Below are 212757 nucleotides of genomic sequence, written 5' to 3'. Positions count from 1 at the left end.
TATATATTAGCCACTTTATTGTTGTAAATGCTCTTGCTGTGTAAAACACATGGCAGGAAATAACAGGAGCACTGTCATTAAGCTTTTTCAGGCTGCTATGGGTTTTGGAAAATAAAGTTTGAAAAATAAGAATGTTAGCACTTAAAGCACAGAACAGAGCTTGCTTGGTTTCTTCTATGTTGTGAGGTAAAAATTTGTTTCTTACTGTTTTTATTTTGGCTTAGGAAAAGCTTGTGCCATAGATGGATGGCATTTAATCAAATCAGACAACACAAGGCATATAGAAATAACTTTAATTAAAAAACTTACATAGACGATTATAATATCAGACATGACAAAAAGATTTGAGTTTTTTTGCCTGGACAACTTGGATCTGTTCTGGCTTTTGTTTTCTTTTTTAAAAAATAAATGTACAGTAAAACTACAAGCAAAAATTTGTCAGTATTGAACCGGAAATTCTTTTTCTTCTTTACAGGGACCAATATAATTTCTAATCCCTAACAAAAACTTGGTGTCAAATACCCCAGATTTGGCCAAATGGCTAGGATTGTCAGTTATATGGGTACTACAACTTGAATAACCTTTTATTAATTACATGAGCAAAAGCAATTCATATAAATTGTCCTCAACTTTTACATAGAAAAAATGATGTAATAGCTTCAAAAGGAATTTTACTTAATGCATACTCCAATATCCAGTATTGAAGCATTATCCTCTTAAAAATTTTAATCCTCTTTCTAGGATACAAGTAAGAATAGATGCTTATTTGGATAAACTATGGTAAGGAATGACCAAATTAACTAGAAGTACAACAGTATACTAACTAACAGGAATTTCCTGTTTGTTGCTTATTTTAAGTTGGTGTCTTCTCTTCATGAGATACAGAAAATAGATAAACTCAAGGTGAGTTTTAAAAGATATGATAGTATTTAAAATACACCAATATTTAACTCTACTTTGCTTGTCTTATTCTGTTAGGAGTGAATAGAAAATAACTTATGTTTAATCCAATAGGTATCAGTGATTTCAGATTTGTTATTTGGTAAAGAAATTTCCATAAATAACTTCTATTGGTTAAACATTTTTTTTTTTAAAGAATTCTTTTCCTTAGTCAAGACTTTTAGATGTCCATTACCATTGGAAACCTGTGCTTCCTTATTTATAGTGCATTTTATATTTCATGGGGTAGTTCATACATGCATTTTCAAGTAGAGTGGTCACTGCCAGTGTTTTTTAAAACTACATATGTGTGTATATGTATGCATGTATAGTCTATACACATGCATTTGTATATTCTTAATATACTTCTGAGTCAGTTTAAAGAATTACCATGTGTATAGAAAAAAGATCTGTTAGTGATGCACAGGGATGTGTGTATGTGTGGGTATAAGGTCGTTTAAAAAGTATTATTTACCCAGTAATGTGATCTGATAACAAATTGCAGCAGTTAATTTTTTGGTGCTTGTGATTTGTATCATAAACACAAATGACTAGCACTTGTCTGTGGGTGAGAAGCTAGATAGTCCTATGGTTCAAGAAGGAAAATGAGACATAACTTGCCTGTTTCACGGACAGCATAAAAGCTAATACATGCACTACATGCTCTTACTCTGGAATTGTGGCTGTGGTGGGGTGGAGGGTGAAGAACAGGGCTCATTTTTTTCTCCTGTTTTCCATTCAGTTACATAGTTTTCTTAACCTGTTCCCTGTCACCTATTTTTTTTAACATGAGTAAGTCCTAGACCAAAGGTTTTGTACACTTCCATCCCATCCGCCTGCCTTTTCGGATGGTGGCCATTCTCTGCTGCACTAGTACAAAAGGCTACACCATGGAAAGCTGGGCTTGATCTTTCAATCTGATCGTTTTTTTCATCTTGGCATAATAAGGCTTGTGTGTCTTCATCCTTCAGTGGAAAAGCCCGTCGTTCCCACCACAAAGACTGAAAGACAAAACATTTTCAAGTTAAGTTTCAACTAATTTATTTTTAAATTCCTGTCTCAAGTAATCTATAGATGTTAATTTTGTCATAACCATTGTTCTGTTCTTTAGCACATAAATGTACACATTTTCATTTGGTCATATGTATTTAGCAACTCAAAATGGTACATACTGAGGATTACTTAGGGACCCTTGGGAGTTAAGTTTTCACTTTGCCTCTGCCACGAAGAGAAAACCGCTGTCATTAGGACACTGGTCTTCATTTTCAACCCAGGAGTACTTTGGGTAGGCCCTTTAACAGTGTTTGCATCTTCTTCTACTTCAGCATCTCCATTTTCACCCCATCGTTATTACAGACACCTTTGACCTTTCCTTCCCCGAGCTTTCTGTGACTTGCCTATTAATTTCTGTAGTCTCCGCTCTCTCTAGATGTGGTTCTTTTCCAACACCTACTTATGAAGAAGAGGGCAAGAAGTACACTTTATAGGTGTAGTGTTAGAAAACACTGCCGTTGAGGTTAGAACTGGACGTACGGGGAAACAAAAATCTTTTATAAGGGGAAGAGAAATACCTAATAACATTTACAATGTGCCAGGTGCTGTTCTCTTTAATCTGATTTGGTTTGTAATGATGCTTTGATAGAATCCCCGTTTTTTAACACATGAGTGAATCGGTGGAATTAGTAATGACATGTTATAAAAAGACAGGAAAGTGTAGTTAGTGACGTAACTAGAATGCTGGAATGCAGATCCTCTGATTCCCAGCATTCTGTACTGGATTGTCTACTGAATGTGTTACATAACGATGAATCCTTAATTAGCAACAAGCAATTCTATAAACAAGATTGTAAAAGTTAAAAGTCAATTAAAAGGCGGTTTAGCTAGTTATGTGTATTATACTTGCCTTGATTTCTTGACTTTCATTTAGTGAGGGGGAGCCATGCGCACTCGGCTCCTGGCTCTCTGACGGCGGAGGCTCGACGGGACTCCCGGCAGCACAGTGCTGCCCACCACTGAAGTCATTAGGGTATTCTTTCAAAAGCAAGTCTTGTCCTTCAACATTTTTACTGTAAGCTCTAGCAAGAAAATCAAGATGATAATTTGTTGAGGTCTTAACATTTTAGAAACAACCCAAGATGTCACTAAGTCAATTTAACTTGGTAGCTTGTCTTTAAACAGTTCTGCACAAAAGATTTTTACAATTTCCTCATTTAAATACCTTCACAGCTCGAAGAGTTACATAGTATTTTATGAAATCTTTAGGCAAATTATAATAGTGGTTTTGTTACAAGTTTGAGGTGTTTTTTATTTTCCAGAAAGCAAAAAAAGACAGTTAATTGACCCTTACAGTCTGAGTTCCAAAGAGTATTCTATTATTATAATGTCATCCATGAAGGACTAAATTTACATTTTCTTCTATACTTCTGGAAAGTTATATCCCTGGAATATGGAAAAAGATGAGAATGGAACCTGATGCATGTTGGGATAATAGTACTGAATAAATTGGAGACACCCCACACTAAAGTGACTATCAGATTTCAACATGCTCTTGCTTTGAGTTTTGGCTATATATTAAAAAATCATCCAATGTTACAATATAAAATACCAGGGATTTTCTCAAATACATAATTACTAATTATGTTTTTAGGATTTATCCCACCTTCCCTCAAAGTCATGTTCAAAGTATTTTAGACTATTTACTTTTTAGACTGGATAGTTTTCTTGAAGTTTTTGTTTCTTTCTAAGGAAAACATTTTGAAGTGGTTATGTTTATAGATTTTAACCCCTAGTGTTAGGTCCACTATTACAGTACACTGAACTGATTTGCTTTATCTAGGGGCAGTTTTCACATTATTTGCTCAGTTAACTCTATTCCTGAAGCTGACGATAAGCATGAGAAACAGTGGAATAAAATAGAAAAACTCCTCCTCATTTATGTAATTAGCCCGAATATGTTTTAAATGTAAGCTCAGTATATGCAGTGCTTCACTTCTAGTGCACAGACAGCTTATGTTACATGTTTATACATGTGTGTTTCCTGCCTTTATAATGGTCTCCCTCATTCATACAGAACTGTAGATTCCACCTGGAGCTAACGGTTTGGGTTTCAATTGACAACACCTGCCTGCTGTTTCTTCTGTGCCATTTGCTTTGCTCCCACAGTGACCATCTGGCTTGCTCTCTCTCTTCATATTTTTTGTGTCTTAGGGAGAAAACTTCATCAGAGAGATCTTCTATCTGGAATTAAAAATAAGAAATTAAAGTTTTGCTTTTATCAGGAACATTTTGAAATATGAAAACAAGTGTCAAAGTTCCTCATCAAGAGAACAATAGGAAGAAAACTAAAATAAATGCAGTATAAGTCATGAGAACAAATGTTACAAATTGAAGAGGGAGTTAAAAACTTTTTTTCACTATTGGGTCACATTTGAAGACTTATCTAGAGTATGAATAGCTGCCTAGACTAAATATAGGTTCACAGTGCTTCTTCCCATTTACATAAAATATTCTTAATGCTTTGTTCAAAACTTTGACATAGTAATGTCAAAAGTAAAACGGTCTGAGATAAGTGGGAATTTGAATTACTTATCTGGAGTTCTAAGGCGTTGGTTGTGGTGTTTTTGAATTTGGGTTTTCTGGCTAGGATCATTCAGAACTAGGGAAGAGTGCATTAAAAGAGGGAACTGCATCAAAGAGACATAAATTTTGGTTGCTGAAAAACATGATCGGTTGGCACAGAAAGACTATTAGAAACAATGTCTTATATAATACTGCTACTACAGACTATTTTGGGGGTGTTTTTTCAAAGTTTTTTTGGTTTTTTAAGTTTTTAAAGTTTACATGTATGTACTATTCATTGTTTCTAAGAACACAGCTTTAACTTTTTAAACTTACATAGTTATCAAAGGAATAAAGCCAACTACAAAATAAGAACAGAATGCAGTAATTCAGTCAGACTACCACTTTGGAATTAGTTTGGTTCTATAGTATTTTTCCTTGTAATTTTTCTTAATTGTAAGTTTTATCCATACAGGTCCACAGTCTCTTTTCTGCAGTTACAAAAATCTGAAAAAAACAAGTGTTCATAAATCATTTGGTGACAGCCTGATCTGAAAAGATGTGAAGCTATTCCATTTCCTATAAATATTTCACTATAGAAACCTGAATATTTGATTATGAGAGCTGTCTTAGACTGCCTGCATGTATTACATGATGTATGCACCACATTAATTTTCTAAAGTCTAAAATTTTCCAAATCCAAAAGCAGTTTGTTCCCAAGATTTTGAATATGGCATTGTAGGCTTGACTGTGAAGACTAAATCTAATATTGGGAATGAATACAGATATTCATAAATTCAACAATTCATGTAAGCAGTCAAACCTGCACAAAACCATTTCTTATCACATTGATACCCTTAATGAGGCACTTTTCATAAGTGAAAAAAAATCACTGTGTTAAAGGGCTTATATTTCCCTTTTCCTTAAATATTAAATTAAGGAGGCTTCATAATACTGTAAAGTGCAACTACCCCATAAGTGAAAGGCACTTACCTCTTCACCTAAGTTATATTCATCCAAAGGCTGAAGAACAACCATCCGCCAACTGTTGAAGAGATAGAAACCAATTTCAAATGCTTTTGTGTATCTAAATGTAGCAATTTTATTCTCTAAGCACAGCTAATGCAGTAATGTTTTCTTTCCTTGGGACTTCTATAATTCAAATGGTTTTATTTTAGTACATTTTTTAAAAAGATAAAATATTTGTATTATGAGAAAGAAGACAGAGAAGATAAGGCCTTACAACAGTCTCTTCTGCGAAGCTGCTTTTTATACCTTAGAATGTACTAATTTTGAAATAAGTCCGTGGTATGCTGATAAACTGGCTCAAAAAAGAGGGAAAAGCTCTGACTTGTAGTAGTTGCCAATTTCTTTGTGTGAAGACTTCCATCATGGCCTTTGGTGGGTTGAACAACTGGATCAGATTCCTATGTATTAAAACAACCAGCTCAACCAGCTAGCTCCAGCCTGCCACTGCCATTGAAAAACACTTGCTACAGAATATCATAACCACAGAAAGTATTCCTTACTTACGTGGAATATATCAGCAGGTTCTCTGTAGGAACTCTCATAATGCTTCCTAAAGTATTAAGAGTTCTCTACATACCTCAAAGTAATTATGAATAAGAGAATTAGAAATTAGCTAGAATACAGATGGGGAGGAATTAATATAATTGTCACCCAGCTCATGTATCTGTTTCCATCCTTTTCTGTCTCTTGCTTCTGGTGCCAGATTTATAAAAACTGCTTTCATCATTGCTGACTTAACTTCACTGCCAGCAGGAAGCATCTGTGTATGGCATTTAAGAACCTTCACGATCTGGGTCTTTTTGAGCCTGTGTTTCCTTTATCACACTACAAAACCAGTCTCCAGCTTATCCTTGCACACCTGTCTGTCCCTGTGCCTGTGTTGTGCTCTCCCTATGTGAATACACTCTACCTTCCCCTCCTTCATGATGTCTTCCCAGTCTTCCCATTCATCTTGCTTTTTGATGTGTTTATTTCTGATCTGGAAATACATCAAAATGCTATTTTTGTTGTCACAGGTGTTTATTGTCTTACAGTGAATAAATACCCTGTGCAGATAATTGCTTGCTTTGAACACTTTCACAACCTTGTGCAAACCTCCATTTTAAAGAGCAAGGACTATTTGTTACTATAATTATTTACACCCCTAACATAGCTTTTAGTGCTGTGTACATAATAGATAACTAAATATTGAATGAAAAAAGTGCCAGAGTAAGCCTTAGTAATTCCCAATTCTTAATAAAAAAGAAGTATACATACCTTGGAGTGAGTATTTCCTTATATTGGAGTTTCTCTAACTTAGCTGGGGCCACTAATGACATGGGAATTACAATATTATCTATGTCATAAGAGCTCTCGCTTCGCAATCTCCTCCGTGCAGTATTCTGCAAAACAGGATTACAGTAGTTTTACAGTAGTATTTGGTTACCTGTGATGATCCTTCCACAAATTATATAAGACAGTATGACAGTGCATCTGAAAACCAAGGCATACCTATTTTCTATAAACTAATAGAATCCATTTTGGCAAGTATGCAGTGTACATTTGTGTGTACACACATACAAGCCTATTTTTAAGACCATAAAAATATGAATGCCTTAAGATGCAAAACTTATCAGAAGAGAGTACCATAAAGGACCCTAAATGTCAATGAAATGATCTTTTAACAAACTTGCTAATTAGGAAAGGCTATAAAATGAAATAATTTAAGCCATTTAATAAAGATCATTTTTACAGTCTTCATTTATGTGTTCCTGGTTCCTGAATTTCATGCTGTTTTTTCTAAATTCTCCCACTTTTTGACCTCTACTCCCTGACCAAATAACAAAACAATGTAAGAACAACACAAATGCTAGATTCTTAGTAGCAAGATTATGTTTAGCTTCATGTTATGGAGTAAGGATGGTTATGAAGTTTTTAACACAAAAAAAGCCATAACCAAGGATTAATGAACAATTAGCTCCCTAGTAAAAAAACCTTAATCAAATTTATTGCTTCCTAATAATTCTAAATATGCTAATTATGTGCTAGTAAATATGGCTGTTACAGATTAGAATACATTGTAAAGTTTTTAACATCAGTCAGCTGATTTTTAAAAGGCTATAATGCATCTTTTAAAGTTCACTGTACAAAAAAACCTACTTGTGATGATGAATTCTGGGTTCTTGATAGTACATTGACATTAGTAACTGCAGTAAAATTGCTATGAGATCCTGGTTCTGTGCGTTGAAAAGCATATTCTTCAAATCTAGTTCTTTCTCCTGCCATGGAAAGAACCATTGAGAATGTCATACATTAAATGTAACTGGAAGGTATTAGAATTTCTATTTTCCTAGTTAGGTAACATGCTATTCCTTATTTTTTAAATTCATGTATCAAAAAGAAAAAAAGGAAATGAAAAGAATCTTACCCATAATCCTTGCCACAATTTACATTTTCTGGGGTCGTGACAGTTTTTATTCAATGCATCTTACATTTCTTTAACCTCATTTCCCTTTACTCTCTTCGTGTTTTCTGTAATTCTTCTGAAGTTGAACCTCTAAAACTTCCCTCTTAATTTTCTTCTTTATTTTCTCATATTTTTGTTATCTTTGACCTTTCGTTCTACTTTTTGGGAGATTTCCTTATCTGGATCTTATGACTGTTCTACTGATTTTTGAAACTTTCTCCTATTGAAGTACTTATTCTAAAAGTTCTTTTTCTTTTTTATTCATTTTTTTATAGGACCCTATTTCAGGAACGAAATTTCTCTTTTCTCAGGATATTGATTAGAAGCTTACTTCCAACTTTGTTATTTTCTGTTTCTTCCATGTTCCTTTTTTCCATTTGTTCTGCTCTCCTATTTGTGAGTATAAGTTTATGTACAGCCCTTATTTGTTTTGCTTTAGCACAGATATTAATCATTTTCTGTGTAACATAAAATTTAATATACAGTCCATATTGCTTCAGTTGTTTGAAGACGTCATTTCTGGCTGGTAGCTTATTCAAATCATTATCTACATATTGAAATTGGTTGTCTCTTAGGTTTATTATAATTTAGAACTAGAGTTCATTTCTTAGGACATTGACTTGTTAAAGACTAGAGCAGGTGTCCTGCACTTTCAAGAGTTGTCTAGTTCTTTGTAGTATAGCATTTGCTTGTTCTTCTATCCCTGTGTTTCTATCAAACTCAAAGTTAGGTCTGTCAATTCAAGGGAAACACTTTACATTTATAATGTATTTTTATGTTAAGATACAAGTTTCCCTATAGTTCAGTAAACATGAATGAAAGTTCTTCGAAAGCTAGGTGACTCTTGGCTGTCTTAAGATTAAGGTACCAAAAAGCATAATGAAATCTCTGGATGTGGGTGGGAGTTTATTCATTTTGTGCCACATTAGTTGATCAGGTAGTGGTATCAGGTAGTGACTTGGTCTGTTATGGTGGGATTTCTAGAGGCAATAGTGATAAATATGTTAAATCCCTCATGTATAATTACAGTCCAGTACACCTTGGGTATAAATAGTTCCTAATTTATTGGGTGTACTGATGTACTACACCTAGGAAATACTTGATGAACGTATATAGCGCTATTTCCACTAGGACAATGAACAAGAACTGGTAGGGTCTACAGATAATATGTTATTTAATATATATCTTTCCAGTTACGTTTTAATTTTATCATTTGCAATAATTATTGACACTATCTTGTCCCAAGTCCCCATAACCAACCCACTTTGCATTATTTGCAGAGTTCTGGTTTCAGAGATACCCGTAGTGACTGTAAGCTCCTCAGGGGAACTGAACTAGGTGGTTGAGTTATTTTAGATGAATCTCATCCAATTTCTCAAAATTCTGAGGGAGCATCAGTGAATCAACATCTCCACAATAGGCACCAGAAATGGTAATTAATGAATTTCTAAAAGGCAACCTGTCCTGACATATTTTGAATCTAGAATACAAGGTTGGAGACTGTCTTGTCCAGAAGGACAGTTAGTAGAAAATAATTAGGAAACATAGGAAGGAAATCCCTAATTGCCATGAAGTGGATGGATTCCCAGTCCACAAATAATTCTGAACTGACTACTTGAATATGCTGTTATCACGTTCATAAACCATGGATATTTTGTGTAATTAGTGACTTGGATTATGAACTCCTATGAGGCAGCAGATGGAGATGAGAATTTGTTATTTTCAGTTTTTAGTGCTAGAGCTCATGTCCTCATTGTAACCTACCTAGTGCTGTTTCACTCAAGTGTCTTTTCTTTCTTCCCTGTAACAGCTGTGCAGAAGAGTCCGACCTTATTTGAGGCTTGCATGTAGGAGAAAATCCATTTCTCCATTGATTCAGAGAAGTATTATGGACTAAAACAAATGGAAAGAAAGGAAATGTGAAGTTTTAGTTCCTTAACAGAAACAGATAATGAACATGTTCATCTGTTTTTACTTGGTAATACTGCAGAATATTAATATACCCGTCCAAAATTACATATAATGAAGTAAGTACATACCAAGATGAAATACTCCTAAACTGAAAATACCCAGAATAAGATTCATTAAAAACATCTTCAGTAAGTGCCCAGTTTCCTATAGTTGCTCCATTATTTTGAGGAGAATGAAGAGGAAAGGAGATCTCATTTTTCTAAATTACCACATTTTGGGAGAAGACTTGTTCAGATCTGTAAATCTTTGCTGAATAGGATCTGAATCCTTAGTTCTTAAATCCCTTAAATCTGGAGATAATTCAGGACTAAGTAACATTGCAGAATCACAATAGACTGGGATCTCTTGAGAGCAAGAACCAGTTTCATCAGCCTCTTGACTGCCAACACCATTCTTTGTTTTTAAACTGAAGTATAATTGATTTCCAATATTGGGTTAATTTCAAGTGTACAGCATAGTGATTCAGATTTTTCAGATTATGGAAATTACAGGTTATTATAAGATACTGAGTACAGTTCCCTGTGCTATACAGTAGAAGCTTGATTATCTATTTCATATATAGTACTGTGTTATCTGTTAACTCCAAACTCCTAATTTATCCCTCCCCCCTTTCCCTCTTAGTATCCGTAAATTCATCTTCTATATTTGAGTCTACTTCTGTTTTGTAAATAAGTTCATTTGTATCATTTTTTTAGATTCCATATATATGTGACATCATAGGATATTTGTCTTTGACTTTTTTAAAGCAATTACTTTTTTAAAACTTTAAGCCACTTAATATCTGTCCCTCAGTTGCCTTATTTATAAGATAGGAATAATAAAAGCTATTGCGGGATTATGAGGATTAAGTGAGTTAATTCCTGTAATAGTCACTAGAAGGCTATCTCACATAAGTATGCAGTACATGTTAGTTTCATCGTGATTACCGTTTCTATCTGAACCTCATATTTCCAGTACTGGATTAATAACCAAATTGGCTTCTTTTTGAAATGCTGGGCAATATGGAAAGGAACAGAGAAAGAAATAATGTAGGCTGAAGTGCCAATTTCTCACCAACACTGAAAAAAAGTATGGCCTACCAAAAGTGACTGAGATTTTAAGATGACAAAGCACCCTAGAAATGATAGGCAGCATTTGTATACATAAACCATGCACAGGTCTGCACATTTACATCCACCCTAGCAGACAAAAGAAGAAACTTGTAAGTAGAGCAGAATGTGTGAGGACTCTCTGAAAGACTAATACCTTGTGAAATTCGAAGAGCAAACTGCAAAAGCATGTGGGAAATTACCGCCACAAAAAATGTGATCAGTATCAAAGGGGCTCTAGACCTGGAAGAAAAACTGGGCAGGAATATTACCTGGAGCAACTGACAGAATGACTACGCATGCCAACACCTCAGCCAGGGTCCTGGATGAGGCCTGAGCACAGAAATGGATGAGTGGATAGTACGGCAATGTATAAATGCCCCACTTTGAAACAATGTCCTGCCCATCCTTAACTGCCTCTGAAAATAGTATAGAGTGCAAATTTCTACCTCTTCCATGAAAAGGATCCTATAAAAAGCAGTGGCAGAACAGTCTCAACAGTGAATATCAAAAAGATGAGAACACAATCAAGACTCCGAAACTCTCAATACTAACAGCACAGATCAAGGAAGTAGGAACAACAAATAGTAGAACCATCTCAAGAAATAGTTAATATATATACAGAATACAGATTAACAGGTCTTCAAAATAACTAATATTGCCAAGAGAAAGAGGCAGAAGTCTCTGGAGAGACTTCATAAGTAGAAGGTATAATTGTTCATATTTAAAAACAAGATTATTACTCACCTCCGGAATAACAGAACGGACATAGCTAAAAATCAGAATGAGTGGGTTGGAAGAGTAATTCCACAACTCAAGGAAATAGAGTGATGGAAATACAAAAAATAAAAAATAAAAAAAATAAAGGAGGATAAACCAAAACAGGGTAACAGAGGAGAGAGTAGAATGAATGGGAGGCAATATTTGAAGAGACAATTGCCAAAATTTTTCCACAGTCAATGTTATGAACCCTAAGATTTCAGTAATATTTGTGTCAAAAAAAAATCGTACAGCATATCACTATGAAGACATCCTAAAAGTACCAGTGAAGGTATAAAAAAAATTACTGCAAAGGAATGAGAATCAGATTGACATAAAGCATAATCAGATGCAGGAGAAAACAGCGACTTTAAAGCACTCAGGGAAAAGGGTAAACAATTCTAAGATGACCCCCAAGATTTCTTACCATCACCAAAAGAAGAATGCAGAGAAAGATGTCAAAGTACAGTAACATGGCAGGCATGATTGTAAACTCATTTCTAAAAAGGGGTAACTAGAATTGTGAGAGTTAGGTTTTATAACATACATGTGTCTGTCACATGTTGGTGTACCAATTGTGTCCACTCATTTCAATGGAAATATTTCTAGAGTATTTTAAAGCAAACCCCAGGCAATTCAACCCATCTGTTCTAAAAAGAACTCACCATCCTCCTTGTCCTAAAAGCACAACAAATTTTGAAGAAACTTTAACCTTCTCTAAGGTGATGCTTTATATTGAATTCTACTTAAATGTTTTCTTTACATGTTTCCCCTCTTACTCTTCAGTGTTTTGAAGGTTTCAGTGGACTCTTGAAATAGCAGGAAATACATGGCAATCTAGAGTCTAGTGCCACACATTCTCTTCACCTGTTCTAATTATAATAACCCTCTCAGCCTTTCAGTTGTTGCTTACCCAAATCCTCCCCTAAATTCCATCCTAAACTACATCTTGATCCAAGATCTCTCCTGTCTCCTGCCTTCTCTTCCCTTTCATTTATATAATCAGTAACTCTGGAGAGCCAATTTTGTGCCAGGCAGTGTGTTATACCTTGGGGATACAATGTGAGCAAAAAACAGGCATGGTCCCTGCATGTGCTGTAGCTTACAGGCACTCTGAGAGACTGCAAGTAATGTGTGATAGGAAAAAGAAGTACTACTGATAGAAGATAATGAGTGTATCTAGATAGTAAGAGAGCTCTAGCAAAGGCTTCCCCAGATAGAGTGATAAGATTTCAAATACGAACAGAAACAGCTGATGAATGTAAGGGGAAGGAAGAGAGAATGGTAGAAAGGCCCAAGGCTCCAGGAAGCAGGACAAATTTGGGAACTGAACAGCAGTCAAGTAATGCAGCATAAGGAAGCGTGGTGAAAAAGAACCATGAACAGGTTGTAGACAAGCTATGTAGGTAGGGCTTTTGGGGCCCTCTATTAAATAATACTTCCTCTGTCATGTATTTTAAAAGATCTGCTGGGAAGCATATGTGATGTAATTAGATTGAAAATATTACTTGCTACAGTGATTGAAGGGAAGTAAACATTGATTGGGCTATTTCAACAGTAAAGATAAGGGATCATTAGGTTGGACTGAAAGTGGTAGAAATAAAGATACAGAAGCAGGTTTGAAGCGTAAGACCACACTGACAGTGGGGTTAGCTATGAGGAAGTGTTGGGGGAGGAGGCTGAGCCCTAGGCTGCTGGCTCACTTGTGTGGGTTGTGATGCTGTTGGTTCCTCTCTCACCTATCCACTCTAAAAAATAACAAACTTCCTGTTTTGACATAATTTCAGACTTTGAGAAAACTTGAAATAATACAAAGAAGTCCCATATACCTTTTCCTCAGAGTCCTCAGATGTTAACATTTTAGCACATTTGCTTTATCTTTCTGAACTCCAATGAAATTAAGTTATTGACATGATGCCTCTCTAAATATGTCAATATATTTTTTTTCAAAAACAAGAACATTCTCTTATATAGTCACACCATGATCAAAACAAGAAGTTAACACTATTACCTACACAGAGACCTTATTCAAATTTCACCAATTATTCCTATAATGTTCCTTATAGAAAATACTGCTGACTCTGCATTCAGTTGACAAGTCTCTTTAAAGTTCTATCATATCTCAGATAATTCCATTGTTTTGTCTTTCATGACTTGGAACATACTGATGAGAACAGGCCCTTAAGTTGGCTTTGGTTTTTTCTCACAATCGGCAACTAACTAATCACTTCTTCAGCTTACTTTTCCCTACTTTATTGTTACCTGAAGTCAGCAGTTCTGTCACAGTTGACAACTCGGATGGACAAGTACAGGGTAAATCCAAGCTCTGGAGCAAAGCTACCCTAACACAATCTACCCTACAAGAACCCCTGGCCATTTGAATATACGTGAACATAGCACATTGTTTCATGTCTCCATGATGAGGTTTGGGATTGTTTCCATTTTCAAAGCCAACAGGATTTGAACCACCTGGAACCTTGTTGAAATGTAGAATCTTAGAAACCATTCCAAACTTGCTGAGTCAGAATCTGCACTGTAAGATGTCCACCAAGTAATCTGCACACTAAAGTCTGAGAAACAGTGATCTGGAACACTTCACTCTTCCTCCAAATTCCAGTGAAGTATTTGGCATCACCATCTTTCTGGACTTCCTCTTTTTCCCATCACCCTTAACCTCTCTTCCTCTGCCTTCCCCTAGGCAGAGTTATACACTCCCTCCTCTTTTTAGAATGTTTTTATCATGACTGTACCCATAACATTATTTAATAGTCATGTGTGTGTCTGCTTCCCCCGTTACATTATAATTTCTTTGATTTCCTATGATTCACCTTTTTTCTCAGCACCTAATATTCTGTCCCAGAGTAGTTGCTCAATAAATGTTGAACTCCAGTTTTACTTAATTCTGTACAAGAGAAAAATTAATGACCATCCATATAAGACAAACACATAGGATGAAACCTAATTAAGGCTTAGTTATTTGGAAGGGAATGAGGAAAACAGGGGAGGAGAGATCAGTATACAAAAGAATACATTGATTTGCCTAATGTTATTGCAGCATTCAATTCAAATGTCTTCCATTCTTAGCTTTTAATTTCCCATTACCAACATGTCATTACATTATTGATACATTGCTAATAATTTTGTGCCTAACATTTACACTGCCCTATATTTCAAAGTCAGATAAATAATAAAACATAAGAAATATAATCACCTAACCTCATTTTTTGCATATTCCCTTTCAAATACATATATTTCATATTTCAAATGTAATCATTTTTATTTGCATATATGTATTATTGCATTTTTTAAATCTGATAACTCATTGTTATTTTTTCAGATGTCAGCCCAACATTCCTCTGATTAGAGACAGTATCACTTCACTATTAGCTAGCTGTTGATATTATTTCTATTGTGGACGTTCCTTTTTTATTTTTATTGAAGTATAGTTGGTTTACAATAATGTGCTAATTTCTGATATATAGCAGAGTATTTCAGTTATACATATATATATTCCTTTTCATGTTCTTTTTCATTATAGGCTATTACAAGGTATTGAATATAGTTCCTTGTGCTGTACAGGAAGACCCTGTTGTTTATCTATTTTATATATAGTAGTTAGTATCTGCAAATTCCAAACTCCCGATCTATCCCTCCACCCTCCCTGTCCCCCCGGGTAACCAGGAGTTTGTTTTCTATGTCTGTGAGTCTGTTTCTGTTTTGTAAATAAGTTCATTTGTGTCATTTTTTAAAATTCTACATATAAGTGATATCATATGGTATTTTTCTTTCTCTTTCTGGCTTACTTCACTTAATATGATGATCTCCAAGTATTATGGACACTCTTAAAATAATCATTTTCATCATACTTTTTTTTCTTTTTTTCATCATAAATTTTTTTCAATTAAAAAATGTTAGTCTCAGGGCAGATTCCAAGAAGTAGAGTTACATCACGTAAACATAACCTGTATTTCCCTAAATTTCTTTAGTCTTTTTTTCCTAAGCACAGGCAATTGTTCCTTGTTCCTAGTGCTTTTATTTTTTTTCTTCTCTAACTTTTTACTGTGGAAAAATTTCAAGAAACACATATGGGAATAAGAATAATGAACTCCCCTGTACCTGGCATTCAACATCAAGAATGCTGGTGTAGGGGAGGGTATAGTTCAGTGGTAGAGTGCAGTGCTTAGTATGCACAAGGTCCTGGGTTCAATCCCCAGTACTTCCATTAAAAATAGCAATAGTAATAAATAAACTGAATTACCTCCCTCTCACCAAAAAAATTGCTTAATGTAAAGTGTGACACTGATGTGAATGTATTCTACTTCCAGCTTCACTGTTTATAAAAGGTTCATTATTTGTGTAATTATCCTTTAAAAAAAAGAAAAAGAATGCTGGTGACCAATCTTGTTTTAGCTCTCTCCCACCAACTTTTTTTTGCTAGAGTATTTTAAAGCACATCCCAGAGGTCATAAGTACTTATATGTCAGTTTGAATCTCGAATAAACTAACAGGTAAAATGTGTTCCTCAGTAAAATTTGAAGCTTTCTTCATGTAATTCCTTGTTAAGTTTAACCCTAGATATTTTATATTTTCATTGTCAATATGTATAGATAATTTATTCTTCTATAAATTCTAACTGGTTATTACTGGTATTTATAAAGGTTACTGATTTTTATAGATTTATTTAAAAATCTGCTACCTTTCAGAACTCCGATTCTAATAGGCATTCAGTTGATTCTTGAGTTTTTGAGATAGATGATTATTTCATCCAGAAATAATCTAAGTTTGTGTGACTTTTTTTGATGTTGAGAAGATTTTAGCTTTGTAGAGAGTCAGAACACGTTGATGTGTTTTCTTCCTTTTTCTGATTGCTTCCAAGCACTGACAATATCCCCACCCCCTATTCAGAGTTTCATTATAATTTTTCAAGTTCTATTCTGAAATTTTAGTGTTTTATTTACAATTCTTGGAACCAAATAGAGTTTATTCAGATACATGATATGAAATGAGTATATAAACAAACTTTCCCCCAAAAGACTAACAGTGCTGTTTATTGAATAGTTCCCCGCTTATTGATTTACAATCCTTCCCTTATATAATAAACTATAAGCTATGTAGTCCGCTTCATGAATCTACTCTCCTAAATGTAAGCAAAATAGAATCTATGCTGTTTTTATATGTGGTTGGGCTAGATTCTCTTAGTATTTTTTCCAGTAATTCTTTTTATATTTTCCCATTAGTTCTTCCCAATGGGCCTTCCAATTATTTTGTTAAGTTAACCGAATTCTATTAGAACGTTGAGTTACATTGCATTAAACATAAACCAACAGGAAGAACTGATATCATCACTGTTCTTGTCACCAGCACTGCTGTTTCCCCATGTTTAAATTTCTTTTTATACTTATCAATAACATTTCATAATTTTCATTATCACACATTTCCTGTAAGGATTACTCCTGTGCATTTTCTATTTGTGTGTGTGTGATCTGTGAACAGCGAATATTAAAAATTAAGGATTTACATTTATTCCTTTCTCAAATTTTATTTCCTTAGCAAAAGTAATAAGTATATGAAAGATGTAAAAGGTATATAAAGTACAAGATTTGTAAATGACATACCAGGTGATGGAGATATGATACAGTCTCCTACAAATTTATTTTCAGCAAGATCTCCTTTTATTTCAGTCTTTTTAAACAATGTTTCAAAGTGAAAATGAAGAGGCACATCTGAAAGATAAAGGGAAAAAAAAGTATTTTCAGTGAACATCACTCTTTACAGACTCCAATATTAAGAATGCTTTCTTCCTATGAGTAGTACATAAGGTTAGAAAAATAAGCAAAAGCTTGAAAAGTCAGAACTAACAGAAGTGGCAAAATATTCTTTCTAAGTGTGTTGTTAGCAGTATTTTGGAAATTACTGATTATATGTACTAAACAAACAAAAACACTAACGATGAACAATTTCATAAACTAAAATAGTACATTAGATAAACAAAATTTCACAGATGAAATAAATGCTCCCAGAAGACCTTTTTACAGCAAAACCTGGCTGACTAAGTTCATTCCACCCTACCCTTATGAACTCTGCATTTGAAATAATGAGGTTTCCAAAAGACATAATTATACGGTTTTAATTACTTGAGGGAAAACCACTATAATTCAGATGCAACCTTTTATGAAAATGTCAGGTTTCACATTGTCTTAGTTTTACTAGTATTTTGAATCACAAAATGATATCTACTTTTACAAATACCAAACATGTTGACAAACTAATTTTCTTCTTTTAAATAGAGAGTTAGGAGAGGCATTCAATTCACTACATTTAAACTCCATATGCTCACAACCAAAAGAGAAGCTAAGTAAATAAAATAGATGTGCTTCACATTTATTAACTAAAGGGGTTTTTCTTCAATCAAGAATGCGAAAACAATCATATTAAAAAATTCAAGAGAGACACCTAAACTTTTTCCTAAGAAACATAAATATTTTATAAAGTGGTTGATTTACTAAGTTTTGCTACTGAAAGAAGGTACTTATTTTTAGGAAAACTAATTATGAATGCATAAATCAGGACAGACCCAGAAGAGTATGGATTTTAACAAAAAAGTATCTCTCCGTCAAATGATGTATTTTAATGGCAGATCCATACTCAAATGTAGGAAAATATGCACACACAAAGATGGGTTCATGAGTATCAGGGAGGCTGTCCCAAGGGGCAGAGGTAGGATGGATTACTATGACCATATGAAAACTAAATGATGAAACGAAGATAAGAAGACAGGTTAAATATGCTGCTTGAATATTTCAGGATTGTGATATTTCCAATTACTAAAACAGAAGTTTGTTTCTTTAAAGAAATGCCACTTAACTTTTATAAAGGGTATCACCAATTCTACCACTGTTCTTTGTGAGTTGTGGGAAAACATGATGCAACTAGGGAGATGTCTGTTCTACCCATATACTTTCCTTAGCACCCACATTGTGACCTGTGGGCTTTTATTAAAATATTTCATAACATTTTATTGCACTTAGTTTACATTTCAGTTGTCAAGTTAGAATGCAAGTACCTTGAGGGATATATTTGTATTAATACTCCTGGCACCTACTTAGTACCTAGCATATAGCAGATATTTGGATTTTTATTAAAAGAACACAAGAAGAAACAGATAACCCTAACTAGTAGGCGAGGAAGCCAATCTTATTTGAGGGGACATATAGAATGAAAGTTATTTATGCCAGCTCTCAGATATACGTCATCGAAGAAACAGATTTACTAATAAGAACACAGAAACACATTGAAGAATATGGCTAGGAGTGTGGCTCTGGAGAAGGACTACCTCAGGTCAAATCCTGTCTCCATCATTTACTAGCTGTGTAATCTCGAATGAATAATTTAACATCTCTAAGCCTTAATTTTCTCCTATGTAAGATAAAGAAGACAGCAGTACCTATTCTCACGGGGTTGCTGCAAGAATTAAACAAGGAAATGTAATGTGTTTATAGGACCCAGTGTATGCTAAGAACAAATGTTAGCTGTGTCATTATTGTTACGTGTATTATTTTTGTTTCTATTAGTAAAGTTTCCTCAAAGATGGCATAAAATAGTTCCTGCCAGGAACTTACTTCAAAGTTATGGTGTAGACAAGAAACCACTGTAATACTGGGAAAAACCAAGCTAAGGTTCAGGGCAGGAATAGGTACAAAAAATGGTGCTTTACAAAGACAAGCAGTCTCTGGGATGATTAGAACTGAAAGCTGAAGGAAAGAAAGGCCCATTTGATATGTCTCCCCATAAAGAGATGAACCTGAGACAGTCAGTATGAAGAATGTTTCCTTTTTAACCCTATTCATTCAGTTCCAGTGTAGATAAGACTGGAAATAGTTGAACAGAAACCAAGAACTGTAAAAAAACTTAAAGCCACCTTAGGGATGCACTGATGTAATGCCTCATTTGTACACTTGTAGATTATAGAGATTCCTGAGGTTCAAAAGTTGACTATACCTAAAGACGGACAATTTTCTTCTCTCAGGGAAATTTAATGCTGATTATAAATGGAGGAATACTATATGGCAGAGAAAACTCCATGCAAAACAACACATTAGAAAAAGAACACTGACTTACTGAGAAACATTTCAATGGCATTGCCATGTTATCAATAAAATGCTAAAAATTTAACACTCAAAGGGAGATTAAAAGCTAGGTATTTCCCAAAGCAAATCAAAATGGTTTCCAAGGAATTAAAGAATCAACTTACAAAGATAGAAAATTAACTCAGCATGTGACTAGATTAATTCCTCTGTGAAAATGCTTTAGTTCTAATATCCAGTGATAACTGATAAAAGCTTATTAGGCTCATATTTATAAGATTAAATTTCATTAATATTTCATAAAAATATTCAGTTACTTAGAAAATTTTTATAAGGAGGCTTACCTGACGGCAATGACAGAACAGAATGGAAAGAAGAATCTAACTCTGATACATGTTCTCTCAATATTTGAGACTTTGAATTGTGCTCACAGCTACTCCAAGTTGAAGCTGATTGCAGGCAAGGCATTTGTGTAGTATTTAAAAACCTTGTTTCTTTTGAAGGCAAAGTCTGCAAGAAAAAAAAAAAAGACTACATTTTTGTTGAAAACTGAATCAGAGAGAATGTAACATAGTACAGTATCTGATTGACACCAGCAAGAAGTCCTGCATTACTAAAGTCACCTTGGAGGGGGTGCTTTACAATGACCTGGAGTAGGTGACAGAAGTTACTGGCGGCTGTGAATGTGATAAGATCTGACTAGGGTTGACACCCCTAACCCCTGCCTTGTTCAAGGGTCAGCTGTCTGTTCTCCTTACGGTCTGTTGTAACCAGTGAGTGACATTAGAGTCCGCCTTAAGTTAAAATGCCAGACAATATCTACACTGGAATAACAGTGAAGTTCTATGAAGTAATATGTATCATATATTTACATTAAGTAAAATTAAATTTACAGTAAAATTTTAAAAAAGATATATATAAACATGTAATATGTTTCATGAATTTGAATTTAAGACAAAAATTTCAATCCAGAAATCTCAAGAAAATCACGTTGCTAAATCAAAAAGGTTATGTTGCTACATTAAAAAATACATATTCTGTTAAATGTTAGGTCTTTAAATTATTCTTTCTGGTTATAAAATTAGTATACAACCAATGAAAAATATCCATAAAATAGAGCAAATATTTTAAAAATTAATAGAGTTCACTTGTACTCCATCTCTCATACCTCTACCTCCTATAACAGTTAAGACTCATTTTTAATGGTATTGATATTTAAAATGCTTATAGTAACTGAAATATTTAGACGCCATTTAAAATTTTTTTTTATTTTATAAGCTTACATTAAGTTTGTCAACGTTCTTGAGTTCTTTTTCTGTCTAACTGGCATTTTCTGTGTTTCCATAGCATCTTGGGCATAGCATTCTCTGCCACAGCATTCCAATAGATCTCCTCTGGACTGCGAGCTCCTTGAAGGGTGCGACTACAATGGCCCTGACATATGGTTGAAACTTGAATGCTCACCAAATGAATTTTATTTTATTTGCTTTAGAAAAAATTGAAGTGAACAGAACTTTTCAAATACATGTGTGCCTGACACTATTTCATTGGGGAAACAACAGTCCCGTTAATATATGCTAAGATTTATCACATAATGACTTCTGTTTATTATCCACGGGCCAGGACTTAGGTCAGCCGGTCATACCTAGCTGCAAGGAAGGCTAAGAAACGCAGTCATTATTCTGGATGGTCAAGTAAATTGTTGATTTTTATAAGAAGACAGAACATATGGATACATGGTTATAAGGATGTGAGTCATGTCCAAGATTTATTCTAATGCTGCTATAGGTATCTATCTATAGGAACAGTTCCTGTTTCTTACCTTTACAAGATGCACTGGTACTTTTGAATCACTCTAGAATTATTTGTTCTTTTGTGATGTCATTCAAAAAGATATAAGAAACAATTATTTAAAATTACAAAGAGAAAAATGTGCTAACCTCCCCTTTTCCATGTATGGCTAGAACATTATGAATAAAAGGTGATAAAATCTGAATATTTACCATATAATTAGTTTTCTCTTGCAATTTTTCCAAATCCAGGAAACCCATTAGCCAATTTGAAACTATCCTAAATAATTATGGAGACAAGTGAGGGGCATCTAGGAAAAGGCCTTTTTTCCCCTGCAGAGAAAGTGAAGCCCAGGAGGCTGAAAAGGAATGGTTGGAGAAATAAGAGAAAAGTCTAGAGATTCCTGCCAATAAAAATTCAAATGTCTAGAGGGTGTGATCAACAATACCATATGCTGCATAAGATTCAAGCAAAGTAAAGCCTGAAAAGCATCCACTACATGTTTTAACTTTAACAATGAAACATTTCATATATACAAGAGAGCATATAATTTGTAAGGAAAGCATAAAGTAATGTTTAAAAAACACCTCTACTCACCATCCTACTTTAAGAAACAGAACAATACCAATACCTTTGAAGACTTTTCCTCCTGTCCCACCACCATGAGTCTGTGGCAGAGATTGCTACTTTCCTCCCAAAATCTGTCCTCTCCTCCCTGTTCTAAAACTCCTGACTTTCAGCTGGGCACATTTCTCAAACTTCCTTGCACTGAAAAATTACTAAATCCTAGCCAGCAGACCATGAAGAGAAGTCATGTGTGCAATCTTTAGAAACTGGCCTTACAAAGGTCCCTTAGCCCTCCATTCTCCCACCTGTGATGGCGAGCTACCACAGCCTTGTGGATGAGGGTCATGCTCAAAAGATCAAACAAAAAGGCAGGAGGAGCCTGGTTCCTAGAGAACGACATGGTTGTGATGCCTAGAATATTTTCAATCTGTTGTAAAAAGAAATAAATTTACAACTTTCTTTGCTTCACTAATTGGAATTTCTGTCAAATGGAGCTAAACCAGTATCTTAACTAATACAATGTACCTCCTTAATCATATTTTTCTCTCACATTTCCAGGAGTAACTGCTATCCTTAATTCTAATTTTATCATTTCCTTGTTTTTTTCTTTATAGTTCTTCCACACAAGTATATGTAATCCTATATAATTTACTATTTAAGTCTGTATGCTTTAAAAATGTATATAGACAGAATAATACTAATGTACTTTCCTGCTTTAGTACTCAACATAATGGGCACACAATTTATCATTCTACTGTTTACAAATATCTAGATTGTTTCCAATGTTTTACCATTAAAAAATGCTAGTAGGAATATCATATATTTCTCCTGGCACATGGGTGCAAGATATTCTCTAGAGACACTGCTAGAAATGTAACTGCTGGTTCTACAAATGCATGAATGCACATGTTCAACTTCACTAGATGATATATGTTACTAAGTAGTTGTAAATAATTTATACTCCAACAGAGCAGATCGTAGTTCTCACTGCTTCAGATCCATGCCAGCAAGGGTATTGTCAGACTTCTTATTTTGGCCAGTCATAGAGCATACAAATATTATCTCATGGTTGAAATTTGTATTGCTCTCTTTACTGTTTAAATTGACCACCTTTTCATACCTGTAACTGGCCAGTTAGTTTTCCTTCTTTGGGGAAATACATGTTTTGATAATTTTTTCTATTGAGATGTCTTTTTCATGTTGGTTTTTTAAAGTTCTTTATATATTCTAGAAAGTTACAAATCCAATGCAGGTTCAATATGTTGCTCCCTGTCTGAGCTTCTCTTTTCATTTCTTTGGTCTTTTAATCAACAGTTATTCTTAACTTAAATGTTTCCTTTATATATAGTTTGTACTTTTTTGTATCTTGATGAGGAAATCATTTGTATTCTGATGAGGAAACCTTACCCTAGTGATTCACACTTTTAAAGATTGTACTTTATCTTCTGTATAATTTTTTAAATAGCTTAATTTCCACCAAAAACCTATAGAATTTTGTTTAAAAGCACTGAATTTATAAATCAATTGGAATATTTTTGACATTTAAAGAATTTTGATATCATAATTAAAGATTATCCAATCCAATCCATAAATATGGCATATCTCTTCATTTATTTAGGTCATCTTTAATTTCTTTCAATAAAATTTTAGAAAAATTTTCTTTTAAAGTCTTCACATATTTTGTTAGATATATTCCTAGGTACTATATAATATTTACTGTTTCATGTAAAAGGGATTTTAAAATAAAATTGACATATATTGAAGATATCCCACAACTTTGCTAACCTTTCTTATTCTAAGAATATTATTTCTTGTTTCTTTTAGTTTTCTATTAACCAGACTGTCTACAAATAATGGCAATTTAGTTTCTTTCACTCAATCCTAAAACCTTTATTCATTATTATTTATAAGGTTGCAAGCATGCTAGATGGGCTCACTAGTTCAATAATAAATGGAAATTATCAAAGGAGACTATTTTTGTTCCTCATTATAAAGGAAATACTTTTAATTTTTCAGGATTAAGAGTGATGTGGATTAAGAATGGTTGTAGAATTTTTTCTTATATTCTGTATTGGAATATATTCCCACTTTGCCAAAAATGTTTTTTTTAATATGTTAATGTTGAACTTAGTCATATACTTTTTGTGACTCTAGTGAAATGATTACATGGCTTTTCTTTTTTAATCTAATAATGTGACTATTACATTAACAGATTTTTAAGGGTGAAACCAACCTTGGATTCTTCTCAAGGAATCTTGCTAGTGGTTTATCAATTTCTTTTCAAAGAACCAGCAACTGAATTCGTTTGTTTTCTATACTGTATATGGAAATTTATTGCATATGTATGTTTGTTTTTATATTTCATTGATTCCTATCTTATTAGGATTATTAAAATATTTTGTTATATTTTTGCCCCTCTGTTAACTTATACTTACACATTCTTTTCTTTTTGTGGTTCTCCTGGAGATTACAATGTGCATCCTTAACTTAATGGCTTTTAGAGTATAAAACAAATTATACCTTTTATGACTTCCCTGAAAACAATGGGACATTAGAATACTTTTTAACTCCACTTACTCTCCCCTTTCTTTGCTATTTAATTGTATATATATATTTAAAACACTACAACATATTACTGTTACTATTTTTACTGTCAACATTTATATTACCCATATATTTATCCTTTCCATTGTTCTTAGCTTCTTCCTACAATTCTGTTTTCACCTGGGATCATGTTCTCTGTCCCTTTGCTATAATTATAGTGTAGATTTGCTGTCAACAGATTCTCTCCATTTTTATTTATCTGACACCTTTGTATATCATCATATTTGAAGAATATTTTTGTGGATACAGAATTCTAGGTTGGCTTTTTCTTTTTCTTTTAGTATTTTAAGGATATTCTGGCTTTCATTGTTTCTATTGAGTAGTTGTCTTATTGCTGCCCTCATTTGAAGGTAATGTGTCTTTTTTACCCTGACTGCTTTTAGTATTTTTCTGTGTCTTCACTTTTTAGCAGGCTTGTAATAATATGCCTTGACATAATTTCTATGTATTTGTTCTTTTGAGGCTCACAGAACTACCTGAATCTTTGGGTTGATGTTCTGTTTTAGTTTGGGGAATATTCTCTATTATTATCTGTTCAAATGTTACTTCTGTCCTATTCTCTCTCCTTCCTTCTAGAGTTCAATAAAATATACGGGTAACTTTTCCTCACTGATTCACAGATTCCAAATATCTGATAAAATAATCTGTTTTTTCCCACTTGTTCTCTATTTTTCCAACATTAATTGTAGCTATTTTAATGTTCTTGGCTGTTAAGTCTTAAGTATCAGAATCACTCGATGGTCTATCATTTTTGTCTATTTTTCTCTTCTGAAGTTTGGTCATGTGGTCCTGTCTTCTGGGATGCCTAGTAATTTTTGATTGAATGCCAGATGATTTTTTTTTTTTTAAATCACAAAGTCTCCAAATGATATAGTTTCTCCAGAGAGGGTTCTCTTTCCCCACTTCTCATAGATAAAGTGCAGATTTCTCTCCTTTAATCTAATTGGAGAGTATGCTCCATTAAGTCTAGGTTGCAGCCTTAGTATGTTTTATATACCTGATTTGCTCCTGGCCCTTCAAAGTTTTCAGCTAAGTGTTTTGGTATATTTTACAGAGTTTCCCCTGATCATTCAGTCCTTTAAAAAAAAAAAAAGTCTTAAGAGTATGCTGAAGAGTGCCACTCTGCGTTGAAGGGGCTTTTGTCATTGATGTTTTAAGCCTGCTCTCTGCAGCCCGAGTAGTTAGCAAATGTTATGAAGAGAACATTAGTCAAAAATGTTCTGAAATGAAAACTGGTCATGTGTTTTGGATCGCCCAAAACATATCATCTACTAGCATCTGCACCAAATTTGAAAATTTTTGCCAAAGTTCCAGGGCAAGAATGGTTGCAGGAGCCAGCTCTTCTAGGTGTTTCCCTCTCTGAAGTCATATAATAGAACTTCTCTAAATTTTATATTTATTAATTTCTTTTCATGTCTTCCAATTCTTTCCTTCCTTTTTAATTCCAAGGATTTCCATTTTCAAGCTAGGTTAGTCATGCACTGTAAAAATATTCTTCATATTTTATATTCTAATATTTTGTATCTGAAGGCTTTCCTAAGATAACTGTCACATCATATTACTGGAATCAGAAGTTCAATATTGGACCTGACAATTGAAAGGTCACTCTGACCTTTAAAAATTGTTTCAATAAAATACTTTTGTTGGACACCATACTACAGCAGGGTAAAGAGGGAAATAAAATAATGACATAGCAGTGCTTCTCCGGAAACCCAACAAACGATAGAGATAAATACAGACACTTTCAAACTTGTTGTGGAGGAAAGAGATTAAACAATAGTTAAACGGGATGTGTTATTAAGAAATCAGTTTTCAGTGCACCAGAAATTAACACATTATAAACTGATTATATTTCAATAAAAAATTTTTAAAATAAGAAATCAGTTTTGAAACTAGAAAAGGCAATTCCATTTCTGTCCATGAATAAACAAATGGAACCTAATTAAACATAAAAGCTTTTGCACAGCAAAGGAAACCACTGACAAAACGGAAAGACAACCTACTTAATAGGAGAAAACATTCGCAATATGATCAATAAGTGCTTAATATCCAAGATTTATGAACAGCTTATACAACTCAACAGCAAAACAAACAAACAAAAAAACACAAACTTCCAATCAAAAAATGCACAGAAGACCTAAATAGACATTTTTCTGAAGACGACGTACAGATGGCCAACAGGTACATGAAAAAGTGCTCAACATCACTAATCAACAAAAAAAAATGCAAAACAAAACCACAATGACATATCACCTCACACCTATCAAAATGGCTATCATCAAAAATTGATAAATAACAAGGGTTGGTAAGGACATGAAAATGGGGGACCCTGGTATACTGTTGGTGGGAATGTAAATTGGTGCAGCCACTGTGGAAAACAGTATGGAGGTTCCTCAAAAAACTAAACATAGAACTACCATATGATCCAGCAATTCCACTGCTGGATATATATCCAAAGAAAATGAGAACACTAATTTGAAAAGATAAATGCACCCCAATGTTCACAGTAGCACTATTTACAGTAGCAAAGATATGGAAGCAACCTAAGTGCCTATCAATAGCTGAATGGATAAAGATGTTATATATATATACACAATGGGATAAAAAAAGAATGAAATGCTACCATTTGCAATAACATGGTTGAACCTAGAGAGTATTATGCTTAGTGATATCAGTCAGACAGAGAAAGACAAATACTCTATGTTATCACTTACATGTGGTATCTGAAAAATAAAACAAATGTATATAGCGAAGCAGAAACAGACTCACAGATACAGAGAACTAGTGGTTACTAGTGGGCAGAGGGAAGGAAGTGGGGACAAGATAGGCGAAGGGGATTAAGAGATGTAAACTACTATGTATTAAGTAAATAAGCTACAAGGGTATTTTGTACAGCACAGGGAAATATAGCCATTGTTTTGTAGTAATTTTAAATGGAGTATAAGCCATACAAATATTGAATCATTATGTTGTATACCTGAAACTAATACAATATTGAAAATTAACTATACTTCAATTTTAAAAAGTACAGCTATGGGGCTTATATTAAACAACTATTTTCAGAACTTGTACAACAGGCAGCATATGACTTTTCCCTGAGAGAAGAAAAACAAATGAGATGATCCTATAAATCTATCAGATTTTTGCACAAGGAGGGGGATCCAAGTAGAGTATGACAGTCTAACTGACTTGAAGAGACAGATGCTAAGTTTTGGGGAGAAAAAGCTGGCTATAATTTGTAGAAGTGCTGCCATAGAAGAGGAAGCTATGCAGAGAAAGGGCTGCAGAAATCCACACTGGGTGCATTTCAACCTTTTGTCAAATAATAATCTACTTGTGCAGAGAGCGAAACAAAAGAGGCCAATCTAAGAACAAGTAATTTCCAGGGAAAGAAAAAAGGCAGGGGGGAAAAAAATAAACTGGCAGACTTAAACCAATCTCGTGGATATAAGGTGCTATCTCATTGTTTTAATCTGTTTTTTCAAATTACGAATGAAGTGTCCACTTTTTGTATTTGTTGGATTGGTAGAACCTCTCTTTTATTAAGTGACATGTTCAAGTCTTTTACTCATTTTTAATTTGTTGACACTTTTTCCTTCGGTAATTTCATATTCTGACTGTGAGTTCTATGATAGTTATATGTACGGAAAATATTTTCTCATGGTTGTTTGTGTTTCACTCTCTTTTCAACAGAAATTCTTCATTTTTATGTAGTTACTTTCACAACTTTAAGGCTTACTAGGATATTTTCCTACTTTGAGATCATGTATTCTATAGTAGGTTCTAAAATGTCTTTTTAATATTTCCTTTTATTTTTAATTCTATAATTTACCACTGAATGACTAATACATAGTAAGGAATAAGAGATCCAATTGCATTTTCCTCATATGAATAAGCAATTTCTCCGGCACCATTAACTTAAAAAACTATCCTTTCCTGACCGCTCTCCAGTACCACCTATCTTAAGTCAAGTGTACACATACACTCAGTCTGTCTCTGAGCTCTCTGCTGTTTCATTGTTTATCTGTCTAGCCCTGTACACATGCACCAATACTATACTATCTTAATTCCTATAGCTTTAAAATACTATTTGTTTTCTGGTAGAGTAAGTCCTCCCACTGTGTTCTTTGAGAGTGTCATATTTATTCTTGACCAGTTGTATTGCTGTACAAATTTTAAAATAAAATTGTCAAGTTCCAAAATAAACAAACAAAATCCCATACTAAAATACACAAAACAGATGAGATTTTTGACAGCCATTGTCTTAAAACTATGAGTCAATTTTTCTGTAATGGATTTGTACATCTTTGGCTAGATATATTACAAAGCACTTGGTAATTTTCAATATCATTATAAAATAGTACCTTTAATTTTACTCTTTGCTGGAAAATAATTTTATAAACTGATTATGAATTCAAATAGTTTGTTTATTCTTTTGGATTCTCTACAAAAACAGTCTACAAATGAACATTTTGATTCTTCCATTCTAAATTTTGTATCTTTTACTGTTTGTTCAGCTATGCTGGAAGATCTTTTCAGTAAAAGACAGAACACAAAAGGCAATAGTGGACATCCTGTGTCCTTCCCAATCTCAGAATGAAAGGCTCCAGGTTTTGTGATTAAGTATGATGTTTAGTGTACATTTCTGCAGATACCCTTTTAAACATCAGATTAAGAAAGTTACCTTCTATTCCAGAGTTTTTACCATGAAGAGACAAGTAACATTATAAAATCTTATTTTCTGTTCTATTTAGATAATCAAATGATTTCTTTTGCCTAACCATTACACTATTTTCTAATGTTAAATCAATCACGAATTCCAAGTATGAAGCCAATTTTGTCAAGATGTCATTTTCTTTACATACATTGTTGGGTTTAGTTGTTAGCATTTTGTTTAGAATTTCTGCATCTCTGTCCAGAACAGAGATAAGCCTAACATTTTTCTTTTTTTAAAAACCACCCTTGTTATTTGTTCATATAGATATTATGGTAGACTCAATTTCTTTTCTTTGAGTTTATATAAGGTTGGAATTATATTATCCTTGATTATTCAGTAGCATTTGATGTTCAGTGAAGTCACCTGAATCTCAAGTTTTCTTGTGAAAAGAATTTTAATGATGGATTCAATTTCCTTAATAGTTATAAACTATTCAGGTTTTCTATTTCTTTTTTATACAACTTTGATATGCTACATACTTTTAAGGACTTTGTCTATTTTATATAAATTTTCATATTTAAGGACATAAAATTGTCCTTTTTATCCTCTAGTATTATTTTTAGAAAGATGTATATTTTTAGCAGGACATACTGCCATTCTGTGTATAATTCAGGGTTCTATTTTTAAGGAAGAAAGGGAAAGTTGATATTGCATGGGCAAGGAGCTGGGAGGTATAAACAGAATCCAGTAAGAACCGTACTGACTGAGCAAAAGAGCTGGAAAATGACTAGCTCTAAGGTCTATCAGCCAGAGCACTGATGTAGCTTGCAGAGCACAATGGTGTCATAGCAGTAGAATCATGGCAGAATACCTAACAGTCAAAGTCTTTCTCTAAAATGGTACAATACTATTAAAAGATTTCTGTATCTTTTTATTCTGAAGGTATTCTGTTGTTAAAGGTCAAAACTCTAAGTTGTATGGTCCCTGAAACTCTAGGTATCTGTTATTTATTAGATAATCTAAATATTTTGACCTTCATAAGAACCCAAGTATGGTCATGAAAAAGAACAATTATTTTTAACTTTAAAGAAACCTGCAGGATTACAGATCCACATTCTGCATATGCATAGCCTTTCTAGAGGAAAGGCAAAAAAGAAGAGAGTAACTAATAAAGCAGACTAGGAACAATAAGAATGTGTGTTGTAGGCCAAAAACCCTTCCACTTCCAATGAAATAATGAATAAGATGTTTTATTTCTTAGAAACATCTTAAATGAGTCAAAAACAATCAGCTAACTTAAACTTTGAGGTTCTTCTGTCAAAAATTTCACAAAAGTGAACACAGCTACCACAAGATTAAACATTTTAACAAAGATGTTTTTGGATAAATATTATTAGGCAGCACACAAACTAGCACTGGCTCAGCTTCCTTATGATTTTTAAGGAACTAAAGGTACATTATCCCCATGTACTGAGCACCTTCTGAACTGCACATGCAGGTGGCCTGTAAACAACAAAGCACTGCATTCATTTATATATTCTATGTGATATGGCAAGTGAATTAGTCATTTTAAGATGTTAATGTTGATACAATGACAACTTGGTACAGGAATGGCAAATAATACAGCACGTCTGCCACCAGTCTGTTTGCCTAATTTGCAACAAAGATTGATAATTAATCGTGGAATACCCTTTCCCAAGCCCAGATGCTAAAATTTTTCTCAAACAGAGCTTCAGAGAGCCAACAGCCACTCAAGTCAACTGCAGTAAGCAAGAGAAATGGAGAACATTCGGCATTCTTTCCTCAGTGGCTTGAAATAAGTTAATACACAACATAAAAGAGAATGGACTATAAAGAAAAAATAATCAAGCACTATACACGTTTAAAGCAAATGACGTCAGGTTTGTTTCTTTGTGTTCTGAAAGGTACATTTTACTCGTCCGCTTCACAATGGAGTTTAGAGCATTATGAACCAGATGACATCAAAGTGAGAGCCAGATTGGGCTCATGTTCTGCTGCTACTTAATCCCTGATATAAGTGTTACTATTAAGACTTACTTGGACCCTCCTACACTGCTGGTGGGCAAGCAGTTTGGTGCAGCCACTGTGGAAAACAGTATGGAGATTCCTCAAAAGACAAGGAATAGACTTACCATATGACCCAGGAATCCCGCTCCTGGGCATATATCCAGAAGGAACCCTACTTCGAAATGACACCTGCACCCCAATGTTCATAGCAGCACTATTTACAATAGCCAAGACATGAAAACAGCCTAAGTGTCCATCAACAGATGACTGGATAAAGAAGATGTGGTATATTTATACAATGGAATACTACTCAGCCATAAAAATCAACAACATAACACCATTTGCAGCAACATGGATGCTCCTGGAGAATGTCGTTCTAAGTGAAGTAAGCCAGAAAGAGAAAGAAAAATACCACATGAGATCACTCATATGTGGAATCTAAAAAACAAAACAAAACAAAACAAAACATAAATACAAAACAGAAACAGACTCATAGACATAGAATACAAACTTGTGGTTGCCAAGGGGGCGGGGGATGGGAAGGGACAGACTGGGATTTCAAAACGTAGAATAGATAAACAAGATTATGCTGTATAGCACAGGGAAATATATACAAGATCTTATGGTAGCTCACAGAGAAAAAAATGTGACAATGAATGTATGTATGTTCACGTATATCTGAAAAATTGTGCTCTACACTGGAATTTGACACAACATTGTAAAATGACTATAACTCTAAAAAAAAAGTTTTAAAAAAATGACTTACTTGGGCATTTTACAGAGTGAACTCAGCAAATACCATGATTTGCTGTAGTTCTTCTTCCTCTTTTCTTTGATCACATCAAATCAGTTACAAATACTAGTCATTTCTTCCTTGAAATGTTTTTTTAATACCTGTCCATTTCATTCCCCTCTAAAGCTTTACATCCGGACTACTGTAACAGCCTCTTTTATTAAAATAAGTAATTATTAGTGTTATTAGTGAGTCTTCACAGACTCAAAAAGTAGATTTTATTTTTTATTTTTTGAAGTATAGTTGATTTACAATGTTTTGTTAGTTTCTGCTCTACAGCGTGGTGACTCAGGTATACCTATATTCTTTTTCATTACAGGTTATTACAAGCTACTGAACATAGCTCCCTGTGCTGTACAGTAGGACCTAGTTTGTCTACTTTGTACCTGGTAGTTCGTATGGACTACTGCAATAGCCCTTAACTGATCTCTGTTTCTCTAATCTCTTCCCGGTGTAAACGGTACTTTTCAAAGGTACCAAGTCACTCTTTCCAAACTAATATTTGGATCATTTTGCTTTCCCACACCACAACTGTCACTGATTTCCCCAGTGTTGTCATATAATTGAATCATCATCATTGTTCACATTTGATGAGGATTTACATGCCAAGCATTGGGCTAAATATCTTTCAAATGTATTATCTTATTTTAACATCAACACAACTCTATAGGGCAACCGTTATTTTTCTTTCCTTCATTGCTTGATTCAGCTGTCTTAATTTGGGGTTACCCACTCCCCTAAAACAGATCCCAAGTGGAAGACTGCTTAATGGTCACAAATTCCTCCCGTCCCTGTATGTAAGTATATCCCTTTGTTGCAACTCCTATCTGCAGGTGGAGTCTATTTCTCCACCCTCTTGTATCTGGCCTGGCCATGCAACTTTCTCTGACCTGTAGAATGCAGCAGAAATGATGATATTGAGATCCAGGGCCTATGCCTCAAGAGGCTTGCAGTTTCCCCTTGCCATCCTGGAGCACTGTCCTGAAGTGCCATGTAAGGAAGCCATTCTAGTTACTGCAGAATGAGAGGCCACAAGGAGAACTAAGTCTCCTTAGTCAACAGCCAGCACTACCTGCTGAATGAGTAAGTGAGGCTAACTTTTTCCAGCTCAATTAACTCTTTAGCTGAATGTAGCCACATAAAGGTAGGCCTATTTTTATGAATGAGGAAAAGAAGGCAGTGAGTGATCTGCACAATGCTACACAATATTGTTAAGAAGTAGAACTAAGATTTCAACCCAATATGTCTTCCAGAACCTATGCATGAAACCACTAAAACGTGCTGACTCCCCAGATTTACCTGTAATTACAGAAGGTATATTTTCTCAAAGAAATGTTACACATGCTATAAATTTGTCTCTACAAGTCAACCCATGAAAGTCCCTGTAGTACAGAATTGCTACAGTAATGTGAGAAAATCCTCCACCAAGATACTTCTACTCTCCAGAGCAGATGCTCCAACAGGGGGAACTGAAGTTGGTGCAGCATGGAAGAGGAAGAGTCGGCTTCCCAACAGAGCAAGCATATATACAGGCTCTAAGTCGCCTCCTCCTCTTCTTTCAATCAGACGCCTCCTACACCAGGGAGCTAACCTGTTTTCTGTTTCAGAGACACTGTTTGTTACCTCAATTCAGATTTTTCTTCTCCTTTCCCTCAGTGTAGAAGGGAATATTCATCTCTTGTTTGCAATTAAATCTACATGTGCTTCTGCCTTGTTTCCCCAACAGGAATTTAAATCTCTATAAGACCATGTCTTTATTTTTCTCTAAAATTCTTAAACTATTTGCTCACAAAAGTAGCCTGCATGCACATAAAGTTACAAAGCTAATCATTTCACATTTTAAAAAGTAAATGAAAACCTTAAAATGGAATATTTATTGTATATACCTTAAATTACATAATTAGATTATTTTGTTAAAACAATCAGTCTTGTGATTTAATAATCTATGAAATAACAATGAGATTGACTATTGAATACCAAGAAACACTACTTTCACAAATTTGTCTTGAGAGACAAAAAGAACACAGAAGAACAGAATTTAAATCAGGAATTGTTCTACTTTATTTTGTAAGGGTTATAATATTTATTCTTAATTCTAAGTTTTACTTCAATTTATAAATATGTGCGATCTACTACAACTGTTATCATAAATATATATGAAATGGCTTTTGGATTACATGCTAAAATTTATGAATACAAAAATTTTCCTGCTCAAAATAGTTTCACATCCCCCATTCCATAGTCCTAACTTGACTATTTTATATTTAATTTACTACTTCTGTAGGACTTTGCAAAGTACAAATAGCATTCTCCAGAGTGACAGTATCACTGGTAAATAGTTTACCAGAGATTATCAGGGTCTCCTAGAGACAATACGGGTTAGTTATGTTTACATAAAAGCAAGGAGAGGAAAAGAAAAAAAGTAAGTTAGGGAATCTAAAAGAATCCTATGGGAAAGCAGGAAGCTTGCATAAGAACACTAGGCACCATAGGGGATGGGAGACACCATGAGGGAAGGACAGTAAAGGACAAGCAATGGTCCCTCAAACAAAGTTTCACTTAAGTAAAATTTGGCCTGAGTCAAGTCTTGATATTTATAGTATGGTGACTTACAACTTATATTCAGGGGCTGCTTTGAAATATTAATAGGGAAGAAATAATCACCACCATGGCCACCCCCCAATATGGAGGAAGGTAGTTGGGAGCATGACCAAATGAAATTTTGGGCTTTTTCCTACTGCCTTTCCTGACTCCTAGCCAAACTGTCTATACTTTTATCAATTTCATATAAAACATTTAATATTCTGATCTTTGATCTGAATGACTGAATAAATTTCTTGGCTTATTCTTACTCACTTATCCTGTTTCTCTAGAAAACTATATCCAGAATTCTAACCTTGGGTGTCAGAAGCCTCTGTCCTCTTGTCCCAGTGGGGCAGAGACTCCCCCTGCCAGGAGGTGGTCAGGGTGGCCTCTGTTATCTAAGCTGAAACACCAGCAGGGTAGGGCCTAAGGTTGCATAGTGACTCATACACTTATCAAGCAAGAGCTGAAGAAGTATATTATGGCCAAATACCCACTTTTTTCTTTAATTCTTTTTTTTAATTGAAGTATAGCTGATTTACAGTGTGTCAGTTTCAGGTGTACAGCAAAGTGATTCAGTTATACACACACACACACTCAGAAATATATATATATATATTCTTTTTCAGGTTCTATTCTATTCTATGTTATTACAAGATACTGAATATATTTCCCTGTGCTATACAGTAGGTTCTCATTGTTTATCTATTTTATATATAGTAATATGTATATGTTAATTCCAAATTCCTAATTTAACCCTTCCCCATCTTTCCCCTTTGATATCCATTATTTGTTTTCTATGTCTGTGAATCTATTTCTGTTTTATAAATAAGTTCATTTGTATCATTTTTTTAGATCTGCAAATTCTGCAAATAAGTGATATCATATGATATTTGTCTTTCTCTGACTTACTTAATATGATCTTAAATTCTTAATTGCAAATAAAATTGAACTTTAAAGAAAGCTATTAGCCACAATTTACATTTTAAGACTTAAGAGTATTATTCTGGAAAACATATTCCTACTTTATCTATGCTTGCCAATGCATTTTCCTGATTCTAAAGATAACTCTATAATTCAGGTAGATTAAGCAATATTATAACAAGTATAAAAAGACATAAGACTCTCCAGGAATAAACTAAAGTTATTTTAATAAAGAATAAGTAATACATGTATGAATAATAATGAATATCAAAGGATATGATTCAGCTTGAAGATAAGACAGCAAAAAAAATTAAAATAACTTTAGAAACTATGTGAAGTTTTAATAATTATTACTATTGGCTGAGATTTCATAGGGAGAAATAGTCTGAAACAATTCACACAGCATTCAAATCAGATGTTTTGCTCAAGTTCACGAAAGAAGTAGTGTTAAGACTTAGCATTAACACTTAAAAGAAAACTGTAAGTTCATACTTATGTTTATGTAAATAGTGCATCTTTTCATCCCACTTTGTGTTTCAGTTTCCCCACAGGAAATGTGGCATGAATATTAAATAAGAAATACATGTATTCATAAGTTGAAACAGTACCTGGAACATGATAATTGCCTAATAAATATTAGCTACTATTATTTCACAGTCTTATTAAAGATTAGTATTGTCAAAAAGGGTAAAAATAAGTAAAGATGCATACTAATTTATGCTTTTTATTAATTTTTCCCAGCAAAGGGATCATAAGCTCCGCAAATAATTATTCTAAGTAATTATTCCAATCCTTTTACTTCTATTTGTTTCATCTCATTGCTCTGGCAGAACAAGTAGTGAAACAGCTGCCTGTAGAAATGTGGAGGATAAAAAGGGTACGTAGTGAACTCATAGATCTGGCTAAGGAGGTTTCTAGGCAGAATGTCTAAGGTGCCAGTTGGTTCATTTAATTGCCTGTGATGAAGTACGGATGGAGTAATGAGCTTCAAAAAAGGGTAAATAAGTTTTCAAGTAGAATTTAGAGGAAATACAGAGCCAAGACTTGCTAGGTTCAAAAGTAAGACTGTCTCTCATTTCTGGCCACTCCAGACAGCAAGACAAAGTTTAAATCCACTGTGGCCTCAGTGTCAAGATCTCAAGGGAAAGACTGGAAGACCCTTTATTAAAACTTTAGAAAGGTCTGAGACATGTTTGTAGGTACTCGCGTCTAGGCAAAAGGGCTTCTAAGAATCTTAAAGGCATGCTTCAATAATCTTCTCTATTACACAAAAGTGCTATTAAGTATCTTAAGGAAAATTGTCCCAAAGCAGCCTCACACAAAGTCTAAAATCAGGAAGGGCCTATGTTGAAGAGTTATATAGATATGACTTTTGTCCAATGGAGTTTATTTCAACGTGATACATAGATATTCCACAAAGTTTTTAAAGACTTGAACCTGGACTAAGACAGAAATAGCTCAAAATGACAAGGCCTCTAGGCCTTCAGACTTTTATAGGTAGGAAGCATGCTGAGAAAACAAACACATATGCAAAAAGGGCCTTTTTTTAATGAAAAATAAAAGGTGACTCGGAATGCAGCCAAGAGCTCACAGGGCAGAGCTAATAGCTACAAAGAACCACTTCCAGAGGAACAGGCCCACATTAACAAACCTGCAACATGTGTCTAATTGTGTATTTCTCTCTCTCTCTTTTTTTTTTTTTTTTTTTTGTGGGAAGGGGTACTTAGGTTTATTTATTTATTTACTTTTTAGAGGAGGTACTGGGAATTGAACCCAGGACCTCGTGCGTGCTAAGCATGTGCTCTACCACTTAGAGCTATACCCTCACCTCCTAATTGTGTATTTCAGAACTGCTAAACTTCTCCCATTTCTCCCTGTCTGAGCAGTGTTTATTCCCAGTATCCCTGCCTGACTATTATATGTTGGGTATGCATAGAGAAAATAATTTATAACATTAGTTCACAAATCTTTCAATTCAGAGAAACCATACTTGAGGAGCCACACCTGAGAAGCCATACATAAAAGTCTCAATTCAGGAACCTGGACATGGTTTAAAATAATGAAATTCAAGACGTTAAGCCTGAGCCTAATGAGGTAATGTGATGAGACTTTAGAGGCCTTCAGGGGAAAGGGTTAGGTAGTTTTTACATATGAAAGAGATGTCAATAACTGGGATCAGAAGATGGACTGTGGTAGGTAGTCCCCAATAATGGCTCCCAATGAATCATGTCTCCCAGTATTCTTGCCCTTGAATAGTCCCTCCCACATTAAATCCTACACTGATTCACTTTAATCAATAACTCAACCGAAAAGCACTGCATGAATTCTAGATCTAAGTCTGAAGAAGAACTGGTAGCTTTCATATTTGCATTTTTGACAGTGTGGGCCACCATGTAAAACAACCCTGCTAAAGAAACCATGCCCCACACAGAAAGGCTGAGGACACTACAGGGAGAGAGAAAGAAACCCAAAATTCCAGCCCACCCAAGACCCCAGATGGCTCCAGCCCCAGTCGCCATCTTACTCCAACTGTATGAGAGAACTTAGACAAGACGGGAAGAACTACTGAGGGTAATTCACGGACTCATGAATGATAATTATAAACTATTTTTAAACCAATAAATTTTGGGATGGTTTATTATGTAAAAATACATGACCAAAATAAGAAAGATAGGCTAACTCTGAATGTGTAGCATATAGTCATGCCCACTTCTATGATGAAAAAGATATGCAGCATGAACCTTTGCATATTACATACATGTGGTCATCGCCACTACCATGGTCAAGATATGAAGTAGTTCCAACAACCCAGAAACCTTGGTTGTACCCCTTCCTGGTCAGCTCCTACGCCTTACACTGAAGTAATCACAATTCTAATTTCTGTCACCACCAAGTTTCGTCAATAGTTATCACAGAGTATGTACTCTCTTCTTTCACTCAACACAATGTCTGGGAGATAGATCTATCTCAGCTATTGGATCAGTAGCTATCTCTTTTATTGCTGTATTAGATACCACAATGCTCCTGCTGATGGACATTTAGACTGACTTCTGATTGGAACTTTAATAAGTAAAGCTGTTATAATAATTCTTATATAAGTCTTTTTGTGTACAGATGTATTCATTTCTCCTGGGAAAGTTCCTAAGAGCGGAACTGCTGAATTATAAGAATGGATGTGTGCAGTGGTATTTCACTGTAGTTTTAATTGCATTTCCTTGATGAGTAATAGCTTTAAACATGTTTTCATATACTAACTGACCATTTGGATATTCTCTTTTATGAAAGATCTGTTCAAATATTATGTTTTTTTTCATTTAAAAGAAATTCTTACTGTGGTAAAATACACATAAAATTTACTGTTTTAACCATTTTAAAGTGTGCAACTCTGTGTTATGCCTAGTTTTAATTGGATGGTTTGTTATTGTCTCTTTTTTTTTAAGAAATATATATACAGTCAGGATATGAAATCTTTGTTGGAGAAATATATATACACACGTATGTAGCAAATGTCTTCACTCAGTTTATACTTTATTGACTTTCTTAGTGCTGTCTTTAATGGAAATAGGTTTATAATTTTCTTTTATGATTAGTGTAGTTTGTATTCTGTTTAAGAAGCTACCTCAAAAGACAAGAAGATATTCTCCTATGTTTTCTTCTAGCTTTATTATTCTCCTTTCACATTTATGTCTGTAATTCACCTTCCTCTTTCTTGAGGGTTAGTACATGTTTGTAGATGAACAGCTCTACCAGCCCACTTCCTGCCTGTAAAATTTTTAGGGTCCAACAACGTTCTTTCATTTTGTCCAGTTTCTGTCCCTTTCAGTCTAGGCTGACAGTGTTCTGTTGATACAACATTCTCAAAAACATAGTGGGTCTCCCCGGTATGTCAAGAGCATCTGTATCATTAGACAACAAAGTTCTGCTGAGATCTTTTCCTGGTTTCAGCTAAGATGGTTGATTGGATCCCTGAGTCACTTGCCTAATCTCTTTGTAAAACATTTGTCCAGCCACACTCTTGGATTCTTCCCAGAGCATGCTACATAATGTTTTGGAGTAGGATGAGAATTTCCCAAATTATCAAGTTCTGGTTGCTTTTTGCTTAACAATTCCTTCCTCAGTTTATCTTTTTCCTCCCATATTTTACTATAAACTAAGGAAAAACCAGACTGAAAATTCCACACTTCATAATTTCCTCAGCTAAATATCTAAGAGTTCAATTCTTACAAGTCCTATTTTCCACTCAGCAGTAGAATATGATTCAGCCAACTTTTCTACCACTTTAAAACAAGGATCACCTTTCTTCCAGTTTCTGATAACATTTCTTTCTGAAATCTTACCAGGAGCATCTTTAACATTCATATTGCTTTCTAGTAACATTCTGTTCATGACACTGTATGCATTCTCTAAAATGACAGCATCTTTGTCTTCGATCCTCCTCACTTTCTTCTGAGCTTTCACCAGAATCTAGGCTCTTTTTGTTTTTTAAATCACATACTTCAAAATTCTTCCAGCCGGTAGCCTATTTCCCAATTCCAAAGTTGCTTCCACAGTTTTAGGTAACTGTTAAAATAGTACCCTACTTCCTGGTCCCAAACCCTATTAGTTTCTTAGGGCTGCCATAACAAACTGCCATAAATTGGTCAGCTTAAAAATCACAGAAATTAATCTTCTCACAGTTCTAGAGGCCCAAAATCCAAAGCTGACGTGTTAGCAGGGCCAAACTCCATTTGAAGGCTCCAGGGGAGACTTACTCCTTACATCTTTCAGTTTCTGGTGGCTTCTGGTGTCCCCTGACTCATAGTACCATAACTCGTCTTCGCTTCTGTCCTGTGAGGGAGACTGTGAGGAATAATCCGTTCCCCCCCTCTTCCCCTAGCTCCTGGGTTTTGCTGCCAATCTTCGGTGCTCCTTGGCCTACAGAAGAGTAACTCTGATCTGAGTCTTCATCTTCACATGGCATTCACTCTGTATGTATGCATCTGTGTTCAAATTCCCCTTTTTATAAGGACACCAGCCATACTGGATTAGGGCTTACCCTAATCACCTCATCTTCACTAATTACATCAACAACAAACTTATACCCAAATAAGCTCACGTTCTGGGGAACTAGTAGCTAGAGTTTCAACATAGGAGTCCCTGGGAACACAATTCAACTCATAACAGTCACATTCATAGGTACCAGGAGTTACAACATTGACATAACTTTTTCTGCAGGGTCAAGGGGGGACAAACAACTTTGCCCAGTATAGTTGTTTGTTTGTTTGTTTTTCTTTCAACACTTTAAATATTTCATTCTACTCTTTTTGCTTGTGTGGTTTCTGATGAGAAGTTAGCTGTAATTCTTACCCTTGTTCTTCTATAGCTGAGGTGTTTTTCTAAGATACTTTCCATCTTTGGTCTTCTGCAGTTTGACTATATTATGCCTAAGTATTTATTTATTGGTATTTACACTGCTTGATGCCCTTCTGCTTGAGTTTCCTGAATTTATGCTTTGGTGCTTGTCTAATGAGTCAATACGTTGGAAAATTCTCATGTATCATTGCCTCAAATATTTTTTTCTGCTCTGTTCTCTTTCTCCTCTTGATATTCCAGTCACACATCTGATACACCATCTGAAATTGCCTCTGAAATTGTCCCCAGATTCTTGGATGTGCTGTTCTGTTTTATTCATTCCTTTTTCTCTTGCATTTCAGTTTGTAAAATTTCTACTGACCTACCTACACTTGCTGGTTCTTTCCTCAGCCATGTCCAGTCTACTTACGAGCCCACGAAAAGCATGCTTCATTTAGGTTACAGTGTTTCTGATTTCCAGCATTCACTTTTGGCTCTTAAGAATTTCCATCTCTCTGCTTACATTACCCATCTGTTCCTGCATGTTTTCTACTTTATCCATAAAAGATGTTAGCATATTAGTTATTTAAGAGAATTCCAACATCTTTGCCGTATTTGAGCCCGGTTCTGATGACTTCTTTGTCTCTGCAGACTTTGTTTTTCTTAACATGCCCTGTAATTTTCTGTTGAAAGCTGAACAGATGTCTTAGAACCTGAGGTAAACAGGCCTCTATTGTGAGGTGTTAAGTTAATCTAAGAGTTTGAGTGGGACTGTGTTTAATGTCAGCTCTAGTTAATAAAGGTGCCAGATTCCAAATTCCTCTAGTGTCCTTGTTTTTGTCTCCCCTGTTAAGTACTTCTCTTCAGAGAAAGTCTACATCTTGCAGCTGTAACCTACTGTTACTGGACTGGAGTCCTGCTAGCGTGGTGGTAAAGTATGGGGGAGAGAAAGGGTATTTACTGTAGTAGCGTAACCTACTGATTAAATCTGTTTTTTGGTGGTCTGTGTCCCTGATCTGTGACTTTAACAAGTGAGACAGAAGGCTATAGGGCAGAACTGCTTCTGTCTCAGGTGGACAAGGCTCTGGTAAAGTTATTTTTTGCTTTTGTCTTCTGAAGAGTAAGCCTTAAAACAGACAATGCTCTGGGCTTATTTCGTAAGGTTACCCTTTCCCTTCCATGCCAGAGCCACTAGGGACCCTTCTTGGCTCCTCACTGTGAGATGAGGGGTGCCTGGAGGTAAATAAAGTCCATGAAAATGTGAAGGGGTAGAGCTTCCTAAGTCTGTGATCCCCAGGAGTTCTCCACTCTCAAGCTAGTCCACACTCAGTATCAAGCAGTTCATCAGAATTACCATTTAAATGTCCCTATCAGTTAGTTTATAATTGTCACAGCTTCTGCTCCAGGGAAGCAGATCTTGGCTGTGACTCTCTGGATCTGCCTGTCTCTCCGTATTTCATGGTGGCAGTTTGCCCTGAAACCTCAGTTCTCTGATGGGTTCGTGAAAAGGCACTGATTTTCAGTTTGTTCACATTTTTATTGTTGTAAGCAGGGACAACTTGTAAGCTCTTTACATAATGGAGCTGAAACCAGAAGTTCTGCTAATGTCTTTAATAGTATGATGACTTTTTTTTTTTTTGGTAATCTGTACACATGTTTGCTGCAATGAGAATGATGGTCAGTGAGCTGTCTACTATATGCTACCTAGTAGTGGGAGACTCCCACCTCTCTCCATTGCCCTTGTACAAGCTGTTCCAAACCAGTACTCTATCAGGGAGTTAAGCACTAGAGAAAATAATGGATGCTACAAAGCTAATACCATTCTAGATGCACAGGAATTAATTTATTGCATAAAATGGATGCCTTAGCCATTTTACCACTTAATATTTCAATCTGTATTTCCTAAAATTAGGGTATTTTCTTACATAACTGCAAAACATCACACTCAGGAAATTCAACATTGATACAGTATTTTTATATAATCTACCATCAATAGTCCAGTTTTCTCAATTGTCCCAATAATATTTTCCTGCCAAAAGAATTGTGATCTGGATCGTATATTCATTCAGTTGCCATATACCCTTTTAGTCTCTCAATCTGAAACAGTTTCTCAGCCTTTCTGGGCTTTTATGACATTGAGTTTTGTTTTGTTTTGTTTTTTAAGAATACAGCCCAGTTGTCATTTTTTAACAGCATGTCTCTGATTCGGGCTTTGTCTGATGTTTCCTCATGATTAAATTCAGGTTATGCAACCCTGGTCAGAATACTACATAGTGATACTGTATCCTTCCTATGTTAGTTTTGATCACTCAGGGAAGATCACTGTAGGTTCTCCACCACATAGTTATGACAATATAAATAACCTGCTCCTCATCAAACTTTTCCTCAGTCCTGACCTCAGAGTTTTCACCCACTGATTATTCCTACCTAAACAATCTTTACTATGACTATTGCAATGATTCTCTAATTTCACTGCTCACTCGCATTTATTAATCAGTATCCTACTCTATGGAAAAGTCTTCAGCTTCCCCTTTTCATCTCTCTCTCTCTTTCTGTCTGTCTATCATCAGGATGGATTCGTGGCTTCCTATTTTTTCATTCATTACTGTCCTTCATTATTTTGACTCTCAAAGAGCCCCAGATTTGGCCAGCGGCAGCCTCTTCAAACCAGCCCCTGGGGTTTTTTGACATGCCCCCATCATTAACACTTCCTTGCCTTCTGGTAACAATAAAGTATTCCAGCCGCATCTTTTACCCTCCCTCCCCCAACCCTGGAAATCAGCCATTTCTCCCAAGATCCCCGTTTGGTATTAGAAAACAAGAATGAGTGCCACATGTTCCCACTGCTATCACAGGAAGTTTGAGTCTAGATCTGTCATATTGAATCTGGTAGCCATTGTCCAAATGTGGCTATTCAAATCAAAATTAATAAAAATGAAGTAAATTAAAAATTCAGTTCCTCAGTTGCACTAGCTACACTTCATGTGCTCAATAGTTACATGTATTTAGTAGCTACCACATTGGACAGCACAGATAGTTACAGAACATATCATTCCAAGTTCTATTCGACATGACTGTTCTAGAACCTTTCACAAAGCAAATCAAGAAAACACACACACACTCATATGTTCTCACTCTCCATTGCCTAGTATCCTCCTATATTCTACTACATTAATTTTTTCACATATTAAATAATAATTTATTGAGCATATACTATTGAACAGTTACTGTTCAAGGCCCTGTAGGTTCAGAAATACACAATTCCTGTTCTCTAATTTCTTATAATGTAATGAGAAGACAGAAAAATGAAAGGATTCTTATTATAAAATAATGGATTATTATAATACAGGGTGCTACATCAATATATACCCCATAGTGGAGATTATCAAGGATGGCTTCCTAAGAGAAATGACATTTATTAAATTTAGAAAGAAAAAATATTATCCTAGATATCTGGGGGTTAAGTTTGGGACATTTGCTGTTCTCCATCATTTTTCTATCTTAGTTTCAATTACTAACGTGCTTTCTTTATTTCCCCCATACCCTTTCAAAAGTCTGTTTATCTTTCAAAGCTCATCTTCTTAATATCTCTAACCTGACAAAGCCCCTTCCCCAGCCCTCAAATATACTATCTTTACTGATTTTAAGCACACAAAATATTTGGGTTATTTTTGTTCTCAATGTACTCATGGGTAAAAATATGAGCTTTGGAATCAGACTTACTGCTTACCAGCTATATGGCTTTGGGCAAGTTACTTAATCTAACCTCAATTTCTGCATCTAAAGGTGGGATTAATAATGCCTCATAGTTATATGTTTGAAAATTAAATAAATAATGTACTGAAAATGCTTAGCACTATAACTAGAATATGATAAATTATATGATCCACTAGTAACAATAATATTAGACTTGTTTCTTCCCTTGTTTGCTAAAAGTCTTAAATTTTTTTCACACTTTTCCAGGTCAATCTTTACATTTTCAAGGCATATATAGTATTTTAGGAACATTGAGCAAATCCCCTAAACTATTCAAGCATATTCCTTCCAGTCAGGCATATTCATTCATATGTAAAATATTTTTGATAGACAAGTTTATTTATAACTATGAAATTATAAAATCAACTTCAAAAATATTATTTACCTATTTCTTATTTAGTAAAAATCATTAAATAAAATATAATTTCATATATAAAAACTTTACCTAAAATATTTTCCTATTAGGTTGATTAATTATGTAAAATTTCTTAAAATTCTAAACTAAAGGTTAATTTAAAAAATTTCAAGTTGGAGGAGCATACTAATAATACCTGAAATACTATATGGCAAAAATCAATCTATTAATAAAAATTAATTTGTCAGAATTCACATTCCTATTTATAAAAGGATTCTATAAAACCAAATTTAAAACTGGTTTCTAAAGAAACAAAGCATTTTGATATTTATAGAAATATATTTTAAACAGTAATATAGTAATAATCAAAAATAATATTTAAATCAGGGACAATTTCTCTCCTCTGATGTATTATTTTAAAATACAATAGGGAAAAAAAGCATGTATACAAAGAGAACTAGAGACAACTTATTTTGCCCTCCATCACAGTTTGTTTAGTTATACAGAAAGATGTATAGCTGACATGTTGCTAATAAGTGAAGAATATGCTTTCCAAGGTGAACACTTTAAACGAAGTATATTTTATTTGTAAAAAGTGTAAGCATGGACATCTAAAATTACAACGCTCATATTCTAGAAAAAGGAGTGCTTGCCAAGTTTAACAAATACCAGATCTAAAAGGGAGAGTAACATCATTTCCTCCAAAATAACTGAGAGCCCTACAGATTTTCTTTACTGTTTTCTTTACTAAGCAAAAGACAAATATGTAATACACTTACATTTTCCTTATTACCCTTACCAGTAAAATTTTAAAGTCAACTTGATACCTGATTTTCTTTCAAATTAGTTTAAGCATAATAATGCATTTAAAAAATGGAAATGTGAAGCTTCAGAACACACTGCTATGCTTAAAAAATTATTAAATCCCACTTATTCTAAATAACTGTGTATAATCCATATCCTCTTATTTGTGAACTATATTGGCAGTAAAATCTTTATTTATGTTTTCCCAAAGATGACCTTACCTGAGGAGTCCAATAAAAAGCAGGGCTCAGTCTGTAGAGTTTTCGTTTGTGGAAACTCTGAAGTGGCCTTGTTCGAGCTGCTGTACTCATGATAGTCAAGGATGGAGATTTCAATCTTGTCCTGTCTTTTCTCCTTTTCTTACTGTGCTTCTGGTTAAGTAACCAGCTACTGGAGGAGGAGAACTCATCTAAATTCTCTGAAGCACTGAAATGCCATGAAATAATTGGGGAGTAGACGGGATAAGATAAAACAAAACAAACAAACAAACAAACAAAAAGACAAAGAAAACTAAATGTAAATTGCCTTGATCTATTATCAGAAGAGTATTAATTTTAGCGAATGTTGTGGTAACAATTGGTGAAAGAAACAGTATTAGTGGGAAATTCCATTTCAAGTTATGAAAATAATTTCTACTTCTATTTTCTCCTGCAAACCAAATATCCCACAGGTTAGAAATGCTCATATGAATTCACTAGTACAATGTAAATGTTTGCTGTAAATTAATAATTCACAAATTCAACAGTGTTGAAACTATTTACATCAAATTCTTTTTGCGTAAGGGTGACATTACACAGGACTGAAGGTTTTAAAAGGGCTGAAGTCTTATGACTGCATCATTAGTTGCTCTTATATAAGTATTACATATCATTTCAGTAAATTTTGACACAAAGATGCCATCCTATTATATTTTAAGAATTTTTTTGAAACTTCTGACAACATGGAAGCCACAATTATAAAATAATAAAACAGGTCACACAAACTACACATGAAAATAAGCATAAGTTTATAATTATTCTTTATATTAATTTTTAAGCATATTTAAGTATTTTAAAACTTCAGAGCATCAGGAAGAAGTTAATGCTTATTGCCACATAAATTTAACCTTCATTTATGCCAGTATATTATATACAAAATAATTCAGGTTTTCGGGCACTATAATATACCAATTTCAACTTTATTAATATAGACAAAAGCTAGTCAACTTAGCATTCTAAGATCAACAAGTGAATCTGCTGTACGTGTTATTACTATTCAATATAAAAATACCAAATGTGCTATTTGGTTCAATTAGAATTAGTGTTTAATGGTAAACATACGGTTTTTCTATAGGAGTATTATTTGTTTTGAATATTTATGGCTGCTATAAAATGTTCTGTCGTTTTGTAGATAAAGCAAGTAATTCAAGAATGCTTTAGATAGTAATAAGAAACCAGAAATAAAAGTATCTGAATGGCTTATGCTGGTGAGACCAAGAGAATAATAAAATATGGAATTTGGTGACTACAAATACCTAACTGAGTATGTAATATTGGCCAGATCAGTATAGGGAAAGGAACTGATGACAACTATTCCACTTTTAAAATACAAACTTTAGTCTCCAGAGAGACTAATTCAGTTAATACATGTTCTAAAGGTAGTCTATCTGAGAAATGTTTAAGATATACTGATACTTTCAAATTAACAGGTCCAATCTCATATCCTGATGTTACTTTCTGTGACATATCATATATATTACTGTGAAAAACCTGAAGTGTATGAGTGCTAAGTAACAGTCTACACTTGAGAAACAAACGATGGACCTGGGCTGTCACGTCAAGGGTGAGCAGAAGGCACAGACAATAGCCAATATCAAATCAGGTAGTAAGCAGGTCAGGTGGCTGGCACAGAAGTGAACCAAGGTCAGGAGGAAGACAGGTTTCTGTAGGTAGTTAGTGTTAAAGCAGATCACATCAGGAGGGCTAGGATCCAGGAAGGTAGGAGTAGATCCAGCACTAAAGGAGGCCCTTCTAGCAAGTTAGAAACACCTTTAGGCAGACCATACTGGCTCTTTAAAAGAGATGATGCTTGGGTAAGGTCTAGGGAAAACAAAGTTTTTATTCCAGTAGCCTGAAGCACAGTTAACTAGCTCTTCCCTCTATTCAGGACTCTTAATTGCTAATGGCCCTTAGTTTCCCCTTCCCCACAGGACGTTCAGCCATAAAGAAGGTGAGCCGCCATCTGCCCACTGAATGACAACACATAGCTTTTGAACCAATGAGAGGCTCACAGGTTGGCTTAAAGATAACTGGAAAGCTTGTCATTTGTGTCACTAAATCTAATATTTTCAAGTTTCAAAGGTGATTGACACATTATCATAGGATAAAGCTAACCAAGGTTAATTTGGCACATAAATCACTTTTATAAGTAACTGATGAGGCTATTGTAAAGGGTTATTGCAAATCACTGATAAGTTCGCTTATTCTGCACAAGGTTTTACACTAAACAGAGGGTCAACCAATGAACCTTATTGAAAAGCAGAACAAGAGGAAAATCACGAGGAAATTCCTTGGAAGACAACACAACCCTGCTCATAAGACCCTATAATCTAAGACTTTTTTTCCCCAGGAGGATAATAATACAATATCTAGGTAATTAACTATTAAGTAAAACAGGAATAAAGATATCATTGTTAAACCAATATAACATAGCATCATTACATGACATTCTTTAAAAAAAAATCTTAATAGAAGCAAGACGAAGAGGAGGAGAAAATGCAGGAAAGGAAACATTTCAGTAAGAGATAAGGCTTAGTTTTCCCACTGAGCTGTGGGTTCACCTAGGAGACCCCAGAAATTAAGGACGCAATGGGCCATTGTCAAGTACTGTCACCTTATAATTATCAAGACAATTATCAATAAGTATCAAAACACAATTATCATTGGACTTTTGAAATAGCATGCTTAGAAGTGGGATAGTACCAGGTGAGGCAACAAATCATATCTTTAGATTTCTAACTGGAAGCTTTTGCTCAGAGAACAATAAAAATCCCCCAATAGGATAGCCTAGATCCTTCGTGTTACAGGCACATGGTACAATTTAGCTTTAAATAAATTAAATAATAGAGGAGGGGGAAGCAATGAGGGTGGGGTTTTAGGTTTACACCTTTCTCCATTTCCAGTATCACTCCCCTAATCCAAGTTATTTTGTGCCAGGATTACTCCAATAGCCTTGTAACTGGTCTCCCCTCATCCACACTTTTTTCCTGCCAGTCCCTTCTACACCAGTCTTTTGGGAAAACAAATCTAGTCTGTCTTACCCTTTCCGTCCATCCCCACACTGTTTAAAATCTCTCAAAGCCTTCCCACTCCTCTTAAGAAAAAGACTTCAACCCTTAATGTGAAAGACCCTGGTTGGTCTACCCCGCCCCACCACTGCTCTCCGGCCTCATCTTGCATCACTCTCCCTTTTGTTCCCTGAGCGCCAGCCACGCTGCCTCCTTTCATTTCACATAACTCACAATCATTGCAGTGCAAGACCTGTTTATACCACTTCTGCTTCCTGGAATTTTCTCACACACATAATTCCCAATAATCATTTGGTTCTCAGTTCAAAAGTCAGCTCCTCCGATAAGCATCTGAGCCCTTACAAAGTCTCTCCAAAGCCCATGTCAAATCCCTTTACAAGCTCTGAGAGCACCGTTCATTTTTCCTTCAAGCATTTTTCACGGAGATGATTTTACACTGATTTGTACAAACATTGACTGTTTTCCTCCTTTTCTAGACTACAGGCAGTGCAGAGACTGTGTCTGCTTTATTTCCCTGTGTCAGAAGTTCTTGATACTATAACTTGCATACAGCAGACGCTCAACAAATACTCACTGAATGGAGAAATATATACATGTACATTGTCAGATTTATCATTCCAGTCTACGCTTTGTACAGTGCATGCACAACATACACTGCAACTAAAGAACTAGTTTAGTGAATGAGTAAACACTGAACATTTTAGCATAAGAGCCAAAAGAAGCTCTAAACAGAAGGCTACAAGAGAGCTTTTAGAAAAATAAGTTATACATTTACACTGCCTTGAGCTCCAATCTAAATCTCTAACTTTGGTTTACAAAAGTTAGTTTCTGTTAAGATATGGTGTGTCATATTTTATCTTATAATCAAATATGTCCATCATAAATTTTTTAAAATAATAAACAGATGAGCTATAAGATGTTTTGATTTATAAAAGAGAAGTCATGGATAAAGTTTAAATTTTTTCTTCTAATCTAAAAAGTGCAAAATGACCACGAGTTTTATCTAAGACAGTAATCCAAAAGTCATGCGCTCACATTTTATTCACACTGTTTAATTTCTCTAATAGTTACTTAATGACTTTCTGAAATAATTGGTTTTCTATTACAATCCTAGAAAATCTTAGCAGTTAAGATGTTTATGGATGATAACAATAGACATTCAATTTGCTTTTATAGGGTATAATGGAGAAATTCAAGTGAATCTTTTAAATAATATATTCAATATACTCTGATTCCTATGCTCTGATTAACTGCCCAGAAATGAGGCAATTATCTTTTACCTGATATTTTATCATAAATCACTACCAAAGTCAATTTTTGCAAATATTATGTACTTGTATCATAATTAATAAACAAAACAACCTAAAGATATCAGTATATGGGGACATATATTAGCTAATTTCTTGGTGCCATCTTGGTGGTGGTGGTAATGGTGAATGGATATGGAAGAACAGTTTAATTTCAATCTAGTTTTTAATAAACCCAGTGAAAGTCTAGGATTTTTCACAGTAAATTATTCAAGTATTTCATAACCTTTTGCCTAACAAATTGTGTTCTTAGAAGACTGGAATAATCATTATAACACTCTGCACAAATGTATTTAGTAAACAAAAAACTTTTGGGCCTGGTTATAAATTTAGAATGCTAAAACCATAAAAGACTTAATGAAGTTGTTCTTATCTTTTATTCTCAAGGAATAGCAGCAGAGAATAAGTAAGTAACAGAATTTAAAAACATTGTTTTAGGCCAGTAGTTTTCAACATTTCTATCACATTAACCCACTGTTATACTGAACACACTTAAGAAAAAGTAGAAATCAACAATGGAGAAGACAATTAAATTAAGTATTCTGTAAGAGATTATACATATACACAAATACCTACACTTGCTGTACTTGGTTGAATAGGGTCTTCACAAAATTTATATCCACCAGGAACCTCAAATTGTCACCTTACTTGGAAATACTGTCTTTGCTGATATAATTAGGTAAAAGAGGTCATACTGAGTTAGGGTGGACTAGAAATCCAATCACTGATGTCCTTATAAGAAGAGAATTAAGGAGACCCACCCAGAGAATAATGCCATGTGAAGACAGAGGAGAGAAGGTCTACAAGACAAAATGCCAAGGACTGCCAGAAACTCTCAGAAGCTAGGAAAAGGGAAGGAAGAATTCTTCCCTAGAACCCCCAGAGGGCAATGGTCCTGCCGGACACCTCGATTTTAAACAGCTAGCATCCAGAACTGTGAAAGAACAAACATCTGTTATTTTAAGCCACACAGTTAGTGGTGATTTGCTACAATAGCCCTAGAAAACTGACACACCCATAAAAACACACACCTAAGAATCACTGTTCTTGTATAACTTATAATTTCTATTTCAAGTGTACTTTTCACCAGTTGGAGTTCTTTGATGACTTTCATCCTATAGCAGCTAAGGTAGGTGGCCACATTCTCCAAACTTTCCCTAATGCCCAAAGTCCTGCCTTTAGCTGAATTTAGTATCTTTCTTTCCCTTGATAATATTTGGAGAAATGAATGCATCAGGTAATCAGGTAACTCAATGATACTTAGGGTGGCAGTCACCAATTTTAAGGAAATTATGTAAAATAGGACTTTATATAAAAATACTAAAATCACCCCCCAGGGGCATTACTTGTCCTCTAAATGGCAAAGGTAAACATCTCTTTCAAATGACCAATGGATCACGATCCAGACACTATCTGGTAGGTACAGAGAAAACAGTGCCTTTACAAGGCTATTTCTATTCTGGGCATTAAGTAGGAAAATGATACCCCTTAGTCAAAAATACAAGTTTCTTCAGATGTAGCAACAAGAAAATGTGTTGAAGTATGCTGTAAAACGGCAGTCTAAATTAGATGCGGCCTCTAAAAAAAAATTAAGGTACAAACCTATTCTTAAAAATTATGATATATAAATGTAGCCATTAAAATGAAAAAGACATATTTTAAGTATAAAAAGCCTCCAATATATTATTGAAATAAGATATAAAACTGCTTTCAATAGATCTCAACTATGAAAATAATGTATAAAAATGAAAGAAAAAACATACTCTGAGCAATGTAAGCGATTTCCACTTTCTTCTTAGTATTTTGTGAATTTTTCAATCTTCCTACAATGAACTTGTAGTACAATTTTATATGTCATCTAAAATTGCAGTCCTTTTTTTTTTTTGTATTAGGGACTTCTAATACATTTAAAAGTGGCTATCTGAGAATAAAGAGACTTAGGAAACATAACAACCAAATGTAATATGGCCTTTGTTTGCATCCTGATTCTAACACATTATCCATAAAAAGATGATTTAGAGACAACTGGGGAAATATGAATAGGAATAGAGAACTTCATGATAGTGATAAATTATGACTAACATAAAAATAATAAGCAGATGATAACAACATGGTGAGTATGTTGAAAAATAGCTTATCAAGGAAATATACAGAAATATTTACAGTTAAATGATCAATAGAATTTGCTTTTTAAAAGTACATACAAAAAAAACTGTTAGGAAGTGAAACAGCTGAAATGAGTAGCAAAATCTTGAGACCTGTTAAAGCTGGGAATAAGTGGATTCACTTTACTATGCTTTCTACATGTTAAAGTTTTTCATAATAAAGGCAGAGAGAAAACGGGACTGACTACTGCAGTGCTATCTCCCATTCTTATCTCTGGCTCTTAGTTTCAAGTGGGATTTTTTAAAAGTATAAAGGCAAAGAGATCAGGAAACCAGCGTGACAGCTCTATTTTTCTGCGTACTGTCAAACATGTCTAGCTGATCTACAGTTTGGGAGTACAGTTCAGATTCTTCAGTATAAGCTCTGGGCTATTTTTCTGACATATGGGATACAGTCTGAAATTAAGAATTTCTATTTTACTAATTACTATTTTTCATTTTAAAGGAAACTTTGCAAATAAACAGTTGGAAAAAAAAGCTAAAATGTTTTTGAAAATCCCACCATATAAACACAAATACAGCTTTAATAAAAATGTCGACTCTCAGCCTTCAGGTCTTTTTTCCCTATGGAATCCTGTGGTACAGTGATTTTGGTATTCTGATTTTTCTAATATTCCAAAATAAGCATGTTCCTAAATGACTACATATTTTCTATACACATAATTTTTTAAGTTACATGATATTCCTTCCAGTGGTTGTATCACAATTTATTTAAACATTCCCCACAACATTAGGTTTTAGACTTATGTTAATAGAGGCAAAAAGGGAAAAGTGAAGTTTTTACAAAAGAAAATAATTCTTACTGGCATTAATTTAAAAACACAGCAGGAGAAGTTTTATTTCCTTATTGATGCCATACATCTAAGCTAATCCAATAATTAATGTCATTCACAGAAACCCAAAATTATGTTGAAAACTTCAGCTTTGAATTTGCTCTAACAATGTTCTCATAACTGAGAAGTGACTACTGAAAATATGATGAGGGTAAAAGAATTACTTTATATGTGATTAGTTTGCCAATTTAACTGCAGTTTTTCAATTATGATACCCAATTAGTTAGAATCGTTGCTTTTCACAAGATAATTTATTAGTGAAAAGAAAAAGGTGACAATGATTCATTGGAATTTAATTTCACATCATATTCTGGGACTCATTAAAGCAAAAACAACAACAACAAAAATCTAGACATTATTTCAAGTAGGAACTCACTTTCTCAGAGACAATACTCCATGGGATAAACAAAGATTCATTTACAACATTTTATCTCATTTTACAGTATGAGATCTAAAGACTAATAACTATCTCTATGATGATAAAATGCAATGCTTCATTTGTTTCAATCCTCAGTCTTTTCAGTTGCTCAGTTCCTGTTGACTCATCTTGGACCCTGCTGCCAAGACTAATAAAACTAAGAAAATAATTCTGACTCCTAGGAGATTCTGCCATTAAATAAGAGATGGGGGTTGGGAATCAATGAATAAAAAGTGGGCAAATCAGCTGCTCTGGAAAATAATTAAGCAGGTGAATTTACTTAAGTCATTATAAGAAAAGGTCATTAGGATATTATACAAATTACCTTAAATATTTTAAAAAATTATATAAAAATAAGTTCTATGTGGTCCACTAAAAATTAATATGGAGAATAGGTAGCCAAACTTTAAAAATTCAAAATTTATATTTCTCCTAATGTAACTAGATACGAAAACTATGACATAATGTGATACAAGGCTAGAATAAGAATGCTTTATCAGAAGCACTTATGTGATTACTTATCTGAAAAGCCCAAGCATACAGAATACAGCTGAAATCGCAAAAGCCTTTTAAATAACCAAGAAAAAAAAACAGATCAGTAAGTCCAAGCACCAAAGCTCACTCCTGTTACTGTTAAGAGAGGACTTCTCTTGTACTACAGAACGTCTCTTACTCTAGTACAGATACTTCTACTGCTCTAGCCTTGGTCATCTGATTTTCCAGTCCAGAGCTGAATTAGATGAGAGGAGGCAGAACTGTAGGAGACAACAAAAATATCAATCTGACTGTAGGGGAGAAAGCACAAATAAGTATAATTGTTGTTTTTTTTTAATGCTTATTACCTGCAAGAAATCTTAAAAGACATTTCATTCATTCAACAAATATTTATTTGTGTCCATGTTATGATTCACTGATCTAGATGCTAGGAAAATAGTAGTATTATTAAAAAGACAGATCAAATAAATTCCTACTCTCACAGAGCTTACATTCTCATCCAGGAAGACAGATTATAAGTAAAAAAAAAAATTATATCACACTTGTCATCTTATTTGGTTTTCATAAGAATCCAAGAAACAAACGATTTTCATTTTAACTGTGATTTAGAAAGTTGCCCAAGATCACAATGATACATCTGATTCCAAAATGATTTTCTTAACAATGCAATGAATTTCTTCATAGCACTTGATCAGGATTTAAAATTATACATTTATTTGTGTGATTTTTTTTTGGTTGGTGTCATTTTCTCCTGCATCTAGACTCTATTATACCCTAAGGTAAGAAACCACATCTGTTTTTGTTCAACATCACACCCCAGTCCAATGCAATGCCTGGCACACGGTCATCACTTAGTAGGTATTTGCTGACTATTAAGTGAATTCTTTAACAGATATAGAACTATTACTCTCAGTAGTCCCTGAAGATGTGGTCACAGTGGTGAGCCTGAATTAGCAAAGAAAAACTGAATTAGGTTCATCCAAGAAAGGCAATGTGTAATAAACTTGATATAAACAGTTCTTCCTACTTGCTTATTTAAAAGTTTTTTTCACTTGGATAGAATTATCACTCCTCCTACTGGCATGGGTACTTCTTTACATAATAACTTGTAGATTATGTTTAAAGTTACTAAGATATGTTGAGTAATTTCTCTCTATTCACTGAATCTCTTGATTTAAGCTAACATAAAATTATTGCAAGCAAAGCAAAGCACAATAGTGTAGTGATGTTACAAAAACACATGCATTTTAGGCTGTATTGAGCCCTGTTTGTTTTTATTTTTCATTTGTTTGAAAAAATGTAATTCCTTAAAAATAAACACTTAAATGGAGCATATTAGCACTACTGACAACTGCTTGAGAAAATATTTGTGTCCTAGTATTTTTAAAGAATGACATGTAAAGAGATTAACTGGCTTGCCCAAGGTCACAAAATGTCTGTAACAAAAAGAATATGTAAAAAGTGTCTACTCCCATAACCTTAAGTTACCCCAAACCACTAAATTACAAAATCATTATAATTAAGAGCAAACAAAAGTTGAAACCTTTTTTTTTTTTGGCTGGGGAAGGAGATTAATATCCCAAGATGGTCTTTTGAGAAGGTATGTTTTATGTAATACAAGAATAAAATCCAACAATGTGTTTACCCTGAATTTAAGAGCACTTAATTTAATTACAGGGTCGCAAACAAATTGTGTAGACCAAAGGCAAGTCAGCAACTTTCTATCTTCCCACGAGATATGATGGAAAAATAAATGGTGCCTCAGTGACTCCTAGTACCTGTGTGAAAAACGTCTTGAGTAATAACTGGTCTATAAGGCTTTGTATATGCCTTCAAATCCTTACCCTAACTCAGGCCACTCTGAAATACTTTTTTAAAAGAGTAAGAATAGTTCTAAATCAAAATCAGTACACTGCCCAGGATATGAAAGAAATAACAGACCATACCCACAATTTTAATATCTGTTATGTCCTTACAAGAAAATACCAATGACTAACATTATTAGGCTATTTCTTGCGTGCCAGGCATTGTTATAAGAGTTTTATATCTACTACCTCATTTACTTCTAACACAACTGTATGCTGTCTCCCAGCATCTGGCATGTTTATTGCAAGACATACATTAAACTCTTTGTCAATGATCTATTGAGTGGTATACTACATTTTAATAAACTAAATGTACTTTTTAAGATAATACGATTGTAGAAATCGGGTTAGAGTGGAAAATAAATGATGGCCAAATGTTGGTTAAGACTTCATAAAATTTTTAGAAGAGAATATAAATATTTAGATACCCTAATGAGTTTTAAGGAAATGTAAGGCAAAAACACATTTATCATAGTAAGTCATCAAGTTTCCTGTTACTTTTAAATGTACATTTTGCCACTATCTACAAATATTCTGCAACTTCCTTTCATTGTACTGCTATTATTAGGCCTGACATTTGTAGTAATTTACACTTTTCAGCTGAGTATGCACCTCACAATTCACAACTGAATATAAGAATACTTTTCAGGTCATAGGGGACAACTGAAAACACAATACAGCGACTGGTCCTTTTCTTTAGTCATTCTTCATTTGCTCTCCACAAACATGCATAAATGCTGTCATTGGAGACTACAGAACAGATATCCTAGATTAAGACAGATTCAACAGATAAAGAAAAGGGCAAAGTTTATAAATTCAGTAACTGGATAGGGATTCAGAAACTGTTGCACGAAAATGTGAATGTACTTAATGCCATTAAACTTAAAAATGGTTAAAATGGTAAATTTTACAGTATGTACATTTTACTAGAATTTAAAAAATTCTTGAATAATGGATTTTCTTACCTTCACATTTACATAAAGGCATAAAATAAATAGTATTTATATGCCTAATCTTATTTTCAGAAAGCGCTTTGTGGTTAAGTGTCAAGTTTGAGTAAGATTAAATAGACTAAGCCCTAATTCTTGAAAAGCTTTGAGTCCAAAAGATATTTTCTTAATATAAAACTATATGAAGGAAAAAATAAGAATATTCAAAAAACAGAAAGATACAAGAAATAGAACCAGTCTTCATTTGACATTTTACTCCCAGAGTCAAAAGGCTCATAAATAAATTTCACATTGCTTCAGTACAGATATCTCTAAATCAAAACTTTTTCATATATTACTATAAGATTGTATATTCAATTAATTTTCAAAATCTATGATAATATTCTTAAATGTGAATGATGTAAAATAATGTTACATTTTTAGAATTTCACTACTACACAATTGTTTATTTTATAAAAAGTTCAATTACTAATACTTTTAAAGTAAATCCTTAACTGGTTTTACAAGTATCAATTAAGTACTTTAAACAATATAGTTAAGGAGCCAAAAAAAAAAAAAAAACAAACCTTAGAAACCACATAACATGCTTCTCCAAGGATGGGTAGCTCTACTACAGAAAAAGGAGGGGAATGGAGGAAAAACAAAGGGAAGGCGCCATCTTTTATAAAGTCTATCCAAACTTTAACTCCTCCAGCCCCCTTCCCATCCTAAATTTGGCTACAGTCACTTTACAAATAACTGCAGCTACACCCATCTTAATCTCTTTCATTCCACTCTCAAAGAACAAGTGTATTTTCTCCTGTCATAAGGCCCCTCCATAACTCTATTGTATTTCTACATTTCCCATCTCTAACTCTTTTCCTTCTCTTTATTTTAATAAAGATGCTTACGTTTCTTCCATCTTAAAAACAAACAAAAACCCTTCTTTGATCTTATACATCCATTTCATTATACAGTCAGCAGCCTTGAAAATATAATCCTGACTCCTCTCTTCCATCTCCCACTCCCTAATTAACCGGCTCTTAATCTCTGTGTCCATCAAGCCACTGCAATGTTCTTGCTAAGGCCTCAACTTAAACTGACCAAAACAAGAGACATTTTTTCAGTTCCTCTCTTTGTCATCTGACACAACAACCACGTAGTCTCAAAATTTTCTGTGTTTCCTTCAATGTTATTATTCTCTTATCTGTAATATATTCTAATTTCTATGTTCCTGGTAAAATACATTTGTATATTATGATATATACTATCATAAATAGTAGAATGTTGCAAAAATTTTAATGAGACCTGGAGTATCTCCCGAATCTTTTGTTTCACACAGCAGTTTGCTCATTAACGGTGACAAAGCATTTTAAAAGAGTTATTAAACTTAAAGATCAATTATACATTTTAAACAAAAATTCTAACATTCTAAATTTGCTCACCTTAAGGGTTGATGAAAACTAGTTGTATTACATTTTCTACCAAATGTTAAAAAATAAAAGTCTTTCCTTCAAGGGAAATACAATATTTTGATAACAAATATGAAAAGAAGTGCTTTTTGAAAGAAACTCATGTTATACAGAAAGTATTCGGGAAAAATGTTTGTTGCCAAAAATAAATTAATAAACAAATAAAATTGATAAAATTAACTAAAACATTTACATATATCAGCACACTTCAAAAAGCTGGAGAACAAATTTTTATCTGCTTTTAAATTTATCAAAGAATTTTAGTAGATTTTGAACCTATAATAAACTTTCAAAAATAAACTTTCCAATTAGTTTGTAAGAACAACTACTTAACATCAGGAAAGATGATAATTTTTAGCTAATTTCAACAAGAACCTTTGAACTATATTTCAGATGGAATTGAAAAACTATGATTTAGTAAACACAGCCAACATTACATTTCTTTCATTTGTATTTATGTATCTTTTTCAACTAAGACAGCTACTAAATCCAAATATCCAAACAACTGCACACAATTCCATTATTGTTATATGATATTTTAAACAATTACATGTTTCACCTGCTAGACTGCAAGTTACTGAAAAGTGGAGATTTTGTCTCCTTCACGACTGTATCCCTAGAACTTTGACTCTATGGCACACAGCAATTAGTTATGCATTAAATACTTTGTGAATGAATGACCAAAAATACAGGAGGTACATTAAAATGAAAATATGTACACACACATGCATAAGTATATGTATAATAGCGTAATGCCTTGTTAGGTAAACAAAACATTACCTAAAATGGACTTAGCCCCAAATCACAATGTTCATATGCCAATATGATGGTGTTTAATGGCTCAACTTATAATTATGACTTTCTTAATGAGGGTATGTTCTCATATATGAAGATATCAGGGTATTTTTATACATGAGAGAATCTTTATTTTCAAAGTGAATCATCAGTGATATAAGGAATGAAATAAAGTCAACAAAAAATAAAGCAAAACCAATAGAACTGTCTCTATAACAGAACAATGGACAAATGACTCTGCACAAACAAAAGTATTAAAAATTAGACTTTCAAAATAACAAATTAGAAATAAAAATAAAATAATGGCATTTTTATTTTAAGACTTAGTTTTTATCCATTAAGTCCATTAAGAAAGTGACGGCTATTTAGCATAATTTTCCCCATGGTATAAATTTTCCTTTCATGCTATATTTTTTAAAATGTTAGTAAATCATATAATTATGAATATAAATATTTTCCAACACTAAATTACACTTAGCCCTTTTTGGTACTTAAAACAAAGAAGCCTATATTACAATTTTATTTAGAAAAAAATTAGATGAACACACAAAATAATGTTCTATTAGCACTTTAATTCTAACTGCATCTTTAAAAGGAAAGATTCAAAGAGAAAAGCAAGTAAATAAACAAACCTAATCACCTCCTCCATCAAAAAAACAAACAAAGAGAAAAGTAAGCAAAATAAAGAAAACAAATGCTGTTCCCAAAAAAAGGATTAGGATTCAATATATATACATTGCTGACATGATATAATTAATTGCTAAGGATTACAGGAATTATTGTATTAATTACGTTCAGGAAAAAATTTTCCTTATAAAAGCTGAGATACAAAATGATTGAGTAAAACTTTACTTAAACTTTATGGATGGTATTTACCAATCTTCCATGACCAAAATATACATAAGGTCTTTTTCCCTTAACGTGTATTGCAAGGGCAGTATGGAGCTAAAGAATATAAAATGTACAAAATGGAAGTTATATTAAATAAGGCAGTACTTTTGTAGCAGATGGTATCACTGTTTTTCTTTTTTAGAAACATTATAAAACTTCCTGGAAAGCTTTCTCCCTCATTCTCAGGCTTACATAGTTCCCTTAGTTATAAAAGTCTGATATTATCTAAAATGTATCCATAGTTTATTGACTGTACTCTAATAATGCTTCAGTAAAAAGAAAAAAGCAGCTACATTACAAAACTTAAAAGATCAAATTTAGAGGCACAACTATCCCATTGATACCTACCTCCTGGAAACGCCATTAGCCAGACATTTATGGCTGCACGATTTAGAGGAGAGGGGTGATGAAGTTGGGGACAAGTTGAGAGGGGCGATCAAACTGTTGATGATCTCAGTCAACTGTGCACTCTGCAAGAAAAGTATAAACCTTTTACTACTGCTAAGCAAGAAATGTGAGTTAAATCTTAGAAGTTTAGTGCCTATTACAGCTTAAATTCCCGTGAAACAAGTACATTTTAGTAAATATTTTAATCTACAGAGACAATTTACACCACTACTGATTTTTCCATTTATTATAAGTAAATTTACATCTTAGTACTCTTTTTCCACATCTTTTTGTTTCAGTTCCTTTATCTACTCATCCTATCCTCTAAAACATTTAAACTCAGCTAATAGCATCTACATAATATATCCTTTGAGATAGCCAAATTAATAATAACAAAACCACTGCTGCAATTTATTAAGTGCCTATTATGTGCCAGGCACTTTACTAAGCACAAAACAGAATATTTCTAATGTTTACAACTAACCTGCGAAGTAGATACTAGAACTACTGATATTACTATTATTAAAATCAATTACAGACGAAGAAATTGAAGCAAAGACAGATAAAGCAGCTCAAAAAATGATTAAAAAGTTGGTAATAAATGGAGCAAAGGTGTTCAAATTCAGGCTTGAATCCAATGCCACACTGTTTCTCAGTATTTTTCTAATTCAAATATATCAGTTTTTTTTAGGTACCCAAAATTTTCATTGACCTTTATCCCAAACTTAGATATATTTGTAATATGTAATAAATATTATATCTCAAAACAATCACCTACAACAATTATACCAAGCACAGGCCACATTAATGGAAATAGTACATTGCTACAAAAGAATGACAGCTTTTTTCACTACACATGTAATCCATGTTCATTGTAGAAAAAAGGGAAAGTATGAAGAGGTTTAAAAAAATAATAATCTGTAACTATACTTTATGGAGAAAACTATTGCTAATATCTTGGTATATATCTATCCCTCCAGAAATTTTCTGAATACATGTGAGCATGAGTATATACACAACACGCATATATGCAAGTGCGCGTGGGCACACACAACACACTCTTTCAATTAAATCATGACACATCAATTTTTTAAAACCTGTTTTTTTTAATACAGTGTGACTATATTTAAAAAAAATATAGATCTATTTTATAATTTTATTAACTAAAAGATATTCTAGTATAAAATAGAAGTGTATATGAAATATTTTGAAACTACTCTTCATTTGTATGAAACAAATGTTATTAGAAATAAGACTAAAGAATGTGATAGAACTAAATATATTTGATTTCTTCAAGAAGTCTTTCATAAAAAAGACCGTGAAATGTTTTCACCACTTATTTTCTTGAAAAATAATACTTTATTTTTTTTAGATTATTACACATTTTCAGATTAAAGCTAGTTTTCAAAATCACCAATACAGATTATTTATCCTTCTATCAAGTATTCATTAGCTTGGTCATATAAAGCAATTTACAGAGTATCTCATATTTTCCAGTCTAAAACACTGACACTCTCTTCTCACTGTTTCACCTCCAAAAATACCTAGAATCTTCTTAGCCACTGGAGGTTACTAGTCAGATATGTGTAAATAATTGGCCCAGAAGGAAAGCATTACAACTAACCCCTAGCTTTACCCTAATAACCATCCCACTCCAGCCCAATAAAATCTCATACTTGAGTCCTTATTTGGGATGGAAATTCATAATAAAAATGAGGGCAAAAGTAAAATTAGGAGAGGCATAATTTGAACTCTGAAAACAAAACTTAATCAACTTTAAAAGTCAAAACACTTACTAGCTATTTATAATAAGGTTTCTAATGCAAATATACCAATATGAAATTTATTTTAAATTACCTGAATTTCTAAAATAAAGTCACCTTTCAATTTGTGAAAATGTATTATCTAATAATGCAAGTATGCATTAATACTATGAATCAATATTTTTTAAACTGATGTCAGTCCACAACTCAAAAGTCCTTTGTAACTGCTAAATCTTTAGTTGCTTTTGAGAAATATTAATAAGTTTGGCAAGCAGAACATTCCTTAACAAAGTTAATTTAATCACATCAAAGGATTACCTGATCTATCTATATGCAAATTCCACTGTGGTTGGTGAACAGTTATATACCAACAGATTATGTTAAGAAAAATATGTGTAATATCAGGATTGCCACCCCTTCCATTTAACTTACCCTTAGACTGTCTTCTTCAACAAGTATTTGAAAACAACTTAATTTTCAGTTGGCCTATAAAAACATTATTAGCATATGTTTCAAGAGCACATTACCTGAACATAGGCAATTTATCAATGACCTCTACAAGTGACTGCTGCTGCTCCTTGCTGCATCCTTCTCCTACATCTAGAGCCATTGCTACTGTTCTCACAACTCCTGGTTCCCTTCCTTCCCAAAGTCTCTGACACTCCTGACAGCAGTGGGACCCAAAATGAACATGATACCAGGGCCACCTTCATGGGTGAGCAACTTGCACAGTAAGTAGCACGGGGCTGCACTCAGAAGGATCCCACGTTTGGAAATGCTCTGTCGTCACCAGCTTAAAACTTAAAAATTATTTTTAACAAAGGGCTATGTAATTTCATTTTGTACTGGGCCTCACAAATTAGCCAGTTCTATGTTAACCCAGGTCCAACCAAAAAAACTGGTGCTATGCAAGGAGAAAGAAAAAAAAAATACAAGAAATCTCTTTCTGAAGGATTAATAGTGACCTACAGGTAAAGAAAGCAGAAGAGCTGACTGATCAGGTAAATACATTATTCTGGGGTATGAAATGACTAGGGTCAAACTGAAATGGTACTGATCCTATGGGATGGAAGGAGGGGGAAAAAAAGAGGGAAGAGAAATATAATCAACACTAGTTTAAAACGCCACTTACATGGTAAAGAACACTCCAACTTAACAGATAATTTAAAAATAACTTTCTGAATTATAAAATAGTCATAATAGTATTTTGATTATGCATTCCAATTAACAAAAACTCTAGACAATTGTAAATTTAACAAATATGGGGTGGGAGGAGTTATCTCATATTCTGAATTACCAGGAGTAAGATAGTAGCAACCTGGTACCAAACTATTTCACAATGAATGTCTTAAAAAAAAAAAAAACAGAAAAATCAAATGTAGGAAGACATGAAAATCTATATTACCCACTAGAATAATGTAGTCATGCAGCTGTGGTCCCAACTGAGTGTATTCCAGTAGATTTAGTCTGGTTGTAAATTAACAAACTCCTATAAAGCCAAGTTTATTCAAAAGCCACCAAAGTCTAAATTAAAATAAATGGTTCAATTTTGAAAGATAAATATAGGACAGAATAATTAAACTTCTGGAGTCATCCATAAAAGGATTTAAATACCAGAGAAAGTTCTGGAATCAAAGTAATTTACTAGCAGTTTATTAGACTTTCTATTTTCATGATCATTTTAAAGAAAGAATCCATATTCTAATATTATCGTTCACTAAAAATCTGTATCAATAAGTTAATCAAACAACCATTCAGATTTATTAAGTGGTACCACTGTTCTTTCTCCATGAAAAAAGTCCAATGATAAGTAATTTTATTAGAAAATAAGATTTTCCATCCCTAATATAGAGTTATCACCCCTATAAGCTATGTACCAATACTTATCAAATTATATTTAAATAACTTCAATTATATCAATATTATAACAGGTTAGTCATACATTCAATATTTTAATTTTATTTAATGTCAAATGGCCAACTTTAATAACCAATCTCTCAAGCAGACACTACATTTATTTGAATAGTTTACAAAATCAATTTAAAGCTATTTCATGCCACTTGCACCTTACTCTTACTTAACATTACCTGTTTTTCTATATTGCGAAGAAGTAGTGTAGGGCTGCTTGGTGACATTTCAAAATCTTGTTCTGGTAAAGGATCTTGACTCTCTTGAGAAATCTGGGGGTTCCCTGTAGTGTTTAATGAAGCTGCTTGGTCTGCAAATTGTATTTGTTTTTTCAAAATGTCTTTTGGAAGTTGACATTCTTCTAGGACCACTATCCCCTAAGCAAACAGCAATTAGAGAGTTGCAATGAAAACAAACTGACTGCTAAATCAACTTTAATGTTACAATGCACTTGAACCATGCTTTTTAGTATCCCTTGGAAACCAGACAATAGACATTTGAAAGTACAGCTTAACTCTGTAAAAAAGCTGCTGATTTAAAACATGAACTAAAATAACATATATTTGATGGATCAGGCTTCTAAAATACTGTTATAAATTATATGCATGCAGTTATTTTTCATATTGCTTTTCGTTATTAGCATAAAGCATGATACATTTAGAATGAAGTAAAAGGCTTATACATAAAATATGAACATTATGACTAAAATGTAGAACATTTCCAGACATACATCTTTTGATATTTTGGTCACTAGCATTTCCATTCAAGATTGTATTTGAGTACTCCTAATTTCATGAATTAAAGTACCGAACTTACAAACATCCAAACAACAATTACTTCATACTAACTCTTTTCAGAGCACTCTGAGGAGCCCCAGCCCTGCTGGCTGCTGCAGGACTGCACTTTGAGGAAAAGCATTCTCTAGGCCAACCAAAATTCTCATTTCCTTACAGGGTAGACAAGTTAATAACAAACACACAAGTTTTCAAATTTGATGGGGTACCTTCTGAAATGTAAAGAGCTGGAGAAATGAGTAGGTATCTAGCTGCCTCTGTACTCCCTGCCTGCCTGCCGTTCATGCACACCTGTACTTCTTCTCAGCTGACTTGCTGAACTTGCCCCACATTCCCTAGCTGCTTCACTCCAACTGCCCTGAACCTTAGGTCCCTCAGTGGCTGAAGAGAAAGAGGAAAAAGGAATGTACAGATATGATCTTAATGGTTTCATAGTTCTCACCATAAAACTTCTTTCCTTCCTACCCCTCCTGTTGCACTTTCCCCTGCAAAGAATAATACATATTTATATGTGTATGTATGTGTATATACTTTTTTTTGCAAAATATCAATAAGCTCCAATAGGCTAGTTGGAAAGGTATTAAATGTCTAATGTGGCTAAAATATTATATTCTTATAGTGAAAATAGACTATAACATTAATACTAGTGTATAGTATTTAAAGATGGAACAAATTAAATGATTGCTGTGGGCCAGCTGACATCATGTATAAGTGCTATACACAGGATGGAAATTACCTATAGATTATGTTATATATAAGTTGCCTTAGTTTACACTATAATTTAGAGAATATATCAGTTTAGAATGAACATATTCAGGAATAGTATAAAACTTACATTTTATAGTTGTATAATAATATATTACCACTTATAAAAGTAAAAAATTTGCTTGGTAAAAGTAAAAAAAAAAATTTTTTTAACTACACTTTTAACAGTGCTAGTAACATTTACAAAGAGTAGGGGATCAAATTGTTGATCCCATCTCACTGACTATTTTCCTAGAATGCATAAATATGGCTGTCAAGAAACCTTAAGAAATACATTAAAAATTTTTGTTTCATTTGATATTTTAAAAATTATATTAGACTTAATAGACATAGTGTCATCAATCTCAAAAGCTCTTAAAAGTATCTGAAACATCTATCCAAAATTTGAACAAGTCTCTCATAGGTTTTTCAAAAGTACCTAAACACAAAAGAAACACAAGTTTTCACTATATTAACTACAATTCTCTTTGGTTTGATTACAGTTTATATTATGTGCCAGGTTGCTGTGAGTTGGCCTGATTTCATAATCCTTACTTATAACATTATTTATATAGAAAAACCAATTTTGAATTTCAGAAGCCCAATTTCCAAATCTTTAGATTACTATCCTTTTATAAGTAAGAGGCCTGCAGTAGTTAATTCAATGAGAATAATATTAAAAATTCAACAGGGAAGACATTCATAGTCAACTTCGTAATCTATTTTTTTCTCTTAAACTGTTGCCTTTGATAAAAGTCTCACAGTGTAAGAATGGCCCATGATTTTTCTATGCCACAGCCAAAAATAGAGAAGAAAGGAAAAAAGATTGAATCCTTTGGAGACACTGCAGAAATAGCTCCTGTTCTTAAAAATCAGGAAAAGAATTTACGTGTGTTGGATCACTATGATGTATACTTTAAGTATCTTACAATTTTGTTTGTTAGTTATAACTCAATAAAGCTGAATTTTTAAAAATCAGGAAAAGAACAGTCTAACAATAGATGAAATAAGGTAAATAACAAAGACACAACAATTTTTCAGAAGGATGAGTCATGATAACTGAGACAAGTGAAAACTCTAGCATGAGATAAAAGAGAATCGCCTGCTCAGAGAAGACAGCTATTCCTGACAATAACATGAGAGCTCTCCAGCCCCACTCTCAGGGTCCTCATAGAGAAGACACAGTGTGAAATAATAAACAGTTGCCTCAGCAACATACTTATTATTTATATGAAGTCATCAAAACCAACTGTAAGCAAAGATTTAAATGAAAATTTCAAAGCACTGTAAATTTAAGATATGGAAGACTCTACTATAGGATAAAAAGAGAAATCATTAAATATGGGATAGCCATCCCTTCAACCAAGATAAACTATTTTAATTTTTTTTTTCTGAGAGTGAGAAGAAGCTGCTGTCTTAGTGAAAGCTGGAATAGAGAGAAGGAGAAATATGGAAGCTATAATGTGTTGATAAAGCTGTTGCAAGAGCAAAGGAGGGATGTTGCTAAACTCTGCTTTCCTCTCTCTAAAACTTTGAGCAAAATTTAGACCACTGACTGGGATTGTGTCAAGAAAGGGGCAAACAACACTTTAGGTTATCTGCCCCTTCTTCAACACTACATAAACTTGTAGATCTACTCAGTGTGTGTTTCCTGACCAAAGACACAAACCAGCACTTATTTAAACAGGCTATTTGTAAAAGAGCATCTCAATTTCTTTTCATTCTAATTTAACTGAAGAGAATGGCTTTTACTTTTCCTTTCAAGATACATGAAATTAAAAGTTCGGTTTCACTCAAGATACATTAAACGACTCTTCTCAATTTTTTAATTACAATAATTCAAGGAGGTATTCAAGAACAAAGTGCTCTTTTCCCTATTCAGTACAATAATAACTCAACTAAACAGCATATAAATAAGTAAACATTTTGATTAAATCAGAAGAAACATGTGGAAAAACTACCAAAATAAAAGAAATATTATATTCTGATAGCATAACTGTAATGACATTTTCCATAAAATAAACATAATGTGATTCTTAAGGGAACAAAGGGCCAGACACACATTTAGCCTGAACCAAGAAAAAATATAAAGGCCATATAAAAGTTATTACTGGAACGTGTAGATTTATTTCTTTAAAATAATTTATTACAAATAGATGTTATAGAAACATATAATCAAACTTTTAAAAACATTTAAACAAGTATAAAGCACTGCTAAGAACACAATATGTGAAAAAAAAAAACCCTTTTTCAAGTCAAAGTAAAATGAACTAGACTATCTAGATTCAAACATAAAACTTAAGTTATCAGTTCAGCTAGGAACCCACTTTCTTGGAGGTTTCCAAATTGTTTTAAACTTGACTTGTTCTTAGAACTCTTTGCTATAAAAAAAGTTTGTGACATTGTATCTTTCAAAGAAAATGATCAAAGGCGGGAACTGATCTAGTGATCTTGAAAAGACTGCAAGATCACTACAACTTAAGGCCCAGATGAAGACTGTGAAAAATGAGAAAGAGTAACTGAATAGGACACGTCCATCAGAAAACTATTCCTGAACACAGTTGCTTCAAATCCAGTAGACAGAATAAGTAAGCCTTTTATGTCTATCTTTCTATCCACCTTCCTACACACATCACCATCAAATTCTCCAAGGCTTAATATTAAACAATATTCATGACTTCCTACATTCCTCTCCCATCCTTGCACAACTCATACTTTCTGATCCTTTGAATAGTGTACTACATTGTCATTCCTAAAACAGATCATGTTGTTTCACGTCTTCAAACCTTTAAGGAAGGCCCTTTGGGTTCCACAGGTTCATTAAACAAACTAGTATTTATCCTCCAAAGTCGCAATGAGGCATCACCTCTTTAATGATGTTTTCTCCAACCTCCTAATCCCTAAAGTCAGAGTTGAATATTCTCTCTATGCCACATCTATATCTTGTTAAAAACACATATCACTGCACATACTGCATTACACTGCAATTAACTATTTACATGGTCTATCTCACCTACCAGAATATAGACTCATGATAGACACAGTTTAAAACTTACTAATCTTTATTGATGTGTAGACCCTAGATGGGGTTAGGCTAACTACATGATTCAAGGACTCTACTTTCTTCTCTTCTCAGCTTTTTCTTTTTAGACCAATCACCATCAATTTTACAATATTACTTCCATTATGTCCACAATTTCCCACAAAAACAAAGTTACAAAGAGATATTTAGATTAAAGAGGACTTCATCGAATTACATGAGAACTCTTTATATCATCACTCCTATGGGAAAATACACTTCAAGTTCCAAACAAATAGCCTATAATTTTGGGAAAACAATGTATCTTTAAGTTAAGGAAATCTCATGTTAAATTTCCCGATTAGAATTAAAATAGCATGTATTTCTGTAATAATTGGCTTAATTCCCCCCACCCCATTAAACTCTAAAACTAAAAATGTAAGAACTCTGTAGGTTTCATTCACCACTGTATACCCTAAACGCTATATTAGGCTCCTAGTAAGTGTGTGACAGGAAAGAAGGGAAAAAATTAAGAAAAGGCAGAAAATAAGGAAGTAAATAGAGAGAAATAAATTTTATTTTAAAATTGCTACCATATAATAGCATAGCTTTAACTGCTATTTCTATGAAATAACTCCAAATCTATATCTTTTTATAAACCTGCCTTCTCTAAATCTCGTATTTCTAACTCTTTCAGGAATCTCAACATGAATATCTGACAGAACTTGCAAATCAATATGTGAGAAAGTAAGCTTATTCTTGTCAAATTTCCTATAAAACAAGCACTTTTGTCCTTTCCTGGAAATAGCAGGTCAATAACTAAGAGGGGAGATGATGGTGATGGTTACACAACTATATATTTGTCAGAATTCAGCAAACTGCACAGTTAAAAAGGTATAGTGTGAGAAAAAGATAAAGAAACAAAGATAAATCCATAAGTAGACACCTGTTAGTTAAAAAAAAAAGCATAGAAAATCAAATAAACAAGAATTTTTAAACTTACCAGATAGAAAAGACAGAGTACTTACATAGGAAAAACAAGGCTGCTCATCAGAATAAAGAAAACAATGACTTAGGATTCTTTAAAGGGCAAAGAGAATATAAGTATCAAATTAGAATTTTCTCTCAACCTAAAATATCACTGAAGAGTAGGGTAAAGTAAAAGTATTTTGAAACATGCAAATACAAAGAGTTTAAGTGTTCAGAATTTACCATTAAAAACTACTACAGAATTTACTTCAGCAAGAAGTAAACCAAGAGAGAAAAGGTGATGTAGAAAGATACTGCAAATTCTTCCCAGTATCTATCTCCCTCTTCTCTCTTCTTTTTACCAGACCCCACCCCTACTGGAGTTTTACCTATGCATACAACTTCTCAGTGAAAGACAGTATTATTTAGCTTTTCCTCCTATGCACCTAGTTGTAGCCATGCAGCTACAGTTGGGTCTAAATTTAGCTAAAATGGAGTGTCAGGAAAAGTAGTGCAACTTCCAAATCACACACAACTTAAAGACTTCTCAAGAGCTCAAATAAGGAGAAGTCTACAACCCTGTTCAACAGTGCAGTCAGCACACCCTAGAGTATATCACAGAAGCAAGATAGAAAGAATCTGAGTCCCTGAATGACCCTGAGCAAACAAGATGCTCCACCAGCTTGTACTCACCCTCTCACTTTTGAAGCATTATGTACCTTTATAAAGTAACTATATTTGGAGATCTTTGTTATAGCAGCTTATGCTATAACCTATTTTATAGGTAGAATACAAAAAAAAAACCCAGTAAGCACATTTTAAATGAAATCTGTTAGAAATGTAATTAACTACTAACAGTAAAAAAAAAAGTAACTAGATTGGAGTAGATATGTTCAATGCACAGTTAAATAGTATTAAGATCCACATTTTAAGTAAAAAAAAAAGAGTATAAAAAACTGAGCACTTTTAATCATTGTAAGAATTATTTGCAGTTAAGGAAGTATGTTAAAAATTAGGAGTAATGACAAAGAATCAAACTACAATGCATAGCTTCTAAACCAGCAGACGGAAAAGATAAGAATAAAGGAAATTCTATCAATCCAACAAAAGACAAATGAAAAACAAAACACAAATACAAAGAGAGAAAAATAAAAACAAATAAAAAATTGAACTAATCAGAGTGGATTTTTAGAATCTAGCTATATGTAGCTTACAAAACAAACACCTAAAACAGTAAAAAGTTTGTGTATACCAAATAGCATTAGTACTTCAAAGTGTAAGAGACAGAAGCTAACAGAATTACTAGGATAAACTGAAACGTTAACAATGATTGGAAGTTGAAAGATCTAGATGTATAAATATATAACAGATATATATAACAAAGTCAACCATTTTAATAAATAGAGAATTCTAAAATCAGCAAGTAAAGAATATACATTCTTTTCTATTATACACTGAGCATTTAAAAAATTTGATTAGTAGTTGGTCACAAAGAATGAAATCCACACAGGGTAATCAATAGGCTATAATGTAATTAAATAATAAAATACTAAAAAAAAAGTTTTGAGTTCAGAAACATAAAGATGTACTATTAAATAACTCAAGTTAAAAAGGCAATCACATTGGAAATTTAAAAATATTAAGAGCAGAATGAACAATGAAATAATTAAATATGTAGTATGCAAAGTAATATTTGAGTTAGAGCTGAAGATAAGAGTTATAAGGTCAATCAAAAGATACAGAGTGACTGAATAGATACAAAAACAAGACCTGTATATATGTTGCCTAAAAGAGACTTACTTAATATTTAAAGACACACACAGACTGAAATTGAGGCAATAGAAAAAGGTAACCCATGCAAATAGAAATCAAAAGAAAGCCAGAGTAGCAATATTTATATCTCACAAAATAGATTTTAACATAAAGACTGTTACAAGAGACAAAGAAGGACATTACATATTGATTAAGGGATCAATCCAAGAAGATTTAACAACTGTAAATATATATGCAGTCAATATAGTAGCACCTAAATACATAAAGTAAATATTAACAGACATAAAGGGAGAAATCAACAGTAACACAATAATAGGAGGGAACTGTAACATCCCACTTACATCAATGGACAGATCATCCAGACAGAAAATCAATATGGAAACACTAGCCTTAAATGACACTTTATGCCAGATGAACTTAAAAGATATATATATATTACTTCAGGAAAAAAGAAAAATCACAAATAACAACCTACCCTTACACCTAAAAGAGCTAGAAAAAGAACAAACAGAACCCAGTTAGTATGGAAAGAAATCACAAACATTAGTGCAGAAATAAATGAAATAGGGACTGAAAAAGAATAGAAAAGATCAATGAAACTAAAAGCTGGTTCTTTGAAAGAATAAACAAGTTGATAAACTGTTAGCCAAACTCATCAAGAAAAAAGGAGAGAGGGCCCAAATCATTTAAATCAGAAATGAAAAAGGAAACATTACAACTGACACCACAGAAATACAAAGGATCATAAGAGACTATGATGAACAACTATGTGTCAATAAAATGGACAACCAAGAAGAAATCGACAAATTCCCAGAAATGGACAATCTCCCAAGACTGAGTCAGAAAGAAACAGAAAATATGAACATACCAATTACTAGTAATGAGACTGAATCAATCATTTTTAAAAAATCCCAACAAACAAAAGTCCAGGATCAGATGGCTTCACAGGTGAATTCTATCAAACACTTAGAGAAGAGTTAACAGCTACACTTCTCAAACTATTTCAGAAAATTGCACAGGAAGAAATGCTTCCGAACTCATTCTACAAGGCCAGCATCACTCTGATACCAAAACCAGACAAAGGTATCACCCAAAAAAGAAAATTACAGGCCAGTATCTCTGATGAACATAGACCCAAAAATCTCAACAAAAGATTAGCAAACTGACTCCAACAATACATTTAAAGGCTCATACTGCATGACCACATGGGATTTTTCTCAGGGATACAAGGATTTTTCAATATCTGCAAATCAAACAATGTGATAAACCACATTAACAAACTGAAGAATAAAAACCAAATGTCATCTCAACAGATGCAGAAAAAGCTTTTGACAAAATTCAATATCTGTTTATGATTCAAAAATATGTTTTAAACAATCTATTTATGATAAATACTCTCCAGAAAGTGGGCAAAGAGGGTATTTACTCCAACATAATAAAGGCCATATATAACGAACCCATCACACTCAATGGTGAAAAGCTGAAAGCATTTCCTCTAAGATCAGGAACAAGACAAGGACACTCAATCTCACTTTTATTCAACATGATATTGTAAGTCTTAGTCACAGCAAACAAACAAGGAAAAAAAAAAGGAATCCAAATGAAAAAGAAAAAAGTAAAACTGTGATTGTTTGCAGAAGACATGATACTATACTTAGAAAATCCTAAAAATGCCACCAAAAAACTACTACAGCTCATCATGAATTCCATAAAGTTGTGGGTTACAAAATAAATGTATAGAAATCTGTTGCATTTCTCTGCACTAACAACAAACTATCAAAAAGATAAATTAAGAAAACAATCCTATTTACAACCACTTCAAAAAGAATAAAATACCTAGGAATAACCCTAAGGACATAAAAGACATGTACTTTGAAAAGACACTAATGAAAGAAATTGAAGACAACACAAATAGATGGAAAGATATACTGTGTTCATGGATTAGAAGCGTTAATATTGTTAAAACGACCAAACTACCCAAAGCCATCTAAGACTCAATGCAAAATATCAAGGGCATTTTTCACAGAGCCAGAAAAAATGATTTAAAAATTTGTATGGAAACACAAAAGACCCCAAATGGCCAAAACAACCTTGAGAAAGAAGAACAGAGCTAGAGAAATCACACTCCCTGACTTAAGACTATACTACAAAGCTACAGTAAAACAATACAGCACTGACACAAAAACTGACACTTAGATCAATGGAACAGAATAGAGATCCTCCAAATAAATACATGCAGTTATGGTCAATTAATCTACACCAAAGGAGGCAAGAATATACAATGGAAAAGACAGTCTCTTCAATAAGTGGTGCTGGGAAAACTGGACAACTACATGTAAAAGAATGAAATTAGAACATTCTCTAACACCACACACAAAAGTAAACTCAAAATGAATTAAAGACCTAAATGTAAGAACAGAAACCATAAAATTCCTAAAAGAAAACATGGGCAGAACACTCTTTGACATAAATCATAGCAATATTTTTTTGGATCTGTCTCCAAAAGGAAAGGAAATAAAAGCAAAAATAAACAAATGGGATCTAATTAAACTTAAAAGCTTTTGCAAGGCAAAGGAAATCACTGACAAAATGAAAAGACAACCTATTCAATGGAAGATAATATTTGCAAATGATAGGACCACTAACGGGTTAATATCCAAAATTTATAAACAGCTCATACAACTCAACAGCAAAAAAACCAAATAACCCAATCAAAAAAATAGCAGAAGACCTAAACAGACATTTTTCCAAAGAAGACATACAGATGGCCAACAGGCACACGAACAAATGCTCAACATTGTTAATCATCAGAGAAATGTAAATTAAAACCATATATCACCTCACACCTGTCAGAATGACTATCATCAAAAAGAACACAAATAACAAATGTAGGCAAGGATGTGGAGAAAAAGGGCACTATATAGTACACTGCTGGTGGGAATGTAAATTGCTGTAGCCACTGTAGAAAAAGTATAGAAATTTCCCAAAAAACTAAAAATAGAACTACCATATGACCAAACCAATTCCACTCTTGGGTATATATCCGAAGAAAATGAAAACACTAATTTAAAAAGATACATGCCACCCAATGTTCTTAGCAGATTATTTAATAGCCAAGATATGGAAGCAACCTAAATGTCCATCAACAGATAAATTCAAGAAGCTAAAACAACAGTAAAATAGCAAACCCAATAAAAATGAAACAAAAAATTGAAAGAGCCAAAAATAATGCATTAGAAAAGATAAAGATCAATAAGCCCCCAAATTTTCTGGAATAAAAAAACTAGTAACACAGACACAAAATTTTTGAAAATTTAAGAAAAACAATGTGAGGGTACTTTTGCATTAAAAGCAAACTTATAAAACTATATAATCAAGAAAGATGTATAGATTTGTAAGTCTAGCAACAAATTTATGAAAATTCAATATATGACAAAAGTGATATTTTCAACTAGAAAGTAAAGATAAATTACTGTAATTTATAAAAAGGTGCTGGAATGACCATCCACATCCAAATAGAAAGTTAGATTATTACCTCACAACCAACACAGAAATAAATAGCAGGAGTAGAATCTTTTTGAAAAGACACAGAAAGACATAATCCATAAAGAGAAACAGCATACAGTTATGTTGAAATTAAAATCTCTGTTCAAAAATAGATATACCAAAAAAATGAAAAGACAAACTACAACATGAGAGATTTGTAATATTTACAACTGATGGAGAACAGTATCCCACATTTAAAATGAATTCACATGCACATACCACCACCACCACTATCACAACCACTCTCCATCTCCGGAAAAAGAGTAAAAAAGATAAGTTAATTCTTAGACAAAATTTGATAGTTAATTACACTAAGAATCAATTTCCCTACATTCATGAGCAATTAAATTAAAACAGTAATAAAATATTTCACTCCCATTATACTGTAATTAAGAGACCAAAAAATATAAACGTTGGCATGGGAAACCAGGAGCTCTCATGCTCTGCCAGTGAAAATACTGATTAGTATAGGAAAGCTGAAGTTAGTCATGCCTAAGATCCAGCACTTCCACTTTGAGGCTTATCCCCAAGAAAACTTCTCCACAGGCCCATCAAAAACACATATAAGACAGTCACTGCAGTATTGTTTTTACTGGCATAAAAACTGAAACGACATACATGCCTACCAATAGAAAACAGAACAGATAAACATCCGTTGTATTCACACAATTCCATTCCATTCATACATTTAAACATCATACAGGAAGTATAAAAATATGTAAAAATTATGCCGAGCAAAAACAAGCAAGTTGCAAAAGAGTCTGTAGTACAAATATCACTCAGTTGGACTTTAAAAGCAGGGAAAAATAAATTTTGTTTATAGATACAGATAAACATTTATGTGCCAATAGTATAGAATATACATAAAAGTAACAGCTATCAAAAAACGTTGGAATCACAATAGTGGTTACAGTGGCACGGGGAAAGGGAATGGGATCAGGAAGGACCATACAAGTACTCCAGTTGTACAGACAATGCTTTATTAGTCTGAAAACTAAACCCAAACTAGTAAAATTTAATATTTAACCAATTTGGGGGTGGGTATATAGGTGTTCATTATAATGCTTTCTAGAACTTTTTGTGTTTATAGTTTTCCTTAAAACAACCAAAAAAACTCTAAAGAGATTCCAATAAGATACACTCAGAATTTCTCTCATATGTTCAAATAAATGCCAACAAAGTAGAGCTTTATATGTATATCATTTCTATTAACTGGAATCCAATAAAGAAGTTCTGAATTGTTCAATATGATAAAATGATAGTGGTAAATACAAAGGTATTACAAAGATAGTGTCAACTTACAGAGTATATCAAAAAGCTTAACATTAACTACACTTTTATAAAGACTTACAACAATTATTTTGTGTGAAGAGATGAGGACAAACTAAAACTAATAATTTTTTTTTAAACAGAGGACACAGACAATACCTTGGAGGCACGAATCTGCCTGTGAACATCCGTTAGTTGTTGGATTTTGTATTCTAGCTCTGAAATCTGGGCTTGAAGCCATGTCCATCGGCTGCCAACTCTTGCTCTGTCTACAAGCCACTTCCATTCAGTACTACAGTTACTGTGAACAAGACAAACACTGTTAGTCAAAGCACAAAGGCAATCAAGTTTTCACAGAGATTGTGTAATAACTTCCTTGACTTCTGTCATGCAATCCCAGATTCCTTTACAAAGCATCTAATTACATGAAAAAGAAAGGCATATCAACTTCTCATCAAAAATTTGATTTCCTTACCTTTCTATTCCACAAACACCTGTTTTTATTCAATACTGTGTATCCTGTAGTAGGATAATCTCCTTGACATTTAATATTTTATTAATGCTCAAGCTCTGAAATAGGAGTGGGCCGACAAAGGAAAAGAAAGAATGACAAGACTAACACCATGCAAAATCTGTTACATGAGGCTTTCATATGTAAGTAGATATCAAGTACCAGACAAGCCATTTGAGCTGTGCTAGATCTAAATTCACGTAACAAACCATAGAGTACTCAATTTTACTATATGTAATTTTCATTTGCTAAAACAAAAATCACTATTAGCTAATTACTTACAATTTTTAAATGTCAAAAATTATCAAAATGAACACTTTGCTACATTTCAAATAAGCATATCAACTATACATGTGAGATGTTTATTAAGATAAACAGCTTGTTAAAACACTGATTCCCAGAATTTACAGCTTAGAGATGACAAAGAATTTATATTAAGCCGTTCATGATTCTTTGAAAATAAGAGTAGAATCTTAGCTTCTCTATCTTTTGGCAAGGGCACTGCTCTAAACCATAGTTTGTGAGATTACAAATTAATTACGTTATGAAAATTTTCCAACCAGGCCAACTGGAAAACAATCACTTGGGAGTAAGAGAGAGAGAGAGGGAGGGAGGGAGGGAGGTGGGGGGAGAGAGAGAGAGAGAGAGAGTGTGTGTGTGTGTGTGTGTGTGTGTGTGTGAGATAATTAGGAGCTTCAGATTGCCAAGGAAGAAACTGAAAAAGGTATGACTGAAGAAATTGAAGGGTAGTAACTACTTAAAGGCAAAACACAAACTTCATGAAAAACCTGTCTAAAAATGGCATTTACTGTCCCCATAGAATGTACAACATCAGAAGTGTATCCTAATGGAAACTATAGCCTTTGAGTGATAATGATGCTTCAATGTAGGTTCATAAATTGTTACAAATACACTACCTTTGTTCAATATATTGGTAGTGGGGGAAATTGTATCTGTGTGGAGTCAGGGGGTATATGGGAACTCTGTATTTTCCACTCAATTTTGCTGTATACCTAAAATTGCTCTCAAAGATAAACTATTAAGTTTTATGCATTTAACCATAATGAAGTAACTTTCACATAAACTTTAGCCAAAAAAAGTTTGTTCTAAGAGGTCATTTGTTGTCAGAGAAACAGAATTATTGTAGCTTACTATATAGAATGTATTCATTATAACAGGATTTTACATTATATCAGTGTTTCCAAAAAGCTGCTTTTTAAAAAGATTCTAATTGCATGCAATGTGACTGCAGAGATCATCACAGAAATTAGTACTTCTCTTGGTATTATTAATCAGTTTATAGTTATTGTGATTTTGTAAATGTGACATGTTTAAAAAACACTTTTTAAACTATGGACAAAATTTAAAATGCCTATTCAAAGTAGATAAACAAGATGATACTGTATAGCACAGGGAAATACATATAAGATCTTGTGGTAGCTCACAGTGAAAAAAATGTGACAATGAATATGTGTATCTTCATGTATAACTGAAAAATTGTGCTCTACATTGGAATTTGACACAACATTGTAAAATGACTATAACTCAAAAAATGTTTAAAAAAATGTCTATTCAAAATATACTATTCAGAGATAATATGAATAACATTAACTGCCAATCACAGAATTAGTGAAGAGGGCAAGGGCCACATCAGTAGTTGCACAGGTGAGGGTAAAGTATTGGATTTTATGCAAAAAGGAAGTTATTGGTGAGACAGTAGCAAAAACACTTTTTGAGCAGTCTGACTGCTAGGTGGAGAAAGCATTGTAGCATTGTACTGGGACATGAGAGTAAATAAGGAAACCAATCAGGATGCAACTATAACCATCTGGGTGTGGTACAGTAATAGTGATCTCTAAATATATTTCATGTGCTGTCCTACATTTCCCAGCCCTCACTGCACTTAGGTTGGAGTCATGTGACTAGTTCTGAACAGCAGGCTGTGGGCTAAAGTGACACGGTCATTTCCAGTCCACCTGACCACCTTCAAAGCCACTAGTGCAGACAGTATAGCTACAAGATGGAAGAGGATCACAGCTCAAACCACGCCGTACTTTATGTAAGCCGCAGCAAACCTCTGCCGGGTTAAACTACTGAGATTAGGTGATTGTTACTCTAGAGCCTGTTCTGACTAAAATACTCAATAAAAGATGAAAATGGCCTGGACTAGAAATGGGGCAGGAGATAAAGAAGAAATTAAAATAAGAGGATGTATTCAAGGTTGATTTTAAAATTGACAGGACTTGCAGAAGTATGGTGTGGGAGTAAACATGGAGAAATCAAAGATGATCTTAAACATTCTTTCATTAAATTTTGATCCAGCTGGAAAATTTTCCTATAACATGTAATTTTCCTTGGTTATCAAATTTATGATTAGCTTGTGGTCAAATATAATAGAGAAAAAGAAAAATTTATGGAGTTCATGTTACTGTACTTCTTGTAAAAATACTGTGATACTGAAACTAAGTTTACAAAAACAAGTTTTATGTTCATATCTGACATTAAATTATACTACCATAGAAAATAGTAATATCAAATTAAATGTAAGTAAACTAAATAATGCTGGGGCTTTGTGGTATTTGAAATGAATTTTCTGTAATGGATACTTTAGCCTACATTTTAACAGGAGTGAATAAAATCTGTTTGCTATGCTTGGAAGTGGTAACCAATCTTTTCCACCAAAAATGCTCCCTTGTTTGAAAATATGTCTTTCTGAAAAATATTTATGGTGGTAAACATGTTACAGATAAGTATATGGCTATCTCATTCAAAGGAGATTAACACCTTTTGTATCCCAAAGTCAAAACCTGTTTTATGTAAACAATTTACATAACCAATGATGTAATGGCTTATATAACTTACAGTGTAACCAATCAGAACACAGCTGATGCAACAACAAACCAGTAAGAATATGAGGCATAGAGTTGTCTAGACTCCCAAGTTAGCATGTAAGCCTGGCATGCCAGGCCACTAAGAACACTGACTTCCTGCACTCCCTCCAGAGTGCGCTGAACTGATCACAGAGTACTGCATGCCCCGATCTTCACTGGAAGCAGGGGGCTCCTACTTCCAGTGAAGGTCAGGGCAAAGGCATCTGTGAGTGGAGACCACCTGGGCAATGAGACTAGTCAGTCTCCAGAGAGGCAGTGTGTGCCTTCAATCCTCATCCTTGCTTGTTTGCAGTCAGCACTTACCTTGTGGCAGGAAGGAAGTACAAGCTGTTTAAACCAAGTGGTTTTGAGTACAATTTTTATTGGTACTAACTTATGGTCAACATCATGAACCTACATCACTGTTTTGACCTTGAAGTGTAGTTTGTTCCTCAGAATAAGACAGAACTTTCTAATATTATGTCTTAAGTTACCAAGACTTAGAGAAAAACTTGTATAAATTAACTTTGCTTTTAATATAAAGACCTTGTTACCTTACTAATAACAATGAGTTAACTATGATAAAAAATCAAAAAAGAAGATCTAATTATGAAAAGTGACAATCCCAAGAAAAATAAGGTCTGTTCCAGAGAAAATAACATTAAATTAGGCAAAACTTCTCCATCGGTGTTTGCTCACCTAGAGAGATTACCCTTCCTTAAAATTTGATTCCTTTAGACCAGAGGATGGCAAACTTTTCCTGTAAAGAGGTAGACAGAAGATATTTGCTTTGTGGATCACGTGGCCTCTTTATAAACGATTCAACTCTGCTGTTATAGCATAAGAGCAGCCATAAATGAATGGGTGTAACCATGTTCCAATTAAACTTTCTATATAAAATCAGCCAACAAGCCAGATTTGGTCCATGGGCCGTAGTTTCCCAGTCCCTGACATGCAGGGTATTTTCGTACGCTTCCTATGCTTCTCAAGGGATTATGACTTCCTTTAATGAAATGTCTTTTCAAATCTTTTGCTCGTATTTAATCAGGTTATCTTCTTATTGATTGGTACAAGACCTATGTCAGACCACATGTATCAGAAATATTTACAGCTTCCAATCTGTAGCTTGCCTTTCATTTTCCTAATGGTGTTTTTGAACAGCAAAAGATTCTAATTTTTTCTAATTCATCTAATTTTGATGAAGCCCAATTTATCAAACTTTCCTTTTATGGGTAGTTTTTATGTCCCAAGAAATCTTTGTTTAATACTAAATCATAAAGATTTATTCATGTTTCTAAATTATAAAAAAAAAAAACTAGAGTTTTAGCTTTTAAATTCATAATCCAATTCAAATTAAGCTGTGTATTGTATGAGGTAAGGGTCCAGATTCATTATTTTCTATAAGATACCTAGTTCCTGAACCATTTTGTCAAAAATCTTCTATAATCCTTTAATAGAAAAAAAATTATTGAATAGATAAAAGACTACCTATTGAATACTATATGTTGTATATACACTTACATACACACACAGACCCCTTGATATCTATCATTTATCTACCTACCTATGTCAACACTCTGACCCACCCAATACCACACTATTATTGTAGATTAAAGTAATTCTTGAAATCCAGCAGTGTAAATTCTCCAGCTTTGGTCTTTCTCAGTATTGTTTTAACCAATACAAATCAGCTTGTCAATTTCTTTAAAAATTAAAAAAAAAACTAACAGCATTTTGATAAGGATTACATCGCATCTATAGATTTATTGGTGGAGAATTAACATCTTAACAACATTGAATCTTCCAATCAATATGTTATTATTTCTCTGTATTTGCATACTATTAATTTCTCTCAGCTATGTTTTGTGTATTTAAAAAAATTTACCTCCATTTCATGTTTATGGATGATAGTATATAGCATTCATAAATTATTTGGATGCTAGTATATAAAATACAATTGATTTTTGTATGGTAACCTTACATCCTTTGACCCTGTTAAATTCACTTATGAGTTTCAGTACCTTCTTCCTAGAGTCTTTAGGATTTTCTGTGTATATTATCATGTCAATGGCAGATATAGTTTTATTTACTTTTTAATCTGGATGCCTTTTATTATTTTTCTTATCTTACTGCACTGGCTAGGAATTCCAATATAAAGTTAATTATAAGTTGTGTGAGTGGATATCCTTATCTTCATCCTAATCTTACAGAGAAAGCATTCAGTCTTTCATAATTAAATGTAATGTTTGCTGTATACTATCTGTAAATGTCCTTTATCAGACTGAAGAAGTTTCTGTCGACTCTGGGTTTGTAGTGAGTTTTTATCATGAGGTTTGAATTCTATCAATATTTTTTGGTATCTATGGAAATTATATTTTGTTTTTCCTTTTTTTTCTATGATTGGTTTTAAATGTTAAATCAACCTTGCTTCCTGTTATACACCCTTTTGGTCACGATGCATTTAAAAAAACATTTTGCTAGATTCTATTTGCTTTTTCATTAGAGATATTCTGCACCTACAGTCAAAGGAGATATTGATGTGCTATTTTCCTATAATGTCTTTGTCTGGTTTTAAAATCAAGCTAATGCCAGCTTCATAAAATCAGTCAAGAAGTGTTCTATTTTTTGAAGGAGTTGTTTACTCCTTAAGTTTCAATAAAAGTAATCTGGGCCTGGAGTTTCCTTTAGGGAAGTATCTTAATTATTAACTTGATTTATCTTACTAACATAAGGTTTTTCAAGTTATCTATTTCTTCTTCTGTCAGTTTTGGTAATTTGTGTCTTTCAAGTACTTAATCCATTTCATCTAAGTTGTTGACCCTAATGGCATGAAATTGCCCTACTATTCCCTGATTATTCTACTAATGCCTGAAACATCTACAGTGATGCTTTTATTTCTTTCTTGCTATTGGTAAGTTTTTTCCTAATCAGTCGAGCTAGAAGTTTATCAATTTAATTAATCTTCTCAAAGAACCAGCTTTTGGTTTCACTGATTTTTCTCTATTGCTTTTGTGTTTTATATTTCATTGATTTGATGCTATCATTTTTTCCTTCTTGCTTTGGGTTTAAGTTGCTCATGTTTTTGCAGCTTCTTAAACAGAAGGCTTAGACTATAATCTTTATACCTTTATTCTTTTCTAATATAAGCATTTATAACCACAAATCTTCATCTAAGCACAGCTTTACTAATCTAGTAGTGGCATCCCACAAAACTAGACATGCTACATTTTCATTATCATTACATTTGAAACACTTTATATCTTCTCTCGTGATTTCTTCTTTGATCCATGCTTTATTTGGGAATGTATAATTTAATTTCCACATTCAGACCTACATATTTGCATTTCTTACCATGTCTTCTTTCCTTTGTATAGAACTAAGTTTTCACTCAGTATCATTTTCTTTCAGCCTAAAGATCATTTTAAGATTTCTCATAGTGTAGGTATACTGATAGGAAATTTTCTGCTTATTTGGAAGGATTGTTTTACCTTTATTTATGAAATAATTAAATTTCAAAGAAAATGATTTTTTCTTTCAGCACTTTAAATATATCATCTTACTGGTTTTTTTTTTTTTTTTTTTGGCTTGCTTACCTTCTGATGAGAAGTCAGCAGTGAGTTTTTTTTCTTTGCTTCCCTATATAAAATGGCTTTTTTTCCTTCTCTTACTGCTTTTCAGATTTTCTCTGTATCACTAGAACTTGGTGATTTGACTATAATACATGTTGGTATGGTTTTGTTTTTAATCCTGCTTGAGATCTATTGAGATTCTTAGATCTATGGTTTTATGATTTTCAGCAAATCTAGAAAAATTCTGGCCATTATCTCTCTTAATATTTTTGCCTCTCCCACACCTTAAATCTAGAATTCCAATTACATATACGTTAGAACTTTTGTGTCCAGGTCACTAACATTCAGTTCATTTTCTTTTTGGTCTTTTTACTCTATGAGCTTCAATTTGGATAATTTGTTGCTATATGTTAAATTTTATTAACCACTTCTCCTTAATGTCTAGCTTCTTGTTAAACTGAAACAATAGTTTTCAATTCAGATATTGTATTTTTCCCCCTGAAAGCTAAGTGGTTCTTTATTGTATCTTCAATTTCTCTCAGAAGTTTGTGTTTTCCTTTTAAGTCTTTGAGCATGCTTACAATATTTTAGATATTTTAAAGTCCCTGCCAACTAATCTCATCATATCTGTCATTTCTGTGTCTGTCTCTATTGAGCATTTTTCTCCTCCTCTTTTGCATGTCTAATAGTTGGTTATATATACGTGTGTATTTATATATATTTATATAAATACACATTTATTATGGACACTATGAATACAATGTTAAATTTCTCGATTTTTTGGTCTTTCTTTACAGACTACTGAATTCTGTTTCAACAGGTTATTAAATTATTGTTCAACTTCATTCTTTTCAGCTTTAAGACTTGTTAGAGCAGGTATAGAGTAGCCATTAGAAACAAGGGCAAACTCAGCCTTACTCTTGAAGTGTGACCATTTGGGGGTCTGTATTGAATGCTGTAGATGTTCAACAAGTCTCTCCACTCTGCTTATTTAGAACTCAAACATCTCTCAACCTTGTATGAGCACTGGAAATTGTTCGGATTACAATCTCCTAACAGTTTTTGTGTGTGTCCTTACGGAGTTTCTCCTGTAGTGAATAGTGGAGTATTTAACAAAAATCTCAAGGGGACCACATGAAGATTTCACATGATCTTTCTTTGAATACATAGGTCCTTCCTCTCTAGCATTCTAATCTTCTGATTCCAGCTATCTCAGCCTCCCCAACTCTAATCTTTATCTCATTCAAGCAAGACCACTTGACTTTCCTCTCCTTGATATCTGAAAGAACTTCCAGGCAGAAAACCAGGACAAACAAAGGGTTTACCACATCTGTTTCTCTTTTCTCAGGAATCACTGAATCTCTGACCTCTGCTTCCTCATATCCATTTTCTGTAAATGACTGTTCCATGTATTTTCTCCAGTTTTCTAGTTATTTACAGCCAAGGAGAAAGTGTAGTACCAGTAACCGCACTCCATTAAGACTAGAACTCAAAGAACTTTTACACATGTGTGTATGTGCTCTAAAACACTTTTACTTTGTTTCCAATATTTCATGCTCAGAATTTCATTGCCTTTAAAACAAAACAAAACAAAACTAGAGTTGCAGTTTAAGGCCAGAATCTTTAAAAAAAAAAAACAACCCTGAAAGTGATTTATGGATTCCTGTTTCAGGTGTTCCTCGACTATTTCATGGAAGCAGAGCTCTTTATCCACCCTGTGTCACACATGTATCTACCTTTCAACTGTTCTGTAAGAAAAAAGTTAAATTATGTTTGAGTCACTATAGTTTTAAGGCTCTTCGTTACAACTTAGTCTTTATGCTAAATGTTATACACAGAAACTTCTTATAACCAATAGAGTGGACCATAAGACAAACCCAAAACATGTGGTGCTAACTTAAAGGTAAGGCAAAAAGCAGACAGGAAAGAGACAAAGGTTGGTGATCCTTTCTATATTACACTATACTATAGAGACTATTCCAGCAAAACATGATCATTTAAAAGAGAGACCAAGTACCTATCAAGACTACAGTTCTAGCAGAAGCAGCTAGAAAAAATCATAATGTTGTAATGCACTGGCTGTTCCCTGTTGTTTTAAGCCTGATATAAATGAATTTAGGCAAGAATTAGTTCATTTACAAGTAGAAAAAAAAAGAATACAACTCTTCTTAGGGAGGCTCTTTCTGATTACAGCCTACCTCTAACTTAAATGGGTAATCCAATAACACAGGGCCTTGAAGGAATAGAAGAGCCAACTGCTTCTCTTGATACAGCTACCAACAACAAAAAAATATATTTCAAGAATGTCTCTTAACCACAAATGACAAATGCTGGAGAGGCTGTGGAGAAAGGGGAACCCCCCTACACTGCTAGTGGGAATGCAGTTTGGTGCAGCCACTGTGGAAAACAGTATGGAGATTCCTCAAAAGACGAGGAATAGACTTACCATATGACCCAGGAATCCTGCTCCTGGGCATATATCCAGAAGGAACTCTACTTCAAAATGACACCTGCACCCCAGTGTTCATAGCAGCACTATTTACCAGTAGCCAAGACATGGAAACAGCCTAAGTGTTCATCAACAGATGACTGGATAAAGAAGATGTGGTATATTTATACAATGGAATACTATTCAGCCATAAAAACCAACAACATAACCCCATTTGCAGCAACATGGATGTTACTGGAGAATGTCATTCTAAGTGAAGTAAGCCAGAAAGAGAAAGAAAAAAATACCATACAAGATCGCTCATATGCAGAATCTAAAAAACAAACAAAAAAACATAAATACAAAACAGAAACAGACTCATAGACATAGAATACAAATTTGTGGTTGCCAAGGGGATGGAGGGTGGAAAGGGACTGGGATTTCAAAATGTAGAACAGATAAACAAGATTGTACTGTGTAGCACAGGGAAATATACACAGGATCTTGTGGTGGCTCACAGAGAAAGAGAATGTGACAATGAATCTATGTATGTTCATGTATAACTGAAAAATTGTGCGCTACACTGGAATTTGACACAACATTGTAAAATGACTATAACTCAATAAAAAAATGTTTAAAAAAAAGAAAAAGAATGTCTCTTAAGAATTCTAAGCCACATAATGGGAGACAGCCTAGGAGAAGTCAGATTGACTGCTACCCAAATGTACTGTTTCAGGTGGACGCAAGGTAGCAATCATTAAACTGAAAGAGAGCTAGATGGTCTAAGGAAAATAACTAGTAAATTAGCTAGCTTGTAGGCTTAACCAACTGTGACCAGGTGAGATCTCTGGCTATGGTATTTTCACATATAGCCGACTGGAAGCAAATACGATGGAAACCTACATTTTGGAGGCAATTCTGTTAACAACAACAACAAAAATAAAGCCTAGCATGTTCTACCTGGGGAGCCCAAATCTGCTCCAACAATAAACTGGGTGAGAATCCAATGCAGCCTCCAATAAGGGTATACTTCCCAACACCCATTTCAGATACAAACACAAAGGATGATGGATAAGGAATAATTCCCCAAGTGTAAAGTCAGGGACTATGGAAAACAAGGGAACTTTTCTCAGAAAGCAGAATTGAGATTCTACCAAGACCTTACTCCACTTTCAAAGCAGGAAGTCTTATTAATTGTTGTAAGATCCAGGAACTATCATGTATATCCCATTCTTCTCTTTTCCCAGTGGGAGTTTTATTGTCGCTATCTCTACTCCAATATACTTATAAGAAACAAGAAGGCAAGAGGGTTAGAAAACTTGTCTATCAGTTTATAGGTTACCACAACATAAGGAACCACATCTGGATCTGAAAGAGAGGACTTTACTCCACCCATTGAATGTGGCTTTGTGTCATAATCTTAATACATTGTACAATTCTGCCTAGAATTCTGGCAAAACCCACTGTGTCAACTATCTAAACTGAAATTTTCAATATTAGTTTAAAAGGATTCACACATCAGATCGGCATATTTACTCTTGTTCTCTCCTACCATCTATCACTCCCTCCACCAAGTCAAAGAAAGGAAGGGAGAAATAAAAAATGGAGAGGTCAGGGAATACTTATGTATTCTATCAATACCATCCCCTTTCTCTTATATGGAAAGAATTCTGAAAGTTAATGGTCTGTTAAATAGTCTTAACTATGCTTTTAAAAGCCTTGCATAGTATCAAATATTGATAAATAGGGACATATACATAAAAGAAATAAACGAATTTTTTAAAAACTAACCAAAACACACTTGCTAAAGGATCAGTCTGAAGTCCTGCAGCTCAGCATTCAACAAGCACTGTCTGTGTGCGTGCGTGTGTGTGTGTGTGTATGCATGTGTTTATATGAGTGCATACCTCTTTTGTTCAGGAAGCTAGGCTACCGTGTAGTGTTTCCAAACTATACACTGCACAAGGGCAGCTTAAAGGACAAGCAGGACTAAAATCCAGCAAGAGTTCTGCACTCCAAGCCCTGCAATAACAAATTTAAATCTACTCAGAGGAAGGGGTATCTTTTCCTACTGCACATAAATGGGCTAGTGATGGTCCTGCTAGTTACTATGATGGGCACTGAAAAGAAATAAGATAAAACAGGATTAGACTGCCTTGTTACTCAAAAAGTTGACTACCACTAACCGAGAATTGAGTACAGGCATTTTGACTATAACAGCATATATGCATTCCTGAATAACCCCATGTCCTGTAAAATAAAAAGAGCTGAAATTATGGAAAAAAAATAGAATTAGAGCCAGATGACTCAAAATCTATGGAATTTAGAACTACGAAGTCCTAACAAAACAATAAAAATCCTTATAAAAATATTGGTATAGTTAAGTTTCCACTGGCATGTGCATCAAGAATAAGTCAGCCCATCCTTTAAAGCTTCATTTCCTGGAACTTGTGTTTCTTCCTTTGATGTAGGCCCTTGAAGACATTCATTTCTAATAAGAGACCAGTTTAATAAAAATTTAAAATATCATCCAGAGATAGCCTTCTTCATCAATCAATTTCTTTTTAACACAAAAGTACTGTCTTTACAGCTTCTTCAACGAAACCTGCAACTTTCTCAGATCTTTCAGCATATTGGAATATACAGCAATTTTTGACCAATAAACCAGTAACCAATTGTAATGTAGAAAGATACTTTCACAGAATTTTCAGCGTTTTTCTTATACTACTAAGGCTTTCTCTTTAGTTGTGAAAAAGCTTGCCCTTGATCATTCCAAAACATTAACGTGTTTGAAGTGGTTTGGAAAAAAAAAGTTTAAGCCTAATTGCGCATTGTACTGACGTCATTCCCCTATATGCCGAATGTTAAAAGTTTTTCAGGGAGAAAGAAAATTGTTTAAGTCAGAAATTCAGATATGCATGAAGAGAAAGAACACTGGAGCAAAGTGAATGTAAAGTAACAACTTTTATCTTTCTTATTCTTAATGGATCCAACAGATAATGGATCTGTTTAAAATAATAACAACAACAACATAATCAATTATGCATGCATATGTCCGTGTGTGCTTATATATGCCTATGTATGCCCATGTATAAGTGAAATGAATGATAGGTGTGATCCAAGAGACAAAGAGAATAGGTTTTTTTAGTTATTGTAAGGTTTTTACAGTAACTGGGAAGAGATAGAGTATAATTTGAAAGTAAAGGTGATCTGTATTACATTTTAAAGTATACGTGAATATATTGAAAATAATGTTTTTTCCTGGTTTTTTTTGTTTTTTATTTTGCTTTTAGCCTGTACGTGCTAGGATCACAGGGAGACTTTGTAAGGATGGTTTAAGTTCTCCTACAAGGTTTAATTTGTTATCATATAAATATTCCAAAGCAGGCTGCCTTGTGCTATGCTGATAAGATTGGCCAGCCTTGTGCTATGTTGATAAGATTGATTTACTGCTTAAAATCACCTTATCCATTTTTTACTGAACTTTTTATGTAAAAACTAAAATCAATTAAAGAAAAAAAAAGAAAGTAAAGGTGGATTAGTTGAAATATATATGGCAAATTTTAGGGTAACCACTAAAAATTTTAAATAAGTTTAATTGATATGCTAAGAAAGGAAAGAAAGCAGAATTATATAAAATGTTCATTTAAAACTACAAAAGGCAGAAAATATGTGGAAGACAAAAAAAGGAGAAAGAACAAGGGCAACAAATAAAAAACAGTGACAAATGTGGTAGGTATTAATCGACTGCATCAATAATCATTTTAAACAACAATGGTCTAAATACACTAATTAAAAGACAAAAATTGTCAGAGTGGATCAAAAAATAAGGCCCAACTATATGCTGTCTACACGAAACCCATTTTAAATATAAAGACACATCTAGATTAAAACTAAAGGGATAGAGAAAGTTAGACCATGCTAACACTAATCAAAAGAAAGCGGATGTAGCTATATTAATTTCAGACAGAGCAGACTTCAAAGCAAGGAAAGTCACCATGGATAAAGAAAGGTATTACATAATAATTAAAGAGTCAACACTTCAAGAAGACAACTGTCCTTAATGTGCATGTGTCTAACAAAAGAGCATCAAATTACATGAGGCAAAACTGGTAGATGAACGCGAGAAGAAATAGATGAATCCACTATTATAGCTGGAGACTGAACACTTCCTCTATCAGAAATGCACAGATCGAACAGGCTGATTTCCTGTAAGGATAGAGCTGAACTCAACACTACCATTAATCAACTGAATATAATTGACATCTATAGCCTACTTCATCCAACAACAACAGATTACACATTCTTCTCAAGCTAACATGGAACATTCACCAAAGAGACCACATTTTAGGCGATAAGACATACTTCAACAAGTTTTAAAAATCAGAAATCATATAATGTCCTCTCTCAGGAATTAAGTTATAAATCAATAACAGAAAGATTAACTGGAAAATCCCCTAAATACTTGGAGATTAAAGAACATACTTCTAATTAACACATGGGGCAAAGAAGAAATCTCAGTAGAAATTTTAAAATATTATGAACTAAATGAAAATACAAATACAAGTCATCAAAATTTGTGGGATGCAGCAGAAACAGTGTTAATGGGGAAAAGCATAAGAGAAAAACACAGAACTTACAGCATTAAATTAATAAATTAGACAATAAGAGATAGGTAAAAATTAATCATCTAAGCTTCCACTTTAGGAAACTAGAAAAAAAAGAGCAAATTAAATCCAAAGTAAGTTGAAGAAAAAAATAATAAAAATCAGAGCAGAAATAAATGAAACTGAAACTATGAAATCAACTAAGAAAAACCAGTTCTTTGAAAAGATCAATAAAATCAATTAAGCCTTTGGCCAGGATAACTAGAATTAAAGAGAAATGACAGAAATTACTAACAAGAGAAAGAAAAGAAGAGACTTCATCACAGATCCTATGGACACTAAGCAGATAATAAAGAAATATCATGAACAACTCTAAGTCCATTAATTTGATAACCTAGGGGATATGGACCAATTCCTTGAAAGGTACTATATGGCAAAACTCACACAAGAGGAAATAAACAATCTGAATAGGCCTGTATCTATTAAAGAAATTGAATCAATAATTTACAACCTCCAAAAACAAAAAACACCAGGCCCAAGTGGGTTCACTGGTAAATTCTACCAAAATTTAAGGAAGAAATTTTATCAGTTCTCTACAATCTCTTTCAGAAGATAGTAGCAGAGTGACTACTTCCTACTATGAGGCCAGCATTACCCTAATACTAAAACCAAAGACATTAAAAGAAAACTACAATCTCATGAAGATAAGTGCAAATATCCTCAACAAAATATTAGCAAATTCAATTTAACAATGTATAAAAGGACTTATACACCATAACCAAACAGGATTTACCTCAAATATACAAAGCTGGCTCAACATTCTAAGTCAACTAATGTAATCCATCACATCAACTTCATCATATCATTATCACATTATTACATCATCATCCCATCAAAAAGAAAGAAAATCATGTAATTAAACTAATAGATGTACAAAAAGCATTTCACAAAGTACAACACCCATTCACAATAAAAACTCTCATTAAACTAGGAATAAAGGGAAATATCTACCAAAAACCTACAGCTACATTATACTTAATGGTGAGAAATCAGACACTTTTCCACTAAAATCAGGAACAAGACGAGATATTCCCTCACCTCTCCTTTTCAACACTGTATTGGAAATTGTACTAATGCAGTAAGACAAGAAAATGAAATAAAATGTATACAGGTTTATAAAGAAGAAATAAACTCTGCTTGCAGATAACATGGGAAAAATCCAAAAGAATCATTTCTAAAGCTTATAACTAATAAGCAATTATAGCAAGGCTGCAGGATACAAAGTTGATATACAAAAGTCAACTGCTTTCCCATACAGCAGCAATGAACAAGCCAAATCTGAATTAAAAACACATTACCATTTATGTTAGCATCCCCCAAAATGAAATACTTAGGTATAAATCTTACAAAATATGTACAAAATCTAGGAAGGTGAGGAAAACAACAAAACTATGATAAAAGATATCAAAGAACTAAATAAATAGAGACATATTCCATGTTTATGGATAGGAAGATGCAATATTGTCAATATGTCTTTTTCCCAACTTGACTTACAAATTCACTGCAATTCCAAGCAAAATCCCATCAAGCTATTTTGTGGATATCAACAAACTGATTCTAAAGTTTATATGGAGAGAAAAAACACCCAAGATAGCCAACACAACAATGAAGAACAGCAAAGTCAGAGCATTGACACTATCCATATTCAAGACTTAGTATAAAGCTATAGTAATCAAGATGGTGTGGTATTAGCAAAAGAATAGACAAATAGATTAATAGAACTTTACAGATAGCCCCCAAATAAACCCACATAAATATGGTCAACTGATCTTTGACAAAGAAATCAAGGCAATACAGTGGAGGAAGGATAGTGTTTTCAATATACAGTGTTGGAAAAACTAGACATCCACATGTAAAAAAATGAATCTAGACACAGACCTTACACTTTTCCCAAAAATTAACTCAAAATTGATAATAGATCTAAATGTAAAACACAACACTATAAAATTCCAAAAAGATAACATAGGAGAAAACTGGCAGAAGAGAACTGCCAGAGAATTAACACAACCAGGAACAGCCTTCACCCAGTCACTGATAGGATTTGATGTACAAATTCTCCAGCTTTCTCACCTCTCAAATGGTTAACTCAGGCATGTATTTTACACTGGCTCCCCAAGAGTCCCATGGGGTATTAAGCTCCAGTCTTCCACAACAGTAAATTGTTTTATAAGACTCTCTTTACTGGCTGTTCAATCAGTGCCTTATAATGTATAGGCACTTTATATTTATTATTTCATCTACTCATCTCCAGAACTCTTTAAAATAGACCAAAGAAGAGGGATCTGATTCAGAAGGTTAAGAATAACCCTAACCTTTGCTCAGAGTCACAGAGCAAGCCATGATAGTAACACAAGCATGTCCAGAACTTGTGCTCCTTCACCAAAGGAACAAAACATGAAGGGGGAGATTCTATTCATATTACAGTATAAGGACTGTATCTCAAACCTACAAAAAACACAGTCCTATTTTTCTTTCCAACTTAAGTTTAAAAAAAGTCTAATGTCTAATGTAGTCTTTCAATCAAAAGTTCTTTTTAAAGTATATCAGCAATGTCATTATGAATTAATCTATTATTAAATATTTAAACATATATTTAAAATAACTAGTAATGGCTAACGTGAGTACTATTCAATTTCCTAAAACAATTACTTTCCTTCACAGGTAAATTTCCTGATAGGAATGTAGGAGCTAAGGAATTTGTTTTTCTTATAGGACCTATAAACTAAAAAAAAAAAAAAAAAGGCATTTGTAGTAATATAATCTAAGATTTTTAAGATAAATATAATACATTTTACTTACCAAAGTTAAAATGTTAAATATTAGAATAAAATAATTACTTTTAAATGTCCATATTTTGGCACATTTCACTCATTTATTCATTGAAAACATATTCATGCTGACTCTAACATGTATAAGATACATCTTGTGACCAGTTTGGTACTAGAGACCAAGAAAGAAAGGAGGGAAAAATCAAGTAAAGATAAATTATACAGTATGGAAGAGGAAAAGATAAACATATAGAGAAAATTTCACAGATTGTCAATTCTAATTTTTGTATCTTCACAACTACATATACAGATACAGAAAAATTCATTCATTCACTCAACGAATACCAAACAATCACTAAAAAATAGACAGTGCTGGGGAGTGGATACACAATGACAGAAAAAAGAAGTATTTGCCTTTCAGTTGCTTAAAATTAAGTTGCACAGCAAAGGAAACTATCAAAAAACCAAAAGACTGCCTACTGAATGGAGAATGTATTTGTAAATTATATATCTGCTAAAGGGTTAATATCCAAAATATACAAATAACTCATACAATTCAACATCAAAAAGAAAAAAACTGATTAAAAAATGAGCAGAAGACCTGAATAGACATTTTTCCAAAGAAGACATACAGATAGCCAACATGAAAAGGTTCTCAACGTCACTAATCATCAGAGAACTGCAAATCAAACCTACACCATTAGAATGATTATCAAAAAGATAAGAAATAACAAGGATTACAGAGAAAAAGGACCCTTGTGCACTATTGGTGGGTATGTAAATGTGTGCAGCCACTATGGAAAACACTATGGAGGTTCCTTAAAACATTAAAAACAGAACTACCATATGATCCAGCAGTCTGCTTCTGGGTATTCATCTGAAGAAAATGACAACACTAACTCCAAAAGATATATGCAACCCTATGTTCACTGCAGCATTATTTACAATAGCCAAGATGTAGAAGCAACCTAAATGTTGATCAATAGGTGAATGGAGAAAGATGGTTATATATACCCACATACACATACAATGGAATTCGGCCATAAAAAATGAAATTCTGCCATTTGCAACAATATGGCTTAATCTAGAGGGTAATATCTTAAGTGAAATACGTCAGATAAAGAAAGACCCACCATATGCTCTCACTCATATGTGGAATCTAAAAAAACAAAACATAAATACAGTGAATAAACAGGTGGTTGCCAGAGGGGAGGGGTGTGGGGTGGTGGGGGAAAGAACAGGATTAAGAGGTACAAACCTCCAGTTATAAAATAAATAAGGCACGAAGATGTATACAGGATAAAGAATATGGTCATTAATACTGTAGTAACTTTGCATGGGGACAGATGGTTACTAGACTTACTTGATGTGAATGTCAAATCACTATGCAGTATATCTGAAACTAACATAATATTGCACATCAACTATATTTCAATGATTAAAAAACCCCAGCCCATTAGCTCTTCTCAACAACAAAAAAGTAATTTACAACATTCACCTACTAAATTTTATTAAACTGAATTACTTCAAAAGCATTATAAATATAAAACCTGATAAATTTCTGGACTTCTTTCAGAACACATGTACTTAATAATGTGTAAGCATCAATGATAAGATGTTGATAAAGTTAGATGGTCCAAAAGAAAGAGCATAGATTTAAAGTTTCACACACATGGGCAAGAATCCTAACTCCATGACTTGTTTGGCTTTTTAACCATAAGCAAGTCACTTAACCATGCTGAATCTTTTTCTTAAGTGAAATAAGGATAACAGGTACATCGAATAATACATAAAATGTAAAGTAAATAGCACAATGCCAGTCAGAAAAATATGTCCTCAATAATAACTATCAGCTCCCACATTCAAACACATTCCAAATGTAATGATAACAGAACACCAGAAGCCTGGAATGCTCACTTTGTTTTACATTTTATTCTTCACTATAAAGATTAATATACTGACCTTCTATTTATCAGTAAAAATTGTGTTCAGCATCTAATTTCACGATCCTCATTTATCTTTGAGAATTTGATAAAAATGATGAACTTCTCCCTTCCAAAATACCACATATATATATACACAGTATTTTGCATCAATTTGCGGGCATTAACAGGTTCTCTGAAAACTAGGTTTAAAACTATGTTCTATTTGGTTGTTTAAATACAATTAATTCAAATCAAATCAAATTTAAAATTCAGGTCCTCCGTTGTACTGGCCACATGTCAAATGCTCAGTAGCCACATAAGCCTAGTACCTAATGGATAACACAGATATAGAACATCTCCATCATCCCAGAAACTTCTACCAGAGCTGTTTTGGAGTATTAAAACAGTATTGTAGGTAAAACCATTTTTCTCTGTGTTTTTGTTTTGTTTTGCTTTATGAAATATCTAGATACCTCTCTCTGAAGCAGATTTCCAAGAGGGTAGAGACTGTGAATATTCTGCCCACAACTGAATCCCTAGGGCCCAGCACATAATAAGCATGCAATATGTATCTAATAGCTGACATTATCGTTTTGTTTTGTTTATTTCAATCTAGCAAAAATTAACTAAGTTGGTAAAGACCAGAGCTCTAAGCTGTAAATAAAAGAAGTATATAAACAGTTCAAAATTTTTGAAAGCAGCAGGTCAGCTTGTATGTACTATCAACTGATAAACTCCTGAACCCAATGGGGGCTCCCTATGCAGACTTCAAAAAAAATTTTTAGCTATACATATTGGCTAGATTGCTTAAGCAACATTTTAAGTCTTGTCCATAGCCTACTCTATTCAAGAACAGGAAAAATACTTACTTATAGCTAATTAGCTTTTATTATTCGTGTGTAGACTTTTTCCTAGATAGAGCAGTTGAGTAACTTATTTTTAAACAGTATGTATATATTTACACACTGTAATTTTTAACAAATGAAGCATTTAAAAAATTCACCAAAGTATCATACCTTAAAGATTATGGCATTAAGATTTTTAGAAAATCTATTTCTTTTCAACATATCTTGAAATTAAGACAAAATTGCTGCTATATACAGAACAGTAAAAGGTCTAATAATAATTTTGCACTTACACTGCCACATTTTTTCTAATGGTATATTCATCCAAATCGTCATCAGAGCTGCTATCAGTTGCATCAGAATCCAGACCCTCTTCAACATGAGACAACAGCCCTGTAGCAGACAGTGCAAATCTTTGGATTTCTGCAGCTGTACACCGTGCAAAGCCATTTTTTGTATCATTCCACAATTTATTCTCTGAAGTCAATATGTTGACATCTGGCTTAATTTCAGTGCATTTAGATAAAGTGTTATCCAAAATTGTGGTAGGTTCATGAAAAATCTTCATTTTGGGGAGTTGATGTTTCATAGAAAATTTCATTTGCTGACCATAGTGCTTAACAACATGCTTTGCCAGGAGCATCTGCAAATGTTTCTGGGTTCTTCTAGCCTGGCTAAGTAAAATTTTCTGTTTGCTTACACAGTGGAGTAAACGAGCATTCACTTCCTCCTCCTTTTCAGCAGCTGAGGAACTAACAGGCACATTTGAGCAGCCACGCCCAATTTTGTTTTGAGCACAGTGCAGTAAACCCTTTTTAACCTCAGCATCACTAACTTTATCCAAAAGTGCTTTCTTTTGGTACCACTTACAGTTTTTCAGTTGCACTTTTTCTACATTAGTGTCTTTGGTTGTATTTGAATCCAAAATAATTTGTACATCTGTTGTGCACTGACTTGTAGTATCTGACAGAGGTTCCTTTTTGATGAATTCTTCAGAATGAGAATGACAGATTTTACTGAGCTGAATGTTGCTGCCATTACATAGTATGTTTTTCAATTTATTGCAGTTGGGTTCCCCTAATTTCTTTTGTTTATAATTTTCATTGTATTTATTTAATGTAGCATTAGAACTCATTAAAAGAACTGTCTGATAATGTTTTGAAGACTGAGGGGAGCCAAAATGTTTTAAATTCACAAAATTAGTGTTAAGAGTAGGTTCAGGAGTTGGAAATCCCAGCATCTGAGAGAAAGTGTCTCCCTTCAGCTTTTCATCTACAGTTCTTGGACTTTCCATGCATAGCATCTTGTCAGACTCCATGGTACTTGGTAAAGATGAAAAGCAGATACCCTTTGTTGCTGCCTCCCTTAGAGCTGGGGTCATGGCGAATCCTGCAGATAATTACTGGAAACCTAAAATAATGTAAAAATAAATGATCAAATATCAAGAAAAAACACTTTCAGTGTTTCCGATTAACAACTGAATGGAACAAAGCTCCTCCTTTATTTCCCAACTCCTAACATTATCTCTTCTCTTTTCTAGCTCATAAGGAATTCAGTAAGGACTAAACTACTCTTAACTCTGACTGTGGGCTAATACCCAAAACCTTAATGAAAGTTGCACACTACCTAACACATAAGTGTTAGACAAATACTTGTGAATGTAATTATATCTCAGGATTCCATTTTTTTTTTTTTACAATGTTTAGTGAGAGCCAAAAGAGAAAAATTCCAACCTGGAATCTGGAAATTATACTTGAAAATATGACTCAGTCTCATACTTGTATCCAAAACTAAAAGTACTATTTTTATAAAATATGATAAATTGCTCAAAACTTTCATTTAATTTAAACTTCACAATCTGAACACTATCAATAATTGAAATATATAAAATAATGTAAGATAATATAAGTGAACTGAACTACAAACAAAAAATTGTATAATTACACAAGTGTTAAAAAGTAATGTAGTAGTGAAAACTTGCCTAACCTGCAATGCACAAAATTTTTTTCTGAAAAAGCATCTGCAATCACTTTTTTCCTTTTCACAAATGAATAGTTATCAGTTATCATTATAGAAGCAGTCACCCCTGCCTGAAAAACAGTGCGGAATATAACAGATGACACTAGAGATTAATCCCATAATTAAACAAATTTCATTGTATTTTATCAAAAGAAAAAGTATAAAGTCATATATTCTGACTCACAAAAAAAGTTAACCCAGTACCATTAAAAATTATGAAGACTGAATAGTTAGTAAAATAAATTTTATATCATTAACAATTACAAGTTTTTTGAAGACATTATGAAACTATGACACTCCATAATTTTTGCTTCAACCTACATGACAGTTAACAGTGATTTAAATGGCCACACTCCCATACTGTATGTGCCCAGGTGCTAGTTATAACTCTACACCTTCATTCCTATTTAAATAAAATTTCTTCAAACAAAACCAAAAGCTAATTCTTTGCAAAGACTAACAAGAATGATCAAAATGGAAAAAAAAAGGCACAAAAATTTCTATACAATAAAAATCTATACACAGAGTTAAAAGCAAGTGATAGACTAGGAAAAGATATCTGCAATATACACAATAGGCAAAGGATTAACATCTTGAGTATACAAAGAAAGTATATAAAGGGATACAGCAGTAAGACATTTCAGAGATGATGACATCCAAATCATCATTAAACATACACTCAGTCTTACCAGTAAAGACGGAAATGTAGATTAATAAAGCAAGAGACCACCTTTCTAACCACCAAACTGAACAGAATGTTTTAAGTCTGAAAATATCACTTATCATGAGAATGTGGATAAATAAGATTTCTCTCATCTATTTGCACGATAAATTGATTCTATCATTTGATAATAATGTGGAAAATGTGTTTGGCACAGGTGCACAAGAAGGCAATGTTTCTATTAGCAAAACATTCTTTCAAAGCAACCAAGATAGCTAACAGTAAGAGAACAGATATTAAAACATGATAGAATACAATAGAGCAGTTGAAGGATGATTTAGATCTGTATATGTTAATATGGACAAATCTCAAAAACTAGTATAAAAGTAAAATAAAAAAAGAAATGGTGCAGAATATATATAGTATGGTACCATATGAATAAAACACACACACAAAATCATACCTTATGTAATGTGCATATACATATGTGTGTTTATGTGATTACAAGAATAAAAGATGAACCAAAAAAATACCCACCCAACTTGTCACAGTAGTTGCATCAGTATTTTATTACTTGGGGAAAAATACTAAATGGAAAAATGAACAAATGTTAATGGTTATCAATTCTGTTATAAAAATAGATGTTTGGTTTTTTAAAATATTTTACCATATAATATCTCCAAAAATGTAGAGATTTCCTGTATAATTCTCTCTCCAAATTCTGTATGTCTCAAACTTTAAACACTTTTCCTTTATCCTAAATCCAAAACAAATAGGAAAACAAAAATAACTCATATCATTGGGTTTTCTTTTAAAAGTATATTTTACACTTAACGAGAAACAGAAAAATAATTATATAAAACAAGCTAGCACTGGGGAATTTTTTTTTTCAAGATTCAATCTCTCATTTGATCAACCCAACAACCTATAATTTCTAATCTATAAACATCTACAATAGTATTTAGATAACTAAATAGCTATCTAAGAGAAACTGCCCTAATCACAGTTCTGCCTGAGGTTGTCATATTCAAAAGATACTACACTGTATCCCCTCCCTATTCACCTGTTCCCTTTCAAAAATTTGAACAGGCCACTAAGGATGTAATCAAAGTGGCTAGCAGCAGGGGCAGAAGGTGGACTATAACGAAGCAGTGGAGTTCATGTTAGGCCCTGGATAAATTAAAGATAAGGGGAAACTAAGAATAAGAGGTAGGGGAAAGATACACAGATTAATAGTTAAGAACTAGAATTGGTAGGAAAAAGAGAAGAGAAAGAAATGTAGACATTGAGAGTGGCTAGGAAACATTTACGGTAGGGAACTAGAATAAAACATATACACAAAAACTCTGGTAAGATCTCCAGGGCTTACTTGGTATGATTAGCAGCTTTTTAAATGATCTTAATAATCATCATCTCCTGATATTCATGCCTTTGTATAATCCTCCTCGTGGGTGTGGACTGGATTTAATGACTTGCTTCCAGCAAAGACAATGCAGCAGAGATAATGGGATGCCACTTTTAAGATTAGGTTACAAAGAGACTGTGGCTTCCATCTTGTCACCCTCTCATTCACTCAGGAACACCAGCCGGCATGTTGTGAGCTGGAAAGACCCATATGGCAAAAAACTACTGACTTCAGCCAACAGACAGCAATTACCTAGTCTGTCAATAGCCACGTGAGTGATCTGAGGAGCAGATCCTTCCCCTGTCAAGCCTTCAGATGCCCCTAGCCCCAGTCAACACCTTGACTGCAGCCTTCTGAGATGCCTTGAGCCAGAGGCACCCAGTTAAGCCATGCCTAGATTCCTGTTCCACAGAAACTATGAAATAAATGCTTTAAACCACTAAATTTTGGAGCTATACAGCAATAGACAATACACTTGGGTATAAAGATTTTAGGGTTTTGGACTATGGAAGGCCTAGCCATATCACAGTTCCAGTTCTATGATTTCCATAAAGTTTTTCTGTATTCTGTTCTCAAGTGTATCCTTATAAAAAAACCTAGTCTGAAAGTCTATTCTGCAACCAAAAGAAACTCATGAAAACAGCTATGTCTCCCACAATTAAAAAAGGTTACATTATATTCACATAGTTTTAGCTATATGAACATAAGTACATTTATTCCAATTTTTTAAATTACTTAAATATGTAATCATTGTATAAAACAATGTTTACTAACTGATCATACTAAACTCCACCACTTCAGACTACCCCCATATTATATAAACAACAACACTTATTACTAACACTTTTAAGGTCTACAAAGACTTGGATTTTTGTCTATTTTGTTAACTACTATATTGTCAACATGCAAAAATATCTGACATATAGCAGATAATCAATAAATATCTGGTGAAAAATAAGTGGTTGCTATTATACTCAGAATAAAATTCAAAGTTGTCCTTACCATGGCCTGCAAAGCTCTGTATTATCAAGTCCCTGACTACTCTGACTTCTATAACCTTCTCCAGAAACACTGGCCTCTGTGCTATTCATGAAACACACTAAACAAGCCCTTGTTTCAGGGACTTTGTGCTTGCACTTCTCTCGGCCTGGGACAATTTTCCACAAATAAGATGGCTGGCTGCCTCACTTCATTCATGTTTCTGCTCCAGTCACCTCCTCAGAGAATCCTGCCTTGACTAATTATTTAAAATAGCTTTAGCCCCTCACTTCAGGATTCTCCATTCCCCTACACTCTTTTATTATTTCTTAGAACACTAACCACTATTTGATACTTTATTACATTCTAGGAAGGAATATAGTTTCAGGGTAGAACTCTATTTTGCTCAGTGTTCTAATCCCCAACACTTACAACAATGCCTGGCACACAAAAAATGTCAGATGTCTGTTCGCTGAATTGATTAACAAACAAACAAGTGAGTCGTGATTTTTAAAGATATTCCAGGACTTAAGTAATAATAAGGAGTAACAACACCTATTTCAATTATCATTTTTAAAATAAATGTTACAAACACAGCAATATATAAAAAGAATAGTATGTCACATCCAAGTGTGGCTTATGCCATGAATACAAAGCGCGTTCAACATAAAAAAATCAGTCATTAGGGGGAGGGTATAACTCAGGGGTAGAGTGCTGCTTAGCATGCATGAGGTCTTGGGTTCAATCACCAGTACCACCTCTAAAAATAAAGAATTAAATAAACCTAATTACCCCCCCCAGAAAACCTAAAAACTAAGTAAATAAACCTAAATTACCCCCCCAAAAAATGAAAAATTAAATAAAAATGTTTTAAATCAATCATTTAAATTCACTGTACCAAAAGACTAGAGAAAAAAAACAAAAAGCATTTGACAAAATCCAGTATCTGTTCATAATTAGTGAAAAAACTCAGCAAATTAGGAAAAGGAAGGAAATTGCTTAACTGATAAAGAGCATCTATACAAATGCCTAGCTTTAACTTCATAATTAATGATAAAAGACTGAATGCTTTGAGTGTAAGACTGGGAACGAGGCAAGGTGTCTGTTCTCATCACTCCTATTCATCATCACATTGGAGGTTATAGCCAGTGGAATAGAAGAAGAAAAAATTTAAAAAGTCACACAAATCTGGAAAGTAAAAGTAAAACTGTGTTTATTCATACATCATATGATTTCCTATGTAGAAAATCTGAAAGGATCTATAAAAAAAGCTCTTAGATCTAATGAGTTTCCTAAGGTAGAAGATATAAGGTAAAGATACAAAACTCATTTATATTTCCAGATACTGGAAATGGAAAAAAACAGACAAAAAAATTTTAAACAGTATTAATTCCAGTAGCTTAAAAACATGAAATACTTGGGTATAAATCTAACAAAATACGTGCAGGATCTATATACCAGGGGAAAAAAAAAAACACCAATGAAAAACTCAAGTAAGATAAATGGACTGATACAGTTTTCATGCATTAGTCAATATTGTTAAGATGTTAATCTATGGATTCAACACAATCCCAAACAAAATCTCACCATGACTTTTGCTAGCATCAATAAGCTGATTCAAAAATTTATATGGAAAGGGAAAGGAACGAGAATAGCTAAAACAAGAAAAGGAACAAAGCTGATGGACTCACCTTATTTACAGTAGTCAAAATAAGTGTGGATTGGCAAAAGAATGGACACATAAATCAATGGGAAAAAACAGAAAGCTCTGAAATAGACCCACACATATATGGTCAATTGATTTCTGACAAAGATATAATATCAATTCAATGTAAAAAGACTTAGTTTTTTTAAACAAATGGTTCTGGAACAATAAGACACCCATATGCAAAAACCCTAAGCCCCATACAATATAAAAAAATGTCTTATCTATCAGAATGGATCATAGACATAAACGTAAAACTTAAAACCATGAAACTTCCTTAAACAAACAAACAAGCAAACAAAAAAAATAGGAGAAAATCTTTTTAATATTGGGTTGAGCAAAGATTTTTTAGCTATGACACAAAAGATATTGATAAGAGAAAAAACTGATAAATTGGACTTCCTCAAAATTAAAATAAATATTAAATAAACACTTTAAAATTATTTCATATATATGATGAAGATAATATGTTCAAGAATTAGTGGAAATCAAGATGTGGATACTCCTGAAAGTCACTGAGTTTACCATTCAGGTCAACTCTGAATAACAGTTTCAACCATTACACAGTTTTAAACTATAACTATTTTCAATCGTGTGTTACTTAATTTTTATACATAATGGACAACTGGTTAGAGGCAGAATGCATACAGAATATTGATGGAGAGTATAAAATAATAATTCTGCAAATTTACCTCAAGATATCTCTGTTAGCTCCATAAAATGTACTCCAACCACATGATCAAAATTATTTTATAGCATCTAAAGGTGTCTCCAGTATTTCAGAAGCCAATTTAAAAAAATAGTGAAGATAGTGAAAAAGAAATAAAAAATTAAAAACAAGATAGTGAGAATAACTACTAGTAAGACCACCTGATTTTCATCTGGGTATAAATCTATCCATATCACAGCACGTTACTTACAGAGCAGTGCTTGAGAATGGCAGCTGAAAATCTATTCCATCTTTTAAAAACAAACTTTTTCCAAAAATTATGGAAATTAACCAGTTGACTTTTAAAACCAGAAAATGAAGAAACAGCCATAAATGTAGTTTTGTCCATTTCTGGTAGAAGCTAGATTTTAACCTCCATTTAAGATATATTTGATCTGAGATCAAACATTCAACAATTCAGTTACCAGATATTTATTGAAAAATGTGTAAGAGACACTATTCTAGGTACTAGAGAGATGGCAATGAGCAAGAAAAATAAGGTTTCTATTCTCTCAGAGCTTACATTCTAGCAAATGGTAGATAGAGAATACACAAATAAGAATAGACAAATAAGAAAATAAGAACATATGAAGTAAATAAGGGTTCCACAGTGTTTTTATAAAAATTAAACAAAGTGGAGTAATAAGAGCACGACTACATTGCGGGAGGAACCCGTTTAGATTTGTAGATGATGGAAGGCTTCTGTGTTGGTAACATCTGCTCTGAGACTTGAAATGACATTAATAAGCTAACCAAGATATGGGGTAAGAGCTTTCCAAGAAAAAAAGACCACTAATAGAAAGCTTTAAAGCAGGAATAAAGTTGGTGTGTTTGTGGAACAAAAATTACAAACATGTCTAGAACATAATGAGTCAGAGAGAGTAATAGAAAATAAGATCAGAGAGGTAAATAGGGCCCAAACCATGAATATTTTATGTTAAGTCAAAGGAAAGCCACCGAAGATATCTGAATGAAGGGGGAAACATAATCTGATTTATATATACATATATATATACATACATATATATATTTTTTTAATTATTCTGGTTGTTCTGTAGAGTAAAAATTTGTATTACACAAATAATGGAAACAGCTTTCAAGAACACAAGCAGGGAGACCAACAAGGAAGCTACTGAAGTAATCTAAATGAGAGAGAGTACTGGTGGCTTGGGCTAGTAAGATAGAAGAAATGAAAATGTATGAATCTAGGCTATGTTTTAAGGTAGAGTTAACAAAACTTGTGACAGCCAAGATTTTGTGGGGCTTAACGTAAAGAAAGCAATCAAGAACAACTCCTAGATTTTTGGCTTGAGCAACTGACTGGTCAGTGGTGCTATTTTCTGAAATGAAGCAGACATGGGAAGACAGAAGATTGAAGAAGAAAAATAAAAAGTTCGGTTGGGACTTACTGACTTTGAAGTGCCTATTAGCCAGCCAACTGAGGCAGGTGGATGAATAAGTCTAGAGTTCAAGCAAGAAGTCACAGTTTGAAATATTATTTTCGGAGTCACCTGCATATAAATAGTATATAAAGCAAAAGGACTCGAAAAGTTTATCAAGGGAGAGGGTATAGGCAAAGAAAAAAGGAGCCTAGGGGGTTCTCTCACATTTATATGAACAAAGGAGGAGCAACTACAAAAGAGGAAGAGCCCTAAAAGGAGACTTAAAATTTTTTGTCCAGTCAGTGAGATGGAAATTCCAGAGTGTATGAAATTGAGATTCCAAAGTGTTTAAAAATATACTAAAAAGACATGGGCAGCTACATCAAATGCTACAGTGAGGTCAAATAAAATGAAGATAAAGAAGTGACAGATGATGTATTACTTCCTAAGAAATCTGTTGAAAAGTCTTGCTTTTCCTTAGTTAAAAGTAAATTAAAGAAATACACAAATCCAACCTATACCAAATCCTAGCCTTCTGTGTAAGGGAAGGGAAATACCTAACCCTAGCCCCATCTAGCCTACCACTCCCACCTAAGAGGTGGAAATTCTGTGAAGCATTTGTGAAATTCACAGCCCAGGGACATAGGCTCCATAAAAGACAACCTAATCATCAGACTACAGAATACTGCTCCTGTCCCCCACATCTTACTAAAGACCTATTTACTGAGGTTCTTTTTACCAAATACATCATGTCCCATCTTTCAACAAGAAATTACAAAGCATACTAAAAGGCAAAAAACAGTTTAAAGAGACACAGCAAGCATGAGAACCAGACTTAGATATGGCAGGAAGGCTGAAATGATCAGACTGTGACTTTAAAAGAAATTAAATAACAAATTATGATTAATTTCCTAAAGGCTCTAATGGGAAAAGTAGGCAACATGCAATAACACATGCATCATGTAAGCAGAGTAATGGAAGTAGATGGAAATTCTAAGAATCAAGAAGAAATGCTAGAGACCAGTAACACTGTAACAGAAATGAGAATGCCTCTGATGGGCTCATTAGTAGACTAGACATGACTGAGGAAAGAATCTCTGAGCTTGAGGATATGTCAATAGAAACTTTCCAAAGTGAATAACAAACAAGAAAAAGACTGAAAAAATCTAGGAACAGAATATTCCAGAACTACCAAAGATGTTAACATACGTGTAATGGGAATACTGAAGGTGAAGAGAGACAAAATATTTGAACCAATAATGACTGAGAATTCCTCCAAATTAACGTCAGACATCAAATCACAGATCCAGCAGGAAATTCAGAGAACACAAAGCAAGATAAATGCCAAAAGTAAATTAAATAGCGTACGTTATTCAATAAATGAGGTACTGTATTAAAATTACATTACATGAAATACATATAATAATCAATAGCATGCTTACAACAAATAATAGTTCATTAAAAACTTTTTACTAAAATTTATTTATCACATATTTTCCCCACTAGAATGAAAGCTGCATGAAGGCAGGATTTGAATGCTTTCAATCACTGCTGTATTCTAAAATAACACAGTAAGCTCTTAATAAATATTTCTTCAATAAATATACAAAATAATAAAATCATTTAACATTTTTCAGGAAAAAATGTCATAAGATACCTTATTGTGAAAGGAGTCTTAAAGCTAGGAAATATTAGTATAGAACATTGCTGTCCAATGTGAGCTATCTAACTTTTAAATTTGCTACTAGACATGTTTTAAAAAGTAAAAAGAAATATATGAAATTATTTTTAATTTCACTGTACCCATTATATACAAAATATTAGGACTCCCACCTGTAATCAAAATAAAAATATCTTCATGAGATATATTCTTTTTTATGTGTGAAGTCTCAAAATCCAGTGTTTACATTTAGTGCAAACTCAGTTTGGACTAGTCACATTTCAAGTGCTCAACAGCCACATGTGATTACTGTACTGGACAGTACAAAGTATAAAGTATATGGTACCCCTAAGTAAACAGGAATCAACCATTAACTAAAATATTTCAGTTCCAAGTTCTTAGCCAAATACATTGTTTAGTATTTTTAAGCACCAATAATATTTTAGGTAATACAAAAAGAATATGGAAAACACAAATCCTCAGAGTTTTCTAAAAAGCATCTTGATCTTCTTATGAATATTCAGTTTCTAATTATTCTGGTTTCTAATTATTCCACTTTCAATTATGCACATATTGGGTGGAAAAAAAGTATTTGGATATTACCTAAATCTAAGAAATTTCTTTCTAGTTGCTAAAATATTGTGTTCTATTTACTCTCAGCACCACCATCATCTCTGATGATTATTTATTTTATATACCCAAGATACTTAAGCAAAATAGGTTCCTTCTCTAAAAAGAATTTAGTCTAATGATACACAACTTCAAAGAATCTGGAACAGATAAAACTGAGAAAAAAACCAAACAAATTCCCTTAACCATAACATACAGAAACTAAAAGAGTAAGCTAACAGGATTTAAGGAGCAAAACTGCAAGCAACTGTATCAGTACCTTCTCAAAGAAAGCAGATTATTTTAGATTATTTTGATTATCTGTCAAGAGGCAGTACTTCTAGATAATCTAAAAATCAATTGTATTTCCTGGACATGGATTTCACCTTTATGCAACAGAGTTTTCAACTTACATACCATTTAAGCAAAAGTAAATAAACAATAATAATTCTTTAGCATATCCGCAGCCCAGAAATTTTGGGAGTGGCACAACACACACACACACACACACAGACACACACACTCCACTGTAAAACTGTTACAGATAATCCACCAACTAAATAACCTTATAGGGGAAAGTCCAGATCTCGATATATATGCATTTTTCTTGTAAGTCTCATAAGAACTACCAAGAGTGAGGAGGTCTGAGTAAGACAAGTCAAAGTTTATGTCTTTAAATTATAAACATTTAAAAACTACAAAAAATCAAAACATTTTTTCTTATTGGTTAAATTAAATTTCATTATTATAAATAACATCAAATTAATTCAGAAAAATGCGAGGATTGTAAAGTTAAGCCTATACTATAAATTCTAATTTTTGGTCTACAATTTAATCCAAAGAACATTCATTGTGAATTAAGGAAGAAATTAGTTGTTCTGATATTATATTACTACAAATAAAAAGACTTGTCTTGTTGTCTCCAAAATACTTCCATACTTCCATTAGTTACTTAATCTTTATTTTTAAGGTTTATAAATCATATATGTTCATGAATTTAGCATTAATTAAATGCAATCTGATCCCTTGGACATCAATGTCACTATCATGTTATTTCTCAAAAGCTGCATGTACACAGTGAAATAATGATGACGTCAATAACTACTGAGTTTGAGTTGATCCCAACGCTTAGTAACCAGGTCTTTACAATTACTATACAGGTCATATATGCCAAATCATATTGGTATATGATCTAAAGAAAATCAGAAGTTTTCTAATCTACTCCATCTTCAGAGTTGAAACAATCTAGACAATCTAAGAACCACCCTTCCTCCTGAGAACAAACATTAAAAGTTAGAAACCAAATCTAATTTTCAGTCCCCTGAAATACTACTCCAGATTTTGACTCTGACTTATATTCTAGCATGCATACGTATATTCCGTATAGCCCATGGAAAATATCATATCCATATTTATCTCTAAACATTAAATTTACTCTTTCAATTGAAATCTGGATAATCCCAGTTCTCTTCAAAGCAGTAACACAAACTAGGAATAAAAGTATCATAAAGAAGGCAGATTCATCCTTAAGTTAAAAGAGGGTGAAGACTACCAACAGCATTTGGAGAGAAGGGAAAAGCCTGAAGCAGACATAAATTATTTCCACACTTACAACTTAACTGTGTTTCAGATAACTGATCCATTTAGTAACAGAGAAGGAGAAGGAAAAAAAGACAAGTTATTTTAGCAAAATTTGAGAAGCTGTTTCAAACATAACTGAACTATAAGGGGGCTAAAAGTTTCTAATTTATAACTCACAAAGTTAAATTAAATCAATCAACAAATTAAATAAATATATGTAATGAGAAAGAGTTTATATTGGTATAATTTTACTCCTCAAAAATGTAGGAATTAATGGAAGATATGAATACAAAATACACTGCTGTGTTTTCAAGATTTCTTGATGCCACAAATAGGCATTCTCAATTTACAGCAGCAAACACTGCAGTAATTGGCATGACCAAGGTTCAGTTAGCTCAGTATGTTGTACTCAGTAATGTTTACAGCCAGAACTTCTTCCACTTTGAAAACTATGCCTAAAAAGGAATTCTCTTTGAAGACTAAAGGAATTTAATTAAAGATAAAGCCACTTGGGTGGCCACATAACACATCAAACAGATTATACTTCAAACTTCAAGCAGAATTATTACTATTCAGTTATAAATGCATGACTCATAGGAATATAAATGAAGTCATTTTTTCTCTGTGTACATCAACTTAGATCCAGAAATTTACATTTAGAAGTGCACTATCACGTTTGCTCAGTCTATACATTTTGGCTCCAACTTAATTTTATGTAGCTAAACTCTGATTAATGATCTACTACCAAGTTAAAAAAAATTTAATTGCTTTAAACAATATGAGAATTCTTGGTCTTACAGGATTGGACATAAACAATAAATTAAAAGTTCATTAGAAATATTAACAAAGCCTCAATATTATAAATGAATGCACTTTCTCCCAATTCTGCAATACTTGAGTTGTCATATCCATACAGAAATAAAGTGTTTCTAAAAACCTAAAAATATCAAGCATTAAAAACTTTCATTATGAATTGTCTTCAGATTTTCATTACAGACTATCTACAGGCAAGTACATTACCATTTTTACCACTATTTGCTGGTTGTTTACTTATCTCATATATAAGGAGCACAGTTCAGTGAAACCTCTTCAGGACATTAAAAGGGAAAAAAACAGAAATCTTTTGGAAATGAATATACCTCCCTTGCCTTTTTATATCAAACATACTGAAAGTTACACAAAATTGTACTGATGACTCAGGGTCATCATTATCTACAGTATTCCATGTCAGTACTCTAATGCAGTAAGGACTTTAAGGATAGAGATATAATAGATATGTTTTAAAGTCAGTAAACTGGTTGCTAATTCCCTTTTAGCTGTCACTTCAGTTGCAAGCAGTCTCGTACCCTGCTGTCTCCTACACACAATTCTAAACCTGAAAAAAACAGCTTTCCGCCTCCTGCAACAACTAATACTGGACAGACAAATGTAAAAGGACAGGAATAGAGATTAGTAGGATTAATAACTGAACAAACAAAAATTACATATGACAATATAAGGTTTAGGTGGTACGTTAAAGGCAGTAAAAGATGTTATAAGCAATTAATAGCTGTGCTATCAAAAACAATTTTAATAGTGAAACAAAGGAACTTTACAGTAGACTTTTTTCTTTAAACACAGAAAAGGCTACAAGTGAGTCTAGAACAACCAAAATAAAATTTGTAAATGAATTCTACAGTAGATGAATGAACAAAGGAAATGAAATAGTCTTAAGTGATAACGATAAATGGAATCAAAACTGGTGGAGTTCTTGGATAATGCAGCAGTTAGACAACCGGAAGTTACTGGACCTTTCAGCAGACAACTGTGATAATACCAGTAAGGCCCACCCTGAATGGAGAAGTACTCAAAGTAATGAAGCAAACAATAATGGTGTATTGCCAACAATGCACTGCTAAATTGTGTAAGACAAAATTTCCTGACCTTTCAGAGGTCAAACACACAAATATTAATAGCCAACCAGCAAATACTTACTGAGCACCCACTATGTGATTTGCAGCACATCAAATACAAAATATACTCTCCCTTGAGCAGCTTATAAAAAAATAAAAGATACATCACAGATGTATGTGAAAAAAATTTTTAATGCAAGTTAAAGCAAGGTTTTTTGTTTTATTGCTAACACCAGATAAATTAAACATGTAATGTGAGGCATGCTCATACACTAGATGAGTATTAAAACTACAATATTCTGGAAGGTAATTTGGTGATTTACAAGAGCCTTAAAACACAGACACACACACACACACACACACACACACACACACACACACACACACACACAGACTTCTACCTAGTAATAATTCCTTTTTTAAAAATCTAGGGGAAAATTTTTCCAAAGATTTATGTAAAATGTTATTGTCTGTAGTGCAATCTGTATCAGCAAAACATTAGAAATATCCCAAAGATTGCCAATAGGAAAAATTTTAAATATGATAGTTACATAACATTAAGTTGCCAAAAATAATTTTTTCAAATACTAGCGACATGGGAATGTTTACAAGGTAAAGTTAAAACACTGCATGGTAACAGTTTTAGGTAAAATACACCAATATGCACAGGAAAATAGAAATACAAATTATTTGTATTGTTCTTATTTGCACTTGTCTTCATTTTCCCAATTATTTTGTAATAAATAAGATTATTTAACAAAATAAGCAATTGTTATTTGAAAAGGCACACATCACGCACACAAAGTAAATGTAAAAAGTCAATGTGAAAGAAGTGGCCTGGATTAAGAAAAATTTCATGTAAAAAATTAACCCAGAAGGGCTGGGTAAGAGAAGTAATGATAATCTATCTACATTAAAACTATGAGGAAATGGTAGCGACCTTGACACTGCTCTGACTAAAGCAGGTGGAAAATGACGGAAAATTAAAGACAACAGTTATAACAGATTTTGAAGATACTCAAATATATCCTACATCATGATCCATTCGTTGATTATATTCTTCAAGTATGCTGGCTTTAAAAAAAATAGACTTTTGTTATAAAACTGTACTATCCGGCAATTTCTGTATTTGTTGGTAAAGATTATAAATCACTCTTACTAACACAAGGTATTCGATTCTCGTAACAACCTCTCAAGGCAGAGACAGTGTTATGAAACTATTTACAAGAGGAAACAGATTGGGATCGGAAAGGTTGTAACTTGCCCAAAGAAACAGCTAGTAAGAATTGGAAACAGCCGAGATCACTCACTGCTAAGCCTCTTTCTCAAGCAATCTACATTCCAGAACACCAGGTTTTTCTTATGTTGAATTATTTTTAGAGCCACTTTTTCCTAGTCGAAAACACTGCCGGTTTTGTCCGTAGTACTGGGCTCACTTAGATTGTTGCTAACAAACCTGCCCCATTCTGTCAGTATTTTAAAAACATTCCTACTGACCCAAACTCAGCACGAAGTTAAGCAAACTGGTTAAGGAAAAACGAAGGAAGCTATCCTGTTAAATCTTGCCAGCTGACTAATGTTCGAGGAATCAAAAAGTAATGTGCTTCCCACATTAAAAAAAAAAAAAATCAATCCCCCCACCCAATCTCGACCGCTGAAGGGAGGGGAAGGGAGGAGAAAGGAGGGGAAGGGAGGAGTGGATCTGCCCGGGGTGAGCTGGGAACGAACCAAACACTAATTCTCTCGGAATAAGAAAACATCACACAAAGGTCCAACCAGTGCCTTCCCTCTTGGCTGTAAAGCTAGCCTCTTCCTTCCAGTCGTTTCTTTAATAACCAGAACGTAGTCATGTATTTCTTGCTACCAAACACCACGTATTCTCAAATTTTCCAGCAACATCCATCCCTTCAGCACAGAGAAGCGACACAAACTTGGAAACCACTGATCAATAGTTCTCTAGATTCCTCTTTATCCCACGTAATTCTAAAGGCAAATCAAAGTCTGCCTGAAATAAATGGAAAATAAATAAAAGCGAGGGTCACATCTAACGCAAACGGCTCCGCCTCAAAGATGCCCCAAAACAGCCTTCACCACAACCGCACCGGGCGAGGCGCGGCCGCCGAAGCAAGGGGCGGGCCCAAGCGACCACGTGTTCCGCCATCTGCGCACGCGCCAGCCAAAACAAAAGGGAGAGCCGCCAAGCCACGCCCCTTGCCCACGTGACCGCGCCTGGGCCCGCCCCTACCCCTCCCTCCACCCCTTCCCTCCCCTCCCCTCCGCTTCTGCCAAAGCTGTTAGGTTTAGCCGTTTAAATTTGGCTGCGGTCCGACCCCTGCCCTAGAGCGAGACCCAGAGTCCAACAGCCCAGAGGATTCGGGGGGCGAAGGGGCTGCCGGTCGGTCGCCTGGCCCGCAAGTCCACCCGGCGGTCTTCTCCGCTGTCCCCTCCCCGCGCTGCTGCCGTCCCCGGCAGAGGAGACCCACCCCCCTCATCCCGCCGCTGAGACGCCGGCCACTCGCCTGCTGGGGCGCCCTGGCTCCCCTCCGCCGCCGCACCTTCGGTCCGGCCGTGGTGGGGGCTGCTGAAGTGCTCTCTAGCTGCCCGCCCGCCTCCCCCAACCCGGGGCGCCGCTGACTCGTCTCCAGAGCGCGTCCCGCTCCCGCCCCGGCCGCCGCCGCCGCCGCCGCCGCCGCCGCGGTTTAACAGTCTGCCCGCTGCCCGCAGCTCCGGGCGGCTCGGGGGACGGAACCCTGCCGCGGTGGAGGGGCAGTGGGCGGGGCGCGGCGCCGGCCAATGGCAGCGGGGGAGGGGCAGCGCCATGCAAATGAGCGCGGGTGGCGGGGAAACCCCGGCAGGGGGCGGGGCCTGCAGAAGCGGCTCCGAGCGTTCTGGAAGTGGCTGGAGCACGGAGCCCGAACCCTGCGGCAGAGGCGCGGCCGCTCCCTTGGGGCGAGTTCCTCGCGGCTTTCGCTTCTTCCTTACCTCTTCCCTGTGCCAGCCGGGAAACACACGCACACAGAGCCCCCCCACCCAAATATGACCAGGCGACTTCCGCCCTCGCTTTGCTATTTCTGCAACACCGTGACAGGAAAAACAAAGCGAGAGGAAAGTCAGGCTGCTTTTTCGCCCTGCCGCCTGCGCCGGCTCCTAGCGGCCAGACCATCCCCCCCCGGAGGGGCAAGTTTTAACAAAGCTTTGTCACAGTTGCCAAGTCCATACGTGTCTCTGCGTTTGCACTTATTTGGGTTCTGCGCTCAAATACAAAGTTACAATTAATTCTGTGCGATCCCCAAGGGGCCCCGAAAGAGGGTAGCAAAGCTGCCTTGTATCTGGCTGGGTCGTTTTATGGTAAAAATCAGGAGCGGTCAAGTACTTTGAAATCTATAAAGCTGGTTTGAGTGGCGTTGGAGTTAACTCTGTTCTACAGTAGCGCAGTCAAATAAATTAACGGAGTTTAGTGCGGAGATGGTTGGCCAGGGACACATAAAAACATCTCTGAGAGTCTTGCACCTGGCCAAGCGCTCCACTCACCGCTAAACTATACTCATGCATTTCCCAAGCCACGCACTCAAGTTCTGTGTTTTTTTGTTTTTTGTTTTTTTTAATAACTGAGCACTAAATATAGCTCTTTACAGGCTGTAGATGGATTACAGGCTTTTCTAAGCACCTAATTTACACATGGAATGATTTAGGGAATGAAGCTCACTAAAATTTTGAATCCAGAGAGACAATTGCTATTATTTCTACCTTATTAATAGGATAAGATCTTGGCGGTGGGAGTGGAATCCAAGGAATTGGGGTTGTAACAAAGCATAAGACATGACACAAATGATTGGAATTGGAAAATAACCGGCTTGTTCCTATTTTTTTAAGTAGATGGTGATGTTACTACAGTGATTTTTATGACAAGCTGCATTTATAGAAGAGAATACTTTTTAAAAATTGCTCCAAACAATAATTGCACCTTCGTATAGGGTAAGGGAAATGTGCTGGGAAATCGATTTACCATCATCGGAATAAAAAATTCTAAGTGAATGATGTGTTGTGATGATAATTAAATCAGCAAATCTCTATTGGATATTTACTGTAGTCAAAGAATTGCCCTGTCCCTTGGGACAGAAATATAAAAATGGTAAGACATTAAAAAGTTATTTTAAATGCACAGTCTGAGAAGGCAAACGTTGTGTTTTGATAGTTCAAAGAAGTATTTTTTATTTGTGCTGGGTATTTTAAAGGACTTTCAAAAGAGAAGGAAGTCATCAATAGTTCAGGAGATAGTATTTCTGAGTTTGAGTAGAGGTGGTGTGAGTCATTATTGGGCTAGAAAAGTGCATTGTCATTACTAGATTGAGTAAATTTCGAATAACAGAAACTCACACTTAAATCTGAAGGAATTATAGAGCTACCAAATCACTTGAAGATACAGTTTTCTCCTATGAAATAAGTATCAATTACCAAAACAAAATATTCATATAGTTACAAAATGTTTATTGAACACATATTTTGAGATGGGTACTGGAGATATAGTAGAAAACAAAGTTCCTGTCCTGAATTTACAGCAGATGATATAGGCATTGAGCTTTGTAATTATACAAGTAATAATTCAGAAGGCATTTTTATATACATTGTTTAATTTTTTCCTTAAACAATCCTAGGAGGTAGGATGTTTCCAGTGCTCTAGGTTAGTTTTTATAGTCAGTCTGCAATCTGCCACATTTGCAAACCGTAGATAAATATTTCAATCAAGGTATTACACAAATAAAATCTTTCTTTCATATTCAGTTTATGATACTTTAAAAATAATAGGAATAGGAAATAATTAATAATACAAATTTGATGTAAAAGTGTAGAAAAGCAAGAAGAAAATCACAATGTGTAAGGCCTGCTGTATTTTGTACATACATATATCACTGCATACTGTATGTTTTTTAACCCATTTAACCACATATTAAGCACATTGTCCCTTGAGACCAAATACTATTCTAAAGCATGATTTTAATATTTGTAGCATGTGCATGCCAGTTTTCCAGAAACTGTAGAAAACCAAAGCTCCTTAACAGAAAATTTGACCTACCTACAGAATCATTTGCCAAATTGCTTTCTGTATTTCTCATTCAGCAAAAGCCTGAAAAATGCATGTAGTTAATTTTTTTTAAATCAAAGATACATTATTATTCAGAAGATATGTTAAAAGCATTCTGATTTCCAAGAAAAAAAATAAATAACAGTGGCTAGGAGACTTACAGAACCAGCAAGAACAAGGAGAAGGGAAGGCCACCATTCTTGCTGACATAATTATTGCATATCTGGAAGCACATTAAAAAAAAGCATCCAGGTAAGCAGTATTACAATGATTTCATGAGATAAACTCTCCTCAACACAAGTTCTTATTTGGTCACTCTTTTCATTCAGGGAACATGTGTGTAACACTTAATATACAGCTGATATTATGATAAATGCTAGTGATACTGGAGAAAGATCCTACCCAGTCTCAAGCAGCTCTCAGCCAAGGAGGGGCTACAAGTATAGCCTTTTCTATCCCCCTTGCCTGCTCTGTTTTCCTCCATGGCACTTACAACCACCTAATTGAACATAGATTTGAGTTATTTTCTTTTTGTTATCTTGTCTTTCTAGGTAGAATGAAAGCTCCCTGAGGTCAGGCACTTTTGCTATTTGGCTTACTGCTACATCCCCAGAGTCCAGAACAGGGCCTGACACATGTAGGTTTTCAACACATATTTGTTGAATGAATACATGCATTTTAATTCTCACATTCTGCAAAATGAGTGTTATATTCATTTTCCAGGTGAAAAAAGAAAAAGAACCTCAATAAGGTTAAATAATGTAATATATCCAGATTCTCATACTGAAAAAGGGCCAATATGGGATTGGAAAGATAGGCATGCCTGGCTTGAAAGCCAGAGTCTGTTCCCCACTACCTCTCATAGAATAGAAAACTAGTTTGGACACCTGAACTAGTTACTCCTCTATATTTCCATGCCCATGGCAACTGTCCTCCACTGTCAAATTCTAGTATATTTAATTCTTTCTTTTTATAATTATGTTTAGAAAGTGAAATAGAAGCAGCAGCAAGGCTAAAAGTGACATTTCCTACTCAGGACAGATTTAGCTTTAACTAGCCAGTATCAACAGACAAGCAGACAAAAGGTAGAGGGTATGAAACAAGAGCTATAGGATTCTTAGAATGAGGACAGAATACAGGAGTAGTCAGGACTGAGACATGAATTTAGGGGAATTGAAAATGACTCCCTGTGTATACAAATATCCATAGCACCTTTATTCACAATGGCCCCAAACTGGAAACAACTCAAGATCCATCAAATTGTGAAAAAACCAAATTGTGGTACATCCATATAATGGAATGCTACTCAGCAATAAAAATAAAACAAAAAATGGAGGAGGGGTTTAGCTCAGTGGTAGAGCACATGCTTAGCATGCACAAGGTCCTGGGTTCAATCCCCATATCTCCATTAAAAAAAAAAAAGAAGAGAAAAAGAAAAGAAATAAAGAAGAATATTTAAAAAAAGAGAAACAATCTATTGGTACATAGGACAACACAGATGAGTTTTAGTGTGCCCAGTGAAAGAAGCCAGACACAAAATAGAGTAAATACTGTATGATTCTATTTACTTAAAGCTCTACAAAAGACCAATTTAACCCATAATGACAGAAAGAAAGCAGATCAGCAGTTTCTTATGCCTAGAGTGAGGGGAATAGAAAGGGTGGGTTTAGGAGGTTCATGGTAGAAGATTTAGTTTGTAGTTATATTATAGTAGGTATTTGTTAGTTGCCTGTTTGGTTCCTATTCCACAATTTCCCTTTCCTAACATTTTCCTGTTTTCATACTGGTGTGCTGCCCTCCACCCAGATCATGTGCTTTGAGTGAATCTGTGAATCTGCTCCTACCACCATGTCCCAAAGTGGGCCTAGATTGGCTCAAACCAGTTAAGGCATTCCATTTCCCTTGGCACAATCATAGGTTCAGAGGTGAGTGTGTGACTGTAACTAGCCACTTGAGAGTGGATTTCAGCTCTTATGCCCAAAATGCTGGGCAGAAGTGCATTCTCTCATTCTAGTTATGAACGAAAACTCCATCCCATGATCATTAGAGGAGCTAGTTTCAAAATTAGGCCTACATTATAATTGACAGAATATACAGATGAAGAGAAACTGGTACAGTAGGTCTTTAGTGAAAAACTAAGCTATTCAGTCAACCAGCTTTGAGTCGGCCCTATCTCTAAGCTTTCTAGTTTTGTGAGCCTTTTCTTCATTTTTTTTAAGCCAAATGTGATTTGAATTTTGTTTCTTGCAACAGAATACATTCTATCTAATATAGCTTTCTACTGTAAAACGGAACAAATTCTCTTGGGATATCGTAAGATAAACTTCTAGTGAGTTTAGATTTAAGAAAAAAGGCTGAATAAAAAGTACAATTTTTAGTCATCAAAATAATTTCAAGAGGGATTTTATGAAACAGAATGTAAAATAAGCGTATTAAAAATAAATAAATTTGGTAGTAGCTTGAAACTAGAAAAATCCCACAAAAATAAACTAGGGATCTTTGGAAAAATGGTAATTTTAACTCTAGGGCAGGAACTGTACAGGATGGGTATGAAAATTTTTGGTATGCTACAGACCAAGGACACTATCATAAAAAACATGCCATGTCAAAATGATTCAGGATTACACTATGTCTGGTGTTTGTTTTAAAATAATCTATGAGAGTAGAGGGTATATAAGGATACAGATGACTGAAGATTAGTCATGAGTTGATTGTTATCAAAGCTGGGTGATGTATATGTAGTGGTTCATTATATGAGTCTCTATACTTTTGTATGTATTTGACATTTTCCATAATAAAAATTAAAAAAAAAAACAAATAAGAACAAACTTGAAGGAACTCTTACTGGCCTAAGGTGAAACAATTAAGGCACCAAAAAGAATGACTGTAATTAATTAAAATACATCAACATTTCCAAAATCCATGAATTCTTATTTGTATTAAAAAAAAATCACAACCATTGGAAATTCTTAGGGCACCCACTCATTACTTTAAAAATTGATAAAAGGAAAAAAATCAAGAATTTATTCTGCCTTTTATTTACAAATTCTTTTATTTACGTAGCAGCCATGTAGGTGCAACTCCTAGATCTCCCATTAAGAACTCACCATTTTGTTGCAAGGAATACAGTTAATTGAGTCTCCAGCTGTTAGTAATGTTAGGATCCACATTAGCTTTTGAACTGAGACCACCCCCTTCCCCAGCAGTCCTTGGACAATGACTGAGCAGAGCAGAAGAACTAGGAACTAACTGTTTCTGCCGAAGGTGGGACTCCTCTAATGGGAAGTCTTTACTCCAGAGCTCCTCACTGAATTGGGCAAGATTTTGTCAGATCTGCTTTATGGTCTAGGGTTTTCTTTTCCCTGCCCAATATGACTTCCTTCTCTGTCCATCTTTGGCAAGTGTTACCTCTCAACAAACTTCTTGCACTTCTGTGTCTCTCCTTCTGATTCCTAGAGTACCAAGCAGACATACAAACTAATAAAAAATGAATTATAGTTCTTTTTTAAGAAAGTTAATGATTGCAATGGAGTTAGAAAATTAGAAAACCATCTTTTACAACTCCTAGTTAAATAATAGATCTTGTAAATAACTATCAACGGATTTTTAAACCATTAGATAAATGTTGATAGGGAATTATATGGAGATATCAGACTAATACTGTCTGAATTCACTGATCAATCTTAGGATGTCTAAAAGTGAGATGACGATACATTATGTCTCATGGTGTGATGCAACAGAATTTCACAGCATTGCTCATTAAGTTTCCAGGGCAAAAGAATTAAGCCTGAATGTAATCAAGCTCTATCAGTTTACAGGAAACATAGGAAATAGAGGATTAAATTAGAAATCACCATGAGAAATCAATCAGTCAAATAAATAATGGTGGATATTCTACAAAATACATGATCAGTTTTTGCCCAAGAAATCAATGGCATAGAGGAAAAAGGAAATAATAATTCCTGACTTATTTTATGAGGTCAGTGTTACCATGATAACAAAACCAGGCAAACACAGTGCAAGAAAACTGCACGCAAATATCCCTTATAAAGTTGATGAGAAAAATTCCCAATAAACTATATCAAATAGAGCCAAGTAATAAGTAAAAATTAGAACATGTAATGACCAATCAGGGTTTATCCAGGAATGCAAAGCTGTTTCAATATTCAAAATGCAACCAATGTAATTCACTATATTAATAATTCAAAAAAGAAAAAAAACACATGATCATATCAATTAATGTAGAAACCATCTGACAGAATTCAATATCCACTAATGATAAAAACTCTCATCTCAATTAGGAATAGAATGGAATTTCTTCAATCTAATCAAGGGCATCTACTAAAAATCTACTTAAAAATCATATTTAATGTGAAAGCCTGAAAATTTTCCCTTTAAGATCAGAAACAAACAAGGATGTCCATTCTCATCATTCCTACTCAACATTGTAGTGGCAATCCTTGTAAGTACAATAAGAGAGAAAGAAAGGAAGGAAGAAACAGAGAAAGAAAGAAAGAAATGGAGAAAGGGAGGGAATGAGGAAGGGAGTGAGGAAGGGAGGGAAGGAGGGAAGAAGGATGAAGTTAGGAAGACTAAAAGAAGTAAAAAGAAATGAAAAGTAAATGGGTTAAAAAGAAACAAACTTCCCCTATTCATGGATTATATTATTGTCCATGTAGAAAATCCAAAAGTTTCTACAAAAAGACTCCTAGAATTTACAAGTGAGTTTAGATTATAGGATACAAGGTCAACAAACAATAATCAATTATATTGGCAATAAATAATTGTAAACCAGAATTAAACATCAATATAATTTATAGTACCTGCCCCCCAAAATGAAATACTTAATTATAAATGTAACAAAACATACAGGATCTCTAAGTTGAAAACTACAAAATATTGAAGAAATAAGTCAAAGATCTAAATAAATTGAGACATTCTCATTCATGGATTGCAGGATTCAGCACTGTAAAAATGGCAATTCCTCCAAATTTATAGATTTACTGTCCCAATCAAAACCCCAGCAGGATTTTTTTTGGTAGATATAGGTAAGTTGATTCAAAAATTCGCATGTAAAGCTAAAGAAATTACTAAGGCCAAAATGATTTTGAAAAAGAAGAATACTATTAGAGGGATCCCATTATCTGATTTTAAAACTTTCTATAAAGCTACTGTAACTAAGACGAAGGAGAAGATACACAGATAAATGCAACAGAACACAGTCAGAAAATAGATCCACACAAATTTGGTCAATTGATTTTTGACAAAAGTACAAAGAAATTCAATGAAAAAAATACTCTTTTCAACAAGTGTTATTGAAAGAATTAGACATCTATACATCTGTATGCAAAAAAAATGCACTTCAACATAAATTTCACCCGATTTTAAAAAAATTACTAAATGGAACATAGATCTAAATGAACAACATAAAATGTAAGATTCTTAAAAGAAAACATAGGAAATAGAATGGACAACATCCAAAACACCGGCAAAGAAGAAAAAAAAAGAAAGAAAACATAGGAGAAAAATGTCAGGACTTGAGTTTGAGCAAAGAGTTCTTAGATATGATACCAAATGCATGATCTATAAAATTTAAAATTGATAAATTGGAAGCCATCAAAATTAGAAACGTGCTCTATGAAACTCACTGTTAAAAGAATGAAAGAAGTAGCCACAGATAGGGAGATGATATTTACAAATCACATATCTGAGAAAAGACTTGTTTCTCAAGGGAAACAGCCAGAGCCCAAACACCTTGCCTGTTTTCAAACAGGCCACACAGGCAAGGCTTGAACAGCAGCTGGATCTTGACAGAATGCCTTGTGGCCCTCCTGGAACAGGAGAGCATAGGAGATATGTGAGCTGCTGCAACAGTGCTGTTTCTCACTCACTTCCCTGTCTACCCAGGAGGCTGGCATTAGACAGTTTCTCATTGTTTCCAGGTTCCGGTGGGGGATGAGGCTTTCTGCCTCCTCATCCTTAGGGCAAAACTGCAGTTATAAAACTGATTTGCAAGCATCATGGAATGGAATCCTCAGCAAGAGTGACCCATCCTTCTTGTTGCAGTCACCTGGCCTCTTTTGTTTGTGTCATCCTGTGCAAAGGCCATAGAGGGCCGGCACCTTTGGCTATTCATCTTTGCATTCTCTACGTAAGGGAAAAAAAGACAGAAAACTGAGTCTAAAAAGGGCTCATTGTTTCTTTACTGGCTGGATTTGCCTTCTGCTTGACAGTATCAGAATATATAAAGAAGCATCAAAGCTCAATATTAAGAAAACAAGCAATCCAACTAGAAAAACAAGCAAAAGATCTGAACAAACAATTCACCAGAGAAGATATATGGAAGGCAAATAATCACACAAAAAGCGGTTCAGTATCATTAGACATAGGGAAACGCAAATTAAAGCCACAATGAGATACGACTACATACCTATTCGAATGGCTAAAACAACAAAACAAAACAAAAAACAAGTACTAGAGAAGGTGCAGAACTATTGAAACTCTCATTGCTAGTGAGAAGGCAAAATGGCACAGGCATTCTGGAAAAACAGCTCGGCAGTTTCTTATAACGTTAAGCATATGTATACCTTTATGACCCAACAATTCCTTGCCTGGGTATTTAATCTCAGCAATCAGAATGTCCTTAAGCAGGTGAATGAATAAATAAACTGTAGTTTACCCATACAATGGGCTACTATTTAGCACTGAAAAAGGATGGAGCTATTAATTTACACAACATGAATGAAACTAAGAGAAAGAATCCATTCTTAAAGGGTTACGTACTGTATGATTTATATGACAGTCTCAAAATGACAAAAATATAACAGAGAACAGATCAGTGGTTGCCAGGGTTTAGAAGTACAGAAATGATGTGACTATAAAAGGCATGAGGTAGTTTTTTGGGGTCATGAAACTGTTCTGTATCCTGATTTTGGTGGTGGTTGTACATGTCTATATACATGTTAAAATTTGGAGAACCAAAAAAGCAATTTTACCGTATGTATACCAAAAACAAGCAAATTTGCTGTATGTTAATTAAAAAATAAAATTTAAAAAAGACAGAAGGAAAAAGAGAAAAGGGAGGATTGTTATTAAATAAGAGATGCAGGGAGAGAATACAAAAAAACGCAATTTATAGACCTGGTTTGGATCTGATTTGAACAAAGCAACTACAAAATTCATTCTTGATACAGCTAAGAAAACTTTAATGTTAGTTAGGAACTAAATTAAATTTAAGGTTTTAAATGATGATAATGGCCTTGTGGTTATGTGAAACAACTTCACAGCCAGATTCATATTCTGAAAGACATGTGTGTGAAATAAGACTAAGTCTGGGGTTTGCTTCAAAATTATTGAGAAAAAAAAGCAGGGGATATACATTGGCAAATGTTGAAGCCAGAGGTTCATTACACTATCTTCACTATTTTTGAATGTGTTTGAATTTTTCTGTAATCTTTTCTTAAAATTTCTCATGAAAATGAGACTTCAAAAATAGGGCAGAACTTCTTGTCAACACTGATTATAAAGCAGTAGATATGACAGGCCTACAGTTGGCTTCCATCTCAATGTCAAATCTTTCCAGTGACTCCAAATAAATAAATGCTGTGTGTGCCAAAAATAATACTGACATAAGAAAAAACTCAGACTCCTAGAAATCTTATACCTTGAGCAATAAACTACTAAAATTACTAGATTAGTCAAGGTTGGCAGTTACATTTTAAAACAGCAAATCTAAACAGCTTCTTTTCTATATTGTCATTTTCTACAATACCATCAAAGAAATAAAGGGCAAAAATCATTTTAAGGCAACAATTATGATTCTAAAAATCTCAGCGAAAAACCAAAATTACTCAGGCTTTTTGATTCTCATTAATTATTTACACAGTGTGGCTTTCTTGCTGTGTTGGTCCAGTCTGTTCTTTTTGAGCATTATTATTATTATTTATCATTTCTCGATCACTTAGCCCTGCATGAGATACAGAGGATAAATTGCCTCCCTAGGGAACAATAATCAAAGCCACACAAGCAAAACATGAAGATTAGCTAGTTAAGAAATGAAAAGTAAATAAGAGGTTAAGGAACACATTCTGAATCCCTTGTTTTGCTTTCTGCTTTAAGCTCATCATACGGCACTCGCTTCTTTTGGGGGGTACAAAAGAAGACTGGAGTTTGCAAGATAAACAACCAGCTTAGAAGACAGAAAACATCCCAGATATCATTCCGAGAAAATACCCTACCTTAGAAATCATTTCGCTTTCTGATACATAAAAATTACAAGGACCTATTCCTAGGTTGCGTGGACTGTAATAACTGTGAGCATGTGTGTGCGTGAGAGTGACTGAGGTCTGCCTAGCAGAACTTCCGTTCCCTTTCTTCTGATAGTATCACTCTCTCTGCTTCAGGAACGGCTTCCTGTAGTTTGTGTGTTCCTAATGGGATTGTCAATCACAGTGCACCTTTCCCCCCACCTTACAATGACATTGTGCTGAAGGATGTAGGCCTGAAGCAGCCCAAGGTCATTTTTACAGGCCCTGTAATGAAATTTCCCTGCAGCGTCCATTAGGCCAATTTGCAATGAAAAGTAGAAGTAAGTGGATGTAGCGTTAAGTGCCAGCAGTTCTAAACCCCAGAATCTAGGCCCTTAAGATTCGAGTTCCCATAGTTCTTTAGATCGTATGAGGTATTCCACAATCCTTTTCAGCTAGCACACTCAAGTGTTTGCTTAGGCGAAGTGGGTTTCTTTGTCATCTGCACCTGAAAGAATCCTGAGAACTTAAATAATTTGCCCAAGGTCCAATGGCTGCTGTACGGTAGAGTCATCACTCAACTCTAGGTCTGTACACCTCTATGTGGTAGGCGTGTCCCACCATGTAAATTACTTTTTATCCTACAGATGTATTTCTAAAATCTAGTTTCCTTTAAGATTGGAAAAGGGGCTGGAGGTGGGAGTGGGGGATTGTTCTGTCGAATTCTCTATTGTTTCCTGGTAGTAGGAGTGAGGTGAAAGCAGCAAATACAGTAATATCTAATAAGAATTTATTTCAACCTGTTTGCACGGTATTAAATGAGCAAGAACTCAAGTTGGCAATCATACAAACTTCTATCCAAGAGCAAATCAAAGGTAGGTAAGTAAGGCCACAATAGAATGGTATAAAAATAATTTCTCTTCTCTCTGCTCTACCCAGTTGTAATGATTGCATTTAAAAACAATGTTTCATACACACAACACTAATAAAATTTTTAGGTTTTCTAAGTTGAACAAGAATACATCTATTTATTTCCATTTAAAAACTATTTCATTCACCGTCTCACCAATATATGCAAAGAAAAACAAGTACTAAAATGATGCTAGTAGTTTACAAATCAGTGGTTTTTTGGATGGATGATAATTACTGGAAAGTTGCAAGTCAAATATCATTTCCTCACTTTCTTATTTTAAATGCTTACTTTTTTTTATTGCCCTTGTCATGATTTGAAATTATTTTATTTACTTCTTACCTTCTTACAATTTGTTTCTTCACTTACTAGCAGGGATCTTACCAGTTTTTAAATCATATTTCCCATCATATTTTTAACAGCCTGGTTTATAGAAGACATAAACTATAAATTTGTTAAATTAATTTAAAAATTTACTCTTCTCCAAAGTAAAAGTCACTGTTTTGATACCTATAAAATACAAACTAAACTAAACCAAAAGATGATGGGTTACTATGTGTTCTCCTAGAAATTAAACTGGGATGGAAATCTGTTGAAAGGCCAGGTGTCAGTGGTTGAGAGAACCAACAGCATTCTCTAGTCAGGATTAAGCAAATGCTTAGCTGAGTCTCAGTGGTTCCAAGGCTGTAAGGTAGGAAGGCTTCCTGTTCAACCAGAGCAGCTCTTCATACATGAGGATTTCACAAGGACTCTGCATAAGCTTTGGTTTGAAGAAAGTGTTCCATTGTTTAAAAAGAGGCTTAGGGTAGTGTGGTAGAAACCGGCGTTCTGGGGAATTTGGAACGAAAGATAGCTAAATTTATTTTGCATTGTAAATTACATTTATGTTTCCCTTTCAAAGTCAACATGCTGTGAATATTATTGTTTTATAGTATAATAACAAAATTATGTCTCCCTCAATTTCAAAGATCTAGGCAAATATACTCTTCAAAATTTTAGGGATAAATGAAACACTAAGGTTTTCAGAATTAGAAAAATCTTTGCCTTTTAGCTATACAAAAAAAATTCAAAGTTAAACTTTATATTGGAAAATTTTAGAATCTTTGAATTCTCCTCCCACTGTGTTAATCGTATATTTTCATTTGAGTTCTTTCTCTATAGAGCATATCAAAACATGTTTAGTGTTCCCTCCCTTTCCAAGTTGTATTTTATCTTGAGTAGATTTAAAACCAGATTAGTTGTAATAGGATTCCAGGATGCGGGCAGATGTCTACTTGTCAAAGACGATCTCTCTTGCAATCAGCTCCTTCATTATTTCATTGGTACCACCATAGATTGGCTGAACTCGGGCATCCACATAAGCTCTGAAGATGATTGAATGAATAAACAAAAGATATTAGAAATTACAAATTTTCTCACCAGATAATTATTAATGAAAGTATTCATTTAATGAAATCCAAACAATAAAAGTTCTTCCTAAATTACTTTTTTTTCAGTATGGCATGCATCCTAGATTGGAATTATAAAATTCTATTAAGATACTGATCATCTGTATAGCTTTGTTTTAGTTTGCTTAAAGAGATTACAAATTCAAAACAGCATTTGTTTCTTTTAATTTAATTTTGTAAAATTCAGCACACATAACAGCATTCTAAAAAGGGCTAGTTTAGATTTAGAAATGGACGTAATGTCTTAATTTTCCTGTTACCTTTAATGTTTCCCCCCAAAAGTTGAAATCTACTGGTTTTATAGAAAACAAGAAAAAAGAAAGTACATATTTTCTAATATCCTTTAGATTTCCGCCACCACTGCTGCCAGCAGGAGTATAAATTGATGCTTCAAAAAATATTATTTCACAAAGTTAATAGGTAACTTTTTTCTGGAAATGGTTAATAGTCACTCCAATAATGTATGAGGTTAAAATACTGAGTGGGTGAGAACACTGCCAGAAAAAAACAAGAAGGAATTCACTTTCGGTAGTGATGACAGCAACCATAACACTGTGTAGGTGTTTTTACCTTTTCTTATCTCATTTTATTCTCTCAGCTTTGGAATCAGGGAGGATAAATATTATTACCATCTTGCAGGTAAAGAAACTGAGTGCAGAAAAGTTAAAGCATATACCAATTAATGATTGCTATTTTAATGCTTAAATAACAGATCATTGGCAGCCTGGAATAAAAAGGCAGGTATTCTGCAACTTTGGCAAGTATGTTTTTTTTTAAATTATATCTCAGTATTTTCATTGACTAATTGTAGAATTAGTTATTGATCTTCAGATTTTTCTAGTAGACATATTCAAAGGTATTTTTTTAAAGCATAAAATCTGTTTTTTTTTTTAATTTTTGAGACAAATTAAATGTGCCAGCTCTCTAGGAACATGACCAACTCTGGACTTATCCTTGTCCATATTCATCATGGTAATAGGCCAATAGTAAGCACTCAGTAAATATTTATTGATTTGACTTACTATATTACAAAGGAATTTTAGAGTCTCAGTACCTACTTTCTGATGAAACTTGAAATCTACAGACATTTGTGTTTTCAATTTTTTTTTTCTTTTTCTTTTGAACAGAAGCCATTGTTGCCCACAAAATCCAGCACTTTCATATAGAGAACCTACATTGCAGCCTACTTCAGCAATCTCATTTCTTTTAGACATTTTTGGACATATTTTTTTCACATTAAAAGGGTTCCAATGGAGTGGGTAACTGACAGAGATCAGTAGATCTTTTATAGGTTACTCATTAAATTCAGTCATCAACTAAAATTAACAGAGAAAGGCAGCAGAAGGAATGTTTAACCACACAGTGATAAAGCAGCTCTTCCTACCCCTGCAGACAAGTCTTGAAATGGCAAAACTTAAGCCTCATTGACCCCAGGCCCAAGCCTCCTGAGTAAGACCAAAATAAACTCTTACGCTTAAGACTTGTTATTTCAAAACAAACAGACAAACAAAAAACAAATAAAATGAAACAAAATAAAAAAGCAAAAAGCACCTCTTTGATCTGAGCCCAGCAACACACACACACACACACACACACACAATATAGCTTAATCTAAGGATATAAAAAACACAATTAGAATGATTTTTTTCTATCACATCAAAGTCTGCACACTTCATCCACATACGGCCTAATGTGTCTAGCTTTTTTGATAATTGTCTACTACTCTCTCTTGTTATCTTATGAAAAATTCCTTCCCTATGTCTTTGGGGAGAGAGATGGCAGTCTAGTTTAAAAGTTCATACAGTCTTCAAACCAACAAGCTGGCCAAGAAGGGGATTATTATTCCTGAAAGGAAATATGTCTCTTAAATTGAAACCAGGGATTTCACGTAAGCCATCAAGCTAGAATTTTTGCTTACTGTTGACCTGAAGGAATTGCCTCTGAGAAAACAGAGACCAAGTTTTACGCTACACTCTAATCTTGGACCATGTAGATTGTTGACTCCTCTTCATTTAATGTGTCTTTCTTAGAAACTGAACTAAATTAAACAAGCACTGAGCCACTACATGGCTACATTCCAGCAGCAGTTATAACAGCACAGTTAAGTAGAAAAATATAACCATCCATTATTATTTTACTTTCTTAGCATTGTGAACATTGTGAATAAGATGGATTAATATTCTGAATAAAACATGAAAACACACAGGAAAAATTCCAGCAATGATTTAATTTGTGTTAGTATAACTCAGTGTTTACTTCTGAATTCATGACTATACAAAGAAAAAAAAATAAATCTGCTTTTGATTAAGGCTTGTTTGAAGTAGTTCTGAAAGGATATACCAAAATCCAACTCCAAGGACTGATAAAGAAAAGGAAATCATTGAGCTACTTCATGCCTACATTCTGAAGGAAAAAACTACTTGCTGAGTTTTTATAAAAAGTTATAAATTATATAACCCAGTGATTAAAGCTTTTTGAGCTGCCCATTGGCTATGGAAAATTAGTAAATTATATCTATGCTGGAGCTTCTGTTCTTAATGTAACTTGAATAAAATGTTTATTTTTCTCATTAAGGGCTATAAACATATCAAATGTTTTCAATTATGCTTGCCAAAGTTATAAATTTGAAAGTAAATTTGAATTCTAGTGTGATAACTAACTTTTCCCTTTAGATACTCGGTTTAGGTTAATATTAGAAAAAGGTTTTAGAAGCCCATAGCGTTCTCATTCTTAGATCCAGAACTAAATTAGGCTTCTCTCTATACAGCAAAAACTTCTTTGGGAAAATTTTATAAGCTAAAAATATTGCTAAATAAGAACAAAAATAATGTTTATAGAGTGATGAGGAGAAATGCCATGGGGAGATTACTGAGGCAAAAGACTATAGGAAGAGGGAAAGGAGAAATTATGGAGATGGAGGAAGAAATATGGAAGAGGATGCTGGCTACTGACAAACTGGTACTGCTCTGAAATGATAACAAGAATATTCATATGTAACACAATAAAAACATTGTATTTCATTTATTTTAATTTGAAGGAAATGTAAAATCTATTTAGGAAAAAGTAGTACTTTTGATTTTTAGAGCAAAGTAAATAATAAAAAATGTAAGATATGACAAGTTAGATCCTTTTCACACACAGGTTAATTTTTATGTAATGCCTACTTTTTTTTTTTTTAGTTTTAAAAAAGTGGTATTTCCAAACAAGACGTACAAATGTCCAATAGGTATATGAAAAATGTTCAGTGTCACTAATCATCAGGGAAATGGAAATCAGAATCACAATGAGCTATCATCTCACACCTGTCAGGATAGCTATTAACAAAACAAAAGAATAAACAAAGACAAGTGTTGTCCAGGATGTGGAGAAATTGGAATGTTGGCACATTGTTGGAGGGAATGAGAACTGGGGCATAGCAGCCACTTTGAAAAACAGTATCAAGTTCCTCCAAAAATTAAATTGAACTACAGATGATCCAGAAATCCCACTTCTAAGTATTTAGTCAAAAGAATTGAAAGCAGAACCTCCACGTGCTATTAGCACTCACATGTTCACTGCAGTATTATTCATAATAGCCAAGATGTGGAAACAACTTGTATATCCATGGACAGATGAGTGGATAAACTGCAGTATAACATACAGTGAAATACTATTTAACCTTAAACAGAAGGAAACTCTGCAGTATGTCACAACCTGGATGAACCTTGAGGACATTCTCCTAAGTGAAATAAACTAGTCACAACAAAACAAAGATATAATTCCACCTATATGAGGTATCTAAAACAGTCAAATTCATAGAATCAAAGAGGAATAGTGGTTGCCAGGGGACAGGGGAGGGAGAAGTGGGGAGTTACTAATCAACAGGTATAAAGTTTCAGTTAAGCAAAACGAGTAAGTTCTAGAGATCTAGAGTTAATTAAACATTATGCCTATAGTTAAAATACTGTGTGGCATGCTTAAAAAATTGTGAAGAGGATAGATCTCATGTTAAGTGCTCTTACTACAGTAAAATAAAATAATCAATAGTCAATGCGAATTAAACAAATAATAACCTATTTTTACCCATTAGATTAGCACAAAGTTTAAAAGGCAATATACATTGATAGCTTAGGAGGCTAAGTCATTCTCAGATTTGTTCTTTTGAGTATGAGTTACTACAAATTGGAGGAAATAATCTGGAAATGCATTAAAATTTAAAATATGCATACTTTTGAGCTAGCAATACTACTTTTGCGACTCTGTCCTGTTGTAATAAAAAGATACATACATATATCTAAGATAAATGTATGAAGGTATCTGTTTCAGCATTGTTTGTCACAGTAAAAAGTTAGAAACAACCTGACAATATGGTTAATCAATTAGAATAAAATAGTATTCAACTAAAAATAAGTGATATATACCCTGTATAATGAGTCAGATAAAGCTTAATATACTGTATATTTATGTTTATTTATATTTAGTATATTTGTACTAACATATATTTTCACTTTTGTTTTTGTTTTTCTTTTTGTTTCTGTGGAGAGGGGAGGTAATAAGGGTTATTTATTTATTTATTTTTAGAGGAGGTACTGGGGATTGAACCCAGGACCTTGTATATGCTAAGCATGAGCTCTACCACTTGAGTTATACCCTCCCCCACCATCTTCACTTTTTTTAAAAAAATGATAAAATCCTACTGGTGAGCTGATAACATAAAGCTGTTTCTAACTGTTTGAACACACTCCAGAGTCAATTGAAGAACACCAAGATTTTGCACCTCCTTTCCCTCTGTACTCAATGTACAAAGGACAGTTAAAGAAATGTTCCTTTTTCTTCACACCATCCAGAGGAGTGTAACACAGCAGATATACTCACTTTGCAATTGGGAACGCCCACATGTATCCCCAACCTCCATGCAGCTGCACACAGTCATAAGCTACACTGTTTTGTAACTCGGATGCCCTAGATGGCCAAAATAAAAAGCAGAAAAGGAACATTTGTCATGAATTTTCATGAGATGCTTTACAATCAGGAAACAAATTATTTTATGATTGTTTAAATGTGCACATTTATCAAACAATTAAAATTGCCAACCAAAGAAGATTGCCATCAATTACATGTGAAATAAATCTCAGGAGAATTTTCACATAATGAATACTTTCTTCATCAATTATATTTCTGTCTGGGTTTTTATTAAGATTTGAAACAAAATGTAGAAAGCTTAGACTATTTAATTTTGGCTATTTCAAGCCTGAACATGATATAATGAAAAGTTGAATTTGGTCTAATTTATTTAGATTCTCTAAATGATCTAAATTATAAGAGACTATATAATTATGCAGCCATCCATTCTCTTTTGCCTTGTGTAATATGTGTTTTTATCTTCAAATGTGTCACTTCCTACCTAAAGGTTGCAATTCTGAATTTTAGTAACTGTGAAAAAAAATTTTTTCAGGGTTTTCAGAAATAAACTGAAAGTAAAAGTGAAATCCTAAGAGGAGAGACCACTATTAGAGTACATACTTTCATATAAGAAATTTATTAAAGATTATTTGGGAATTATTATTCCTGAAGTGTGTATATATATATATCTATCTATTAGTATGAGGTACTTGAGAAACATTCTTTTCTGTTCTTATCTATTTTAACTATTGTTAAAATCTGTAAGATAATTGGTAGGGATTTTACTCACTTTATAAATATGTTAGTTCAAAATCTTCTCAACTTATATTTCAACAGTGGGAAATATAAAGCAGAGATAAGCATAGATATATTTTCCTATACAAAATAATTTTTAACAATTTCAAACCATAGGACAGGTAAGGAAATACAGTAACAGTATAATGATTAACAGACAAGACTCAGGGGGCAATAGTATTTGGAATTCTATAAATTTTTGTATTGGCCAGTATTTTAGTGAAATATTTACTAGGTTATAACTAGTTGCTTCCTCTGCTCCAATGTGAAATACCAATATGTCTATAAACCTGTGTTTTCAAAGAAAAGGAAAGCCAATAGCTATCCAAATATCTCTTTTTCCAAAAAGTCTTTTCCAAAAATTTTTTTTGCACTTTTTCCCAATAGTCAAAAACCTTGCTATACATGTAGAAGTAAAATGTCTCCCTCAAAAGCGTTAAGTTCTTAGTAATTCCATATGACTTTTCAACTTGGCCACTTTATTATTTTGGAATCATTATACAAAGCACTGTTCTGCAAATTTCCCCACAACTTCTGATTGAATGAAAACAAGTTAATGAATAATGACAGGAATTTTTGTTCTAGGTTATTTTTGGGCTAATGAGATGTGAGAATGTTTTTAAAACCGAGGAAACCAAAGCGACTTCCAGAGTCTGATTTAAACTATGTTCTTGCATCTTAAAATACGCAAAAGCCTTACGGGGGTCTTTCTTAATTTACTCATCTTTAATACCATTGCTAATCATCTTTAATATGAATGAAAATGTTTCTATAGGCCATTTTTTTCCCTTTCCCTTAACAGAGCATGTACAACTTTTGACTGGACAGTCAATTCTTCAGAAGTGTTTCTTCAATCTGGAAAACATTTTACATAGAAAAATCTTGTCCAAAATACTCATTTCACAGATATCAAAATGTTGGCCCAGAGAGAATTAAATTTAATTATAGTTATTTAATGAAAGAATTGGGATTCCATCTCAGGATTCTAAGTATTGCTATTCTACTGTTCCTTTTTGGTCTCACTATACTGCCACTCTGCAGATAATTTGAAATTAAACTATTACTTGAATGAACTAATCAGTCATCCTACTTCAGTCTCTTAATATTTTACTTTCAATGGCAAACTAAAAGTTAAAAACCAACTTGAGTAAGTTTTAGCACGTTATAAATAGGCCTAATGGGATCTTTCAGCATTTTTATAAAAGGTGGTTCTTACTGCTAGCTTTCAGTTACTCAGCCGTCTTCCTTTAAGACCCTCAAGGCCGAGTTTCAACTTGGATGAATTCCATAACAGTCTGTGCAAACACCCATTTTAACTACTGTAGCATGCATACCAATATTTCGCCATGGAAGCAGTGGCAGAGTCCAGACGTTTCGTTTCATGCAGCTGGAGACAGCTGTCCACAAAAGCTCTCGTTACACAAATGTGTGTTTTTAATTCTGCTAGCTTATGCTGCACCGTCTTGAGTTTAAAGGAAACGAAAGGAAAAAATGAACATAGGAGAAGCGCATATTGAGTCACCTAGCATGTCAAAAATTATATAATAAAAGATCTTTACAGCAAAACAAAAGTGGAATTACTGTTTTTTTTCTCTAAAAAAGAGGCATATGTTAACTAAACAACTTAAACACTCACTATATTTCATTGCTAAGAAAACTTGTACTAAAAGAAAAGATGCAAAAATAGATAAACACATAAATAACATCTCTGCTTTGGATTAAAAAATTTAGACCATTCAGGGAACTTTCTGAAAAACAGCATGACTTTAATGAGCGAGCACCATCTTGTGGCACAGTCCTTTAAGCACAGCTGTTGAAAACACCTGTTTTCCTCTGGAATCTAAATCCATGAAGAATTTTTCCCTATTAATGAAATGAAGTATATGTATTTCTTTATTCTGCTTGTTTGTCTTAGAATAAAGTAATAAAATAACAGACTGGAGGGACAATATCAAAAATATTTATTAGACAGTATTATTTTATATTGCAAAGTATTTAAACTAGATGTGTAGAATATAATAGAATAACAGAATCAGAACACTCAAGACATCAAAGTCCAGAACCCCCCAACCTTTTCCACTTTTCCTCACCCTCCCTATCTCTCTCAGTAGTTTTTCTAGAACGGTCTCTAACTTGAACTGAATGGTCTGGAATTGTTGGCGTTAACATACCTATACATCTCCCCCTGATACCATAAACAATCAATAGTATTCTTGGAAATCATCTATGGAGACCCTCCTCAATTGTTCTCAGCTGTTCTCACTTCAGATCTCATATTCTTACACTCCCGACTCTGGGTTCTCACACCTTTTACATTTGGCCTTTTGGATACTGATTCTTGAACCTCCTTCAAGAAACTGGCTGAGATATGAAATAACACTGGCTTTCCATGTTGGGTAACCTCTAAAAATACACCCCATTCTAGTTGACCTCTTAGATTCAAGGCTGAGCTATGATCAGCTGACTCTATCTTCCTTATGGAAATTCAGATAGAAACAGAGTTTTGATCATTCTGCTGTGAAATTTATGAGTGAGACCTTCACTGTGGCTAATAAAAGGCATGGAAGTTGGTGACAAAGGTGGCACAGTGAAATGCAAACTTAGAAATTATAAATGTGCCCCACCTATGCAATGGCAAGTTCAAAGCCATGATTGTGTTCTCAAAGGAAGGCTTTAGGGACCAGACATTCAGAGGATGTTAGCTCTGCCTTTACTACTGGTTAAGGAGAGTCTTAAACCACAAAATCGAACCCTTCAAAGCATCATTGTAGTAGAGACAGTTTGGGTACTTTCTACTTCTGGAAAAGAACAGAAAAGGAGTATAGTAAAACCCAGGACCAGGCAAGACCAGAATGTGTCAGCTGGAGGAGGAGCTCCGAGGGACAGATTGCTCATATATACATCAACATAACTACTGCGCTGATGAAAAACCCAACTGACTGCCTTTCCCTGGCGTTTACCCCATCTTCTTCTAGAAACAGATCATCTTCCTGGCATCTAATAATTCCAAAACCAAGCAGTGGGAAGGCTGGCACCACACTTTCCAACCTCTTATATCCTGGCTTCCAATTCAGAACATGCCAGGTTACACCAAATTTTTCTTCCTCTCTCATACTTTCTCTTACTTTTTCTATTATATTTATCTAGGACAAATCTCTAGACTTTAATCAGCATAAAGTTTCCCATTCCCACCCCACACATCCAAGTTTAGTCACAGAAAAATCTAAAGATGGAGTAAGAAATGAAAAAGTGGGGAAATACCCTTCTATACACTGAAAACAATGAATTATATATTCATGAAAATCCCTGAAACCAAGTCCTTAGCTTACCCTCGGTCTAGGTCAATGACACTATTTATGACACTTCATTTGGAAAATAAGGGAGGGGATCTGACAAATCTCAAGATACTTCTACACTGCTCCACCCATCCACCCCGTGATGGCACATTTGAGAATTTATGCACTATTTACAAAATGAGAGAATCAAGACCTGTAAGCCCAATTATCTCATATGAGAGCTGTTTCCGTGGAAATCCCAGAAGCTTTTAGAAGCTAAAGTTAAATTTCAGACCAGGATGGGCTCATTTAGAATTCATACTTCAGTACATTCAGTGAGGTCCACAGGTTTGAAGGAATTAATGCCTCCAGAGTATATAATTTACTCTCAGGGGATAAAGAGATTAAATATTTACATACTCTTGCCATTGAGTTGGGTTAGTAAACACATTTGGTCTTTGCTCTTCACTGCAGACACAGCTTTATACTTTCAGAAATGATTCTCTAATGAATGGCAGCCAATAACTGTACCACAGATTATGAGCAAGGTGCTCTTTGTGAATATCAGAATGCTCTTGCAGTATTTTTTTAACATTCATTAATAGTCGCTCATAGATACTACTGCATCTAGCATTTCATTAAAAAAAAATCCCCTGAAGTTGCAAAGTAGATCATACAGAGTCTCTTTCTGAGTTCTGAATGACACAATTCCTAGAATCATAGAATTAAGGAATTAGAAGACATCTTGGAGTGGTTACTGAGCCCACTATTCCACTTAAACAGCGCCATTAGATGTACCCTGATATATTATGACTCAAATATAAAATATAACCATTTAGGTTTGTTACCTCATTTTATAGTTAATTAACTCCACACTCAAGGTCTTAAGAATGGAATATGCCCTTTTTGGAGGAAAGTAAGGAAAAAATGTTATTTTTTTACCTCTCCTATATTTTCCATAATAATTTGTGCCCTTAGCATCACGAGTACATACCACATAGGAGATAACTAAAGCTTGGATTAGAAGAGAATGTTGAAATTGCACTTCATTGTTCACAGGTGAAAGATATGGAAAAAGAAAAAAAAAGTCTATCAACTTTAGATTTCCAATAGAATATGGGTTAAGGGATAGGTTCTGGAGTTAAGAGTATGTTTGTAATCCTGAGCAACTTACTTAACTTCTCTATGCTTCAATATCCTTATCTGTAAAATAAAGATAAATACAGAACTTATCATACAGAGTTGTTGTGAAGAAAAAAATAATTCATTTAGCACAGTGCCTGGCATATAGAGGACATCAATAAATGACAGACATTATCATTATTAAATATCTGAATTTTACTCTTTTATTGTCCGTTCCACGGAAAATCATAAGACTTGACAACTACCATGGAGAAAATGAAAGAAAAGAAATGAAAATCTCATAACTGTTGCAGCTTAAGTGTGGCAGGTCTCCATTCTAAAAAGAAAATAAATTTGTGAAATGTATCTGAAAGGTCAGGAAGGCCCAAAATGTTCAAAATTCAAGGGTAACAAAGAGAAAGGACACTGAATAGTTTTACGGTCATAAAAATGACATTTGGCCAAGTATAATATGACATTTAAAGGTCTTCTATTTCAATTTAATACTGGAACCACTGTATACCCAGATTTAGAATAGGAGGTATAAGCATGTATTGGCCATTCATCTTCTCTGAATATATACCTAGATTGAATATGAAAATATTATTCAAAAATACTTATTTATATAAAACAAGATTAGAAGAAGTAGCTCAGAAATCCCAGAAAATACACATTTAACTTAGAAAACAACTCCTACCCACGCTATACGTGCCTGTGATAGCAGAATTCTACTGCCACCTAGTGAAATTTTAGTAAAGTACTTTTGAAAGAAGGCAACAATTTAATGACACTTGCTTTGAAAAGGATTAAGACTATTTCTTCTCTTTTTGCCATCAAAATACACACATACATATATACATATATATACACATGTTATTAAATAATATTTAGAACTTTTTTCTCCCATGGGAAAATATTATACCAACTTTCCATTTTCTTTATGGTTAAATGTAATATTACAGTCATCTTTGCTGTGACTTAATATGAAGTCTATAAACACAGGAAGTGTAGATTTCTAAGGGGATAGAAAATATGTCTGTCTGGTTCATTTGTTATAGTATCCAGAATAGGGCTAAAGGCATGAGCATTGTGATAAATATTTTTGATGTGAAAGTGGTGGTGGTTGGATTTGAGAAGCAAATGATACTAATTCCACTTTGGATACAGCTGGGAAAGTCACCAAGTGACACCAAGTGGTATCTCTGTCTTCGTACTGCTAGGAGCCCAGAGCATCTATTTCCAGCGCCATACCTATCAAACTACATCTGAGCACATGAACTTTAGAAGGTAATCAATATGTATTTGCTCAGTGAAACAAACATATGTATCAGTATTTCTCAATGGGAGACTACTGGCATTTTGAGTAAGACAATTAGTTGCTATGTAAAGCTCTCTCTAAATTACAGGACATTTAGCAACACTGGCCTCCAGAGCACGGAACACGAGTTCCACCCCCAGTCGCTTTGCACCCCTACTGCCTGACATTTCTAAATGCCAGGGGGAAGACGGCAGTCATCAAGAATCACTGATATGTGTACATCAGGGATACATAAATGAAAGGGAACATAACCTGTAACATCCTTGCTCTTCTCTTAAGGAAATCACAACGGAGGCAAATCAAGTCATCCTGTTTTTTAAAAATATTTGCTTGTTTAAGTGTGTGCCTCATTTTTCTAGACACAGAACAACTGTATTTAGATCTGCTATGTCAATAAGAAAAGTTAGGGTGTAGAGAAGTTTTTTTTTTTCAGAATGGAGAAAGTTAACCTGATGAATATGTAGGCAGCAAATCGTTCCCCAAATGACATGGAGTTAAGTCCAGATCAGGAACAAGAAGGAGAAGTTGATAAAAAGACTCCCTTTATTGGAATAAATGGAAAAAGATGTTATGTAAGAGGAAAAAAAAACACAGTTCACCCTTGAACAATGTGGGGGTTAGGGGCACTGCCACCCCGTGCAGTCAAAAATCAGAGTATAACCTTATGACTCCTCCAAAACTTAATTACTAGTAGCCTCCTGCTGATCAGAAGCCTCACCCATAACATAAATCATTGATTAGCACATAGTTTGTGTTAAACGCATTATATACTGTAATCTTGCAATAAAGTAAGCTAGAGAAAATAAAATGTTATTAAAACAATAAGAAAGAGAAAATACATTTACAGCACTGTACTGTGGTTATTGATATTGTAAGCTTACAATGTCTGTCAGGGTCTATAGCAATATTGTCTCACAGGATACAAAAAAGCAGATGTTATACGTATTACTAAACCTAGACAGCAAAATTGAAAAGATTACATGCAAAAGAAATTCATGTTTATTTATAGGTAAAGAAACAGCAACTGCTTTATGGTAGCCTAGTGTAACCAATGGTACCATGTATGGTCTGTGTATTAAGTTTTGATAAATTTTAACTTTCTATAATAAATTCATGTATATTGCATGGTAGTAAATGATAAAATAGACTAGTATCGACATATATTTTATGCATTCATGACATACGTTTTTAAATTTTTTGGATATTTTTAGGCTACACACTTCATCTACAAGTTTTAAGTTGTCCCATATCTCCAAAAATGTTTCCAATGTATTTACTGAAAAAAATTCATGTGTAAATAGACCTAGGCAGTTCAAACCTGTGTTGTTCAAGGGTCAACTGTTACAGCTAACTTTAATGAACGCTTGCTTTGCCAGGCAATATTCTAAGCACTTTATGTGTATTATCTCACCTAATCCTCCTAGTAACTCTAGGAGGTAGCTACCGATATTATTTGCATCTTAACAATAAGAAAATGCTTCTGAAGAGATAATGCAACTTGCCTAGCCCACAGAGAGTTAAGTAGCTGTAATAGGATTTAAACCACACCTTTACTTAATTTCTTTAATGCTGTCCTGGAAAGCTACCAAAGCATCTCTCCCCTTTCCTTCACAAAGCCTTTCAGCTGAGACATTCCACTTAAAACTCTTCAAGTAGACTTCCAACTCCAAGTTTCTTGATGACTGCACTGTTTATAGTGTTCCTTCATTCAAGAAGAAACTACAGGGCCCAAAACTTGATTGACATTTTATGGCTACCATATACTGCGTTCTTTTGCAAATACCTTAAACTTCCTGGCAAAACTCAAGAAGTGGAAACACAATCATCCACCTTCTCTGTGCTTGAACCTGGGAAACAAAACCCTTTTAGTAAAAGCTAATACACAAAAAAGCAGGTGTCACTAAAAATTCATGATCACTAACCTCATTTGGGTTCTCACTACCACCAGCAAGCTTACCCTGTGTCTCTAGTCAGTTCTGTCTCTCACTCTAAGATCTCAAAGCTTCCTTTCTCTTCTCAGACACCTCCATGCCCTAGTCACTCACATCTCCTTCTTCCCTTTTGGTATGTAAAGATACGGAAGTCTTTGGAAGGGAGCTTTTGCAATTTTCCACCAAGAAAGCTGAACCCCTGCCCACTTTTTCCTCTTTTTTTTTCCCCCCGTTTCAGTGGGGGAGGGGCCTCTCCTGTTGGGATGGGGAGCCCTACCTTTCCATGTGCTTTGCACCTACACCTCACACTTTCTCAAAGATCACATGCAGTTAATTATGCTCTCCATACCTACAATCTTTCCTTCTTTACTAAATCTTTTCTCTAGGTATTGAAATATGTTCCAGCATTCTTATCCTAATCATAACAAAAATTTAATAATCTCCAAATATTTCACTTGATCTCCAAATACTTCCCCCTTTCCCTCCCTACCCTCCTCTTCTTGCCTCCTAGTAACTACCATCCTTTCTCTCAACTACCATTCACAGCAAAACTCAGGAAACAGTCACCAGCCATCAGTATCTTCACTTTATTTCCATTTACTCCTCTACTCACTCTGGTCTGGCAACCACACCAGTCCATTAATGGTTCTCATGAAATAACTTCCATATCCAGCGGGCACTCTTTAACCTTCATCTCCTTTTCCCTCTAAGTAGCTCCTATCTACTTGAAATCCGCTTTTCCCTTGGCTTCTGCAACAATACTTGCCCGATTTGCTGTCTCCTTTCTGGCTCTTCATCTCAGTTGTCTTTGTAGGCTCTTCCCTTCCTATTTTACCACTAAATCTTGTAATTTTTTTTTTCTCAGAACTCTGTCCTAGGATCTCTTTTGTCTTACTCTCTACTGTCTTCCTCAGTGATCTCACCCACTTCCATGGATTCTAATATCACCTACATGAAAATTACTCCCTGTTCGTGCTGAGCCTAGATCCATTAGAGGTGAGGACTTTGACATTATCTAATACTAAACCATAAGAATAAGCTTACCTGTATATGTGCAACTGTTTTCCCAAAAGCTTTTCTTTGTTTAACGTAGTTCCTGGTTTCTTCAAACATGAATTCACTGGCTGAAACTGCCAACTCAGCAATCAACAGCCTTTCCTATAACCCAAAATTAGGTCTTGAACATTATTCTAATTACACAAGTGATTTTCACAGGATTTCAGTGATAATAAATCACATAAATAATCTTTATAAGACTGAAGGTTAATTTATTTCTTAACTCTTTATAGTTAAGTTAGTCACACATCCAGCCTACAAAACTCATATGTATATATTTTTACAACTTCAAGTTATACTCAAGTGATTGGCTATATCACAAGTTTTTATGCACGGACTTTTTATCATTCTCCATCATTCTATTCCAGTCCATTATCTAATCACAAGACAGACTATCTAATACTTCTGACCTGTGGAAGCTCTTGCATGAGGTAATAGAATCCTTTATTCTCTTCTCCAAGTAGGGCACTCGCTGGCAACCGTACATCTTCAAAGAATAATTCTGCAGTATCCTAAGGGAGCATACAATTGAGTACAGAATTATCTCATTGAAATCTTCCAATAACCTGATGAGGTGATTATTATTTTCATTGAAAAAACAAAAACAAACAAACAAACAAAAACAAAGCATAAATACAGGACAGAAATAGATTCACAGACAGAGAATACAGACTTGTGGTTACCAGGGGGGTGGAGGGTGGGAAGGGATAGACTGGGATTTTAAAATTGTAGAATAGATAAACAAGATTACACTGTATAGCACAGGGAAATATACACAAAATGTTATGATAACTCACAGAGAAAAAAATGTGACAATGAGTGTATATATGTCCATGAATGACTGAAAAATTGTGCTGAACACTGGAATTTGACACAACATTGTAAAATGATTATAAATCAATAAAAAATGTTAAAAAAAAAAAAGAAAAAACAAAAACAAAACCAAACCAACTGGAAGCCTAGTTGGGAGTGGTTAATGAAAACTAGTAAATGGTAAACCAAGGATTCAAACCTAGGTCCATCAGATCCCAAAAGTGGTTTTCCCACTGCAATACCCTGTCATTCTAGCTCTAATACTGTCCAGCTCTATAGGTATTAAGGACTAAGAATTTCTTTCTTTTTTTCAAACACATTCATTTTATTTATTCATTTATTTTTTTATTGGAGGTACTGGGGATTGAACCTAGGACCTCATGAATACTAGCATGTGCTATACCAGTAAGCTATATTGTTCTTCCCAAGGACCACAGATTTCTAATGCATATCAAGTAAAACATGTTTTTCTTTTTGGTAATGAAAAAAATTACCAGACAATGATCACATAGTATAAAAATGTTTTCTGTTCTTATTTCATAATTTTCTTTAGTGAATCTCAGAAATAGAGGGTCTATTATCATGCAGTTAATGTTGCCATTTCTAAAGCAGATTTTCACAATACCCTGATTCACTGTCACTGCTGACCATAGCTACACAACGGTGGAATAAATCTCCATTATCATTTCTGAAACGTATATTTTAAGAATCCAGCATAGGACGGTATGATTGTGCTATACGTAGTTCGATATATAAAGCGTAATTGAGTAAACTCATTTATAATAATATGAATTATATTTATAAGTGATTTATGTTATGAATACAAATTTATATTATGACTTACCTGGGCTTTGAGTCCCATTTTTTGGAGCTTTTGTCCCTTGATAAATCCTTTCATTCCATTTTCCACCAGAAAGAGGCTAATGCCATGGGCAGGGGAGCGAGCTTCACGATTTGTGACTGCCACTACGATCACCAAGTCACTCAGCCACCCATTTGTGATGAACACCTGCAGAAGCCCAAGTAAACTGCGATGCTTCGCGATAACTCAGGTCCACGTATAAGTCAGGATCGGGGGACAGTATATTCAAGAAGACTAAACCAAACCAAACATGCTTTACACCTCTCTGTGTACTCTCTCCAGATATCTACAGTATTGATTATTCATACATATCTATATATCATATTCATATCTACAGTGTTGATATTCATGAGGTTATTAAAGAGTAGGGGGAAAGTTATCCAGTGGGTCAAAGAATGAACCCTATACATTTTCTTCCCACTATTAATATTGTAAATAATAATAAGAAGAAATTATTATGTTATTTTCCAACTAAAACAAAAGTTCCTATAAAAATACTAAACTGTATTTTAGAAAGAAGCGTCAGACAAGAAAAAGAAATCTGCTGTAAATGGCACTATACTAGTCAAGTATTTGTATGTTCAGCTTCATCAGTTTTTGAAAAGGGATACTTTTGATTTCATGATGGAAGGTCTACTTCTTTCCAAATGGCCTAAATAAGGAAGAGACTGATTAAGGAGAGATAAAACAAACTAAATAAGAGATATTAGTTTATTAGATAATATTTATTCAGAAAATAAACATACCTAGAGCAAATATTAGTAATTATCTTCTCATTCTGTATCTTTCCTGGGTCATCTCAACCACTTCTGTGGCTTTAGTTGCCATCTATATGTTGATGACTTCAAATCTTTATGTAAGCCAGATTTCTTGCTAGTTTTGAGACCTGTATACCGGCCTGCTTCTGGATAATTCCACCTGATGACTCAAGGAACACATTCCTTCCCACCCCTACTCTTATCTAATTCTGCATAAAAGTCCGTTTTCCCTATGTGAGTGGATGCTGCCAATAAATCATGTTATCCTGCTCCATATTCAATTCAACATTTACTTCTCTCTAATCTATTCCAATACTTTTAAGTCTACTCACCTCCTTTCACTGAGACTGCCATTACCTTATTTCAGGCCTCCTCATTTCCTGTGTAAGTTCCTACAACTGATCTCTCTGCAGCTCTATTATCCATCACGATGTCAGAAAGATCTTTTAAAAATGCAATCTGGTCACGCTGCGTTCACATTTGAAAAATCTCTGAATAGCCCCTCATAGGCTTCAGGATAAACTCTAAACTTCAGCAGGACATATAAAACTCATCACAAACTGGCACCAGCTTACCGGTCCTGCCTTACCTGTTGTCCCACTTGTCCCTCATTCCTTTTCTTTAAGTTAGTTCTACTGAATTACTTGCTGTCCTTCCCCCATATTCTAAGGTCGTCCTTACCTATGGCTCTTTAGAAATATTATTTCCTCTACTTGGGAGGCCCTTTCCCAACTCTGCTACACTGAAGCCTACTCATCCTGGACTAAGTTCAGGCGTCATCTCTTCCAAACAGTCTTCCCAAATTCCCGCTGGGTTAAGTGCTCCCATAGCACCCTGAATTTACCGTCACCTTAGCATTTATCAAACTGTATTCAAATGACCTAATTTTGTCTCTGTCCCTTTGAAATAGTATGGGTATAAAATGGTGTTGGTTACTCTCATCACCTGCCAACTGTCCCCTTTGTAAGAAGATTTAAGCTCTAAAATCCAGGGCACTGATACTTACAAATAATGGGAAATGAGTCAATGATATTACTGTTGTCTACATGACAGCAAATGAAGGCAACAGCGGTGCCATGGTTATAATAATAAACGACTCTCAGCATCTCTCTGCACTGGGAGCTCCTTGAGGGTGGGGACTATTTCTTATCCACATATCTACCCTCAGTGCTTGGAATAGCATTTGTCTTGTAGGAGGCCTTCAAGGATGTTTGTTGAATAAATGAGAAAAGTACATTCCTCAAAAAATTTCTATACATCATGGTAGAAATATTTTCCTCTACAGCGTTTTTCCATTACACCACTCCCTTGCTCAAAAACAATTCAGGTCTCCCAACTTCCTACCTTTCTAAGATAATAATGACCTTTTGTGTAGCTGCCACAGTTGAACTGCTGAAATAGTGCTTTTGTTATTTGTTTTTAATCACACGGCATCCAGGACTTAGCACCTGTATGTTACTAATACCTAATGTGAGTATTTCCACCATGACTGATCCTCTTTTCTAATAAAGTTATAAGGGAATTAATTCTCTTTCTAAGAGAAGGCTTCTTTGATTTCTTTCTTAATTATGACAGTCAAGGGCTGTTTGGAAGCTAAAACATTTTCTGTATTAGTGAGGAGGCATGCAAAACAGAACACAGAAGAGGAGCAGATCTCACACAGTATAAATGTTGCACTGTTCTTACTATCTCCAAGACAAAACAGGTCAACTTGTGCCAACTCAAGTAAACCCAATTCCTGTGAGTCCCTAGATCTGACAAGATCAATGATAAGTAAGTAGTCTTTCAGGCACTGTTACCCATGGTATGACCCTGGGGAGGAGGGCTGTGGAAGCCCCTCTTTACACACCTTGCTTCCATTGAGAATCCAGTCACTTCCATCCTTTTTGGCATTTGTTCTTATTCCCTGCAAATCACTGTAATTGAAAGAAAGGATAAAAAAAGTGTATTAATTGGTAAAAAACGAACTATGCAAGTGTTGTTATGTAAGTATGTATACATTGTGATAATTCAAACTGGTTACACCACTATAAACACTGACATCCAACTAATATTGGAAATGTTCACACAAATCCACTGAAAAATCGTGTCTAATGTATTCTAGACTATTTATGCAAGTGAATATTTGATTGATATTACATAAACCAGCCAGATTCCACAGAGCATAACAAGGCCCAATTAGCATCCAAGACCCCCAAACTGGACTCGGATGACACTTCAAGGCCTACTACATACCTCAGACTACTTGTCACCACGAACCTTCCTGCCTCTATTCCCCTTGGTTCCTTCCCTTATCTCTGCCCAAAAAGCTTAGCTATTTAAAAGACTGTGTCTCAAATGACACTTCCTCTAACAAGCCTGCTCTGAAAGTAGAATAGGTTATTTTTCTAAATATAAGATAAACAAATCACTACAACTTAAATATGAAAAACACAGACAATAATCTAGACAAAGGAGGAAAACAATTTTAAGAACAATTTTACCTCCTGTAATGAACATTTTAAAAATATATCCTCCCAGTATTTTTCTATGGAAACAGATACACACATATGTGTATTTTTTTATAAAAATGGAACCATACATATGATTCTGATTTCTTAATAATATCTATTGTTTTTCTATAAGATAATTTTTACTAGTGGCATAGAATTTCATCATAAGGCTTTGCTATGATATGTATATATGATTTTACATTTTTTATTGAGTTAGTTTACAATATTGTGTCAAATTCTGGTATACAGCACAATTTTTCAGTCATACATGAATATACATATATTCATTTTCATATTTTTCACCGTGAGGTACTACAAGATCTTGAATAGATTTCCCTGTGCCATACAGTATAAACTTGTTTATCTATTCTGTATATACCTGTCAGTATCTACAAATCTCGAACTCCCAATCTATCCCTTTCCACACCCCTCCCCTCTGGTAACCACAAGTTTGTATTTCATGTTTATGAGTCTGTTTCTGTTATATACTTAAGTTTATTTGTCTTCTTTTTTTTTTTTTAGATTCCACATATGAATGCTATCATATGGTATTTTTCTTTCTCTTTCTGGCTTACTTCACTTAGAATGACATTCTCCATGGTCATCCAATAGTATGGATTTTTAAACACACAAGAATATGCTTTATTTCCACAAACAAGTATTCCACCTCACTTTTTGAAAACATGGCAGCCTTCTTCATTTATCTTTCATTTTCACACTTTTAAGAGAAAGAGATTTCTTTACAGTAGGAAAGACAGCAGGTAAGATTCAGCAATAGATGGAAACTGACAATAGATCTTGGTTTCAGGGAGACAACTGAAGTGGTGGTGCATCTACAAGACTAAGTCATATTCCATCTAAAGGGCTATGCCCCCGCTAAAAAGAATAAGAACCAAAAACAAGAACACAGTATTGGCAGATGTTCCCAAGTTTCAAGAAAAGCCAGAAATATGAATGTTTATGTACACTTTCCTGGTTTTTACAGTTGGTTCAAGGTTTATTTTTAAATTAAACAGATTAACCAAATTAAACACATTCCTGGGCTCCCATAGGTCCCATGATCTGCCCACTTGTGACTAATGCCCCATGCTTTTCCAGATCTTGTGCCATGATGACAGCCACTGAGAATCCAAAGGGGTGATATCTGATATCCTTCTTTTATACACTGTACAGCAATAAAGTATGATTTCTAAAACTAGCAATTAAGGAGGATATTGACAAATTCAGTGGTGACCATAGGACAGGGAAGAGACCTGAAACCAAATGCACTGGATTCATCAAGTTTTTTTTAATCTCCTATTTTTGAAGACTTAGGTAGCTTCCACTTCTAATTTTCATAGATATCCTACAATGAACAGCATCATATATAAATAGTTCATATCATTTATTGCTGTGAAATTTTTCTGATTCTTCTTTTTGTCTAAGGACTTTATATTATATATCCCATGGCACTTTTTAAAATCACTTTCCATATCAGACTGAATAATGATCCTCACATAGAGCAGGTCCTAATCTCTGGAATCTGTGGTACCTTATACTGAAAAAGGGCCTTGCAGATGTGATTAACCTTGAGATGGGGAGATTATTTTGGATTTTCTGAATTGACCCTAAAAACAATCACAAATGTCCGTGTGAGAGAGAGGCAAAGGGAAATTACACAGACAGAAGAGACACATTACAACGTGCCCACAGACGCAGAGGCTGGAGTGATGAGGCCACAAGGGAAGGGATGTCGGTAGCCTGAGGAGATGGAAGAACCAAGGAATGGATTCTCCCTAGAACTTCTGGAGGGACTGAGGCCCAGCTGATACTCTGATTTGGAACCACTGATTCAAATTTTGGACTTCTGGCTTTCAGAACCTCGAGAGAATAAATTTCTGTTGTTTTGGGCCACCAAGTTTGTGTAATTTGTTACAGAAGCCATCAGAAACAAAAACACTTTCTTAAAATCTTACCTTGAATTTTTAATAAAAAATTCTTATCTTTCCCACTACCCCACATACCAGACTCAAGCCTTCTGAGGACACAGTGTATATCAAGATCATGTTTACATGCCCCTCGCCTAGCATATTGCTTTGCACATAACAGGCACTCACTAAGCATTTGTTGAATCACATTTTTAAAATGCTAAATATGCAGAAAAGAGCAAATAGCAGGCCTTGGGCTTGACCTCAAGGTGGGCTCTTGGCTGGCATGTCTGAGTTTGGATTTCAGGAGACACACTGGGCCTAAACTGTTGGTGCCAACAGTATGGTCAACGCCGAATGCCTGCCTTCTTTCAGGAAATCTCAACTTCTGGTACATGCGAGGCAGAGGGTGCCTCAGTGACCAGCCTCCAGTAAAACACTGGGCACTGAGTCTCTCTAATGAGCTACCATGGTGGACAATGTTTCTCATATATTGTCACAACTTGTTGCTGAAAGAATTAAGCAAGTTCCACGTGATCCACTGGAGAGGCCTCTTAGAAGTTGCTCCTGGTTTTCAATAGATTTAAATCCATGAGAACTTCCCTCTTGCTGATTTTGCTTTGTATCCTTTCACTGTAATAAATGATAGCTGTGAGTATGGTCATATGCTGCATCCTGTGATTCCCCCCAGCAGATCATTGAACCTGGGGTGGTCTTCAGGACATCAACATTTGAAACAAGGCCACCTATTTGAAAGATAGGTTAAACGACAAAAATCTGTCAATCAGTCTGCAGCCTACTTTTCAGCAAAAGGAAGGATGCACATAGGGAACATTTTAGAGCTGCGGGCTGTTGTATTCCAACAGAATTTTCATCACATGCCAGTATGAAGTACCAACTGCTAAAATCTACGCACGGTTTATTGAAACAATTCTTCTATACAGGGGCATATCAAAGGTAACGAAGGTAATGATACAGCTCAGTTTGTGGATTTTTAAAACAACTTTTGAATGGTAAATATGAAAGAGTAAAAAATGGTTTTAAAATATACCACTTAGTATTGGCAAGAAATCACACCCTCACAAGAACCCCATTAATTATCATTTTCTTGACCTCACTGCTATAGGCACCCAGGCTCAGAGATTTTGCCTACAATCACATAGCTGATGACAGAACACCCTGGGTCCGATGCAGTTACCAACTTGCACTACGCGTTTGGTTAAAATACTTTGTTTCTCACTTTCTGCCTTCCCTTATGTAGAGATCACGATATTTCTATATTTCATATGGGTTATTATGATAGCAAATAAGAAAATCAACATGCACATAAAATGTTAAGGTATCATACAAACACATATAACTATACATAATGGAGTCTCCTATGTACATGACAGGGGAAAGGGCCAGTGAAAGCCTGCATCTTTTCCAGCAAACTCAGCCTTTTCCCGTGAAGGTCAAATCAATGCAAGAACAAAGGCCAAATCAATGCAAACCTCTGAAAGAAGGTAAAAATGAACCACATTCCATCTTCTTGATTCTTTCCCTCCCACAGGCTTTTTCTTTACTTCTCACCAACACTCTGATACTCTTCTTCAGCTGCAACTTTCCTCCATTCTTGCACTCTCTTACCCATATGCCCCCACCGCTTCTCTCTCTAAGTATCTGACGGATCTGCTCTCCCTGCATTACTCTCACCAACCTACCCCCCAAACCTGCCTCCATTCCATTCTCATTCTCAGTTTCCTTCTTAATGACATGTACCTAACCACAGATGAGCACAGAGAATTTTTAAAAACACAAAACAAGCAAGCCTTTGTTTGTACGTGTGAGTTGGCAATAAATCAAGGTCTCCCACTGATTCTTTAGCCTCCAGCTGAGAGCTGAAATGCAGTGGTTTGGAACAACAACGCTCTGATCGTGGACTAATATGATGCAATCAAAACTGGACAGTCAGCCAGTTATCTTAGAGAATGATCTCAAAAGCAAAGGAAGGAGATTAAATTCCTACTTCTTTTAGGTCACATTTTTAGGCAAAAGAAGTAAAACCTGTTTAGTTTGGCAAAATTAAGTATCTCTGTTAGCCTTTAATCATAGATTTATAACTGGGAAAGATAAATAGAATTTAAGCAAATTGCCAAATGACACTATGACATATTAAGACATTTAAAAGTAAATACACTGTTGAAAAATTAAAATATTAGGGCCTGATCTTGCAGAAACAAGTCTTGGATTTTAGATCACTGCTCTGCCACATCTCTAAGCTCTCCCTCCATACTGCCTGTTTCCCACTGGCCTGTAAGTCACTCCTCTCATCAACATAAGCCATTTCCCTGGCCATGCTAGCTTGTCAAACTGCTGTTTCCTCACTGCGCTTCCTTTCATGACACAACTCTGAAAAAGTTTAGTCTGTGTTCTCTGCCTCTGTTTTCTCACTACCCATCTTACTCCCTTTCCAAAGTAACTTCTGCCTCTCCTCTCTCCTGAAATCACAATAAAAAAAATCCACCACTGAAAAAAAAAATCCACCATTGGCTGCCATGACTTTTTCTCAATTCTCAACAGCTCTGTGGCCTTGGCACGACTAACTCCTCACTCCTATCCCGTCACCTTTTCAAACTCACTTCACCTTGAGCTCATGACAGACGACTTGTCTAGATTTCCTTCAGATTCAGTCTTCCTGTCTCTGTCACTACATCTTTTGGACAGTTCCAAAGGAAACAGTGATGCCCATGGCTTCCTCCCTGGTCTCCTTTTCATCCTTTTACTTAACCCCACGAGGACCAGGTCCCACCACAAGGCAGCTCTAACTCCCTCTTTTAAACTTCTCATTTGTCAGGTCTCAGTTCAAACAGAATCACTTTATATAGGTCTTTCCTAACACCAGCATCTAAATTCATTTTTTCCCTTCCCCATCAACCACACATGCACCATGAGTCTCTAACATAGCACCTTGTTTCCTTCATAGTACTTATCATAATTTATAATTGCAAATATATCTGTTTATATGTTTCTTGTCATTCTCCTCAATGAGCACAGACACCTCATCTGTGTTGTTCCCCTCCTTATACCTGGCATGTGGAAGGCACTTACTAAGTAACTATCAAATGACTAAATACATGACCTTATTCATTTCCATTGCTTCAGTTTTCATGGCTTTTAAAACCTGTTGCCACCCCAGCCGGTCTCCAGACTTCCAAATTCATATTTTCAATAGCCTGCTGCACATTTCCATGTAAAATATCACACCACATCTAAAATTCATCATGCTCCAAAAAAAAAAAAAAATCATCATGCTCCAAATTCAACTCACATCTCAATATCTTATTTGTATCACACTATGTTAGTATCTCAAACTCAACCTCTAATACAATCTGCTGTATTGTTAACCATTATGATAAGGCCTTATTTTTCTACTGGAATCTGAAGTTACTTGAAGCTGTGAGTGATGCTGTATTTCTGTTTGTATTCCTCTTAGCATATTGCTCAGAGTTTTACATAATTCAGGTACTCAGATAATATCTGCTGTTAAGGCATTGCTTCCAAGATTTCCAAACCAACTAAATGTCGCTTTACCTTCCTGCTCCAGGCTCTGTCATTGCTATGGCACCAATACACTTCCCTGCAGTCATCTGGGGGATAAAGTGCTTAATCTGTTCTTCTGAGCCATAGTTCGCAATATAGGGCATGACAATATCCGAATGAAGACTAAAACCTGGGCCTGTGCAATTCGAATATGCCCTTAGAAAGAAAAAAAGACAATTTAAAGCATAAAATAGATATTTCATACTTTTTAGTTTCTTTGATTCTCAATTAGAAAAAAACAAAAGGTCTTCTCACATTGTGTGGAACAGCTTGTCTCCCTACAAACTTACGAAGTTCTTGAAGGTTTTCACTCTTTGTGTTAAATAACCTTTTAATTTCTGGCTCTAACATAGTAACAGTGCTCTCACAGAGCTCAGTGAACATGGATTTAATGAACTGAAACATAAAACATTAAAAAAATGTTATCACCTACAACTGTATCACCCTAACACAGTAACTACTTTCATTTTGGCAAACAATCTTTGCCAAAAGGAAATACATGCTCCGATATAGTTGCAGTCATAGTGTTAATTGTGTACTTATAAAATTTGGCACAGTAATAATCTTAAATAGCTGCAAAATATTACAGACTGCTTATCTACTATAATTTACTTATTCATTCTTCCACTGCCAGACATTTAGATTGCTTCCAAATTTGGGGGATTATGATCTAACATGGCAATGATGTTTGTACATAGCTGCTATTTTTTTCTATTAAATTATTTCTTTAAGATAAATTTCCTAAAATGGCATCCTAGATCAAAAAGCAGAAATATTTTTGTTTTTTATACCTCTATGTTTTTAATCCCCAATGCAAGCATTGTTATAATTTATAATGCCACCAAAACTATATGTGGTCACTTTCACCACAACCTTGTCAGCACTGGGTATTATGACTTTTCATTTTCACTAACTTTCATAGGTACTCAGAATAATTGACTAATAAGGATAAACTTTGCATCTGCTTGGTGGTAAAAATAGACATTTTTCACCTAAAAAACCTATTTGCATTTCTTTTTTGATAAACTGTTGGTTAAAATCTTTTGCCCACTTATCAACTGAAATCTATATGTGATGTTAGCATATTTGACGGAAATAATCTTTCCACTCTTCCACTCTCTTTCAAGTATCTTTTTAAAAGAGGGAAAATAACCACATGGTCAATTAGAAATGAAGCACAAATTTTAACAACTTGAAAGGGGATTTTCAGTCTTACAAGATTAGAAAGCATTTTAAAGTCATCATTTCAGAAAAGTGAGTTGACAAAACTAGGCTCTGCTTCAAAGATTTCCATACTTACTGCTCCTCCCAAACAATAGCTGACGAGTACAAGTCCCCCCCAATGCCACCATGACGCTCTGCAATATTGATGCCCAGCAGTCCTTGTTTTCCAGCTTTTTCCCAAAGCTCCCTGCTCACTTCTCCAGCTTTCTCCCATCTAAAAAGACAGACATTTAAAAAATCAGAAAAACATTTTTTGTATTATTTAAATGGCCACAATATGAATTTATGAATGATTTTGTGCAGGCATGTGCCCTTAATTTAAGGTAATTGCCGACATTGGCCAGACCCTTCTACTTGCATTTGACACTTTTATCATTTCTTCTCCTTCTTGTTCTCTTCATATTTGCCACTTTCTTCCCCTCTGTCCTCCCAGCCTTGATGATTTATTGTACCTGCAAATTATATCCACTGGTATCATGGATGTGGTTCCCTCAGCTGGTACTCTAGGGAGCAAGCTCAGTTGTGCCAGACAGTCATGAGAATTTGCCCAACCTGTCCTGTAAAGGCAATTACTCTCTGCATAGTTCCTTAAAATGCTAAACTTATGGAAGGAACATACGTAAAAGCTGAAAAGAGTAGGTAACCTTATCACAGTTGAAGAGAAACAATGGAACAACAGAAGAGCAGACGCATTTCACAGCAGAGCTCTGTCAAAGGAACTTCTAAAAAAGATTAGATATTTGAGTAAGATTGTGCAACCTTTGCTTTTCTTCTTCAAAAATGATAATGTATGAGGAAAGAGATGACCAGCTAAAAATAAGTAATCTGAAAAAAAATTTAAGTGGTAATTAGATACAGCTAGTAAAATAAGTGGTATTTGAAGATACTGATTAAAGGTAAACACAGATATTTTAAGAAATTTTAATAGAAACAATTTGGTTATCATGTGCGTTTTGATGTAGTTACTGCTTAAAGTAGCTTTGGAAATATTTCTATTATCAATCCAAAATTTGTCAACTTCTATCATTTTTACTTCAAGTCCTCACCAACAATTTTTCTGAAACAAAATTTAAAATCATAAAGTAATAAACAAAAAAGATTCTCCTAGAGTGAAGTATACTATGCTTCTTTTATCTTTAAGAAGCTAGTTGTTTTTTACCAAAGACCAGCCATGGCATAAGACTTCAGATAATTTCATTCTTACTGAGAAAGTGATGATAAAAACTTAATGGAAGCTCTTTAAACATTTAAAGAAAATTCTAATTGTAGTAAAATACTGGTTTGAGTGAAATTTGAAAACATAGCAAAATCTTATTTTAACAGAAATAACAGCTTTTTGGTAAATAAAGTAGGTAATCAGTAATTAATCATTTAATCAATAAATGGCTCATTCAGTAATGAAAATGCTTTGAGGTAGCCAATTGCCTGCCAAGATTTGCACTATGCTGGTCTTTTAAGCTTTTATGTATTTTAACTCATTCATGAAGCAGAAAAAGAAAGAATATGGAATTGACAAATATTTTGTTGCCACTTAACCTGAGTTTTCAAAGAACCTATTCTTAGATTACATTGCAAAGTTTCAAATTTTCCTATTTGTAAAAAATTAATAAAGTTCAATAAAATAAACTCCCCGGAGTACCAGAGGGGAGCTCTCACACCCTGCGACAATAGCGGAGCCCAGCAGGTACTTTTCCAGCAAGGACTCAGCCACTGAAAAGCCCTGGACTCTTCGTTTACTCTAGCCCTCCCCAACTTCCTTCTCCCCTCTATAAAAGCATTCTCCTTTTCTTGCTGCGAAAGGAACCTGCATGTGTCTTGCCATGGTTGCAGACCCCCAATTGCAATTCTCTGCTGATACTGAATAAACCCATTTCTTTTACTAGAGAAATAACTGGCAGTCTGTTTGTTTTAGGTCAACGTATTTTTCACTGTATGCTTTAAAACTCAAAAATCTTTGAACTAGTTTAAGAATCTCGTAATCTTACACTATTCTACTGAAGAGTGGTAAAAATGTTAATAAAGCACTGAACATGGCGTTTTTTCTATAAAACAACACACAGCATTCTAGGAAATGGTCCTTATTGTACTTCTAATGTACATTACTTTAAAGGAAAATGTGCCACTTACTCTGTGTGATGAGGGATCACTTCTTCTTGAAAAAACTTCCTTACACTTTCCCGGAAAATGTCATGCTCTGAAGAGAAGATTCTTCTAATTCCTACATCGGTTAATTTTTTAGCAGAAGGAGTTTCTAGGCGGTCCTCCCCTCCGGAATGAGAACATCTTAAAAATATACATACAGTAAGAAAATTAAGTAAATTGTTATTCTTCATACCCAAATTAATGTCACCGAACAATGTGGAAAATTAATTCTATTGAATGACATGGAAAAAATCTGTTTTTTTTTCCTCAGAGACACTTTAGAGGCAGGTAGAAAGAGTCTGATATTTGACAAATCTGTTCAAATTTGAGGATCACCACTTTAGGATCTACCTCACCTAGATGAGATCAAGAAATAGTTTACCTTTACTACCTCACTCTTTACTTCCAAATCTCTAAAGCACACACCATGCCTGGAACTAACCACACGTTTGGGCTGAGGTAAAACAGTAATGTCAGATGATACCAATTAAATAATGTAAAGTTCAAACACTACAAAAGAAAAATACTGGTAAGCTTTCAGGTCATGTACAATGTTTAAAATAATGTAACCCCCCATTAATATTTTATTCAGAATCATACAATTTCAAATGGCAGGTGCTTAAGATGCAAACCGTGTTGATTTTATTGCCACATTACCATCTGGGTGTAAATCAAAATCGTAATGCCCACCAATTTCTGTAAAGATTAGTCTAGAATTAGTCAAGATCTTCAGATAATCACCTTTCCTCTCCCAGCCTGCCACATTAAAGCTTAAAAAGAGTGTTCTGTAGTTTTTTGTTCTGTGGTCTTCAGATTTATCCCCCCTAGGATACTCCTGAAAAGATTTTGAAAAATCTATGAACCACTTTGAACATATTTAAGCACATATCTAAAAAACTTTTTATCATATATTCGAATATTGCCGAAGGATGTTTTTCTGTTTTGCATGAAGCTCTGTTTTGGGGTTTTCTCTTCCTTAATTGGACCCTGATCCTTCCCTTCCCTTCCCTCCCCTTCTTTTCTCTTCCCTTTACTTCCCTGTCTCTTCCTCTCCTTCTTAGTCCAGAAAAGACCCAGTTTGGTTTACTGGCAATTAGGTTGTTTCAATCCTTGTTTCCCCCCGAAATGGATTATTTTGCTCTAGCTTATGTATCTTAGCTTAATACTAGGGACTGAATTGTGCACACACACACCACCCCTCATTCATATGCTGAAGCTCAAACTCCCAATGTGATGGTATTTGGAGATATGGCTTTGAGGAGGTAATTACAGTTAAATGAGGTCATAAGGGTGGAGTTCTAAACCAAGAGGCTTGGCAAACTTGAGAGATACAGCTCTCTCTCCCCGTGTGCACACAAGGAAAGGCCATGTGAGGACCCAGGGAGAAGGTGGCCATCTACAAGCCAGGAAAAGAGCTCTCACCAGCAACTGTAATTGGCCAGCACCTTGATCTTGGACTTTCCAGCCTCTAGAATTACAAGAAACAGATTTCTGTTGTTACCGGTGATAGGCCTGTGGGGGCAGGGACGCGAACAGCCGGTTCCGCCAACCTCTGGCCAATCAGATAGCCACACACTCGAAGGACCACCCGCTTCGGGAAGCCCGCCGGCGCCAACACCTGGCCAATCACAGAAAGCCACAGCAACTTTTTGCCTCATTTGACCGACCCCACCCTTGTGGGCTGCCACCCGGAACCTATCGCACTTAAAAACCCCCGCACTCCCCCGATTCCGATCCTCCGAGTCGCGGAACCTCGCCCGGGAGCGCTAACTCCCAATAAAGTTTCTTTTTGGCTTCACTGCCTCCTTTGGTCTTTCTCCCCACCTTCCCTCAGCCTCAGTCTTCTCAATCTAGCCTAACAACCGGGAGGAGGAAAATAAGAGTTACCTTGGTTCTTAGTCACCCAAAACCCATGAATTTTTAATGAGAGACAGCGTGATACAAACAAGGTTTTATCAACAAAGTAAAAAGGTAGTAAAATACAGTACATCCCAAGCATGGGAAGTGGGCCAATCCAAGAGAGGAAAGATGGCAACACCCCTGTTTTTCCTGTTGTTTTTCCATCCCGAGTTAGAGGGTGTTGTTGTGATTGATGGATTGATTCACAGCTAAGGTTCTTTGAGTGCTCAGGCTGACTGATGGCTCATGTTCCTTGTGCTCAGGCAAGCCCATCATTTTTACGCATGTTTTTACCCATGGTGCACACAGAAAAACCTATGGGAGGGAGCTCAAAATGCAGTGTTAACTCATTATAATGAGCATTAGTCAAGTTAAGCCGGGTCCTTCTGGCCGGCTTCTTTGCTGGCCCTCATTTAGAGAAAGTAAACGTTTTTGGAGCCCCTTATCCTGAGCCCAGGTGTGCTGTTATTTTCTGGGTTGCTCCTTTCCTCTTCCTCTCCCCTGCCCGGTGCTCATTTCTATCTAACTGCCTAACAAAACCACTCAGTCTATAAGGCATTTGGTTTTGGCAGTCTAAACTAATTAATACACTTACTATGTATTCTGTGTCATTTTGCTTTAGGCTTATGTTTCCTAGGCAACTTTTGAGTTTTATTTGTTAATACAATCTGAGATGCTTTTTAAGTGGTAACCTTCAGAACCTTAAGTTGTGAACATTTAACATTACAATTTTTATACTTGGTCTGCCATCTGCTTTCATAGACATTTTTCTGGTTGGCTACTCTGTCATCTGAATCATCATTTTTTAATAGCTTATTTATTCATTTAGCCCACAAATACTTTCTGAGTGCCTAATATGCACCAGGAACCATTCAGGTAAATTGGGATACAGCAGCGAGTGAAACAAAGATGCCTGTCTTCATGCTTACCTATTAAGAGAGACTGAATTATTATAAATACTAACTACAGTAAAGCAGCATATATACACTATGTTAGAAGGTGACAAGTACCATGGAAAAGAAACATAGAGCAGGGTTCAGAGTGTGTTGGAGACGAGACAGGGACAGAGGCTGCATTGTGAAAGACAGCGCAGGTTAAATTAGAAAAATGAGACGAGTAAATGCTTAAAGGTGATCAAGTCAGCCAAGGAGGTTTCTGGAGTAAAAGATTTTTAGGACAAGAGAACAATTACAGCAAAGGCTGTAATGTGGGATGGTGTTTGATGTGTCACAGAAAGCAAGGAAGCCAAGTGTGGATAAGCGTGGACTGAGCGAGAAGAGCAGTAGATGAGGTCAGAGGTAACAGACCAGGACGTGAGGGCCTTGCAGCCCACTGTAATGTTACAGCAAGCAGACGGACAAAAATTTACTTTATCCTATAACTGAAATGATTGGCTCCAATTTCTTTAAAATGCACACATCCATACATACTTGGGATTTTTCCTCAGGGGGAAAAGTGTGCTGAGACTATAAAACAGGCTATAAGACACTGAATCATCTGTCAGCATAATTGGTAACTAACAGAGCAGAACTTACATTCAAGTCTGTCTGGATTTTAAAATCCTGTATCCCATGTTACATTAAGGAAATCTCTGGAACATTTCTAAGTAAAACACCAAGACACAGGAAAGTGAAAAAAGTGCTAGAAAGAACAGAGACTTTCAGGTCAGTTAAAAATGTTCGAGAGAATATGCAGAGAGAAGAAAATAAAAACCCTTGGCAGAAAGTTTGCTGGAACATTTATTTTTTAAAGATCAAGGAAACTGTATTAAATAAATTGGCCCTTTTTTTCCCCTATAAAAACCAGGAAATCTATACTGAGTAAATTGGCCATTGTTTTCCTAAAACCTTAAACTGCTACTAATCTAACAGGCTGGGCTCTGATTATTATTACCATTATTTTAAAAGCCTCAATTACATTATAAAAAGGAGCTGGTCTCCACCAGCACCTTCAGGCAACACTTGGGAGCTGGTTATAAATACACAATCTCAGGCTGCATCCCAGACCTACTAAATCAATCTGTACAGTAGACCCTTGAACAACATGGGGGTTGGGGTACCCACCCTCCATGCAGGTGAAAATCCGCTTATAATTTATCGTTGGCCCTGCATGAACCTGTTCCTCCAGAGCAAAGTTCTGCATCTTCAGTCAACCAAACGTGGACTGTGTAATTGCAGTATTTATTGAAAAAAATGCCTGTGTAAGTGGACCCGAGCGATTCATGTAGCCACCCGTCTAGTTCAAGGGTCAACTGTATTTTGATAACATTTGTAAGTGATTCATTTGCACATTAAAGTTTAAGGAGCCTGTTAAAACAAAATTATAGTTCCTGACCTATTCATAGGGTCCCTCACATCCTCCTGTCACCAATATTCTTCCTATACCTTAATCAAATAACTTATCACAAAAGACTTAATGCAGTAGATAAGAGAATCAGGCTGTCTTTTATAAAACCAGACTTTAAGGAATGTGCAAAAATGTGAAACAATGTCATTATTCTCAGTGGTTTTTTGCTCAAAGTTATTTTTCACAAAAATGTTATTTATGTTAACATGTAATGGGTTACTTTTACATGAACTAAATACTTGTACAAATTTTCCAGTTTTGTAGACATCTATTGATATCAATGTCCACACTTACAAACCACTTAAACAATTTTTGTGAAACCTCTAATTTTAAGAGAACAAAGAAATCCTGAATTTAAAAAAAAAATTTTTTCTTGAGCATCCCTGTCTATGAAGTTCCAGGGAAGATCTTAGAAAAGTTACGTGTATCCAAAGTCAAGTCACTCCTTGGTGAAGCCTTCCCAGCTCTCCTCAGAGGAGCAGGAAAATTGTTTCCCGGCTCCCATAGCATCTTACAGCTATCATAATGTTGCAGTGTGCTAATTCATCCGTCCTGTCACTCATATTAAATAGGAAATCCTCGGTCCTTCCACTTTGTTTATCCAATAACTGGATTTTATGTGTCAGACGGTACATGAAGCTTTTGATCTCATAAACACTTCCTTAAAAGCCACCGAGCCACTTAGAAACTCTGCATTTAGTTAAAGAATTTTCTAAATCTCAAGCTGATTCCCTTGTCTGATGGGGAAGTTACAGGTCTCTCCTGTCCCCGGCTGTCTTCCCCTGGACACTTCTCCAGGTAGGCGTCGCTGCAGGTGCCCCGTGCTTTTCTCTAGATTGTCCAGGCGGTGGGGTCCCGTTCCCAAGTCCACTGTGGGGCGGTGCCTTCTGCCACAGTTTCAACTGAACCAAAGCTCGTGGCTTCAACTCAGGCAACAGCGTCCAGGGAGGGACCCCCACTACACTCGCCTGGCAGGAACTCTTCAAAATGCAGGCTCGCCGTGCCTACTGTAGGCGGTGGATCAAGACGGGCCGGATCCGCATCCGAGGGAGCATTTGGCGACCACCCTCGCTTTAGGCTGTCCCCGCGTGGAGGCTGATGGACTGGTGCCCCGCTCCCGCCGCAGTGGGTCAGACCCAGGTTCTGGGAGCGGCGGGGCGAGGCCCAGCCCCTTCTCCCACCCTCCCTCGCCCTGAAGGCTCAGGCCGCCGCCAGCCCCTTGCGCGCGCGCCGCCGGGTTCCAGGCCCCCAGCAAGGGTGTGTGGCCGGCGGCCCGGCAGCCTCCGGGCCCGCGCAGCTGGAGCCGGGCCGGCACTCACCTCGCGACCCGCGGCCAGCGCGGCGCACAGCGACCGCCCCACAAGCGCAGGGCCCCGCGGAGGAGGCGTGTGGCCATGGCTGGGACAGCAAGGAGCGGCAGGGGCGACGGACGCGCCTCCTCGGTGACTGCAGGCGGGCAGGGCGAAGCTCTGAGCCAGCGGACTGTTCCCGGGACCTTGCTCCGCGCAGTCCCGCCCGAAAACCGTCGCGCAGCCGTCCTGATACACGCGGCCCGGGGGCCCTTCCGGAGCCCAGAGCCCGGAGCTGTGACCCACCGTGGCCAGGCGGGCAGAGTGTCGGGGAGGGTTGAAACACGCCCCTTTCTGGAGTCTCACCAATCGAAAGATCTAAAAGCTAAACTCTTGCTTTTCCCTGCGGCGTTGTTAATTGCTTATCTAAGCACTTCTTTTCATTGTCCTGAACTGCTTTGAGAAACGGATGTAAGCTATGGGAGCCTCAAAATGGACCCAAAACACAAATCCACAGTTAAACATGACGTTTACTGTGTAAAATTGGATCTTGATTTACTTCACATAGATGGTAATATAAACACAATTTCCAAAGAAGTGTGTCATTATTATTATTGTTTTTTTCCTTGCAAAAACTAGTGGCCACTTTCTGGGAAAAAAAAAATTAAAATATATTCAGTACTCAAAAAACTTCAGTTCTCCAGTAGAACTTGATTTGAATTTGTATCTTGCCATTTCCTTTTACCTTAAGTCATCAAGTACTGCTTAATAATCTACATTTCAATTTAATGAAGTCTGAGCTTTTTTGGTGATAGGAAATCTCTGAAGGTTTTTGAACTTTCATGAGTTTGCAGAGTAAATGTCTAAGGAGGTAAAGCAGGACATTAAGACCATTCTGGTAGTTGAGGACAGTTATCAAGGGCCTGAAATTGTACAAGTGAAAAAGAGACATTTGTGTTAGAATACAAGAACAACTAACTGAATGTATGATATAAAGAAGTTTAAAAAAATTAATTCCAAACAGAAGCAGGTGAATATTATTAGTTGGCAGGGGAAGCATGGGGCTCCAAGCAGAGTTGCTAGAATTCTGCACTTGCTGGCCCAGCCTTCTTAAGCTACCTCACCCACCAGGAGTCTGTGCTAATTAGGGTATTTACTTGCTTAATGGGGCCAAAGTTGTTTTTTCAAGATGATAATTAGCTGATCAAGTAACCTGCTAATATGGAGCAATGAGACTACTCTGCATAGTCCCGCTGAGCCTCCGAAAAAAAAATGCAGATAATAATCAAGCAGTCCTTCAGCGTGCCTCAGTGTGTGTGCTCCGAGAACCATCACAGCAGCAGCACTTGTTGAACTGGAAGATCTGATGATGAGGTCCAGGATCCGTATAGCTAACCTGTCTCTCAGGTGATTTTTTAAAAAATCAGGTTTAATTAATTCACTTAATTTTTGTTGTTTAAAAACCCTCTGTGGTGGCCACAGCTGGAGCCTGGGTTCTCATCAGCAGGACTCTGCTGCAGGCTTTGCACTATCAACTGAAATAAATGCACAGCCTAAAAGTTGAGAGTTATGTTTTATTTGGCAGGAGAACAGCCTCTCAGATCGCTCTGAGGGACTGCGCCCTAGAGGTAGGGCAGGAGCTAGGATATATAGGAGCTTTACAACAAAGACCAGGTAGTTGGAACAATGAAAGATTACTTGTTATCTAAAGAAAAACAGGCATCTCAAGTTAAAGAATTTAGTGCTTTTCTATGTACGGGAGGAGGCAAACATTTGGGCTCATTGAATTCATTCCTTTGACAAGCATCTAGCTATCTAGGGCCAGTATCTTGTCCTTTCTTATTCTGAGTCCCCTCAGAGTGCACGTTGTGAGTGGCTTCAGAGGCTGGGCTGCAGGCTTGTCTTCACTGGGGGGTGGTGCAGCGGCTGATGACTTGATGGCTTTGGCATTCTTTGTTTACTGATATGGTTTGCAGTATTTTTCGTTCACATCTCTAAGGTCACTGGACTTTGTGGACACAGTCTCTTTCCAGAGGTGGTGAGGTGCGATAACTGTAGATCTTGGAGATGGCATCAAAGATGGCCTTGGCAGAGTTGCTGGGGTTGCAGTGCAGACTCTGGCCCAGGTGTAGCAGGAGAACATAGCAATCTTCCTCAGCAGATTCTTGGGCTTGTTACCAAACTCAAGTTCAGCTGCTCACTGCTCAAAAACCAATACTCAAGAGACTAGTGTTGGTTGGAAAAGGAAAGGTTGCATTATTCAGAAGGCTGGCAGCCTGGGAAGATGGCAGAATTCATGTTCAAAAACCAACTCCTAAGATTCTGCTTGACCATGAAGGTTTTTAAAGGAAAAATTATTTGGGGAGAGGGTCAGAGTCTTCATTATCTTCTACTGTGTGCAGACTTTCTTCTGATTGGCTGGTGGTGAGGTAACAGGGCCATGACCTGTACTCAGCCTGAGTTACTACCCTCCATGTGGATGGGACCCTCAGTTCCTACAGAAGAGCTCAAAGGTATTGTGATGTATATTCCTTGATGAGGAACCAGGACCCTGTCCCAAGACTGCACTATCATTTTTTTTTTATTGAAGTACAATTATGTGTCTATCTCTATTATACAGCACAATATCCCAGTCATGCATATACATATATATATATTCATTTTCATATTTTTTTCCATTAAAGATTATTACAAGATATTGAACATAGTTCCCTGTGCTATACAAAAGAAACTTTGTTTAAAATCTATTTTTATATGTAGTGGCTAACATTTATAAATTTCAAACTCCCAAATTTATCCCCTCCCACCCCCTTTACCCAGTAACCATAAGATTGTTTACTAAGTCTGCAAGTCTGTTTCTGTTTTGTATATGAGTTCATAGTGTGTCTCTTTTTTTTTTCAGATAGCACATATGAGTGATATCATATAGTATTTTTCTTTCTGTTTCTGGCTTACTTCACTTAGAATAATGATATCTAGGTCCATCTATGTTGCTGCAAATGACATTGTTTTATTATTTTTTATGGCAGAGTGGTATTGTATACATACACCACATTGTATACATACACCACAACTTTTTATCCAGTCATCTGTTGATGGACGTTTAGGTTGCTTCCATGTCTTGGCTATTGTATATAGTATTTGAACATTGGGGTGCATGTGTCTTTTCAACTTAGAATTTCCTCTGGATATATACCCAGAAGTGGCTTTCCTGGATCATATAGTAAGTCTATTTTTAGTTTTTTAAGAAATCTCTATACTGTTTTCTATAAAGGCTGCATCAACCTATATTCCCACCAACAGTGTAGGAGGGTTCCCTTTTCTCCACACCCTCTCCAGCATTTATTGTTCTTGGACTTTTGAATGATGGCCATTCTGACTGGTGTGAGGTGATACCTCATTGTAGTTTTAATTTGTATTTCTCTGATAATTAGTGATATCGAGCATTTTTTCATATGTCTATTGGCCATTCATATGTCTTCATTGGAGAAATGCTTGTTTAGGTCTTCTGCCCATTTTTGGATTATTTGCTGTTGTTATTATTAAGTTGTATGAGCTGTTTATATATTCTGGAAATTAAGCCTTTGTCAATTGCATCATTTGCAAATATTTTTTCCTATTCTGTAGGTTGTTGTTTTGCTTATGGTTTCCTTTGCTGTGCAAAAGTTTATGAGTTTAATTAGGTCCATTTGTCATTTTTTTGCTCTTATTTTCATTGCCTGGGTAGGCTGCTCTAGGAGAACGTTGCTAAGATTTATGTCAGAGAATGTTTTGCCTATGCTTTCTTCTAGGAAATTTATTGTGTCTTGTAAAGTCTTTAAGCCATTTTGAGTTTATTTTTGTGTATGGAGTGAGGAAGTGTTCTAACTTCATTGATTTACATGCTGCTATCCAGTTTTCCCAGCGCCACTTGATTGCTCCTCCTTTGCTTCTACATTCCCTCCCTTCCCTGATGAGCAACTACTGGAACTATTGGAACTTAGGGAACGTCAAGCAGACTGGATGAAGCCTGTGTGAACAAAAAGGCTTCAAAAAATGGGGGACAGAAAGAATTTGTACCAGGGACGGCTCACAGGGTCCTGCTCTGTTTCAGGCCCAGACACAGAGATGAGGCCAGTGCTTCTGGGGTTGGGGAAGAGCGAAAGCCTTTATGGCTCTCTGAGAACTTAGGGTTTGTACTAGTCAGTCTGTGATGGACATACATGTATGTATTTTGTACTTTGTGTCCGTCTTATGATTTGTAATTGTCATTCTGTCCTGAAAAATGGGAAATTCTGTTTCTGTTCTACCACGGAATTCTGTCTGACTAGAAGGATGTTAGTTATAAGCCTGTGACTAAAAACAAACAAACAAAAAGGATGGTATTATAACACTGTGTGGCTGCAATATTCTGTAGACTCCAAAAAAATTGGTTTAGGGAAACTTTAAAAATTTCAAAACTGGTTCTTCTTATGTACAAACAGTCTAGTGTGCCTGAGACTTTGCACTTGGGCTAATTAGTAGAACTTCAAACCAAAAAAAAAAAAAAACTGTTAAAGGCTTTTCAAAAACTCAAGCAGAAAAACTATGAGGTCTCTGTCTAACTGGATATGTGTATGTCTGTTTGCATATTTATACATATGAGATGCCTCTATCTTTAAAAATATTATCAAAATTGAATTTTTAAAACAGCTCTATTTAATTGGACTAAAGAAAATTAAGTTATGATATAAATTCTCTAAAATATGAAAGGAAAACTGGCCAAAATGAATTTCAGGTTTACATGAACTGGGAAATATTCAGTGTAAAATTAATACCTGGTATTAAAGTTTGCCAATTTGATTAATACAGACATGTTTTTAGAGTCATCAATGTTAGGCATAATACTTCTGTTGTACCTAGGTTTAATAAAAGTCAGATGAGATCTTGTTATATCTGCTACAAATTTGTCAATAAAAAAATTACTTGGTATGATAAAATCCTTATAAGTAAATTAAATACAAATGAAATTATAAGGTACTAAAACATTAATTACTGAACACTGGCTTCCCTTTGCAGAGAGTATTTAGGACTATTAATAAATATGTTTGGTGCCACCTGGAGACATTGTTCTCTATAAGAAAGCAAATGTTTTAAAAACTTATTATTGGTATTTATGTTTGCTAATCTGCAAAATACTAATATAAAAGGCAGTTCATAATTAATTAGTTTCCACCAAAAATTATGGTTTTCAAGGGTTAAAATTACATGAAATTAAAAAAGAGGACAAAAGTTTTCTTAAAATGTTAATCTGCTTTTGGTAACAGATTATAAAGTTTCTTTACCTCTCAAGTGATCTGTTCTGCATTTGCCTTTAAAATCTTTTATTATCACTTTGGTTGAGTGCATATTGTTTCTCAATAAATTATGATTTTTATCTGACCAAGTGTTTTAAAACTTTTTGACAATTAGTGTTGGTTTGCTGTTTATGTTTTTTTGCTAGCCAGCTGGATTTTCAAAGATACATATCTGGCTTTGGAATGTTGGTTTGCTGCCTCCCCATCTCCACTTTTGTGATGATAATGCTGCTAAAGCTGTTCCATGCCTATTGGCCGAATACCCCAAGCTTGTAATTTACCCTATAAAACCTCATGCGCACGTCTTGGAGGTGCTCAGAGCTTCAGAGCAGAAGCCCCTCTGAGCCCGCCGGTGTAATACATCTGAGTACTCCAACCCTCCGAGTGGTGCTTGTTTCTTGACTGGCCTGTCGTTTCCACAACATATATATATATATATATATATAGAGAGAGAGAGAGAGAGAGAGAGAGAGAGAGAGTTCTGTTCAGGTCCCTAATGATATAACTAGGTGGGATTCCCTCACCTGGCTTATTAGTACCTGCTCTAACCCTGGCCATAAATACAAATTTTCTTCTAAAGTTACTCAAGCTCAATCTGAGCACAAGTGGCAACTTAAAGTAACTAAATATATAGTTCTATAGTGGATAATTGATTATAATAGTGTAATTCTAGATATGGAAAGAAGCAACGAAAGGAAATATTTTCCTGGACCACAAAAGACTAGTAAAATGGGTGGTCCAGAGGCTTTTTGCTAATATTAATAATCCCATAATAGCACATTCAGTGGCCTATCAACAAAATCCTCGCTTGATCTAGTGATGCAGGAAAGCAAATGTGGAGCATGAGAAGGGCCAAGTCCCAGGCTTCAGTGGAGCCCCTGGGACATGCCCTGCCAAGTGTGAGTCCTTGGCTTCATGCAGGAAAGAATTCAAGTGTGAGCCACCGTGAGTAAAGGTAGATTTATTTAGAGAGAGACATACTACATAGAGTGTAAGGCAAGAGAAAGGCAAGGAAAGAGGTGTGGGAATCGGGTGCTCAGGTTAAAGTAAAAGTATGTACACACTCCATAGACAGAGTGCGGGCCATCTCCAAAGGGGAGAGAGAGTGCCAAGGGCCACTGGGCATGGTGTTGCCACTTTTTATGGGCTCAGTAGCTTCACACGCCTACAGGTGGGACCATTCCAACTACCCTGGGGAAAGGCTGAGGTTCAGAGGAATTGGGCCACCGCCCACTCTTTGGCCTTTTGTGGTTAGCCGTGGCGCATGCGGGCATGCTATTTGATCACGCTGTTACAATGAGCATATAATGAAGCTCAAGTTCTGCTAGCAGTCAAACCTCTTAATCCTCAAGGCCAACTAGGAGGTGAATCTTCCACCATTTTGGTGTTAAATTGCTGTCATTCCTTGAGTGGCTGTGCCCTGCCCCCATCCTTCCTGTCTCACTTCTACTCTGGTACCTGTGAATAAATGTCATTTACTGAAGAACTGCTGGCTTCTCTAACTGCAGTTGCTAGGTATCTGTTTATTAATGTACAAAACCTGAGTGATTAGGAACTATTATTTTATTATTTTATATTTGATTTGAAGAATATCTGATGACACATTAAGAAAACTGAATCTGGTATTTGTTTTTCTGGATTTACAGAGGACAATAATTTCAAAACTAGTTGCTGTTTCATGTTTCATAACATTTTTCTTAAAAAATAAGCAGCAATTTAAGTATCTTTTGCCGACATAGTTTTTACAGAAAATCTAATTGTCAGAATTAAAAATGAATTTGTTTAAATGTTAAGCTTTGAACACTGACCTACTTTTAAACTGCTTCTCTCTAGGCCACACTCGTAATAAAAATATTATTTATATACTTTTTAAAACAATAAGTCATTACCTAAATGTAAAAAGAATTATAAAATTTGTATTTTGAGGCTGTTGTGTTTTTTGTATTTATTTTATATAAAGCTTATTAGAAGAAGTATATATGTCCTGTGGTGCAAATCAAAGTTGATCTGACCAAGTAGAGAATTTTTACGTAAGTTCTAGTGCATTACAGCCTTAGAATAAAGAAATCCAAGCATATGAAATCTGTTATATGAATCCTGTACAATGTCAGAAGGATGACTGCTAAGCCATTTTGCTTGTAAAACACAGAATTATTCCTCTGCATAGCTGATTTTTTTAGCTCTTTTTTCCCCCTCTATTCTTTTTTTTTTTTCAACTGGAGTTCAGTTGATTTACAATATTGTATTAAACATAGCTGACTCTCATTCAGAGTGAGATAAGGCTTCATGGTAAGACTTCTCCAAGAATATGTGTCTTTTGGCATAGTAAATGGCCCTGGTCTCAATTTGACAATTTTTAAAGCTTTATTTAAAGTAGCTTTATTTTAAGTAAATAAGTTTGACATAATTTCCACAGACATCTAAATGTCAAATTTGAGGACATATCCGCTAAAGCCCCATCCTATACTGGGATGATTGCTCCTGTTGGCTATACCACCGAGGTGATAGGCATCCTAGTCAAAGGGAAATCATTTAGTCAAATTAGTCTCTAATTCCAAGCCAATGTCATGAGTGTCAGCTTATGGACAGAAATGATGTGGACCATGAATTATATTTTTAATTCAAGAGCACTGTTTATTTATTTTCAAATTAGCTGTCCTGCAATCATCTCCACCTGCTGAGACTTCAAATTCCCATGTCCCCTCTCAAATTTATCTATATGTCCATCTTTTCTTCCTTCAATCTAACCCTTACCCTAACCTTAACCCTAAAAAGAAAGAGGCATCTATTCTGTTTAAGAAATTATCATCCCTTTCTCTGTAAGTTTTTCCTTAACTGCTGACCTTGAGCTCAGGTATACAAAAATGCATAAACACACACATTTCCAACAACAGACTGTACAGTGCAGTTGAAAATCTGAATATAACTTTACAGTTGGCCCTCCATATTCACGGTTCTGCATCTGTGGATTCAACCAGTGATGGATTGTGTAGTATTGTAGCATGTACTTGGTGAAAAAAATCCAAGTAAAATTGGACCTATGTACTTCAAATCCATGTTGTTCAAGGGTCAATTGTATATGATATTCTGGAAGTGGCAAAACTATGGAGATAGTAAAGGATCAGTGGTTATCAGGGACTGGGGGAGAGGGGAAGGGATGAATAGATGGAACAGAGGGTTTTTAGGACAGTGAAATGCTCTGTATGATATTGTAATGATGGATATATGTCAGTATACATTTGTCCAAACCCATAGAATGTACAACATAAAGAGTGAATCCTAATGTAAACTATGGATTTTGGGTAATTATGTGTCAGTGTAAGTTTGCCAAATGTACCACTTTGGTGCAGGATGCTGATAATGTGGGAGGTTACGCAGATGTGGGAGCAGGGGATATACGTACCTTTCTTTGTACCTTTCAATTTTGCTGTGAACCAAAAACTGCTCTAAAAAATTAAATTTTTTCTCAAGTGTCTGTATAAGAACAGGAGAAGACATACAGAGGAGACATGTGAAGACAGAAGCAGACACTGGAGTTCTGCAGCCCCAAGTTAAGGAATGCCAGGAGCCACCAAAAACTGGAAGAGGCAAAGGAATGGATTCTCTCCTGAGCCTTTGGAGGGAGCATTGCTTTGCTGACACCTTGATTTCAGACTTCTGGCCTTTAACATTTTAAGTGAATAAATTTCTGTTGGTTTAAGCCATCCAGCTTATGGTAATTTGTTACAGTAGCCCTTGGAAGCTAATATTTTATTCTCTGCTTTCTACTGTAATCTGTCTGCCAGAAGCAGACATCTGTTTACTTTGCTAACCAGAATCTATTCACCATTTTTTCCATTAACAGCACTTATATATATTTTTTGAGGGCCATCTCTCTTCCATTCTGCTCATGGAGATTTGGGGGTGGGGCGGTAATTAGGATTATTTATTTACTTACTCTTGGAGGAGGTACTGGGGATTGAACCCAGGACCTCCTGCATGGTAAGTATGTGCTCAGTCACTTGAGCTGTACCCTCTCTCCTGGCCATGGGGTTTTGATGGGTGTGGTAGACTGTTTGCATCAGTGGTTCCAGTTCTTCATCCCTCTCTGAATCACACCCTTTAGTATGTACCTTTGGGGTTTCTCCAGCTGTAAAGCTGGAATTTATTTCCCCAGCTGATGTGATTTCCTTTGGCTAATAGAACTATGTGAAAGTGAATCCAGGCCTCAAGATGCTTTGCATGTTTCTGATTCCTCTTTTATGCTCCTGCTATGCCTTGGAAGTCCAGGAGACCAAAATGCTCTTCACAAAATAATGTTTATGAGTACAGTTTTTATGAGTACAAAATTGCATTTTTTATGATTTTGACCTTTTTCACAACATACTATTTACAATTCTTAATTTCAGTTGGTAGGGGGATTTGACAAGTTAAGAAAGTTATAATCACCAGGATGCAGTGAAATGTAGTTTTTACCTGGAGGTTCTACCTCCTGCATGAAATTTTAAGAGGGAGTTCTGATTTCTCATTTACCTACCAAAAACTTTTATCCAACTGTGAGTTGAATACTGGAGTCACTTGAGGAATATTTTCAAAATAACCTGCCCCCATATCAGATTTCATGAATCAATCACAGAAAGGTAGAGCTCTAATTGAGAACCAGTGATTTACTGCACCCACCTCCTAAAAATTCTGTGTTCCTGTATTAGTTTCCTATTGCTGGTATAAGAAATTGCTACAAATTCAGTGACTTAAAACAACACAGATTAATCTAGAAATCAGTTTCAGTGGGCTAAAATCAGAGGTGTTGTAAGTTCTGTGTCCCTTCTAGAGCCTGTAGGGAAGAATCCATTTCCTTATCTTTTTCAAGAGGTGGCCTGCATTTCTTGGTTTATGGACCCTTTTTTGATCACCCAACCTCTGCATCTGTCTTCACACCTGTTAGTGACTCTGATCCACCTACCTTATAAAGACCCTTACGATTACATTCACCTGCAGTCCAGAATCCACAGTCCTTAACCACATCATCAAGGTCCCATTTTACCATGTAAATTAACATAGTCACAGGTACTGTGGATTAGGACACAGACATCATTGGGAAGCCATTATTTAGCCCAGTACATTTCCCTCATATATTTAATTTGTAAAATATGAGGACTAATTTAGATTTGGAGGAGTAAATGGGAGATGCATGTGAATAAAACATTTAGCACTGGCTCTGGCACGTAATCAGTAGCAAAGGAATGTTAATTATTATACTTTAAAATATCCTTTTTAATAGAATTTTGATGAATGCAGCACCATCTTGTCTCATTCCCTGCCACATTTGTCTTGCATACCTAAGTGTTCAATGGATAGTTACTACATGAGTGAATGAATATGGAGTGTGTATGGGTACATATTAACTTTACCTTATAGTCCATTGTTTTCTTATATTGCATAATCATATGAACCAATTCTTACTATATATATATATATATATATATATATATGTATATTCATTCTATTTTTTCTGTTTCTCTGGAGAACCCTGACTAATACATACTGAAAATTTAAAATTTTTTTAGAATCCTGATGGTACTGTGTTCATTTGTGGGCAACAGCAACTTAAATAACGAGCTGGCCAGACTAAGAGTGTGCTCTTTCATTTCATGTGCCCCACTTGTGTGATCTTTCCTTCAACTTCCATTAAGAGTAAAGCAGTAATCAGGGCTGGAGAAAGCGAATGACACAGGTTTCTTTCTGAATATGAACCTAGATAATTCCTGTTTTGAAATCTGTCAAGCTTCTAAAGATCCAATAACTAGGGTTAAGTAGTTCAATTCCCTGAAACATATTTTTAGGGAAGATGGATGCTTGTGAAGAAACCCATTCATGCATAATTCAGTTTTCCTGCTGCACTTAGAATCATTGCAATCATACCAATGGTCTAATTCTTGACATTAGCAGGAAAAGGACGTTAGATATGACAGCTCTGAAACATCTAAATTTGTAAATGAGGAAGCACAGTCATATGCTGGCTAGCGCTTTAGTCCAGAGAGAAATTCCTTGTGGCTCATGGCTCTTAAGTCTCTCACAAGTGGGGAAAACAGGAGACTGGATGGGTAAAGCTTATTCTCTTCTTCCTCATCTCGCCCAGCCAACGCTAAATACATGATCATTAGGACTCAGTGACACAATGTCACCTCCATTACTTCCCCCCATTTTCCTTTCTTACCTACCCCAGTAGTTTTGAGGAGCGTGTTCTCAATGTATATATTATTTCCTGGTTAAATAAAAAGATATATCAGACCTCAAAACCCAGTACCAGATTCTTTTTGTTCTGTGGATCATCTCTACCTTCTGGGTAAGGAGAAGAGCAGGTGCAAATCTTAGAGGGAAGGTCGGGAGGGAGAACAACTGGAAAGTTTGGCTTGTTTGGAATGTAATGCAACAAGTGAGCCAGAGAGTTGTGTGAGGCTTGGGGAGGCGGCGGCAGTCTGCGGCCAGGTCATGCAGGGCACTGGAACCCAGGATGAGGATTTGGGGTTTCATTTTAGCATCAAAAAGAAGCCATGAGGGGGTTTTAACCCGGGGAAGTTGGGTAGTTGTCTACATTTATGGAGTGGAGACCGGCGAGTGGTTCTACGGAGCCCAGTTAGGAGGCTACTGTGCTTTCTAGGTGAGAGATGATGGTCCCTGGAAGTAGATGTGGCAGTGGAGATGGAAGGAAGTGAATAGATTCTTTATGTATATATATGGGGGGGGATAGAATTGATAGGCCATACCAACTGTCTTAGTCCATTCATGCCACTATAACAAATACCATGAACTGGATAGCTTATAAACAACAGGAATTTATTTCTCACAGCTCAGGAGGCTAGAAGTCCAAAATCAGGGCCAACATGGTCAGGTGAAGTCCCTCTTCCAGGCTGCAGACTTCTCACTGTGACCTCACATCCTGGAAGGAACAAGAGATCTCTCTGAAACCCTTTTGTAAAGGCACTGATCCCATTCATGAAGGCTCCACACTCATGACATAAGCACCCCCCAAAGGCCCCACCTCCTAATACCATCACACTGGGCATTAGGACTGCAATGTATGAATTTTGGAGTGGGGGACAAAAATATTTAGACCATAGCATCAACAGATTGGATGTGGGAGAAACATTTCACCTGAATATTGATAGAAGACATGAGCTAGTTGGAAATATGGTCACTTAATAGTCATAAAATAGTTTATGGAAAAATCTGTCATTTATTGTCGCTTCAGCTCTGAACTGTTAAGCTTGTCTCTGAAGCTGCTTTCTAAGTCCGTCCGTGAGACTGGTACAGTGAATCATTCTACTCTTTTAAATAATATGCAACATTATTTAAACAACAGCTACTGGGATTAGTGTTCTCTTTACACGGGAAGGAACTCTTTCTCTCTGGTTACAAATTCCCCAGTGATTTAATGCAGGACTGGAAGATGTAAAGGGTAGAGTAGGGAGGGAGGGAAGGTGGGGAGAGAGTGAATGGAGGTCAGCGAGTCAGGCCGGAAGTCCAGCCTTTTCATTAAGTCAGACACGCACCTGTCGGAGCCAGCCGACAATCGATCAGGTCCAGAAACCTGTGCTGCAGGACTGAGAAAAGAAAGACAAGACTAAAAGATGGGGTTGAGAGGGTCTCACTCTAAGCCCACAAGACGCTAAGCCAAGAATGGACATTGAGTTTATTTTCAGCAGTTAATTTATACAATTTCAACTAGCTATCTTGTGCATTCCTGCAGGTAGCCATAGGTATTGTTTTAGGGCTCATTATCTCGTATATTGTTCTATAGATTAACATTGTTTATAGTACTCATACACTAAAGTCAATGTTCCCGCATATCAAGATCACTAACTAAGATAATTATTCAAGTAAACTGAGATAACTAACTTGTATGCTGATTGTATCTCTCTGTTCTAAGATCATCAGTGACTTAATAGCTCTGGATGTTCCTAGAGCTTTAGAACACCTGGTGCATTCTTCTTCAAAGGGGTGGTGGGACAGAGATTGTCTTTGCTAGATCACTCTCAGAGCCTGACGCCAGCACTTTGGGATTTTCTGTCCCGTCCTGTGCTCGGCAGTCCTCAGGTCATGAGTGGCTCCCCGCAACTCCCCCTTTTTTATTTTAAAATTGCCAGGCTTGTCCAAGCTCAGGACATCCTACTAATTTTGCCGATGAATGCGGCTAAAAGCAAGCATACGTTGCGTCAGAAATTCTGATAAACAAGAGAGTATACAAGGAGCCATAAAAATCAGGATCAAAATAATTATCACAATCACTAAAGCATGTTTCCACCAATCACTTTTAAACCAATCAAACCATTGTGCTGGTAACAATGGAGTAGGGGAATCCATATTTCTTATCTGTTCTTGCATATCTTCTACTGCTTGGGACACATTGCCAGATACATCTGGTATAAACACACAACATTCTACCTTAATAATAGCACAGGTTCCTCCTTGTGCTGCAGTAATTATATCGAGAGCCATTCTATTTTGTAAAACTGCTTTTCTCATAAGCTTTTGTTTGGCATTTAACTCTTCCACCGCATGTTTTACATCGGTCAATGACTTTTGTGTATAATTTGTCAATGCATTTACTTTAGTCATAACATCAACATTTCCTAATGAAGGAAGAAAAATAGCAGCAAGATAATCATACCATTTAAAAGCCACTCTAGTCCAATGAGCGTGCAAATTGGGCATGTTAGCAGGAATGTCCTGTACAGATTTTACAATTCTTCCTGGTGCTATAACAAAACCTAAAGTACACTGCCCTACCCATCCACAAGGCAGCCATGGCCATACATTAGTCCCACAGATCCATTTTGTTCCGTTGGATGCAACCCAACGATAGCCAGGATTTGTCCAATCTGATCCAGGCCATTTAAAAGGTTTTTTACATATAAATGTAACATCTATAGTCCATTTACAAAGTCTTTGAGATGTATATCCCAAATACTTCCAGTCTTTTTTTGTTAAAGTTCTTTCATTATACCTGCAAGGTTGCTCCTTTTGTTCCCAGCAAATATCTGCGGGATTCGTCAATTGTCCAGTCTCTGGTGTAATCCACATATATTCATCCCATATCTGGTAAAATTGTCCTGTAAGACGTCCGGATATGTCAGCTTCTTGTTGCTTTGCTTGTTCTGGGGTTCTACGATAAAGATCATTAGCTTCCTTTTCTGTAGCATTAAGATCAAAAAAGAATTCAGAGTGCATAACTTTTATAGAACACCAAGCAAGTGCAGATACATTTTGAGAATACAAATATCGTTGTTTTTGTTGTAACAGTAACTCACATATAGCATGAAATTCATGTTTAGTAACAGGCATAACCCACCAAGGCAAGCTGCCAACAGACAACGGCATAGCACTGCAAACCCAACAATCAGATGTATTATGGAATTCAGCTTAAGATTGAGCCCATGACAAAAATACATTTGCTTGGGCACCAGGAAAGGGCATAAGAGCAACAGTACATGCCAAACTAGCGACCAGAAACATTAATGACATTTATGGATTTTCAGTTGTTCTCGCTATCTGATTCACTTCTTGAATCAGTTGTTGCGTTTGCGGAGTTGTTGGAAGAGGCGTCTTCTTTTGAAGTTGGAGCTGCTGAAGATGTTTTATTACTGCTTTCCTCCGTCTGGAGTACCAGCCTTTCCGGAAGCCAGCGCGGCGTGTCGGCATCCTGTGGAAAAACACAAACATGGCCTCTCCCCCACATTAAAACTGGATCGGGGCCGGCCCATTGATTAGTAAGTGGATCCTTCCATCTCACCAAAGGGTGGTGAGAGGGTTTTTGGTTCCAAAAGCGTTGAGCAGATGAATTGCCTTTAATATCATAAGTCAAAAAATTTAAAATAAAAAGGGCATGATGTAAATAGTTTTGTGGAGTAAGGGGATATAATTCCCCCTTCTTTAATTTATGAATCTGATGTTTAAGAGTTTGATGACAACGTTCCACAATTCCTTGCCCTTGCGGATTATAGGCAATTCCAGTTTTATGTTCAATTTTAAGTGTCTGGCAAAAGCGTTGAAACATCCGGCTAGTGTAGCCGGGGCCATTATCAGTTTTAAGTACACGAGGTTGACCCATGACAGCAAAACATTTTAAAAGATGATTAATACAGTGTTTGCTAGCTTCTCCAGTTTGTAAAGTAGCATGAATAAACCCTGAGCAAGTGTCAATGCTAACATGGACAAAAGGAGTGTTACGAAATTCTTTGATATGAGTAACATCCATTTGCCAAAGGTGATTAGGTAATAACCCACGGGGATTAACCCCATAATGAGGCACAGAAAATGTCGTAGGGCAGGTAGGTTTTTACAATTTGAAGAGCAGCTTCACGAGGGATTTTAAATTGCAGCCGCAAGCTATGACTATTTTGATGATGAAGCCCATGAGATTGTTTAGCTTCTTCAAGGGCAGGATAAAGCTGAGTGGCGCGATCAACATTAGCATTACCTTCAGAAAGAGGGCCAGGTAAATTAGTGTGTGCTCGGAGATGACCAAAATAGCAAGGATGACGGCAACTGTGAATAAGAAGTTGCACGTCAAAAAATAAGCGGTTGACATAGGAATTAACAGTGCCAATAAAGGGAACAGTTTCCAAAATTTGCAAGGCTCGAACGATATATTGACTGTCAGAAAAAAGATTACAGGGCACATGTTGAACTGCTATTAAAGCAGCTTGAACTGCTAATAATTCTACAACTTGAGCAGAAGTTTGAGAAGTTTGCCAAGATACAGTCTCATCATCTATAATGTAAGCAGCAATACCATTGGATGACCCATCGGTGAACACTGTAGTGGCTGAGGAAAGAGGGGAAAGAACAGTATTTTTTGGGAAAAGAAATGGATGTAACTTCGCAAATTGAATTAACTTATCAGCAGGATAATGGGTAGTAATGCGTCCTGTAAAGTGAGTCAGAGCAAGAGCCCAAGAATCATTAAATTGTTGTAACTGAGCTTGTTGCTCTCTAGTATATGGAATTGTAATATAATGTGGGTCTCTGCCTAAATATAAAGTGGAGGCAGTACGTCCCTCTGCAATTAAAGAGCAGACTAAATCAGGATAAGCAGCTAAAGCTTTTGAAGGGGAAACATGCATATGTATCCAATACATAGGACTATGCTGATAAAGCTCTCCGGTTGGCATATGAGGAGTGGGTAAAATAAGTAAACCCCATTCTTGAGTATAATCACAGTAAGTACATTGCTGATTTTCAATAGCTTGCTCTACATCTCGTAAAGCCAGAGAAGCTTCAGCAGTTAATTTTCTAGGAGAGCGAGGATTGGCGTCTCCTTTAAGAATGTCAAATAAAGGCTTTAAAGTTCCTGTAGAAAGCTTTAAATAAGGGCGAATCCAATTGATATCGCCAAGAAATTTTTGAAAATCATTTAAAGTTAATAAAGAATCAGTATGTAACTGAATCTTTTGGGTTTGAAAGGTAAAATTATGTAGTCGAAAACCCAAATAAGCATATGGACAAAATCTCTGAACCTTTTCTTTCGCAATTTGAAGGCCGGAAGAATTTAAGGCTATTAACATTTGATCAAATACAGTTAACAAGTAGCCTTCTTGAGAATGTGCAATCAAACTATCATCCATATAGTGGATTAGATAAACATCTGGATACTTCAAACGAATAGGTTGTAAGGCTTTAGCAACAAATTTTTGACATAAGGTGGGGCTATTAGCCATACCTTGAGGTAAAACCAGCCAATGATATCGTTGCATAGGTTCTTTAAAATTTGTGGAAGGAACACTGAATGCAAATCTTTTACAATCATCAGGATATAAGGGAATAGTATAAAAACAGTCTTTTAAATCAATAATAATTTTATATGTTCCATCGGGTATGGCCATAGGAGTAGGCAAGCCAGGCTGTAGAGCACCCATCAATTCTAAAGTTTCATTTACTTTACGTAAATCTTGTAACAATCTCCATTTCCCAGACTTTTTCTTAATAATAAATATGGGTGAATTCCATGGTGAATTAGAAGGAGCAATATGCCCGCTGTCCAATTGTTCCTGCACCAATTGTTTTGCAGCGGCAATTTTTTCTTGAGAAAGGGGCCATTGATCGACCCACACAGGTTGATCAGATTTCCATACAATAGGGTCTGTATGAGTCAAAGGACAGTCAAGGGCCCCCATTAAAAATACCCTAAGCCTGTTCTCTCTTTCCTTTAATTTGTAATGGCTGGGTAATCCCTTGATTATGTCTCCCAAGGCCTTTATTAGGATATAGTCCTTGTGATAATAGTTGATGAGAGACAGTGGGGTTAGGGCTATACAAAAATACCCCCATATTAGACATAATGTCTCTTCCCCACAAGTTAACAGGTAAGCCAGGGAGGATATAAGGCTGAAAAATTCCAGAGTGTCCCTCCGTGTCCTTCCAAGAAAGAAAAGCGGAGCTTTGTTCTGGATTGTGCGATTGCCCAATACCTTGCAGCATAGAAAGGGCAACCTGTTTAGGCTAGTTTTCAGGCCAATAAGGAGTGGCAATCACAGAGATATGTGCTCCAGTATCTAAAATTCCTTTAAATTTCTTTCCCTGAATTTCTAAGGTCAATTCGGGCCTCTGGCTGCCTATTTGCTGTATCCAATAGGCATCAGAAGAGCCAAAACCTGATGTGCCTCTCTTACGTTCAGTTTTAGTTTTCCCCATATTAAGAGTAGGCAAAAGAATTAATTGTGCAATACATTGTCCTGCAGGAATGGCTGTTATGGTCTGTGGAGAGTGAGCCATTATTTTTATCTCTCCTTCAAAATCAGAATCAATCACTCCTGGAGCAATTAACAATCCTTTCATAGTTGTGCTACTGCGACCTAACAATAGTCCTACACTGCTGGGAGGTAAGGGCCCATAAATTCCAGTAGGAAGGGCCTGCATTCCCATCTCTGGAGTTAATACTGTGTAGGTGGAGGCACAGAGGTCCAAACCTGCGCTTCCCGGGGTTGCTCTATAGAGGTCTGAAATGTTTGTCCGGGAAGAAACGGATTGTGACTGATCTGGGAGGTTGCCTGAATTGTCCCATAACATTGTTTCAGGGCCTGGGGCTGGCCTCTCACCCAGTTTCCCTGGTTCAGAAGTTGCCCGTTTATATCAGTTTTAGATCGGCAGTCTTTGGCCCAGTGTTTTCCTTTTTTACATTTGGGACATAAACCTGGGCTTGTGACTAATGTATCTTGGCCCGTTGGCTGTTGTCCCCTTTTAGGGCATTGATTTGCCCGATGCCCTAATTGGCCACAAGCATAACAACTGCCAGGGGGTCCAGCAACTCTGGAAGTTCCCTGAAAATTATGTTTGGGATGGTTTTGTTGAAACAAGACTTTCTTTACAGTTTTCCCTTGCAAGGCAGCAGCTAGGGCTATTCCTTGGACATAAGATGGCCCTATGTCAGCACAAATTCGTATAAAATCAGCTAAATGACTCTTTTTTCTGTAAGGTCTAAGGGCTGCCTGGCAAGCAGAATTAGCATTTTCATAAGCTAGTTGTTTTGCTAAGACCATTCCTGCCTGTTCATCCCCTATAACCTTACCAATAGTTTCCATGAGACGAGCAACAAAATCTTGATATGGCTCGTCGGGGCCTTGTCGAATTTTTGACAAATCTTCTGTTTTACATTCAGAATTTGGTAGCCGCCTCCATGCTTTTAATGCTGCCGCGTTTATTTGAGGATAAGCTCCGGGCAAATATCCTAACTGATAGTTAGTATCCTGGTATTGACCTTCCCCAGTCAATTGTTCGTAGGTGATTTGAATATTCTGTCGCTGATTAATATTGGCTGTAGCAGCGCAGGTTTCATAGAACTCTGATTTCCAGAGTAAAAAGTTGCCTCCGGATAAGCAGGCACGAGCTACTTGTTTCCAATCATTTGGGGGCAGATACTGATTTCCTAAACTCTCAATAATGGCCTGAGTAAAAGGAGCAATAGGTCCATACTGAGCGCAGGCCATTTTTAATTCTTTTAGTTGTTTAAAAGGAATGGGTTCGTAATATCTTTGTTGTTGAGCATCCTCAAGAACCGGATATGCTAAAGAGAATCTGGGAATGTGTTCACCTTCTTTAGTAGCTTGTTGCAAGGCCTTTTGTAAAGGGCTTAAAATAGTAGGCTTATGTGCTCCTTCTTCCCGTATAGGAAGTGAATATTCAGGAGTTGGGGAAGAAATAGGAGGCAGAGCCTTATGATTTTCTTTAGAAATATCTTGTCGTACACATTCAGTGATAATATCTTTTAGTTTTGTCATATCAAAATTCTTATTTTCCTCATTTAAAAAGATTCCCCAGGGGTCCTCATCTCTATGATATTGGGCTGCTTGCTCTTCTAAATCCTCCTGATCTGCCGGGTCTAATTCTGAATCGAAAGGGCTGTCACCAACATTTGCTGCCGGTGGAGGAGCAGGAGGCAATTTTTGTAATCTGGATCAGGTGGAGCGGAAGGCTCAATATTTTCTATCTTGACTGTATCTAATTTCTCTCCTTCAGTTGCCGGATCGAGGCAATCTCGAATTAACTGCCACAAAGGAAGAATAGTGGCCGGCAATTTATTTGGGCCATTAGTTGTATAATAATCTCTTAAACGGACTCCAACAACCCTCCAAGTTTCTAAATTTACAGTACCTTGTTCTGGAAACCAAGGGCAAATTTCTTCTACAAAAACAAGAAACTGTTCTAAACGTTGTTTTGTAACCTGAATTCCCCTTTCTTTTAACATAACTCTAAGCATCTGTACAAATAAACCCCTACTATTATTTTGCCCCATACTCTCAAATACACTCCCCGCGGAGACTTACTTTTACTTTAAAATCGAGCGCTCCTTGTTTCTTCCGCGGTGGTCGCTGCAGCAATCTCCTCCAGATTTCAGGTCCCTGTTCGGGCGCCACTTGTTGGAGCCAGCCGACAATCGATCAGGTCCAGAAACCTGTGCTGCAGGACTGAGAAAAGAAAGACAAGACTAAAAGATGGGGTTGAGAGGGTCTCACTCTAAGCCCACAAGACGCTAAGCCAAGAATGGACATTGAGTTTATTTTCAGCAGTTAATTTATACAATTTCAACTAGCTATCTTGTGCATTCCTGCAGGTAGGCATAGGTATTGTTTTAGGGCTCATTATCTCGTATATTGTTCTATAGATTAACATTGTTTATAGTACTCATACACTAAAGTCAATGTTCCCGCATATCAAGATCACTAACTAAGATAATTATTCAAGTAAACTGAGATAACTAACTTGTATGCTGATTGTATCTCTCTGTTCTAAGGACATCAGTGACTTAATAGCTCTGGATGTTCCTAGAGCTTTAGAACACCTGGTGCATTCTTCTTCAAAGGGGTGGTGGGACAGAGATTGTCTTTGCTAGATCAATCTCAGAGCCTGACGCCAGCACTTTGGGATTTTCTGTCCCGTCCTGTGCTCGGCAGTCCTCAGGTCATGAGTGGCTCCCCACACGCACCCAGTGTAGTCAAGTGATTGCTGACTATGAACCTGGGGCTGGTGGGTGGAGGTGGTGGTCTCATTCCAGAAAAGCATATCCATCCCTAAAATATAGTCTAAATGTAAGCAATTTAAGGAATAGTTTTAAGTAGAGGTGTTTAGTAGGACTTTAGAGGAATTTTGGAGGATTGTGCGAAGGAAGTTTGTGGGGGAATGCCCTTGGGAGTCACACTCTGGAAGTATTCACTGCAATTCTCCACCGGTGCTTGCTGTGAACTCCACACGGCAACTTTTGTCACAACTGAAACATCTGGTAACATTGGCTCTGTTAAGTCACGCACTGAGGAGCAGAGCTGCTTGCAAATCAGCCTGGACCTATTGCAGGCCTGTCTCTCCACCTTTCTCAAAGTTGGCAGCTCTTTCGCTCACTGGAATATGAGGCAGAACAGTATTCCCAGAGACGGAGAGTTTTATCTCCCACCTTCTGGAACACGTGTTTTACTTGCCGTTTCTTGCTCTTCAGACTAACATGACGTCATTTTTTGTGGCTGAATGAAGTGATGTGTGGAATATTCTGAATGTCTAGGTCTCTTCAGACTCTCTTGTGACAGAGAAGGAAAAGACTTAACCTAGCCTTGAGGTAAGACCCTAAATATGTACTATCCTGTGCCAAGAGAGTAGAAACTGTTGGTAATCATCCTTGATAAGGATGAAAAACAATATAGTGGCCAGATTGTTGGCTATACACCATGAACCTGAGGCCAAGTTGTGGTGTTTCCTTTCGTTCTCTAGCATTCTCCTGACTTTTGTAGAGGCCAAACCGGAGAATTAAATGGAGCTATGCCTGGGAATGTCACCAGCAAAGCACATTAACAATTAAAAACTAGAACCTGGGTAATAAAGTCTAATATTATTTATTTCCTTTGTTCTTAGTCTAGTTTTACTTGCTCATAGGGTACCACATGTAGAGGCTTTGTGCCCTGCACTTCAGACCAGAGTTCCTAGTGTGAAATGGCTGCAGCAAACACTTGATGGACTACTTCTGCACATGACGGTGCGATTCAGATGGCAGCAGTGAGCTGTGTGCAGGGCTGCTGTGCCTGCAACTTCAGTCTGGAGTTGTGAGCAGCACAGACACATCTAACCTGCAAGAAATCCCCCCCCCCCCCTTGCTGACAAGAACCCTGTAAAGCAGCACTGTTGAGGGCCTTTTTGGGGAGAGCATGTACTCTAGAGCATGAGCTCACACCTCCCCATTCTCTGATCAAAGAATAAAGCCTTCCTTTGCCTTTGAACCGAACTCAGCCTTATTCTATTGGTTTGAATGACAACAGGCAGAAGAACCCTTGTTGGGGCCCAACTTAAAAGGGTAGGTCACAAATTTTGGTGGCCCAGCTGGGACAGGCCATGGTCTTTTCACCTGCACTTATCCACAGGGCTCTGGCTCTACGGGGACGGTGGTGGGGACTTTGGGAGGTTCATGTGGGAATGATTGCCTCTGATCTCTGAGTGTACTCTGATGGGATAGAGTGGCGGCACAATGCCTGGCTATGGTTCACACAGCATAGCCCCCAGAGTAATGTGGACTGTGCCCCCTTGAGGGGATCATACTGTGGCATCACTGGCGATCAGAGACTGAAACTCACACGTGTCTGCCTCTGCCTCTGTCTGGCCTTCCCACAGAGCTGGCTGGCTGGGAGCGGTGGGGACTGAGGGTGAGAAGGCTCCTCAGCAGTCTTGCCTGTCTTGCCAGTAGTGCTGACCTCTCGACGCCTGTACAAGACAGTAGCAGCCACACCTGGTCTTTCTGCCCTGGCCAACATTTAGGGGTCAGCAGTTGCCTTATCCACAGTCACTTTAACTTGGGCAAAGAAAAGTGGCCAACCAAGTGAGCCAAGGGGCAAGACTGCGAAAAGGCCCAGGTGATAAGAATCACCCGGCAAATAGAAAAGAACACTTGATCTGAGTTCAGGAAAAGGCACCAAGGACACCTGACTGTGAAAGGGTCCCAAGGTAGGTATGCAACTGGTGACTTAACCTCTTCCAGTCAGCACTTGTTTTTCTGTGGGCTGGGGAGCCCTGTGAGCAGCTCACAAGATCAGGAACCTCACTGTTGGGAAGCCCTGTGAGCTGCCAGCAAGAAAATGAAACACCCACCGCCCAGCCTGTACTGCCTCAGCTGCTTGTCAGGCAAACCTCAGGTGATTATCAACCGAGGTTCCACGGGCTCTCCTCTCAGTATCAGCACAGAATAGCTGCTCCAGTGGTCTGGTGAGCACCCCAAGGGAGTCCCTGGTGCTTCCAGCTCTCATCTGGTGGAAAGTCCAAAAACTTCTCCTTTTCAGCCAAAAGGAGATGAGAAGACCCCTGCCTCAGACAGCTGTGCCACTTCCTTAATGGACAAAGTTAGTCAGGAGCAAATGTACAGCTAAGCTGCTCTGGCCCCACGGCAGTTCCGTCTACCTTCCTGTGGGACATTCTGACCCAGGAGGGACTAACTATCCCAAGCACAGACCATTAAAAATTCAAAATGGACCCTCAGTTATGTCAGGAGTTCATGCCACTTGGACACCTCCTATTCTGGTCTTTTGAAGAATTCATTAACAGTTTGGTGCTGGTTCCAGATTTCCTGAGCTGGAAATCTTATTTGGGTCAAATCTTGTGGCATTTGTGTGCCAATAAATCACTCCAGTCACGCTCTTAGTAGTTGAAAACAAATCCAAAACAGAACATCTAAGGTATAGGGAACGAAATGTCCACTATACCAAGGGATAGCCCATTAGGGTGCATCCTGCAGAACTGGAAGTTTTACAATTAGACAGGCTGTGCCAGGGACAAAAGAAGTCAGATGAAATTCCCTACGTCTAGTTATTTTTTTAATCAGATATAAGGTCCAGCCTTATATCAGAATCAAGGCCTTCAAAAGGGGTGTGGGCTCTCCTCCACTGAGGTAATATTAGTTTTCAGCCTCCCTTTGAGGACTGTCTTAACCTTCTCTTTAATCCTAATCCTCAACTACAGGACTAATTACCAGGGCCCAAAATCTTGCCAGGAAAAGTATTCTCTTTGAGGGGCAGGTCCCAAAGTGCCCCTGACACTAGACTTCAGAAACTGGAAATAGAACCAGATACCCTTACCCCTCACCTGGTCAAGGCTGCCTACAGGGTATTTAATAACTGAGCCGTAGAGGGGGAAACGTCAGAGGGGAAAAAGGCCTGGAGGCAAGACCGCCTACTGGCTATCGCCCTCCAGTGTCAAATGGTCGGCACAAGAATCTGGATTGACAGCCCATGGAGACTCTCAACTCTCAGCAGGGGATAGCAAGCCGAGGAAACTAGGACCCAGTCATTACACCATGTGTAAACAACAAGGACACTGGACGAAAGAAGCCCTTGCTGGCCACAAAGGGGGAAGGAAATGGTAGATTCCAGCCACCACTCTTGAAGGCAGATGGTCCAAATAGACGAAAAATGGTGAGACCAGAGGGCTCCTAAACTGGCACTCAAATTGACTCCTGAGAAGTCTTGGCTGACATTGCACATAGGGGAAGCCTGTCAAATTCTTAGTCGACACTAGGGCCACTTCTCGGTTCTGAACATCAGATCAGGCAAACTCAGTCACAACAGTTGTAAAATTATGAGGGTATCAGGGAAGGCCCAGGAATGAGCATTCATAGAGCCATTAGTCTATAAATTGGATGAACACATGCTCACCGATTCCTTCTTGTATGTCCCTGAATGCTCTATACCCCCACTAGGGAGAGATATCTTACATGAATTGGGGGTTACTATCCACCTAATGGGAGACAAAATGGAGATGGGTGTCCTCTTAGACAAAGGGCACAAGATGATAATGTTAATGGCTGAGGACAAACTTCCCTGGTCAGAGCAAATTAACTTCCCTGGAGTAAATGCACCAGTCCAGGAACTGGTGGGCTGAGTTGCAGGAGCCAGTCCCGTAATAGGCCATCCAAGATCTGGCTATATGAGGCCTAATAGAAAATAGTCCCCTTTCCGCCGGGAGGTCTTGTTGGGCATTGCCCTGTTATACTGGGCCTAATTGACCGGGACTTTATTAGACCATGACAATCTGCCTGGAATGCCACATTATCCCCATAAAGAAACCCAATGGGGAATGCTGGATGGTACAGGACCTCAGGGCAGTCGGTGAAGCCATTGAGGATACACATCCAGTAGCCCCTAATCCCTACACACTGCTGGCCACTCTACCAGGACCTGGTATTCTGTGTTAACAGAAACAGACTCTCAGACATAGTAAACAGTCTTGTGGTTACCGGGGAAAGGGGGTGGGAAGGGATACATTTGGGAGTTTGAAATTTACAAATGTTAGCCACTACATATAAAAATAGATTAAAAAAAACCATTTCTGTTCTATACCACAGGGGACTATGTTCAGTATCTTATAATAACCTTAATGAAAAAGAATATGAAAACGAATATATATATATATGCATATGCATGACTGGGACACTGTGCTGTACATCAGAAAGTGACACATTGTAACTGATGGTACTTCAATTAAAAAAAAAATAAAGCCTTCTTCTGTACTCTGTTAGACCCAGAGTCACAATAAATTTTTGCTTTTGAGTGGCAAAACCCAAACATGCAACAAAAACAATACTGCTGGACTGTCCTGTCCCAAGGGTTTAAAAATTCCCCCACCGTCTTTGGGGAAACCTTAAATAAAAATCTAAAAGATTTGCATCCGGAGGAAGAAACTCTTCTCCAGCATGTAGATGAATTCCTGATTGCTAGCCCTACTAAAGAAGCTTCTGACAAAATATACAGTAACCACTCTGGACCACCTAGCCAATAAAGGATATAAAGTGACTGAGAAAAGGCTCAAATATCTCAAACTGGGTTGACTTACCTAGTTTTTATTTTTACAGACGGTCAGAGATGCCTACCTCAGAAAAAGAAAGAAGCAGTTTGCAACCTTGCGCCTCCTAACACTGGAAGACAGTTTAGGGGTTTCCTGAGGATGGCCAGGTTTTGCTGCATCTGGATTCCTAACTATGGTCAGTAGCTAGGCCTCTAAGTGAAATGTTGAAGGAAAAGGATGAAGATCCTTTCGAATGGAATTTAGAATGCAAAGGAGCCTTGGGATATTAAATCAAAAACTGGAACCCTAACTCTAGTAATTTTATTTTTCTCCGAACAATTTATTGCATATTTCTCCAAAGCTGCTACAACCCTGGGAAAGGAGGCTGAGAAATTAATGGTTAACTAGTCTATTAACATATGAACTCCAAACAAGTTTCAATCATTAGCAGCTCTAAGGGAACAGAATGGTCCCTGGAAGGTCAGTTCGAGTCCAGGCTATGCTGTTGGACAACTCAATGGTTACTATAAAAATCTGTTACACACTAAATTCTGCCACCTTGCTACCTACAGAAACAAGGCCTTTGGAATATGATTGTGTAGAAACAATTGACACAGTTTATTTCAGTTGTCCTATCTAGGAAATGAGGCTTTCCTGAACACTGACAGGAGTAGTTTTATGAGGGAGGGAAAAAAGCTGGTGGGTGACTTCCCAGATCCAAGTCCTAGAAGCAAGAAGCCTACTCCCAGGGACCGCTGCCTAAAGGCAAAGCTGTGGTCCTCACTTGAGCCTTAGAGCTCTGTTCAGGGATGATCTTAAATGTTTACACAAGGTCCTGGTATGTGTATACCATCTGACATGCACACGGGGCTTTTCGGAAGGAAAGAGGTACGCTTACTGTGGAGAATAAAGGAGTAGAACATGGCTGAAGCAAACTGAAGCTCTTAGAAGCAGTACAGCTTCCAAAATAAGTGGCAGTGAATCATTGTAGGAGTCACCAAAAGGGTAATGCAGAGCGAATACAGGGAAACAACAAGGCAGAGGCAGCTGCCAAAGGCATGGCTCAGAACCAGTAACTACCCTTTATACCTTGAAGGCTAGATCCATCCAGTTATTCCCCAATTCACACAAAGGAAGAATTAGACAAAGCCCCCAAATGGGGCTTCAGCAGAGATCTAAGAGGCTATAGGTGGCTAGTTATTGAACATGGGCAATACTTCTTTCTCCAAATGCGGCTTGTCAAGCACCAGGGAACTCACTACAGGAGAGAAAACTTACATAACTGGTTAGTTGAGGTCATGGTAACTCCTGGCATGAAAAGTATACTCAGTCAGATAGTTGAGACATGCCACATCTGCACAATGAACAGCCCTATCACCAGAGCCCCTAGAGGCTCCCAGGTGAGGCTCATTCAGACCAGAAGCACATATCCTGGAGAAAACGGGCAGATTGGTTTAACTGTCCTGCTGAGAGGACAGGGCAATTTCAGGTATCTCTTGGTGCTAGTAGACACATTTTCTGGGTGGATAGAAGCATTCCCTGCAAGATCTGAAGTGGAAGCTGAAGTGGCTAGAGCATGACTAAAAGAAATAATCCCCAGGTCTGGGGTCCCAGGATCCTTGGAAAGTGAAAATGGTCCAGCACTTGTGTCTCAACTGAGGAAGCAGGTAACGAGTGCCCTGGGTGTAGTGGACCTTGCACTTAGCCTGGAGACACCAACTGTTGGGGAAAGTAGAGATCCAACTAGACTTTGAAACGGGCCTTAGCCAAGCTACGTCAAGAAAGAAAATTGGAGTAAGTTTACTTACGGGCAAAAGACCTAGATAGCTTCACTTTTAGGAATAATTTCACATGTGACCATTATTCTCTTGGTAATATCTGGGCCATGCATGTGAAATTGTCTGGTGTGCTTTGTCTCCAGAAGGTTAGAATCTACGAAACTGGCAATAGCGGTCGATCAGGGATACGAACAGTCAGGGCTGAGGCCTGGGGACAATAAACGTGTCTAAAGGCAGCTGGGGAGAAGCTCTGCTCCTCTACTCGGAATTATGATGACGCCCAAACTCAGCAGGAAGCAGTTAGAGAGGGACCGACCTGCGCCCCTCAGCGCCCCTCAAGAATGAGGAGCAGGACAAGACAGAGGAGCGATTTGTCACCGGCAAGCCCATTAACAATTAAAAATAGAATCTAGGTAAAAAAAAAAAATCTGACCTTTTCTTTTCCTTTGTGCTTGGTCTAGCTTCACTTGTTCATAGGGGGCTGTGTGCAGAGGCGTTGCACCCGGCACTTCATACCGGAGCTCCTAGTGGGAAATGGCTGTGCGACACCTCAGCTTGGGGACTGTGTGCGAAGCACCACGCATGACACTTGATTCAAGATGGCGGCAGTGGGCTGATGCTGCACCCGGCGCTGCGATCTGGAGCGTGAGCAACACGCCTGCGCCAGCCCCGTGACAGCTCCGCCCCCATCCCCACTGCCATGGACCCGGTAAAGCGGCTCCACCCCCCACTTGTTGGGGAGAGTGTGTCCTCTAGGGCACCGGCTCACACCTCTCCATTCTCTGACCAAAGAATGAAGCTTTCCTTTGCTTCTGAACTGAACTCCGTCTTGTTCTATATGTTTGAAAAATATCGGGTAGGAGGACCCTTGTTGGGCGTGACTCCAAAAGTGGGTGACAGGACCAGCACTCCTGCTCCCTCTAGGTCTCTAAAGGTGGCACAAATTATTGCCCTGAGACGTATGTTGTTTTTTATTCACTGTCTTGGCTGGGACATAATGAGGCAGTTTCAGAGGCTTCTGCTTGGCTTCCCCCACTATTATAGGGTGACTTGTGTCCCTTTTCCCTCCAAATCTATATATTGAAGTCTTAACCTCTAATACCTCAGAATGCTATCTTATTTGGAAACAGGGTCAATAGGGCCCTTACAGATGTAATTAGTTAAGAAGAGGATGGGTCCCTAATCCATTAAGACTGGTGTCCTTATAAGAAGGAGAAATCTGAAGACAGACACATACAGAAGGAACATGATACAAAGAGACATTGGGAGAAAACAGCCATCTAAACACCAAGGAGAGAGGCCCGGACCAGATCCTTTCTCATAAGGAACCAGCACTGCCGATACCTCTAGAACAGCAAGACAATAAATTTCTGTTGTTTAAGTCAATCAGTTTGTGGTGCTTTGTTAAGGCAGTTCTAGGAAACTGATATCCCCACTGTAATAGCTCTTATATTACAGACCAAGGATCAAATGAGGAGGTTCTGAAAAAAAACTCCAAGCATATCTATTTCTATTACATATTCAAAGAATGATCACTGGGTGAGTTGTGGACCTAGTGGATCCAGTGTGAGCCAGATCCTAGTGTGAGCCAGATCTGGGCCAGGACTCAATTTATTTTCTGGACCCTGTAGAGCACAACACTAATTGAGGGCCATGACGGTACTTTGGGTCTCCTGGTATCAATGTCAACAATCCTCGGTTATCTGAGTAAATGGCCACAGGGGCTTTGGGGAAGAATGGAGGAAGCATTAATGTACACTTTGCTGTGGTGTTTCAGAGTCATTTTTCCAGCTTCTCCTTGTCAATGAGAACTGAATCTGAAAACCAGCTCATGTCTGAAAATTGAACACGGGTTTACTGTGACTTTATTTTATGGCAGCTGTCCTCAAGCTCCTCACCATCCTTTCTTGATTTCTTTAGGTTTTTTAGATTGAGCAATAGATGTAGATGAGGCTGCTCATCTACCAGGCTTCTAGGGATGTTAATTTCTGGTCATCATTTCCATCGCTCTCTGCAGGTCAGATCTCCCTGGTTACCCCTCCAAACTTGCTGCTTAGTACCATATTTGTGCTCATCTTGTATCTCATGGTTAAGTGCTCCCATCTGGCCTTCATTGTTCTAGGAACTTATCATCTACACTCCTATGAAGAAATCCAACTCTCTAACAGCATCTCCTGCTGTCAACCCTGGCCTCTAGTAGCTAGACACCACTGAACTTCTTAATGATGCTGATGTGACTTTGAAAACTCTTTTTTTTAATCATTTTAGTATAAACAGAGTGTCCTACAGCATACTCATCTGTTGGGTATTGCAGCCTTACGTCATACGCCCAGTTTAGCGTGCTGATTTCTCTGAGTCTTTTGATCCCTTTTCCCACCGTCTGCCATGTTAGTCTGGCATTCTGTCTTACTTAATGGGGGCAAATGCTTTCTCCAAGCTTTCCTGAAATAGCCTAGCAGCATATTATCCCCACTTCCTGTAGTCCTTGTAGGGTGTTAAACCTTGTATCATTAGAGTGCTCCCATATTGATAAGCTCCCCTTTATCCAACTTTCCATTCTATTCTTCTCAGTGCATCACTGTCGGAGTCCCGTCTCACGCATACTCTCATAGGGCCTGTTAGTACATATTGGCTTGGAGTGTAATTCCATTCCTGTATTAGTGAACTTAGCACATCCTTCAACTGATTATGTTGTAACTTAGCCCAAGTTATTGTTTTTATGGCCAGCAGAGAGGAGGTGGGAGTTGATCTTGATAGAGGTGCATATTGTCTTTCAAGGCAGAAGTCTCTGCATCGTCCACAAGTCATTAGAGAATGCTAGTCTTCAACAGGGAAGAATGGGATACTTCTGTGGGCCCAGAGAATTCAGGAGGATTTGGGACTCAAGATTTTTGAGTGTATCGAGTTAAAGGTCCTCATCTTATGTATGCTTCAAGGTTCCAGTCCTTTCTGATCAGAGGACTGTCAGATTTTCCAGGATTGAGAATTTAATCCCTAAAGCTCAGAACCCTTGTAATTAAGTCTAGAGTCTTGTCCTCAGTCTTTCCTCTCTCTGGTTAAAGGAGATGAAAATCTCTTTATATGTTGCAAAAGATGCCCTCTGGTTTATACATTTATCCTGTAATCAAGAATTAATCACCTTCATACTAGCATCACTTTTCTCTCATGCATCTGTCCCTCACCCCTGTTATGGGATGCATTGTGCCCACCCCTGCCCCATCCATTCATATGTTGAAGTCCTAAATCCCAGTACTTCAGAATATGACTTTATTTGGAAATAGGGTCATTATTGATGTAATATTTGTTAAGGTTAGGTTACTAAACTGGCTCTAATTCAGTAACTGTTGTCCTTTTAAAAAGGGGAATTTTGGATGCAAAGACACTCACAGGGAGAACTCTACATGAGGATGAAGGCTGAGATCAAGGTGGTGCTTCCATAAGCCAAGGGCCACCAAAGATTGCTAGCAAACCACCAGAAGTCAGGCAAAGGCATAGGACAAGTTCTGTCTCACAGCCCTCAGAAGGAATCAGTCCTGTTGATAACTTGATCTTCAGCTTCTGTCCTCAAAAACAGATGGTAAGTTTTTACTGTTTGTGGTATTTTGTTGAAGTAGCCCTGGCAAATGGGTATATCCCTCCAACCCATCCAAGTCCATATTTAATATTTACCACTTCCTATGGATTTCACAAATGCCTCAGATTTTGTCCCTTCCCATACACTCCCTTTAATCACTATTCCACCCTAGTTCGCCACTCATGACATTTTAAACAATTGCACTGGTACAGCATCAAGGGGACAGTCATGCTCCTCCTACCTCTGCCGATGAGCTCCTCATTGCCAGGTGGATGGCATGTGCTCCAGCTCCAAAATCCCGTTTTAGATTGTTTTTAAGTCTACATCTGGAAACAACAGTCCTAGGTTGAATATCTTAAAAAAGGCTTTGGGATGGAGATTAGCATGTAGGAAGTTTTTGGGGGGGGTGCTTTTAGGATCAATACTTGTGAGGAATGAAGAAAATAAAATTGGGCAGAGGTAGGAGTTAAACTGTAATACAGTTGCAACCAAGGCCTTAGTCAATCCCACAGGGAGATCTGCAGCCCTTCAGAGTTGTTTTGAATTCAGACAAGGGTGCCAGGTCTTTACAGAGCAGCATCGACCTGGTGTTGGATGTGGGCTGTCATTGAAGTTGGGTGGAAAGCTGTCAGATCCCACCACTCTCAGAAGCTGGAGAATGAGAGCCTCCATCTGAAGGGGGGTCTCGTCAGTACACAGCATTCATTACTCTTTCTATTTTAAACCACATAGAAATACTAGATAAACTATTGCAAACATCCTTAGCATTCATAGTGAGACACTTGGTATGTACCTGGCTACATAAGTCAGCTTCTTTCTCTTTCACCTCATGAAAATCATACAAAAATAACAAAGAGAACTACTACCCACAAATTCATCTCATAAATTAGGAGATGGGGATATTTTGAAGACTTTATCATAAATACAAAATTTCCACAAAGCATCTGAGATCTGGTAGAAAACTCAAAAGCAGATGTAAAAAAAAAGTACATAGAGTAATGAAAGGGCTCAGTAGTGATGGGTCTTAAAGCAGCTGCTTGCAGAAAGATATTCCTAAATGGGAGGCTTAACCTGAAATGCGAAAGATGTGGTCCTTGCTTACAACTACCCAGTGCAGGATGTTATTGGGCCAAAGCCATAGAAAGGTGCTTCCTGAAAGTGAGGAACTCACCCATCAGTGTGAAGACTTTCTCCTTTGTAAAAATAGAGTGGGAAATGGTGTGAGGAGAGTTGAAATCAGGTGGAATCTTACGGGAAAAAGTGGAAAAAGCATAGGAGATGGAAAGAGTACACAGTGGCAGCAGATTTCAGAAAACCACAGGAAAAGTACACTTCCTAAAGTGAGGGATTCATTCTGAATTGCAAAGACAATATTTCTTTCGCAAAAATGAGTTAGCAGCTGGGATGTCAGCAGAAGGCCTGCATAAAGTAATTAATTAATTAATCTATTTGCATTTTTAAAAAAAATGGACTTTACTTTTAGAGTAGTTTTAGGTTCACAGAAAAGTTGAGCAAACAGTACAGACAGTTCCCACAGATGCCCTGCTCCTCTACGTGCACAGCCTCTCCTGTCAACATCCTGTATCCGAGTGTAAGTTGGGTGGAAAGCTGTAACACCTGTTACAATTGATGAATCTCTGTTAACACATCATTATCACCCAAAGTCCATAGTGTGCCTTAGGGTTCACTCTTGGTGTGGTACATTTGGTGGATTTTGACAAATGTATAATGACATATATCCATCATTAAAGTATCATATAGAATATTTTCACCACCCTAAAAATCTCTGTGCCCTGCTTATTCATTCCTTCCCACCTCCTAGCCCCTGACAACCACTGATCTTTTATTGTTCCATGGTTTTGCCTTTTCCAGAATGTCATATAGTTGGAAGGTCAGTTTTAAAAAATCTTATCTATTTATTTATTGGGAAGGAGAATTAGGTTTGTTTGTTTGCTTGCTTGCTTATTTATTTGTTTAATGAAGGTACTGGGGATTGAACCCAGGACCTTGTGCATGCTAAGCAGGCACTCTAGCACTGACCTCTACTCTCCCCCTAGAGTGTCATATAGTTGGAATCTTACAGTATAGGATCTTTGCAGATGAGCTTCTTTTACTTAGTAACATACATATAAAGTTCCTCCATGTCTTTCATGGTTTGATAGCTTGTTTCTTTTTAGTGCTAAATAACATTCCATTGTCTGGATGTACCACAGTTTGTTTATCTATTCACCTAATGAAGAGCATCTTGGTTGCTTGCGAGTCTTGGAAATTATGAATAAAGCTGCTATAAACCTATGTATGCAGGTTTTTGTGTGGACATAGTTTTCAGCTCTTTTAGGTAAATACCAACGAATATAATTGCTGGATCTTATGGTAAGAGGATGGTTAGGAAGCATCAAATTGTCTTCTAAAGTGACTATTATCATTTTGCATGCCCACCAGCAATGAATGAGGGTTCCTGCTGTTCCACATCCTCACCAGCATTTGTTGTCAGAGTCTCTGGATTTGCTCATTCTAATAGTTGTGCAGTGGTGTCTCATTGTTGTTTTAATTTGCAATTCCCTAGTGACATATAATGTTGAGCATCTTTTCATATGCTTATTTTCCTCTGCTTATCTATGGTTAGGTGTCTATCCAGGTTTTTCACCCCCCCTCTTTTTTTTTTTAATTGGTTTGTTTTCTTATTTTGGGGCTTTAGGGGCTCTTTTTATATTTTGGATAGCAGTCCTTTATCAGATACGTCTTTTGCAAATATATTCTCCAAGTCTGTGGCTTGTCTTCTCATTCTCTTGACAGTGTCTTTTGCAGAGCAGAAGTTTTTAACTTTAATAATGTCCAGCTTATCAGTTACTTATTTGATGACTTGTGCCTTGGTGTTGTATCTAAAAAGTCATTGTCATACCCAATAGTACCTAGATTTTCTCCTATGTTATCTTCTAGGATTTTCAGACTTTCGCATTTTATGTTTAGGTCTGTGATTCATTTTGCATTAATTTTTGTGATTGATGTAAAGTCTGTGCCTGGATTCATTTTTTTTTGCACGTGGATGTTCAGTTGTTCCACTAGCATTTGTTGAAAGACTATCTTTTTCCATTTTATTGCCTTGTCAAAGATCAGTTGACTATAGTTATGTGAGTCTATTTCTGAGCTCTCTATTCTGTTCCATTGATGTATTTGTCTATTGCTTCACCAACAGAGCATTGTCCTAATTACTGTAGCTTTATAGTACAGTTGGGCAGTGTCAGTCCTACAACTTTGTCTCCTTCAATATAGTGTTGGCTTCTTCATATGGGCTTTAGAATCTGTTTGTTGATCTCTACAAAATAATTTGCTGGGATTTTTATTGGGATCATACTGAACATATGGGCCAAGTTGGGAAAAAGTGACATCTTAAAAATATTGAGTCTTCCTATCCAAGAACATGGATTATCTCTCTATCTAATTCTTTAATTCTCTTGTCAGAGTTTTATAGTTTCCCTCATATAGATCTAGTACGTATTTTGTTAGACTTATACCTAAATATTTCATTTTTTGAGTGCTAATGTAAATGGCACTGGGTTTTTAATTTCAGATTACACTTGTTCATTGCAGTTAACGTTTGTATTTTAACCTTGTATCTTGCAACCTTGCTGTAACTGTTTATTATTTCCAAGTCATTTTTATGGTTGTTGTTGTTAATTCTTTTGGATATTGTACATAGATGATCATGGTGTCTGTGAACAAAGACAATTTTACTTCTTCTTTACCAATCTGTATTCCTTTTCCCCCAAGCTTTTCTTTTCTTATTGCTTTAGCTAGCACTTTAAGAATAATTTTGAACAGGATTGATAAGAGGGGACACCCTTTCCTTGTTCTTGATCTTAGTGGAAATGCTTTGAGTTTCTCATCATTAAGCATGATGCTAGTTGTAGATTTTTGGTAGATATTCTGTATTAAGTTGAGAAAGTTCCCTATATTTCTAGCTAGTGGAGAGTTGTGGAGAGTTTTGGAGAATTTTTACAATGAATAGTTGTTGTTGTACTGCATGTAGTTTTGATTGGAGAACCGTATTCAGTAGTAAAAAAAACAAAAAACAAAAAACAAAAAAAAAAAACAAAAAAAAAACCAATTAGGAAGATAATATTATTGACCAACATTGAGTAGTAAAAGAAGGTGGTTAGGGAACAGGTAGAGAGAATAGGCTAATTTTGTCATTATAAGAGAGACTTAATAAAGGATTAATGGACTTTATGATATAGCATAATTATAATGATAGTTGTTAGAACAAAAATAGAAAATTTCCTAGGTAACAAAATAAGTATATAGAAAATTCACTTCTACATAGCAAAAGACTTAGAAAAAATAAGATAAACCAATCCATATATTTAAATTTGTTTACCTCATCTACTAACTAGAAAAAGTTTCAGATTACTTTACAAAGCAAAATTAAATCTTATAGTACCATGCATATATTCTTTAAGTGTTCATGAAACATTGATGAAATTTATTAATATTTGAGATTGTAAGAATGCTTCAGATATTCCAAAATCTTTCTTATTTTCTCTGTATGTATTAATAAGTCTTTGACAAAATGCAACAAAATTAATAAATTTAAAAATTCTCAATAACATAGGAATTAGTAGTTATTTCCTAAAAATCATAAAACTTTCTATTTTAGCTTCCAAACCAGTATCATGATTATTGGGAAGCACTAGAGGCATTTTATTTCATGTCAAAAATAAGGCAAGAAAGCTTTCAATTAGGGTACATAAGGGTAAAATCCTTGCTTCATCTGTAACAAGAAAACTTGGATAAACAAATGAAAAAAATAAATAATACTAATTATCTTTAGAGCTCTTGAAGAGCTGTGAACCCAAGAAGAATAAGTAAACTTGAACTTCAGAGAGGGATGAACCTGATAGGGGATCTGGGTGGCACATCAGTGAGAACTTCAGCCACTTCCACCCACAGGAGCAGTTGCCTTGGGAGATAGGTGGGCAGCGGAGCAAGGTTGCTGTAGGCAATCTACTAAGACAAGGAGAACTTTCAATGATTGTACATAAGCTGGTATGGAGCACTGGAATCTGTAAGCTCAAACTCAGAGCTAATCAGTCCTGTCCAATTTTCCACTGTAGACTTTTACTAAGTAAGCAGCAGTACCACTAAGCCGACTATACATTGCTGGTGGCAAGTATAAATTGTTACCATCGCTAAGGAAGACAATTTAGAAAAAATTATCAAAATCACAAGTACCTATGCCTTTTGACCCAGTGATACAATTTGGGGGAATTTATCCTGTAGCTATACTTGCATACGTGGTAAATGACATATATATAAAATATTCTTTGCAACATAGTTTGTAGGAGAAGAACATGTAAATATTACAAATGTAGGGAATTGATTAGCTAAGCTATGTTCAGTCATACAATATAACATGACTGTACAAAAAAGGAGAAAGCACTTTGTAAAATATGCAAAGATCTATAAGATGTGTTGTTAAGTGAAGAAAAGCAAGGTTCAGGATAATGTGTATGGCATGCTACCTTTTCAGTAACAAGAGGAGATAATTAGGATATATTTTATGTTTGATTATACAGGTATAAAGAAAATCTATTGAGATATGCAAAATCAATCGTTACTACATATGGGTTTTTTGGGGCGGGTAGTATGCTATATCAATGTATTACATTTTAAAATTTAAGTTAAAATTCATAACTGAGTTTACAAAAATGTCAGGGAAAGCCTAGCGGTCATAAATGAATAGGAAACAAACAGCAGAGTGGGAGTTGGAAATTTCATTGCCTTTGGAGGCAGGAGTGGAGCTTGGTAATTAAGGGCTTGAGTTTAAGTGATTATCCAGAAGGTGGGGAGCAGAAACTGAGCTTTTACATTAAACTGGAACTCTTAAAGGGCTACAGGCTGAGAGAAGACAAAGTCTGCTGTTGCTAAGAGAATAGATTTTAAATGTTCTTATCACAAGAAAAAAGAGCTAGTTACTATGTGTGGTGAAGAATGTTAACTAGGCTTATTGTGATCATTTTGCAATATATTCATACATTGAATCATTATTTTGTACACTTGAAACAAATATAATGTTACGTGGTAATTATCTCTCAACTTAAAAAAAAAAAAAGAGAAAGAAAGAAGTCTGCCCACAAGCAGAGGCAGATAAGTGATAAGGAAGTTTATGTTTCTCAGCCTTGGCTCTAGGTATGGGAAAAACACTCTTCTAAGGATTCATACCTGTTGGTCTGACCTCACTTGGATTTAAGTTTCAAATACGTACCCACAAGAATGACTCTAATTTAAAAGAATAAGACCAGGTTGTCCATGACTGCCACTATTATTTAACATTTTACTGGAGTCAAGAGAAAAAAATATACATAAAAATTGAAACTGAAGGAAAGAATAATTGCAGATAATATTATTCTATATCCAGAAACCCAAGAAATTAACTAAAAGAAACTCTTCTATAATACAATAATTTACTAAGGCAGCAGGGTTAAAAATAATGTACAGGAATGGAAATTTTCCTATATGCGAACAAGTGGTGTGAAGAAATAGAAGAAAAAATATTCTGAGCAGATGGAAAAAAGACAAAAATAAATGAAAGTCATCCTATGGCATGTAAGTGAATTAAGCTTCTCAGTTGAAAGACAGAGATTATCTGGTTGGATCAAAACCATTAAATAGTAATAATAAGCTCCTAAAAAAAAAAAACCAAAAAAAAACCAGAGTCAGCTATAAGTTGTTTATAAGAAACATGCTTAACATGTAAGAACCTAGAAAATTTGGAAGTAAAAAGATACTAAAATGTGTTCAGTAAGAGTGAGCCAGTGGAAAGCCAATGTAGCTATGTCAAGATGAGATAAAGTAGGTTAATGGAAAAAAATGATTAAGAATAAAAGGGCCATTTGATAGAATCTAATTCCAAACATGATAAAAAAAACTTTTAGTAATCCAGAAGTAGAAGAGGAAATCTTCAACTCAGCAAAGGGTGTATACAATATAATCTTCAGCAAAGATTACAATAAATGTCAAAACCTCACAAGTGTTTCCTTTAATTTCCTTTCTATATCACTTCCATCTAAAATTAATTTCCAGTTATTAGAATGATAAAATATGGGAAAAGAAATAAAAGTTACACAGATTGAATAAGAAGTACAAAAGTTGCTATTATTAGCAGATAAACGCTATCTATGTGGAAAAGTCCAAAAGAATACTGGGACAAATTATTAGAAAAAAGATCTCATAAAGTTTACTGTATATGAGATCATTAGTTAAAAACTCACTTGTTCTCCTTTACATCAGCAATAGTTAGAAAATGTAAATGTGGCAGAGGTGACTGTGGCCCAGACCAAGCACTTGCATCACTGTCAAGACTGTATGTTATGTAACCTGCGATTGTTGAGTAATCGGTGTTTATGAGACGCAGTTTTATGGAAGCATGGGAGCTAGTCATGTAGCCCGGAGGCGATTTCATGACCAGAGCTGTGAAACCTGAAAGGCTCCAGTGCTGATGACTTGATGGAACTGAGCTGTCCCTGCATACTCCATTTTGTCTTTCATGACCACATGGCTCCCAAGTGCTGATTTCTGGAAATTAGGAAGCCAGGCTTGACACTCACCAGACCTCTCTACGTTGTTGTCATGCACGCTGTATGTTGTTGACTGTTATATATTCTTTCTTCAAGTTAAGTAAACTTGGTGCTGGATGAAGGCAATTATTTCTTGTAAATTTAATTGCCAGTCCATACCCAAGACTACTACTGTGAAGGAAAAGCCCAGCTGGGCTAACAAGCTAAGTCACAAATCTAAGTGTGATAAGTGTCGGTTTACTGATATAAGTTCTGCCGGGCTAACTCGTAAATCTGAAGTTTAGTGTCAGTTTACTGGGATAACAAGCTAACTCGTAAATCCAAGCTCAACAAGTGTCAGTAAAGTGATCTGTTCCGAATTGATAAGCTCCAGTGTACTGATTCCTTGCTTTTTGTTGTTTGAGCCTTATTGGCTAATAGCCCATACTTGTAATTAACCCTATAAAACCTCATGTACACATCTTGGAGGTGCTCAGAACTTCGGAGCAGAAGCCCCTCTGAGCCCGCCGGCGTAATAAATCTGAGTACTCCAACCCTCCGAGTGGTGCTTGTTTCTTGGCTGGCCTGTTGTTTCCGTAACATTTCTGCTGGTCAAGGATAATTCTCCTGTGATTATTTTATAAATTTAATAAAATTCCCATCAAAGGAAAAATCCTGTAATATATATGAAATAGCAAAGAATCAAGAAAAACCAAGATAGTTCTGAAGAAGAACAAGATGGGGAGGAGGCTTACAAAATGATATTAATAAAAAAATGAATTATTGGCTGGGAGGGTATAGCTCAAGTGGAAGCGTGCATGCCTAGCATGCATGAGGCCCTAGGTTCAATCCCAAGTAGCTTCATTAAAAAAAAAATTAAATAAATACATCTAATTACCCCCCCCCCAAAATTTAAAAAAACAGAGCAGGTCTCAGCAAACATTAAGAACTAATAATAAACTTTTAGGGAGGAGGGTGTAGTTCAAGTGGTAGAGTGCTTGCTTAGCATGCACAAGATCCTTGGTTCAATCCCCAGTACCTCCTCCAAAAATAAATAAATAAACTTAATTAACCCAAAAAATTTTTTTAAAAAATGAAAAAGAATTATTAATGAGGTGATAAATAAATAGGCCAATAGAACAACTTAGATATCTTCTCATTTATAGAAATCTGATGTATGACAGATATGGCATTAAAAAGTAGTGTTAAAGTGGGTGAATTATTCCATAAATGGTGCTGGGACAATTCCTTAACTATATGGAGAAATAAAGTAAATTCTGAGCACACATCATATTCCCAAGTCAATTTCAGGTGTAAAAAAAAGCTATAAAACATTTAGAAGAGAAAAGAAGAGAATGCTTCCATGGTCTAAAAATAGATTCTTTTAAACCATTTTTAAAAACATTTAAAGGAAAGGACTGGTAAACTTGATTATGTTCACACTGAAATATTCTATGTATTAAAAGATGTATTATTGTCCAGAATATTAAAAATACTTCCACAAATCAGTAAAAAAAAAAGTCCAAAACCCTCCGTAATAAACAATGGGAAATTATAGGCAATTTATAGGAGAGAGAAAACCAAATGACCAATAAATACATAAAAACATCATCAAGGTCATCAGTAACCAGAAAGCGACCAATTAAAATTGTAATGTGATACTATTCAAGCACTACAAATAAGCAAATATTATACATACAACAATACCAAATGCAGAACAAAGATAATTTACAAAAATTGACAGTGGGATTATCAGTGGTTACACTATCACTGAAAGTGCAGTGTGGCAATACTGAATCGAGTTTAAAATGCATTTATCTTTTTTTTTAATTGAAGTATAGTCAGTTTACAATGTTGTGAAAATGCATGTATCTTGAAGCGATTCCACTCCTCAGTACAGATGTAGCGGAGTGACCAGCAGCATCAGCGCCGGCTAGGAACTGTTAGAAATGTGAATCATAGACCCCAACCTCTCACCTTCTGAATCAGAAAAAACCCTGGGGGTGGAGCCCATCAACAGTGTTTTAGATAAACAACAAGTTCACACGGTACAGCACAAGGAACTATATTCATATCTTGTAGTAACTTATGGTGAAAAAGAATATGAAAATGAATATATGTATATTCATGTATGACCGAAGCATTATGCTGTACACCAGAAATTGACACAACACTGTAAACTGACTGTACTTCAATCAAGATATATATATCAAAAAAAAAAAAAAAAACAAACACAAGGTAAGAAAGGTATAGCTCAAGTGGTAGAGTGCATGTTTAGTATGCACAAGGTCCTGGGTTCAATTCCCAGTGCCTCCTCTAAAGATCATAAATAAATAAATAAACCTAATTATCTCCCCCACCGAAAAAAAATTAAAAAACAAACAATGTTATAACCAACCCTCCATGTGGTTCTGATGCACACTAATGTTTGAGATCCAGTACCCTAGAAAAAAAATCACCTGTGCCTGGAAAGAGATTTTTTATTAAGAATGTTTACTATCAAATTCTTCTAAAAATTAAAAAAAATTTTAATTTAAACATTTTTTCTCAGAATTCTTGCTAATGGAAGAAAAATTAGAAGCATCTTAACTATTCATTAGTAAAGAATAATGTATAAATAATATAGTAATGTAAAGGATAAATAATGTAAGAATGTATAAATAAATTCTGGCAGTCTTACAATGGAATACTAAACCAGAGATGAACTAGACTTACATGTATTATATGTATTTGTATGTCTTAATATTATATTGAAGAGAGAATAATTTTACATATAAAAAGGTTCATATGAGGAGATATGGTGGGGACTAAGGCAAACTGGGACTCCATGCCCTATCCTCTACTAAGGGCTAGCGCAGTTATCATGCAGGAATGTGCACACAAGTGCAGATCTTCCAATTTTTCAGGCATGGTCAAAAATTAGAATTTTTATATGAAATATGCTAATATTTGAGTATTTGTAAGTAATTAAAATTTCTGCATACCTAAGAAAATAGGATTGTAGTTAGCTTCAGTTAAGTGGCTACTAATTTGCTTCCTCTTCTGTAGTATAGATATGCCAACTTTAAGGCATTAAAAATTTATGATAATTCCATCTGATTTCAGATTTGTCTTGTCCAGTATATGCATTCAAGTTTATTAGATGGCATTATAGCTATAGTTTTAAGTATGTTTAAAGTTAATAATGGACAACGTTCTCCAGCTTGTGTGCAGCTGACTACAATGCTTCAATAATTCTGGGCATTAAGTTGGAGGGGAAGAATGGTGGCACGTAAAAGTGGGAGGGCGTAGACAAGGGCAACATAGTGTTTTCATGTATTGCTTTTATATGACTTTTCAAAGGCTGAGGAAGTGCTTCATATAACATTAAAGAATACATATATTCTTTACACACACAGATAGTAATGTAAATGCTGTGTGTGTGATGGTAAACGCTGGCTACTGTATGTCTGTGGAACATCTGAATGACTTTGAATAAGTCTTTTACTTTCCTTCAGGCTCTAGTCTTTCCTGATAGAATGACCATATCTCGGCTGTCCTTATCACAGAGACTCAGCTCAGTCCCAGACTCATTACTATTTCTTTAATCATAAATGCATTACAACTAACTGAACTAATACATAAAATGAAGAGCTTATTCTAAAATTATGCTATTGCAACCTTCAGAATTCACATTCTGTGATGTGCAATGCTATGAAAATACTTCTCACCTATATGCGCAATCAGATTAACCTTTATAAAATGTGTTTTAGAACAAAACCAGAAGATGGCAATAGAGTAACATAAATCTAAACACTAGAGGCACTTAATATAGTTTTGTGTAACCTTTGTCCTTCAATATACTTGTATTGACTATTCCTCTAACCTTTTGTCTCACAATTCCTACGAATAGCTTGTTAGGCAAGTGGGCTGAAATGCATACTTCCCAAAAAGAAAAAAAAAAAAGAAAGAAAGCCAATGACAGCAAAACCCCATATTGTATCAGCATTCTCTTGCTCTGTACAAAAGAATATACAGAACTCTTTATCAGCCAGGCAAGTTTTCATTTCAAAAAGTTTGTGGGAATACAAAAGACAAAAGACTGTCCAGAGAAAGAGTTACATCCAAGAAACATCGAGAAACTTGTGTGTAGTAATTGCTTTCAGCCTTAATTTCTGATGGGTGATATAACACCATGGTTACGTACTTGGGCTAGCTGAAAATTTGGGATTCCATCCTGATTTTACCATTTACAGGCTCTGTGACCCTGGGCACATTTTTTTTTTTTTTACCTGTAACTTAATTTCTTCTACTGTGAAATAGGAGTGATCATAGGTGTTCTCTTGTGGTGACATTGTAAGGATTAGAAGAAATGATACTTTTAGCTCAGTGTCTGACATGTAATAAGAAGCTAAAAAATGTTAACTGTTACTCTTCCCACTAAATGTGGATGAAAGGAACTTGCTTTGTAATTAATTTTGAAAGAATACTAACCATTGAATGGTGTCAGAATATTTTTTTTTATTGCTTGTTTAGTATGCAGCTGAAATCTATTTATAGTGGACATTGACTTCTGCCATTATGTCTAAGCTAAGGAGAGACTGGTGTTTTTACCTCCCCTTTTTTTTTTGGCCACAGATATATTATCTTTAACATTGCATTCAATCTCCTCTAATCGGTTTGTCAAGAAAATGCAGGCTCATTTCCACTCACTGATGATGTGATTAGAGCTATATAGAGCAGGACTATGTGATGTGATCTTATTTGTGCCAGTGATGGTAGTAAAAGAATGAATAAATCAAGATCTTTCCATTGCTCTCCCTGAGCTATCTGGTTACTCAATAGGAACATATGAAGTTTTGCATTTTAATTTGCATAAAATAACAAACTGCATTCAGGTCAGCAGAGGGGCTCCAACCTCTTTCAAGAAGAAAGAGAGAGACAGAGAGATATCATTAAGAGACTACCTCGCAGAAGTCTGGGAGCCTATAGTGAAAAACCAGCATCATAATTGATCATTTATTTCAAAGTAGTTAAAGCAGAAATGAGAGTCAGTGAACTGTAATACACAGAATTATTCTGTTCACTGTCTTTATAGACATGGTGTTACCTATCTACTGTCATTTTTTCTCTTTCAAATCCAGACAGTACCAATAATTGATTTAATAAACACTTTTCATCTAAATACCAAAGTCAGATTTGACTGTCCTTTATGAGTGAATTACCACATTCTGTTGATTCTTATTCTTTATTTTGTGGTTGGCTTTATTCCTTTGATAATCATGTAAATTTAAGAAGCTAAAGCTCTAAACTGTTCTTAGAAACAATGATCAGTACATACACGTAAACTAAAAAAAGTTCAATATATTGTATATATGTATTTACATGCAATATATCATATATGTGCAAATTGTAACAATTCTACCTAATAAAACTGAAAAATGGAAAAAAAAAGTCAGAAGTTCTCATTTCACATTAGCAAAACCTGAGGGTTTTAAAAATGCCAAAGCCAGGGCCTCATTCCAGAACTCTTAAATTAGAGTTTCTGTAAACAAGAACATAGATTACTTTAAAAAGATATTTCCCAGGTGATTCTAATATACACCCAGAGTTGAGAATGACTGAGGTAAGTATTACGTAGTTAGCACTGCTAGCTTGGCCCTGGACAAGCTGTTTATTAATTCCCTGACCCATTTTCTCTAGCTGTCTTGCAAATGTATTCCATTCGTCTCAGCTATCCTTCCCGCACTTTTCAGCACACCTACCTCCTTCTTAACCAGATCCAGGACATCTAATGGGATTTCCCTGGCTTCCTGCCTCTCTGCACCCCAGTGTGCCTCTACTTCACAGGTCAGTTTTCTCCCCTTGTCTCAAAGGCAGAAGTGTTCTTTTTGTGTTGTTTTCAAAGCTTTCTCTTCCACCTTAAATTTGCCTCCATCCCTCAGGACCATGCTCCTTTAATGATCTTCTCTTGTCTTGAATTTTTAATTCAAGCTCTACAAACTCTTGAGTCTCTCCTAGGTGCCAGGTGCTAGGTCTCCAAAGGAGAAAGAGACAGTCAAGGAGTTCAGTCAAGGAGGGATGACAGAAACATAGACCTGATTATACTGCAGTGTGATTTGGACAACAAGAAAATATGTAAAGGATAAGGAAGTAGCAAAAAGGAATATGATTGCCAGTTTTTCTGAACCCAATTCCTCTAATGCTAAAAAAAAGAAAAAAGAAAAAGTCAGTTTTGTATATCTTAAATGCCAATTGACTTTTCTTTATTGTTAAATTAATTGCCCCTTTTTACTGTCCTTTCTTTCAGTGCCAAATTTCTTCAAAGGATAACTGACATTCATGCCTTTAGTTCCCACACATTTCTTAACCTTCTTCCATTCTAGCATCTGTTTTTACTGCTAGCATTGTCTGGCTCACCGATACCCTGCTTTTCACTAATCTGATTTCTCAGCAGTATCACGTGCACTGAAACCTTCACTTCTGCTGGCTTCTCTGACATTTCATCCCCTCCATTCTCCCCTAACCTCTCTGAAAAGTCTTTGTCTAGCTCATGTTTAGTGATTCTTCTTCTCACCATTAATTAGGTGCTCTTAAATATTCTGATCTCAAACTTCTGTCTTTTTTCTGTGCACTCCCTTCTTTGAAGATCTAATCAAACTTCCACTTCCATCTAGAAGAACAATATAAATAATGAATTTCCAGTCTAATAAACCATTAGCATTAAGGGTAGGAATAATATCTTACTATCCTTTAAAAAAATCTCTAGTGATAGGTATATTTAAAAATATGATAAAGTAAATATGGAAAAATGTTAATGACCTTGAGTATAGTGAAGAATAGATGGCAGTTATTTGCATTAGCCTTGCAACTTTTTTGTAAGCTTGAAATTGTCTCATAATAAAATTCAAAGAAAATTAATCTGGAGTGTAAATATCTTCCCTGCATCTCTTTTGGGTGAAAATAATGCATAAATTCTCTTGAATGTCAATAAACAAAATTTTAAAATATTAAAACTTCTATGCCCTTAAAATTTCTTTTAAAATCCTTTATAACTCAGAGAACAATGAAACATATTTATTAATCTTCAAAAAAAATTTAGATAGCTATTATTTTTTTTTGTATGAGAAATAAATATTTCCCCCAAAATACTGAGTATCTATGTGCTGGGTACTGCTCAACATGCTAAATATAGTTCCTGTCCTTATGGAGCTTATGTTCTGCAAGGGGAGAAAAGTGCTAAGACAATAAATAAGCGAATGATGGCATATCTGAAGATGATAGGTCTAAAGGGATAATGAAGCAAAAAACAAGGACAGGTGGTCAGGGGTGGTGATAGAGTTCATCTGAGCAGAGACTCAGGGAAAGTAAAGGAGTGAGCCAAGAACGTAACCAGTGGAAGAGCTGTCCAAGTCGGGGAGTAACAGGTGTAAGGGGCCTTATGCACATATCATGTTCAGGAAGCAGCAAGGGGACTGGAGTAGCTACAAGAGAATGTGAAAGAGGGAGAGTGATTAAGGGATGAAGTGAAAGATGTAGAGGGTGTCAGATAATGTAAGACCTTACAGGACATTGTAAGTTTGTTGGTTTTTACCCAAGCGAACTGCAAATGAATTGGAGGGTTCTGAGCAGGGAGTGAGACAATCTCACTTATGGGGAGAATTGTGGCTATGTTGTAGAAAACAGATTGTAAGATGGCTAAGGTTGAAAGTTGATGTATTTGGAAGCTATTTCTATAATCCAGTTGAGTTATGGTAGCTTGAAGACCAGGGTGCTAGCAGTAGAGGTGGAATGAAGAGTGGTTTGAAGTTGGGTTTTTTTCTAAAGATGAAAAAGACAGGATTTGTAATAGATTGGATGTTGGGAGTGAAAGTGGCAGATCAAGGAAGAGTCTAAGGTTTTCACTGAAATGGGGAATACTGTGTGGGGAAGAAGGGGAAATCAGAATTTCATTTTTTGATATATTGCATTTGAGACAACTATGAGACATACAAATGAACAGGTTAACCAGGAACTTAGGTGTATGAGTCTGGAGTTCAGGGGAGAGAACTATGCTAGAGAATACATTTGACAGTTATCAGTATATTGAGGATACTGAAAGTTATGAGACCAGATGGGATCCTCTAGGAAATGAATGAAGAGAAAAACAGATGGCTAAGGTTTGGAGAACAAAAGAGCTTTCAGGAGAGAGGGAAAAAAACAAACCAAACCAAACAACAACAACAGGAGAATGTAGAGTTCTGAAGGAAGTGTTTGAAGGAGCAAAGAGTGATCGGTTTTGTCAAACGCAACTGGTAGGTCAATTAATCTAAGGACTGAGAATTCAATTATGAAATGGGGGTAAATTGTTGCTTTGATCATAAAGTTTTGATGGAGTGATGAAAATGAAAGGCCAGTGGGCACAAGAAGAAGATTTAGAGGGGGAGGAACTGAAGACAGTGAGTGGAGACAATTTTTTGAAAGAGTGTCTTTGTAGAGGAGAGCAGAGGATTGGGAAAGAGGTACAAGTTAGGAGGTTTTGAAACACAGGAGACACTACAACAAATGTGGATATTGATGGAAATGATCAAGCAGAGAGGGAAAATTTATAATGCCGAGGTGGAGGAATTGTAGAAGCTATGTCTATGTCCTTGAGGAGGCAGTGGGGATGGAATCCCTGCACAAGTATGCAAGGTGGCCACAGCCAGGTTCCCACAGTAGCTGGAGGGAAGGCTAGTATATGAGCACAAGTGCATATAGGCTGGTAGAGAGGAAGGGAGAGCTTATGAAAGCTCTCCTCTGATTCCTCTATTCTCTCAGTGAAACAGAAATCAAGGACATCCTCTGAGAGTCAGATGAGGCAGGAAGTGTTGGAGATTTCAGAAGAGAAGAGAAAGTGTGAAATATCAGTAGAGTGAGAAAGTAAATGTCTGAGGGAAATGTAATAAATTGGATTAAGGGTGTGTAAGGTCATGAATTTAAATTGAGACCAGGCACTGTTTTTTTCAGCCACTGTCAACTGCGCAGGTGTCACAAAGTAGACTGAACGATGGATTTCATCGAGTACTACAATGACTAAAGGGGCAAGGTATGCGGAGATGTGATTACAATGATGGACCATGAGAGCTAAACCAGATACAGTGTGAAGTGAGGACATGAAGGAATGAGAGACAATGGAGAATCAGGTAGGGGTAGGGTCAGAGGTTTGCAGAGGTTTTGGATCAAACTACTAAAGAGGGTGAGATAGAAAATTGCTATGATGTTTGAATTTGAGATTTTGGAGGGTGTGCAGTTACTGATATTGGCAATGTGACAGGACATGGCCATGTGAGTACGTGGCTGAGGTAAGATTAGAGGACATGAGCACTGGAGTAGAAAAGGCCATGGTACTGAGGTCAGAATGTTGGAAGGATCATTTGCATGGATATTTGAATCCTCAATACTTGTGAGAGGGAGTGATCTGGGGATCTGTAGAGGATTACAGCAAGGAGAGACAGCCGTTGACATGGCTTGATGGCAGGAACTTCAAAGCCAGAGTGTTCTAGGGCAGAGGGAGAAGAATGTTCTGGAAGTGACTGAACTCATCTCTAGACCTTGCAAATAGGAGGTGTGGAAAGTAAACAGTTACCACTTGCAGGCAAAGCAGAGTTAGGAGAAGACCAAACTTCAGTTAGAGTAAGAAGATGAAGGGAACTTAAAGAGATTGAGAATATACTCTCTCTCTCTCTCTCTCTGTTCAATGCATTTTCTTTTAAGAGATTAACAATCATTCCTTCTACCCCAAAATGTTTTAAGAATGTTGCTGCCCATCATTGCTACATTCACTGAAGATGAGACGTTTATGAAGTAATCTATATTTTCCTTATGAAGTATAGATTTTTGGTAATAGAAATTTCAGTTGAATGCTCTAATGAACTGTAATGTAAGACATCTGAACTAATTAATCTAGAATGCTGATGTAAGAATATGATTTTTTTTGTAACTAGTCAGATGTTCCGAGCATAATTACCTGAACAGACAAGAAACAATATTATTTAAGATAAGACAGCAATAGTAGGATGACTTTGGACACATAGTTGCCTCAACTAAAAGTAAGTCAGTTTTTATTTTCTTCCAAATGAGGATACACACTTGTAATAACATGGATTGATTTTCAAATAAGACTAGTGAAGAATGATGACTTCATTTGGATTTTAAAAACTCAATTTGATACACACAACAACTTGGCTGAGTCTCAAGGGAATTATTCTGAGTGAAAAAAGCCAAGCCAGTTTGATACCATTTTGATGACATTCTTGAAATAACACAATTACAGAGATGGAGAACAGATTAGGGTTAGGGATTTAGGGGGCAGGATGAGTATGGCCATACAGGGTAGCAAGGGGGAAGTTTGTGGGTATGAACTAGTTCTGTATTTGATTGTGGTGGTGGTTACATGAAGATAAAACTGACGGTGGTTACATGTGATAAAACTGCACAGAACCACACACACAAGTGCATGTGTAACTGGTGACATCTGAATAGGTTATGTGGATTCCACAAATGTCAGCTTCCTGGCTTTGTTATTATGCAGTAGTTACACAAGATGTCAATATTAGGTGAGGAAGAATGACAGGTTCGTGGCACTTCCTTGTATATTTATGTGCAACTTCATGTGAATATACAAAAACGAAAAGTTTACAAAAGCTCTGCTAGCTCTCCCAAGAAACACAAAGAACAAACAAGAATATAGCAGGAATCAGTGGATGCATAATTTAGAAACGAAATGCTGAGTTGTGGTGGAAGAATGGTATGAAATTGAAAAGTAACACTTAAAGAAGCCTTCCTGTTTTCACGCTTTGTTTAACACAAGCAACTGACTGGTATTCCAGTTGACTTTCTGATATTTAACAGACTAGGAAATTGCTTTTAATATTTTCCACAGATTTGTCTTATGAATCCATCATTATCTAGCTTTTTTGCTACATTCGACACAATTTTCTTTGGAAATGGCTTCCATAAAATATATGTTTCTATGCAGAAGAATTATTAGCGCTTCTTTTAGCAGGTGACGACAGGGATGTGGTCCATTGTTTCCATTTTTGCCTTGACTCTTTGGAAGTTCAGAGCTAATATGTAAGAAATATAAAAAGATTTATATGCAAGAGCAAAAGGAATTACTTTCATACGTAAGTAAATAAATAAGATAAAGATTTTGAAAATGGCATTAGATGTAGATGAAGACTACTCTGTCACTTACACTGACTTTGGTTCTTCCATGACCCTCCGGGTTTCAGCTCTCCAATAATTAACCTTATCTTGTTACCACTTCGAATGTGCATTTGACTTCAGTTAGCTTATTTATTTCCAGAGCAGCTTGCCTCTGCTCAACTCTCTTCTAACTCAGAGTATCTCTTTTATAGAATAATTTCTGTCTCTTTAGATTCATTAAGCACCTGAAGGAGAAATGGGGAAAGATATACACAGCAGGTCCGAGGAAAGAGGCCAACTTTTCTTAAGGTAATGTACTGCTAATATGTTGGCAAGACTATGTGCTAGTCTTTGGGTGAATCTATTTATTTAAACTCTCACAATCATAGGATTCAGAAGGGACTATTTGAAGAGACAGACCCTGCTCAAAATCATACAGCTGGTCAGAAATGGATCTCGGATGCCACACTCCCCCTTCAGTACTTTTTTCAAATGTCTCATGAGGTTGGGAGACAAATTGTTCATATACATACACACTGCTGACATTAGCAAGTTGTGTAACGATTTTTAAATGAAAGGAATAATTATACTTTGAAATTTAATTGTACTAAAAGTACTCCTTGAAAATATACTGCAATAATGGTATATATATAAATCTAAATCTGTTATTATCAATTTCTAATTTTTTTGTTTGTATAGTTTAAAATATCCCATTTAATTAAGCATCATTATACAAAATCTTTCATTACAAAATGTTTTCTAGGTCCTTGTGGATAGCAAATGAGAACAATAATTTACATTCATTCAGTGCTGCAACTTAAATTTTTTTTTAAGTGGATTGAACCCAGGACCTCATGCATGCTAAGCATGTGCTCCACCACTGAGCTATTCCCCACCTCCAATCTAGTACTTTTATAGTTTCTCAAATACTTTCACACGATATTCATAACTGAGTGAAATAAGAATTGGTTTTGTCATCATTTTGTGGCTTAGAAAAGTTGCCATGGACAGAGCCAGTGGCAATTAGAACCCAAGTCTTCTGATGTTGAAGTTAGTGACTAAATTGACGTGCTTTTCAAGTCAGCAAATGTTGCTAAACTACCTGCGGAGGAACAGGCTGTATCTCCATGCTTGCTGCCACCCCGGTGTCAGGCCTGGCGCGTCATAGGGGCAGGAGAATGCAAGCCAAGATGAATGTGGACCCTGCAAGTATAATTCATATCTGGCAATATTTATTATTTACTCTTACTTCAATTTGTGCGGCAAGGTGTTATTCAAATTATAAAATAGTATTTCAGAAAGGACTTCACAAAAAATTACGTCAAACATTCAGATACTGCACAGGACTATTTAATGATAGCAGGATTCTAGCTTCCGTCTTATCTGTAAATTAGGTGAAAGGGCTTGCCGGAAGCTTCTTTGCATGAGGACCCAGGAACTTCTGGGGTAGCTCATTGAGGAAAAATGGAGTTGTGCACTGTGCCTCTGATTAAGTACGAAAGCCTTAGTTTGGGGTTCCAAGGGTGGGGGTTGGGGCGAGGGCAGATGTTGGAGGGAAGGGTGGTTCTGAATCCTGCTTGGTGCCTGTCCCTTGGTTTGGTTCCTCACCCTAGCCCCATTAAATGCATATGTGTGCCCTAGACTGCTGCTCACCCCTGTAGCACTGCTGTGCAAACTAGCACAACTAGAAAGTCACCTCCTTTGTGCAGGTGCAGTCCCAGGAGCATAGGGCTTGGTGGCTCAGCAAGATGATGTAGACTTTGTGGGAAGAAAAAGCCTGCTCCTCCTTCAGGGAGATGTAGCCCCTCACCAGGGAGCTGGCTCTCAGCGCACAGACTAATAACCCCTACTCAGCTCTTCATTTAGGTACAAATTGTATAGTCATGCGTGCCCCACGTGCGCCCTATTTGGGGATGGTATAAAATCATACCTTAACAAAACCTAATTTCATCTAAACAGTAAAATATTGACCGTATCAGCAGCACCGTGTAGGGACCATTTAATAGCATTTAGCATAAGGGGAGAACTGGCATTGTCTACCACTTTTAAAAAGAAAACTGTTGCTTTGGTAACTTAAGAGATTTCAATGACTCAGTAGGGGCAGGAGGCAGTGGCATCTAGCTAACATGGCCAAATGCAGCAGAAGCATAGTGGCTATTGTGGGTGTTTATTAGACATGCTGGTGCCCAGTGGGGACCTATGGAAAAGGGCAATTACCCAGCAGATTTGGTAGCATCCAGTAGGTGCCACTGAGCTAAGGTGCACGGTGGTTTGTACTGGGTGATCAGTAAGGCAGTGGTGAAGCTTGGCAGGAAGGACACGCATGCACATCTGTGAAACAGTCCTGAGGACTCTCAGAAATGCTTGCTGAGGGTCTGGTGAGGGAGGTACCCTATGTAGGAGTCTGGAGGTTGTGCCTTAAGGTGGTGGTAGTGGAGGAAGAAACAGTAGATCTAGATTTTTATTGTTATTGTCTGCCCATCTGTTCCCACGATCTGGTGGGAAGCCTGGAGTAACTCAGGTTACACAAATAAAACATTAGAGATAAACCACATAATGCAGCCCATCCTTAATATGTTGCTTGAGGTCAAACATTAAAAGAATCTTAGAGAAAAATGTGACCTCGTGTTATTCCTATAAGAATGTTATAAATTTTCTTTTTGAGAAAGAAAACTTGCTAGGCTTTTGTACAGAATAATCCTACAATTACATCTTAATATGAGAAGGAGCGATTTTCCACACCCCATAAATAACTCTAATAAAATCAAGCCAGCCGAACAGGTACAAATTGACAAGGAAGTGATGGAGGAGGGGTCACTGAATAAGTGATGGCCAAATAGATTTT

At 35.8% G+C, this 212757-nt stretch overlaps 2 protein-coding genes across 9 annotated transcripts; both read right to left on the bottom strand.

The window, feature by feature from the left end:
- Window positions 1–279: 279 nt before the first annotated feature.
- KANSL1L (KAT8 regulatory NSL complex subunit 1 like) lies at window positions 280–113879 on the bottom strand. 7 transcript variants are annotated; one of them, XM_072961346.1, is made up of 15 exons: window positions 113862–113879; window positions 96572–97688; window positions 76855–76996; window positions 64761–64958; window positions 60872–60993; window positions 46289–46493; window positions 20219–20384; window positions 17406–17513; window positions 9737–9865; window positions 7666–7784; window positions 6784–6908; window positions 5491–5542; window positions 4064–4176; window positions 2843–3014; window positions 280–1940 (listed from the first exon to the last, which is right to left on the bottom strand). In XM_072961346.1, exons 2-15 carry the CDS (start codon window positions 97657–97659, stop codon window positions 1710–1712), a joined length of 2970 nt encoding a protein of 989 aa, XP_072817447.1. In that variant the 5' UTR covers window positions 97660–97688; window positions 113862–113879; the 3' UTR covers window positions 280–1709. The 7 variants fall into 7 exon arrangements, 6 of the variants coding, with proteins under 6 accessions (XP_072817447.1, XP_006205312.1, XP_015095588.1 ...); XM_006205250.4 differs by lacking the exon at window positions 113862–113879 and adding an exon at window positions 113399–113578; XM_015240102.3 differs by lacking the exon at window positions 113862–113879 and adding an exon at window positions 113435–113575.
- Window positions 113880–115346: 1467 nt separating this feature from the next.
- ACADL (acyl-CoA dehydrogenase long chain) lies at window positions 115347–160601 on the bottom strand. Of its 2 annotated transcripts, XM_072961341.1 has the most exons (11): window positions 160289–160600; window positions 154710–154865; window positions 152659–152796; window positions 151350–151514; window positions 145227–145293; window positions 142602–142766; window positions 141355–141456; window positions 140933–141046; window positions 133577–133704; window positions 131421–131507; window positions 115347–126482 (listed from the first exon to the last, which is right to left on the bottom strand). In XM_072961341.1, the coding sequence occupies exons 1-11, from the start codon at window positions 160363–160365 to the stop codon at window positions 126389–126391; spliced, it is 1293 nt and encodes a 430-aa protein (XP_072817442.1). In that variant the 5' UTR covers window positions 160366–160600; the 3' UTR covers window positions 115347–126388. The 2 variants fall into 2 exon arrangements, with proteins under 2 accessions (XP_072817442.1, XP_072817443.1); XM_072961342.1 differs by lacking the exons at window positions 115347–126482; window positions 131421–131507; window positions 133577–133704 and adding exons at window positions 133711–136561; window positions 136692–136720 and having other exon boundaries at window positions 160289–160601.
- Between the last annotated feature and the right edge of the window lie 52156 nt (window positions 160602–212757).

This window comes from Vicugna pacos, chromosome 5 (assembly GCF_048564905.1).
Source record: "Vicugna pacos chromosome 5, VicPac4, whole genome shotgun sequence".
Lineage (NCBI taxonomy): Eukaryota > Metazoa > Chordata > Mammalia > Artiodactyla > Camelidae > Vicugna > Vicugna pacos.
Note: the sequence above shows the minus strand (reverse complement) of the source record. Positions and strands in the feature narration are given on the sequence as shown.

Coding starts and splice junctions, on each gene's coding strand:
- KANSL1L (XM_072961346.1), bottom strand. CDS start 97,659: ATGACCCCAGCTCTAAGGGAGGCAGCAACAAAGGGTATCTGCTTTTCA. Junction 17,514..20,218: donor TGTTCTGTCATTGCCGTCAG/GTAAGCCTCCTT, acceptor TTTATCTTTCAG/ATGTGCCTCTTCATTTTCAC. Junction 7,785..9,736: donor CTTGAGTGAAACAGCACTAG/GTAGGTTACAAT, acceptor TTTCCATGGCAG/GAGAAAGAACTAGATTTGAA.
- ACADL (XM_072961341.1), bottom strand. CDS start 160,365: ATGGCCACACGCCTCCTCCGCGGGGCCCTGCGCTTGTGGGGCGGTCGC. Junction 141,047..141,354: donor TCATGCAAGAGCTTCCACAG/GTCAGAAGTATT, acceptor TTTGGGTTATAG/GAAAGGCTGTTGATTGCTGA. Junction 126,483..131,420: donor TGGGCGTTCCCAATTGCAAA/GTGAGTATATCT, acceptor AATCATCTTCAG/AGCTTATGTGGATGCCCGAG.